The sequence below is a fragment of the Strigops habroptila genome, chromosome 2, assembly GCF_004027225.2.
Source record: "Strigops habroptila isolate Jane chromosome 2, bStrHab1.2.pri, whole genome shotgun sequence".
Taxonomy (NCBI): domain Eukaryota; kingdom Metazoa; phylum Chordata; class Aves; order Psittaciformes; family Psittacidae; genus Strigops; species Strigops habroptila.
In genome coordinates, this window is record NC_044278.2 from 66,057,996 (window position 1) to 66,346,353 (window position 288,358).

At 38.9% G+C, this 288,358-nt stretch overlaps 2 protein-coding genes and 2 long non-coding RNA genes across 6 annotated transcripts; 2 read left to right on the forward strand and 2 right to left on the reverse strand.

Moving 5' to 3' along the window:
* Nucleotides 1-28,192: 28,192 nt before the first annotated feature.
* LOC115604586 lies at nt 28,193-139,479 on the reverse strand. 2 transcript variants are annotated; one of them, XR_003990333.1, is made up of 5 exons: nt 132,218-139,479; nt 40,893-41,131; nt 36,455-36,610; nt 32,848-32,945; nt 28,193-31,349 (listed from the first exon to the last, which is right to left on the reverse strand). It is a non-coding gene; the product is annotated as an uncharacterized LOC115604586 (long non-coding RNA). The 2 variants fall into 2 exon arrangements; XR_003990332.1 differs by having other exon boundaries at nt 36,452-36,610.
* LOC115604587 lies at nt 106,608-109,315 on the reverse strand. Its single transcript, XR_003990334.1, has 2 exons — nt 107,437-109,315; nt 106,608-106,802 (listed from the first exon to the last, which is right to left on the reverse strand). It is a non-coding gene; the product is annotated as an uncharacterized LOC115604587 (long non-coding RNA).
* A 1,834-nt stretch (nt 139,480-141,313) lies between the features above and the next one.
* Nucleotides 141,314-152,244, forward strand: ARGLU1 (arginine and glutamate rich 1). Of its 2 annotated transcripts, none has more exons than XR_003990331.1 (4): nt 141,314-141,927; nt 146,253-146,478; nt 148,327-148,895; nt 150,166-152,242. XR_003990331.1 is itself a non-coding variant. In XM_030477882.1 (4 exons), exons 1-4 carry the CDS (start codon nt 141,572-141,574, stop codon nt 150,328-150,330), a joined length of 831 nt encoding a protein of 276 aa, XP_030333742.1. In that variant the 5' UTR covers nt 141,321-141,571; the 3' UTR covers nt 150,331-152,244. The 2 variants fall into 2 exon arrangements, 1 of the variants encoding a protein (XP_030333742.1); XM_030477882.1 differs by having other exon boundaries at nt 141,321-141,927; nt 148,812-148,895; nt 150,166-152,244.
* Nucleotides 152,245-158,169: 5,925 nt separating this feature from the next.
* On the forward strand, nt 158,170-203,350 carry EFNB2 (ephrin B2). Its single transcript, XM_030477883.1, has 5 exons — nt 158,170-159,399; nt 180,945-181,228; nt 197,976-198,068; nt 198,825-198,938; nt 200,538-203,350. The coding sequence occupies exons 1-5, from the start codon at nt 159,272-159,274 to the stop codon at nt 200,918-200,920; spliced, it is 1,002 nt and encodes a 333-aa protein (XP_030333743.1). The 5' UTR covers nt 158,170-159,271; the 3' UTR covers nt 200,921-203,350.
* The last annotated feature ends 85,008 nt before the right edge of the window (nt 203,351-288,358 follow it).

Genomic DNA, 288,358 nt, shown 5'->3' on the forward strand with positions numbered 1-288,358 from the left:
GCCACCCTCTTTCCTCTTACATCACCACTCTGCTGTGATCCAACCTCTCTTGTAGGACATGTAGTAAACCTGCAGAACCTTGTTAAGTAACAAATGAACAGTACTGGCAATTCAAAGTTTACTGAGAAGAGTACACACCAGTTTCTGTAAAGTGTTGAAGACTGGCAGAACTCCATTGATCCGAATTATTTGGGAGCCACTGGTTTCAGGATAAAAAGGCCATGCTGAAGAATTTTAGAGTTCAGGTAGAGAGATGGCAGGAGGAGCAAAAATAGTCACCACGAGTATGAAGATGTTCCTCAAACACAGATGGTAAACCTGCTGTGATACAGCCTCCACCTCCTCCCTCAGATCTCAAGGAACTGCCTCAAGCACAACATAGCTGCCAATTTCAGCCACTGCCTGTGAATAAAGCTAAATGTATCTTACCTACCAGTCACCACCTGAAGAAAAGAAGCCTCCTGTTATCTCAAAGATGTTTGAGCAGATGACATGGAAACCTTCCTAATACCTTCCAAGTTTTCTGGCTGAGCTAGGATTTAGCTAAAGGAAGGATTCTGAGGAAGCATTACACATACTTTCTTCCCCTTCTCCCCAGAAATATGCTTTGGTCAAAGTTTTGTGGGTACTGATGTTTTTCTGAGGGTGAGTTACTCTTAAAGGCCAAAAGCCTGAGGACACTATGTAGAAGTGGTAGATCATGGGATCCTGGACTCTTCCACTATGGAAAGAGTCTGCAGAAGTAAATGACCCCAAGTAAGCGAATTCCATTTTCTGTTACTGCATGAGAAGAACATCCTGCATTTAAAACAGGTGTCCATTTCTCCTAGATTACATTGGCTGTTCAAAATAGCCTAGAATCTCAGCCAAAGTTGAGACATTGCAAAGTCTGGAAAGAGGAATAGCTAAAAGCCAAGATAGATAAAAGACCCCTAAGAGGCTCCACTTTCAGCTGACATTATTCCACTTACATACTATCCTTTCAACATTACACTTAAGAAAATTAGCACCATCCAAACCTTGATAATGGAAAGACAATCAAGCAGCACTGTAGGTGCTATTACAAGGTCTTCAAGGAGTGATAAATACAGCCAAGGTCTATTTGTCTGACAGTTTGGCCTGTGAACACAAGAAATTCCAACCAAAATACATATAACAAAGAAACAATATAGAATCCAGAATATGCCCCTGAGGGATACCAGATGACACTGAAGACACCAGAGATCAAAGCAATAAATTTTACAAAATAAGAAAAAGAGTACAATTATATCTGATGTTTGAAAGAGTCAAATGCCACATTGAAGTTCAAAAGTAGTAATAACCCTGCTGTCTACAAGTCCACATACACATTATCTGGATAGCTTTCAGAGAAAGTGAAAAATGAAACTCAAAATTACATATATATTTTATCTGCAGAGCTGTTTGCACTAAACTTTGACTGCAATGACAACACAAAGGAAAAGTTCTTGATTTTCAACAGACATTACTTTTGCTTCCAAAATTCCCTCCTACAGACACCTTTCTTAAGAGATAAAAAGCATTTCCCACATTCATTGGAGTAAGAAAGTAGATCTGATGATCAGATAGACAATTAGGAGGAAAAAATGTGAAAGAATAAGAAATCATGGAACAGACAAAACAAGACAAGATATGACACTTGATGTAATCAAACCACACTGTTATTTTGATAGTTACTCCTCCACTTTACCTATCCTTCATCTGTGCACTGTCTTCCTAGCTTATAAAATCTTTACCGAATGAAATTGTTTTCATACTAGTCAAAAATGTCAGAACATATTCTGGACTGAGTGTAATAGACAAACATCAATTTTATGAACGTCTTGAGACGCACCAAAACATTTGAAATTTTCAAAAAAGCTAACTGGCAAATACAAATACAAAAGAAATTTCCAATAAATTGGAGTTTGTAAAATTCAAGTTTAAATGCATTTTAATGTTCATATTTTATTAAGAGAACCAAATATGGTAAGTCATACTGAAAATGGTAATTCTGAAGTATAACTGCAGAAACCTTCAGCATTCAGTTAAACCCTGCTTACAATGGCCGGGTTTGGTCAGGGGCTGCAAATGCATTGTAATGATGTTATTAAACTCTGGGGGGTTTCGAATGTTGCCCAGAATTGGAACAAAGACCTTTCTAAGCATTCTAGGCAAACACACATCAGACAGAGACATAAATCTGCAGGAAATCTGATCACCCAACAAACAGACTTGTCACATGCGTTTGGCTAAAGAGAGCCTGAGATTGCATCCTGGCACCTCCTGGGTGTGGGAGGCCCGGATTTAAGACTCTGTTCCAAATCATACGGAATGGAGATCTGACTCTGAATCTCTCACATCTTGGTGGTGGCAGTGTCTCTCCACCAGACAATCTGCCCAGAACATGAGAAATCCTTGTCGTGGAAAATTTTGGGGTGGGGAAATGTGTTTTTACAGGAAGATTTTATTTTTAGCAATTTAGCATTTTTATGAGAAAATGACCAGTTAAAAATTAAACTCCAAATGGCAGAATAAAATTCTTCCATGGACACCATCTAATTATTATGTGGAAAAAATTGATTAAATGCTAATAACAATGCTAACACTAAACAGAGTATTTAAATTTAGGGTAAAAAGAAATAACAGATGGAACAGAGATATATGCAGAGCTCTTATATCCATATATTCATCTACTTATGAATATATTAGCATCTGACTCACAAATAAAACATATTGAAATAGTCACAGCAGCATTATCTACCAAAAAAGTCCATCGTGAAATTTTTAACATGTTACCATTTATAAATGTAAGCTCACTTAAAGACTGGGTTTTCAGAAAATTATTGATTCTTTCTGCGCAATTAGGAAAAAGGAAAGATTTTCTGGTTAGCAGATTCAGTCCTGTACCACTGCCATCAATAAGACTCTTGCCATCAACTTCAACGGGAAAAGAATTATACCCTGTGTTAGCTTTCAGCAATTACATTGACATTATCAGTGATTTACTGAGTGGTATTTTAAACATGATACCATATGTCAGCTGATACCAAGCAAGTCTGAGTGAGAAAGTTCTGATCATAACCACTTAGTTAATAAATATCACAGCTATTGAGCCTCTAGAGCATTTAAACTCTGACAGCCAGGGCATCACCATAAAAAAGATCCTTGAAAACCCCTAGGAGACTCGGCTCGAAGTTCAAATGACTTCCTCTTAAGTCTTCCACTTCTCAAGTTGATTAAGATTCAGTACATAGCTCTGGTTTGCAATCGAGCAGTTCAGCTAACAGGGAGACTGGACATTTTCTCTTGTTGATAGGTAGAAGTGGGAAATAGTATTGCTTATGTTTTGTGATGATGTTCAACCCTTTCAGATGTGCTGACATCTTTATGAATTTAGGCTGCTGAAATATGTTTGCTTTTCTGATCTACATTTCAGAGATTTTTTAGAACTGCCCCACAGATCCAGGAGGTTTTGTAGGCCACCAGTTGCAAATTACTGCTGTCTAAACACTAAAAAATGTATGGAAAGATTTTTGTTCATCATAATTAAACTACATCTTATAAATAGCTATGTCATTTTTATCCTGTATTGGCCCTAAGAATCTCTAGGGAATTATTTTTTCCTCTCTCTTTTACAACAGTTAAATGACATTGATTCCAGTTATTTCTAATTTGAAGATATTTAAGAGCAGAGTTGGGCCATTTGTGCTTTAAAGAACATACACTTTCTCTTCTTCTCTTGCTTTATTTTAGTTGCAAATTATGAACATCTAACTTTACTTTTATGGACTTCATATACAAACAGATCTTACAAGTTGTTCAACATTATAAGAGGAGTTTTCTCCATCTCTACATTAATTTCCCATAGATTTGAATTCTCCATTAATTCCCATGAGCTGTCTTGCATTTCGACACTTTTTCCAGTATCTAAAAATGTAGTAACTCTTTAACATTTAGGAAAGCAAGCTAAAAATCTCCAACATTCCTGCCTCTTTTAAATTTAATTTTTTTTATTCAAATTCCCCAAATGCCAAAACCAAGCTGAAAACAGGGGGAAAAAAAGTCAAAAATATAAGAGGAAAACAATACCAAAGGAAAACTTAGCCAGTATCGTATTACTACTAGTGCACACAAAGTACTAGCTATTAACTTTCATTTTTAAGCAGCTTTTCTGAGAAAAGATCTTTCAAAAGATAGAATTTCAAACACACTTTGTTAGAAGGAGCTGTTTAGATAAGAACGACAACAAAAAATGAACAAGCTACTCAACCTACAGAAGCAGTTTAAATCATTATATTGTCTGTTTTGAATGATGTTCGTGTAGAAGGACATCATTAAGGAAAGGGCAAGGTAAATAATGAGTAGTCAACTATCAGCTGCAGAGAAATAAAAAAAGCAGGATTCTACAAGCCACGAATCATGGAGCTTCATCATTTAGTTAATGGACTAAGAGAGTCTGAATTAACATTAGACCTCTGTACAGAGAGATCAGAAATGCAGGAAAAAGAGAAACTAGAACATCCAGCTGCTGTGTATACAGGCCAGAGGATGTTATTTGGCTGCAGGGCAACTGGTGTGGATCATCAGTTTGTACATCAGCCCATCAGCCTCATGCTGCTTAACTGTATTTTTTCAGCTGGGATGTATTTAAGGCCACACGTTAAAGCTATTTTTTCCCTTCTCTACTAGATTTACAAGGAGGAACAGAAAGAAATTTAAGGTAAATTAAGAGTAATAGCAAGGTATTGACTTGTTAAACTAACTTATTGAAGTCTTTTAGATCATATGAGGCTTGCAATCAGAGGGGTAGAAAGAGGGAAATGACAAACAATATACTGAAAATGAAAGATTAACACAGAACATGAGAAGTTTGCATGGATTTTGAAGTCAGCAGTAAAACTTGTTAAGATGAACAGGTGTTGCTTTCTGATTTAGCTATGGGCAATACCTGGAGTCAAGTCATGAAATCCCTAAATACTGACTCACATGGTCAGGAGAGGGATTCAGTGCTTGGTAGGGAATCTGAGGGTGTGGATGAGCAATATAGCTGTGTTAGCCCTTGCCAGCTGTTGCTGAAGGGAGGGATGGCTCCCTCCCACTGCCCTCTCCTTGCTGTTGCACAGGCTCTGGTATTCATCTGGCAGTGAGCTGGATCAAAGAGCTAAACTTGCAGAATCTTAACGCCTCCTCCCCCTGCAGCGTGAATTGCAGTGAAGAGCTGGAGCACCCTTTTGGGGGAATTTTGAAAGCCGCCTGTAGGCAGTAATGACATTTTTGAAATATGACTCTCCCCACCACTCGGAGTGTACAAATGCCGGACTTCCATACAAGACATCTTTCCATCCTACATTTTTGGCCCAAACCCTCTGCGCTGCTGTAGTGTGAAACTGGAATGCGCGAAGAGCGTGCAGAGAGCTGCTGAGCAGCGCATGTGGATGGCTGCGTTGTTTAATTTTGCATGCCCTCCTGCTGGTTGCCCACCCTTCCAAACTTCACCCCCAGCCATTTAACAATGCTGTAATCTGGATAGCAGCTAGAAGTACACTTTCTTTTATGTTCCCCTTTTCTTTTCTCATTTATGGCTTCTATAAAGAAAATTCCTTGTCTCTGAAAAACATAACACTGAACTGGTGCAGCCATAGTCTGTTTGGAGGGAATCCAGCATCTTCTATAAACAGTTCAATTTCACCATATTTAACACAGTGCCTCTAAATAACAGTAATGTTTTGCTTTCAATATTATTTTGGCCTTTGCCCGATGCTCCATTTTATGTCCAGTCTCTGTTACAATGTTTTTGACCTGTTATGTACTGATCTTTCTTTCAGAAGAGATAAACTTCTAAAAATAGCTCTTTATCTTCCCAAGACTCATTTATAATTTTACAGCAGATTAAAATTTCACTGATGAATGGGGAACTGCAGATGGAGCTAGGCCAACACTAAAATACCCAATCTCACTTCGGTGTCTTCCAAGTATTTTCTTCAGCACAATGCTCTGATATTATTTCTGCCCAATGACCTCCATGTCATGATTCTGCAGTTAAAGACAATGAAATATCAAACAGTTGCATGTAACTGAGGACAAAAGGATTACTGATATCTCTTTTGGGAACAGAAAGTTGAATGTGGTATGAAAAAAGAAAAGAAAAAAGAGGGGGAAAAAAAAAAAGCCCCAAAAACACATCCCAAAAAATCTGGCTTCTGGGCAAATAGCCTGTCAGTTCTGGCAGAATTGAACTGGACAGTGAATGATCTTTACAACACATGACAGAGATCATACTTCCCCCTAGCAATTTATACTGACTTTATAGTAAAAACTCTAGTTTGCAATTATGTTTACGCTATTGTTTACTTGGAACATTCATTATTAGTTTGAGTACAGACACTTCCTTGCCCCGCAGACATCTTCACTGGTTCTTGTCTTTGTGTCTTGCTTACAGGCGCTTGTTTGCCATGAGATGTCTTGCTCAATGAGACATTCATTTATATGTGCTTTATAATGATCTAACAACACTGGTGTAGGAAATTATCAGTATCAAGTGAAAAATTTACCACAGGGCAAGTAAGGGTGCAAAAACAAATTGTATTTGTTATTTTGATTTGGTACCTATCTGTCTGGCTGTCTTTCTGCATGTTGGCCCCAGTGAACGGATATGATGAAGAAAAACTTAAATATGGAGAGTTGTGGCAGAACAAATGATGCAGTGTAAGCGCAGTGCTATTTCACCCTCTGGTGACATATCCACTTGTGTACAATACGACTCACTTCTCTTACTCATTTTGTAAAAGAAATCCAGGTTGTCTAATCATTTGAAATACAGAGAGGTTTTTTTCTCACTCAGTTCATCTTGATTGCACTGAGGCAGGAGCCAGTAACATGAACATCACAATCATCAGAGCTGACTGGGAAGCTGCACGTGGTGAGGAAATGACGAGGGGCGGTGGAGTGGAGTACAATGTCTTCAGACAGGCCATCTGAAGGCAAAAATGGATGAGGGACCTCAACCACAAACTCATGTAAAAGTTTCAGGAGAAATTTATTTTGATGCAGGATAAAATGGTACTCACTTTGCTGAGTACAGTCTGGTTTTGAAAGTTACACAGTCTTATTATTAATACACTGCACTCAGGGTAAGGCTCCTCCTTATTCTTTTCCATACCTGCTCGTGCTGAGACAGGCAAATCCTTGCCTATGGCCTTAAAACCATGGTCTGTGCCTTGACCCTGGAAGTACTTGCTAATCTGGCAGCACACCTTTGCCTGAATGCCTGAAAATGTCTCCCTAATTGAGTGTGCCATATTTCCAGCCTCTCTTCCAAGCCCCTATAAAACACTTGCTTGAGACAGAATTCAGAAATGAATGACTCTCTTGTAAACTGCAAACCTCCATTAGCAGGCAAACAGTTTATCAAACTCCTGCTGCCTGTAACCTGACCAGCTCTGGCTAAGCTCAGAAGTCCGGAGGTGAAATGTTACCATGTCTATGCATTGCATGATCTGTCTCCTAGAAATTGTACTTGTGTAAAACATCCATAGACTATGCGTACTGGGCTGAGAGAGAGTATTGTTAACCATATCCTCATTTGACACAGGCAGGCAAACATCTATTGACTCCAGTAGAACTAAATCAATTTACCTCAAGATATTTTTATTGTATTTTATACATTATGGGAGTTAAGGCCCTGTGTCTGTCACCAGCATCACTGTGGAACAATCATTTCCTTTTCACCCACTTAAATAACTTACCAATCATTTCTTCCCCCTACCTAAACATTTTTGTGCAGTTAGTGACTGAAAAAATTTCAAAGGTCATCTATCTTCTCCTTCCAAATCAGAACATTTGATTGGAATTTATTGCATTTTTTCCCCAGAAAACTATATACTCCTCCCTTACCACAGTAAAAAACATGTAAGTTTTACATATAGTTATTTAAAGGACAGATTTTCAAGAAAAGTTTTTTTTTAATTAAAAAAAAAAAATCACAAGTCATTCAAATGCTTATTTTGGAGAATCTTTTTGTTAAGTTATAAGATCTGTTGCCGAGACCATTGCTGTGTTTCCTTCTCTCTGCCTGAGCTGATAGAAATGCCTGAAGATAATTGGGTTCTAAAAGGTAAGAAGGTACTTGAAACTCGATCTACTACCAGCAAAGGTAGGTCCTTCAGGTAGCTAGAGAGGCTTTGCTAATGAGATCCTAGTTCAATCATTTACATTTCTTTGGTGGTTATTTTCTTACGCAAATTAACAGACTGTTCATCACATAGAAACAGGCAACAACTGTTAAATGCGTTGCCTCTCTCTTAATGAAAACATCCAGCTTCTTCTTTCTTATGAGTTTACAGAAGGTTATTTGTTTGGGTTATTATAACCCACACTACTTTGATGTTCACACCACACTGGGGTTTAGAAAACAACCCTATTATCTGTAATTGCAACTGCAAAGTTCCTCCCTTCAGAGAAATACTACCACATTTTAATCAAAGCATGCAAAGACAAATATGTTATATACAACATAATAAAGGCATACCCAATGGCTTTTTCTTCTTTTTTTCTCTTTTTTTTTTTTTTTTTAATGAGGAAGCAAGTCACCATGACTTTCTTTATAGATATTCAAAAGAAGGAGGTAGGAAGTGTCTAATAAAATTGAAAGAGGAACAGTTTGCACATTTTCTATCATTCAATTAACATGCTAACAAGGTATAACCCTCAAAGCAGTTAAGTGAAAGGGACAGGATAATGGTATTTTAAGCTCTGTATTTCTTTTTCTTTAACAGGAAGTAGGTCTTCAACCTGGGGAGGTGGTGATGGTGGGAATAAACCAAAGAAATTAGATCGGTAGGGAGCTTTCATCATCTCTCCTGGATTAAATACAGGAAAGAAAATAATATCCTTAATTCCCGTCTACATTTTAAAAGAATGACAGACAGTGAAGGACTATGAGGTAACTACGGTGTGGTAAAAGCAAATGGTTAACTGCATGTAAATTAGTGTTAAACCTTAATTTACTTCTTTCTGTTCTCACACTATCTGAAAGCTGCTGCTGCTGCTACCAGGCATCAGGAACATGATCCCATTTTGTTTGATGTCACAAAAGATCAAGCTGAACTTTCCTTAGCCTCTAGCTATGTTGAATTCTGTAATGAAGAGTTAATCTACGAGGAACTTGAAGGTTGAAATTATACTTTCTTCTGTTCTTGGTAAAGGTGTAAATCCTTGCAGATATTCTGCCCCCTCGGGAGATCCCTCCTCAGAACATATCATAGTCTGCTGGGGATTATTTTTAGATTCTTCTTTTTTAAACTGAAGCTCCTCAGAACTCTGCAAATATTTGCTGGTTAATGTTGGAACAAAGACATCGACTGCTAGAAGAGGGCAACTTTTTTTCCCCTCTGTCATAAGGTGCTCACATGCCCATAAAAATCTGACTTATTTTCTTCAAGTTTATTTATCATTCACCAATAACTATTTCTTGTGGTGCTTGTAATGACATCAAGCAAGACCAATTCCTGTTGTACTATGCATTGCATATTAGAAGTTAGCCTCCAGTCACAAAGCTATTTCAAACACTGTACTGTAGAATCTCATACATTTTCATCAGACGCTGTTTCTACTTTCATAGCTCAAGCATATTTTTAACTGTCTTTTCCACTTTGTCATCTCCTAACTTTTATTACAAACTGCTAAATATGCTTCTAACACTGCTAAGCGTGCATTCCCATCAGCTGAAGAAACAAGTGAGTAACTAGTCACTGTGCTCTACTGCCAGGATGGATATTGTGCAGTACGTCAAACTCGACTCCATCTTCAGCTGTTTGCTTTACTTATTATTTACATGCTTAATTAAAATAGAAAACTTCTATGTATTTTAAATATTCTGTCCGAGAAAGTAATTCATTTTTTTAACTCTGAAAGTACATATGAAGACATCTGAAAGTAAAACTCTATTTTCAGTAGCACAAAAAAAAAAAAAATCTGAAAAACAAGATCTAAGAAATATTCTTTGAGAATAGTAATAGGCTCTCTCCTACCAGATCCAGTTATGAACTTTCCGTGACAAGAAATAAAAACGTTTCATGAATATTTCTACCCAGTTTGTCTGTATTACTAAGGGGGGACTTTTCCACTGTCTGGGGGGAGTCATTTTGGTTCTCTCTGTTAACAATGGAGCATGAAAAAGGGGCAAACAGATCTTCTGCAGCTATGTCTGTGCTGGCAAAAACAATCCTTCGTCTGAGCTAGTCTTGTAAAGGATGTTAAGTCCTGTGTGAAAAGCATGACATTAACCTTAGCTAACAATGAGAGCAAACTCTTCTTGCTACTAAGATTTTAAACAAAGAAATCCAAATTAGTTACCAGCATTTTAAAAATGAAGTACAGAGAAATCATTGTGAAATACTGCACTGCAATAATGGGTGAATATTGGAGAATTATTGGATAAGGTCGGATTTGTACATTCATTAGCACAATGGAGTTCAAAGTTGCTGGGTTCCATCCAAATACCAGCATTAAATAAGAGTAATAATGAAAAGATTGGCTCAGTAAGATACATATCCATCTTTATCTGAACCTCCTGAACTCATTAAACTCTAATCAAAATAACAGTAAGACCTGACTTCATTTATTTCTTACTTCTGTTTGAACCAAAGTACTTATGAAAACTACCTTTCCACAGGAATTTAGGCAAATCTCTTTTCAGCACTGCTCATAGATAGGAAGTGGGGAAAAAAAAAAAAATCTCTCTAAAGTATCAGTAAGAAGTTTAAGTAAAGATAAATTATAAATTAAAAGGTTAAATTTAGGTGCAGTTCAAATTTGGAACAACATTTTGGTGTAGATTCTTTACCTTGACTGAATTTGATCTGGACACAGACAACTACCAGCCAGATGACAAAAATTGTTTCAGAACCTTGAAAATACAAACATACATACTGCTTCTCAAGTTGCCTCCACTTAGAGCACTTTTAAACAAAGTGCGCTTACAGGATAAATTTCACACAAATCAAAGTACTATTTTATTGTTGATGTTAATGGAAACTTTTTGCCCAAGAAGAATTTCAACTTCAGTTAGTTTTCAGATCATATATTTATATTGCAACACTCCCTACAGATGTACATTGTAAATGTATTACATTCATGAACTGGTATTTATGAAGCAGCTGTTAAAATGCATGAGGCAAATTGCATCAAAAATTAGAGGTTTTCTGCTCTGCAATTGGGTCTGGTTAGCTGACTATACATAGCACAAATGTCATTGCATGTGGGCAACTATTGGAGTAAATGGGACTACTCAGCAAATAGCAAAATTACAATGTTTTTAGTTTTATATGCATTCACTTGTTCAGGATAACTACACAGATATCTCCCTCACTCTACTCATGAGTGTGTTACAATCTGGTTTAGAACTGCATGCCCTACTTTTCACTAAAATTCTTGAACCCTCAAATACTGGTGCCGTAACTCACTGCCGCCAACAGCCCTGTATACATCCAGGCACTTTCATGTCCTGCCAAAGCAGGAGGAGGCAGCCTAGTTTCAGGTGACTGGTCATATGAATGCTCAGTGTGCTTTGAGTCTTTTGAGGATTATCTTTCCCAGCCCAGGTGTGGGACATGGACCTCTAAATGTCAGGGCCTGATATGAGCTTAAGACAAGGGAATTCAAACACAGCTGGAGAATGTGGGTTTCTGTGTGTTGGTGCAAAGAATATGAATTTCCGAGAAATAATGATAGTGGGAGGAAAATACCAGGCATATTGACTGCTGACAGAAGCCACGTTTATGCCAAATCTAAGAAAGAAATAGTCAAAAGCAAACATTCTTCTGAAGCTGTTACCTCTGTAAGACTGTCAGCTGAAAGGGAACATGTGATATCTGGGACACTGTAAAGCAGTGTCTCTATGGCACACAGCTTTCAGCAAATTAACCATCTTCAGTAGGCTAGCTGTATGGTATGTATCAGCAATGCATGTTTTTCCTCAGTCCTCCACTCTTTCAGAATTTGCATATTGTATCCTCTTCCCTCTTCACAATTTTATAGCTTCATGTTGTGTGTTGATATATGTGGCAGACAGAAACAAAAATAAACAAAAAAATTCTCTGTTTTGTTCCCTCTGGAAAACAAAACAAAACAAACAAAAAACCCTATCCCAACTAATTCATTTATAAAAGTAGGACTTTCTGGCTACACAATGATTCATTGTGTTAACAAAATAACAGAGGCAGATTTTCAGACTGTGGCTGGATTCAGCCATGGAAGAATATAATGTGTTGACAAAAAAAAAAAACCAAAACAATAAAATTGCATGATATGATTTACATCTACGCAGACACATTTCTTGCCTTCTATCTTACCAGCTCTGGCATAGTTTGCTAAAATTTTACTATTTTAATCTGGTATTACTGCTAAATATATAAGGCATGATGCTCTTATCCATGAGCCAACTCTGCACAAAATCACAAGGATTCAAAAATGTAGATGAGTGCTAAGAAAATAAGAAAAAAACAAGCTGGGAGGGAGAAAGAGGAGAGAAGATGGGGAAGAAGAAGGAATGAACAGCTATCCAAACTAGCATATGCAAATGAAACATATGGTTGAGCCTGCTTATTCCACAAGCAATATACTCATTGAGGATGACTCATAAACACATGAAGTGTAATACTTAGTGCAATCTAAAAAACCAGAAAACAGCCCTTAAGACTGGTTTAAATATAAGATGTTCATACTGAAAAAAAAAATAAAAATTAAAAGCTTGAAGTTCTTTGTATTTGTCGTATGTACTATATACATATATGTGTAATATATGCTAGCTCTTTTTCCTTCTCTCTTCCCTCTTTTGTAAGTAAAAGAACCAGTAGCTGTAACCACACTGTGATACATTAACTCATCTCTAGTCTGCAGAAACTTTGAGTTACTTCTTTGATTAAATGTTAAATTTTAAAATGAGATGATGTATGTGTTCATACACAAGTTCACAAAGTGGAAAGAGGTTTATATTGATAAAATTAGCATAACTGAGTTTGAAGAATATCAAAGATTTAGGCAAGGTTCTTTAATGTGTCCAAAAATCAAACCATCGTGAAATTCTTTGGTGAAACAGTAAAGTTTGCAAAATCTTCCCCTCCTACAGAAAAACTCAAGCTCTCAGCTGAGTCTAAAATTTCTGATCCATAACTGCCTATGTAAAGTCAACAAGAAGCTAGGTATTAACTGCTGGATTTTAGTCACTAACTGTCATCCTAACATAATGTCAGGACACGGTCAGGCTCTAAAACCAAAACTTGACATTGGGATATTTTCCTAGACCTCATAGTGTAGACGTATGTTTACACTCAAGTCACCAGGAAGCTCCCCAAAACACACAGCAGAGAATAACACTTTCTACACTACAACAAAAGGCCCAGAGGGGGCAAGAGGTTGCCCCTGATTTCTGAATGATACCTGGACCATGGCCAAGTCCTTCTTTCTATGGAAAAGGTAAACAAGGTCCATCAGATGGGCTTTTCTGGGGATGGATAGACTCTGGAGAACATCTGCCTCTCAGTCTTTATCCACTCATCTCCCATGGCCTGGATGGAAGGGGCTGGGACAGCATCAGCTCTCCTACCACCTCTTGGCAGGCATGGAGGGCATTCACCTAGTTGCACTGTACTTGCTGATCAAGCAGCCATTCCCCCTTTTCCTCCAGGTGGAAATGTCCCCTGGGCCTATCAACTGTACTTGGACTATCTGCTGGTTTTCATAATCTAATTAGCCACCCTTTTCACCTTTTCTGCTAAGGAGAGCAAAGACCTTTCCTTAACCTTTCACTTTCACAATTTAACCCATTATTAAAATAAAGTTACACCGTGACTTCTCTACCCTTTACCAGTCTCTTTTCTCCCTCCCCAAATGTTAATTTTATTCCATAATTGTTGCTATCTACCCTTACCTTGAAAGCTAAAAAGAATGCAGTCTCATTGATCATTTGTCTTGCTACCAGGAACTGCACAGACATAAAGGAAAAGAATAGCAGAATAAACTCATAGGACACAAATATATATTACCACCAGAGAAGAGATTTAAAGCATCTAGGTGGGTAAAGTTCAACACATAGTGTCCTTAGAACTGAGATGTAATACAAGGAATTCTAAATTCTTGGAAAAATATATTTGAGTATGATTGTATTCAAACTAAACACAAATTAAGGCCATTCTGCAAACTGCTTATATTAAAAACCAGTTCCAGGGGCTTGAAATGTTTACCACAAGACAGTGATGGTCCTTTTGATGCTCTCTTCAAACAACAGAATTAGAGGTCTGGGGACAGAGAGTGGCCTTTCAAAGAGAAAAGAATTCAAAATTGCTGTTTTGTTCTAACTGCGAAGAAATCTTAGACCAAATTTTCACCAAAGGACTGTAATAAAGGGAATAGAAGTGGAGAGTTGGTGTGCTAAAACTATACTTTTATAGCAAAAACATGTAGTCTTGTCTTCACACTGAATACAGAGCATTAAAAGAATAGTGCTTGATAGAACATTGCAAATCATCCATGAAGCCAACTGTAGCGTAGATACCACAATGCAGTGGCTTAAGAGAGATTGAACCACCTTACATATTCTGATGCATGCTTATAGAGATGAATTAAAATGGGGTATTTTTTTTTAATGCTTTCTGAAACCAGGCAGTGTAAAGTATGAATATTGGTATTATTAAATAACACTGGTATTATTAAATTAACATAGCAAAGTACTCAACAACTCAACATTAGCAACTATTTTTGTGATTAGAAATGGGTTTCAAAACATATTCCATGGAAAGGTTGTTGAAATGTCTTAAGCTACTGTCAAAGAAGGAAAGGCTATAGGGCCAAATTCTCCATTTGTTTACAGCTGCCATTGAGTCATTATTTTCTGCAAGATGGAGAGTTGGCCCCTTTGAAGTTTGATAACTTTTTTTTAATCTCATGTCTGCCTGGTCCTTGGTGCACGCAGAAAATATAATTAGTATTTTTAATTCTCGGTTGCCTGGCAGACTTTGGAGAACACAAACAAATAAAAAATGTTTTTAATAAAATACATTCTCCTAGCCAATTCTGGATGCTAGAGGAAGGAAGATAAGTATGAGAAACAAATTTATCCAGCGTCCCTTAAGGTTTATCTGTTGTGTATTTTAATCTATTTGATCTTCCATAAGTTTCTGACTAATATCTTACTTTTTCCAAGGTATGGAAAGGTTACTTTAAATATAGTTACATGCATATCCATTTGTGTACAAAAATTCACTATCTTTCTCTTCCTTTTTTTTTTTTTTTTTGTTATACCTGTTGGCCATTTGTCTTATTATGAAGTAGAAAGAGGAATCAGTTTGTCTCAGCATATCTCAGAAAGAGTGCTTTGTTTTTGCATTCAGGAGTAAGTGAAGACTGTTAGTATTCCATAACAGAAGTGTTGATAAGTCTCTTGCAGCAATAGAGAGTTGTGAGACTTAATTCTTCTGTGTTGGTACTTAAAAAGACTCATGGCAGTTTGGCAGCTGCTTGATTAGGCCAATAACCAAACTACAGTAATGTGTAACATCAGAATAAAGCGATGTTTGCAATTCCTGTCAAGGTCACTGAAGCTCTACAGGATTTATAGAAAGAACTCTCCATATACCTACCTTAATCTTTACTAATTGTAGGGCTCCTCAGCTGCTCACAATATGTGCTAAGAAGAAGGGGCAGAGAGTCCATAATGAGATCTACAGAAAAAGAATGCTGTTCTTAACATGTCTGTTTGCCATAAGTAGCCCTTTAATTTGTTAAAAACAAGTTTGTTTCTGGCTCCTTCTTGGGTATGTGATCGTGTCTGAGGAACAAACAAGAAGATAGAAAAACTATTCCCCCATGCATGGGTCCATGCATTGTTTCTTCTCCACCAGCTGTAGAACTTAAAGTCTTAAATCCATCTTGAGCTAGACAAGGAGCACTGGGAAGGAGCATAGACCACAGCATTACTGTCTCCACTGGCCAGCTGCAGAGAAGAACAGGATGCATGCTGCCCTGGATACTGAAAAGCTAATGGATGGCTGGTACATTGAGCAGCTATCCAGCTCCTTACAGAGTTAGGAGGTAGCACTATGTGCCGTACAGAGTTTTTGTTGAAAGGCACAATCTTCCACTTTTTTTACATTCTTGAGATTTCCTCCAGAAACACTGAACAATAAACTCTGTAAATTACAGACACATCCAGAATCATGCCAAAAGGTAAGAGATTCCCAAGCCTGTTTCCTCTGACTCACAAATCTGCACACATGTAATGAACACCTCTGGTGATACAAGGCATTTATCTCTATCTACTCTACCCCCTGCCATCTGACTATTTATTTCCTAAATATTCCAACCTAGAAATAAGAGTCAATCTTTTACTCTCTTTACACTTTTTTATTTTTCTGCAGCAAGCAGTAAGAGAAACGGCTTAATTAACAAATATATTTCATATTGGATTGATGTATGCATTTGCCAATATATACACTCATAAAATGCGGTTTATAGATTCAGATATAAATACATACATACTTCACATAGATTCAAATTTATAGATTATATAGATATAGGTATAGACATATATAGGATTGATGTACACATGTGCCAATGTGTATGGAGAAAGTGAATTTAAAAAAAAATACTGTAAATTCATATGAATTGGTTACAGAAAATTGAATCAGTTCTGCATTTAGAGCAGGTATGCATGGGACAAAGCAGCACTATGTACATGTACCTCAGCAAGGTCAGTTCATGGCATAGAGCCAGTAGTGAAACTCTACAGGGATGCTAGCCAGTGTTTGAGAAACAGGGTAGTAACTTTGCTGCAGTGATTTTCCTAGGCTGAGCTATGAGTCACAGGAACTCCTGCCTCAGATGCAGCTCCCATGAGACAGCTACAGTTTTCTAATCCTGAACTGGTTTTGCATGGACATACACCATGGATGTACTCCAGTACTGGAATCCACAGATATTTTTATATGGATCAAAAGTAAATTCAGTAGCCCAGCTCTCATAAAAGTTCTTGGTTTAGTGGTTAAATCAACACTGGCGATGTCAAAGCACCTCACTGATGATTCCAGTAGAGGGATGTTGCAGTGTTGCAAGGAGTGCTTCCTGTATGGGGCAAATTTGCAGCAAGGTAGGACCCATGCCACATCTTTCTAGCTCAGTGCCTGATCTGAAGCAGTTTGAAAGACATGAATAAAAAGACAGTTTTTATCTTTATTCTTAAGACAGGATTTTTATAGCAGTGCTGGCTGATTATGTGGAAATTATAAGTGCAAACTGAATACAAATAAATCTTTAAATAAGAATAAGGCTTCAAATGAGAGTAAAGGAATACAAATCAGAAAACAAAAGTATGGACAAAATACCTGGAAAACTTCCTGCTTTGAAAAGCCAAATACATGATATAAGACATTTTTTAGAAATCTCCCTAGCTTAAAACTGTACAAAAACTTCTGCATTGCAAATGAGGGAGTAGGCTAGGTTGAATGGTGGTTTCTGACTTGAATAAATTTATATCACTCTTTCTATTTGCTGTATTAAATATAAATGTATGTTGTCTCATTTGTCTTGCCTCCAGTAAGGGCCAAGTCAATTTGTGTTCTCAGGCCAAACATGATTAGGATACTGGCGTTCACGTTACTGCCAAATGAACTCTAATTTCTCTGGCTCATCTGAATTGATATAAATTTGGGGAGTTTGAGAATTTAAAAAAAAATAAAATAAAATAAAATTAACTGCCCTTTTGTGACTTACTCACTGTTTGGTTTACATTTATGGGTGAATTTGTGCAATTATGGCAGGGGCTAAACAGTCATCTTCCATCATATTCTCTTAGTGGATCAGAATTGTATCTGATCCTGAAACACAGTTGTTCTGATTGCACATGGTGTGGTGTTCCTAACGCGTGACTGAATGCCTGCTTTGTTCATTTTTTCCCTGTTAGCAGCCTGTTTTGTTCTTCTTTCCCAATGAGATATGTGTCAAGCCCTATCTAGGAGGAAAGGATGAAGTCAACCAGATAGTTATTGCAGTTACAGTTCAGTCACATTTAGGTGTTCAGCACCTTGTTGACTCAGTTGCAGTAGTATAGATTTTCCCACACTGTTTACTTGACACTTGCAAGTCCAGCCTGTACCAACTTCTATTGTATTAAGCAAACACTCCTCCTGCACTAAAATTCCACTCATTGTTAGCACTAAAGCAACAGGATTTTCTCCAGTTCGCAGACAGCAGAACCTATTGTTATAAGAAAACTCTCTCAAGATGGAATCTGAAAAGAATCATATGACCCAGAAAAGGATTAGCCTTCAGGAAGTCTTTGGGCTTTACCATTTTGTGAAGGCATCCCCAGAGAGAGGAGAAAATAATAAAGTAAAACACATTTCTGGACTGAAGCCCGTTCCAAAATAGATTATAGGCACTTTCAATCAGGTGAAAAAAGAACATGTAGTGGTTTCTAAATGAGACTATGACTTAGGCAAGGGAGATTGTGGTAATTTAACACAAGTGAGGTCAATAAACTTTAATAAAAGAACGTTTTTACTAAAGGGAGGAAAAAAATCTTCTTTATAAAAGTAACTGCAGTTTTTAAAATACAAAGCAATTACATCACATCACATACTGTTACACACACAACCCCTGCTGCTTAAATGGTCATTGACAATTCCTTCTTAGAAGAGATTTCAGTTGTTTTAAGTTAATTTCCATTTTCTCCAGAACATAAAGTGGATGTGTTGTCGTTCAATTTTTTGTAACCATACTTATGAATTTAAAGTCTGATCAAAGTATCTAAATACTTTGGCAGACTGTTCTGATCAAAGTATCTAAATACTTTGGCAGACTGTTCTGATAAGGCAAAGATGAGATTTCTTTATACTGTAAGGAGATTTTTCTCAATGATAGATATCAATACTGGAAGATAAACAGCTCTATATTGACTAATATATTTTAAATATGAATTAAGTGTTATTATAAGTATAAATAAACAAAGCTCTATCAGCGATTGCAGAGAAAGAAAGAAACATCTACCTTTATGTAAAGAAAATACATACTTTTTCTTGGGTAGAGACAAAAAATCATGTATATCTACAACACAGAGCATCTGTTGTACCTCCAATACGATTAGCTTCCCATCAACATAGAATCATAGAATCATAGAATCGTAGAATCATAGAATCGTAAGGGTTGGGAAGGACCTTAAGATCATCTAGTTCCAATCCCCCTGCCATGGGCAGGGACACCTTGCCCTAAACCACGTGGTTCAAGGCTCTGTCCAACCTGGCCTTGAACACCGCCAGGGATGGAGCATCCACAACCTCCCTGGGCAACCCATTCCAGTGCTTCACCACCCTCACTGTAAAGAACTTCTTCCTTATATCTAATCTAAACTTCCCCTGTTTAAGTTTGAACCCATTACCCCTTGTCCTACCACTACAGTCCCTAAGGAAGAGTCCCTCCCCAGCATCCTTGTAGACCCCCTTCAGATACTGGAAGGCTGCTATGAGGTCACCACGCAGCCTTCTCTTCTCCAGGCTGAACAGCCCCAACTCTCTCAGCCTGTCTTCATATGGGAGGTGCTCCAGCCCTCTTATCATCCTCGTGACCCTCCTCTGGACTCGCTCCAACAGCTCCATGTCCTTTTTATGTTGAGGACACCAGAACTGTACGCAGTACTCCAAGTGGGGTCTCACAAGAGCAGAGTAGAGGGGCAGGATCACCTTCTTCGACCTGCTGGTCACGCTTCTTTTGATGCAGCCCAGGATGCGGTTGGCTTTCTGGGCTGCAAGTGCACACTGCCGGCTCATGTTAAGCTTCTCGTCAACCAACACCCCCAAGTCCTTTTCTGCAGGGCTGCTCTGAATCTCTTCTCTGCCCAGCCTGTAGCAGTGCCTGGGGTTGCCCCGACCCAGGTGTAGGACCTTGCACTTGGCTTAGTTAAACTTCATAAGATTGGCATCGGCCCACCTCACAAGCGTGTCAAGGTCCCTCTGGATGGCATCCCTTCCCTCCAGCGTATCAACCGAACCACACAGCTTGGTGTCGTCGGCAAACTTGCTGAGGGCGCACTCAATCCCACTGTCCATGTCACCGACAAAGATGTTGAACAGGACCGGTCCCAACACCGATCCCTGAGGGACACCACTCGTTACAGGTTTCCAACTGGACATCGAGCCATTTACCACAACTCTTTGCGTGCGGCCATCGAGCCAGTTTTTGATCCACCGAGTGGTCCATCTATCAAATTGATGTCTCTCCAATTTAGAGACAAGGATGTCATGCGGGACAGTGTCGAACGCTTTGCACAAGTCCAGGTAGATGACGTCAACTGCTCTGCCCCTGTCCATCAGTTCCGTGGCTCCATCATAGAAGGCCACCAAATTGGTCAGGCAGGATTTCCCCTTAGTGAAGCCATGTTGGCTGTCACCAACCACCTCGTTGTTTTTCATGTGCCTTAGCATGTTTTCCAGCAGAAACTCTTCCAAGATTTTGCCATGCACAGAGGTGAGACTGACTGGTCTGTAGTTCCCCGGGTCTTCCACCTTCCCCTTCTTGAAAATGGGGGTTATATTACCCTTCTTCCAGTCATCGGGAACTTCACCTGACTGCCAGGATTTTTCGAATATGATGGTCAGTGGTTTAGCAACTTCATTCGCCAGCTCCTTCAGGACCCGTGGATGGATTTTGTCAGGTCCCATGGACTTGTGCACGTTCAGGTTCTTAAGATGGTCTCGAACCTGATCCTCTCCTACCGTGGGCCTAAGGTCTTCATTCTCACAGTCCCTGCATTTGCATTCCAAGACTTCCGTGGTGTGGTCAGAGCATTTGCTGGTGAAGATGGAGGCAAAGAAGTCATTAAGAACCTCAGCCTTCTCCAAATCCATGGTAGCCAGTTCTCCTGATAGCTTCTGGAGAGGGCCCACATTGTCTCTAGTCTATCTTTTATTTGCTACGTATCTATAGAATCCTTTCCTGTTATCTTTTACATCCCTTGCCAAACTTAATTCTAGCTGGGCCTTAGACATCAGCACTTTCTGGAAGCAGCTAGTGGTACAAAAGAGTAGATTGCGATAAGAAGCATGAAAGTGAAAAATGTGGCACCCAGGAATTTCCCTGAGCTAGAGGTATGGGATGGAGCATGCTGCCCCAAAGAGAAGTCTGGAGATCAGCCACCAGCCCCCTTCACTCTTACCCCATCAGGCAGCGCTATCCACCACAGAGATGTGCACTGGAAAGAGGAGAGGCAGCACCAGTTGTATGTAGTAAAAAGTCTCATCATCTAGAGCTCCAGCATGGCTTTTCCTCCTCATTCAGCATCCACAGATAGCTCTTTGCCTGGCTTTGTGCCAGGCTCCCGTGCCAGCCAGCCCTCCCTGAGCAGGTGGCATGGTAACAGGGCCTTGGCCACTCTTCTGCTGAGCCCTGGTAGAAGAGACCACGTAGAGCTCCTCAGAACCAGCAGATTGGATGTTATTGTCCCAGTGAGGCTGCCAAAAAAGCTCAAAGAAACCAAGCCAAGATAAATAGAAGCATGGGGAGCTGAGTGCAGCCCTCTCCACACTCCTGGTGCAGTCTTCCACCTGCATGGCTTTTCCTAAGGCAGGTACCATGCCAAAAGCCGCTCCTCAAGGAGCTCTGCAAGCTGAGCGGCAGCAATAAGCAGAAGTATTGTTGTGGCTCTCCATCTACTAAGTTAACACAAGCAAAGATAAAATTATTTAAGGGAAGAGGCAAAGGTCAGACTGTACTCTCTCCCTCTCACTTCCCTAGGTTTAATAACAACTTCCACCACTGTGCACATGCAGTAAGATCTTTCATGGGAAAATGTTCTTTTTTTTTTTTTTCCCCTCTGAGAATCTACTTAGAGAATCAGTTAACACATGCCAGCCAGAAAGTTGCTGCACTTGTATGTGTGCCCCTACTTACCTTGTGGCTGATGGCCCAGCATGCCCCAGCTTTTGGTCACCCTTTCAGGCAGAAGAGGTGTGTGGTGTGGAGTCCACAGGCTCCATCTGGCCCAGATGCGCAGCCTCCTATTTTTATCTCATGGCCAAGGAGGAGGACACACTTTGCACCTACCAGTTAGAACAGCTTTGGTTGGTCCTTAAGCTTCTAGATATAAACTATACTGCTGCTTTTATTCTTTGTAATCCTACCTGAAGCCTGAAGCCTCTCTTAGGGCAACTGTGTTCATTTTTAACCTTATAAATAATTTTATATTACTCACCAAAAGGTAGGAATCCAATTTTCTTATACCACTATTTTGAAGGTATTCAAAATGATTCACATAATAAATCTTGTTGAAGGATACATGCCTGGGGTATGGTGAGGATGCACAGGAGCCATCAGAGTGAAAGGAAATGTAGCTAAAATAAGCAGATGGGTGGACAGAAGGGCATGAAAGGAAGAAATAATATTAATCTGCAAAATAGATAATAAAATTTCCAGGAAGAAAAAAAAGAAAAAGTGGTGGTCAAAATACAAAGAATGAGGTGGTTCACTCAGTATGCTAGCAAGGATTCAAAGTTTCTGCTGCATTGAAAAAGGAAAGGAAAAAAAGGGTCTTGATCTCCAATTTTACTGTTACTCAAATTTGTTAATATAAAAAGAACATATTTCTAGGCTACAACACTCAGTTGTGAATGGATATGGTTTTTTGCTAATTAAGGGTAAGACGAATCTTTCTGAAATTAATGGAAAGCTTTGACTTCTCCAGGCTTTGGTTGGGCTCTTGAAGGAACTGAGACATTGAACTCAGTGTGGGGTTCATATATTCAACAGCTGTAAAAGTCACATGATTTATTATAGTGCCCTAATGTGAAAAGTAGGTCCGCTGTCCGTATAGTGGAGGGGTTATATCCTACCTGGATTTGCAGCTCTCTGTAGGCAGAGACTTGCCTCTTTCTGTGGATGCTTGCATGACAGATTTGATACCCCTAAAAGATCTGCTAAGTTTAGCTAAGGAATTTGAGAGTAGCTATGATTCTTTAATAAGAATACGTTAAATATAGTCTAAGAATATACAATCTAAGTAATTCTTTTATGGACAAAGAGGTCCATTTTTTATCCTTTTAAATACGATATTGGATAAAGAAAGAAACTTCCACAGAAACACCGGGATTTATGAAAAAATGGTGGATCTCTTATGTATTATATAGAGTTACTTTAAATGAAAAATATGTTCATAACTCTTCTTAATCTAATTTTCACTTTTGCTGGCCAAAGGAACTCAAGGACTTTTCAAAATCAGTGCATAAAATATATTTCAAAATAAAATAGACTTGCTTATGACAAATGCGAATAAATTTGGGAAGCTCTTGGGATCTCTGAAAGAATGTAATAACTACATCCATTTCGACCTGATTCCATTGTTTGGGTTTTATGGTATGGTTATGCAACAACTCATAACCTAAACTCACCAGCAGTAATGAATGGTATGGTTAAATGAATCCACCCAAAACCCTTACCCCACCCAAAAACATCTAAGAAATTTAAACATTATAGAATATTGCTAGACTCATGCCTGTACACTCTTCTGTTTAAGTCACAGAGGAAATGGATGTACAGCCAAGGTAGTATTTAGCAAGCTTGCATATGTTATTAGGGCTTTGCCGAACCACGGCTTAATAAGTACTCACCTTAGGAATGCTGGCACTTTACCCTCATATTATTTCCTCTAACAATAGACGTAAAGAGGAGCAGCTTTTTTGCTTGGCGCTACTGACCATGTTGCTGCATTTCCTTTCATTTGGCTAATATTTTGGTGAATAAAACTGACCAAAATTTACCTTATTTTCCTCCCTTCAGGCAGGACAAAGTGTATGAGTGGAGTTAAATACGGGTATTGTAAATACAATAAATGCACTAAACATATATGGGGAATATGATAATAAAAGTCTGTACTTAGCTATGGTTTGGGGTTTTTTTTAAGTTGTTTGGACCTGAAAGAAGGCTTTTGCCTGAAAGCTTGCCAAATTTTTCCAATTACACCATATGACTTACTAGAATATATTACCTCTCTCCATAGGCTTTACCCAGGCAGTGTTCATGGCTGTAACAACCTATTCCTTCCTGGTGCAAATGCATTTTAACAATCCAGCCTTAATTGGAACATCCATGTCCATTGAAAAATTTATCATAACAAGAACTATGAAACTGCCTGCAGGAGACAGGAGATGTCATGTGTCTGGCAGGTAGCTTCTCATGTCATTCACAATGACATACAGGGTAGTAGTGAGTCCAGCTAAAACCTTTCCAAGCCCCTTCTTATAAAGTAGATCTAACATCTTCATCCAAATGCACTCCTGAAATTTACTTCTTGATTTTGGATTACAAAGTTCCTAGTGCTTCTAAATATGATCAGAAACAAAGTGACCTGATGAAAGAGATGCCTAAGCTTTGCTGGAAATCAGAGGTCTACAGAAAGGCACCTACAAAGTGTTCTTATAGAATCATAGAATCATAGAATCGTAAGGGTTGGAAAGGACCTTAAGATCATCTAGTTCCAACCCCCCTGCCATGGGCAGGGACACCTTGCCCTAAACCACGTGGTTCAAGGCTCTGTCCAACCTGGCCTTGAACACCGCCAGGGATGGAGCATTCACAACCTCCCTGGGCAACCCATTCCAGTGCTTCACCACCCTCACTGTAAAGAACTTCTTCCTTATATCTAATCTAAACTTCCCCTGTTTAAGTTTGAACCCATTACCCCTTGTCCTACCACTACAGTCCCTAAGGAAGAGTCCCTCCCCAGCATCCTTGTAGACCCCCTTCAGATACTGGAAGGCTGCTATGAGGTCACCACGCAGCCTTCTCTTCTCCAGGCTGAACAGCCCCAACTCTCTCAGCCTGTCTTCATATGGGAGGTGCTCCAGCCCTCTTATCATCCTCGTGGCCCTCCTCTGGACTCGCTCCAACAGCTCCATGTCCTTTGTATGTTGAGGTCACCAGAACTGTACGCAGTACTCCAAGTGAGGTCTCACAAGAGCAGAGTAGAGGGGCAGGATCACCTTCTTCGACCTGCTGGTCACGCTTCTTTTGATGCAGCCCAGGATGCGGTTGGCTTTCTGGGCTGCAAGTGCACACTGCCGGCTCATGTTAAGCTTCTCGTCAACCAACACCCCCAAGTCCTTTTCTGCAGGGCTGCTCTGAATCTCTTCTCTGCCCAGCCTGTAGCAGTGCCTGGGGTTGCCCCGACCCAGGTGTAGGACCTTGCACTTGGCTTAGTTAAACTTCATAAGATTGGCATCAGCCCACCTCACAAGCGTGTCAAGGTCCCTCTGGATGGCATCCCTTCCCTCCAGCGTATCAACCGAACCACACAGCTTGGTGTCGTCGGCAAACTTGCTGAGGGCGCACTCAATCCCACTGTCCATGTCACCGACAAAGATGTTGAACAGGACCGGTCCCAACACCGATCCCTGAGGGACACCACTCGTTACAGGTTTCCAACTGGACATCGAGCCATTTACCACAACTCTTTGCGTGCGGCCATCGAGCCAGTTTTTGATCCACCGAGTGGTCCATCTATCAAATTGATGTCTCTCCAATTTAGAGGCAAGGATGTCATGTGGGACAGTGTCGAATGCTTTGTCAATGCAGGTATGAGCTTATAGTCATTTATGTAACATTACATTCATATGGTTGTGGTGCCTTTTGTGTGTTATCTTTGTGATTACGGCATTTATCCAGAGAAGAAGAAAACAACTTAAAAAGGGTTTGAGCATACACCCCAGCACACTAACCAAACTATCAGCAGTGAAGTACACTGCTTGAGAACTAATTCATCTTCACAGCCGTTGTGGAAGCAACCTGCAAATTACTGTCAGGTATGAGAAAACGTTTCAGTTCTTTTGAAATACACAGATTCTGTGCACATGATTTCTAGATGAGTATCCTACTGAATAAAAATAATTAGTGTTAGAATTAATAAAAACAAAGAAGCAGTGAAATTGAATTTTCTGTAACATGTCACATATTTGGGATGTTTACCAAAATGAGAATAGAATCCAACCCAGTTATGGTTTTGCAAGACTGATCTCTGCTCTGTCTACAATGCAAAACCATGACCCCGCAAAGAAGAGGTCTGCATGCTTACTATTAGGTCCATAAATGTCAAACAGTTTATTCATGGTGTGCATAGATATGCAAATGCACAGTCCTTTTCAGGCTTAGAGACTAAACTAGTAGCATTCATGGTTATCTTTGTGTTTATTTTTGTACTTCACTTACATTATTTACAAGTTTTTTCCTTTATTCTCTTTTTTTTTCTTTTTTAAATAGTTCTGCATCAGATAATTTCCATCTGTCTTGGCAGATATACAGATCGGTCAGGTTTTATCCAGAGGCTTGAAGGAGATTTGCATAGAGGTGGAAGGAGATGAGGCAGAGATAGACTGGCTTTTTTTGTTCTCCCATTTTACATTCCCCACATTTTCTTCTTTTGTTTTTTTTTTAATTATTTCCTTTCTCTTTCCATTCTTTCAGTCCCTGCTTGTGGAACTTGATTTCTTTATTTTCCCAATCACCCCTGTCCTTCTATGCAATCAACACTTTTTACTGTCTCTGTAGCATATGGTCAGAGACAGATACATATGGTGATAAGTAACTCTCAAAGAAACAGTCATATAATATAAGGGGTAATGAACAATTCATTCCTAAACTTCCATCTAGGCTAAATCACTTCAAAAGCAAGAGGAATGGACCAGTAGAAAATGACATAATAATGTAATCTGCCGCGGCGTGTTATGAAAATAAGGTTGGGTTGGGGGAGATAAATAGGCTGCATGTAAGGTGCATAATAGCGCTCCCTTTGAACAGGCACGTGCATAGGTTTTGTTCCTTGGACAAAGTAAAAGGAAGAAAGGCCAAACTCAGTATGAGAGAAATCCTAAATGTGGAGGATTGGTACCCCAGGCAAAAGATTGACCATACAAAACACTTCTTGTGAAATCTTTCCCTTTACAAGTGTTTTCCTCCTTTCACTTCTAGCAATCTATGCTGCTATAGAAATCTTTTGCCTGATAACAACAGCCTGTGCTACACTGTCCCACAAGTTTGACTTCCTCAAGGCTAAATTCCCCTTACATCCTGGCTCAGCTCTGAACCATTCACAGGGAACCAAGAGACTCAACAGGTCTGTACTCCAAAAAAAAGTCCTTACTAAAATGGTGAAGGGACAACATAATAGATGAGTAAGATCATCTAGTTCCAACCCCCTTAAGAAAATAGCAATCTACCTGGGGACAAATTTTCACTTTATAGACAAATCCTGAACTGTTTAGAGGACTATCAGCTCGAAACTGTATAGTTTTAAATGACATTATAAGAAACATCTTGTCATAAAAGAAAATTCACTGTGAACTACTCCATCAATATGAGCAATATGTTCCATATTTTAATGAGATTAACAAGAAAAATGATCAGTACTTTTATACTATAGAAGTATATATATGTACTGATATATATACTTCTACACTTTTTACTACAACAACTATTACAGTTGATTTTCACACTTTTCCAAAGGATCTTCAAAGGCATCCACAAAGTATGTGTTTAAAATAGAATTTCATTCAATATTTTGTGAAAGTTGTTCCTCCTTCAGCAGTTATTTCAGTGAGAACAGAGTACTCTCAGTGTCTCAAAGAACTCTTCCAGAAGCATTTATTCACTTGAGAGGATGAACATACATTTCCTATACTTTTCCATAGATTTTCTCCAAGTCACTGTATGTGACTTTAATTTTTAGGTAACTGACCTAGTGATAGGAACCTTCATTCCGAAAATGGTCCTTTTAGCGCTGTGGGACATTTCTGAATGCTGTTCCACATGTATGTTTCAGAAGATCGAAATTCAGAAGGATCTGGATATTTCGTGATGTGAATTACAAGCTTAGGAATAATTATATCTTTAATATATCTGGTTTTGAAAGCTCGTTTACCGCACATACCATTCTAACTGGAAGACTTTTCCTGTAAAATGGGTGTATTCTAGTCCCTAATCCAACAAAATGCCTAATCTTTACAACTTAATTTGACTTGTAAACAAAGATGACCTGGGCTGCTGGTTCAACAAAACAAGGTCTTGCAGAACCTTGAGATCTTAAGAAGCTCTATTGTGGAAAAGCAGTGTAACTTGTACATACTCCAGGTTAAGCACAAACCAAAGTGGATCAAGTCAAAAGTGCTGGACACATTAGAAAATTAATTTAATATTCGACCAGTAAAATAATCAGTGCCACTAATTTTACAGTTGCACATGACAATTTTACAAATACAGCAATCAATAACAGAAGCAAGAGACTGTAGAACACAGGCATATCACAAAATTAATTCAATCAATACATATACTTCTTTAGGTGACCAAACCAGCTGTTGAATGATTTATAACATGCATTTAATTCCACTTTTTTGAGTAAGAAAGTAAGAGCAAAAAAACTGGATCATATCAATGGCTTAGTTATTTTGTTCCCAGTAGTGACCACCAGTAGCAAATATCGTGTTTAGGATAATAAAATCCTTACCCTTTCATCACAGTTTCTAGCAATCCAAAGGTTAGAAATTTTTTGACACAGTGTTTCTATAGCGGTGTCTGGCAGCCTTTGATATTTGGGTGTTTCTTCTCATTGATTTATTTTTATTTATTTTTAACATTAACTTTTGACAGCTGCATTGATATTGTTATCAACACAGTTCAGGAAAACCTTATGATTGAGATGATTAGCACAACCCTTCTAAAAAACGAAGTACAGCAGTACTCTAATTTCTGTATGGAGGTGCAAGCTGCAGCACATTCATTCCTTTCAGGCAGCTTCATAAATTTGCATGGTTATTTAATTCCTTTGTAGCTAACATGAAAGAAACAGGAGAGCTGGTTGCCAAACAAAAAATTTCTTTCAAGGAAAGAGAGGATTTTCACACATTTTTGTTATGAGAATGTCACACCTGAAAGGATTACATGTGGCAGCCAAATACAGCTACCTATCCTTTTTCTCATCATCTCTATAATGCTTTCTTCCACCCTGCCATTTGCAGTTGAAGCAATCACCATGTCGCACCTTGATGTCTGCAGCACCATGTTCTTCCTAAGGTAGGTATTTCTCAACTCAGTCCATGCAAACTGAGTTCAGCTTATCAGCTGAGCAGCACACCCATCTCCTTGGAAGGGTATCATGGTTTCTTCTTCCCACTATGCCAGACTAACACTATTACAATGCACAATCAAAAGCTTGTACAATTTTATCTCTCGCTACTGATATACCTTCATCTTACTCTCCACTGCCCTGTCAATGATAGCAACCTCACCTTGTCACTATTCTGTTTTCTGGGTATGTCCAGTCCATCCTCCTTGCTATTCAGAATGATCTTTCCAGAGCTCAGGCAGAAATATGCTTCATAGTTAGACTTCTCCATATTTAAACTCTTTTTGAAGACCAGAAGGTCTTCTGATGTCCCTGAATAGAACTGGTTAAAAGAGTGCACTATGTAAGTGGTTTAGAAATAATAAAAAGGACCTAATGACAATATATAGAATTCGAGATGACAAGAACAGGAGACATTACAGTCTAGCATTTTGGACTTCAAAAGAACCATCCTGTGATAGATCTCTAGAGAAATTCTTTCTGAAGTCTTTTAATATACTCAAACTAAGAACTGCTGATAGTTTAAAAATTTCTGACAAAATATTTTGGTCAAAACCAGAGTTTTAAAAAAAAAAAAAAAAAAAAAAAGGGAAATTCCAGCCTCTCTGTGCTCCCAAACAGTTTATTTTCATTTGTAAAAAACAAAATCTGAAAATGACAGTAAGATAGTTTCAATATTTACTTTTCTTCAAAAAAAAAAAAAAGAAAATGTGAAAAATTTTAATGTAAAAGTATGCTAAACAAAAACCATTTTGAAAATATCAGAAAAAATAAAGCTCTGTAACAAGTGATGGTACAAAGTTATGAAGATCGTCAAAAAATCTGGAAATACAGCCCGCATGTGCCAGGTGTATAACAGTGCCATCCAAAGATTGCAGAAAATTTGCAAGAGTAGGGCTAATACCAGCCAGTTTAGAAACTTCTAATATATGCCTTTCAAAGCTATGTCTCATCTCTCAATACCATGTCTGCTTGCCTTGGAGGTGAAATGCCAGGGGATAATCTGCTGTAGTGTGCCCTGGTTTGAGTTTCTGAAAACATCTTCAAGTCTTGACAGGATTATCTCTGTTTAGCCCTAACCCTACCCCATGGAGAGCACAGCTTTGCAGAGACCTCAGCAAAACTCATGTGATGAGGCCAGTGAAGCTTCCTTGGATCTTAGCTAGTTTTTGAAAAAGTGATGGATTTGCTAATATCTCATATTATGTCACCATATAATAATAGCAATATGGGAGCAAGTTGTTATACAAATCATCACTGACCGAACAGAGCTGTACTATCCCAATCAAAAATGTGATCTGTGTTATATTATTTCTACATCTGTTTTTCCTAATAAGCAGGTAGTTAGGTAGGTATGTAAGTGATGCCATTCCCTTCTTTACTCTAGCATCCACTTTCATCAGGGTTTCTGTCTAGTTCCTCCTGTCAGTTGCACCAGAGAAACAGCAGTTTTTAAAAGCAGCTTTGAAAAAGCTTTTAAAAAGTAATAATATACTTTTACATTGAGAAAACTTCACAACAGACAGTTTTTCACTGAAAAAATACAGCCTGGTAGTAGGTCCATCACAAGAACTATGTGTCTTATGTATGTATCATACATATATGTATGTGTTTTCAATTTGCACTCAACAGTGACAACAATAAGGGACAATGGATTTAGCACTGGCATCTTTGTCCTTGCAAAAAGGACACTTCTGCTAACTATCTCCTCTGTATTTCAGGTTAGCAAAGTCTATTGACAAAGTTTTCTACTTGGATGGGCTGTTTGCATTAAAAGGGGAAACAACTGTCAAAGAAGAAGTCTTTACAGATACACAAAACTGAAAGAAAAAAAAAAGCTTATCATGGATTAAACTTTGTATCACTTTGTCTGATGTAAAAAGGAGATAATAGGAGACATGGGGATATATGCAATGAAGAGAAACAATACACAGCTTCTTAGGGGTTAATCCAGGTCTGCAGCTGAATACAACAGAGTTAATCTGACCAGAAGCAGCTTTAGGCTAAATTCTAGGGGAAAACTTGTCACTTTATGATCCAGTTGTACTAAGTGAAAGGCTCTGTTTACAGAGAAGATTTTGGATATGGGATCCATTGGGGCAGAAGTTACCTCCATGATTTCTTCCTTGTTCTACGCACCAGGGGACTTGTAGTCTGCTAAATGATTTTTCAAAGGTCTTCATTGTTACCTTATTTCTTCTTTCTGAAAAAGAACAAGGGTTACGAAAAACATGCTTAAGAAAGCACACAATTTTGACCTAAGGGCAAGAAGTCTTTGATGATAAAGACTTTGCAGTTTGTTTGCCAATTTTTGCACTAAACAACAGTAATTGTCTTGTTTATTTCCACAACAGAAAACAAAGTAAAATGATAAATAGCGGATTCAGGTTTTAGTGATTCTCCAAAATGAAAACGTGGTAAGTAGATACATTAGACTACAGCATATATTAGCCACTAAGGAGACAAATTCTAAAACACAAGTTAAAGGATTAAAAAAAAAAAAGAAAAATTTCCCTGCAATCTTTTCATTAGAGAATCTTCTATAGTACTTTAAACTCAGTTGTATATGAAGGATCATCAGAATTAACATATGTCCTCACTGATTAGGAATGAACTAAGAAATACAGTCACATGGTATTTTTTTATCATGTTTATAATTAACATTTTAATATCTTGTTACTTTTTAATATAATGTTACACAGATGGTAATGCAAAAATACGGCTGTGTAAGTCTTAGAGATATTAGTCTAAAATGAATAGGCTTTTGTGTGTAACATATTTTTGTGCTTATGCAATCCAACATTAATTGGGATATTATTTTCCAAAAATATTTCTTATCCTGTACATAGCTAACAAGAATAAAGAACTGAGATTTCACTTACTCATGAAATATGAGTTCTGGAGACTGAATCTCTGATTTTGTAAGAAGCATGAAAAGTGTAAAGGACTTCAAAAGAGCAAATGGTTGATTATTCTTGAACTAAATATACATATGTGAGTAACTCACTCTTCCCAATTTGGGCAGTAGTTGTCACATATATAAACACTTCTATCTTTTGGCAACTCTCTTGAATACATGAGCGTAAAAGTATATTTGGTAATTACTAGGCATTATCTTGTCTTCTACAACACAAAATCCATTTTTTTTAAGGAACTGAAAATCTGTAGAAAATGTTGTATAATATTTAAGACAAGATCAGCATTCAGGTATGTAGTGAAAAGTAAAGAAAGAAACATCAGGCTTAGTCTTGCTCCTGTGAGAGTAGTTGGGGTATTTTCTCTTCTTAGAAATCGGAAAACATTTTTTCTTAACAAAAAGACAGTTTATCGAAATCTTGATGGAATTAAGCATGTCACACTCACTGACAGGAACTTCCCTAATACAGCAAGAGGTAGGGAAAGAGCCCTCGTTGTGATACCCCTATACGAATGCTACAGGCAGTCTTCATCTCCTCAGCTCCTGATTCCTCTTCTTTGGGATAAAGACAGACAATAGAGGGTGAGGACTATAGCCTGACTATGACTGTGCTGTTTCTTATAGTTAATGAAATTCCCATTCTCTACAGCAGCTGAATAAATTGTCTGAACTGTTCTTTCAACCCATGGGTATACAAGACACCAGGCATGGACATTAACATTGATATAATCTCTAAACACAAAGGTAGTAAACTGAACTATATCAAGGACTTTAAATAACTCACCAGAGCAAAAAGATATGGTCTAAAGCAGGTAGCAAAGTAAAAAATGGCTGGTACGTCTTGGGTAGCCAGCTCCAGCAGTAAGTTCGTAGTTCAAGAGCCTAGTGGAATGGGAGCAGGGGAGACAGGGTGGGGGGAAGGGGTTAGAAACTTATTTCTAGCCTGTTGGGAAGATCAGTTGCTAAAGCCACAAAAAAAAAAAAAAAAATTCTTTCCTTGCTTTTTAACTTGTTTTTCTACCCAACCATCCACCAAAATGCAAGGTTTCATTGCCTCTGCAATTGCAGCAGATTTTCAGTCTTGCAAGTGACTGAAGCAAAAGCATGTACAGAATTACTCTGTGAAACAGTAAGCAGTCAGAACAATTGCTTCAGTGTCCTAACTATGTCCTCTGTTTATCTCAGTGCTTGGATAGCTAATTCTGACCCTTTTTCAGATACTTGCTATCCCTGTTTACTTAAGAGACACCTGTGTGACCAACTCAGACAGATTAAGTGAGGTCAGATAATTCTGCTAAGAAGTTAAATGAGTTAAACTTTGTTCTGCAATTAGACCAAACATCTAAATAATTTTGGAAATTCTTACCTCTTCTTCAGCTGTAAGACAAAGAGAACGTTAAGGAAAATCATTGGGGGTAAGGATGTAAAAAACAGAGTCCACAGTAATGAAGACTGCAACATTATTATAGATTCATTGCTACTGCATAGCCATAATATTTTACCACTTCTGATTGCTTCTGACTTCTGTATAATTGGCCTAGATACAGTAGAAAAATTAACTGAAAGACAATTAAACAACAAAAAAAAAAACAACCCACATGAAATAATGCTGTTTATTTACATGCAAGAGACATAAAAGAGTTTTCTATTACAACCATGGGTAAAATAGTTTGTTGTAAAATCTGTTGTCTCATTTTCTTTCTTTTTTACCCTTTTCCTCTCCAAACCTCCTTCATGACATTTCCATCTATCCAGAATCCGTTGCAGCCTCTATTCCTTAGGGAACCTGGACTCTCGTTGGGAAAAATGGCCATGATGTGGCCAGAGGTGTGGCGGGTTGTCTTCCAGGATAGAGTTAGTGGTGTCTAGTGGAATGGAGATGGAGAATGTGAAAGAGAATTGGGGAGGTGGCAGAATGGACAGGAGAGCTGTATGCACCAGCATCAGGTCTATGTTACATGCTAACACTTCTGTTAAGGCAACTAAGATCCTGCAGCATGTCCAACTTCCAGTCAGAGAACACACATTGTCAGTTTGAGGTAGCTGGCACAGCAGGTCACTAGCACAACCAAGGAAAAGGAAAAGAAGACTGAGCTGGCTACTGACAATTGCAAAAGTTCAAAAGACCTCAACATGTTATGATTTGCCAGTAAAAGACATTTTGTGCCTCTGGAAATCCTCTAGCCCAAGATTGTCTACCCAAACACCAACCCTGAATCTTCTACTCCTCTTGGAATACTTGCTTGGTGCCCAGGGAAGGACAGTGTGCTGGGACAGCAGTGGAGGGTTGTGCTAGGCAATGATGGAGGCCATGAACTGCCTGCTAGTCAGCCGGACAAAGAAAAGCATCTAGGATTGAAAACACGCTTGCTGATCTTAAGGAACATGTCTTGCAACAGCCTTTGATCCTCGCAGCCAGGTGATATTTAGAAAGACCACCCAGTTATTTGGTGACTAGGGAAGCTTTGTTCCAGCCATCTGAAATCACACCTAGGGAAATCACCCAGACACAAAAAAAACCAGTTTCTAAAGTGAGCATATGTTTCTGTGGTGACACAACCAATGCCAGGGCAGATAAAGCAGCTTCATTGCACAGATGAACTCACAAAGCTTACTAGACTACCTTTGAAGCCTTTGATCAAGCCACCTAGAGCCATCCTGGTCCCTGTCATTTCCACACAAGGTAGGAGCAGAACTTAAATACCAGTTTTATTTCAACTAATGACCTTTGTGCGAACTTAAGTCTGAACATAAACAAACTCATATCTTATATCTTTATAAATATTAATTGTCTACAATATCAGTAGACTAAATAGGTGCCATACTGTTTGTTCAACTCCTTCATCACCCAACAGTATCTGCTACAGGAAGGTGGTCAGTAATACATGTCCCACCAGCAAGGACACTGATTGAGCATGCCACATTATTTAAAGAGCTAAATAACATCTGATACATGTCTCAGTATTTCATGAAAAGCCTTTGGCTTGATTCCTCCATGCTTTCTATTTTGGTAAAGGCATTTACACATAGATAGGTGTAAAAGGAGAAGTGGATAGCAAACTGAGTGAAAATAGTAAAGTATTGCATTCACTTCACTGATATGTAAACAATCTTCTGGAATTTGAGACAGAACAGAATCATGTCCCTAGAGGTCTGAAAAATCCCAAGGTAGGCTCTGAAAGGACTAAGAAGTATATTCTACTCAGGGCTTCTGGAAAGTCATCAATAGGAACTTAGCAAAAAAGAATAATGCTTTTCCACCTTCTGCCATTCAGGGAGCTGTTTATCTGTCACATTCTAACAGCCTCCAGTATCTCTACAAAGACTTGGTTAGAAAAGATTTTCCTGGTTGAGATGTAAGACTGTTACACAAAAGATACAAAAGGCTTGATTCTCTTTTGCCTGCTAACTTTACTGAATGGCAAAGAAATTACCCCAATTTGCATCAGCATTCATGAACATGGAATCAGTCAAAGAATTCTGATCCAACCAGGAATCAATCAGCAGAAAAAAACCCCAACAAAACACACAGAGAGAAAACACACAAACAAGCGTGCAGAGTGTTGCATATCTCAAAATACATAGAATTTCCATTTGGAGGTTTATTGTGTTTTGTGGCGCTTTTTTTAGCAATGCATGAGTGAACAAACTGGAAGCCTTGATGGGCAGATAAGAGTTGAAATGGAAAAGGACAGTAATGTTAAGATGAGTTAAAAGCTCTTTTTGACCCTATCCTTAACACCATCTCCCAAATGCTTGCCCTGTGAACTTTTTGTGTTGTATTCAGTTTGCTGAAACAGGGGATAGAAAGGCCAAGCCAAGGATCTATCCCGCTTCATTGAGTAAAGCTAGCCTACCAGGGAAGGTGATGGGTTAGAAGTTAATACAAATGACAGTTCTAAGGCAAAGTTAGCCATTGCCTTCCTGTGGAGCCCAGTGCCAAGAAGGGGACCTCCTGCTGATCCCACTTCTTTACATTTCCTTTTGCTCTCCTTCCCCTTATCTTCGGGCCCTGCCGTGCCAGGCCAGGGGATCCTTATTAAAATACAATGCATTGTCACTAATAGAAGTGAGCAAAGCCTCATTAGCACAAGAGTTAGAAGAGGACTAGCTCTAATTACAGCTCACTTAGAAGAGACAATCAAATGAATAGATAAACCCTTCAAGAGAGGTCATTTTTTTCTTGCATTTGGCCTGAGTGGATTTCTTTTATATGCTCCTTTAAAAGGAAAATCAAATTCATCTCTTGACGATTTTTTCCCACAGAAATTCTTTCATCATATAGTTTCCACCAGAGGACATTTGAGTTGTCTGGGTGGGTGGTTAAGGGGCTGCTTGTGTTATTTATGCCTGTATTGGACAGCAAAGGCACACTCTACAACACTTACTACCTCCCATCAAGGGTACAGCTGGGCACGGGTAGGCTGTTCATTCAGATCCATCACACAGGAACTCTTCTTTCCCTGAGCACACAGTTGGTAATCAAATGGTCCATTGCAATGTTTGAAGCGCAGTTGTCACAAAGCAGGCAGATTACTGCTTCTCCTCTGGGCAGACATACCCGGAAAAAAAAAAGAGCAGAAATGTAATGAGCACTGTGAGTCAAAAATGTCCCTTAAACACAGATATTGTAATTTTTACATCTTTGGTTTCACCTGCTAGCCTCCCTGAAAGGTTGGAGTAAAGATTACAGGCATAAAGTGGTTAGAAATTAAAAAATTGATGAGGTAAGATTTTTTTCCTAATTCATTTTGAGAGGAATTCCTCAGATTTTGCAAAGCTCTACAGAAATTTCTTATTTCACTATGCATGATTTTAGTCCAATCCATTAAAATTATTTTTTTAGCAGTAAAATCTGCCTGCTGCAGGTCCCAGATGACCTAGTTCTGTCTGAGTTCCTGACCAAAGACATCTAAATTCTCCCACATTCTGCCTTTCAGGACTTTTCCCTGTGTTTGCAGGTTCTCTCATCCTCACAGAAATACTCATTAGACATCTGTATAACAATTTCCCTAAGATATATATTTGGAAAATATTTTTTAGACACACAGTTTGTTACTTTGTCATGACTCATACTGATTATCAATCTTATTTAGTCTTAAAAGTCTTTATAACAGAGGCAATTTCAAGGACGTGCAGGTTCTATGCCATGCCATCAGTAGGTGAATTTGCCAGAGCAGATGTTACAATTTACTATGTCGGAGTTGTAGTGCAAGCTATTTGGAAGTTTCTGGATCAAACTAGTGGTCCATCTATCCCAGCTCTTTGACAGTGCACTTTACTGGTTTTAAATGTGAAATGCAAGAGGACTTTTTCAAAGTCTTATCCATTACTCAGGTGTTGGTTTATACTGTTCTATCACATCCTCTGTGCATGGGGTCAGACTACCTTTTTTCATCTAATTTCAGAAGCCTACAAACTGGTTTTCCTAAGTGCAGCTGAAAAAAAGCATTGCAGCAAAAAAGGTGAAAATACAGTGGCCAAAGCCCCTCTTCACTGATTTATGAACTGCTTGCTACATGAAAGGAAGAGGACTTGTTTTTCTTTTGCAGCCCTGCTTTGACACATAGAGGAATCTCCTCTGTGTTCCCACCACTGCACCAGTACTAACCACTAACTTTGCTGCTAAAATACAGAGTAGTCTTTAACAAGAGTTATGAGAGACAAAATGTTTTGGTTTTTTATTTCCCAGTGTAAAAAGTTATGAGACTTTCTTCCCAAGAGGACTAAACCTCTGCAGGAGACCCAAATATTCTGAGTGCCCATCGAAAACAAACGATATTCTACCAAAAACTGTTCCTTATTACAGTTTTTTATAGAAAATAGCTTTTTCTTTAATGAAAATGCTACAAATAGTAATTAGTTATAGAATTTTTTTTGTGGATAATAGTTCTTTCATTACAAAAGTTGTCTTTTGGACTATTCTTTAAAGTATTCAGTGGTTCTCAAAGTCAGTGGGCACAGCACATCTAAATCTTTGAGTGGATCTGAGGCAAAAAACATGAGACTGATTACACATGCTTATCAAGCAACACCTTACTAACAAATAAAATTCTCTATATGAATAACTGATTGCACTAGGACTTTAATCAACAGGCGTAACATTATTTCTAAAGAAACTAGAAATAATGTCCCCTTTTTTCAATGAGCAAATTTAGATATTTATATAACATGGTCACAATTTATAGGGCTTTTCCCCTATTTATTTTGTGTGTTTGTAATGAATTCTTTCTTTGTGCTAAGGCTTAATGAAGAAAAAAAAAAATCAAAATCAAATCTACGACAGTTAAGCTTAATGCAACAAATGATCAATACTGGTTATACAAAAAACATGGATAACTTCATCAGTTGGAACCTTTAGATGGCAAATTGGTCATAATGAAAGAGTATGAGATTAAATTGTTTTTCTTTAATCATAGTTATATTAAATTCTGCTGTATGGTATACCAACTAAATCAAATTAATTATGTCTGAAAAATAAAGTCTGAACACAACTGGTCTTGAAAAAAGAGAGAGATAGATCAAAAAAGGATTCATTCGTATTCAAGTAATGAGAACCTTCTTTTAAGTGCTTATCAATATGGAAGTTAATTCGCACAGCATACTATCCGTCAGAAGTCAGCATATGATTCAAACAAAGGGTTTTGTCTTTAAACAATAAGCTATTTTTCCACATTGTTCTGTGGAAAACTTAATTTTGCAGTGGGTTTTTCTTTTGTATTTCATAGGAGAGTCTCACCTAGTGTATGTTAGCCTCATACTGTTGATATGAGAGGATCTGAGATGGTTTTCACAGCTTTGAAGAGTAGATTGATCCACACATCTAGCTGAGACAGTTGATATTTTTCATTATAATGTTCAGATAAAAGACATTCCCTACTTCATGTATTATTTTATAATCCTTATATTCTCTTTAATTTTCCTCAGGTCTCCCTGATACTTTTGCTGCCATCAAGAATAAAGAACTGAAGCAGAATGTTAGCACTTCTGAACCAGTATCACTCTACAATGGTCTTTAGAGATGTAAAGGACAGAGCTTTCTTAAATACCCTGAAATCCATTAGATACCAATAAAAACTTAGAAACTTTCAACATATTACTAATGAAACCCAGCACTGCAGAACTTGAATTGAAATGCAGAAACTTTGTCTCTGTTACGTATTTTGTATTATTCTTATTATCTTTTAAAGACACCAAAAAACTTCCACTCTCCAAACCGGGGATGGCATCACACCTTTGGATTTATAGTTGCACCAAGTATAAAGCAGAACAAATTACACCTTTTTATGTTTATAAGAATCTTCTAAAATCTCAGCTAGGTTATAATCCTTCCATATCTTACTATTTTTTTATTCACTGCTATCAAAAGAGGTAACTGCAAGAATATGCTGACCTTACCTTGCAAAAACTTTAAAATTGGGAGTGAAAAAAAGTCAAAACTCTTTGTAACACAGTCTAAAACATCAGGTCTGAGCAGTAGGAATCATGACACAGGAAGAAAGCCAGCAGTTCAGAGCCTAAATATATCTTTCCTCTTCCACTTTGCTGTGGTCCTATTATAGCCTAAGGAACAGTCACTCTATTTTTTTCTCTATAACCTTTAGCTTAATAGCTGTGTGTAAAGACTTCCTTTAAATTCAAATATACTCTTTACAGTAAAAGTCATGACCCTATACTATATTACCATCTCTAAATCCAGAAGAAAGCTATCATAATCTATGAAACTATGCCTGTAAAAATAGTTTTTATTATTTACTATTTTACAGTAAATAAATGAAAAACCAGGCTGAGTAATATTTCAATGGCTTACATTTTGTACTATTAATAAAGTGGAATACACAAAAAACAAGGGTGTTTTTATTTTTCAGTGAAGTCTTCAAAGTTGTGTCAAATTACTGCAATCTCCTTGGGAAAGAAAACGTATTCTTTTCTGGTTTGATTTGTCACTAGAGATATGTGGTAGAGACTGCAAAATTCACACACCACCTCATTTTTTCAGGGGATCTGATAAAGCTGATAAAATTAACATCTCCTTTATTTATCAAGATATAAGGATCTGCTTTACTGTGCAAATCTCTAACATGCTTGCATATTGTTTTGCATTCAGAGGTAAATTACACTGTAAACAAAGTTAAACATGAAAATATCCACAGCGGTATCCACAGCTAGATGTAGCTATTGGGTGCATTTGAAAGGGACATACGACGGGGATTCAGGAGCATCCTGGCCTTCCCTAGCTTTCATCAGTGTGTAGCTTTGGCTGGCATGCAGCAAAAATGTAAATCCCCCTTTATGCCAGTCACAGAGGTGGAACAGTGCAACGGTTATAATTTCTTGTGCAACTCATGCCATACTCCAGTTACGTTAAATCCTGCTCAGCTGTCATTAACTGTTTGCCAAGGGCTGACTCACACTGAGAAAGAAGGCAGGATAAGTGAAAGCACAAGAGTAATTACAATTTAAACAATGTATAAGAAAGATGAGTTGAACTACTGTACTTCAGCAGTCCTAGCGTGAATAACATTGTCCTCATTACAATGGAGCCCTAATTTGTATTTTTCAAGTCTTAAGTGCAAAGAACGGGATTAGACCATAAATATTCTGTTCGGTTATTTAAAAATGGGATGAAAAATTATGATACAGACATACAGATACACAGCAAAGACAATTTTTCAGGTGTAGCAACTCAACCAAGCTTCCTGAAAGCACCGTGGGCTCAATCTGGAGAATTACTATGGTCTCTGAGATCCCATAAAACTCCTGTGAGCCTTTCCTCACTCCTTTCCCAAACATGTCACATGGTATTAGACTGCTGAGAAGGTTGGGTACCTGAGCAGCTTCCGCAGAGCTGCGTGACCTGGGCACAGTTGCTGCCCATACTTGCTGCCCCCCAGAAGCTGCATATTTGCTTGCAGAGAAGAGACGATGTGATGGCTAGCTTGTGGGTTTTCTGCCCTGTGCACAGGATGCCTCATAAAAACACGTGGTCTTCCCACCAAGTGCTGCATTTGCTTTCCACGGTAAGTATTGTTGTGCAAGGACTTATGACAGCTGCAGGGAAAGACAATCTAAAAGAGAGAGGTTTTCTTTTATATTTTTTGCATTTGTTTTTCTTTCTTATCACCCTAAGTAAATTTTTGTCTTAACTGGATGGAAGGGAGGAAAGACTATATAAAAATAAGCTAGACTTATATTTTTATCTGGACACTAAAGCAACTCAGTCATTATCTTTAACCTTATCAATATCCTGAATGTCAGCTGAACAAGGCAGCTAGAAAATTTCAGTAAACAGAACAGCGAACAACAGGGAGGATGTGGTAATCTAAATCAGAAATCAATCATCCAAGAAGCTTTTTCAAACGGAAAAGAAAAAAAAAAAAGGAGGCAATCAACTGCCAGCCATTCTCCCCCAACAAAAAAAAAACGTTTTTTTTCTCTGTGTCTCTTTCATGTGCACCACAGTGTTTCTGCAAACAAAAATAATAAGGGCTCTCAGGTCCTTCAAACAAAGTGAAACATAATCCCTTCATGGAAAGTGCATCAATAAATGAATGGAGTTCCTCAGTCTGTTTCGAAGAGCAGTATCAGCTATGCTTCGGGATCTTAATAATACTCTTATTAAGAACCAGAGTGGTTGAGTTGATTTGTTTTTCCTGTAACACCTGAAGCAACAAAAGTCTAGTGAGAGCACAAGAAATGTTTTTTCTTAGGTCAGACTTTGAAAATCATTTTCCCTCCTTGGCTGCACCCTGTCAGTCAAACCCCACAGGAGAGGAAAGCGTTGTCTTGCCAATGCATTTTCTGAGAGGAAATAAATAGAGTTGCATGTTACAGAGAAATTAATATGCCACTGAAAGCAACCTCCAAGAAAAAAAAATCTAATTTATTAGTTTCCAAAATTACCTTTTCATGCTGGGAATTTAATTTTCTTAGCAAAGCCACGACCTGTACTCTAATGGGTGTAAAATCCAGATGCTTGGGTTTTGTACTTTTTAAATCTTTCTTGCTTATCTAGATGTACAGATTTTTAAGGCAGGGACATTTTATAACCAATTGTTTTGAGCTGTTCTCACACAACTGGCACTTGCTTGAGCTGACAGACATTATTACAATACAAAAAAAACCTCACAGACCAGACCTCTAGCTGGTTAAACAAACACAGCTTCATTATAAACAATCAGTTCTCACCAACATCTACTAGCTAAGCAACAGGATCCTGATTTTCAAAACACTGAAAATAATGGCATTATCACTAATCTCTTCTTCTTTATTTTATTATAGGTAAATTATAATGCAAGTTTGTACCTACTTTCAATCTCCTCTCCTTCACAAGTAGTTATTTAGACTCAGAGCCCAAGTCCGGTCTTTCCCTACTGGGAACTTCTCTAAAGTTACACATCAAACCAAATAAACTGGGGAAAGCTTACTGCCTGGCACCAGATCTTAAAAAATACAAAATCTTAGAAACTGGCCGTAACTTACAGATGAAAAGTGTTTGGAAATTTAACTCTTAGAAACTCAAAGGCAATACTTTAGCACCATGCTATTGAAACCTTAGACATTCCCTCACTCTTCACATACTTTTTCTGTACCTCTACTCTATAAAATATTAGCACTGTAAACTTAATTCTGATTTAATGCTGAATAAAGGTATGTCTCTTAGTAATCAATTTGGTGCAATAAAATGTATTAGTAGATTGAGCCCATTGTTGCTGAGGCACCTACATCTACTCAGGGGATTTATTTCAGATCAGCATAGTCCTCTGGACTCAAAATCCTTGTGACACATATAAATCTAAGATGTCCAAAAAAGCAGTCATTGGTTTAAAATCCTATGTCTTATTTGAGATTTGAACAGCACTGGAGGAAAACACAGACTGCTGTTTCTGGTTCAGTTTCTTTAAATACAAAGAATCATAGAATCACAGAATGGTTAGGGTTGGAAAGGACCTTAAGATCATCTAGTTCCAACATTCCTGCCATGGGCAGGGTCGCCTCACCCTAGACCATGTCACCCAAGGCTCTGTCCAACCCAGCCTTGAACACCGCCAGGGATGGAACATTCACAACTTCCTTGGGCAACCTGTTCCAGTGCCTCACCACCCTCACTGATAAAGAACTTCTTCCTTATCTCTAATCTGAACTTCCCTTGTTTAAGTTTGAACCCATTACCCCTTATCCTATCACTACAGTCCTTAAAGAAGAGTCCCTCCCCAGCATCCTTGTAGACCCCCTTCAGATTCTGGAAGGCTACTATGAGGTCTCTACACAGCCTTCTCTTCTCCAGGCTGAACAGCCCCAACTTTTTCAGCCTGTCTTCATACAGGAGGTGCTCCAGCCCCCTGGTCGTCCTCGTGGCCCTCCTCTGGGCTTGCTCCAACAGCTCCACATTCTTCTTATGTTGAGGACCCAGAACTGCACACAGTACTCCAAGTGGGGTCTCACAAGAGCAGAGTAAAGGGGCAGGATCACCTCTTTTGACCTGCTGGTCACGCGGTCACGCTTCTTTTGGTGCAGCACAGGATATGGTTGGCTTTCTGGGCGCAAGCGCACACTGAAGCTGGCTCATGTTAAGTTTCTCATCAACCAACACTCCCAAGTCCTTCTCCGTAGGGCTGCTCTGAATCTGTAGCTGTGCCTGGGGTTGCCCCAACCCAGGTGTAGAACCTTGCACTTGGCTTGGTTGAACTTCATGAGGTTGGCATTGGCCCACCTCACAAGTGTGTCAAGGTCCCTCTGGACGGCATCGCTTCCCTCCAACGTATCAACCAAACCACACAGCTTGGTGTCGTCGGCAAACTTGCTGAGGTCACACTCAATCCCACTGTCCATGTCGCTGACAAAGATGTTGAACAAGACAGGTCCCAACACTGACCTCTGAGGAACACCACTTGTTACTGGTTTCCATCTGGACATTGAGCTGTTGACTACAACTCTCTGTGTGCAGCCATCCAGCCAATTCTTTATCCACCGAGTGGTCCATCCATCAAATTTACGTCTCTCCAGTTTAGAGAAAAGGCACATGCAATATGTGGACCACTATCAAATTATTTGTCTTGCCCCACACTGCAAAATCAGTGACTGTATTTTAACATCTAGAAACTGTGGGTTATTTGCAGAGATAACTTGATTTAGTTGCAAATTCATGTTACACTCCTGCATGGAAAAGTACACCCCACAAGTTTCTCTTCATCCAACAGCTTTACAACCTCTGAATCTTCACGCCTTGCTCCCAGTAATTTCTTACGCCACTGTTTCACCAGACTGTGGTGATTGAAGGTTTCAATTCAAGGAATGGCACTTCTGAAGGAGTAAAGTTATCTACAATTTAGGTAGCATATATATAAAGCTATGGTATAGAACTGTGGAGATCTCATCTGTTCCTCAGTAAATTATTTTCTGAGAAGCTAATTCCCAAAACTACTATTTGCTGAAAGCAAAATACGTTTTTCTGCATATGGATAGACATCTTTCACTGTCACAGGTAACTCAAGATAATGCTATGCCTATGGTCAGTTTGAATATATGCAATGTAATGCATTTTCACAAATAATAATTTGTCGTTGTTTCTACACTGATAAATAGGACATCATTAATACCTAGTTGCTGTTTACTGATCACTACATCATACATCACTGGTTTTAGATTTGCAGCTGAGAGTAAATAAGGAAAAAAATAAAATTGGTATGATGTTCAGTTCTTTGGTGTAGGTATTTTATGACTTGCAGTTTGTGAGATCAGTCAGAATAAAAGTCAGAGTTTAGTTTGTTTTGATTTTTTAAAAATTTTGTATCTGGAATTTCAGAGGAATAAAAAAGAGGTTGTGGCTTTGACTAAAAATGCACAACTCAAATTATTTTATCATAATACCTCAAAACACAACAACTGTCTTCTACATAAAAACTCTATAAACCCCCCCTAAACTTTTTTATTAAAATAAATAAGATATATCATTGTCCTCATCAATAACCATTGACAGAGGTAATTATAGTACCGCACACCCAGCCTTTGGTATATCTGAGAAATCTCACTTAAATTAATGAAATTACACGGATCTCAATTACCACAGAATTCTGTATTTACTATCAGTAGTCCTGAATTTTTCAGCCCTTGTTTCCTCATTGCCATTTGCAAAACTAACAGTCAAAATGTTTGAATCTGAAAAGCTATGGGTCATGAGCATGGCAATTTTTTATCTACGAAGTCTTTGAAAAGAAATCACCACTTAAGATGAGTATGCTGTATGTTCAGCAAATACCTCACAACCCAGAAGACTGTAATTGTTATATCGTAAAAAGAAAGAAAAAGGTTGTACACTTATTAATACCCGTCCTATTTTTCTACCCCTATCATTTTGACCTCTACCAATTGAATATTACAAATTTAACAAGTGGAGAAATCTGCACCACCCTTAGTGTAACTCTTTGGGAACATTTTTACTTTAGAAAGTATACATTATTTCCCAAGCCATCTGTGTCAGCAATCGTACATACCTTCTATAATTACCATGTTAATAATTTTGAGTTCAGAGATGCAGCATTTGATTGAAACATTCCTCTGGTTTGGCTATCATTTATCATAGAATCACATTGCTTCCTCCTTTTGTGGTATGCATACAAGGCACTATAACGTAAAATTAAAAGGCAAGACAAGAACTACTAATCCAGTAGTAAAATTTGTTCTTTTGTGGAGGGTTAACCTTGTCTGGACACCAGGTGCCCCTCAAGCTGCCCTATTACCCAGCTACTCAGCAGGCCAGGAGGGGGAGAAATTAAGATGGAAAAAAGCCTCGTGGGTCAAGATAAAGGCAGTGTAATAAAGCAAAACAAATGCCACACACAGAAGCAAAGGAAACCAAAAGATTTCTTCTCTACTTCCCATCAGCAGGCAATGTCCAGCCACTTCCCAAGGAAGTAGAGCTTCCATACACATAGCAGTTGCTCCAGAAGACACTATGAATGCCCCACACACAATTGGGTGCGAAAAAGGACCGTGATGAGTTGACCCTGGATGGATGCCAGGTGCCCACCAAAGCAACTCTATCACTCCCCTCCTCAGCTGGACAGAGGAGAGAAAATATAATGAAAAGCTGGTGGGTCAAGACAAGGACAGAGACAGATCACTCACCAATTACCAGCAAAACAGACTCAAATCAGGGAAATCAGTTTAATTTATTGCAAATCAAATCAGAGTAGGGTAACGAGAAGTAAACCCAAATTTTAAAAACACCTTCTCCCCACCTCTTCTTCCCAGGCTCAACTTCACTCCTAATTTTCTTTACCTCCCCCCAACCAGTGGCATAGAAGGACAGGAAATGGTGATTGTGGTCAGTTCATTACACGTTGTCTCTGCCTCTCCTTCCTCCTCAAGGCAGGGGGAGAACTCCTCACATTCTTCCCCTGTGCCAGCGTGGGGTCCCTCCCATGGAAGACAGTCCTCCATGAACTTCTCCAACATGAGTCCTTCCCATAGGCTACAGTACAGGCTGGCATTGCCTCTGTCAGACATAGGGGAAGCTTCTAGCAGCTTCTCACAGAAGCCATCCCTGTAGCCCTTCCCCCTACCAAAACCTTGCCACGCAAAGCAAATACATCTTTACATTCGCCACACATGGCCATATGGACACACAAAAGCCTGAAGCAAAAATGATCAACTGCTATTGAAGATCTAACACTGATTGCTAGCAATAAAAGAGTGCTCCCTGGACAGACAGCAGTAATAAAAACAGGCCACCATTCAGGGCCCATCTAGCTATTGCTTTTAAAGGTAATTGCTGCATCTGCTTCTTGAAGTAATTTTAAACCAGTGTAAAGATCTTTCTTCTGTCCCACTGAATGGCAAGCAACACCAAGTAAAGAGTGAAAGGGTGCTGAACACAGCTATACTGGAGTGCACTACCAGAAGTGAAGGCAGAAACAGCTGCTTTTTCAATAGACTCATCAGAGCTTCTCCATGCTCGCTGTACTTGCCCACAAGACTCCAGCACAGACTATTGTGTTGTATTTTTTTTGCTGTGGGAACTTCACTCTTAAGAAACAAATGGACTGGCTTAACTATTAGGTGTCAATCAAATTGACTATAAGGGCGGGGGGAAACAATTTAAAAAATTTAATTAGCTTTCATCCTATGATCATTCTATGCATGGTTCAGGTTGCCTCATTTAATGAAATTCTGATCAGGAGAGATGTATTTTTCCACCTTAGCAGCTTGTTCATGTATTATTGTAGCACTAACAACAATCTCTGCTTTTGCATGAAGATTTATAGTCTTCTGACAACCTCTCCTATACAGAATGTGATAGCTGTTATAATCTGCTGTGCTATATATGTATCCAGTGATTTTACGTCAAACTGCTGTTCAGAGTCTGGATGAAAGAAAACAATTGGGGTTTTTTGTTCATCAATACCGATGTTCAGTAACACTTCCTGGATGTAAATAAGATTATAAAGCATTGGGTAGTCCTTCATTTTTCCTCTATTATTCAGACAGTAACATTGGTCTTAATAAATACCTCTTGCTCTGTGTTTATCTCCTTACGCTAATGCCCTGGGAATAAGATTGCCTTACCCAGCGATAGAGGAAACATCCAGGATTCTCAGCTAACCATGGAACCTATTTCACATTTCATTGGTTGTGTGAATGAGCTGTGAAAATTGCTTCCTGTTTCTTTAAAATATCAGGACAGTGGTTTGCATGGCAGAGACTACCTCTGGTTACATGAAATAAAACTTATCAACTGAGTTCACCTCAAAGTTTTAAAACTACTGCGTATCTTGTTAAGTTTGAACAAATCTTTTCTGCTCTGTGAATACCTGTTCCCAAATCAGAGGTATTACAGTTCCCTCTTGTTTACAGCAAGCTATCTAGAGAAAGGAAGAAAGAAAGAAAATGAAGAAAAACCCCTCCAAAAACACCCAAACAAAAAAACCTACCACAAGAAAACATACAGCTTTACTCTTTTCTGATAAGTGTAGGTTTGGCTTTCCCAAATTAAGAGGAAGCTGCTTTCAGTGTATCAGGGAACACTTGAACAACGACAGTCTATTTTAGTAAGAAGCTGGTTTTGTCTAACATTAAACGCACATAAAAATAATACCTTAAATAACAGTGGTGGGAACCTAATTTTGAAAGCTATTAGGCACTTCTTCTCCTTCTCTCTACTAATATCCTTCCACCTCACTGAGATATTAATCAGATTTGAAAGCAAGTAGTAAGTCTGACAATATTTAAAACCCATGAAAAGTAAATCACAGATTCTACTTAAGTCTATGAAACTATATCGGTTTCCACTAAGACTAGAGTACATATGGACTGTGTATTTACCTGAGAGTATTCAGGCTTAGGACTTTCAAATCACCTTAAAAAAAAAAAAAAAAATCAAATAATATGGATCTCAATTCTGTACAATGGTGTGGCTGAGAACAGTGAGATTTGGGAAAATATTTGTATGGAGATTAGGTTCAGTTTAACCCCATAAAAGACAAAGGAACTTAAAGCAACTGCAAGTCCAGTCCTATCTTCAAAGGTATGTGTACAGCCCTGAATGACCAAAACCATACGCACAGTACACCTGCAAATTGGTGCTAAGGCTGTAGCAGCCTTAATGACTTCTACCTACGTTTAGTTCTGAGGGGTTTTCTTCTTACTTTCTCAGATGGGTTTGTTGTGTTGGAGTTGGGTTTTTTTCCTGTTGAAAACTAGCTGATTTTATTATTTAACAAATCCATTAGGAGCAGGAAAGTAAGTGCCAAAATAGTTCATCCTAGTTAGTTATTTTATAGTCTGAGACATGGCAAGATAGCTATAGGAATAATGCTGGCATAACCCTTGCACAGAGGAATATCAGAAATTCTGTAGTCCAAGCTTTGAACTGGCAATTTACATGACAGTAGTTTGCAATAAAAAGGGGGTGGGGTGGGGTGGGTGAGTGGGAAGGAGAGGAAGGAAGGAAAAGGGGAGGAAGAGAGGAATGGGGTGGAGGGTGTGGATTTGAACAACCTGTATCAAAAAATATAGTTACACTATCTTTCTCTGATATGTCACATTGTCAGCAGAGATTCCAGCTAAAAATGGAAGAGAAATTCTATTCTATTTCAAATATGAAATCCTGAATCACTGACAATATGAATAATAAAACAGTATTTGAATGTTTCAACCTAATACCAAGTAAATTAATGTTTTAACGAATGGGTTAACCAGCAATTGACTGAAAAAAAAAAAATCTCAGCTCTACAAAATTAAATTATGAGGTAAAATTCTTTTTTGACCTTTCTACCTATCCTTAACTGTCAGTAAGGCATGAATTTTGTGTTGTGATAAAGATTTGCCCACTTTCTATTTCCTTCTTTCCAATCCTAGATACAAAAAACCTGCTTAAAATACAATAGTCATAGAGATGTAATTTATACTTTTAATAGTAGAAATTAAGGCAGCCCGTACATTATTCAGGAAGAAAGTAGAGATTTCTCCTCATGCTACTCAAACCAGCTTTCCGCTGGCATGAAGCCTGGTGCTCGCTACGTCAACAGAGCATCAGGAATCAGCACTAACTTGACTTCAGCCAATTTCCAGACAAAACACCTAGCATTATGTGTGGTAAACTTCAGTGATCTGAAAACACATGTCTTTAAGCCTAAAGATCCAATTCTTCAAACGTGACCTGTAGAGGAGAAGCTTTCAAAGAAGGGTCTTCCATTGGTGGCTACTGCAGTATTCTGTGAGTAAATCTAATAATACAGCCGGAAAGTAACATGCTGCTAGATGCGTGCCTGTAACTGTGACAGCAAGAAAGATCATGAGGTGCAAGTGTTAGGGAGTGGAAAGGTACTATTCTGTTTCTTTAACTGAGGAAAGCATACCCAGCAGTCTAGTTCCCCAGTGAACAGGGCTTATTTGATTCTGATGGAAACAACTGAAATTTCAGTATCAGCAGAGCTACTATTTTTCTTTCAGAATTGCTGAGAATATCTAGCAGTGAATAACTCTTAATCAGATTGTTTATTCACATTAAAAGTCAGTGCAGGTCACATTGTTTGCTTGGTGCCATTTGGTCTGCAGTTAGCCCTTCCTGAACAGGAAGTCCTTAAGATTAAAGATTGTATTTTTATGGTCCCATGCCTGCCTACCCCTAGCTATTACCTGAAGAACAATGTAACTAGGACTCAGTTTCTAGAAAGGATATTAACAACCATTAGTGTGTGTGTATGTCAGGATGAAAAATAGGAGGAAATCAAAGTAGAGCAATATGGTGAAAGCAAAATTGTAAGAAACAGCAAAGTGATTGTTCACAATATTGGGAATAAGGTGTATTCAGACAGAGGTATTTTCTCTCCAGAGGTCAGCAGAGCGCTAGGTCACTAGAATGTATTTAAATTCAAGCAGCAAAGGTGATTTAAATACCCTAAAGCTATTTGCCACTGGACATACATTTATGTCCATTTTATAAGCTAACCTCTAACTAAGCTGCTTGTAGTTCAGACAAGCTAGGCTTTTTCCTCAGCATTGCAGGAACCATGTAGTTGCACAAGAATGAAAAAGAAAACTAATCAGAGTGAGTGGTATGTCTAGAAATGTCAGGAAGACTGCTTGCTTTCATCAACTAATCATTCTGTCAGCTCTATTATCATATGGATATTCATTTTTGGATTTTATATTTCTCTATTTTCTATAACTTACTCAAAGACTTAAATAGTTAAGATCTTCAATGAATTGGCATTTGAAATTAAACCAGCTACATACTGTTTCAGTTTTGCCATTATGTTTTAGGAACAAAATCAAAAAGATCTTTCTGAAGAATGATACTGTGACCAGTATTTGCACAAGAAAACTGAACTTCAATACCTATGTTCTATATTGAATATGTGTATCAGATGTCATTAACACATTAGCTGAATCAATGAGGCTCTAGAGCAACAGCATGAGGTGCCTAGACAGAACTGCAGGCTGGATGCTTAGCTCATCCAATGTCCAGTGCATGCAGTGTGTGAGACAGAGGTCACTGCCAGATGGACAGTTGTAGCTCTTGATCTCTCAGCACGCTGGCTGCAAAAAAAGTCTGGGGCTGCAAAACCACCTGTACCAGCCCTGTGCATTGCCAGGTCACATACTGTTTAATTTTGCCTAGATCAGGAGTGGATATATGAACACACTTCTGCTAAATTAGCTAGCATATGTTTATACAGGGCTTTATTACGCCAGATTTGCAGCAACTGTGGGAGGACAGCCAATATTCAACCCAGAATAAAGCTACATTGTAATTCAACTATCATTTTCAGCCAGCATTTCCACCAAATTAAGTAGTCCCGACTTCCCACCGCTGCAGTCACCACTTCTCACTCCCACAGTTTTATTCCTTGTGGCAACACCGTGTATATTCAGACACCCAGTAAGTCCTAGGTTAAATTAACTTTTTCTTTCCGTCTTTCTTTTGATTATACTGGTTTTCACATAGGCATATTCCTAATTCTGTTCCTTAAGGAAGGGAGGGTGTAGAGGAGGGGAGGAGCAGCTGCAGAGTGCAGGGCTAACTGCATGAACGAAGAGCAATCCTATTTGAGTGGTGCAGGCAGACAACTCACCTAACATGAAACCTGCTGGTATGGAGATAAACTATTGATGAGAGACATATTTTGTTTGTTGGAAAACTGCATGGCAGAGAAATTCTCTGCTAAGATGATCAGGTGGTTTTCTGTCTCCCAGTGCTTTTGGAATAATGCAAATTAAAAGAAATAGAATGATTTAGTACTGTGGTATTCAATTTTACAGGCATTTTTCAAAATCATTTCTGTCACAGTCCACAATTCATCTGCTAGAAGACAGAACTTAATGCCTTGATGAATATTGGAGTCTCATATTTATATATTAAGGCAGTTAGGAGTATGAATACAAAGTCTGGAGGCAGGGCTAAAAATCTCAGTCTTACCCAGAGAAGACATCTTGCTAGGAGTATGTATCATTCATTATACAAGAATAACCTCCAGCTCCAGTAGTTCCACAGAAACATTATAGACCAAGATAGAAGAATCCTGTCTTCCTTTAAACTTCTTGTAAATGTTCAGCTCAAAATAATAGTTTGTTCTTAAGTAGATGTAAAGGTTTTAATTCTATAGATATTTATTTGCACTTAAGCATCTCAGATTCCCTCTTCTATCAAATGTTTGCAAGGTAATGGCTTGACTAAGCAAATGGATGAGATGAGACTTTAATAAATTAAACAAGTCTAAAATAAAAGGGTTATTTAACTGCAGAAGTTGTTTATGGGAATAAAAGATTTTAATCAAACTTGCCATCAACATTTTCAAAAGGAAAACCCAGTCGTGGTTTGGTCAAATTCTTTGAAGTATTAATGTAACCCTGAGAAACTGGCTATTAGTCTTAACCAATTGCTGGACATTAGACACAACAAAAACAGGAAAAGTTCAAGAGTCTCTGTGACTTTCCGCTTGATTGTAAAAAAACTACTCACTTTCTGGGTTTTCTTTTTTGAAGTGGAATTTTATACAGTAAGGCCAAGCTTTGTTTTGTTGGGTTGGTTTTTTTTTTCTTGATACACAAAATTCCCACCAACCTGTGCTCTTTCTTTCAGTTCTAACATGAAAGACTGCTGTTTGTATTTAATGCACACACTGCCAATTCTGGTTAATTCAAAGACACAGCTCTACTGTACCTGAAAGAAAAACCTGGAACAACAGTGCATGGGTCAGAAGCAAATCTTATTGGTAACTAGAAGATGCTGTGAAACACCATGGTAATTAAATAGTGTCTACCTATCAAGAAACAGAAAACTACCAGAAGTTCCTGCCACAAACTTTTTTTAATGTGCAGTACATTGCTGAACTGCCAGCACCTAGATGATGCCTTAAATAAGGAGCGCTCAGACAGCCTTTTCCACTATTGCCAGGGAAAAAAAAAACCTGACTATAATATTGTCCCATAGGTCTAAAAATGCTAGGGGATAAGCCACTAATGTTAGTAAACTTGCACAGCAAAACAGAGAAAAAGAGAGGGGTGCATTAGCACTGGGATATTCCACACTGAGGCAGTCTGACTAAGAAACAACATCCCATAAAGCAGACACACACTTCACACAATATTAATATACTTGAGGAGTGTTCTTTTATGAGTGCTTTAATAGCTTGGGATTATGTGTGTTGTTTTAGAGCTGCATTAGTCACACCCCGGGGAAATCTGAGCTTCCACCCCTGCCCATTTCAGTGCTGTGCTAGCTTGACCCACAGAATTTACCACATTAAGAGAGGATTTAAATCTTGATTATTTTCACCTGTTCACTTTTGATCTTTTTTTTTTTTTTTCCTTTCACCTAACAGGCCTGCCCTTTTAGCATGATACAGTTCATAAAACTGGCAACCTTCGCCTGGCTTCTTGGTTTAAGAAGAACGGGGAGAGCAAAGGGGCTCTCATGCACTAGTAAGAGCCTAAAAAATATAAAGCAAAACTGCTGCCCATTCCTATTGAAGTGAAGGGACTGAGAAAAGCTCTTTCTTTTCTATTCTTCTTGTAAGGGTGGCACAACTGCTTCCTATGGTTTCCTGCACCATCCAGCTCCCCCACTCCAGCTCTGAGAGCTGGGAGCAAGCAGGACCCTGCTTGGTCATGCCAGCCTGTTGCACATATATCCAACATCCTGCTGGTTTAGGGGTTCATAGTGATTTTGTGCTGACCTGTGTATAGAGAAATTTCAGTTGCTCTCCATTTTCTGTCCAGAGACAGAAAAAAGGAACCAGAAAAAACTCCAAACATCTGTTCTATATTTTTATTCCTAAACAAAATCATCCTTAAATTTTCAGGAATAGTTAAAGCTTCAGACAGTTATTTGGAAGAGAAAATTGATCACCACATCCCACAGAGATAACCCAAAAACCCTTTTCTGCACAGTAGAAACAACTCTGCTGTTCAATTCTGGGAGTAGCTCAATGCATTTACCTGATAAGATCTGGATTCCCAGCCTTGCAGCCTACAAAAAAGTGATACATCACTTCATTCATATTTTGTAGGGGGGGGGAGGGGGAAGTGTGGAAAAACTGAAAGGACATGGAAAAAGAAAAGACAGAAAAAGAAAAGAAAATAAAATAATAAGAATGTGCTCAATTAAATGAAAGTCCTCCTGCTTTCACTTCTTTACCTTAGAAAATTTGATCACATTTTCCCATCTCAACATTTGTTGTTCCAAATTCTATATAAAGCCATACATAAAAATTAAAAAATAAAACAAACAACCGTTCTCACTTTCTCACATCATCACTACAAAATACACTTTCAAAGGACTAAAGAACTTTTGAAGATTCATTAACATGAATTTTTCAGGTTCGCTATTCATCACCTGACACCCAGCAGAGAGTTAGTAAAATCTGGTCAAAATCAGATCAGGTAGAAATAAACAGGGAAGGAGGTTTTGACAGTAGAAAAGACAGAGGACTTGTGGAGAAGGTGAAGGTCAGTGGTCAGAGGAGAGGAGGGATGGTAATATGAGAGCACAGTAAAGGACAGGATAAATGGTCCTGCTGCAGTGAGGCTGATAATGATGTAGTTAGTGGAAATGGGGAGAGGATATTTAACAATCAACGTAAATGAATAGATTTTGGAGGGTAATCAAGAATGCAGTTGAATTGGGAGGAGTACAGGAGGAAGAGAGAAGCCCTTAGAGGTTTTGGAGATTTATTTGAACTGAAACTTCACTTGATTTACATCTTAAGAGAGAAGTATAGCTTAATAATTCAAAATATGTCTGTTCTTTAACATTGCAGAATACATTGACAAATGTTATTACACAAACTTCTCCTTAAATGACTGTCTCAAGATATCTTTAATGTAGTTCACAATATTAAATTATCTATATTAAGCCATCACATCCCCAGCTCAGGCCTGTGGTAATACAGAGTGGTACTCTTCTATTTGAGATCCACTGGACATCTGTAAATCAGAAACTATAAAGCAAACAAGTAATACAAGAGATTTTCTGCATCCTTCTTTTAGTTTTTTTATTTTAACTGAAATAAAATGTCAGCTGTTAAATACAGATATCGAACCAATTTTCTTTTTAACCTCTGAAGAGGTGACTTGACTAGATGTGTAATACAAGTTTAATTGAACATGATACCGGATTCTTTCCATGCCCAGCTTTTCCTTTTTCTTCTAATGATCTGCTTTTCTCATAACTGTTCCCATTTCCTCTTGATGTCATTGCCACTGATGTTATTCTCTTGAGCAAACTTTTACTATTTCAGATCTCCCAGCTGCCCTTGCTATTGTTTTCCTCCCCCTTGTATTGCTGTCCTTATGAATCTTATGACCTTATTACTGTGCAACTCTTAACCTTTTCTTTTGGCAGCCATTTCCAGGAAGAACATGAAGGTACTGAACTGACCATCAATGAAGTAAATGTCTTAGCTCTGATTACTGACGGCCAGTGCCTGAACTATAGGATTTTTATGGTAGCAATGAGGGGCAAGCAAATACAGTAAAAAAAGCCTAATGATAAATGACAATGTGTTAGCCTGTAGAGTCCTGGCCAGTGGCTTACTGCAGGGATCACTGTTACACTGAGTTTTATTTAAGGTTTTAAATTATGACCTGGAAGGTGGCATGCTTAATTCAGCTCACAGATGTATCATAAAGGTAGTCTAAGAATTATTAGACTAGAATGGGATCAAGGTATACCAAAGTCTGAAAAATCAGTGGAGCAGAATGAGAATATTGAGAGTGGAGACAGAGAGAAAAGACAAATAGGTAAGAAAAAATCTTTTAAAAGGCAGAGAAGAGATTTTCTTTGAAATGTCTTCTTAAGGAATTTCCTACAAGTGACAAAGGGCAAACAAAGTGCAAAAAACCCCTTCTCTTTTCTGTCCCATCCATAGGTCCTTCCTGGCTGTGTGGTTTTGAACAAGCCATTTCATTTCTGTGGGCCAGAATCCCTTCAATAATACGATGATTCTTCCCCTGGTTAGGAACCATATCACTGAACTCAATCTATTCTATTATGGCAGAGGGACAAAACAGGATCTGCAAAATTTAGGTCTTCAGAAAGACCATGCCATGTAGTCCTCTCTAAAAGCCTAAAACAGCAGCTGCTCTACAAAAGATTTGACTAAATGTAAAGGTGCACACATAAAATATCATCTACCCATAACTGCCCTCTACCTTGCAAAAGCAAATGAAAAGTTAGTTTGGTTCCTTCTGTATGTAAGGACTTTTGACATGCAGACAGTCCCCTAAGTCATGGACTATTTAAAAATATTTAGAGTCTACATTCAGTCCTGGGTACCACTTACATATCAATGGGAAGTGGTTAGTGAACAGGTAGAATCTGTAGCAAAGTACCTACCTATACTGGAGCACAGAGATTATGTCAAAATTCATGCAGGCATACCTGAAACATTTCTAACCAAGCTAGGCTGATGATTAATAAAGGTGGACCGACATCAGCATGGTTCCCAGGTTAGCACAGCATCCTGTGTGAGTTCTGGAGATGCTGTCAAAACCCAGGCTTAGCAGCTACAGAACTTAAATTTTCACACATGGGTTTCCATGACTTGCAATCACACCTTTGAGTTTCAAGATGGGTACAACTGTTTGGGTAAGCGTTCATTAGAGAGATGAAAAGTGAACGAGAGTTATAAAAAGCCCACAGTCAGGATAAATAACAGGAACTCAGTCTAGGAAAAACAACATCTCTTCAATGGAAACCTATGAGAACAGTAATTTCAACAATTTTGTGGGTAATGAGGCTTTTTCTTCCTGCACTGCTCTCATGGTCGCATGCTTGCACATTCATTAGCTTGTCCTTTGCTAAAAATCACTGTTAAAAGACAGAAAACACTCCTCCATCTCCATAGGGCCTTCAGTCTTTCTCAGCTCACTTCCTCCCCTCACAAAAAAAAACACCCCTAGGCTAACCTTGAAGTCCCTGAAGTCTAATAAGAGGTAAAGGAAAATAAAATCAGTATTTATTGTGATATTACCCACTTTAATATTCTGATGTTGTTCTATAACAAGTGAACAATTTTCTTTCAGTAGTTGGTTCATTTAACTTAAGAAAAGTTAGGAAAATCTTTTTGGTAATTATTGCTCAGGCATTCTGCCCAGTCCATCTGCAGAGGCAAAGACGGCCTCGTATCAGGCACTACACGAAGCTACATTATTTATTGTGCCTCATTTTAAAGTTGTTTTGTTTTGTGTTTTTTTAATGCCTGCCCTACCATATGACCCTTAGTTTTTTCAAAGCAATGAAGATCACCCTCTGAAAGCAGCTCAGCACTTCTCAGCCCAGCGCAGCAGAGTATCTGTAATGTTCCCAAGTGAGGCATTGATAGTTACACAGAATCTAAAGCAAAAGGTCAAAACCCCTGCTATAATCAGGAGTGTTTAGAAAGTACCTAAGAAGGCAGACCTTGAGAAGGAGAACGGTAGTTTTCACTGGGAAAAGAAGTTGTAGAATAGAGTAAAAAGTAGAGGGAAGGAAGTGTGAAGGCTTTGAAGTTGAGCACCAACTCAGCTAACACCCTGATTTATACACACAATCTTTCTTATTCATTCCCACAATAAATCACTATTGCACGAAAGGTTCTTGTATCTAATGGCTTCACAGGAGGAATTCTTATGACGTTTTGCTTTTGTACAAGGGAAGCCTCCCTTCTACCTCTTCCCTTCTAACTTCCCAGAACTTTGATTCTATATGCAAAGTTTGCAGGCACAAAATAGACTTCACAAATTCACTCAGAAATACCTCTGCAGAGTGATCTCATTCTGAGTATCAGCTCCAGATTGTTTTCTATTTTGTTTGCTGAATCAGGTCCTTAATTAGTACAAAATTGGCATATTTCAATTGTATTTTCAGGTCTAATTTATCAAGTCGATATAGAAAAAATAGGCCAGTATCCATCTTGATAGTAGGAATGTTGGGGGGAGAGGGAAATCAGTAACTGCAGTTTTACAATTATGAAGTCTAACACAAATGTTCCATGTTTAGAGATGATAAGAATCTCCTGCATTTACTGACATCACTGTAAATTTCTCCACACTGCCAAAAATCAGGCAGCCAGAGCAGAGTTAATTCAGTAAATAAATTACCACTGTCATATATGTAACCTGAAAAAATGCTGTAATTCAGAACTGAGGTATGAGGGTACACAGAACTATTGCAGTGTCTTGCTGTTATAGTATTTGATTTTGCTAAACCTTATGTAGCATCCATTACAAGTATTCACTGTCTATAGTGGGTAAGTTCATTTACATGGGAATTAATGTGCTATGGGAAATGATGATGCAATCACAAACTATGTGAAGCCAGTGGTGCTTTTGAAGGATCTGAGTGACACTGTGGAGAAAAGTACAATGGTATCAAAAGTTAAAGCTCATTAAGGCAAAACTCATAACATCTCTGCTTTGCATGTTGAGTATCTGGATTGCAAACAAGGACACTGTGCTGGTTTTGGCTGGGGTAGAATTAATTGTCTTCAGAGTAGCCGGTATGGGGCTATGTTTTGGATTTGTGCTGGAAACATGGGGATGTTTTAGCTGTTGCTGAGCAGTGCTTGCACAGAGTCAAGGCCTTTACCTCTCACGCCACCCCACCAGTGAGCAGGCTGGGGGTACACAAGAGGCTGGGAGGGGACACAGCCAGAACAATTGACCCCAGCTGACCCAAGGGGTGTTCCCAACCCTATGATATTGTGCTCGGTAATAAAACTGGGGGGAAGCTTGGGAAGGGAGAGGATGCTGCTCCTGGACTGTCTGGCCACTGGTCAGTTGGTGGTGAGCAATTTTTTTCTTTTGCATCACTTGTCTTTCATTGGTCTTGTTTTTCTCTCTGTTATCTTTCCTCTTTTCCCGACTATTATTATTATTGCTGTTGATATTAATAATTATTATGATTTCTTTTTAATTATTAAACTGTTTTTATCTTAACCCACAGGTGTTCTCACTTTTACCCTTTCAATTCTCTCCCCCATCCCACTGAGGAGGGGAATGACTGAGGAGCTGTGTGGTGCTTAGTTGTCAGCTGGGGTTAAACCACGATAGCCATGTTCAGAACCATGTTAGGAAACTCTGCTTGTGTCATCTAAACTGCCCCAGAAAGGTAATGGAAATGTACAGCAGCCATTAGACATGGGACATAAGACACTAGACACTGAAATCCTAAAATCAAGAAATTAATCAAGAAATTTACCAGGCAGTCAGGCAAGGATAGAAACAAAACAATGTGACTACTCAGTCCAGTGCCTAATGTTAGACAAATAGCATAGGAAAGCAATTTTTCATTAATCAAAAATTTACAATGCTCATTGTCAGCCTAGGAGTTAATAATTGCCAGAAGTCAGTTAACAAAAAAGAGGAACTTCTACTAGCACAAAAAACCAATTTGCTTGTGACAGCAAAAACAATGAGAGAAGATGTTTTATGATACTTTACTTACATTTGAAATAACTTTCATCTAACTACCTGAATAAGTGAGACTCCAAAGACAGTGTAGGACAATATGATGTTCTATCAATTGAGATTTGTTTTTCTAAGTGTGGAAGAACAGTGCAAGAAAAAAAAAATACAAGTACAGTTGAATATATATATGTATATTTATATATATCCTTATGAGTATATATGCACAAACATTTCTGATGAGGAGGATTTCAAATCGTTCCCCAAACTGGAACAGAAATGTAATACTTCATTTTGCTTCTAAGCCTTTCCTCCGATGTCATTACACTTTCATCAGCGTGCACACTTAGGTGTATTCTACTGTACAGACCCTTAGTATAAGCAGAGTGACAAGGAAAGGCATCATCAGTAGCCACAGCCACTCCATACCAAGACACTCATAACCCCCCTAGCTGCAGCCCAGGATAGAACATAGATTGTACCTTCTCCCTCCCATGTCATTGTCCTGCGTTCAGCTATAGCAGTCATTTTTCTCTTTCTTATTAGCTGGTGCAGTGCTGTGTTTTTTAACTTTCAGCCTGGGAACAACGCTGATAACACCGATGTTTTTAGTTGTTGCTAAGTAATGTTTATTCCAACCAAGGACTTTCTCAGTCTCATGCTTTGCCAGGGAGGAGGGGAAGCCGGGCGGAAGCAGAGACAGGACACCTGACCCAAACTAGCCAAAGGGGTATTCCATACCACAGCACGTCATGCCCAGTATGTAAACCAGGGGGGTTACCTGGAAGGCCCAGATCACTGCTCGGGTAGGGCTGGGAATCAGCCGGAGGGTGGTGAGCAATTGTATCCTCTGCCCTTGTTATTTCACTAATCATTATTATCATTGGTGGTAGCAGTAGTGGTTTTGTATTATACCTTAGTCGCGGGACTGCTCTTATCTCAACCCGTGGGAGTTACATTCTTTTGATTCTCCTCCCCATCCCTCCGGGAGCGGGGGGGGGAAGAAGGGGGGGAGTGAGCGAGCGGCTGTGTGGTTCCGAGTTACTGGCTGGGCTCAAACCACGGCAGTCATTCACACAGATCACTGAGCAGGGATGGGCTTCTGCACCAGATGTTGCTCTGCTGTAGCCTAGCTCAGTTCAAATCCTGTCATTGCCTTTCTTATTGTTCCTGGTAGCTGCAGCAGTAACGGGAAAGAAAGAACTTGCTTCAGATACCTTCTCTTAACTGAATTAATGGATTGTCATAGATATCCAAACCCTGTGTAAACTGAACAAAAATCTGCACCATTGTAGAATCAATCCTAACTCTCACCAGCTCTTGCTAGTATACAGGAAAAGTTAGACCAGAATCCCATGATTGCAGTTGTTTGGGGATAGAGAGGGTCATCACTCAGGATCCTGCTCCTGTTCACTGGAGAAGACACTTTCATTCTGATCCCAGCATGGCTAAATTACAACAGTGCAAATCCAGTGATAAATTCATCATATTATTGCAATTTAGGGTAGGCGAATCGGCTGAATCATAGTAAATCATTACATACTCCTATCTCAAAAAAATCTGACAAAACATGTTCATTTAATTCTTTTTTTTTATCTGAACTTTAAATGAATATGTTCTTTTATTTTGCGTTGGAAGCCACAAAAATTTATTCATAAGGCTAAATCCTTAATATGCAGTCTCGTCATTAAAGACAGCACAGCACTCAACATCTTACAAAAATATGCCCATATGTGGTGTGAGTAGTATCTTAAAATGCTGTACCTCTACCTAATAAACACTGCTCCTGATTCAGGTCTGCACATGATTTGGAAATAATTCTCAACTGAAAGTATTTACTAAGTGTTAACACAGCTGACAAAAGTAAAAGAAAAGCTGGTTTTGTGGAGACAGTACTGGTCTGGGACACCAGACCTAGTTTTAGCACCCCGGATCAACCACAGAGCTTCTCAGAGTTTCCATTTGAATTCAGGCGAGATTCTTCACCTACCCTGTGATTCTGTTCCCCAGGCATAACATAAAGACATTTTCTTATCTCTCTGGGATGCTATAATGACAAAACAGAGTAACTGTGATGTGCTCACATGCTAGAGCAGACAGCCACGGAAGTATTTAGACCGACAGTAAGGCATACAATCCAAAAGTTTAACTCAAATTATCTGATACATTCTAAGGCCTCTTATCTTTAAAGGGAAGCCTTTCCATAAGCAAACCGAACGATCTAGTCTGAGGCTAACTAGGCTAAGTGGGATCTTTCTTCTTTTCTTTGAACAGGTTTCAAAGTAAAACAAGATAAGCAGAAGCTCCTTAGAGGACCTCTTCACAGAGAGCTGGGATGTGACAAGAAGCGCAAAGTATCTCTAATTTCAGGAGCAAAAGCTTATGTTTGGAAGGGTGAGATGTCGTGTTTACACACACAATAGATAAAACAAAGAAATTCCCCAGTCCTCAGGGGATGTGCCATAGGGAATCCTTTTCCCTTTGTTTTTCCCTTTGTTTTAAGCGTAGACAGATGCCAATCAATGAAATATGTATCCTGCAGGGATTTACTGAAGGATTTCCATAAAGGACTAAAACATACACCTTTGCTTTCTCTTCGTAGATGGATCAATTAATGTGTAATTTACAGCTGCTACTAAATAAATTAATTGCCTTAAAAATATTTTTTATTATTCAATTATCACTAAAAATACACTGCTAGCAAGTTTTTACAACAGTTGTTTTGGCTGAAAATTGATGCTTCTAATTTACATGCCTGTCATGTTTTATCTGACAAAATAATTACAATATTGAAGTGCTGAAACACATTTCTACAAAAAGTATTTTAAAAAGCCAGGATTTCTATTATGTTTTTAAATATGACTTATATTTTGTTCAATAATAACCTCATCCTACTCTTCAATAAGTAATGTATGTCTTAACATTTGTGAATGCACATTTTCTTTAGAGACAGACAAACAGTTCTCTCAGTAAATTTGTCTAGTTTTTCTGTTCTGAGAATGACTGCAAACTGATTATTCTTTTCTAAAGAAAGAGCTTTTCCTGCAGTGTAGACTGAGTCATAATGATTTGTTTTAAGTATTTGATATTCAACACCGAGGTAGTTCCCCATCCCAACTAATATTACATTTACTATCTTCTCTGCAATGGCACACAGTAACTGTGTGTGTGCTCAAGCGCCTGTCTCAGTCAATCATTTTTGTACCAAGGCTCTCTGGAGAGACTTATAGCACCTGCCAGTAGTCCTCTCTATAAAAATAGACTAATAGCCATCGTTGTTCTTCAGCACACACTGAAGAAAAACAGTTATAGCTTAACAGGTCAGACATGTTTCTATGTTATCTCTCAAGTTCATGTCCCATCAATACCAACTGTGAATTAGCCTCATTGCCCAGCATATTTATTGTTCTGCAGGTAATAATAGATTGGTATATCATCACACCTCTGCTTTGCCACTTGGGTGGATCTGGAGTGCATCTTTTTAAGGTCACGGATCTGTAGTCCCAGAACAACAGCACAAAGCAGATTACCCTGATGTAGATGTGCTATTAAGCTATGAAGACATTTCAGCAAGGCATGATACAGTCCAAGTTACATTGAATGATGCTGCTTTTGGCCATTCCTCCTTCTTTTGGAGGGGTAGGGGGCAGAGAAGTGGTATCAGAGAACCCATCTGCATGAACGTATTTTGATAAGCTACTTGACATGTTTCAGTCTCAAAAAAAGGCTTGACTCTATCTCTGACCAAAATTTACCCGAATTAATATAGCAGCTCTGTAATAGAACATTATGACAATAAAACCAACATCATTTATAGAATTTAAGTATCTACTCTTGACATACTAAAATGGGACTATTAGCCTAGATCTGGAGCAAAATTTTGCCCAGAAATTACTAAGATCTGTAAGTTGTGATAGCTCCTCCATTCACAGTTTGCAGTGAGGAACATGGCATGCAGCACTTGGCTGGTCCAAAAATGAGAAAGTTAAACAAACATTAGTCTAGTCCAACAGATCTCAATAAAATAAGTAACTGACTCAGCATGTGTCATTCACAAACACTGTTACACACTGAATAACATAAATACAACGGAAGAATATGCTATATCTTTTTTTATCCATCATTAAACACCTCAGATATCCACGTATGGGGGGGGAAGGGAACAAACCCAAATAATACTTGTTACAACTGTAAATCTCCTAAATTAATCTCCTATCATGATTATGCTATCTAGAATGAAGTAGAAAAAGGCTCCTTCCACTCTTTCTTCTCTCATACTGCCTGATTATCCCAAAGCAAAAAACTATCTACTAAAAGACATAGCTTACCAGATAAATCCCTAGAAATACAGACATTTCTTAAAAAATATTTAAATTTAGAGTTCAATAGAGAGCCTTATCCTAGCTACCTAATGCTTTTAAAACTCTGGGGGAAAGTTGCCCTCTCTATTAAAATCCATTAAATAAATTTAAATTTAAAACTCCTGTAAATTAATTGTGTGTGCTTTGAGACATCTTCCCCTCTGTCATGCCAACGGACCAGGATATATGAGTACAACCAGCTCAGCCTGAATCTACTGCAAAACCTCCTGTAAAAGTGGCAGCTGGTAGTGATAGGCCTGACACCCAGGAGGAAATTAGCATTGCCTAGGCTGACTTAGTCTAATGAAACATGATGTAACAATCGCAGAAACGTTTTTCTGAGGCTGACAAAGTAAGACCCTGAGCTCCTCCACCTTCGTTCGACCCCTAATTGAGGGCTGGTAATGAATATACATGTTAACCATCTCCATTCTTCCTCCTGGGTTTCCTGGCGGCACTGCCTGCAGCCTGTGCACCATTGTTTAACGGAATGGTGCAGGACACAGACTGAAGGATTGCTACCCAGATGTTTCAAGCCACCCACAGAAAGTCCTCAATGGGCTATGAATTTGTGAGAGGAGAGGGAGATTTGCAAAAGAATTGGAGGCAACCATGGGGAGAAGCTTGAATAAAAGGAGCTCTGCTGGTGGTATGGTACCAGTAGGTGGACAGGCTGAGGGCTTTCCTGTGGCAATCTGTTCCCTGCTAGCCGTGAATTTTAACTAGCTGTACTCAGAGTGATTGCTTTACTTGTTTGGACTTCTTGTTTTATGGACACTCAGCCTTGTAGTTAAACAAAGATCAGAATTACCGAAATACCATAAACTGCCTACACACACAACCATTGAGAAAAGGGAGTGGCTAGCTTACTTACCCCAACATGTATTTTTTTAAATCCTCGTGCACCAAGGATTTTCTTTTCTTTTTTCTTTAAACTCCACAGGGTGTTAACATTCATTAGTGATTACATTTCTCTTTTTATGTAAATAACACATGCTGCATTTTTTACATTTAAGTATAATACAAAGAAGGAGACAATTCTAATCTAGACAACTTTGGAAAAAATTAAGGTCCTGATTCCACCACTTTTCTTCATACTGAGTCATAATGTCTTCCCTAATAAAGTTCAGTATGTAGGCTCCGAAACACACGAAAGGGCAAGCATTTTTTTTCGTCATAATGGTTAGATTGCACCAGCAGTGTGTACATGTGTACATGGATTCCAGCACATCTTGTACCAGCAGGACTCAGCTGTCTTCCTCTCTCAGCTCCTCACATTACTTGAACTGCCTCTCACTGCAGCCCAGATTCTCAGCTCGATTATTTTATACATACCCATTAATTATCCACAGATTTCCTATCAGTTTTATAGGCAGGAGATCACTGCTGCCCTATCCATTCAGAGCTGCCTTGAAAAGGGTGAGGTGTGTTCGTGAGGTTATAGTCAAAGCAGGAATAACCATGCCCAACTCCAATTTTCCTTAGATTTTCCTTAGCGGATTTATTACATAAGAACAGAGGCTCTCTGGCTTTTACTGTGGTGCATCACATTTCTCTGTATCACACTGCAAGAAACTGTTGCAAAGCCACCAGGACTATCATCCTGGGGCTTTTCAGGCAGGAGACGGCTCTTAGGTTTATTTTTTAACTCAAGAATTTTAAAAATTATCTGAAACCAAAATCAAGGAAAATCAGCGTGACATTAAAGCTTAAGAAAGTTTCAATATATGAAGAAAAATCTTAAATATAATGAAATGTATATTAAAGGAAATTACACTGAGAGACAAACCCTTCATGGTGTAATGTTCTCCAGATGATTGATACAAGCAGGGTGTTATATCACAGAAGTCTGATCAGTGCAGTTGCAGAAGAGGCCTGCACAGTTCATAATAAAAGCCCTTTGGGGATAGACATCCTTGTTTCTAAACAGTATTATTCATGATCAGAAGGGCAAAAACCTATTATGAAACTCAGTATTTGACATTAGGTCACCTGCATAGGCACAAGATTGAAATACCTTAAAACACCTGCTATAAAACTAAGAAAGTGCATGTTAGATGTATTTGTTTAATTTACAACAAAGAACACAGATTGTTCACTTCTTATGAGGTCTCACCCTGAAGCTGCCATACAAGTCGACATGATTGCATGACAGAGCACAAATGTCAAGCGAACAACCAGTGCCCTTTGGCCATAATACTCATGATCAGAAGGTTCATGGCCAAGATGAACACCACCAAAGTTCCCAGTTCTGTCACATAAACCCATGCCCTTTGAATTTTAGAAAGCATCAAGCTAGCTGATATTTTAGGTTAGAAAAGCACAGTCAGCACTGCCCATGTAAAGTTTACTTTCCTTCTTCAGGGCTAAAAATCCTTTCAGATGTCACTGAATATGAACAAACAGACAAATGAACAAACCATTAGACTGGATCTTGAGGACAAGTAATTTATAGTATTTGTAGTCTTCAAGCCCAAGATGCTGCAATTGTGCTTGATGTTCCCTATCTTATTATGTGCCTTCCATAAGCAAACTCACTGGCTAAGGTTGAGTTATTTTTACAACCTGCATTATGCATTTAGGGTAAGATTTTTAAAGACAAGACATTTTGAAGCACATTACATCTGACTCAAGTTAACAATGAATTTCTCTGTGGTCTTACTGGATAAAAAGGAAGTCTTGGGTGAACCTGTTCTCTTTAATCACACTGAAATAATACTCTTTGATTTTCAGTGCATGTCATCCACAGTTATTTATAGGACAATGCTGGAAGTCAAAACAGTCATCAAGGGTTAGTAGATATTAGACTTAACATCATACGTTTTCATTAATGGGCTTAAATGAACAAGTAAAGAAATACTCCAGTGACTAAGGCTATTAGGAAACTAGTCACTCATATCAGCCACCAAACATGAGTCTCAAATCTCCATTAAAAAAGTATTTTCTGTCTTAATGAATGATTATTTGGTCACAATATGATTTTTGAAAACAGCTAAATTATGATGCATCACTAAGTACTGATGGCTCAAAAATTTAATTGCCTGTGTCAGACTCTTTTCCCAAAAAATCAGGCTCTAGAATCTAAGCAGCTAAAACTATTATTTCGACAAATATAGCTGGATTTAAGCAACATTACAGTCTTTTAAAAGCCCATTGCCATCTGCTCTGTCAAAGTAATAAATGAAGAAGTTGGATTTACATGTGGCATTCTGTTAAATGAGGTAAAGTTCAGGACAGAGTTTCACTTCCCAGCAGATGGGGATCTCCCAGCAGGGATGGAAGTCAACAAAGAGAGTAGCAGGGGGTTTCCATAAATTCATGTGATCCCTGGGCAGAACTAAATGGATTAAATAACAAGGACTCCAGGAGTTAAGCTGTATCTTGTTATACTAAGATGTCTCTGCATATTAGATACACAACAGTTATTCATCCTTTCTTGATACAGTAGAGAAAACATGCTACCCTTTTTCTTTGAATTTTGAGCTTGTTTTGCCTTGTGTTTTCTTTTGGAATGGAAACTCATAAAACAAACTATAAATCTCTTCTACACGATAAGAAGATATTGAGAAGTCATTATTATCACAGAGAAAGGCAAAAAGTATCTGTGGGTACTATTCAATGGTTTCATTCAAGTGTCCTAAAAATGCTACTATTCATTGTTCATTAATATTTACATTACGGGGACTTAACATTAGAGGCTGTTAAAAGTCTTTTTCTTACTATTTATGTTTTTCACTGGAAAAGTGGACAATTTTGCTACAGAAGTTTTCCTTCTTTTGCAAACTTTCATTTATCACCCAGATTCATCACACTCAAGGAATTTAGCAATTAAATGGTAGTGTTTAAAGAATGAAAATATACAGGAGAAAATGTTTGGATAAGGGAAAAAGAAAAAAATATATATATAAAGTTATTTGTATGCATGTGGGTCAAGAAATCTGTATTGAGAGTTTGGGGGTTTATTTTAGGACCATTGAGCTTGAACAAAAAATTGAATAGCTAGTATTATAATGCATTACAGTGAGCAGATAATGTTTGGCTTTGAATAGACTTTCATGCTTGCTTTTGACAGCATTCCAAAATAAATCTCTTGAATTTTTTATGCTTTGGCTGACATGGCTTCTGACATTCCTTGTAACAAACACCTGATTTGAAGTGAGAGTTTGAGCTTAGCTTGTTTGTTTGGGTTTTTTTGTTTGTTTAAATATGCTTTGGCTGAAAATCATTCAGTTATTTGCATTGTGGGCTGTATTATCAAGATCACTGCTTCCTTTACTGTAGCATGGCAAGACTGTTCTTTTTTTCAGTGCTTCATGGCATTGGAATTTCAGCAGATTAAACCCAAAATTTGCCTGCTTGTGGTTTCTATAGTTCATATACACCATATATTTGCAGAGCAGGTGTTTTGGGATGTTGTATTTCACTTAATTCCAACTCAGACAAATACAAAGAAAGAAAAAGTGATTGCTCCTGTAGCAGAAGTAACAGACATTTGCTTAGTCTGAATGGTGTTTTAATTAAGCAAACTCATTTGAAATTATACTTGGTGTTTATATAGAGAGGTGTATGGTTTTTGGCATAATACAAGTGTATACTTGTACATGAGTTTCAGACAGTTTTAATCAGAGACATTGCTATAGGGCCTACATCACCTGATTGTCTGACTGCTGAAAAAAAGCTTCTTCACTTAGGAATGATGATTTATTAAATAATATAGTATAATTAATATTAATTTTAATATTAATATTACAGATCTTAAAACATTATTGGTTATGTACTTTTTTGTTATAAGAGTCTTTTGTAAGTTTTCTGAGACAAAACCTCATTCAGGAGAATCCCTTTCCCAAGAAGAGAATGCATTTCCAAAAATCCTTTGTTAAGATGACAGGCTAGTAATTCTACCCCTATCAGCAGTGTTTTTCCTATATTATCAACTGTTAGCGTGTAAAAGAAGTTTAGGGGGAGTATCTCTTTGTCAAAATGAGTTAACTTCATTGTAGTCTATACCAAAATCCTGGCACACATTCATCTTCGCATCTCCTCTAAAAGTGTATGGCAATTTGAACAGCTATTAACTTTGAACTGATTGGCTTTGAGTCTCCTGAGAAATAATAAAACCTAGTCCAATAGAAGAGTGTAAACTGATAAAAATAGATTGTCCAGTCTCTGCAGCAGTAGGACCAATTTCCTAACCAGCCATTCAGTTCCCAAACACACAGTGGGATATTGCCAGTTGATTTGCTGCTGAGCTTCTACAGACAAGATAATGGTGAGGTGGGGGTAGAGTTGAATAGCTACAAGCTTTCAATCTCTTGCACATTTTTGTTCTCACACTCAGCTGGGCTGTCTTTTATATCTCTCTTCCTGCTGCCTAGCATTACCTTGGTTACAAACACTGGATGGGATAGCCAGTACAGTTTTGTCACTGAAATATGTCCTTCTGCTCTGATTTCATTTGCAGTATGCACATTCATTTCAAATAATAATTTTGAAAGTCTCAACTCTTTTTTTAAGAAAGCTGCAACAATAGGGAGATGGGTCTTTCGTTTGCTTCCCCTGAAGTCAGCATCCAGCTCCTATTGTTTTCGGAAATGAAGGATCAAGTTCATGACATGTTTACAAGACAATACAAAGGGAAGGCGGAAAACATAACAAAAGTATAAATATCTCTATATGCCTGTCTATATATAAAAGTAAAAACTTTTAAAGCAGTCTGTTCCGATTTCAAGAAATACACAAATGGTCCTATTAACATCTGAATACACTGTATTGCATTGTTTGACTGAAAGAGAAGGAAAAGAAAAGCAACAGAAAGTTTGAGAGCACTTGAAAAGTGCGATACAGGATTGTGCAGTGCTAGAGAAGGTAATACTGGAGACTGGCTTGGACCCTGAAGTCATTTTGTGAAAGGCTTTTTGTGTGAACTTCTTCAGGGAGTGTAGAGCTGTCTCAGAGCATCTGCCTGACTTCAGAGCATATCTGGGCTACAGATCTTCACAGGAACCATACATGCAAGCTCCCTTAGCAGCTTAATCCCTGCATGCATTTAAGGGAATACGTGTCCTGAGGTGTCTCCAGTTACTTTTTGGAATCTCTTCCTAATCTGATTGTATTTTTTAAGTGTCCTGCTTTTATTAGTCTCAAAAGCCCATGCTCCACAATTATGTGGTATTATTCACTGAAATGGGCTATTTTAAAGTGACTACCAATTTGTCAAATCCTCATGAGTGCCTATGGCTGTCAAAAGTGCCAGGAAGCTTAGTTCATGTCTGTGTCATAGCATTTACCTCTTCAGTTGTCCTTCTGCCTTTTGTAGTTTCTTAGCCCTGACCATATATCTTCCAAATGTGTATTACAGCTGGGTAAAAGGGCAGCCATGAGTTACAGTTGATAGTCCTGGTATTTTTACGCTGTGATGTAAAAAAAATTTTACCCTGTCATTTTCCCCTTGGAATAGCCATTGATACCAAAAGTAAGGGTACTTTCAGAATTTCCGCAGTTATTGACTCTCATTTCATCATAACAAAACCTGGTATCTTTTCTTTAAGTTACTGAATATTGCGCAATCTAATTCATTTTGTTCAGAAAATAATGCATTTCAATTCTATCTCCCTTCTGGAAATGGAAGGGTTCCAGCTCCAGGAAAAGATAGGTTTTGTTTTTGTTTATGTTTTATCTTAAGGCTGTTTTACAGTGCCTTAAGTTAAACTCACACAAGGACTCAGGCAATGGTGAGAAATGCAAGTTGCATCTTCCAGACACTTTGTCTCTCACTAAGACCCACCACCCTGAGTCAATTTAAATTAGATGTCTTGTATAGAATACATAACAACAACTGGAGGCTCCTGAAAATAGTCATGAGGCTATAGATTACTCTGAGGTGACAGAGTTTGGGCATTAAGCTGTCGTTTAGATGTTAGACATCGTCAAGATGCAGGTAAATACATACACAGACAGAGGCAGGGTTTTAAGAAGCACCACAGACAGATGCCTACCTATTTTGGCCCCTCAAGCACTAAGAGACAGAGAACATATTGTTAAAGTTCTTAAAAGCTTGTATTAGACATCCAAATTAGTCAGCAAGGTCTAAAATCTGCCTTAGTCTTTTAACAGACCTAACCTTAAATTGCTTCAAATTGTTTCTTGAACAGAGGTGAGCTGCCTGAAATGATCCAAATATTGCTATTTTAAGGTGGAAGCCTCCTGTTTCAATATCATTTCCAACAGAAAGGTTGAAACAAGAAAAAACCACGCTTTTTAAAGATAGCAGCTACCCCAACATTTTTTTGGTAGTTTAATTATCCTTTATGATTTTCCCTAGGGCCAAATTTCCCTTTACATAGTACACAGAATTGTAGTGAATTTGCTGACAAATGCTATATGCAATGTGGCAAAGCTGCAAAACAAAGGAGTTAATGTGATCTTAAATGAGATGTGCATGGAAGACCTTATACTTTTTAGTGGGCAGATTCCATTGCTCTGACTCAGTGCAAATTAGTAAAACTAATTTCAGATGTAACCTACATCATGATGTCAGGTTAGAAGAAAAATATCTTGTCCAAAAGTGTGCAAAGAACTAAAACATTATTTTCCCTCAGCTGGCTATTTATGAGGAAGATGTTGAAAAGTAGAATTATCACTTCTTGGGAGAAGCTATTTTAAAATTAGTTTTTAATTCCATGGTGAAATAAAAGCAAGTTTTACTGTTCCAAAAGATAAATCTTATTTAGGAGAAATGAAAATCTTCTTTTTTTTTTTTTCAATTTTGAAGTGTTCCCAAAGTTACTTTCTGAAACCAGAAAGTATGTATTTTAAATTTTGACTTTGACACAGGAATTATCAGTAAAATTGACTTTATACACTGCAGATCAAGGACAGAATTGATTCAATTGTCCTATACAGTGTGCATAAATTTTCATCCAAAGATGGCTATTTATAGTTAATGTGAATTTTCACATGCACAATAAAATGGAAGAAAAACATATAAATATTTTCTGTAACTGAGTTAAGCTTTTCATCATGAACTTTCCACTCAGCACGGGTGACCAGAACCTAGGAAATGTGATTGTTTCATCAATACTGACCATAAATATCCATTTACACAGATGTAAGTTCAGAACAAATCTGGTAAAGCCCATGAACACATTCTGGATTTCCAGCAGCCTAGATGACAGCAGAAGTGTATCCCTGGCTGCCCCTGACAGTGTTTCACTTAAGTGTTATTTAAAACAAATTTCCAGTGCAATAAAGCCTCTCCCCTCTGCAAACGTAAATTATATTTAATATGCCTGGGAACAAGTGAGGCTGCCAAAGTCTGAGGCAAGCCAGCCTTTATGACTTCAGTCCGTTCTCAGCCCTTGATTACAATTTGATTTCCTTTGGCATCAAAAGACAAACTATTTTAGTGAACAATGTTCTTCCTTTACCAAGAGTGAGCTCTAGTTACTTGGCAGAGGGCCTATTTACTTGCAGACAACATGTCCAACCTCCCAGCAATAGTAGACCCATGGACTTTGATTTAAAGCAGCACAAAGTAAGAAAAACAGAACAGAATGTATATTGCTCACTTGAGAGGGTTATTGTTTAAACTGCCTACTTATCATTAGACTGTGGTCCAATCCTCAACACTTTCCTTTGTGTACTTTATGTCAGACATATGGCCACATTGGGATGCTGACAGCAGTTTTAACACTGCTGCACTATACATACTACTTGTAATTTGTTCTATCTATCTTATAGTTGGGGCTTTCTTCAAAGAAGAAAGTGAATTTTAAATGCTGCTGTTAATAACTGTAGCTGTCTGACAAGAAGATATAAAAGTGATGTGCTTGGAATGACAGCAGAGTTCATTCATCTACACTGAGGGCCTTGTAGATCTTAAAGCATTCAAAATGAAGCATCTATTACAGTAAGCAATGAAACCCACATAGGCTCCTGAATTCAGTAACACAAAATAAAATGTTCCCGTACTTTTAACTCCTTGGACCCTCCATGTCACAAGAGTTAAAAAAAAAGGAGAAACACATTTCAAACAGACAAAAATTTCATTCAGCCATTTTGCTTACCTTCACCTTTGGGTAACCATATATCTCCATAGGGCTTGCAAGAGTATGCTTTTCCGCTTCACATCACTATCTGAGCACCAAGAATGGCATTTTATCTCTTTTTTTCTGTTTGCTTGTTTTACCTAAGTACCTTAAACCCGATATAGTGGTCAGGAGGGAAGAGCCTAGCAGAGCAGGTGAGACAGCACTCAGGTCCCAGGCAGTCCTGCCCACCCCACCCAGGCAGGAGTCTTCCTGACTGCAGGACAGCACCAGCATTTCCTTGCTCTTGCTCCCAAATCTTCCCCAGGGCCAATGTTCCTCCTGAAGGGATTAGGCTCCTCTTTGATTTCAGCTGAATTATACACCTTAAAGACCTTACCAGCTCCACTGTAGAGTAAGAAGCTTCCAACAATTATGTTCTTACATTAGAAAATACTGTTTGAGGAAGTATCCTGGTTCAGGGCTGTTTTGTTTAAAAAATTCTGATGGAAAATATTGATCATGAATATTGATAAACATTGATAATGTCAGAACTATATCTGAATCAGACCACAATATTTCAGTGGTCTCTAAGCAGAACATATATGTTGGTCTCCCATTATTTGGTCAAAAATTCAGTGAATTTTAAAATAAATAATAAAAAAAATAAATTAAAGCTCAGCATTTTCCAAAGAATAGATACTCCAAAGTTTAACCAGCTTTGCTCAAGATAAAAATCCAGCTGCACAGAAGGATGAGATTACATAACCTAACCTAACCTAACCTCCTTCATTAATCTAGTAGAGGCACTGGACTGAAACAGAAATGAACATTGCATAATTATAATACCAGGTAAAACAACAAAAATAATTAAGAAAATGACATGTTTACATATCTTGTTGAAAAATTCAAAAGCACATTAGTGAAGAAAGGGAGGAAGGGGTAGAGAGGGGATTATATATGTGTCTGAACTATTACTGATAGCGAAAATGAAATTGCATAAGATCATTAAGGTCTTGAGCATTGTGTCATTGTCATGACGAATAAAGAATAAGATCTGGGAGAAAAAAAATGTCTCCTGTACACTCTGAAGATTGTCATAAGTAATAAAAGGAAAGTGCAGCTGGGTGTGCGTTCTGAGAACATGTTCATTCTGAGCCTGCTGGAGTAGAACAAGAAGGTAGGCTGGAAGGAAATAGTGTTATGATAGCTCAGCTGGAAAATTCCTGTAACATTTAAGGGAAAATATAAGAAAAAAAAATCTACAGGGATTTAACTATTCCCAGATTCATTGAGAACTAAGAGCAATATAGGGTAAATAAAAAATGCTGAAGGATTATTACTGCGGAGTTTTTAGGACAAATTTAATAGAAGTGTAATTTATTTTATATGGAAACTTACTGAACTAGCCCCAGTGAAATATGGCAGATTTGATTTGCCGGCATAACTCTCAGAAATCTCTGGATTGCTTGTTGTTTCTGGCAAAGAGGGGTAATTAAAGAATTGCTATACTGCAGCCATATTCTCTTTTTCCTTAAACATAAGGATATTCAGATACCTAGCTAAACAGGATTGTGCACAATTTAACAAAGAGTAATAGTCAGAGTCAATGCTTATGCCCCTGTGACACTGACATGATCCATGTGAAGCACTGGGCTGATGTTTCTCCGCAGTGAGACAAATTGTCAGGCATGAATTTACTCTAGTGGCATTTATGTCTACTTTTCTCTATCAGCGAAAAAACACAGAAAGTCAGAGAAACCATCAAGTAGATGTTTTCTTGGACCATTCACCAGAGCTTCAAAGACTTGGATCTAAGTAATCTCTCTTGCAACTTCCTGGAGGCAGTAATCTGAACTCACTTCATAAGAGATTACCCTTAGCAGTTTGTTACTGAATGTTATGTTGCTGGCCTATGTCAATCTCCCAGTTAGAGGACTTCCATTTTGCTTACTGGACCACAGATAGAAAGAATTGCTGGTGCCCAGTGTATAAGACACATACCCAAGATGCTGGTGCAGGTCTCAGCTCCAATGACAAACTTATCACTTACTTACATGAAATAGAACTCCAACAGCTTGAAGGCTGGAGCTCTCACAAAGTTCAGTTTGAAGTCCTGTCACCAAAGGAAAGAACTTGGATACAGCTTGTTACTGCCAAACTGAGTATGCTACTGTCGAGGACAAAACCCAGAAATCAGCAGAAGAGCAGTATGTTGTGTGTGGTTTATGCATCAAGCTCACAGGAGACAGAGTAGATGAATGGTGCCTTTGAGTAGCCATATTTTGGAGGCTGGGAAGCTTTTGTTTCAGTTAGGAAACTTACTGTGAGATGGTCAGCAGGCACAGTGGCTATCTAAGACACCAAGCTGTGTACATTTAGACACTCAAACATTGACAAGGTATTAAAGTGGATCAGTGCAACTGAGGATGACTTTGAGGGTGTCAGTCATGACTAAAGGTGACCCTCAGCAAGTTTTAGGGAGAGTTAGGTGCCTTATATCATTAAGACTCTGGATTTCAGATGGCAACAGTTCTTCCACACAGAGACGTGCAAAGCTAATAAACTTTAAATGATGATTTGGACAAGGACAATGAGAGCTGAAAATGAACTGGTTCAATATTCTACTCTGCATCCTCCCTATCTCACTGGTCTCCATCATCCTTAAAATATTCTTTTCTCAGGCTTCCAAAGCTCATTCGCATGCTAAGCAAAGAAGAAAATTATGATAACACCACCATTTTAAAACTTCAAATATAAAAGCCAAATTCATCCCTGATGTGATCTCATTAGCTTAATGAGATTACACCAGGGATGTAATTGTCCCAAGGACTACATTAAATGAATAGTAATATATGCTTTTTTGTAAAATCATGTAATACACTTTCATTAACTTTGTTCCCTTAACCACATATTTAACCTCTCTTGCTCTCTCTCCCCTCATTGTCAGTGTAAATGCTGCTCATCACCTGGGTAAGATTAAGGACATTAACTACATGAAGAAGTCAGCATGCTGAATTTACCTATTAATCTTTTCTCCCACCCTCTTAATGGACTGATTTCAACTCCATGAAGCAAAAAGCAAATATTGCTTTGCCCCATAAGGAAAAGTTTTTAAAAAAGCATTAGGTACCAGGTGCATTTTTTAATTACTTTTTTTTTCTTCATTCTCTCTTCATCTCTATATCCTTCAAACTGGCAAGAATCCAATGACTGTTTTGCTGCATCACGTATGAAATGTTTCACTTCATTGTAATACCAAGGCTGTAATCCTTTTTCAAACTGTGACTATTAATATGCATTTCATCCTCTGGCTAGCCTGAGCCAAAGCAAATGAACTGTGGCCTCATTGAAATGATACGGTCTCTTGACCCTTTTTGCAGTTTAAAATGATGTAACCTGAACCATTTTAATCTGAAGGCTGGAACAAGTCAAATGCTGTAATGAGTTCAGGACACTTCAAGACATCAGACGAGCTATCTTCCCATAAAAGATGCATCTTTTGCATATACAAGCTATAATATCATATACTTCGTGAATGACACAGACATAAAAAAACTGTCCAGCAGTAGATTTTTCTACCTCTTCCCAGTCATGACTTCAGAGACCAGATCTTGCACAAGGGATGAAATAACTGATGGTAAAAGTGACACTAGACTTAGATGCCTCTGTTGAGTTTTCCAACAGAATAAACACAGGGAGGGTTCAAACCTATGCAACTTCTAAACTGGCAATCTTAAAAACTTAGGGAAAATGCTGACTTTCACTGATCTGGGTTTGTTACAGATTTTGAGAATAACGTGTTTGGCTCTTCAACCCACTCTGAGATGCCACTTCTGAAAATAACCTTCAGATGTGTTTGGAGTGCTTTCCCACTTCCACTGTGATCACATCCAGAGATCTCATGGGCTCCACAGACCTCAGAGGCAAACTTTGACTCTGCTGAAGTCAGTGAAAAATTAACATAATAAAACTTTACATATTGGTTTGGGGTTTTTTAAGACCTTTAAACACTTTATAAAATGAGAGTCCAGTCTTACAAGTGGGAAAAACTTAGTGATAATGATCCCAGCCTGGAAAGCAATTAAACTAGGCACAAAACCTCTGTCCCAGATGTCAAATCCAAAAGATCATCCAATCTTTTTTAACAGTGTAAGAAACAGCTTCTGCTCATACTATGCAGTGGTGAGTTAGTGCTCTGTACTCATCTTGAGAGCTAACAATCTAATGGCAGAGGAAAAAAGCAAATTAAACAAGGCAGAATGAATTCAGACTTCAGAGCATCCAGCAGAGCTGAACGTAACAAGCTTGAATTAAATAATTAGAATACCAAGCAAAAAAAAAAAAAACCTTCAGAGAGCAAAGGGTGTTCTTGGTCACTGATTGCTATTTAAATTGGTTTGGCCTCTAACGATTTAGAGATGCTCAAACTGCATAAATTTCCCCAAGATTTATGTGCTTGGCTGTGATGCCTGAAGAAGGGAAAAAGTCCAATTTGCATAGTACATTTTTATAGATGGTTAAGCCTTTAAGTGGATTAATAAAATTTGGTACTTTTAGAGGCATAGGCTTGTATTAAATGACAGACATTCAAGTTAAAAATAAAATGAAAACAACACACGCACACACTGATTAGAAACACGTACAATACCTATTTACCAAGGTTAAGGTCAAAGAATTGTTATAGTCAGATAACCCAAACATCTGCACAGGAAAAGCTTTCAAATTTCACCAAATTATGTATCAAATTATTTTATGAGTCTCGTGATACTGTTGAAATCCTTGAAGAGTGGTGTGTGCTGAAATAGCTTGCCAGCTTGGAACTCCAGCTAAAACCCTTCTGATTGATAGCTATTCATTATCTTTCGAAGTGGGCATGCTACTGAAGCTCTTCATTTTAATTCTCTACCCCAATATTTTTCCTTTAAGTGATGGAATGTCTTTTTTTTTTTTTTTTTTTTTGTGACATGGTTTGATATCAGAATGAGAGAAATAGAAAAATATTACCTGACTTCAAACCCCCAAAAATAAATTCTCTCATGCAAATTTCACCCCAAATTGGTTTTTGCTCAAAGAGAATCTGTGTATTAAAAAAACAAATTTTGATGGGCTGGTGAAAGTACTATATTTTTTTTAGTTTCCAGTTAAACCAGAAAGAAAACTTCTGACCTACTTATAATTCATTTTTTATATATTAGTGAAAAAATGAGAAAGAAAATAATTTGCAACTGGATGATACTTCTTTACATGCAACAAAGTGGTATAATTTTAAAAATCTTAAAAATAATCTGTATACCAAAATATAATTTTGAAGTGGAGAAAGCAAATATTTCTATTGAATGATGTTAAAATGGAAGCTATGTTATTGTGTCAAAAAATGCTATTATTTTAGGACAAAGCAACTTAACTAATGAGAACTTGTGACCCAAACCAACATTTTACAACTTTAGAAAGTGAAAACAAATAGAAGCCTTGCACTGCATTGGCAGACATTACTTTGGGCTACCTCTGTCAGCAGACCAAAATTGTCATGGCATCTTCTCAGACACGAAATGCCATGTAAATGCTAATTACACTTCTATTTTGTAAAACAACAAAATATTGTTGCTTTATACAACAATTTTTACATTTTATAATTTTACATTTTACAATTAAAAATTTTTTACAACAATATTTTGTAAAACAATTAACAAAAAAACCCTCCAAACAACAAAGTACCTGTAGTCTGCCAGTACTTGAATTAATTGCATTCATAGTTATGGCAGCAGACATGGTCTCAAATTAGTCTAATATTGCCTACTATTCTTTAATGCAGGGATTTGAGTGTCTGAATGACAAAACGAAATTTTCCCTTCCTTTATTTTTTACCAGTAAGTCAAAGCACTTAATACTATTCTTATGCATAGCTTTACTTACAAAAAATTACATTACTCAGGATTTGACTTCTATAAGCACAAAAAGGAACATGCATTTCTGTTACTTAAGGTACCCATATTATGTGCCTAAATACAGAATGAGCATACACTACTCAAAAACATGTTACACGGACTGTTTCATCATCAACTGAAAGTGAATCTTTAGAACGTAGGGAAAGAACTCTCAGAAGAGGAGCCATTCAAGAAAAATAGAAAGCACAAGGTGTGGAGGGGGCCAAGGCCTCCCTCAGCTCCCAGAATTAGATGGAAGAAGCTTGCTTAGTGCAAGCACCATGTCCTCCTCCTTTTAAACAATTACACATCATGTCTGTATAGAAATGCTAGTATTACAGAATTGGATGTAGTGATCAGTTTAGCTAATACCACCTCCATGAGACCTTTGAAAGCCAGTTATGTGACTAAACTATTAATCAAAATAATAAATAGGTATTTACTAGTCACTGTGACCAAAGTCACAGATTAACAGTATTTTAAAAAAGCTACTAGCAGGAATTTCAGTCTTAGGGGAGGTTCTTGTACTACCAAAACTAAATTCAGGCCCACTGAGCACTTGGAGTTGCTTGGAGAGCACTACCAGTAATGTCTTGTAGGGAAGCCAGTGCAGCCAGGGGTCCAATTTGCCTTGGTACCTCTGATACCAACAACAATACTCCAGCTGTTCCCGGTTGTGTTCAGTGTGCACACAGTGAGGCGGTAAGTTACGACACCAAGCTTTGTTTCATAGCTCGCATTTGGAACAAGATTGCAAAGGGTTAGCCAAACATTAGTCAGGTGGTGTCTGCTTTGGTTGCATAAGTCACTGTGAAAATCTGGGAATCCCTGAGAAAGTCAAAGGAAACTGCTTTGTGGGTGTCGCTTCAAAGGGCTGGGATGGACAGTGTGCTGGATTCTTTTTCCCAACAGCATCTAAATTTATCTCCATTGTTCTTTTTTTCTTTTTTTTTCTGCTTAGTACTAAACCTGGATCACAGCCAGAGAGGGACAACAATATCTTGACAGAGAACCTCATGCATCCCACACGGGTCATCTACATTGTCCGGGATCCATGTGCATCAGAGATTACAACAGTGGAAAACAAAAGAATTACGCAACAGAAAGGTTTTGATGAGAGTAAACAAGAGAAACGTGACTTACTGCTGAAGCACTTTCCTGCCTGTAGTTGGGGCAAAGGGACAAGAAGAGGTCCACCCTTTAAATCTTGTCAGACAATAACATAAAAATTCAGCAAATAAGCAACTGAAGTCTCATGTACTGTTGTCCGGTGTTTCTGTTTAGTCAGTACAGTTCCTTAGAGCAGAGATAACGGACTAAATCATATGCAATTTCATATGAAAACATGCATCCGTTTTAAGATCCAGCTGATAACATTGATAAAGTCTTAGGTAAATTGTGTTATTAAAGTCAATGCTGGTTTATTCAAAAGGAAAATCAACCATACCCCTGAGAGAGCTTGACTGAGAGGAAGACTGGGACCATTAAAATCCTGGTCTGTTCTGAAACAGGTCACTTGACCTCATGTTGCCTGATAGAGAAGCGTGGCCAGCCTAAGTCAGCAGAGAGCCCATGGCACAACCACCTCTCTAAGCACTTGCTCTGCTAATGGCCAAGGCTTACAGGCTCCCCAGCCCCAGCAACCATTGCCCTCACTTTTAACCCTGCCTTTGACTCTGCACACGCCAGCAGTGGAGCATCCCAGCTCTCCAGGAGGGGGATTGCAAAATGGGGAGTATTAAGCTGGAGACTATCTCCTGCCCACACTCTTCTCTTGCAACTTGTTGACATTGCGTCAGTGGGCACAGGTACATCTGCTCCATGTGGAAAGGGAAGACCTAGACAGAAAAAGGCTGAGGGTGGGGCTGAATCTGTAAAAAAAGTAGATAGGGAGCTTACTATCCAGAAACACTTGGAAAGATGCTGCCTAGTGACCTAAGATGCTGGGAAGCCTCAAGGCACACCAAACACTATATTTTTCTTACCTGTCCCTATGCATGCACTGAGTATTTGGTATAGACAGTCTTTAGTCTTATGCCCTTTTGGGGGAAAAGCTTGTGTTGCTTGTGTATGAGCTGTGTTTTGAAACATCCCTAAGGGCAGTGCAAGTCCAAAGCAACCAGAGGTACTAAAGCTTTGGATTTAAGTAGAATTTAGGCATATATGACAAAGATGTAGTATTCTGGAAAGTCTTTTTCGGCTGCTGCCTAATCCTGGAGCTACCTAAACTGTTTTGTAGTAGTCCAGAATGCACAGACGTATCTCTGCTTTTATGAGACTAAGTTAACAAATATGTTGCTCTTATCTAAAACAGATTGGAATAAAAATATTAGGTACTTTTCTACCTATTTTGACATTCTGATCCAATAAGCATTCTCAGAGCATGCCTAGCATCCACACACAGCATTAGGACCTACATGAAGTGTGTTGCTTCCCTTTAAGATAAAATCTAATGATTGCTACATTCAGCCAGGATGTTGAAAATAGATTCAACTGCCTCCCTTATTGAACCAATGCAAATCCACAACTATCATCTCCTCTAGCGAATGCTATAACATCAGGGTACAGATATAGATTACTGAAAATAAGGGTAGTCTCGAACCAATGCTGTTGAAGAAGTGCTCATGTGCGCAACAGTTAATTGTAGGCAGCAGGTCAGAAGAAATGTTTATTCCCCTTTATCTGGTACTTGTGAGGCTGCAACTGCACTCTCCAGTTTTTGTCCCTCCTCTGCAAGAAGCATTTTGAGAGTTTGGAGCAAGTTCAGAGCAGAGGCAGCAGGATGGCTACATGGCATATGAGGAGAGGCCAAGAGAACTGGGTTTGCTTAGCCTTGAGAGGAGAAGGTGAAGGGGAAATCTTACTGCTCTCTGCAGCTGCCAAATGGAAGGATGCAGAGATGACAGAGCCAGGCTCTTCCTGGAGGAAGAGCACTAAAGATCTCAGATAGTGATGGCATGAGAAATGACAGGCACAAGTTGAAACCAGGAAATTCTTTTTAGATGTAAGGGGGAAAAAATGTGCCATGGAGATGGTCAGACACCTGAGCAGGTTGCCCAGAAAGTCTGGGAATCACTACCTTTAGAGGTATATATAATTTACTGGGCAAGTCTCCCAGCAACCTGATCTGGTAGAGCCTGCTTTGTGCAAGGGAGTGGAGAGGATGACCTCAGTAAGTTCCTTTTAACCTCAGCTTTTCTATGATTCTGTGACTCTATGAAAGGAAAGAACAACAGATGAAAGCCTGCTGGAACCTCATAGTTGGAGCACTTGGTTTGCAAAAAGAGGTCTGAATTCTGGTCCCTAGAACCAAATGACTACTTATATATATGTATATACACACACAGGCACAGAGGGAGGTGGTAGAGCTCTATTAAAAACAATAGTAAAAAATGAGCCACTCCTTTTTAAAATGCAATATGTTCCTGCCTCCTGGACAGAGCTTGCATTCTGGGCTGCAGATTACACATGAACAGGAGCACCTCTAGAAAATGCAAGTGAGAAAAACAGTGAGTGAGATTTGAGACTTATCCCCAGCCTTCCAACCGGTTAGGCTTAGGCAGAATTACATCTATTTAGTGCCCCCAGATAGCTCCCTCCCTCTGTTCCAAGATGCCAAATTTTCTCCATGCTTTTGTACAAGAAGCCTGTGTACCTCCAGGTACACAGGTTCCACTGAAGTGCTTGGATGACTTAGTTGAACCATTCCCTAGCACTTATTAATATTTCCTACAAACATACCAATAGTCTTGTGAAGTTCCTGCCTTCTATGAACTAAATTCACAAGCTTTCACCTGTTATATGATCGATTTCTAATACACTTTATAAAAAGGAGTTTTAACCCTGTGATCTTCAGGTTAGTCGACGCTGTAGTATTTAAACTATCAAAGTGGACACTGCCTCGTTCAGAGATAGTTTGATCTTTATATACACATGCCTGATTTGATATTATTGTTCTCTTGCAGTCTCCACATAAGTGTGTATTATCTGTTATCTCTTCTCTTTCAATGTATTCTCTTGAGAAACTGTGAAAGGGAAAACTAATTTTCAGTTCTGTGCTTTTTTTGAAAGACGTCACTACATGAGGTCTTTGTTAAGGCTAAAGGCCCCAGGTGCTATGGTTACATGATATTATTTTATTATAGACATTGATATTATCATAGACTTTGTAAGAAAGAGGGAGGTGTAATTACCAAATTAAGCAGGAAGATGGTATGATCAGTGAAGACTGAAGTGAAAGGAAATAGTTTCAAGAAAGAGGAAAACTGTTTTTTTATCTTATTAAAAATAAGTATCAGCATTTCAACTTCTTATATACCCATATAAATAGAACAGACTTCACCTATGCAAAAGTCTAAAAATGAGCTCAGTGTGAAAATGTTTTGTGCATACAAATCTACTGTAAATCATGTTTAAAAGATTTTCAACTTTGCCTCATGCGATTAACTATTGAAATAATGTTTTTCTTACTATTTGTACGATTCTGAGTGTGGAAGTTCTGAACTATATATTACTCATGAATCAGTACTGAATTTGACACTAGTAATATAAGAAAGTAGAGGTAGATGTTTAAGAGCTTTCATGCAGGCAGGAGATGCTGATATGTTGCAGAACAAAATAAATTTCCCACCATGATAGGCAGGTTGGAGTCTATTTCCAAACTATAGCAGAAGTCTCCATCTTCATGTTGCTAATCATATTAGCTAAATATCACAGCAGGTAAAATGAGTTTTCAATAACACTGCTGAGTAATTTTCCAGCTAGTTTCATGCTTGGGATAATCTTATTTTTTTCTTTGTAAGTTTTGCATGGCTGTACTGGGGCAATTATCTTCATCATTTAGAAACTAAGCTGGCACAGCAGCTTGCCAGTCTGCCTTAGTGTGACCCACTGTGGTGTTTATGTTCTGCATGCCAGTTGTTATTAGCTCACATGTGCGTGGAATACCATTTTCTTCTTTATTGGTTTAACATAATGGTATACTGTGGGGAATGCTTCACAGAAGGGACAGGATCTAAATATAAAGGCCTTCCTTCAAAGCAGGTATTTATTATGCATACGCAGTAAATTTCACTCATTCCTCCCATTTTATTTTATTCATGAACAACAAAATAAATATCATGGAGGAGCCTAAAGTTTAACAGATAACGGAGAAAATAATTGCAATCATCTTCTGAGCACTCACAATTTGCTCAGTGTTGTATAAACATTTTCCCAGTCTGAGGCATTTGTACAATAAAGGCCAGATTAAGACTGTCCACCACAGGAGAGGATAAATTTCACAGTAAATTTCTCCGTAAATTCAACAAGTTCAGGCACACAGTGCTCCGTGTCCTCCCCTTAATACTGTGGTTACATCCCTCAGAAGTAGAGCTGACTTAAATGTCTCTTTACTTCCCCACCATAAAGCTGTCTCCAGTCTGTTGCTTCAGATGGGAACAGTGAATCAGGTCAGAGAACCATCCAAGTTTAAAAGACAAAGAAAAAGGAAACCAAAACCCTCACATAAGAAAAGTTATTTTCCCCTTTTCCTAGTCTAGTGCTTGCTCTGCCTCATAAACAATTGTAGCAGAGCAACAGGGAGCAATGCATGGAAGGAACAAAAAAGTAGGGACAGCAAGGAAAGGGCTGTTTGTGTCCACAAAACTGCAGAGAATGTGTAGGGAAACAGGACCCCAAAAAAAAGTGTCTTGTCCCCAGATTTGCCCAGAATGTGAAGTTTTCATTAAAAAGGAGATAATTTCCTAACATGAATGAGGAAATGGAAGCCAAATCACATGCTACGTCAGATTATACAGCAAGATTGCATACCTCAGGCTTGATCAGGGAATAGAGAAGCCCGTGGTAAGGGACTGCAGATGCATAGAGTATAGATGCACTCAGTACAGAAAAATGAACTCCCTGCACTGCACTGGGAACATGCAGGCTTCAGACCTGCAGCAGAGGAGTGGACAAGTTGCCCAAAGCCACCTGCTCCTCTCAAGACATAGACTACAGGTATGTGTAAAGGGAGTCTGCTTCTTTGGGCATTGACATTGGCAACTTTTACATTAATGCCTCAGCTGTGTCTAAGCATGCCAAAAAAGTGCTGGACCAAAGGAGTAAAGAAGTAAAAACTTCAGGGCTAGAAAATATGAACAGCCTTGCTCAAGTGAGCTGTATTAATTTAGTAAAAAAAAAAAAATCCACAACTTGGGAAGGGACTAATAATGCAGCAAGAAACAAATTTTTGTTCCAGTCTAATGTTACTCCACCTTTCTCCCCAGAGTTCATGAAGTTTCAGTCTAATCATGCAGTTCATGTCAAAAGTCCTCTGCAGTATCTGGGAAAAATGAGAGGAAAATGGGTTTTGGCCTGATGTCTCTCATCATATGCGAGGATAAACCTACACAGAATGCCGCAACAGCTCAGTCAGTGCTGATACGCTTTGAAATAGATTACAAATATGCATATGTAATTCATTTTATGTTGTGTGTTAACTGGTGAAAGACAACTCAGAGAAAATGCTTTAGGAATCAGTTTGAAGAAGGACAAGCAGTTAAATTGCTAAACTTTAAGAAATTAAAAGATCCTGAAACAGGCATGATTGCAAACACCCAGATGGACAGAACCCCTCTAATTTTGACCCACACCTACCTCTTGATCTAATGTGAGACTCCAAACCCCCAAAAGTCTAGTTTACAACAGATTTGTACTGTGTGGTTCTTTTCTGTTTTAACTGGATTAGAATAAAGCAGCAATTTAATTTTTATATATACTTTTTATATGCTAGGTAGTCCTGAAGCAGAAGGATAATTAGATGTCCTAACTGCGGGGAAAACTTGAGTCAGTGATTGTTCCTTATTAGACATCAGAGGACCAGCCTCTCAGCTGTGAGTAACATCATGTGTAGGTTTCCTGATCTCTTAAAAAAAATTATAATGACTACGAAGATTTTGTTTTGCTTTGCCTTTTTCCCCCTCCCTCTTCAGTTAAGCCATTCATAACATACTTGTCCCACGTTCTCTGATCTTTGCCTCAGTCAATGCCCCATCCTTTATCCTCACTGAGGGCATTAAGCAGGTTCTCTACTTGCCTGCTATTTTTGAGAACCACATGAGAAGTCTGCATCTTTCATACACCTACCTCTCTATCTAATTTGGAAGTTGGCCAGTGGATTCCCGAGTTATTAAGAAGAGAAAAATGAGTGAGCAGAGTGACAGGCAACATGGTGACAGCAGCTTCACTCCTTTTGGAAATGAGACAAAAATAGATTCTTGCATATCCTAAATGCCGAAATTAAGTGGAAGGCAACTTTTCTGGGTTTCCGGTCTGAACGGAAACCAGATGTTCCAGGGTTATTTTCTCTGGTCCTTCAGAGAAGAGTTGTTTTGTCAGTAAGTTGCTTCCTCCGTCACGGCCTGAAACTTTTTCTGCTGGTATTCAAGTGCACTTAAGGCTGGGAGAGGGAAGGGGGGAAGACAGCCCACAAACCTTTCTCAGAATTTTGGAAACTCATTATAAAAAAACATGTTCAGCACAAATAAGTGTGTGCTCATATTTTTGAGTTTTAAATCTGTTTTCTTCTTTCAGATAAGAACAGCCAAATCCTCAGCTTGTCTAAATCAGCACAGAGTCATTCAGCAGCACCATGCCAGTTTAAACCAATTGAGAGTCCCTGTGTGTAAAAACAAACGATTTCCCACACATGTTGGGTTTGATAGTTGTCCTGGCAAAAGTGTGGAAGCCACTTCTTGTTTGGATATTGCTATTGAAATAACAAAACTGGTCTTAATTCTCCAGCCTACTGATTGGCTTCTACAATCACGTGCAAATCCCAAGGACAGGAGTGTTAGGAAGGTACTGGGGAAGGAAAGTATATGAAAGGCCAAGCTGAAAAATAAAAAAGCTAAGTAGGCAATGTTTGAAAAGAAGTAGTATCTAGTTTGAATAAATAAATAAGTAAATAAATCAATCTAGGATAATAGGCATCCCAACAGACTTCCTTCTGATAGGAATGTAGGAAATAAAATTTTATTGAGGAGAATAAACATCTGCTAATTCAAAAGATTATAAATACATGTTGGAGATAGATAGCTCTAATTTGGGTTTAACACACTCCAGTTTGGAGAAGATTGATTTGAGAATTTAATTTTACATGCTGAAAATTTTCAAAAAACATTCTCACCATCAAGAAATCAATCCTCTGAGGTTTACACATGCATTTAATCTTACATGCTACAATCATGAGGCAAACCAGGATGTGTAAAAGTTGAGCTAACACCTCTTTTGCAGGAAAAGAACTGTAACTGGTAAGACTGAGGACATGTATTCTTTGAATCCAAGTCTTAATGTCAGTTCCAATGTTAATGCAAGCAATAATAATTCCTTACTCTAAGGTCATAGGCCATATAAATGTTTTTTCTGCCACTGTTCTTTTATTTTTCTAGATTAAACATTACTATGAATTACATATGAAGATTTGGAGGGGTAGTGTATTCTCTTTGTTTCAGGGTGGGTTTTTTCCTTCATTTACTATATATATTTCCTTTATTAAGAAGGAACATACAAACCGAAAGGGGATAACAATATAAATTATACAAAATATACAAAGTGCTAAACTACTGCAAAATGTCTACCAAGCTAGTGGGGGTACTTTGGTGAGAAAACAAAATATGTTTAGGTAGATTTGACAGTATTTAACAAGCAAGAGAGGAATTTATTTACACACGCAGAGGTAATAACACATGCAAAGAAACAACTTATTTTTACCTTTTCATTTTTATTTATAAGGAAGTATATTTCAAGTATTCCAGCAGATCCTTTACAAAGATCATCACAGATAAATATAAATATGGCAAAAAACCAAACACAGGATGAATGAATCCTACTTTAAGAAACATGAGGTCCTTCAGGAATGTATTATTTGATTTATTCTACAATGATAGCGGTCTTTTGAGATACTTGTTACATGTCTGAAGAACGTCACACTCGGATTTGCTGCTTCAATACACAAGATGCATTGATATCCTAATAATGGGCATTCTAAAATGCCTTATTACTATGCTAGCCCCACTGGTTTCTCAACTCTCAACCCAGAAATGGAGACACTAATTTTCTTTTCACAAAGAGAGAATTTTCATAATGGCCTCTATGTAAAAATCAACCTATTTCTTTTTTAAGGATCCCTGCTATGACTCTATTATTTCATATAAAGCTGGCACTTAGCTTGCTGACATTCTTATTTCTTGATTTTGGACCTAGAAATAGAAACAATCTCATGTTCTGTATTTTTTGTATCCTTCAGGAGAGTCATGAGAAACATACTGTACTTGTAGGGTCGTTTTTATGACCATGGGCATTTGGTCTGAGTCAGCTGGGTTTGCTTTTTCAAAAATGGAGGCAATGCTATGCCATATCGTACAGTGACATTGTGCAGCTGTGCACAGGCTGAGCCCATATTACTGTTAAAATGAAGTTTGACAAATGCCATGAGCACAGTATTAAATTAGGCAATGGCAAGACTTAAACTAAAGAAACTACAATTCCTCTGCTTATGTTTTAGTGACCAAATTAAGAAGTCTGTAAAGGGTATTTCTATCCATGTACCCTCCTTATCGGTTGTCCAAGTTAATTTTTTAGGTGAAATTAGCATTTCAGTAGGAAAAATGTTAATGTAATGGGAAACTATACTTATAGGAGTCATAAAAGGCTTCAGTCTTCTAAAACTCCTACAAAATTTTGGAATACCACAAAGTTTGAGAAAGACCAGAATAATTTATCTGAAAAATATTTCCTAACAAAGAGAAATAGACCTCTCTCTACCAACGTCCAAGGTCAGACCGAGAAGTGATAGGTCTATTTAAAATTGAAGGTAGAAAGCATAAGCAAACTAAGACAGGGAAGGCATACAAGGCAAAGTATCACTCCAAACTTGACTAAAATACATACCCATTACCTCATGCCTCCACCTCAAGCTGTCATTGGAGACACGACTCTGGGCTAGACAGCTTGTTATACCTACATGGCTAAATGCATCTGTCCCAGGGAACAGCCGTTCACCCCTGAGCAGGTGCTGCAGCATGCCTTCACATACATTACTTGGCTGTCCCCATCCACAGTAGACTGGCCTCATCCACACTGCACGGCATTTCCTATGGATCTCCCTTCTGATACATTTTGGTGGCCCTAGAACACAGTATTTTTTGTGTGCATGTTTTTTTCCAGTTCAAAGAGTTTAAAATATTGTGAGATCAACAATTCTGTCCACCAGCAAAGCAGTTGTATGTCACATACAAAGGAAGTTGTTGCAGGTCCTGGGGCATGATGTGAAGGCATTTCAGGTGTTTGAGAGTGAAAATCTTGCCAGGAGCATCAAATGACCAAGTTTATTGAAATCTTGTCTATTTTCCCTATAATGAGGGGCCTTCAAAGTGAACTATCCCCCAAGCCATAGCTGGGTTTTGTCTGATGGAGAGCTATTAGCATACTTTAAAGGGAAGACAGGGAGTAAATGAATACTTCCAATCTCCAAGACTTCAGCCAATTTCACTCTGTGCAGTTCCTTATATGGATGGACAAAACAATTACTTTGCAGCTGTGGGAAGGAACAGGAGTATTTGAGTCAGTATCCCTGTCACACATCTGCAATCAGGACCCTTCTGGTCCACCCACGTCCTAGTTCGGTTCATATCTGAGTAAAGAACAAAACAGCATCTAGATGAAAATGACTTCTAAAGGGTACAAAAAGGTGCCCTATTCAAACATTCAGAGCTAAGGATATCAGATAGGGGTAATGAGAGAAATAGGCTTATAGCACTCCTTCAGAAGCTTGTCAGATCAAGTTGTAGGGAAAGCATGGATATTTATATATATAAACAGAATATCACTAAACAGAGATTAGACACCACTGTGTAATGTAAATGGATTGAACATGAACAGCAGTATGCCATGTGAGATTGTACAATGAAACCAGAAATGTAAATATTAGACTTTGCCCAGACAAGCACATCACTGGTGCAGGCAAGTTATTACTTCCCTAAATGCTATTTACCAATGTCTAACTACAGTAACCAAATGTTTGGTTTGAACATGTATTTTAAAGGTTGCCTTAGCTCAGCTATTCCAATAGCCCTATCTTGAACAAAACCCCAGCCTAGACAAAACCTGCAGCTGTGAATTTTTAGGGAGGGACTTCATGTATTTGTAGAAAGCACTAAGGCTGAAGACCTGACTAGGAGTACTGGTGGGTGACTGCAATTTAAGTGATTCTTATAGTTCTGTTTAATTGCACTGTTCAGATAAGATTTCATTCTTTACTGGAAGCCTCTCTTTATATCAATTTGTTAAGCATAAAATAACATGAGTTATTTTTCAAGAATATTTTTCCAAGGTGTGGCCTGACTACATTAGTGAGTAAGATCAGAATAGAAAGGAAAAAAAACCCAACACAACACAAACAAAATGGGGGGAGAGTGTGTGTGACTGAAGTTAAAAAGTACATAAATCACTTCAGAAATATAATTTGCAAATTCATTGTGTGAAGTAATTAATCAAAGCATGGCTGAGTTATAGTACTTGAGAGACTTTGATCTGACAACTGGAATATAAAGAAACTACTGGGTATCAAGCTACAGTGTTAGGATGTAAAATGTTTCTCCATGCTAGTCACAAGTTTAATTACTTCTTTTTTTCTACTGACAGACACAAATTAAAATAAATGGGCCACATAGAGACGAATTTCAGATGCATGGAGTGCTTAGGAATGTATATTGTTCCCATAATACAGGAATACCATGGAATATATTAATAAAGCTCTTCAATTTCTTTTTCTTTTGCTGTGAATTGTATTGGGAAAGTAAAATGGAATAAATAACAAGTGCCTGACATTTTCTATTTTAGATGCTTAATTTAGATATTTTAAAGTGTTGGTTTTATTTTTGCAAGAGTATATATGTCTACCCAGATTTACAGCAGCATGTGACAATAAAAATAGTTACAGTTAAAAAACACAGACAGTAGTCAAATATTAACTGAACTGCCTTAATACTGCCATTCCTTACTCTCAATATGAAGAATTTCTGTTTGAGTAACACACAGAGATTGTCCTGCTAATCTGTATAGGTTTGGGATTGCCGAAACTGACTTGATACTTTTAAAGTAACTAAACACACTTTTAGACTAACTAATTGCAAGAATAAAAATGAAAATATAAAATATTTCTTGTAAAATGTATGCAAATCTATGTTACAAATTTAAAGATTTTAGAAAGCAAATGACACTATTGCTTAAGGAAATTATTAAGTCAGTATGTACTGCTACTATACCCTGTGAAACACGGCTGGGGCTGGTCCATCGCACTGGAACTCATATCAGTAAGCATGCAGTCAGAAACCAGGAGTCAGGGTCAGCATGACCAGGGTCAGTGTTTCTAGTCATTTGACTTAAACGAAAAAACTCAGAGTTGAAAAGAAGTGTCATTGTCACATCACCTGCATTATGGCTTTTAACACCATAAGGGAAGTTTATTGCCTAGACTGTATCCAATAGTATGGACAAATATTATGTATCCAAAAAAAGTAGACAAATTAACAGCAACATTTAAGAACATCCCTCCTACCATCCTAATCCTGGTTGATAGGAAGAGGTCTTGAATTGCTCTTTAACCTCCAGGGTAATGATCTCACTTTTTCCCTTTCCTCTTTCTCATCCTCCCAAGCTACCTTCCAGTATAATTCTCCCTCTGTTTCACAGTTTCTTACCTTTTCCTCACAGTTTTCTGCCCTATTTGTAATCTGTACATAGCAATCACCAGAGACAACACATAATTGCTTACGTTAATGAAGTAGGAAAAAAATCCTCCTTTTCATCCATTTGAATGGCCAGCCGAATACAGATGCTTCATTGGCTGTTGCTACTGATATTTAGCCATAACTCCTCTGCATATGTTACACACAATGGCAATGAAGGAGCCTCATTCTCCTGTCCTCGCTGCCTAGATTACATAAGCAATTATGCAATCCTGCAACAGTGGGCTCCAGAAACACTGCTTTTTGTGTGTGAGCCAGCGGTGCCTGTGGGTAGGCTGGAGTTGCAGGAAAAAGATGAACTACGTAAGAGGAGAGTAGTAGTTCATGTATTAGCATTTCCTCTAGGAAACATACCTAAAAGCCAGGCAATTCAGAGGATGTGATCACCTTTTTCTGTGAGATTCACTAGTGAAATTATCTTTAAATAGGGTTGTTTTAAAGCAGACCTTTCATTCATAAGAGTCTGAGACTTTAGGTTCCCCAGCATCTGGGAGGCACTGGCATCTTACTTACTTCACAGCAATGAAGGAGTCAGAAACACACATGGACTATTAAGCCTGAAGTATCAGTCCTAAAGCAAGTATAATCTTTCTTTCTACAGACCAAACCAAAACACAATCTTAAAGCAATGAAATGTTTCAACTGCAGTCCTAGACACAATGTGCTTTGCAAGCCTCAGCATCACCACATCCTTCCTGAGGCCCTGCTTCCTTCCAGACATTGGTGCTGGTTCGCAGGCGCCCGATCTCAGCTCTCAGATGATGATTTGCTGAGTTCTTGTGTCACCAGAACCTGTTTTACAACCCATCCGTTCCCACAACTTTCCAAACATTGCCTCGATCTCTTGCAAGGCTATGAAAGGCAGTACAGCATGGGTGAACAGGAAAAGCAGAGCCTGTTTGGAAATTAAATTGAAAAAAAAAAAACAAACCAGAAAGAAATGAAACAAAACCCTTGACTCCTTCCTTGCTTTACATGAATTCTTATAAGCAAACAAGATTAGGGAAAATTACATCCCCTCAAATGGGATGAACTCTTGTTCATACAAGTTTCATTAAAACGTATACATATGTCTAAAATACTAACACATAAATAAAAATTTTTTTTTCAAGATTTCCTTGTCTTCCACAAAAGTTCACTGAGAAAAGCTTGTCTTCTCGCTCACAGTGAGGAATTAATTGAGTAGTTTTCCAGAAGAATTTCATCAGGGAAAAAGGGTTTGCAAGAATGCTTGAAAAATAAAACATCAGACAATCCGGAACATCACTAACCCTAGTAATATTCCTTGGAAATTCATTCTTATGCACTTTCTTCAGTACCTTTCACAGAGAGGGAAGATTATATGGCTGTAGCATCCTTCCTCCTGCCTCATGTCCATTTTCTTTTGATAAATGTGTTTACTGTGAGAAAACAGAATAGAAGTATTTCATTCAGAAGACAAACCTGGAGGGAGGATGTAGAGGAGCAGGAAAGCAGCGAAAAGCAGGCAAAGGGGTCTTTGTGAATAAAAGGAAAAGGTAAAGGAACACCAGAAAGTAAAATACAAAAGGAAAGAAAGGAGAAATGGTGAAATGTCCTATCAAATGATAGCGAATATTTTTTTATAGCAACCTAACTTTTAGCTTTAAAGGACAATATCTAAATATTGTATTAGCTAATGGTTGGAGCTTTATTCTGCCTGTACAAATAAAACCATCATAAGCACTGGTACCTCTGCAGACACTGGTTTTTTTTCATTTTCTGATGCTTCCTTTTTTTCTGTCACAAAGAGATGCAAAATTCTTTTCTGTTGGATGAAGCACTTTCAATTTTTGTAAATTCTTATGTTGTCTTACCACAAGTAATGTGAGTGTTACAAATGCCTGGAGATATTTAATCTTGATTTCCCATCTATTGACATTCAAACTGCATAACCCTCATTTCTCACACAAAAGTGAACAATGTTCCACAAAAGCAAGTGTCTGTTTCTTTCATCCCTTCTTTTTACTAGCAGGTTATTACCAGAATCTTCTTTTGCTTGAAGGAAATGAAAAATTACTGGTATGATAGGAATTCTTCTCCTTTAGCAACCTTTCAGGCTCCTTGAAGTTGTCCATTTGTGTGAGGTACCCAGTGAAATCAAGTCATTACAAAGGATGTACATCACCAACTGTGGTTCTCCACATTGTGAATAAAGAGCCTATATGATATCAGTATTAAGCCTCATGAAAAATATTATTGCTCATTCTTGAAATAAAGTCTTCAGCAAAGACCATCTCTCTGTCTTAGATGGCTGTGGATACATTTAATATTTTTGTTTTCAAAATTGAGCAGTTTTCCACAAAATATATGTCATTCTACATCATTACCTGTGGCTCAGACAATTCAGTTTCTTTATTGTGGACATGGCAAAAACTGAAAATTTCCAACAGCATGGATCAAATCCCTTTTAAAGTCCTTTCCCTCATAGTCACAGCTTGCTCCTCCTCAATATTGATTGCTTTTCTATGGGGTTCCATGGTGCTCCTTCTTGAATCTGAGCTGGGGAAATTTCTTAAATCTGGTTGTCCAAGAAATCTTTTTTTTTAAACTGAAAATTCATGGGAAATTTTAAAAATAAAATTGCCAAGTTTTTTTTCTTTTTTTTTTCTGAAATTCCCCACAGGATGAAATTTTATGGTCCTCATCTTACAGTTAGAAAACAGAAAAAGAAAAGTTAATGCCATAAACCCAAAGTCAAACGTAGGAAAACTATGGTTGCATGTGGAATAATACCTGAAAGTTTTGAGCAGCATTCCCTCCTCCCTACCCTTTTAGGTTGTGCTCACAACTTAAGCTTGTGGAAATGCACTGGCACTGAAAAGTGTTCTCTGCGCTGGTATATCATACTGCAGAATGAATGAAAGACATCAGAAATTTGTGATTTAGAGGTGTGAGATCTGCAAGCACTTAGATGTAGAATGAAACAGGAGGGGGAGCTCTCAGTTCACCGGCCAACGACGAAGGCACTCTGCGGCACAGCAATGTTTCCCAAGCCATGACAGGAGGATCAGCTCTCCCCCCGCTTTCAGCAGGGAAAAGCTACAATTTTCTCACCTGCAGAGTCTGACCTTCTGCATTTACTGGCACAACAGTTTTCTTAAAATCGCATCTTCCCTTCATCAAAACCTTTTTTGATCACTGGTACTATGTGGTACCTTGTTTGCTGGATTACACAGGAAAAACTGAGCTAATTATCTTCTCTCCTTTGCCATTTTGATAAAATATATAAAATATAATTTGGTTCATCAAGCAACTATAGCAAACAGATAGAGAAAGCGCAAGGACAACACCAGTAACAAGTCAGACACCCAAGAAGTGTTGCACAGAAGAGAACCACACACAACTGTTTTCTGCCTCATTTTCTCTCTTAGCTAGGCCTTTACTTCATATGTTTTCAGATCAGCACCACATCCTTCTCCTGCCTTCTGGCCCTTTACACCAAATGCAAACCATGCCTTGGTCTGTGATCTACTGATGACAAGATCACCACTAGAAACCACATTTACTCTTGGCAGCTCTTCATTTATTGCAAGGTGCTGCACTCACTCAACTTGAAATCAAGTAGCAATACTCGGGAAAAGGAAACAGCTAATTATAGAGTAGCTACACATGCAAGTAACAGGGCAAAGAAGTTAATTTTATAAGCAAAAACAAAATACTATTGAAATCAGTCAGCAAAAATACATCCAGCCACTGCTGCCTAGGTATTTTATAGCAGGTAAAAAGAAGAACATGCAGAAGGATTGCAACAAAGGTTTAATAGAAATAGGACAGGCTAGACACAAAGGGTAGACTGTATATATTTTGAATCATCACCCATCATAAATTTGTAATGAACCAGGATGATTTCTAGAGGAACAACCTTAGGCAAGATATGTATGACCCAGAAAAAAAAATCTTTAAATGGTTCTAAAGTTGCCTTATTTTACTTGCCTGGTAATTCAGCAAGTATTATACCTCCAAAAGAGAAAACAATGGGTCATTTTCTATCCTTTTATTATGAGTTGGATTTAGCCCATTGAATTCTGTAAAATCAATAGATTTTAGGTAAGCTACAGCAAAAAGAAAGGCTTAGAGAAAGATTATGAATAGAAACAATACTTGAGACAAATCAACAGTGAATGTTGATTATTAAACACCAACTGCTCATGATTGGTCTCTGAAGTTAGAAAAAACTGCTGAATTAAGTCAAATCACAATAAAAGTAAGAAATCTGAATAGATGGGAGAAAGAGTTCCTAGGATGGTCTGGGGAATAGAAAGAAGATTTAGATGAGGCTTGCTTAATTTAGCAAACCAGATGCTGAGAAACAAGTATACACTAGAGAAGACAAAGAGCTAGTAAAGCTGAAAAACAAAAATTCATCCAAGAATGATTAAAAAAAAAAAAAAAAAAAGGTAGTCTTGGGTAAGATTAGACTGGAAAATTAAAAGGTTTCTAATTTCCAGAGAAGTAAGAGAGAGCAGCTAGACTACTTTTAAGATCAAACTGGGTAAGTTCCTAAAAGGAATTATATGAGGTGGCTGCCAGCAACAGCAGAGAGCTGTTACCCAGGAGGTCATAGCTGCTCCCCATTACCCAGGACATCTTTTCTTATCTCATGTCCTTACCAGAGACCTATAAGCACTAGTTGGTATTCCACAAACTGAAAAAAAAGTGAGATTTGTCAAATACACTTTAGAAGTAAATTATCCACTGCAAATTATTCCTAGTTTTATTATTCTATAACTCATGTAGTGAATGAAGTTCATCTAATATTAATGAGTTCTCTTAGTAGGACTAAATTAAAGATTTGTGGTTAAGCACTCAAACGACAGACATCAGACTCTCAGAGAATGCTGGCTACTATTTAGTTCCCTGACAGATTTCTTTTTCTTTTTTTTTTTTTTTTTTTTCTGGGACACAAATTTTCCATCAAGGATTTATGTAAAAACTTCCTGAAGTTAAAGTGTACTTTGAAAGTAAGAACTACTGGATCCAAAACCTGTGTGTTTTGATACATCCTCAAGACACTCCACTGACCTAGCACGCAGCTTTCTGGTGAAAGCTACATGAAAGCTATATGTTGAAAGCTATATATATATGTATTTATAAAGTTATAGGGAAACCTCTAAATTGTGATCCAAAGTAGTACATAAACAGCACAATAGTCTTATTTATCAGTGGAAATGAAGGAGAGAGCATCCGTAACAGAAAACATGAAATGTTGTGGTAAAAGTAGAGACCACACTAAATCAACTTTGAAATGCCTGAAGACTGGTATAAAAAATGAGAAACAGAAGCTCTGTATTCGGAGTTAAATGAAGGATCTAGAAAGTTGCTTTGAAAAATGCTCAACCACTAGAGAAAGAATAGCCAAATGTGTAGACAAGAACTTGCAGTTGGCTAAAAATTAGAGAAAAGGCAAAGGGAATACAGAGCAAGTTTATTGTAAAAGTATCAGTTTTGAGCTGAAAAAAACAGTACGTTGTTAGTAATACAAGAAAGCAAAACCTCTTCCACAGTGGATTTACTTCCATTTTCATCCCAGATTTCAAACATTTTGACCAAAACATGCATACTTAAGATGACTTTGATTTCAACCAAGTTTGAAGTCAACCACAAATGATGAAAAAAAAGTATTTCTTTTCAGGCTATGAATCTTCAGCATCACTTTGAATGGAATTGATAGTAGAATGGAGAAGGATAAACTACGATCAGAGAAAGATGCTGAAGCTTAATGAAGGATCTGTTTGTCATCACACCTGGGGATTTGTCATAGCTTCCTATGAATTTACTAAATAGGGGACTGAGCTACAGGTTTGGGGGTGGGGGTGTTCAAGTACAATGTTTAGCTAAACTTAATTGATAGAAGAGCATTCAAAGGAAAGTTTTAATTTATTTACTTGTAATTGTGCCTCATTTTCTTTCTGATTTGGATCTGGTTTACTCATTGTGGTATAGAGATAAGAAATTACCGGTTTAGTCATGCTGCTGATAGGAAAGCCACGGCCTCTTGTTTCATTTGCTCCTATCGCTAGCAACATGCCTGCTGCCAATGCTGTTCACATATTTTGTTCAAGGATGGTTCAAGATATTAAGAAGATAATAGCAGCTCTAGAAGCAGGAACAGAGGACATGTATCAGCGAAATGTCCCGAAGTTTTACTCAGTCAGCTGCTCTCTCTTTCCAGGCCAACGGTTGTTTCTGTTTCTGCAAAGCAACAGAAATTTGGTAGGCCCCTTACTGAAACACAGAATGGTTTGGGTTGGAAAGGACCTTAAAAGACCACCTAGTTCCAACTCCCTGCCACAGGCAGGGGCATCTTCCACTAGACCAGGTTGCTCAAAGCCCCGTCCAACCTGGCCTTGAACACTGCCAGGGATAGGGCAGCCACAGCTTCTCTGGAAATCTGTTCCAGTTTTCTGGATTTCCAGTTTTCTGAAATCTGTTCACCACCCTCACGGGGAAGAATTTCTTCCTAATATCTAATCTAAATCTACTCTCTTTCAGCTTAAAGCCATTACCCTTTGTCCTATCACCATCTGCCCTTGTAAAAAGTCCCTCATGTTACAGAAACATGTTACAGAACAGCCTTGGGGCAATAGCTGGAGAGCTTTGAGCTCCTGGAAGCTACATCTCACATTTCCTGAGGTACCACACACACGTTTTTCCACAGCTACTCTTTTTTTTCACAGAGCTCCTTCCTGGCATTATGTGATGTTCATGATTCAGACCAGTCTTCAGGCATGCTGGTATGAATCACTGAAATGCACCTGGTCATGTTATAGTTTGCCAGATTTCCCCCTTGTCCAAATCTTCTGAATCTGCATGGTCCAAAACCAGCCAGGTGAAGAAAGAGGAAGAACTTACCTTAGTCAGAAATACTCAATTTACAGTCATGTACCTTTAAAATTAATTATCTATTTGCAGATATGGGTCTTTGTGCTCTACTGTTTAGACTTAAAAATTAAAAGAATTCTTTACCTAGCAAGTTTAAGTGATGCTACGGCTCTGCAAGTGAGCGACACAATCAAAAACAGAAGGAAATAAAACCAAAGTAGTGAAGTGAGTCCCCTTGTTTCCTGTGAGAGAAGAGAGGGGGAGGTTAAGGTGTGGGTCATTTGCAGATTTAGTTTTGGAGCTCGTTGGGAGGTATTCAGCTACAGCTAAAATGGCTGCCATTATAAAATCTTGGTTAGATGAGATGCATAGTAGATAAAGTGGTAACCAGTGTCTCCCTTGGAGCACTTTAACAACTGGGTTTGAATTCCTAAGCGGTCTGATTGTACATGTGCAAATGCTTCCACATAAAGGTTAGGCACCCATTGTTATTGCAGTGTCTGTTAAAAAAGATAGCCATATCGGTTGCTAGGAGATGGCAGGCTTCTCCTAGAGAAAAATCACTCCTGATAAAAAAAATGATTTTACATAAAGACCCTCTTAAATATAAATATCTTTGACAGCAGCTATTATTATTCACTGAGTTCCTTCACAACTGAATAAATGGCAGAAAAATATATTATTTGAATACCATTATAACCTAAAGTGTTAAACAGGTTTTTCTCCCTTTTCTCCCCTCCCTTTTTTTGTTACTCCAAAGTACTATTTGCTTCCAGCTAAAATTGCTACCTTCCTTTTTCTATAATCCATTCCACGAAAGAAACATTTGGAAACTGAGCTCAAAAATTGAACTTGCTTGTCTTCCCTTCCACCATAAAACCAGCTTTGCCTAAAATGAATTGTACAGTAGGATAAACACTTTATCAGGAAGGAACTTGGATGCAAAAAGAGGTAAAAAAAATCTGCAGCAAGTCTTCACAAATGGATGGCTGGGAGAAGGCAGGTGGGAGGCTGTGCCACATGAAAGCAACCAACCATCCAATTTCATTTCAATAATGTTTGGAATTTTCTTTCTACTGGGGTGGCTGGAAGTACAGCTGCCCTGTATTTGTGTACATGTGCCCAGCTTTTGGTGAAAATGACCTTAACAAATAAAACATGAAACAAACGATATAGTTGTAGTTTTAAACCTGTGTAGTCAATAAATGAAACAATAATCTTTCCTAATTTAGTGTGCTCAGACTTGCTATTGTGGACATGAGAACTCCTCAGCTGCAGACACAAAGGCACACTGCCTGCACAATATGGGGTTTCAGCAGCTGTGCCTTCCATTGACCAGAGCTGGGAGAAATGTAGATCAAATACTGACAATAAGAGATCGATGCTGTCAATATTAGCATGAGAAAGAGTGCACTAAACTCTGAGTTTGTCCTTTTTTTGTGCAGTTGTGATAAAGTTTCTCAAGAATTTTGCACACAGGGAGGGGGGGCATGTGTGCATGTGCATGTGTGTGAAGTGCCTCCGAATCAGGCAGCAGCATGTTTCCTTACACAAATATTGACAGGAATCCTTCGGTTTATTTGGAATTTTCCTGAGAAATCTGCAACAATACAGTAATACCTCTTCGCTACTTTTCACACAGTTGTTTCAACTGTTGGCACCAGGAAATCCTTATTGTTTTAATCAATTCCACTTGGAGTGATGACATGTTCCTTTTTTCCTTTTAGTGACAGACACGGTGCATTTCCTCACACAAAGTTCTCATGAGAGATTTTTGTGCTGCGCTCAGTATACCCAACAGCAAATATGTATTTGCCAAAGGGCTGAAAGAAGGGGTCGCTATTTTCTCCTCTCCCATTTTTCATCCTGATACTTTCTGCTATACTGCTGTACTTTTATATTCACAAATGACACCAAGAAAAGCAATGGAACTACTGTCAATGGTTATAATGAAACATCTGAGGAAAATCTGGAAGATTAGGAGTTGTTCATTTAGTGAAGCTTTGAATTTAACCTTGATGCTGCCTTCCTCCTCCATCTCCTTCCCACTCCTTACACTTGAACAAAAAAACATACGGTAATGCTTTAAAAGCATTCTTTAATGCTTTACATTAATTACAAGCTTGATTAAAGTCATTAAGGTAATTTGAATGTAATATGTGTATACCCAACTAATATACTATGATGAATGTTATCACAGCACCATACATTGCTCTGCAATAGGGTGTAGTATACAGCACAGACAGAAAGGAGAGGTAAGAAATGTCTTCTCTGAAGGCATGTATAGAAGAACTCCTTGTCACTGTGCTAGTGACAGCAAGAAATACCCCATTTCCACTGCTCAGAACACAGGCAGGACCCTCAGTCTCTGTTCCCACAGACCCAAGGCAATGAAGGAATTCACCAACCACAGCACTTCTGTCAGTGTCTGGGGCAAAGAGAGAAATTGCACTTGTTTGCATAGCACTATATGTGCTCATTGCCCAGCACAATGAATAACTGTGCAAAATAAACATTTCTGACTTCAAACTTTTACAACTTAACACATGCCCCTTGAAAAGCTTAATTGCAGCAGCTGCACATCCAATGATCTGATGAAACTTATGTGTTTTGACATCCTCTCCGTTCTTTCCTTTTCTGCCTTGATCAAGTAAATTTGTAGCTTCCAAGCTTCATTCAGTTAAGTATTGCAAAGCAAACAGCATTTTGTTCTTTCTTGAGTTTTTTTCCATTTCTCCTCTCTTTCCATGATTGAGACTTCCTGTTTACCTCTCAAAGACCTTGGCATCAACCTTCAGTCCCAAAATTCCTCTTTCTGAGCCATCCTATGCCACTTGAGACAGCAAAAACTTTGACATCAGCTTTAATGAAGGTGGGATTAAACCCCAAATTTTATTTGTTTCACAAGGCTCAAGCCTACAAGTTGTTGAATGCATTTTCCTCTCATTGATACTTAAGTGACTGCATCATGGTCCACATGGTTCTGTACTTAAGGCACGAAAAGACCTAAAACTATCTCTTCCTATTTTGCTGATGTAAAACCAATGCAGGTAATCAAAGGAAGCAGAAGTAAAGCATATTTTAGTTTGTGAAAAGATGGAGGTATGACATGGAGCATACAAATGGCTGGATTGCCATTTTTTTCAAACTCTGAACTCATTTCTCTGTTTGCAACATAATCAGTCTCAAGAGAAGATATGAACTACCCAGTTCGAGGAGGAAAAAATAATTATCGACAATTAGACATTGCAATACTATAACAAAACAGTAGAATTTTTCCATTCTTCTAAGTTATAAATCATCACTAGGCAAATGCCTGAAAAAGAATTATTTTCATAATTAACCATTTTATTTGGGGCAAATGCAAGGCCTTATTCCCTAAAACAATGTTTGAGAGCAAATACCCATATTCGGAAAGAGTAGAGATCACGGGCTTTTTCCTGGAAATTCTTCAAAAAGAGAGAACTATGTGAGTGGTAGAACATTATTGCTATGTTGCAAGATTAATCAGTCCCTTCTTAAAAAAGTTTATAAACAGAAAAAAGAATTAAAGCATGCATAGCACTTTGTAAGACTTAAATTCAACAGTAGAAAGCAAATAATAAAGGGGGAAAAACCAATATATTAGGAAAAATACCTACAGTCCTAAAGATTACCTTCACTTTTTTTTTCAATGTACATAAATTAATTGCTGCTTCATATACAGAAGCAACTTTGGACAATGAGACTGTGACTGTAAAATGCTCTTGAAAGAAAACTTGGTGAGACTTGTCCATGTTAAGCTTGAACAAATTTTTTCTGAAATTCCTTTAAAAAATAAAGAAAAGAAGAAACAGCTCTAGACATGCAGGAAATACCTGGTTTTGTGTTATAGTCAATCATGAAAATTAGGAAATACATTTTGAACTGTCTTGAACTACAGCCCATTTGACTATGATAGATATTTGGCTCTAATGTCACTGGTGTTTAACGCAGATTCTCTGACTAATAAATGCATGTAGCTGGGTAGGGCACAGCTGGGTGCATAGCTGAGTACAGCACAAAAGTTTCAAAGGGTTAGGGATGGTAAAATTACCTTCAACTTCAGTGGAATAGGACATATTTCACTTTAATAACTGACTCACAACACTTTTGACATTTACCCCATCTATCTGTTTGAAACCACAACTAATTATTTGAACTTGATCCAGACTTTTTAAAATTACAATAAAAATACATAAATCCCTTGATATCCCCATTTTACTAGCAATAAATAGAGAAAAGTCTGAATTTAAATGCTAGCTTTGACCCCTGCTCCTGGCACAAAGTTAATGTGGGGAAAAAAAAAAAACGGAATCCAGTATGTCTTTTATCAAAAGTCAATTCAACGCTCAATATAAAGTTCAACACTTTTGCAGCATACATTATCATTAAGATGAAATATTTAGTGGCTCTGTATTCCAGTCATCTTTTGACAATAACCTATAATGTCTCCAAGGCAGCGGATGCTGGAGAATTCAGTCAATTTTTAAAGATATCTCATTTTACAGGAGGATGGGTTGAAAACTGCTAATTTGTATTAGCATGCCACTGATTAAACTGCACTCTCCATTTTAAAGTCCTAAACAAATCCTACAAACATTAAAAATGTTAGTTGCTTTGAATCTTCTACAGTAGGTTTACAAAACCTTGAAACATTGCCATTTAATAGCCATCTCCACGTCTAGCCCCAGTGAACGGGTATAACTCTTCGTCCTGTTTCTCACAATAGGAAGTCACATTTTTGGACTTCTTGTAATGCTCTCCAGAGATAAGCTTGTCAGAAATTATAGCTATTAATAATGTTTCAGGGTTCCCTATGTGATAGTTGCAAGGTGAATACAAGGTTGGAGTAAAACTAAAGTAGAACTGCTGCTACACTTTTTTTCAGATTAAACCTCACTAATATTTAATATTTGAATTTAAGCAAATGTTTAAAAAGTAAAGCTCTTGTGATTATTAAACGAGTATTAAATCAAAATGGAAATTGGATTGCTAAACATCCCATTGCATTCGATTGCAATATGCACACAGTAGATGTCACATTTTGGGAAGCATTTGCCAAGAAAGAAGTTTCTAAATGCTTATTTTTGTTTGAAACCCTACTTACGGAGTTAATTCACTCCACGCATAGGGCAGGAAAAAAACCAAAACTTCTCCATGTGGTTTCAGAACAGCACTCCAAGCAAAAAGCTTTCTGAGACTTTCAGTATCATCATCATACATTGTGTTACATTTCCATGAGACTTTACCAACCAAAGAGGATTAGGTTGAATCTGGCACCAAGGCGTAAGATCTTTGAGGAACACTGCCACATTTCATGCCCACTGTTACCAGCCTTGCTTACAAAGAGTGTCTTCCCCATGAGCATTCCCACTCCCATCAGCAGGCTCACTTGTGGCAGCCAGCCCTAACTGGAGCAGGTGACGGTACAGTCGTGCCATTGCAGGAGAGAGCAGTGGGGAAGCCTCTGCCTCAAAACAGCACAGCCCGGGTCTCTCTGGCTGTGAAGAACAACATAACCTTGGTTATGTTTTCCAGATCTTCTGATGAGCATTAAGGGCTTGGGCTGAGCGTAGCTCAGCTATCTCATTCATTCCCTTCCTCTTTCTTTTCTGTGATGCCACAGAGAACAAAAGAGCATCTAGTTGGCACTTGCCTGAATGGAACATCCTGGATAACACTTACACATGCTGCACTTGAGAAGATAATCATAAATTCTAAGAAAGGATCACTTCTATAAACATTTCCACCTGAATATATGCAGAGCAAAACATTAAATAAAAAGGATCAAAATGCAGCTGAAGTAAACTTACAAAACCAGCTGCATTAGCAATGGAAGGCTTCTTTTTTCCTTTTTCTTTTTTCTTTTAATTTCCTCTCCGCTGGCAGTAAGGTTCCAGAGAAACCAGCTTCACAGAAAATGAGCAAGTGAACAAGTGCCTAGTGACTAGACCTACACTGTAAATAATAAAGACTGCCCAGATGGGATCTAATGCCATTTTGAGGCTGACTCCACAGAGGAAACAAACCCTTTGAAGAATATTTGACTTAGTCTGTTTCCTTGTCTTCAGTGATATTTTTTAGTCTGAGAGAGTAAAATCCAGATTGTTGTGACAATTGTGAGAACAAATTAGTCAGTATTTATAAATCACTTGGAAGAAAAAGTGCTGCGGCTGATAATTATGAAATTGGATGAAATCAGCAAAACATGTTGCATGGGAAAAAACCAGTTGTTTCTTCTTCCTTTACATCTCAACAGTTGGAAACACAGAACTGCAGTAATCAGTTGGTGATGCAGGCTCCAGTATTCCAGTCTAATCTGTGGGAGTCCATACTCCTACCTGAGTACTGACATAATTTTACCTTCACAGTTTCGTAGGAATGTGAAGACGACTGACTCGTTTGCACAAAATGTCAGCACTTTTGCTCACAGACACCTAAACTGTTCAAGAAATAACTCTGTATGCTTTGGTCTTCAAAAAATACATAGGATGACTCCTGGCTTCTTAAATTTATAACTCACACCTCAAGCTAACCCCTTTTTCCTTGAAAATACCAGCACTTGATTGTGTAGAATTGAGGGTAAAAAACTACTGGGGAAGAGAAGCCTCAGGGATCAGCTTCCCCTGGAGCCAGGCAGCCACATCTGCACACATACACATACACACACACAACTCATGCTTCTCACAGCAGAGTTGTGTTCTGTTTGCATTTTATTTGATTTTGTTTTGTTTTTACAGTTAAACTGAGGTTTGCAGGCACAAAATTACAATAGCTCTTTCTTAGCTGCGTGATGAATAAGGGCCACTGTTTGTATGTTTGGTTTTGAATGACAAAACATTGGTAATAAAATATTTCAGAATACATACTGGAAAGCAGGGATACATTTTGGGTTTTAAACATCTGTTTTAAAGTGATATGAGGGAGTGAAATTAAATTTAATAATCTCTCTTCCTTCCTCTGCTTTTGAAATTGTAAGACAATGTGGTAGGACATGTGTTTCAGATCTAGTGTGGTATTTTCAGATGTAGACAATTCATTATCCGTGGTTCTCCTTTTCTGCATAAACCATGATTTTTCTAAGTACAAAATTGTCTGCTAAATTGTCCCCAGGTTACACAACACAAAACAGCATTTGTGTATAATAAAGCATTATGTCCACCTGCTATAGACAGTGTTTATTTTGCGCATTTTGTTTTCTCTGCTGGATTGTGGCCAGTGAACCCAATAGCTTTTTTGAAAGCAAAGGATCTTACACATCAAATGGTCCAATTTATTTTACATAAGTTTGATCAACTGTCAGCTCTTTTTCAAGGGAGTAGAAGGAGGGTTCTTCCATGCTTTTTAATAGGCATTTTTCCAGTGAAAATTTCATTTTTAAATCTTTGTCATATCCTAACTCACATAGGTGTGTGCTTAAATCAGGCCACAGGGTGTGAGGCGATTTAGACACTCAGCTACAAGACTTCTGCACCCACATTACACACACTTGAAAATGCTTATCAGTTGCGCCAACCACCTGCTTGTTCTGACTTACACATTTTCTGACAACTCTGATTATACATGTGGCCATCTTTATGCCTACATCTGTATGCCTTAGGGCATCACCCCTTTTAGGACCAGTAGATCAACCTAATCATAAGGAGAACTTTACCACATGGAAGCTGAACCTTTTGACTGACTGTCCATTTAAATCAGTCAGTTGAATACAAAGCAGCAAGTGACATTAACTTTTTTTCTCTTCAGTGTAGGACAGAACTGTGCTTAATTAGGCATTTAAGAGAGACTTAACTTCCGCAGTTCTCACCACACATGTTATTTTCAAGCAGCTCAATGATCTGAAACACCAATTAGTTTCAATTCACACCTACTATCCTCCTTTAGTTCACTGTTAATTCAAAGTCCAAATTTCCCTCCTTGTCAAAAAATGGTAATTTTCTCTTTTTGTAAGTGTTTCATCTGAAGTTCTGAAAACTACAGTGCCAAATGCCATTACTTAAAACTTCATACAAAGGCCTTATACCATTTGCCAAGTTTTCTATTTTCATGTTTTTATGCCCAGCATATTCTCTTGATTTGCCTCAATTAATGAACATATTGATTCAACTCCCTTAAAACATCTCTCCAACATTCTTCTTCCTAAACCAGTTACAGATTTTTACAGGACACCATCATGACACCATCAAAGGGGACTAAGATGACTGTAGTTTAATAAAATATTGTAAATAAACACACAGTACAAGTTAAAGTTAAAACAGAAAGAAACATCAGGTCTTCCCTTTTCTCACACATCAGAATCCATTCTGCAGTAAGATCAGAAAAACACTCCATGCTTAATATGAGAAAAACAGAAGCCTTCAAAACCTATATTAGTCAAGGATACCTATTAAAAAAAAAAAAAGGCAAAGTCCATTATTTATCAGTTACTTTTCAGATCACTCACATTCACCAGTCAATAGCCTAAAGGTGAGGAATACTCTTAGCCAGGTTTCTACCATATATGCTTACCAGCCCATAAAATCCGTGATATCTACAGCTCTGGGGGCATATCTTATGGTAGTCCCTTATTTGTTCCAAATATTACTATTACTTAACAACTGGAAGAAATGGAGAGGAATAACTTATTCCTTAAATATGGCTTTTGCCTGAATGTCTGTTCTGCAACTTAAATCAGGTCACATTTAGAAGAATCAGAAAAAACAACCAAGTATCAACATAAGCACTTTAAAAATGCATTTGTTAGTACTATATGCCATTATTTTTTCCTTTTGAAAACTAATGCTTGTAAATTCTGATGACTATCTTAATTTCCCTTATTAACTTTTTTAATAGCTTATTCGACATAATTGTAAAATTATCCAGCTGTTCCTTAGTTCGCAAATGCTTATTTTGAATTTTTTAAGAAAAGCAAGAGGTGGGATGACAATTCAAATCTCCCGCTGATGAGCTGACAGTAGGTAGAATTACCCATCACTACCAAATAACTTTCTTTCCATATATAGTACAAAGTTACTTACCTGCTGATGTTCTTTCATACACACTGCCTATACAAATTAACATGTTGCATGTCCTGCTACTGCAAAACAAAAAAATCGTTTAAATATTAATGTTTTCAGTTAAGCTGCCAATGTTGCTCAAAATCTGTTGGAGTGCTTTCTCAGGCAAGCCCACCATGAAATCTCTACACGTTTTCATGTCCATCTGACAAGTTTTACATGTGATTCTTTATTATGGTGACAGACTGTGTAAAAAAATAATGTGTTTGTATTTATAAAAAATCCACAGGTTTTTGTCCAAAAAGTAGAGAGACAGCTCTACACTTGATGATGGGATTTTCGGAAAAATATTATGTGAATTTGTTGGTTTGGCTGGAAATCTGGTATTACCTCTGATATTAACTCTAGGCATGTCTTATTCTGGCACAAATGTAAACCTCAGTTTATACATATGCACGCTATATGCAACTGCCAAACAAAATATCTCCAAGCTCAGTCTTATAAGTTCCCTGCACACTTGCAGTTAAACGTACATATGAAAATCACTCTGAGGAAAAATCAAATTTTCCCTCCTATCAGGAGCTGAGAGATCTAGCATACGTACAAGGGTCAAAATTTGCAGTAACTGTGTTAGACACACAAATAACCTCAACACCAAATGAAATCTAAAGCCAGACTAGAATACATACAAGATGGACTATCCACTTGAGACATTATTTATATTTATAGAACTACCCTCTCACACTCACTTTCCAAAATGGAAAGGCTAGACAGTGCAGAGTAACAACAAAGCATTCAAGTCCCAAAGAGCTATTAAACAAAACGGCCCTTCTCTGTGTGTAAATTTGCACAGACTCTCCACAGCATCTGAAGACATCAAAACAAAGCATAGGTAAGTCTTACCCACAAATGTAATGAATAAACTTCATATTTGTAAAAGGGCAGTGAAAAAGGATTAACAAAACCCAAGCAAAGCACACCTGTAATTCATAACCATGTCCCCAAACCAAGGAGGAATATAACTGCACTTGCTTTGCCAAGGGTTAATCCTGGGTATCTCAACAGCACATTTTCTAGAGATTTTTTTTTCCAGATTGCAGTTAAATCTGGCCTATCACCAGGGATTCAGTCTCTCAAAGTTGAGGATGTTCAACCTCTAAACAGTCACAAATGCTTGGCTTTTCATCTACAGTTCCTATCAAATATAGAAACATCTTTCATATGTTTAGTTTTTACACAGATTTCAGTACTCCTCAAACTTATTTTAAACCATTTCATAGCTATCCTTCCTGCCTGTTAAACACATCAAGTGCTTCAGTGCCAGCTGGTGTCAGAAAAGAAAATCTAAAAACAAAAAACATACTGCTGGCTGCCTTCTATCCTTGCTGGCACCCACTGCTTGAAGAGAGATTAAAACACTACTTGTAGCTCTTCCAGCTTTCCTCAGACACCAGAATTTTATTGTGGGAGAGGCAAGTAACAATACTGCTCTTCAGCAAGGGGCATTTTCTGAGTCACTTTCCTCAGTTCTTTTATGACCTTCTAACCTGATCCCCTTTTGTTTGCAAAACAGCTTTCTATGGAGCAATTTTTTTTTTTTTTTTTTTTTTTTTAAGGCAACTGACAGGGAAATGCAAGGTGGCTCCAGTGGACTTTTTTTTTTTTTCCCCAGTCTATTCTGGTATAACCAGACAACAGAAGGAAAAAAAAAAAAAAAAGAAAATTTCTGTTATATTGTGCGCATTCAAAATTTGTAGCAGATTTATGCATTCAGTCCAGTAATGTTTTCACCTTCCCTTCCAGCTCCCCCACACTCTGTTCCTTCACAAAGACCAGGATCCAACCAATCTATTTTCCTATGTGGTCACCACAAGCATTAGAAGAGATGCTAAACTGCACCACCACATCGGATGAGACAGAGGCATACAACTCACGTGTACAAGAGTATTACAATATTCAGAGAAAAAGATTACATAAATATTTTCAAACATGACTGAATTAAGCCCACCATAGGCATTTAGCAAAAACGATAACTAGGAGATGTCTCATTTACATCATACGCTGACCTTGCTTCTGTTGTTGAAACTATGATTTCTTATAGTGTGACAATTTCCCTATGGGCGGGAGGTTTTATACATTTCGAAAACACTCAGATTTGTAGTTCCATTAGCTTTAATCAGATCCATTTTGTGGAGCACTTTTAAACGAAAACTATGTATTTTTAAATAAATTCCTACAGGACTGGACTGTTAAGCAGTAGCTGTATGAGGATTTTAGTAAAGTAGTTATTTTTCAGTCATTATTTTCATAATAGAATTATATTCTTTTTTAAAATTATATATAAGCAGATACCACTCTCCCGCCATTAGAAATTTTAAAAATGCCTGCAATGCTAACCTAATTAGAAGAACCAGGTCTGATTCAGTCAGTGTTCATAAAATCTGTGGAAAAATATAAACAGATTAGAAATTACAATATGTGAGTCTCCTAATTTTACCTTCTAGTAGTAAAATTGAAAGATCTGCATCTAACGTAGTAATTATTTTTAATACAAGTAATGTGTACTCTTCTTCCAGTAAAATCAGTACTATCAGAATTAAAATATTTACACCTCTATTGCTGCTACTTTTAAGCAATACCTTATATTTTTCAACAAATACACTGCAAATAAGTGTAAGTATATAAATAACATTGATAAAAACAGCTGGAGTTGAATAAAAACATCAGTTCATGTAGCTCTGCTATTCATGACTCCTACTTTTATGAGACACAGAAGTATTTTTTACCTATAAATAAAAGTTTTAAATGAAAATTCAACCCAAAGCATTATTAAAACTGTAAATCCAATGTGTTTGGTTATTGTTCATTGTTGGAACAAAAAGAAACAATAGTAAAAACTTCCACTGGCTATGCCCATTCTGGCAGACAGTTTACGAACCAAACGAATAACTGCTTTGCAAGCAATAAATTTTGAACTTACATAATAGCCATTTTGGCACTGGTAGGACTGCAGTTGCTTCCGATCTCAGAATTTCTGGATAGAGCAGAATACTTCTACACTTTGTGGCTCAGTTCCATCTAAAGGCAGCTAACTCTAAATAAACTATCCACATTAGCAGAGTTAATACAATTGCATTATGGAGATAGCCAGCCAGACTAACTTATCTTCCCTAAAAACCAGTCCCAGTATTTCTACAGGCCAATTTACTGCACTTTGTAGACAAAACCAAGAGTGAGGTCCAAGTGAGATGCCTGCATCTAAAGCAAAATATAGTCCAAAGCCAAGGCAAAGGCATTGGTACAAAACAGCAATTTCATATTGAGCTGCCACCTAACTATCAGGATAGCTAAACTTATCTGCACAAGAAAGAGCACTCTCAAGTCCTTCAGAACATTTTGCAGCAAAAATCATGAATTTCAGCATATCAGAAATAAAGCCAAGAAGGATGGATCTATATCCTGGAAGTGAAAGCAGGTGGGCAGGGCAGGGGAGTTCTGCTGCTCAGTCACTGCTGCAGGGAGTCTTCAAAGAATCCTATAGTACTGGCTACAATATAATAAGTCATTAGTAACCTGCAAACTTAATATGGTGCAAATTCTTTTCTGCTGCTTCCAGTAGTCATACACAGACAACTCCTCTTAGCATTGGCTTCTCTGGATCCCAAGCCAATATAGGGGCCTACCTGCAGCCAAGAACCCGGCAGTAGAGGAGAAAGATTTTTTTAAATATACTACTGTACTCACTATTTTCTAAATAGTAGCTCTGGAAGCCCTCTGCAAAGCCATACAGACTCTCAGAGGCGAGGTGTAAACAACTAAACTGAGAAGAACTCCAAGCTCCAAAGTCCACTTACATTCTCCAAGGTGGCCTTTTGTGTAGATGATGATTCTCCTTCTTCCCTCCTGCTCCCATTTTCTAGTTGCCGGAGATGGAAACCTTACTGCATAAGCACAGTTATCTCCCTAAGGCACTTGGACCTCCCTGCACATTGTATAAGAATACTAGGTGTCCAATTCTGGCCACCACATATCTGGGCACCCGAAAAGGAAGAGTTTCAGTGCCTAATTTAAATATGCCTCAGTACTGAATCTAAACCTGCCAGTGGCTATACCGCATACACAGTTATATATAGTTGCAGCCAACTTCACAATCTTGCTGCATCTAAAAGAAAAACTATAAATGTGCCACACACTGTGAAAATCAGCCTGAATGCCAATCTCAATCTGGTCATGTAAGCAAAGATTAGAGTGCCTGTTTCCGAGCCAGTTAAAATAAAGCAAAAAGGTGCTCCATAGTTACAGAATAAGATAAGACCGGTCATACAAATACGATACAGGAGTTTAAATACACATTGTTCTCATCTAAGTTCCAAACCCCATTATTATCAAGTCTAAAAATTAAAAAATAAGTATTTCAAATTGTAACTCAGATCAAGAATGCTCAAGTAAGTATACCTCAACGCAAGTGGCACTGTGAAACTTTTATTGGCCTAGGATTTCATAAAACCTATCTCAAAGTACATAAAGCAAAGAAATTCCAAATTAGAAATGATGCACTGCTTTCCCCCCCCCCTTTCCAAGTAACCCTTTCAAAACTTAGAAAATGAAAACACATCTCATTGCAATAGCTGCTCATAGTTACTCATATTTGCTGCTGCTAAAAATACCCAGCTTTGACAGAATAACTTGGACAGAACGTCAGATGCTGCTGTATTTTGAAATAATTTCATCCCAAAATATTCAAGCAATTTACGAATATGAGGTATAGGTGATTAATTATGGCCCTGATATCACTGGCTACACCAATAAAAACAGTAATTCAAGACATCAAACCCTTGTGAGACTAGCTCAAAAACCCTTATGAATTTTTTTTTTTGAGAGATGTTCAAAACCCGAAGTGTTAATGTGCAATAGTATTTTATAGATTTGATACAAAATCCATACATATAGACAAATACAGGTTGATGCTTAGCAAAATCACTTTTTCAACAGTAAATATCTGTAATAGATGCAAAACGCCTGGTTATTTCTTACAGCACTCGTGTAGAATTATTAACTTGTTATTTTTGGGTTGGCAATTGCTATTATTTTGTGAGAATTACAAAAATGTCTCTCTTCAATATAGTTTAATATTTTTCCATCGGTTTTAAATGTTAATGTTCTCCTTTTGCACAAGATTTTAGGTAAGGTTGTAGAAAAATATATTCAATTTTACGATCAACTGTAAAGTTCCAGTTTCTTGGAGACTGTTCATGTATAGATTATATGTAAAAATAACATAACCCGGCCAGATTTCAAAACAAAACAAAGCCAGTCAGCTTCTGTGAACCAGACTAATGACATAGGTCTAGGATTTTTTTGTCCCTGTTTCTAGGCACTGCATGTTGTCAATGAGAATACAGTTTATGCCAATCTTAATCTGGCCATGGGAAAGAAACAGCAAAGATATATAGCCAGAACTGTTTACGAGATAAACAAAAAGTTTACTGCTTCCCACATACTAGGGAAACGGATTACACATCAGCATCTGGTTGCTCCAGACAATACTACCAGGAAGTTAATGAAATTGGAACAAGGAAATTACTATGACTCGCACTCCATAAAAAAAAAAAAGTGTAATTTATCATGAGTAAAAAACAATGGGAGCTTTGCTGATAAATTAACAAAAGAAAATATAAAGGCTGTATTGCTGTAAAACAAGAAATCTTTTTTTTTTCTGGATAAATTAGTTCTGTTCCAAAAGCTGATGTCACCTAAAATTAGAAAAACTGCAACATCGCTAATGGTGAGAAATGGTGACCTTTTTGGATTACAAGTATGATGTGAGGCAAGATGTTTATCTGCAGTTTCAAGGTACTCATGACATCATCTTCAAATGAAAACTCGATTAGTTTTATTTTAAAGGGATTTTATTCCACCACGACTAGGAAACCAGAATATTACTTGCCGCATTTAGGAGACTCTTTCTCTCGCAAAAGACAAAGTAAGTGCTTCTGTTAAAAGACTTCCCAGGAACCAAACTTGGCCTGTCAGTTTGGTGACCAGCCAAGTGAAATATTCTGAAACTCTCGAATTTGGTTGCCTGAAACTTCTCCACTGGGCAGCCTCCACTCAGTCCACATTGTCTCTGGAGTGCTACAAGATGTCTCCTACAAAAGTTTCTAAGAAACTCTTTCCTTCAAAGCCAGAAAATTTCTGTTTCAGGAATGCACTTTTTGTTCTCTTTGGCCATTTCCATGGTAGATTTATTCATGAAAAGTTATGGCACTAAAATGGAGTAAACTATTTCCATTTCAGGCTCTTGGAGTATCTTCCGACCACCATGGGCAGAGCATACCTAGGTCAGTAAACGCTGAGGGTCAGTACTTATCCACTAACCCAGGAAGATTTTCCTAGGCTGGTCCCATCCCCACACCACCATCCACGTGCCAGCAACCCAGCACACCCATGGCCTACACAAAATTTCCTGTTTGACTCATAACAGTAACTGCCAGCACTTCTCAACAAAAGGAGGAAACTTCAGACATGGTCTGGGCTCCTTATCCATGAGGCATATTTGTTCATGTACTAACCCAGGAACAGGCAGGCAGCAAGAAAACACCCTACAGGCTCAGTCTTCTCCCACTTGCAAATTCAGCTTGCCTAAAGACCACCTGAAGAGGATGGTCCTATGCAGTGTGCCTTCTCTATTAATTTCTTATGCACATGTCTAAGGACACAGATGCCCCATACCTAGCAGGACCCTCCACTGCATCAGTATGAACAGATCACACCTGCATGCAGAAACATAGCTTTTACTACGGAGGGGATAAGGGAGCAAAAATCCTACTGTGTTTGTTTTTTTTCTGGAGCAAATACATTGCTATCTTTATTCTTGTCACTGCTGAAGAGCAGGCCTTCACTACCAGCCCCCAACCTATGCCCTGCAATGTCCTTAGTCATCTTGAAATGATTCAGCAGCAGTAGACAGTCTCTTCCTCCAAGCAACGTCTACTCTAAAACTAGGCCCACCTAAAGTCAGGCCTAAGTTGCTTTACACCAGATTCCAGGAAAGACAGGCAACATTGCCTTCTGTAGAGAACCTCCAAAGATATTTCCTGAATTAATAGTGGCGTAGCACCTACAGACGCCGGCTCTAAGCAGCACAGAACTGCACTAAAGAAAGACACAAGAGGCGTTCTTCACAGCTGACCTTCAAATCAAGATGAATGAGACTTCTTTTTCTGATTATCCAGCTACCCAAAGCAAGTGATTTCATGCCACAAGGGAAATTCCAGAGGGGAAAATAGCACACTCAAATCAAGGATCTTGCATACCAGTGTTTGACCGCTACTTACATCCAGCATGTGTTCCCCAAAATCGAACTCATGGGCTCTTGGGAAGAAGTTGGGCTGTGGAGAAGACTGCTGCAGAGACAGTATACGGTTTGTCAGAGCTCTTTTCTCAGACAGTTGTCAGTATGGAAAGTAAGCTGTCATCAGATCCTTTGGCAAGCCAACGCATTTTACTAATCTGGCAGAAAAACACAGCAGAAGAAAACCTGACTAGCTTCCTGCCAGACTAGTAAGATGAATTGTCTTACTGCAAAAGCTGGCACAAGGGAACGGGTGGAACCATATGGCTAGAAACCGGCACAGGGCTACAAAAGAGTAAGGAAGAAGGACTGGGACTTCCAGTTTTCCTGGCAACAATTACATTGGCCACTTACCCACACCCTGGGTACTCACCCAGCTCACAGCACAAGACAGTAAGTACTTTGGAGAATTTGCAGTTGATAAATGGCAAAGAGGAGGGGTATGCAGCAGCATTTCATTGAGCCACTAAAGCTCAGGGGCTAAATGCTGGACCTCTTGAAGTCAGTGGCACAACTACAGTCTTCTCCATCTGGTTAGGCTTATTACCTGTCTATCTCCTCAGAAACCCATTGCAGTGCTTCAAAAACAACAGCAACTCAAAGGAGTACTCATATATTGGGTTAAAAATATACAACTGCAAATGAAGAAAAAAACCAAAACACAGTAGGATAGAGTGCCTCTAGTATTAGAAACTACAGCTCCTAGAAATATATTGTCTCATTCTCAAAAATGCTGTTTACTGGTAAACTTTTATCAACATTTTGTCACTCTATAAAATTTGTACCCTGTGACTGTTCCCACTGAAATTGCAAGGATTTCCACTGTATAAAAGGCATGTATAAGTCATTACATGATTTAAGCCACAGATACAAAACTCTCCAGCCTGGAAAATGCAAACGGTAGCATTGTAACAATCCAGGAACTGTACTAAAAGTTAAACAATGCCTTTGGACATTAAAGATAAGAGACAGAATAGGCTAACAAACTACACAGCTGATGAAAACAGTAGTGAATTGAAGACTTGAACAAAAAGCATGAAAAGGAAGAACATCTGCAATACTGAACTGCTGGAGGAAACAGAGGACAAATATCCCTGTTTCTTTAGCTGCAGTCTATACCCCCAACAATAGTTAAAACTGAATGCATCTAGAAGGCAGTACAGCCCAGCAGGAAAGTGTACAGGAGCCAAGGATAATCATATATGCAATTTTATAACCCCATAGACAAAACATGAATGCTACGGGTATACGGAGGAGAGCAGAACAGTTGGGGTCTTTTATTCCAAATAGTCAAAAATATCTGTGAAATATAGGAATCATAATCTTTCAGAGAGAAATATAAAGTACCTTTATTATTGAGAATGCTTTGCTGACAACTCAGTCATTACACATATGCTTAACACATTAAAGCTAGGAAGGACAAGAGCATTTATTTAGACTGATTTCATGCATAAATTATTATAAAGCTTCTAAACAGCAATCTTTTCAGCAAACTCATAACTTCAACTGTAAGAGATATTCTAAAAAGACATCCATCATACTGTAAACACTTCAAGGGATGGAGGTATAGTGCTAAATAAAGGAGAGCTAGGGAGGGAGCCCCAGCATCAGACCTGATCATCTATGCTGCTTAACTGTTATTTCAGTCCCTGGCTCTGTTTTGGCTGCTCCAACTAATCACCGCCAGTACCATACACCAAAAGCATATCTAGTATTACTCAGAGGACAGTTTACTCCAGTAACCACTCACAAAAGCAAAACAGAGGTGAAAAAGATGAGAACTATAGGTCAGAATTTAAGTAAATTCTTTTTGCCATCAAAAAGAAAGAAAAATTAATATGGCAAACTATTTCAAAATGGCAATTTTAATACAGTAGTTTTTTGTCTTAGCTGAATTTGAAGAACCTGACTCAAAATTACACGAGGAGGAAAAACTTGTGATTTGAAGGCAATTTGCCAATGGGCAGTCAGGTGCTGAAGATAGGTAGAAAGCTAGTAAGTACTGAAGAGTCACAAAAGAACGTGCTGCCAAATGTTGTGTACTACATAAAGCCATCTTAAATCCTGATTAAAGCCACAGGATATGTTCTCCTTATTAAAGCACAAGAAAATAGACAAATGAAAGGAACAAGCAAGCCACATAATGATATTATTAAGATCTATTTGTGAGACACTTAAAAAGGACATTATATAGAGAAATGTAGGCTTGTAACCAAAATGTTAATGGATGAGGAGAACCCAAAATACAAGAGTAAAACAAATGTTAGGCCAATTAAAATAAAGCAGACCTTCTCCTGTACTGCTAGGTATGGAAGGCTCCACAGTCTGTATTTATTCAGATGATATTGAAGTAAGATGAAACCTAGTGAAGGATGCTGCAAGTCCAACATCTCAATCTTGCATATTGTACACTCTGAAGCCTAAGACATGGGCTGGAAAGTTTAAGACTCTGACTCCGAAGTTAATTCATTTGGCTAATGCAAGATTTGCTCGTTGTAGGAGAGGATCAGGTGTGAGATCATCTTAGGAATCTGAACGTGCACAAGTCCATGGGACCTGATGAAATCCAAACACGGGTCCTGAAGGAGCTGGCGACGCTGCTAAGACACTGTGCATCATAGTTGAAAAATCATGGAAGTCAGGTGAAGCTCCCAACGTCTGGAAAATGGGAAACATAATCCCATCTTCAAAAAGGGGAAAATAGAAGACCCAGGGAATTCTAGAACAGTCAGTCTCACCTCTGTGCCTGGCAAAATCTTGGAGCAGATTCTGCTGGAAAGCATGCGAAGGCACATGAAAAACAAGTTAGTGACAGCCAACATGGCTTCACTAGGGCAAAACCTGCCTGACCAATTTGGTGGCCTTCTGTGATGGGGTTACAGAACTGATGGACAGGGCAGAGCAGTTGACATCATCTACCTGGACTTGTGCAAAGCGTTCGACACTGTCCTGCACAACATCCTTGTCTCTAAATTGGAGAGACATCAATTTGATGGATGGACCACACAGTGGATAAAGAATCATAGAATCATAGAATCATAGAATCGTAAGGGTTGGAAAGGACCTTAAGATCATCTAGTTCCAACCCCCCTGCCATGGGCAGGGACACCTTGCCCTAAACCATGTGGCTCAAGGCTCTGTCCAACCTGGCCTTGAACACCGCCAGGGATGGAGCAAAAAAAATCCACAACCTCCCTGGGCAACCCATTCCAGTGCTTCACCACCCTCACTGTAAAGAACTTCTTCCTTATATCTAATCTAAACTTCCTCTGTTTAAGTTTGAACCCATTACCCCTTGTCCTACCACTACAGTCCCTAAGGAAGAGTCCCTCCCCAGCATCCTTGTAGGCCCCCTTCAGATACTGGAAGGCTGCTATGAGGTCACCACGCAGCCTTCTCTTCTCCAGGCTGAACAGCCCCAACTCTCTCAGCCTGTCTTCATATGGGAGGTGCTCCAGCCCTCTTATCATCCTCGTGACCCTCCTCTGGACTCGCTCCAACAGCTCCATGTCCTTTTTATGTTGAGGACACCAGAACTGTACGCAGTACTCCAAGTGGGGTCTCACAAGAGCAGAGTAGAGGGGCAGGATCACCTCCTTCGACCTGCTGGTCACGCTTCTTTTGATGCAGCCCAGGATACGGTTGGCTTTCTGGGCTGCAAGTGCACACTGCCGGCTCATGTTAAGCTTTTCGTCAACCAACACCCCCAAGTCCTTTTCTGCAGGGCTGCTCTGAATCTCTTCTCTGCCCAGCCTGTAGCAGTGCCTGGGGTTGCCCCGACCCAGGTGTAGGACCTTGCACTTGGCTTGGTTAAACTTCATAAGGTTGGCATCGGCCCACCTCACAAGCGTGTCAAGGTCCCTCTGGATGGCATCCCTTCCCTCCAGCATATCAACCGAACCACACAGCTTGGTGTCATTGGCAAACTTGCTGAGGGCGCACTCAATCCCACTGTCCATGTCGCCGACAAAGATGTTGAACAGGACCGGTCCCAACACCGATCCCTGAGGGACACCACTCGTTACAGGTTTCCAACTGGACATCGAGCCATTTACCACAACTCTTTGCGTGCGGCCATCGAGCCAGTTTTTTATCCACTGAGTGGTCCATCTATCAGATTGATGTCTCTCCAATTTAGAGACAAGGATGTCATGTGGGACAGTGTCGAATGCTTTGCACAAGTCCAGGTAGATGACATCAACTGCTCTGCCGCTGTCCATCAGTTCCGTGGCTCCATCATAGAAGGCCACCAAATTGGTCAGGCAGGATTTCCCCTTAGTGAAGCCATGTTGGCTGTCACCAACCACCTCATTGTTTTTCATGTGCCTTAGCATGTTTTCCATTGACAGTTGTGGTCAGTGGCTCCATGTCCAGTTGGAAAACAATAACAAGTGGTTTTCCTCAGGGGTCAGTGTTAGGACCTGTCTTGTTCAATATCTTTGTTGGCAACATGGACAGTGGGATCAAGTGCACCCTCAGCAAGTTTGTCGACGACAGTTGATTCACTGGAGGGAAGCAATGCCATCCAGAGGGACCTTGACATGCTTGAGAGGTGGGCCAATGCCAACCTCATGAAGTTCAACCACGCCAAGTGCCAGGTCCTACTACTGAGCCGGGGCAATCCCAGGCACAGCTACAGGTTGGGAAGAGAAAAGATTCAGAGCAGCCCTGCAGAGAAGGACTTGGGTGTGTTGGTTGATGAGAAACTTAACATGAGCTGGCAGTGTGTGCTCGCAGCCCAGAAAGCCAACTGTATCCTGGGCTGCATCAAAAGAAGCGTGACCACCAGGTTGAAGGAGATGATCCTGCCCCTCTACTCTGCTCTTGTGAGATCTCACTTGGAGTATTGTGTACAGTTCTGGTGTCCTCAACATAAAAAGGACATGGAGCTGTTGGAGCAAGTCCAGAGGAGGGCCACGAGGATGATCAGGGGGCTGGAGCACCTCTCATATGAAGACAGGCTGAGAAAGTTGGGGCTGTTCAGCCTGGAGAAGAGAACCTGCATGGAGAACTCATAGCAGCCTTCCAGTATCTGAAGGGGGCCTACAAGGATGCCAGAGAGGGACTCTTCATTAGAGACTGTAGCAATAGGACAAGGGGTAACGGGTTTAAACTTAAACAGAGGAAGTTCAGGTTAGATATAAGGAAGAAGTTCTTTTCTGTGAAGGTGGTGAAGCACTGGAATGGGTTGCCCAAGGAAGTGGTAAATGCTCCATCCCTGGCAGTGTTCAAGGCCAGGTTGGACGGAGCCTTGGGTGACATGGTCTAGTGTGAGGTGTCCCAGCCCATGGCAGGGGGGTTATAACTAGATGATCTTAAGGTCCTTTCCAACCCAAACCATTCTATGATTCTATGTTTAATACAGGGCACATGTTTAATGCTGATCACCATAATGAAATTACTCCATGCAGGATGCTCAGATAGATTACTTCAGCAACTCTGGACCATGGACCATGAATGCCAGTGAGACATTTGACTCATGAGTTTTTTGGGTTTTGTTTTGGTTTTTTTTTTCCTTGCAAAGGTTTTAGAGGAATGCAGATTGAAATGAATCTACATACAGTTTAGAAGACAAGTGCACCCATGCAGATAATTAATCTGTAATTAGATCAATAAGAGTAAGCAGATGGATAAACCAGGAATGTTGTTATGTGTCCTGTATTACTTAACCAAGCATTTTTATCTTTATTAATGGATTAGTGCTGTAGAAGGCATATAGATATCAGAACAGGAAAAAAAGATCACTTTCCCTGATGATGATGATGTAAGTGTCTTTGTTAAGGATTTATAAAAGGTCTGGCTATGTTTATGAAGGTTTAAGGAACAGTTTGGGATTATGGTAGGACAAGGTGAAGTATGCCAAATGTGAAGTAACAGAAAAGGACCTCAAGCAGCAGCCTAATTTGCCCAGTGCCACTCAGAGTAGAATGAAATAAAGGAGGGTAGGGGTGGGAGAGGAATCAAACAAAAAAACTATTTAGGGATTTGTCATTCTCATTCTATCACTCTATTAATGCTAGACCTCTGACCAACAAAATATATTGTGATCTGAGAGACACTCAGTCTCATAATAATTCAATCTGGTTTAGGTGAACACATGTGTATGGGAGTGTGGGAAAAATCTTTGTACATGTATTTACCAAATTCTGTTCAGACTCTTAGTGTGCATATCTGTATATGCATAAGCTTTACAAGTGTTTCAAAGATACAAAGCTATAAAGCATTTTATGTTAGGAAAAGGAAAAGGGTGCAACAAATTGCAGCATCACCTAATCTAATTCAAATGGAGAAGAGCAAAAAACCCAAACCATAATGGGTTTGGAGTCCTAATCAGTATGTTACAGCTCATTATCTCTCCCACTCTCTGTACAACACGCAGAACTTCCTGTGAAACCTCTAGTAACATTCTCATGAATCTATCTTGGAGACTAAATCTCTTCCACAATCAACTACCATTGCCTAAATTCTTCAATTATCTGGGAAGCATTTTCCCTTAATGGGAAAAGGCAATAAATTGAGAAGAATTTTCCCTCCAAATTTAGGATTTCAGAGGCACAGTAGTTTCCACTATTTATTTGTAGAGAATGGAAAATGACCTGGCAACACTACTCCCCAAGAAAACAAGACTGTAACTAAATTTTGCGATAATAAAATGTCTCAACCATATAATTCTTCTGTGTTGTCACTGCACTAAAAGATTTTATTCCTAATGCTGCCTACAAGAACAGTGTGAAGAGTGGTATCTCTGAATTCCAGCATATATTCCACTGATGAAAACTGCATCTCCTGGGTGTATGTAACAACCACCTGCTTTTGTATAAAAGTCACAGAAGACTATAAGGACTCACAAATCATATGTGATTGCATATCTAAATGTAAATTAATTAGATAATTACCTTTATTTCTTTAGGAAGACAGATTTCATCTTCAGAACTTAACGTGTTTGTTAACGTAACAAACCTCAAAGTCCTCTGCAATAAATGCTTTTATGTACAGCAAGAAAGAAATATGAGATACTTCAAATGACAGCCTGAATGCTGCTTTAGTACCACAGATAATTTAGTGGTTTCTCTCAGCTTCAGTTACTGTTTAGGTCAGCTAAAGTTGTGAATCCTTAAAAAGAGAACTATGTTCAAATGAAATATAATTCTCTAATAAAACATAAGTTACTGCAAAGCTGTATTTTATATAGTAATTCAGCCCAGCAGTTAAAACTCAACTCCCTGAACAATAAAACCAGTTTTGCTGAGCACAATCCTTCCAGCTTCTAAGCTGATCCTTCCCCCACTGTCTCCTATGTAACTAGGCTAATATAAAAGAGACCAATCAAACAAGACTCTTGTTTACCTTTCACTGAGAGACACAAAGTGGTGAGTCTGCATATGCTCCTTTGTCCAAAGAGAACATACACTAGATTTTGTTTGATACACATTTTGAAAGTTCCTTTTAAGTTTTCACTTCTTAGAGAATGGTTGTGTTGCTACAGCTTTTGGCCGCTTGCTAACAGCAGCCTTTTCCCCCTCACCAGAATTTGAAGCTTTTGATCTCTTTTATCTTCTGCTTGCTCATAGCCTAAGAATTGCATCTGTGGCAAAGCTTGTCCTCTTAAGAGTCCATTGACTTATTGCTAGAAAACAAGGAAATAGCTTTCTTTTCACTCCAAGTTCCTGTTGAGATAATACATTCTGAAGGGACACAGCCTGCATGGAGTAATCAGACCTATTGGTCATCACTGTTTGAAATGCACAGTGAAAATATGCCATTGGGGGCAAAAGTAAAACCAAAGAGAGCTTCTACCTAAGAGAAATACACAGATAGCAACCCAAAGTAGGCTTAAGTATCATCCATCAGGTACCACCAAGCTACGCTACAACTTAGACAACAGCACATATTGAACATAAACAAACAGAGCATAAAAGCAAATAGATACATTTTATTTAATTTCTTCGCTGCGGGAAAGGCAAAGCATTAGTAGCACTCTTCTTTCCGATTCAGAATCACACAGCACAACCCACCAGACTGCCCTACAGGAAGATTAAACCATGTTTTCAGACTAATGTCCTGAGCACCGCTGACTCTCCCATAGTGTACTTACAAGCATATTAAGTCATGAATTTCATGTTCCAAACATAGTGCCATAAGGGAATAAAGATTTAAACGTTAGCACAGCAAGAAAGACAACTATAGCAGTATTAAAGAAATGAGCAATCTTGCCTCCATCTCCAGAAATAAACAAAAATTAATGTAGCACAACCACTACCAAATGATTCCTTCACACCTTCCATAAAGAACTTCTAAAAAGGATAATAAAAGACCCTTCCGGTCTTTTATCCCCTCCAATCACTAAATATTTCTTGGCAAAAACCACTTTTCCTTCTGCATAAGGACAGAACAATGACGTTGGTTGACTTCTTTTTGCTTGCCCAATCTCTTTTTGTAGTTCAAGTCAATCAATCGATCAATCAATCACATGGGTATTTGTGAAGGAAAGAAAAAAAATAAAAAACAAAGGCAGAGAGATTCCACATTTGGACTTGCATTGTCCTTTCCCCTCATAAAATCTGCAGGACAAGATTTATTATAGGTCCTGTGTGAAAATTTTCTTACACAGCCTTGTCTCTAGAGATACGTAATTTTGAGCAAAATCCCTCAGAGCAGTCCCACATCCGGTCTAACTTGGGTGGCTTCCCCAAGGTACAACTCAAGTGAAATTGTGCAGCTTGCCATTGCTGCTTTGGACAGCTGTGGCTCCATCCACCATGGGAAGAAACCAATGACAAATTCAATTATCACCTGAACCTGCAAAGATCCAGGACACCAGACATTTCCTCTAGTAGTTCTGATCATAAATGAGAGTCAAAACTGATCTAGCCAGGTAGCTAGTGTCATAGATTTCTACAAGAATAGAGGAAACAGTAAAAAAGTGTATTGGTAAGAACATTGAAACAAAGCTCTATTTCCTGCAGATTGTTTCCCATGAGTAGAATTTAACCCAAACAAGACCTTCGGCTCTGGTGACAACACTGCATGTGAACTGGAATGGCATTTCTTTGGTTTTGTTTTTAAAGTTAGCTTTTCCAAGATGTGCACTTAAAAATATGTCATAAAGTATAAATTAATTGTGTAATGTATAGTTCAGCAAAAGCAAGATAATTTCTCAGCAGTAGTACTGAATACCTCCTTACAATACTTTTGAAGTCCAAAAATACCTTCAGAGTTTAGTAATCTTTTCAGCCAGGCTTTCAAGCTGCGTATCAAGTTGGTTTAACTGTTTTGCACACTATACTGCAAATGTATTTAATGTACTTATTTATTGCCTAATTCCCTTTAGATTCTGTTAGGTAATGGACAAAAGGCAACATTTTCTATACAGCAAGCCTTACAAAAAAACTTAAGTATGCTTAACTTGTAATATTACAACTCTACGGGGCTTTTAAATGTTGCAAAACAGATACTGTCTGGGCTTGATACAAGGCTTAACCAAGAAAAAAAATCCCCAATCAAGTAAGAAACAAACAAAAACTTTATCACATAAAGGTTGGGTTGTTTTTTGGTTTTTTTTACACAAGGGATTTTTTTTTATCTTGCAGAATAAGTCACAAAAAAGAGACTGCCCTTGAACTTAATAAGGTCTGCAATTGTGCGTTACTACTAGCAATGAGACCACCACTAATATCAGTAAGAATGACAGCAGTGAGGACAAAACTAACGTCACAGTTACATGGTCAGTCAAAAAGCTGTCCCTGCCTACCAGTTCAGACAGTCTTCACAATTTCATCATGATTCAAGGGATATTTAATATGTTTCTCTTAGAAACTTAGCCCTCAGTGTTTGTGAAACTTCTGAAAAGTTTCTATCTCATGAAACTTTCTAAGAAACATTTGAAAAATAAACTCTTCTGTGTTCAGGAAAAAACAAACACAAACAAACAAATTTAAATCTGCACTTTTTAAAGTGTTCCCCTGATTTCTGTACATTCGAAGAGGGATTCAAGCCTCAACTTTAGATGTTGTTTAAGGCAGCCGTGTAGACACCAAGCCCCCCTTCTCCTTCCCAGGCAAAAGACAGACAGCTGCCAGGGATAATGGTTCCCACTTACATTGTCATACATTTCCTAGGATAGGACCTAGGCAGGTCTCCATCTTTTCTCATCAGCTATTTAGGGGACTTCACTGACCACTACAGTTAGATGAAAATTCCTCCACCCAAGATTTAAACTAAAGTCACAGTTAAATCTCCTAAGCTATGCATCAATTAACTAATATTAAAGACAACAACAAAATGTTCAGAAATACCTGAATTTTAAGGGACATTTTTAGTTCTATTATAATGCATTACTCATATAGGACATATGCACTAGGATATATCCCAATTAAAAAAATATAATAATTAAAGAAAAAAAATAAATCTTTGCTTCTGAAGCAGGGCTATGAAGTCACCATAATTTTGTATTATTACAAAACCAAACTTATTCCAGGAAAAATGCTTCATCATCTTTTTTGTCACCAGCAATCCAATAGTAGCTATAACATCCAAGACACAGAAAGACTGCCAAGAACTAAGTTCTATGTAATGAACTTGCCAACTCGACCATGTTTTATATGCTCCTGTTCTTATACAACTTCATAAGAAATCAGTCTGACTCTAATACAGGTTTTTTTAAAGTTACATGCTTTACAATTGTTATTAAAGGAAATCATTACATAAAATATCGAGTCTCTCCAGTCACATTGTATTCTTCTAATGTTGTTTTTTGGGGGGCAAAGGGGGCAGAGAAGGAAGGAGAAGAGGAAGGGGAAGGACAATGGGACAGGGGTTGACAGGAGAGGTTTACAAATGAGGGGATTGTTGCACTGGAATAATTCCACCAGGGTTTTCCAGTTCAGAGATATTACTGCAAAGTTACCCAAGAAAATCTGAACCTCCCCATGGCCTGACATAAGTAACAGACTGCCAGTCTCTCCCTTCACAGAGCTCTCATTAGACATTTGCAGTTCAGCAGGGAAAGATAACAGTGAGTCACCCACAGTCACTGCCCGAGGGAAATGATCCCTTCTCGATGTCAATCACCGTGAAGATTCTCTCAGTCTTTCATTTGCAGTAAAGCTGCAATGGCCAAGGGAGGGTTCAGGAATGCAGTTATCAGAGACAGAAGAGTTCCTGCCTAAATGATGCTCATTTAGGGCTTAAATATTGTAACAGTGATGCTACTGAAACAATGTACTACAAACCTCAACTTTTCACATAAAAAATTCAGGAGAAAGTTCTAGGGTTCTAGGATGAGTGGTATACCCCTCTGCTGCTATGCAAAATATATTCTCTGGGTCTGAATTTATGAAAACAGCCTCTGTCTTTCCTAAACCCATGGCTTCAATTTCTCCTACGGCAGCCTAATCTAATATACAAGGAAATAACCTAATATACAAAGAAAAAGAGGGCAGCTGGAGGAGCAGAAGAGGAAACACTGACGCCCACTGCCACGGAATGATAAGACAAATTCACCTGCAACATCTTCTCTGGAACTGTAGAGGATTACTCGATCCGGGGCCTGATTTTGAACTCTTTGTAACAATGATGAGGATAATAGCAATAATGCATTCGGAACAGTCAAATTCAGCATCTTAAGTAGTAACACTGGTGCCACCATTAAACTTACAAGTGATTCCCTCATATGAGACCAGAACAGAATCACCCTGGCTTAATGGTAAACTTTGGTCTCTGTAAGAATCTGTTCAGTAGGGGCATTCAAAATGCTTTTCTCATAGGTCTTTGTACCTACTGAGCCTATTAACATCAGCTATAAAGATAGGCACCCAGCCAATCGTGATGCCTGTCTTTCTGAGAAAAATCCTGTGTTGAAGTTCTGCAATTTCACATGGATTCAGGTGGATCTAAAATACACGTACTCTAAAACAGAGTATCAGACTTGCATTTGTTTGCTGAATACACGTGCTTTCAAACGTTTCTGTGAGGCGAGATAATGTATTTATATTAAGAACCATTATTATTTTCATTGTAATTTCTGCTATTATCACTCATTATTAAAATCAAGCACAGAAATCAGATGGGCAAAGATCAGGAAAAGGTCTACAAATTTTAAATATGTCATTACAAACACACTTTGTTTCTATAAATAATAATTACTTAACCCAATGCTGAAGTTATTTCTTCATTAAGAAAGTTAACATGCTTTTCAGAGAATTGTGGATTCAAATGCAGAGACAATAAAGGGAAAAGTGCTCATTTCTGTGAATTGTTAACTTCCTGGCGGTTCTGCTCCAACATTAATTCTGCAGAGGTGTTGCTTAAGAGTGATTTTATCATACAAAGAACTGTGGCAAGCAAGTAGGATACTCCATATTGCCTGTCAATTTTTTAGGTTTTATATGGAATATAAGTTTTTAGATCTTCTACCTCGATATAATGTCTTAAAATAATTTGTATCCAATTACCAGCAAGTATAAGGCTGGCATATTCAAATACATAGAACTATGGTAATTTTTATTTATGAGGATCTAATCTTGCACCAGTGTTCAGTGACAGAAAGCACCCTTTAAAAATACTCCATTTCTCTTGAAACAGAATTTTAAAGAAATTTAGAGAAATTAAAGCAATTTCTATTACTCTCTACTACAAGAAAGCATCTGTGTAGATTAAAAAAATGATTCAAGCCTAGTTGTAAATTGGTCCACACATGAGCTAACCTCATTTTTTTCCCCCCTAATGAAAGTGTGGGCAAATGGGGAGAGATATCCTGGATTTTAGCTTGAAAAAAGATCTAAGTTAGATAACACTGCAATGCGTTATCTGAGTTTAGGCTGCCTTCAAAGGCTTTTCCTAGCATAGGCCTAATTGAAGACTTATTCTCACACACTTAATGCTTAATATAGTCCTTTATTTACAGATCACTGACGGAAGAGTGCCAGGTAGTCCATAATAAGCTAATCTGTTCCTGTGAAATAATAATATATGCTAAGTAAGACAAGGTGCACAGACAAGCTACTTTCAAATTTAAAATAAAAAATAAATAAAAAACACGGGTTAATAGTATGTACTGAAAACATTCCTTTTAATGAAAAACTCTTTTTAATGAATTCCTGCACTGCTACAGGAATGTAATAAAGCATTTGAAGCCATATAAAAATTTATTACCTCCCATGAAACTTGAAAACAAACTGATTTGTCTCAAAATCTGTAAAAAAAAACCCCAAAACTGGAATGAGAATCTACATGCCAAGTTTCTACATGGAAGGAAATTTTTGGGACCATTACTTTACAAAATACTGAAAATGACACTTCATAATGGAAATACTGACTCTTTTACTTCACCAGCGCTAGCTAGGCACACTAATGCTCACAAACACTGTGTAAGAATCTGAAACTTTCTTGGATAAACTTTGCTTCCATAATCAAAAATGAATGACCACCTTTCTCAGCTTTTCAGCTCAGTACAGATATCAGCACAGAAATCCCTATCTCACAAGTTTCCTGACTTCTCAGAATAGCTTTAAAGCAGGAATTATTCTAAGTCACAAGATGTATTATAAGAAGTGCTAATGAGGCATGAATTACACTTTTTACTTTTTTTTATTAAGACCTTTCTTTGAAGAGGTCGCCATGGCCAAAATATCATTGCAAAGTTAATCTTCTCTTTTCAGGGCAAATTGAAGGCATTTGTTTCAGATTATCTATCTGACAAAAGCTGGAGAAATAGCAACCTAATCAAATAACCCATGGTTGTCATTACAGTTTAGCAAAAAGTATTACCTGACACTCCCAGAAACCAATCAGATTATTTGGGTAATTTCTGTACAGCAGTAGGCCAAGGCCAAATATGAAATAAAACTCATGGTTAATGTAAAATACCTTTACCCTCTGCCATTCTTCAGACTTTTTCACTAGATCCTTTCCACAAGGAATGAAACAGCTTATTTGCGATTCGTGTTTTTCCCTTTTCTGGGAGTGATTCCCAGTATAGTAGTCTTTGCCAACAGGACCAAATCGTGGTCTTTTCAGGAGCACATTCCAGATCTAGTCCCATGATTCAAGCCACCATCTGGTTTTAAAGGAAAACCCTTCTCTGCGGAAATATTAACCTGACGTGTCTCCAGTCTAGACTAATAATTATGGCAAGGACAGAGCAAGTCCATTATCCACATGGAATAGGTGAAGGCTTTGACAAATCAGTAATAACTAACATGAGACTAGTCACTAATGATTGTTCTTTCTTACTTGCTTTCTTATAAAACGAAACTTTAGGCTCATTCAAGAATTCTGCTTCCACTGGGACTGACAAACAGTGCATTTATTTCCATCAAAGGCAAGGGACTGCACTTAGTGTAGTGCCCATAAAACAGGAAATGGAATGTTGTTCAACAAAGGTGGACCTGCTCCTGTAGATTTTTGTCGACACTGCTTTTGTTCAGAATGGGAAGCAGGGTTCCTCTAATTGTACCATTCCAATTCTTCTCATTGCAGCCTTTTATATATTCGAATGGATGTATTGATTTAAAATCACTTATGCTTTGAAAAAATTGCACAAGCAAAACAAGTGTTGAGAACTGGAATGAAGATGGTGACCTTCAGGAGAAAAACTGAAATACGCAGTTCGCATTCACAGGGTAGCAGTTTTCAAATGCAAGTTCTATTGACCCTGTTTTAGCAGTGGGCTTTAAATGCGCTAACTTTCATTAAGAACACCATGGAAAGAAGTTCAGACAGAAACCAGCCGCAACGACCACACTCTGGACCTGTAGAACTGGGGGATGTGCTCTCCAGTGCCATCTACTGGCACCTAAACCATTAACCGACTTCAAGCATCTCCTCGCACACCAAGTAGTCACATCACAGCTCTGAGCACAAATGCAAATACACGCTTATTTAGGCTATTCCTATTTTAGTTGTACTGGCTTATGAATTTTGGAGTAGGGCAATCCAAGGGTTTCTTGCAGACTGTTTTAAGAAGAGCATGCTAATGTAATATTTATACAATCATGTTGGCATTCACCTTCAATGAACACAGTTAGACCACCATCCAACATCCACAAGCGTGAGTGCAAATCCTTCTACCAACCTCCGTGAGTCTATCTGGAGCTCTTAAAATAGTATTTTCAATTAAAAAGTATTGACCAAAGTAGCTAGTTAAAGGGAAAACTTTTTATCCCATCTCGAAACAGGCAAGAAGAAAAACAGATTTTGAAGCATGTTTCATGGAAAAATTAAAATAAACTGCATATAGCACCATCATAAAATATTTTAATTATTTGCTTGCATTTTTCCTTCCACATATCTTAAAGAATTTTAAAGAGACTGAGAAGCCATTTTCCACAAAGAGAAACCAAAAGAGGAAATTAAAATGTGGCTTTTTTTTTTTTTTTTTTTCCCTCCTTACAACCAAGGCAGTCACTGAAAAGGGAAAGAAAAGGGAAAGAGTTATTTCAGGAACTCTCACTTCTACATGCTGTTTTTCAGATCACTTTAAAACAGCATATTCAAACTGATTACTTTCATACTAATTTAGGAGGTTAACATTTTTAAATAGCTACAAACATCTAAACAAACATAAATTTACAATCTCTCTGGAAAATACTGCTGATACCTAACTTTGCAGAGCTGTCAGAAATAAGAAGTTACTTTCATTTGTAGTATAAATTCCTGTCATAAATTAACACTACAAAAAGAAGCACAGTCAATTTCACATACAGTCATATGAAAGGGTCCCTGCACAATGACCACTATCAGTCTTCAGCTGTCAACCTTGTTTTGGGTTTGGCTTTCTTACAATAAGGAAAATATCTTTAATATTAGAATACCTAAAAAGCTACAGGCATAATCAAAACCTAGTATTATTAGAAACACCAATTTACACGGTCTGCATTTTTCACTCCTATATTGCAACTAAGTTCTAAATGATGATTCTGCTTGTTACCACCACTCAGTTTTATAATGTTTTTTTAACAAAATCAAGAATTCAAATTGATATTTTTCCTTTCTCTTCTGTTCTCCAAGGTAACTAATTTAACAGGAAGTAACAATCCTAAAAGATTGATCTCATTTACAGGGCAGCAATGCCTAATGTAGATTCAAAGGAGATAGAACAAAAACTCAAAGATGTAGTAAGAAAGGCAAAGATGACACCAAAGCTCTTGAAGATCTGCCCTAATGTTAATAGGTAACATAAGAAACGGACATTGCTTTAACAAAGAAAAAAAATAATCAGTAAAGAAGATCTAGCTAAATAGCTTTGACTTCCTGCAGACAAAAAGCAGTGTGCTACAGCCCTTATAGAAGGGCACTAATTGGTGTGTTGGGAACATCCAACACCCACCCATTCTCTAGCCAAAAAGGACTGAGCTTATGTTACACAACCTAAACTTTCCCAATAGCATTAGCTTGGACTCTTACTGGAATAGTGCCTCTCAATCACTTTCAGCATGCACTCAGGCTTGAGAAAGTGATACCTGCCATAGCTCAGTGTTCCTATATGACCCCCAGTGAACTAGGAACAAACCATCCCACAACTCAGCTATACACTGCTAGCAAAGATAAGATCACTGGGAATGCAGAACAACTGTCTGCACTGTGACAAAGCTAAACTAGATGGTGTCATTCAGCGAGGTTTACCACTACGGAAGTGCAGTTAGGGCTGCAACTGCATCAACAGGCAGACTGGTAACATGACTGCACAGCTTCCTTCTCCCTAACCCTCTCCATTAAGAAATAGTAATGCCCATTACAATTCGGCCTTAACAGGCTTTGCCAATTTGAACTTAAAATGAACGGTACTGGTTTTCAATAGGGTCTTGCTGCCGCACAAACAGTATTTCATTCTTCATGTATTTTTCAAAACTATATGGATCACTTCTTGAAATTGCTTAAGTCATGATCTGGAATATCCTTTCTGCAATAGCAAGCTTTGCTCATTTATTTCCTAGTAGGTAAACTTCAAGAAAAAAACCTTATACATGCCCTCCCACTACTAGTACTCCGTTACTCTTTCTGGCATCACAGAAAGTGAGCAAAGAAAGTTACTGTGCTGTGATTTGCAAACTCCCTTACTTACCATAAGCTCTGTGGCTTTAAGCACAGCTCTCCTGCAGGCACTGTTCCTCATTTCTAAAGCAGAGGTAATAGCAACTCCTTGCTTGCTTCCTATTAGTTTTGTGAAGTGAAACACAATAAACCCTCAGAAACACTGTGGTCATATGAAGAGTAAAGCAGCAAAGGCAAAAAGTCAAGGCATATTTATTTTGCTGGCAAAGCACTGCTCTCAGGGCAGTAAGGGAAACACATCCTTGGTGTAATGACAGGTAGGGTTGCAAGTGAGATGCATTTGGCCTGCTGCTTTTAACTGGTATTGTTTCTGTTGCTAGCTTTTCAGTGCACTGCAATCAAATAATTATTGTTTCCTTGGTTGCCAACTATTTTTCTTTTATTAGTAATACCAACCTTTGTTTATTCTTCTTCCTCCCATGGGAAATTTCAACACGCCTCCAGAAGGGATGTTGTATGACTCATTTACAATGGGATCACTCCCTTTCTTCCCAGGGGAGGCTTTCTCTTTGCATTTTTTCTCCTCCCCTCTGTATTTGTAGACAGGGACACCAAATCAAATCTCTGCTGTGTTCACATTCATGTGATCTGAACAAGATGAACAGATCAGCAGTTCTCACATATTTGCCTAGGAGACATACAGCTGAAGAGAATTCATCTCAGACACCATTCCATTTAAACTGTTTAACATTAATTCTGACAACATTAGCAACAGACCATATAGAAAAGTAGTATTGAAAATACATTTTTATGGGGTTTTTTTTCTTTCCTCAATGCAGTGAGTATTTTCTGGGGTTTTGTATCCTTCACTTCCTTGCTTTTTCGCTCTTCAGTTCCTACTTGTTTTCTCGCCACGCTCATTCCTTTCTCAGCAATGCATGCATTTTACTATCTGTCCCCAGTCTTACTCACTCACAGCTTATTTCTTGGTGTGGTTTTGTCCTCTTTAGTTCCCCTTCGCAACCCCACACTCGATCATCCTCTTTCGGGTACATAGTTTATTTTGCCTTCTTGTCACGAACTACTACCCTTTGTCCTAGAAAATCCTTTTCTTTCACTAGGTCATCATGTACTACTGTCACTCTCATTTGTAGCCCCCAGCTCCACCACTGGCAACTCCTGCTGATGACAGATGTCTCACAATCAGCTGCAAGTCTGCACTTGGCTCTAAGCCTGAGGGAAGCTCCAGACTTTTTCTGCATTTACTCTTTGCAGCAGCGCTTTTATATAGATGGAGCAAAGTCACCCTTTCCTGAAGCACAGCTTCTTAGAGAATTCCAGGTCCCTCTGCACCACCAAGACCAAATACCTGTAGAAAAAGCTTGAGAAAAATTGCAGACAATGCTATCCAGAGGGGTGAGTAAGCATGGATGGCATTTTGCCCTGGGAGTCCTGTTATGAACAGTCAGAGCATGTCAGTGCATTATTTCATTGCCTAATATACACAGCAGGAGCTCTGGACTTGAGTGTGCAGACAAACCATCATACCAACCCTAAGCTACACATATCCTCTCCCACCATCTAGTGCAATACTTTCATCTCTTCCCCTGCCTCCTGTGCCACTCAACCTCAGTGTTACCTTCCCCTACTCATTTCTTCTACTTACCTTTGCAAGCCAGAAAGAATATATAATTGACCAATGAGGAGCTAAATGGAAAGAGTCTAGGGTGTGCTAACTCATCAACCAACTAGCAGGAAAGTCTACAAATTTAGATTGGCTAGATATTCCAATGCTATATGCATTCAGATTGGCCTGGTGCCTATCTTTCGGATGCCAATAGTCAAATCCCACAGTCTTCCAGCCTGCAAAAAAAAAGGCTCAAAGGACTATGTCTGTATAGATCCAACATACAAAGTAATTGTGTCAACTTTTGGCTTGCGCTTTCTGCAATACCGATCTGCTCCTGAGCAAAGCAGTCAACACCAAAGGACTTGCTACCTCAGCTCTACGTGATGTTAGTGGCTATGTCTGCATTAGCAAGTAGCACTTTGCAACAGAAAGTCTGTGAACTAAGACAATGGCTGTTGAGAACTGGATGCCCATGCTACATGCTTTGGGAAATGTTTTACTTTCCACTAGCTCTAGACCAGTCTTGCAGACTGAAACTCCAATAGCAGATGGAGTCCCAAAATACATCACCTGATTTCACAGGAGTGCAGAATAGTTCAGGCTAGAACAGACCTCTGGAAGTCATCTCGTTCAACTGCCCTGTTCAAGCAGGGCCACCCAGAGCTTGTCGCCGAGGACCATGTCCAGAATAACTCCAAGGATGGAGAGTCCACAGCCTCTCCAGACAACCTGTACCAGTGTTTGGTCACCCTCACAGTAAAAAAAAGTTTTTCAAACAGAACATACCATATTTCAGTTTTTATTTTAGACTTAGTCTTACCCAAAAATAATCCAGTTTACCCAGTCTGAGACTATTTCAATGCAATCAAATTAATGTTCAAGAGATTCACTTCAACACCAAAACCACAACACTTTCTCCTAGATGAAATGCTACTGTAGATTCAATCATTGGTTCTTCTACTACAACCATGTTCTGCCACCCTTATTTACAATCAGCAGTGCCTGACTTTAAAAAGTGGTGTTCAATATTACATTCCTTTAAATGTTTTAACATGGTATGGACAGTTTTTTTCTTCTTCCCTAGCTGCTTCCCTGTCTCCAAACACAAGACAGAAAGTAAAATACAGAGAATTGTCTAAACACAAATACACCACTACAATACGTGTTGCACAATGTTTAAACCATAGGAGGATATGCTGCATGCATTCAAAACTTGATAATAATGCAAATAAGAGATAAGGGAGAAAGACTAGTGCATTCCCTTCTCGATTTACTTAGTTTCCCACATTATCAAGATTGTAACCCTAAGAATTCATAAAGTTGCAATTAGCATCTGTGATAGAAACCTGAAACAACTTCATCAAACTTGTATGGCAACACACAAGACTATCAATGATCAGGAACCACATACACATTGATGTCAGCTGCAACTCTAGAGAAGTACATATAGGCATTAGATATTCCACGCATTTAGAAGCCTGTCCTGCTCTAATTGCCATCTTAGACATGGATCCAAATGAACCAGGCCCCAACCCCATTTTGAATACCATGCTCAGCAGGGCTGATGGCAGCTTAAATACAACTGTGCACAGACTCTGCAGAGCATACACCTGTGTGCAGCATGACACTACACTATGTAAGCAGTGAGTTAGATGTTCTGCATGCTGAGTACGCCCAGTGTTCAGAGCTTTGTGACTGATGAAGACAGCCCTATTCTAGTATTGCTGAAGTCACAGTTATAGTGATAGTTCTGTGGCACACCAGCTGGGACAACAAAATCAGCCAGGTCACTCATGAAAATACAATTCAGTTTGACCTGCACAATTGCTATCATTGCAGTTCAAAAATTATCAAACCATCTGCAGACAAATACTACCAATCTCATTCAGGAATAAAAGACATCAGGAACAATAACAGAGTCAAACAACGCATGCCACAACATTTCTGATGTCTTCTAAAAAGAATGAAGAGACACTTAATAAAAACTCTCACAAGAATAAGCTTCAAAATGTCTATCTTCTCTGGAGTATTTTGTTTCTCTTCACATTATTAGGAAAGACCTCTACAAGTACAATCTCTCAGTTATTGCCATTTTAATGAGATTTTCACAAAAACTTAGAAAAGTTTAAAAGCTTCTGTTAAAATTAAACTGTATCATAAAATTGCATCATGACCAAATGCTTTATTCCTTCAACCTTTAACCTAGCTAGTCAGGGAAATGAATGAATAAATCAACTTGCAAAATGAAGCCCTACTTTTGTGAGCATAGGAGGCAGAAATCTGGCACTCAGGAGACTTCCTGCTAAACTGGCTTGCTCAAATAGACAACATATTTGTCTTCTACTTTTTAACAAAAAAAAATTTAGGAAAGTAATAACCATTTTCTGCCTATTAAAACGTGCAAATTTTAAAGCTCATCAGTTTGCATGGTTGTAAGTAAAAAAGGTTTCATTTGACTTTTTCTTTTTTTTGATAAATTTTAACAGAATAGCTGTTAACATCCAAAAACGCTTCAGGGTCAATTCCCATTAATCGTGGTAGCACTGATTTAATTTTTAAGTGTAGGTAGGATGCTTTTCCCATACCTGCAACCCTACTTCTATCATAAACAAGTTGCCTCTTGACTACCTTTAAAAAAAAAAAAAAAAAAAAAAGAAGTAATCACTCCCAGTCATTTTCATATTCATTCAGAAAAAGTGGTGCTGCTAGACATATTACTGTGTGTAAAGAAATAAGGGGGAAAAAAAAACAACAAATAACCCAGGAAAATCTCTAGTTACAAATAACATATGCAAAATATTCTGGATATAAAATTTACACAGCCAGTACTTCATCCAAATAGTTTTCAAAATTAAGCACGAATTAGGAACTCTTAAAATACACATGCTAACTAGGAGTCACCAAGCCAAGCGGAAATGCTGTACGGGAAGGCATGGCCGTCACCCCGTTAAAGCCAAGGTGTCTGAGTCAGCACCACAAGAGTGGCATCTTCATCTGTTTAGAAGCCAAAAATTGGAGTACTCTCCTGAGGGCAGTGCCTACAGTAGCCTTTGAAGAACTGAGCATGGCTCACCCCTTTTGAAACACAGCTGTTGTGGGAGAGGGCATGTTGTGCAACACCCAGGCAGTTACAGCACCTGCCAGGTTTTGTGCTCTAGCTCTCAAGATTAGCCCTGTTTCTTTTCTCATGATTATTTAACATAATCCAAAACCAGACTTTTGAATTGACTTAAATTCAAAGCAACTTACTCCCTCGTCCCCCCTTTCCAGGGTATCACAGTCATTAAATTACAACCATGTTGTACCCTGCATCTGAACACATCTATTTTGCATTTTGTTAAATCCAATTGGTTTCAACTGAGGAAGCAGAAGGGGACTTTGCCCCTACCTCCCTTCTCACTTTCCTCCAGCCTTGACACTGGCCTTGTGATTAGCATACTGTCATGGGAAGGAAGAGACATTGATATGAATGAGGACACACCTGAATCCAATTTCCTTGCTTGTCCAACTAGTCTAACAACTATGCTAACATGAGCAACCTGGTTTTGAATAACAGTGTCCGCTGCTACTCTGGTTTGTTTTGTTGGGTTTTTTAAAAGGAATTATTCAAGTATTCACATTGGATCAGTCCCTCATGAGTCTCAGATGACACCTCAACTCATTTCTGACTAGCGTAAGTCCCCAGTTACACATACTAAACACTACAATTGCTATGAAGTCTTTCAGACAAATCAGAATATGCCTATAGAGTTCAAAGAGCTCCACGATTATGCTGCTGTTGAGGAAGGTTGGTTTGATTTTTATTACTGTCAGCCTCCAATGAACCAAGTCTTAGGACCACATTTAAATACTTATATGTGATATTAAATCTGCATACTCCATACAGTATCAATGATTTTTTTAAAAAATATTCACCATGAAAAGGCATATCACTATGGATACACAGCTTGCAGATCAGTGTCTCAAGTTGTGATCAAAACTTATATTCACCACTTCTACTAATATTCAAGAGCTTTTCTTTAGGACCTGCATGGACTGGGCAAAGTGAACAAAGCAAGTGAATGTTCATTTTACTTTCTTCTATAGAAAAAGCAGAAAGAAGAAAGTAGTCCAAACATTAAATAAGTGGTAAGTACATTTACACAAAATAAAAATCGTAAAATGTCCTGTGACACTGATAATTCATGTAATTTCAAGATTTCCACACTGATCATGATTCATCAATTTTATTTTCTAAAACTAAATCCACATGGGAACGAAAATAGTTTTAAATTAATTTGATTATCACACACTAGTCCCTATTACTCAAGCTGTGCCTTTTTTCATACCCAAATTACAGAACACTTTCAACAGCATTCTGTATAGTACTCTTCATTTTCCAAGGATATGATTATCATCTGAACATGTGCAAAAGCATTTTAGCTAATAACTATACTTATGTGTACAATCTACCCAGCCTTTCTGTAAAGGTATAATGTGAAAACTCTTTCCAATAATTTCTTATTGTACAGGGTTTCCTCTCCATTCTTTCAATTAAACATTTCTTTTATAATGGAATCCTTTGCAGCAGTCTCCGAAGTTTTAGAAAAGGTACTTCCCTTTCTGACAACTGTTCCGTGCTCCTGCCATGCCTTCCTCACAGTGGTTTTGCCAGTCTCCCAGATGCGTCATCTTCCTACCCCTGCAGCTTAGCAGCTCAGATCTCCGTAACAGTGCTAAAAGATAAATGAAATAGCTGACAGAAAATGAGTAAGCAAAACAAGGAGCTTTGCCATTAGGTGTAAAAAAAGTGATTAACTAATCCAACTTCTGCACCTGCACAGCTTCTGTGATTTATGTAACATGAATCACAGCACTGACTCCTAATTTCAGGGCAAAAAAAAACCAAACCATACCAAAACCAACCAACCAACAAACCCTGCATACATAGTTTCTGACCGTGTAATAAACTCAGGCTGAAATAGCTACTTTGAAAGAACCAACACACATTTAAACCACTTTTTTTATCCTTCCAAGAACTTAGCTCTTCTGTGCTATTCATGCCCTTACTATCGTGAGACAGACTACATCAGATGACAGTAAATTATATACTGAACATCTTATCCTGTTATGCTGTTGCTTGCTTTCTCGGCTTACCCCCCCAGAGTTCTTCCATTTTACACCTATTAGAAAGATCTTACATCCAGCTGTGCCACACTAACATAACCCAAAGTAATCCACCTTTAATCTCCCAAGATTCCTCTTGACCCAGCTAATGACAAAAGCGATGGTGTATGTGAGAGCAGGTATGACCTGGTGATTATCAGTACACAGTATCTCCACAGGGCTATCCCCAAATGCCTATGGGTTGAGAGATTTCATGTGATGATAGTAGCCAAGGTAAAGAAGGGTGAGGTGCTTTAATTATACCACCATTTGGCTGTCAAATAAGGTGTTTTCCAACTTTAAGGCAACTGTTTTAAGCAGCAAATTATGCATTTAAATGTACTGAGATATATTAAAATGGAGAAAAATAATGCAAAACCCCCAAGACTGCATAGAAATGAAGTATGGCTACCAAACCATGAATAATACATTTATTTATATGTGATTTAAAACTCAGAAATTCTAAAACTATTTAATCTGGACAAAATTACATGCGCTTAACCAGCTATTTAAAATTTTGAGAGGGAACAGACATGGGAAATTACCATCTTTTTCTACTAACTGAGAACAAAAAATTAAATTATTTAATGAAACAGGGTTCTTAAATTTCGTACTAAAACTTCATTTTGGGACTGCAATTCCATATCAACTGTAATTACACCTGGAGGGGGGAAACCTAAATACTAATATTTCATTCCTATTAACCTAGGAAAAATAAGGTGATAGGATAAAAAAAACCCCAAACTACCAAACTTCAAAGCAAAGAAGAAATCACAGATAGGAATGTTGTTCTAACTTGTCAACTCTCAGGAATGTATTTTTGAAAGGGAGCTTTTTTTCCAGAAGTACCACAATTTAGTCCTCATAAATAACAAAGTGGACTAACAACCTTAACCTAGTAGAGGTATTAAAAATCTTATGCTCTTAATAATTCGGGAGTTTAAAAAAAGCTTGAGATGGAGGAATACAGTAACGGATTGGGGAAAATTATTTCATTATGCTGTATTTTATAATTTCTTCAGTTCCACACAATCCATCAGCATGAATTGTTTTCAGAAAATATTGTATTTTATAGCTCAGATGAATCAGTACTACTAAATAAGACTAAATTTCTGCAGTTCAAAATTGTATTTCTTCAGACAACCAAGGTGCCAAATATGGGTTCTGTTAATAGTGATTTACCAAGGATAAAACTCAGCTAATTGTATTTTAAAAACTCAGTTATACTTATAACTGACTGTATAACAATTTGTAATGTCCCCTCCCCACCCCCTCCGCATTTCAGGGCAGGTTTTGTACATCCAATATGGAATGCAGAACTAATAAAATTATGATGTAACTTTTCACCAAACCTGTTGCATCATATGAATTTAAAAGCTTCAGTGCTCAATTATAGCCAAATTGCTGTAGAAATTATGGCAGCTGGAAACTCACCCACCCAGTCCTGAGCTAAAAGGTCTGACTGTTAACTTCCTTAGTTACCTGTGGCATGAAGTTCCCCAGGGCTAGAGACAAACAAGCGCACCCGGGGTCTGTGTCACTGGAATTCCTGCCATGCAGGTTTCACAATGTCCATTACTACCACCTGAAAAGTGGTCTGCAAGAAAAATGCTTCAATTTTATTTTTGGTACTAATTAAAGCCTGAATGATAGAATAAGGAAGTCTTCCTTCAAGAAAAGTAAGACAAGTCAGTCAGTCAAAAGAATTAGATGAAAAGACCTTTAGGTGAGATTGGATTTTGTTCAGTGACTAAAGGAATGTTTTGCCAAATGTAACTTACTTACAATGTAAACGTATATATTTAAAGAAAAAAAAAAAGCACAAACTGTGAAAGGTATCAAGGAGCTAATTTCTACCAAAAGAGCAAGCTTAACTATCTATAGCTTGCACCAGTTCACCTGAAATCAAGAGTAGTATCAGTTGCAAATTTTGCTATGGTAGAAAACAGTAACAATTGCATGGCAGAGCTGGGATAAAAACCTCATACAGAGATACCTACTGAATCACTAGTTCATACACTACATCTGGCCTGAAGCTGCTTCCTTTGCCTACATATCTGTTGTCAACAAAGGACAACAACGTGTACAGGTAAGCTCACCCAAAATGCAGCCAAAACAGGCACTGTGCCACGTCAGAGATAGCTACAACGAAGCAGAACCTAGTTCATATTTCTGTTGAACTATGTGGTTCAACAGAAGACTCAGAAAAACTAAATAGCTACTATTTGTTGGGAGCGTTAATTGGTTTTTGTAACTTCCTTAATCTACAGCGATAGATTCCCTCTGTCCCCCATGTCAAACCAAACCAAACCAAACAACAAAAGTCAAGTACTGAAAAAGCTTCAATAAAAGAAAAATACGGCAACTCCTCCTCCGCGGAGCACCGCGGCACGCAGGGTGTTCGCTCCCCGGTTCTTGGCCGCTTCCCGAGGCGGCCTCAGGGGCTAGACATGCCTCCAAACGCCTGAAACCCCCATTACCTTTCCCTCCGAAGCCAGCCAAACAGCCAGCCACCCCCCGGAGAGGCTCTTTGAGAGACTGTCCCCCAAAAGCCCAGCCCCAGCGCCCCTCATCGCCCCGGCGCCCGACAACCGCCCAGAACGCCTGCAACCGCGCGCCGGGATACGCTACGCGCAAACGCGGAGTGGAAGCGCGGCCTGACAGTGCTTCCTCCAAGAGCGACACTTGCCATTGGCTGCCGAACATTATCGAGTGCTTTCGTGCTTCTCCGGCGCGACGCGGAAGGCGGGGGGGATCGAGAGCAAACGGCTGGAACGCGGCGCAGTGCATTGTGGGGCGGAACAGGAGAGTCACCGCTCTGTTGGGGCCGCCATCTTGCCTGCGTCCGGACTTGCTCCCGCTTTCGGGGCCTGCTCGTTCTCTTCACAGCGCAAAGCGGTGGAACGGGGGAGGACGAGGGGCCCGCCTGGGCAGTGCTGATGCGTGCGGAGCCTCCTCGCACTTCTCTCGGGCGCCGTTAGCGAAGGGGGCGGGGGTGGTCGAGCGGTCACCGGCGCGGCCTCTCCTCTGCCGGGATGGGTCGGTCCCGCAGCCGGAGCTCGTCGCGCTCCAAGCACACCAAGAGCTCCAAGCACAACAAGAAGAACCGGAGCCGATCTCGGTCCCGCTCCCGGGAGAAGGAGCGGGCGCGGAAACGATCTAAGTCCCGGGAGAGCAAGCGGAACCGGCGCCGGGAATCCCGCTCCCGGTCCCGCTCCAACACGGCCCCCTCCTCCCGCCGCGACCGGGAGCGGGAGCGCGACCGCGCCTCCTCCCCGCCCGACCGTATCGACATCTTCGGGCGTACGGTGAGCAAGCGCAGCAGCCTGGACGAGAAGCAGAAGCGGGAGGAGGAGGAGAAAAAAGCGGAGTTCGAGCGGCAGCGGAAAATGTGAGTCCCGGGTCTGGGCTGGGCGCTTCGGGGGGCGGCGGTAGGGGTGCGAGGGGAAGAGCGAGGACGGGAGGTGCTTTGTGCCCTGGTATTTTTCCCTCCGTGCCTTCCTCCTCCGGGCTAGGGCCGCCTGCCATTGGGGTGAAGACGTTTAGGCCCTTGCTGAGGCCTAACCTCTGCCCGTTTTCCCGCCACCCTTCCCTTCCCTAAAGCCTTGGCTCCTTCAGGGGCGTTGGAAGGCGCCCGCCCGCTGCCTCCCCGCGCCGGCTCCGCTCGCTTCCCATCTGCTCTGCTCGGAAACTTCCCTCTGCGGCGGGGGCCTCCGCACCACGGAGGCTTTGTGCTGCGCTGCCACACTGCCCGCCCCTCCCCTCGCTGCGTGGCGAGCTGCTTGTGCGTAGAGCGGAGGCGTCTGGGGTTGCTCTGCTTAGGGCTTTAAGAAACACCATGCAACGATTACAGTAACACTGAGGATTGGGGCCTAGAGTGCAGGAGAGGGATTCTTCATCAGGGACAGTAGTGGTAGGACAAGGGGCAATGGGTTCAAGCTTAAACAGAGGAGATTTAGGTTAGATATAAGGAAGAAGTTCCTTATGGTGTGAGTGGTGAGGCACTGCTCAAGGAAGTTGTGAATGCTCCATCCTTGGCAGTGTTCAAGGCCAGGTTGGATGGGGCTTTGAGCAACCTGGTCTAGTAGAAGGTGGCATGGCAGGGGGCTTGGAACTAGATGATCTTAAGGTCCTTTCCAACCTTAACTATTCTATGATTCTTGCCAAATGGGACAGTGAGATCTGGTGACTTGTTTCATTTGAAACCTTTTCCTTTTTCAGTTTTTGTTGTGGGCGATGTGGTTATTTATAAAGTCTAAATAGAGATAAGTTCTATTTTAATGAACGTTGGATGTGCATTAAGATGTTTAACGATATTAAGTTGTGAAAGAGACCTTTATGCAGCAGAGATAACGGTTTTAGCAGTTGCGGTAAAGTGGTGCTTGTTCTTTGAGTGTTACACTTGCTCATTGGAGCACTGAATGTAGAAGCAGCACGTGTTTGTATGTGTGAAGCCAAGTAGTGCTGTTAATTGTCAAGTGGAGCTTTGAGTTTTATTGAGTGACATTGTTTCTACTGAAATATTAATTGTGGTTCAGAAGGCTTGATTACCCCGAGTTGTCACTTTCTTTTTGTTTATCGATAATCTCCTTTCCTAACTTCAGAATTTGCCAGTGATGTCGTCAAAAACTTGCATAGTAACACAAACACGTGAAAATGTTAAAGGCTTGTTGAGTCATTGATCCTAATTCTGTTGTTTATAATTTTATTCTGTACCTAAATTAATAAAAATATTCCATGCATATCTGCGGTGAAGAATTAGAGTGTGCTTAACAATTTGAGAATGCAGTGCATGGTTTATCTTAGTATTCTGGAGCTGGTTTAGTTCATATATGTTTTCTATATAAATTAGCTTTGAAATTAAAAAAAAAACCTGCCCCGTGAAGTCTGTATAGGAGGAATATGACATTTGAGTTATATTGGCAACAGGATAGTAAACTTTTGAAGGAGAAATAATATTGGAAGAGATTGAGTATAGAATTTTGATGCTTCTAGAATACAATTTATATTCCAAAAAGAAAAAGGGGTAAAATTTAGTAGAATAGAGAATTTTGGTATTTGAGTAAGTCATCTGTAAATTGTGTTACATATGTTAGTATATACTCATGTAGGAAGTACTTCCTTGCTGACTAAATTAACTAGTGGACAGTTCATATATTGAAAGTCATTTTTTTTCGTCTCGTGTCTGTTCAAACCTTAGTACGCAGCCTTCTTCTTTTTCTTGTAGTACTAGTTTTTCCATAAAGGCCTTGCAAAGGTGATATTTTTTCCCTCAGAAATCTGATGAAATGTAAGCAGTTTCTTTTCTGCAGATTTCATAAAATTAGTCTTTAAGAAGTAAATGGAGCATACTGAAAATACTTTAATGACTTATCTGTTGCTGTGGCGTCATGGCTCAGTAGGTCAGGATGATAAACTTACACCTGAATACAAAATACTGTAAGTTCATGCAGTTAAAATAAAATCATTAATAGTTGGTATAAACAACAGAATAAATCAGTTTGATTTGATTTGATTTTTTTTACAAAGTTAAAGCCAATATATATTATTATGTATTTATAATGTTGTTGCAGCCTATGAATGTGAAAAGAGACATTTGGTTTAATTAAATTTGAATGGAATTAGTTGGGCTGAGAAGAAAGAAACGTGTGCAGGCACAGCACTTAATAGTACATCCATCATCAATTGCTGAGGATATTTGAAAACTTAATTCAGACATGAGTGTCCAGGGTATTTTTGTAACTATGTGGTATCTTTATTCAGTTAGCTAACTTATTCTAGACTTCCCCCGTGTTAAAGCTAAAATAGTTGAATAAAATACGTGAACATGAGCTTTCAGGGCGGGGGGGGAAGTTTCTGTGGAACAGCCTCTTGTATATGCTAAGCTGTGCCAGTACAGGATGGTGAGAGTACTTGCTGCTGAATAAATACTGATGGAGGGTTAAAAAAAACCCTTTAAAATAAAAGGATGCTTAGTATATAAAAGATGTTTAAAAATTTGACCAAAAAGGATTGTAGGTAGTGGCTGGGCAGAGACATGCTAATGGAATGGGATTGATGGTATTTTTCTGGATAGTGGTGGTAAAGACCACGAAATACTGTGTTGCTTAAAGAAAAGTAAATGCTAGGCTAATGTGCCACCAGATAATTTTGCTATCTCTTGAGGAACATAAGAATAAAATTTGTCTTCTGGGGCTGAATGTCTAAGTTGAGAGTTCCAAAACTTTTTAATGAAAGATAGATAACTATCCGTTTGTTTCAGTACACTTTTGGGAAAAGAAAAAAAAAAAATATGAAAAAAAACCCCACCAACAAACCAACAACCCAAACAAAAAAAAACTCAAACCAACAAACAAACCGTGAACAGGGAAACTTAGGAGTCTTTCACCTCTGTATTTCACGTATTTATCTAGATCAGTATTCCATACTTCATTATCTCCTGTTGCATATTTGCAAATTGTACACTAGAAAATCTAAAAGTTAATAAATCCTGTAACTTTTTTTTTTTTCCTAAATGAGTTGATTTTGTGTGTCTCGATATAACTAAGAAAATGCAAACAGGGTAATGACAAGGATATTGACAGGAAAATGACAGGATATGAGGATATTACAACAGCAGTTGTTATTCTAAATCATGGATTTCTGGTGCTGACAGGCCAGAAGATAAGTTTATAAGATTGTTCCATGCTTAACGTAATACTTAAAATGGAAGTTCATTTTCAAGGTTATAGAGAACAACCTTTTCCCCAAAGCCCATAATAATTCCAAATAAGTAGTACGATATGACACATAGCTATACAGTACTCACTTTTGTTCATCTATAGATATCTAATTGCCATATGGTACTGGCGATTACTACCTGGAAGTTTTTTGGGGTTTTTTTCTGCCTTTGGTAATAAACCTGGCAAATTGACCTAATCTTTTTGTATTCTTTTTCATGAAAACTCGTAACAATGATCAGGCTAAGCGATAATTCTACTGCAAATAAAAGATAAAGACAAGAAGACATTTGAAAATACTATCAAAATTCAGGACATGGAAAACTATAAAGATTGCAAGGATTTATTTAGCACTTGCTATATTTTATTTTGGATAGTTATGGTAGAAACCATTATTGTGATTTATTGTGGTGCTGCAATGAAGAAGTTAAGGAGAGCAGAGGTATTTGAAATTTGATAAGGTAAATGGTAACTAGTTTACAGATACAACACCTGAAATTCTTGTTAAAATATTCAGGTTACAAATTCTATTGCTTCTGTCTTCTATTTTAGATACTAGGGATTAGTTTGGTGCTTCTGACAAGTTGTTGCTTTAAGACAAGTTTTACAAGATGTTGTCTTAAAATTGAGACCATTTAAATTCCTGAAGAGTAAAGGATGGCCAAAGTTGGGTGGGGTCTTTTATATTTATTTTCCCCTAAAAATTATCAAGAAGTCAAGCTGTCTTCTTAAGCTTAGTCTCCTAAAGAAATTAAGAGATATTAAATATTTTATGGTCTGAATGGGTTCCCTGTGATAGAAACACTGATTGCCTGAATATTCACTATCCTTAAATGTATGGCAAAACATTCTTTCTGCATAATCTGTGTGTATAAGGTATAAAACTGTTTTAAAGTGGTTCAGGATCGTGGCTGATACTGTGTATTTGAAAGAGTTTGTTTCAGTGCAGCCATTCTTTATTCATTAAAAAGGTAATCCTCATGTTTGCATTTTGTAGTCGTCAACAAGAAATTGAAGAGAAACTCATAGAAGAAGAAACTGCTCGAAGAGTGGAAGAGCTTGTGGCTAAACGCGTAGAAGAAGAGTTGGAGAAAAGGAAGGATGAGATTGAGCGAGAGGTTCTCCGCAGGGTGGAGGAGGCTAAGCGCATCATGGAAAAACAGTTGCTCGAAGAACTCGAGCGACAGCGACAAGCTGAACTTGCAGCACAAAAAGCCAGAGAGGTAACGCTCGGTCGTTTGGAAAGTAGAGACAGTCCATGGCAAAACTTTCAGTGTTGGTTTGTGCCTCCTGTTCGGTTCAGAAAGAGATGGAATACAGCAAATCTAATTCCCTTCTCGTATAAACTTGCATTGCTGCGAAACTTAATTTCTAGCCTATTCAGGGGAGCTCACTGATATTAAACAGTTATTCTCCTAAAACCTGAACAAGGATACTGATTTTTAATGGAACTGACCTACATATTTCAGAATTGTTTGAAACTTTTGCCATGGCTGCAGGATTTATCAGCGGTCCTTTCATTTTTGGGGAAGGGTATTGCAAATCTGTAATTATGTATCCTTAATTTGTTTCATTTTGTTTACCTAGACTGTAAGAGGCTTTTGCCTTCAGTCAGGCAAAAATCAGGGTCCAACAGTGAGCTGCAGTACCTGTCTTTAACAAATAGGTTTCTTATTCTTCATTTAAAATGAACGTTTTCCTTGAGCAAACACTGGACTAATTCTGGGACTTCGAGCATAAGCCCATCCATGTCTTCACGAAGGATCTATGTCCAAATCATTATATCCAGTTTTAATAACTACTAACAACTCCTTTTTTTTTCCCTAGAAGTTTTAAAAGAGCAGGTTGCCCTTGTCTGAAGTCAAGCTGAACATATGACTTGGGTTTTTTGGTTTTTAATCAGCAGCTGGAGCAGAAGCTGAAAATGTCTTTCTGTGAGACAGTAATTTGCTACTAAAGGCTTTGATGCCTGCCTGCACCAATCATTCCAGGATCCAGAAATTTCAAGGCAAATTTTAAAATTTTAAAGGAAATTTGTGCTAAATAGTTATAAGTCTCAAATGCCTTTTTCATTCTACCTCCTACACAGTTTATCTTAAATTAATAGTTTGATTGGCTTACAAAAGGAAAGACAGTAGCGATGAAGCTTTCACCTTTGTATGACATGTGACTTGTCTGTCACATAATATCTTTCATTTGGGGGTAAAAAAAACAAAACAAAACAAAAAACCACTGAGATATAGCAAATATCAGGAATATTAAATTACACTTGTTCTGCAAATTAAAACCTTACTATCAAAGATTTTAAGTTAAATTTAGATGTCTATAGTCAGCAATTGCTTCGTGTATAGAGGTTTTCATTTGATCAGATGGATGACTTTTTTTTTTTTTTAAGTATTTTTGCTATTGTCGATGTGATGTGAAGAAGTCCCATCGGTTCTTTGTAATGCAGAATAACCCTCCATGCCTGGAGTGAAGTGTGCTAGCTAGTAGCTGGTTACTAGTCATAGTAAGAAGTTTTCATATGCTTGCTTTGTTCGTATTAACTTTTTTTTCTTACACAGACACAAACCTCTGGCTAACTTTAAATCTTCCAAATATTAAAATAATTCGGATATATATTACGTGAACTGAAACACCTCAAAAACTTTCATGCAGTCTTCATATTTGAGTTGTATAACAGAGTTCCATAAAACTCACCAAGAAAACAACAATTACAAGGCTTTATTTCCTGATCTTGCCTTCCCTGGACTCCTGAATTCCAAGTTCAGACTGCAAATGACAGTTTCAGCTGTCTTCAAATTGTCAAAATATTGAATGTTAAGTCCATTCTCCCCATGAAAGAAGCCCATAGCTCCATGAAGTATGGATTACCATTTGTATTTTTCACTAACAGTAAATGTATTTTTCTTATTAATTGTTTGCCTTAGGAATGATTTACATATTTTTGTTCCTTCTTATCATAAACATCTGCATTCCTCAGCTCAGCCTTCCCTGTATGTTGTTTCTTTATAAATGGTTGAGCTGCTGATGCAGGTATTGCCAAGCTAACAGTACAAATCATTTTAAAGAGGAAGCTGGCGCGTATGGCAGCCGAGGAGCACACTCTGCAGGACACTGGACAAGACAGTAAATATTCAACTTTTAATGCTGATTAAAGGAGTATAGGTAAAGAATACGTAGGTATACTTAATTGGTGAGACAAACTATTCACTTTATTTATATTTTCTATATTACTTTTTAATTTGGTAAATACTATCCAGTTTTTGTAGTTGTCCTTGTTGATTTGTGTGATATTAAAATTCTAGTAATAAATTGTCAGGATTCTATGATTAGGGAGGGTTTAGTTGGTTGCTGTTTGGACTGGGCGGGATTATATAAATTGAGTGCTAGAAACCAGTATTAGTGGCTGCACAGTTTACCGTTGTGAAACAAAATAGGTGGCTGTAAAGCTGCCACTTTAAGTCAGTTCACAAAAGAATTCTAAGAAAGATTAGTGAATGTGCAGAAATGAGTATTTTACTTTACTAACATCTTGCCCTGTCCTCCCCTTTAGGAAGAAGAGCGTGCAAAGCGTGAGGAACTAGAGCGAATACTAGAAGAGAATAATCGAAAAATTGCAGAAGCACAAGCTAAACTGGTATGTGGAGATGTAGTTAACTGTTCTGTAGGGGAATACAGGTCCCTCTGCCTGATTTGCAACACAATTAAAACAAACAAATCGACCCTTTCTAGAGTTTCACTTGTCTGTTACTGGTTATGTCAGTAGTATTGCTCTTCTCTTGAGCATATGAGACCAGATCCTTAGCAGTAACACTGGTCTGAAAAAGTAGTTCAGGTGCAGTTAGGAATTCAGAGGAAGATAGCTGCCTTCAGAATTTAAAAAATACTTTTTTTTTTTTTTTTTAACTATATCTCACAGGAAAGGTTGAAGTAAGTTTGCAAATTACATTCAGCTTCTAGAACAGAAGTGACTACTTATGTTTTGTTGAGCAGGACAAGTACAAACTGGATTTTTGACTAGTATAACATTGATGTAGAAGTGCTGAAAGGGACTTTCAGCATAAGCTTAAGATGTCTTAAGTTGTTAAAGTCTAGCTTATATTGGTCTCCAAGACTATTTAAGCAGGTGCCTGCCTCGTGAGAACATTTAGTATGATTTAGCTGATTCTAATCAATTAATGATAACCCCAAATTAAGCTGCTTATAAATCCTGATTGAACTCGTACTGGTTTCAATTACCCAAGTAATTACACCATTTTCAGATAAAGACGATGCTTCTTAAAATTGCTTGAACTATGTCTGCTTTACACCTCTTTCTGTTTTACCCTTTTCCCAACCTCATATGGTGGAAATGGGACAATTAGAAAATTGAAAGTATAAACTGACAAAATGAACAAAATAAGCACCTTTAGAAGACCACTGGAAGAGCTGTAAGAACCGTAAGTCAGTGTAAGGATTGACTTGTTAGAAATCAGGTAAAGATGGTTTTGAATTTGGAGGGGGGGGGTTACATGTATTTTTGAGTGGGGAGACCTGTGAAGGTCTGTTACATCATTATATTGTGCCTTCATCTGACACATGACAGGTGTCAGGGGAATTTCTCTATACCTACATGGACTTCCTTAATTAAAATGTAATGTGTTGTTATCAAAGCAATGCTGGAAAACATTGCCTGTAAGCACTCAAGATTTCAATACATTAGCTATAGAAAATTTTCAGTGTTTGTTCTACATTCAAATAACAGTTTACAAATAGTTTCACTGAAACCAACTAGGGCCGTCTAGCTCAGGTAGAACTGCTTACATACCTATGCAGGATTGGACCTGTTTGGAAGTTAATACAGACTTGTAAATTGCTTTTATGACTACAAAATATGCTGGCCTAAATTCTACCTTTTTCATATATAGGCTGAAGAACAATTGAAAATTGTTGAAGAACAAAGAAAGATTCATGAGGAGAGGATGAAACTAGAACAAGAGAGACAACGTCAGCAAAAGGAAGAGCAAAAAATTATCCTGGGCAAAGGAAAGTCTAGGCCAAAACTGTCCTTCTCGCTAAAAAGCCAGGATTAAATTGCAACTCTGAACTCTTTAAAGAAAGAAACAAACAAAAAACCAACAAACCACCACCAACAAAAAAGGAAAATGGAAAAAAAAAAAACAACCAACCCAACAACTTTGTATGGTAGCTTCATGTTGAAGTGTTTTGGGTTTTTTTCCCCCCTTTTTCCCCTCCCCTGTCCTTTTTTTTTTTTTTTTTTTGGGTTTTTTTTTTTTTTTTGGAAGTCTGGAAAGTTAGCTTGTTCTAATAGGGGCTGTGCTCTGCAATTCTTAATTTTTTTAAAACTTCCATTAAGTTAAACCCTTACCAGATCATTGTTGGCTTTTAGAGGGCAATCTGTTCTCACTGGTTTTGTAACTGTATTAGTGGCCTGAAGCAAATCAGGTCACTTTGAATTGTGGATGATCTGGTAAGGTTTTACTGACCTACTCATCAGAGTTTGACTCTGATAATTGACAGGACTTTATACCGGATATTGCTGACTTTTAATTTTATTTTTTTTAGTCAGTAAATACATGAATAAATTGCCATAGTATTACTGGACCTCTGTGGTTTATTGTTAAATCAGTGTCCTATGATACTGTCCCATTGTTGCGCTTGATGTTCCTGATACAGGTAAGGAAATAGTTTGTCATTTCTGCTATGAATACATAGAGGGAGTTCAGTATTGTCTCTGTTAGATTTGTTTTTATTACATTGACAGCATTCAACCAGCTTTCCCCATTGTGTAAATAAACCAATTTGCTGAATAAAGTGAAAGTCTTAAATTCATATGTTTAAGTAAATTTTTTTAGTACCCATCTATAAACGGTTATGAGTGACAATTCACATTATTAAATTCAAGATTATAGTAGTATTTTTTTAAATTTTGCTTTAAACTACTGTGGCTTCTCCTACTTACAATGCAAAATTACACACAGTAACAAATCCCTGCAGTTGTGAATGTTTTTGATGGCTGCTGCTATTTTCATGAATGTTGGTTTTTATTCTGACAGAGACTTATTTCAGCCATAGTATCATGTTTAAACAGCTGTTTGGCTTACTGCACCCAGACCAGTACTTTGGTATCTAATCCCCTTCGGTTCACCTCATAATATAGTATATTGTATAAGTGAAGGTCATGACCGTATAATGAATCTGATGGATCCTAAAGGATTTAAAAATTGAAGTTTTTTTCCCAAAGGACTGGACCGGCAAGCATACTTGGAGTGAAAAACAGAAAGTGAGATTCTGTCTAAATATATTGTTTTAGCCAGAAAGCAACTGGTATTTGTATACAGATCTTGAATGTTATCCATTTATATATGCAGGTTTTATTTTGAAAAATTAAACTACAGATTTAAAACTATATATAAAATTCCCCTTTTTGTATATAATTCTTCTACCAAAACCTGGATTACTATAGCTTGTCCAGTTCTAACACTTTCTTCCTGTTGGTGTGCGACATCGGTAGTAACCATAAAATGAAAGTTACCAGTAGTTGCCTGAGCATTTGAATGTCACTGGACAAAGATGGAAATAATTCCTGATATTCCCAAAGGATTGTTTCTGTAGGTTTGGCAAATTAAATGTGTGGGAGCAAGTTGAGTGTGCCACTGAAAGCAGTATTCAACTTGCTTTTTATGAAACCTGAGTTTGGGGCAGACTGACATGCATCGCTTTGTCCAGTATGTTAAGAAAAATGTGAAGACAGTAAAATACCTACACTATTACTGTACTTAAATTTGTCTATATATTGTTACAGAAGAAGGTTGAAGGTTGCTTAATGCGTAAAAACAAAAGCTGAAGCCAAATAAATCATGTACATGACCTGTTGGCAGGAGCAGGCTGTATTTAAAGCTTAACTGATACCTGTATTTCTAAACCGGAAAACATCCCCTGTTCCCTTACGAGAAACAAGCTATTAAAAGTCAATACTCAAAACAGACCTATGCATTTTTGTTTCCTCTCCTCCTAAAAGCAGGAAGTTCTCATACATGCAGTTGTGGTATCAAGCATTTTCTTCTACATCATGAATTTGCAGCTAAATAGTAACATTTGTTTTTTACACTTAATATTGTGTAGGCTTAGACTTTGTTGTTTCCAGTCACACTTCTTTAGGGCTACTGTGTGAACAAAATGTTTGATCGCAATCTGATTGCCCCTTCGGCCGTTCCACGCACCTCCGTACCTGCCTTTCCTTCTCTCTGCCCTCAAAAGAGGAAAAGCAGCTAAAGCAGCTACATATTTCTTTTCTCCTCCCGTTTCCCCCCCTCTTCCCCACCAAAAAATAGGTTCAGTTGGTAGAAACAGCTGTCTCCTGACTTGTCCTAAAGTATACAGTATTTCTTGGATAGTTTTTTGTAGACCCAGTATGGGTGGATGTCACATTTGCGTTATTCTGGGGCTTGCTTGCTTGTTAAAATTATCATAGGGCTTTAGGGATGCTGTTGATTTCTAGGAAAATAGAGGTGTGCACAGTTTAGGAGGGGGGTAAAGTGACATTTGATGATAAGAATTTGATGTTCTTAGATTCCTTTAAAATGTGATACCCAACTAATGCAAAGTAGGTTAGAACAGACTGACATATGTAGCAGGTATGAGCTCTGTGTGGGGGTCTACATAAGGATATTGGCCTATCTGGAGAAATTGCTCCTAGAAGTTGTGTTGGGTGTTTAATTTTGTTTTCATTATAGTTTGAAGTTTCAACTTCAAATTTTGATTAGACAATTTTTGGTTTCTTCTGGGGTTTTGTGTGTTGGGGTTTTTTTCCTCCGTTCTCCTGGGGAGGCAGGTAGACGTTTTCTGTTACCACCTACCTTCAGCAGTATTCATTTCCTTTCTATGATAAGAGATCTTAGTTTTCTCAATGCCTGTTCATAAATGCCCTGGAGAATTATTTTAATACTGAACAATGCATCTCTCCAGCAGAGGTGGGAGAGAGCAGGAGGCTTTTACAGCAGTGTCCTAGCAGTGTGCTGTTAGTTCGGAGATTTGTTAAACTGCCCTTTGAACTTCCCATGTTCATTATCATCATTTTTCCAAGCACAAGTGGAAAGCTGACTACAGTGAGATGTGTTAGAGAGCCGGTGTCCTTGAAGCTTAGTAAAGCAGACAATTAGGCTGGCAAGATGTCTAAGCTGCCAAGCAACTGCGTACCTGCGTATAGACAGATATGTCAGTATTATCTTACTGAAGTATCAATACTTCATCTGCTCCATATCTTGTCTTGAAAAAGAAGGATCTGTCTTCATTGTCTCTGCTTTTCTTTGAAGCTTTCTGTCACCTCATACACCTCATACTTGCGGACTTCAAGATTGTAAACCCTTCTTTCTGATGCTATAAACGTTCCCTCTTACAGTCATTTGGACTTTTTTGTGCCATTTTTTGCGCCTTTTTTGCATGTACACCTAATAGGAAGGTGCTGGCTGTGATTCACTTTGAACTGCATGAAGCATCTCATTAAACATTTTCAGAGTATTTGGGGGATGTGTGGTCTCTTTGGCAAGCAGGAGGAAAATGATAGGCTCAGATATTGCAGGGTCTCAACTCAGTGCAAGTTAAGGTGGAATTCATGCTGATAAAACACTTTTCAGTTTGCACTACAGAGGTCATTTATTTCAGAAGAGAACGGTAGAGCTGCCTGTGTGCCTAAGGCTCATTCCAGGGTAGGAGGATATGGTCGAAGTGCCTGGGCTGGTACAGTTTCGAACCAACAGGCTGGTCCAGTTGGAGCTGAACCATGACTTTCACACGCTTCTGTTCCATTTCTGTGCTAGTACCACCGAATGCGTGCACTTCGGAGTTATCCCCCTCTTCCCATCCTACTGTTTTGTTTGCCAGCTGGGGAGTGCTAAACCTCTGTTGACATTTCCATGCTGAGCAACCTAATGCTTCCCATTGTCTTTCCTGGACAGACGTGTAGAACTAAGGGTTAGGCTGGCTCAGTGGTCAGCTCTGCTCAAGTGCATGTAAACCCCTACAGAAAGCTGGCCGTGCAGCAGAAGTTCGATCCCTCATCTTGTTTCTCACCCACATTATCACAGACCACAAAATAATGCAGGGATTTTTGTTTTCACAGTTATACTGAGAATCATATAAAAATAAGTCAAACGGAGAATTAAAATGCATAGTTAGGATGTACCAACTTCTTGCCTGATTTTATTACAGGCTGCTTGAATTCCTTAGCTGTGTTGAGGAGCAGCCATGCTCATATTCTAAGAAGCTATGGTTAACCAAAATTGTGGTTATAAAACAGACATGGAGGAGACAAATTAACATCTAGATATACACTCTACCATAACTGAAGAAAATGCATTGTTATGGTGTGAATGATGTTTCAGGAGCTGTTTCAAGTATCCAGCATGCTTGGCCTTTTGTACAAACAATTAACAACCCATTTAAATCAGTAAGCATCAATCACGTGATCACTTGTCTTTATTAAATGTAGCAGCAATTGCATCTATTGAGTTACCTTTTTTTGACTTTCAAAATTGGTAAATTTTCAAGTAATAATGAAGCTTTTCTACTTTATAAAAAAATTCATGTCCCACGTATTCTAATTGCCGATGTTCAGACTGATAAAAGAGAGTCAGGGGTTGCGGGCCCAATCCTGATCCCATTCACATTTGCTGCCTTTTTGCTACAGATTTTGTAGGATCAGAGCCAATATCTATGCAATTACTGCCCATGCCACTGTCGAAAAGAAGCCGAAAGGGGTTGATTATTCAGCTATAAACCCGGTTTTTGCTGTCAGGCTGGCTCAGGTACGGGAAATCAATGTTTGAGCAGTGCAAATGGCAGAGTGCCGGTTTTCCCCTGAAGGTAGAGGGAAAAGCAGGTCTCACCTGCTCGCTGGCCGGCTCATCCATTCATCTGTCCATCCGTCCGCCTGTCGGAGCCCGGTCGCAGGGGGCTGCGGCGCCGGTCCCACGGCGGCGGCAGGATTTCCTCCCCCCGAAGCAGGTCCCCTGCTCGTTTGTCTGTCAGGAAACCGCGTCCCCCGCGAAACCCGAAATATCTGCCGGGAGCTCCTCCTGAGATAGCCACCGAGAAGCCGCGGCGGAAGCCCACTGCTAACTTCCTAACATTTGTGAGCTTGTTCTGCTTTTAACCCTCCGGCCCCAACCCGTACTCTCACGTTTCTCCGTGTCCGGGGCGATTCCTGCTGCTCCTCGGAAGCGAGACGGGAAAGTCGGAGGCCAATGCAGCGGGCGGCGAGAGAACAGGGATGGGGACGGGGAGGATGCACGGCCGCACCGCGGCTGCCACCGCGGCCCCTCCGCCGCTCCCGGCCCCGGCCCCGTTCGGACCCGCAAGTCACTCTGCGGCGCCGAAAGCGCTCCCCGCCCTGACCCCCAGCCGCGGGGATCAGGCCCCTCCGGCAAAAAAGAGTGACCTGAGGGGAGCAGCCACCGAGCCTGTATTTCTTTGGATGTCTTTAACCTTTGTTGCTCGGGTTATCTCGGAGATAAGTTCAAGTTTTTCTCTAGGTTCTTAGTTAAAAGGATTTTATTAACGCTGACTCTTATGCGCCTACAGCGCGCATAAAAAGGATGCTGAGTAAAACATCTGTATTTACGTAAAATAATTAGCCGCTGGACAATAGAGGTCGAGCGATATATTTAGCTACATGAGGATATTTTCAGACAATACCAAGGCTCTTCATTTCCTCTGGTTTACTTAAAACAAGGATACGGAGAGTTAGAGGTCACAGTTTACTCACAGCTTTTGCAAAACACCTCTCGTAACCTTTTGCTTCAAAATAAACAGAAGCAGCGGCATCGCAAAACTGAGGTAAAGCTATTTTACACGTCTCTGTTGCTAGAAGCGTTTGTCAGGCTCGGTGTTTACACTGGCTCACGACTGGATACACATCACACATTTGCTTAAAAGTTTAATAATTAAGTACTTTCCTCCCCTCGCCCGCGAAGCTCTCCTTTGATGTCCCTCGATGTGCATAGATACCCAATCTCTGTCTCCCACTTGAGTGCTAAGTTTCCGTCCTGGGAATCGGATCCTTTTCCACCAAATTGCGTCGCCGGATCTGCAATTCCTTCCTCACTGCAAATTAAATTTAATTAAGCAGTTTGCTTAAAACGCATTCGATATTTTGTGTGAAAAGCAAACTGATTTCCTTGTTTCCTTGAGTAGTAGATTTCATTAAGACAACTACCCAACACAATTAACACAAAATCTATGGGGCATCGAGCGCACCTCTGCTCTCCTTCCCGGTCTCTTGCGAGGGAAAGGAGTGGTCTCTGCCAGGCAGGGCGGCCAAGGCTGGAGCACCAGTTGAGCTTAAAAAGGGGGGAAGCGAACATTTCCTTCCAAATTGATCAGGGAAATAAATGACAGTGCCAGTCGTTTACCTTCTAAGGGCTTCTTCGCCTTCGTCTATAAGCCGGAGGAGCTCCACCGCTAACCCGGTTTAAAAATAAATGCCCGTATTTCTCCGCGAATAAAATTGTGCGAAATTGGCTCCTTATTACGGTCCTTTGTAGCGTGTTCTTAACTAAAAGGTAGGGAAATGACAGAAAAAGAGCTCTGTGATTTCCTGCTCTTTAACTTTCAATCCTTTCTGCAGATACTATTTCGGCACGAAATCCCTACTGGAAGAAATTCGGCAACCCCCTCCATTTCACAGGACCGACTCTGGCACGGTACAACCGCTGTTCAGCCACCGCGCAGCTCCTGGCGCGAACCACCACGGGGGCAGCGGCACCGGCGCCTCGTTTCGCTTTTGCCGCCGTCTCTTCTCTTTTTTCTCTGGCCGGGGAGGAGACGCAACCGCGAAGGCTGCGGGCAGAGCAGGAGGCGAAGGAGCGGCGGAGGGGCAGACACGGCCGAGGGGGGTCCGGTCCTCCGGTGGACGGCGGAGCTGGCCGCTAGTGGGCGCTGTGTCCCCGTGGAAGCGCGGCGGAGCGCCGAGAGCGGTGGCGAGCGCGCACCCGCGGCAGGGGCCACAGCCACCTCGGAGCCCTCCGCACCCCGAAGTGGGGAGGGAGCGTCCGGCGGCCCTGCCCGCGGGTAGATCCGTCTTGGCCAGAATTAGTAGCAAAGTGGCCGAGATGCCGGCGAGATAACGCGGGGTCTGAAAACAACCGGATCCGAAAACAGCCCCTCAACCCCCACATTACTGACGTGAAGGAAGAGGCGCTGAGCGATCGCCGGGGAAAGGCGAGGGAGCCTGCACCCGCCCTCAGCGCCCCTCATTACCCCGCATCCCTTTGACGGGCTCCGCGTGTCCCGCTCCATTCCATTTCCTGACTAATTGTCCCGCAACCAGATAAAACTTTGGGAACTCAGAGGCCCCGTGGGAAGGGCCGGTCGGCACCGAGCGTGGGAAAGACCCCCGCTCCCCCGGCAGGGCACCCGCAGAAAGTTGTGCGGGACGTTCCGCGCCAGCGGAGACCCGGCCCTTCCCCGCGGAGGTGTCCGAGCCCGCGGAGCGCCGTCAGCCGTGTTCTCCCGGGGGCGGGGGAGCCCCGCGCCCCCCGCTGTTTAAACAGCAGTGTACTTGGAAAACGTCAATTTTTGACGTTTGAAGAATCCTAAAAAAGACTTTTTTTAGGTTTATTTCTTTTCATTTTTATTTTTTCTCCCGCGTGGGCCAGCCGCGCCTCCCGCACAGTCCCGGCGTGACTAAGAGCGAGTAGGCTCTCCCCTCGCTTCTGCGGCCGCCCGCAACACGACAGAGCCGAGAAGCCGAGAGCCGAGAGCCAGGGGGTGTTACCTGCCGGCCCCGCTCGGCTCGGCTCGGCTCGGCCCTGCTCGGCTCGGCGGGGCTGGGCTCGGCCCTCCGCGGCCCCGCCCGCCGCGGCGGCGGCGGCGGTAAGTGACACGCGCGGCGCCCAACCAGCGCGGCGGCCCGGCGGCGGCCCTATGAGCGGCGGCGGCGGGGCGGCGGGGCCGCGCTTATATGGGTACGGCGGCGCGCTGCCGCCGGCCGCGCTCCTGCGCCGAGGGCTCGCCGAGGCAGCAGCAGTGGTTGCGGAGCGGCGGTATCGCGGGTTGGCGGCGCCGCGGCGGGAACGGCCGTGGCTGGCTCCGTTCCTCCTCCCTTCTCCTCCGCGCTGGGCTGCGCAAGTCCCACGCCCGGCTTTCCTCCTCCTTGTCCTGCCGCCGGCGCGCGCACTGCGGATCGCGCAACGGGAGAGAGGGACGTTCTGACGCTGCGATCCCCGCTTTTTGTTTTTACTTTTAAAAATACTATTATTTTCGCCACGCTCTTTCTGCGCCCGTTCCGCTCAAGGGTCTTTGCCGGCGACAAGGACAGCAGTGCCCCCCCAGGGAAGCCGGAGCCCTGCGGATGCGCCTCCCCGGGACCGGTGGAGCTGACTCGAAGTGGATTTATTGACTCGCGGTTGCTTCTGAGCTCCCTGAAACAGCCTGGGCTGGTGCCTGCGCGGATTGCAAACTGCAGGGAGCACTGAGAGGCACACGGGGGGTGGCCTCCTGCCGAGGCCGGGTCCCTCTCCCTCTACTCCTTTATTTCTCCAACCACCATTTGTTTTACCTTTTTTTTTTCCCTACTCCGTTTCACGCCAGCATTAGACACTGTGAACGTGTATGGCGCACTGGATCCAAATGGGAGTTGGCAGTTTGAGTGGCATCTTCCAAGGCAGCCGGGAGACCCCTAGTAAGAGGAAGGACTGAGGCGTTTGCATTATTTTTGTTGTTTGTTGTTACTGATGTTGTTACTTCGGAGGTAGCTTGGATCTTACCTCGCAGGAGAATTCCCTACATGCGAGTGGCATACATGACTCAGTGTATCTGCCTGCAGCTCTCACCAAGTGCATCGTCGACCCTTCGCGTGTGATTTTTATTTTTTCTCACCAATAGTAGTATTTCTTCGCTCTCCACCGCCCCGGCCGCTGGGATACCGGTGTGTGTCCCCCGCGCTGTTGCCGCTCAGGTGCGGCGGAGTTGGCGAGGCTGCGGGAGGGACTCGTCGCCGCCGCCGCCGCGACCATGGCAGCGCGGAGACGAGACGCCTCCGCCTGGAAGTGCTGTTGGGGAGTCGCGATGGTTTTATGCAGAACTGCACTCGCGAGGTCCATCGTTTTAGACCCCATTTACTGGAATTCCTCCAACCCCAAGTAAGTTTCCAGCCCGCTCCCGCCTCCTCTCCGGGGGCCGGCGCTGCTCTCCGCGGCCTTGCCAGGGGAAAGGAGGGGGGACGGGGACGGAGCAGCTGGGACGGGGCAGGGGAAGCTGCGAGCGGCGGCTGCCGGGGACTCCAGGCTGGGCTGGCAGCAGCATCTCGCCCTCCCCGGGGCGCGGGGCCCCTGTCACGGCGGAGCTGCCCTGCCGCCGCTCGCCCCGACGGGAGGGAGGGCCTCGGGAGGGGCGGGAGGGGGAGCCGGGATGGGGCGGCGGAGCGGGATCGGGAGCCGGGCGGCAGCGGGAGCCTGAAACCTGCGGGCGGGGTGCGGGTTCCGCGGTCCGCGCGTGCGGAGCCGCCGCCCCGGGGTCGGAGTAGCGGCGGAGGCTGGCGGAGCCGCGCCGCGCTGGGCTGCCAGGGAAGGGTGATACTCTTCAACTTCTCCGTCTGCAGATGCAAACTCATCCCATTGACTCCAGCGAAGTTACATCTGCTTATAACAGGGCTAAATTTGGTTGTGGAGTTGATGGTATCAAGGCACATGTCAGTGAGTAATGAACTAAGCATTAACCATCACACAACCATTTAGTGTCATTCTTCATTAACAAACCCAGGCAAAAAAGTACATGTGTTCCCAGGGCTTCACTATCAAAGCACACCCTTAAAATAGAAGCATATCCTTTTTAAAAAAGTTCTTTAAACATACAAAAATACTGCTATTGGGAAGAGGACCTTTTTGGGAAGTGGGCTGTCTTTCTAACTGAAGTAGTGATGAAAAACTAATTCCACTTCTCTTTCTCCCCTTTCATTTTTGATGTGCATGATAAAAGTTGGCTTTGTTAGTTGTGAAATCCTTTGAACTTTTGTGACTAAACTCACTAGTTTAGAAAACAAAAATCACTATAGGAAGAAATGGTTTGTAGTGAGTTTGGGGAATTTTACACCAGAAATACATTAAGGTAATTTCTTCTAACTCAAGCTGTATCTTCAATTGCATATATTTAAAAGCAAACCGTAGGCATTGTGTTAATTGAATTTAGAATTTTCCATTAAATCCAGTAAGTACACGTCTTATTTTCCCGGGAGACTTTTTAGAGGAAACGTCAGGTGGTGATGAGACAAGAACGAATGGAGTATTTCCTGAATCGGGCATTAATTCTGTGTAGGTGGCAGGATCTGCAGGAGTTTAGTGAAGATTTCAAAGTTTGAATTAGGAGTAGCATCTCAAGTTTATCAAGTAGTCTTGTGTTACTGCCATCATTATCTACCGTTGTTCACACGGAAGGGAAAACTTGCTGCAGATTTCTACTGGTATTTTTCGATAATGGACGTATTTGCTGCGTCTCTATATGGTTTCTTCAAAGTTTTCTGATCCTTCTAAAAGAAAAAAATAGAAAAAGGAATGTTGTGGACTGCTCAGTTAACTTTTCCTAAGACTGTGTGATATGATCGTTTTAGGTATGCACCAGGTGGGAAGCCAGTTAAAATAAAACAAAGTTTAGCTCTGGCTCTGCACTTTTATGATGCTACACAGCTAAGCCTTTCTTTGGTTTAAGAAAGGTACGACATAACATCTGAGAATAAGGGGATCTGGCCGGTGATGAAGCGGGCTATATAGTGCTGCTTGAATTCTCCAAAGTCAAAGGCTGCAAGTCGAGGTTGCATTGCATTAGAGGTCCTGCTGTGCTAGTGGAAAACAGGCTGAGTTCAGCCTGGGAGGAAGGGGAAGGCTTTTGCATCCCGGCCCTTGATGGATTTATGCCTACAGAGGTCACTCTTCCAATGCAGAAGAGCCCGAGCCCGCTGCTGTGGCCTCGCCTCTGCCAGCTCCAACCTGCTTTCCCTTTTTTAACTTACCTTGGTAGCTTTTTATTAGTCATCAGAGAAATGAAAGTATCCCAGCAGCTAAATTCAACCCATCTTACAGAGCCCGGGGATATGCTGCCTTTATCAAATACAAATTGTGTTTCCATTTGGCTAATTCTAAACTATTTGATTACAAAAAAAAAAAAAAAGGTTTGGATGTTGCTAATGGTAGATCTAATGATAATATATAATTACTTTTTCAACTTAAATGCACGCTTAAAAATAGGTTGCGTTGTTGATGTAATTGGGTTTTCTTGAGTGATTCATTGAGGCTTAATCACCACAGTGAAGAAGTACACTATTAAAATTAGTCTTTTCAATTGCTAGGGCTAGTGATTTATAGGCCACTTGGAGGCCCGTCGTTTGGGGAAGCTTAGAAATACATTGCTGATACTGCTGCCGGTGAGACAGCTCCACTTCTCAGAGCAGGATTTCTTACTAATTCTTGTCACAATTGTTTGCCTGAAGGATAGGGAATAATTTCTCCTTAGATGAGGTTGTCCTCACTCTGGATTCAAGCTGGATGTTAGCCTGAGAGGCAAGCTGCTGAAGGGATTTTGGTGTAGCATAATAATAAAGCTCCTTTATAGGTTTGAAATAATAACTATCTTTGGTGCTGGTTAATTTATTCAGGGAAGCTGTGCATTTAACTCTATTGAAAGCCTCAGCACATAAATCTGCTGAACAGGTAGGCAATTAAATGCTGGGAGAAGTTGTTAGGTTAATATAAAGTATGAAATAATAAATTTCAGGTTAAGGTGAATGTATAAACTGAATTGGTTTTGCACTGAAGTCTAGAGGTTATAATTTCTAGCAGGTGGCTGGGATGGAGAACACACAGTTGCTATTTGAACACAGAGCTCCCTCCCCTGTTACCCCCTCCCTCCTTTTTAGGGATCTGCTTTTATTGCTTCGATGATACTGCAAGATGTGACACATGAAATAATTACACCTGTGACTTTATTGCTTGGGAGATTAAGCAGCATTGTTGCAGATGGTTCTGGTAGACTTTACAGACTTCTCATCTGAAGAACTTGTAGATCTCCTGATCTTGAAAACACAGAGAAAAATTACTCTGTGCACCTAATTCCTGTTGACACTTTTTAATGGGGGACTTTCTGCCTGTGCTGTTCCTGCCAAGACAAACAATGTATATAGATAGCATGGATTACCTCAGTTTCACCTCACAAGGGCTCAGGCACCGCCTCTAACATACAGGACAGCACGTAGCATTACGTGGGCGCCTTTTAGGCAAAAGGTAGAGAAATCTCATTCAAAATAACATTCATTAAGTGCGGCAGTTCCCTGGGTGCTATAGGCCAGTGAGCAAAGCAGTTCATTCTCCTCAGTGGCATGTGGAAGGTTATCCTCACAAGTGGTGCCTTTGACACTGATGAAGTTAGATTATATAGCTGTTTTTCTCTCCCTCTGATAACCAGTTATAGATGGGATATTTCACAGCCTGCCTCTGAATGAATGCTAACATGTCAGAAACTGATAAACTACAATTGATGACCCTGTTAAATGTTCTATTCAGCAGCATATAGACTAGTCTGCTTCTCATTCTATCTGAAATTCTTATTTTTGTAGGTAAACAAATGCACATTCACTACCGATTGAATAGCCCCTTGAACTATGCTCTGCAGTTTGCATCTGGGTTAATCTTGTCGGTTTTAATACAGAGAGGGGAAAAAAGGAGAAAGCACCAGGGGTGGAATTGTTAGTGCTTTCACATCCACATTCCTCACATTTTGTCAGGATGATAAACTGTAGGTAATGGACAGCCGTTGTTTCACAGGACAGGCGAGCCAGCCGGAGCACAAAGAGCTTGCTAAAACGATATCTCACAACATGTTTGGGAGCCTCTCAGCGAGACAAGAATTTATTTGGGAGTCCTGTGTCATGGGACTGCACTTTCTAACCTCAGCAATTACAGCTTCAAGCTGAAGAAACAGAAGTGGAAGGTTAAAATGATTTAAACACATGCTCCTAAATTGTACCCAAAACATAGCTGTTGACACTTGGCATGCTAACACAAGGAGCAAGTGGTGGCTTCCAGTCCATTTGATATCTCTGGCATTCGTAGCCAGGTCTCCGAAGCACAAGTGAATTAGCAACGTGAATTCAGAACAAACTGAAGGCCAAATTCTTCAGCTGGTTATTTTCCCCAGCCTTTTATATGTGGATTATAATTGCTATATTATTTATAGTAATTATCTTAAAGCGTGTTATCTGTAAGCTGTGCTACGTTATTTCACTTTGTTTAATGAAGTAATTGCCTTTAGAAAGGCAGTGACTAGAAGTCAAGCTAAAATCGCTGAAGTTCTCCTTCTTCCCACACACAGGAATGCCTCCCTCCTTTTTTTTCCTTTTTTCTTTTTAATCTTCTCTTCCCTGTTTTATTGTAAGGAGATCATATTGCTTTAGGTGTGACACTCAGCATCGTCTCAAATTCAGCCAAGGACCTGAGGTGGCTGCTGTGACATGCCGGCACAAACAGGCCTGTCTGCCCTGCGTAGCAGCCAGGGCCTGGGTTGCTCTGGGGGCTTTTTCTTCTTCTTTTGGAGGACCTGGTCTTCATGTGTCATGCAGACCTGCAGTACTTGAAACTGCTTGTTGCAAATGAGAAGAAAGTGTTCTTCTGAGGAAAAAATAGTGATTAAAATGTTATTCATGTGTGCCTAATGTCTGCGTGCCTTGGCTGCCGACATAAAGAAACCTGTTTTTCTGGTCATTTATCATACATCTACATGGATTTGCTTATGAGCTCATTCTCTGTGAGGCGTTGTGGAAACTTAAATAGGAATGTTAAACTGCTTCAAATATTTTGATTAAAATATGCAGTGCCACAGAATATAGACTTTTAACCAGACCACTGCTGTCTTGAGTGAGGAGAGGTTTCTCGGGGGGCAGGGATGGAGCAGCAAGGGAGAAGAGGTTGGGGGGGGGAGTTGCATGAAAAGCAGAGGCAGGGAGGATGGCAAATGGACAGTGTTAGAAGAGCTTGGAAAAACTCCTGTGGCTTCATTGTCTCCTTAAAGCCAGAGAACACAAAGACAAATGCAGTTCAGTCTTTCTCCCATGATGGAAAATGTAAACCGTTGACACAGCTCCCATGTTTAACTTGTTTAATTCTCATTTTAAATTCAGTACTATACCAGCCGTGTGAACTCTGAAGATTTCTTTAGTAATCCATTTTGTAGTTCCGAATCAAAAACAAAGTGAAAAGGTCTGACACAATTTGCTTTTATTTTTAGGCAAATCAACCCTGGTCATAGTTAATAAGGGGATTACAACCCAGACTAGGTCTTTACAGATGTAATGTAAATCAAGGGCAGAGTATAAAGAAACTGATCCCTTTTGATTGAAGTATGGTAAAAAGGCATAGAGAAACTAGCAGCAGTAATCTGATTGTATGGCAATAAAACCACCATTTTCTGTCTTTCAGATAAAAATAATGTGGTAAATCCATGCAGTTCATAAGATGTAAAGGCAGATAAAGGGTGATGCCATGGCAACATATAGATTAGCTTGATGTTAGAAATGACACGTCTCTGAAAGGGGTGTTATAAACTAAGGACCTTGCTCCGGGCTGTAAGGTATTATGTGAGAACCGCACAAAACTTGGGGGCCGGGATTAGGAAGTATGAAAGGCCTACTTGTGGCTTGGGATGGTTAAAGCAGCAAAGAAAAGCTGCTCAGTTCTTGCTCATTGGTGGTGTATAATATGGTAAAGATAGATTTCATTTACTGCTTTCTGCCGAGATGGGGGCCGATTAAAACTCGAGATGGCTGCAATTGTTGGGTGGGGAAGATTTTCCTTTTTAACTCCTGCCCTAGCAGCAGCCCTTCTGAAGAATTAGCTGTGCTTGGGGTTTGCTGCCTTAATCTATTTGTGCTTCGGGCAGGAGCATGCTGGCAAGGAACAGAAAGCAGAGGGGATAGGTAGGACTGGGGTTATCTGGAAAGAAAACACAGAGCTTTTCATTTCAGCTGTATTTCAGGCTGTGGTCTCCATCTCACACTCCATGGGAGCAGCCAAAGATAAACACACAGCATTGACTGTGCCTCGGCCAGGTGATACTTCAGCATCTCTTGTGTTTCCCATCCTGCAGAAATATAAAGGGAGAGGAACCCCCACATACAAACCAGCATCCATTCCTGCTTACCTATAAAGCTGTAGATAACAAAATTGATCTGGCTTAGTCTCGAGGTGGTTATTTATTTCTGAAAGGTTATTTATTTCTGAAAGGCAGGCTGAAATCTAGAAATGAATGAGATAAGCATCTGCCTACTCCCCCATCCCCAGCTGAAAATCATTGGGATGAGTTTGCTGTTAGCCCCTCGAGTTCAGCCAGCAGACAATTTAGCCGTTGTTTTATTTTAAGTGATCTGCAGCTGTAAAGGTCTTAAAGCACCTCTCTTAGTGCAACTACTTGGATTTTTGTTTTCCTTACCTTTTCTCTTACAGAGCTTTCTAACAGTTAAGACTTGCTTTTCTACCTAACTGACAACCGTAACCACCCACAACTTAAAGTCAGCATTACATTGCAAATCAGGGCGAGATTCAAATGAGGAATATTTACGTTATTGCCTGCTCATTTGTCTGCTGGGCGGGGGGTGGGGGGAAGGAAAGCAGTCTGCATTTGTTAGGCAGAGTCTAGACATAAGGGGAAAAAACGCTGAAGCCTACAATAACAGTTGTGTCTTTAGTGGGAATGAGATTGGGATGAGCTCGGCAAAATCGAATTCATGCTGTTCGTTTGGCAGTGGCTCGGACACTATTAAAGTTTTTGTTTGGTTGTTTTTTAGTTTTTTTTTTTGGTGTGGGTCTTTCTGTTTGGGGTTCTTATATATAATATATATATATAAAAAGATGTTAATTACATGCTTGAATTTATCATTCTTATCCTACCCCATAGTAAGCGGAAAGCTTCACAATTCTGACTGAGAAGGGAACTCCAAACCCAAAACTGTCAAGCTGCTGATGGTGATGGGATTTAACAGATGAAAAATAAACAAGTGCATATAGGGAGCTGAACAGATTGGCAGAGTATATGCGGGCTGAAGTGCTCAGATAGGTTTCCTCTCCTGCAGCTTAACCTTCACAAATCTATATCAAAAGATCCAATTCATTTGCTGAAATTCTCCAAAGCGCGGGGGCACCCTCATCTAATTTACAGGCCGGTCACATCCAAGCACCTTGCATTCTGCATTTGACAATGATTGCTAATGGGCCATTCAACTAAAGTATTTGCTTGTTAACAGGGAACAGAGCATGATAAATGTCCAGCAAGCTTGCGGCCTCCTTCAGCTTTTCAAATGCAGACTGGTGCATATTTATGGCAGGCAAATGACAAAGGGAGAAGCTGAATTGCTCTGGCCTTGTGCTTTCTGCTCGAACAAGGGTTAAAGTAATTAAAGAAATAATGCAAAAACCGATGTCCTTTGTTTGCCCACCATTATCCAACATTTAGCTTTCGAACCTGCCTGTCATGTCACATTTCAGGAACGTTCGGGAGGAGGCTTGCTAGGTTTGATGGAGCAAGGGAAGGAGCGGGTGGTTCTTTTTTGACCACCACCCCTCCCCAGGAGGTGCCCGTCTGTCTCCCCGAAGTACTGCTCCCCGACATGCATCAGCTCCAACATGTGCTTAAAACACGGAGGGTTTGCACTTCTGTTCCCTAATTGGAGGGGACCCCCCCCCCCCCCCCCAAAAAAAAAAACAAACAACCACCCAACCCCAAATACCAAACAGTGGAGAGGCTTTGGGAAAACAAGCACTTTGCCCTCCAGTCTGCTTCTGGAAGCCAAGTGTGGAAACAACATGGCAGAACAAAAAGCAGTTTTGCAGTTGCTCCTCCTCCCCCCCCCCCAAGGACAGAGAGATCTTACGAACTGAAACTATGAAGCATGCACACAGGAATTCCCTAAACTCGAAGTGTCTTCAGTGCAATTTTGAAAAAAAATTTTTTTTTGTGCTTGTAAATTCACTTGTTTAATCTTACCAGATTTTCAAAAGTCTTCTAACAGCCTTCAGTGCAGAATTACAACAGGTAATTTTAAATGCCATGTTTGAAAATGGCATTTACTATTTTGTGTTTCTGGTTGCAAGTAGATAAACATGTTCAGGGCTTCTGTCTAGCTCCTGTTCAAGTCCCATGAAAATACCTCCAGTGAGTTCAGTATTACATTAGCCTGCAAGGGGTTTACATTATAAATGTTTTTTTTCATTATAGGCAAAATTTACATTTTATTATAATGAGCAAAATCTATCATTTTTCGAGGAAAGAGACCATCCAGATTTTTTTTTAAATTTTTCCCCCCCTTGTTAACTGCAATGCGGAGAACTTTCCTTTGATGTGATTATATACATTGTCAAAGACAGCAAATAAGGGCAGGACCTCTATCTTTTTTGGCAATCCTGGCCAGCCAACACCCAGTGTTTATCGCGGTATCAGCATGATAATTATAATGCAGCTGATTTAAACTTTGATGTAATAGTCTATGCTTTTCTCTGGTTTTAAATTTCGGTTCCAAGCCAAAAAAGATAAAGGCTGGTAGAGGATTATGTTGCTAGGTGAATCATTCCTGATGTATGGCATATATATAAGATGGTGTTCTTTTTAAATGTCTCATGGTTGATGACTGAAATAGGATTAACAAAACTTTACTTAGTAGGATTCAGATCTGTGTACGCTTTAAAACATAATCAAGTTTTACACATGTCAACAGAAAATGAGAAATCCTATGGTTTGTCTTACACAGATAGGTTTGATGGTGGAATGATACCTTAGGCTGAAAATCTGTGATGCCACAAATTACTTCTCAACTGTTTTGTTAGTTTTTGTTTGAAAAGTGCGTTTACTTAGGTACCCAACGCAAAGAACAGCAGTGGGAAAGGAGAACAATGCACTGTAAAGTGAAGTGCATGTTAAAGCCAGTAAGAGGAGTTGAAAATCTATTATTGTTATTATTGTTGTTGTTATTATTAGTTAAAGCCCAGTCACAGTTGAGTGCTATTTTATTTTGGATTGGGAGTTCTGCCAGACTCCAGCCTGTCAAAGCTAAGAAGGCTCAAATCAAATCCAGGCCTATTTCTGCAGCAAATGGAATCCTGGCTCCTTGCCTGTGGATTCATTCAGGAAGACCCATCTGCCTTTTGATGTTCTGCAAGTTTGAAGCAGTTTGTTTAAGGAACCTATGCAGCGAGTACTGGTGAAAGCACACATAACTGCACTTCTGACTCTTCGACTGGTGCATAGTTTCACATTTTCATTTTTTGCTGGTGCTTGCCATCTGCTTACCTACTGCTTGAGCAGCAGTTGGTTTCTATACCTGACTGGATAAAAGTGTAAATTTGGAGTTGGGAACATCTTGGCTCCTTTTGAGGATTTGCAGTCCCATAGCATTCACTGTCCACACTTCAGTTGCTTTCTTCATGTTTAATTAATTTCAGTTTAGTTCAGAAGCAGTCTAGCTTAATCACTGCACAACATTTGACCTTTAGGTTTTTTGGGGGTTTCTTTTTCCAAGGTATTTCAAAGCAATATAGATTAATTGAACAGGAAAGGTTACGTCAGCAGACAAGATTACTAGTCTGTGTGATAGATATTTTCAAAGAGATGATTTTTAGTGGTAATTGTTTTTCCTTCTATCAGACAGTTTTCAGGCACTTTCTGAAGAAAAACCAAAGCTGAATAATCTTAATACATTTATTGCTTATTGTGGTCTTTTCCATTCTGTGGATCCATGTGTGACAGCAAGACAAGCAAGACTGCACTGTGCTCCTAGGGCCTAACTCAGGAAACTGTCCTTATTCAGAAAAGTTCATGTTGAGCATGTGCTGAATGCTGAATATTTTTGCTGAAGTGGAACGAATTTAAGCATGAGCTGTCTTGAACCAAGGCCAGAGTGAAAAGGCTTTTTGGGGTTGGACAAATACAGATCTCTCTGAAGTTTCATTATATATTTTCTATGTATATCAGAAAATGATGTCAGAAGCTCCAGCCCTGTCTGCATTTGGAAAGAGTCTTAATTTTCGTGTAGCTTGCCAGTAGTCAGTGTAGCCATTCCAATGGTGATCCTTTGTACCGCCTGGGATGGCTCGAGCAGGTCCTGGAGGTCTGGCTACACTAGTAGCTCTTCTGGAACTGAGTTTTCTGTGCTTTTGCTTGCAGTTCAGTGTAATGCCAGCAGCACATTTCCACTGAAGACTGATAGCTGAGAGCGACCCGGCTGTTCCCAAGAGCCCAGCTTACTCCCTTGAGAGAGAACCCAGTTTGCAGCAGGTGCACAGGCTGAACCTCCTTATGGTAGTCTGAAAAAAATGCCAGCATCTCGCAGGCGCTGGGCAGCAGGTTAAAATCGAGTGTCTGGAGCTCTAGCGGGGTAAAATTGGGTGGCTGGAGCTCCAGCTGTTCCCAGTCATCTGCTGAGCCCGTCTGATGGACTCTTCCACCCGGGGCAGGGATGCCTGACCTAGTGTTGAATGCACTTTTGGACCTCTACACAGGAGGATTTTAAACTATTCGTGTGTCAGTTTAGCTTAATTTGAGAGGTTCAGACCTGCAGTGAGCCAAAAGCTGGTTCTTGATAGGACAGATACTGCTACTGCTTTGGAGGTGGCAGCGGCCACCAAGTTTTATTCTGCTTCTGGGGGTCGGTCAAACTTTGGAGAAGTTGGTATTTAATGTAAGAACACAGGATCTCCACTCTTGCAGGTGGCTGAATCTTGGGTTTAATGTGATATGCAGGTGCAGGCTGATTGTTAATCTCCCGTTTGGATTTTTGCTCAAGGTTATTTTCTCTCACTTGAAACCCGTCATTTAAATATAAAGAGGAAAAGGATACAGTATAGAAGTGATAGGGGTTCTAACTGGATCCTGAAACCTTTGCATAACAATGATTTGCCAAAATAGGTTTGGTTTGCCTTACAGTGCTGTTAGTGACTTGGCATAACTTTTCCTGAAAGTTGTGAGTTAACAACTTGTTCTATTTCCAGTGTTTACTTCTGCAGGCAAATGGTATGCAATATTATATTTTCTAGCAACTGCAAAGCAGCTGACTTTTTTTCTTTGAATTTGAGATACAATCACTGATTATTAATGTCTCATCAAGTAACAAGACAGTCCCCGCCCTCTTTTATAGACTTTGCTTGGAGCATGTCTTGGAATAAGACTACAGGTGCAAACAAATTGAACTGAAGATGAGGAAGACTGCAGACCTTGGTTGGTATCCTTGTATTGTGGCTGACATAAGATACTTGCTTTTGCAGTAGGAATGGCGGAGAAGAGCACAGAATAGCACAGCGATAATACAGTCTGGTTTTATTGTTTCTTTCTTGTGATTTACAGTGCCCTTTTTAAGTAGTAGTTCTTTGGCAAATGCCAGCTGCTCTCTGTTAGCTTTCTAAAAGCAAAGACTTTAGTGACTTGTGTAAGAAGCACACATGGTTTGGTTTGACTTTCTGTTCCGTGCTAACTACTGCTCTGCATCTTTTCAATAAAGCCCCATCTTTCTTGGGTTTGGCACACCCCGCCTCTGTGAGCACAAGTCAAGTAGAGTACTGGTTTTGTGTTACGCTGAATTCATGGCAGATCTTTTTTTGTTTTTCATTTCTCCTTTTTTTTTTTCCAAAAATCCAAACCATATAAATACCTGATTATCTTTGCTGCGAGAGCAAAGAACTACTTTAATATTCCCAGTAGCATATTTTGAACAACAATTCTTTAATTAAAACAGCATTGGTCTCTTCCTGTATTTCATGGCTGGCAAATGAGAGAAAACACCAGTGTTAATATCAAAGGGAGTCAGTTTTCATTACAGTAATGGTTCAATTGTGCAATGCTGTAGGCAGTGAAATTTAATATTATTGTGACTTGTACTGTAATTGTAGGATGACAGAGGAAAATGGATTAAGTTTAAATATAAGTGTACACAGCAGCACATGGACTTTGTCAAATGGAAGCTGAGGATTGGGGCAAGACGGGTCCCCCTCTGGCTCTGTCATAATGAATTAGTATTTTGTAAATAACTGGCCACTAGACTGTAGATTTATTACCTTTTGTAGATATATGTGGACACACACAGACATACATGGATACTGTACTGACTGTAATTGCAGCACGGAGTTGCAGAACGGTTTATGCCTGTAGGCTTGCAGGGTATTTTAATATCTAGGCTTCTTGTCTTCACCTTTCATGAAAATATTTTTACCTGCCGGTTTGTGAGGTGTTCTTCTGAAGGATACACCCATCTTTTCAGTTGAGGGATTGCTAACACATGGGTGACCTCAGACTGGAAAGCCCTTTGTCATTCTTTTCTTCCTGATGAATAAAACCAAATTCAAATTGCAGATGATCTTTGCTTTAGAAAATTGTGCTAGAGAGACAACTAGTGTTAATGAGCAATATCCCCCTCTTTCCCAGATGCCCATATACATGCAGATTAAAATGGAAGATGGTAATTTAAACCATCCATTACTGATCTCTTCCATGGAAGATTAGAGACAATGAAAGCTAGATGTTTTGTTTGTTTACTGTGTAGGCAAGTGGAAGATGTCCCCAAAGCAGTGCCCAATAGTCTCCTAGTGTGTAAACATGATGCCCTGTCGTTTTACCCCAGATCTTCAGTGTTTCTCAGAGGTATGTTCATATTGAAAGCTGTTCTAATGTTAAAGTGCAAAAGGGGGCAGTAAAGTGCTATCCAAAAAATGTTTATTTTTGGAAGGTATCTTTTGTGGCAAAAGTCGCATTTCTCAATAGGTTTATAATCTCCTGTACTTAAAATAATGATCACACGAATATCTTATGTTTGAAAGGCTTACAAATGTGGCCAAAGTGTATTGTCAGGCATTGTGGGAACAGTGTTCGCTGTGTGCATTTCCATGTCCTGTCCTTTTAACTCAGTCCTGAAACATGCTACGTATTTGGGAGGAATCAGAGGCTTTCCTCAGATATATTTAGGACATAGCTATACGAAGCACTTCTGAAAGAATTCCAACTTTGCTAATCATGTCTGGTTCTCATGTTGTGCATTACCGGCACCATGTTTCTGGAAGAAAAAAGAAAGCAACAAAACCAATATGAAAAGAATGCTGAGGCTAGGGGTTTCAGCTTGAGGTACTAAAGTGTGTAGTGGTGGCATGGGTCAAGAGTTGGGCTCTCATCCAGACTCGCATGCATCATTTGTCAAGAGGTAACTAGAAAGAGCAGCTAATTACAGTGCACCTACTGAGTATTTTTCAGAAATTCCTCAGAATAAGCCATTTATACAGATTGGCTGCTAGTCTTCACTGCAGCCACTTGCAGTTTTTAAACTCTATGTAGAAAGCATGTTTCTGCTGAAATGCAATAAAAAGGAGAATGTGCCTCTGTGTGTTTCCATGGTTGTGCATGAGAGAGTGCGCAGTGATTTGAGGAGTGATTCCCTGTTTGCTGAAGCTCAGTAAGTCCAGCACTGTTGTGAGGGTTCATATTTCTGTAAATGCTGATGAAATGTTAATATAATACGCTTTAAAGTAGAACACTGGTCATATCCATGCCCCCTTCCCCCCCCCCCCCTTAGTTAGAAGACTGTCCTGAAGCACATTAGCAGTTCTTTTGTGGTAACCAGAATTGATTTAGTAAATGGATCAGAATTCTCTAGTGCTTTAAGTACTTTTAGCTGAGCGGTAATTGCTTTCTGCACAATAATACAAAAAGTTAATTGTTATTAATAGTGCTTTATGTGGAGGTCATGTATGAAAACTGAATATAAAATCTATATTTTTTTAATAGAATATTCCTTTGTCAACTTTAGTGAAAAATCGAATTGTGCCTCTTTTCAGCATTGCAAGTCTTGCCCGTGTGGTAAATGTTCTAAGCCAGGCTGGATGTGCTTGTGCAAAAAGCCCAGATCTTGTTTCCCATTGTAGAGAAAAAAAACCAAACAGATAGGTGTTTGCTCTCAGAGGGTTTTTTTTAAAGCAGAGGAAAACATGCTTCCCTTTTACACAAGGAAAACCGTGCATTCATTTTAGCACCCTGGATTTACGTTGGGGAGAGGGTTAAAGCCCAAGTTGGTCTGAAGGTTTTAGTTGTGTAAGTGGGGTTTTTGCTTTGTACTGCGAGTGAGAGCCAAGCAGCGAGGGAAAGGGCAGCTTTCCAGCAAAAACTAAATCATCTCTTGCAGGCGGAGATGGTGTCCAGTTGAAACAGATCCGGTGTCTTACAGCAAAACCCTTCTGGCAGCTGCACACAGGGGGCTGAAGCCAAGATGCTGCCTCTGCTTCATGGGGGGACATCGGGAGAGGGGGTCTGTGGTCACCCCGAGATGTCACGATCCCTTGGACTGGAGTTGCAGTCAGCTGCCTCTGTCAAAGCCCAGATTGGGGTAGCACTGAAGGAGAGGCTGTGGCACCTCCTGTGGCTTGTCTACTTTTTCCATGGAATGAGATCACATCCACAACCTTGTACATCACAGTTCTAAAAGTACCGGATTTTCTCTTAGAGAGAGTGTCTCCATTAAGATATGTTTGGTGCCGGGTTGCAGGTGACCTTCCGTATATGTGAAGGGTAAAAGGGGTACGATTCTTGCCAGATACCATGTGTTAGCTGCAGATTTTGTGCTTTCTCAAGTGCAAGGCATCTTTAGACTTGTGACAGGTCCTAAGCTGAATGGAGCAAAAAAGTGACTGCCTATATCTCTGCAACAGCAATAGTCACACGAGTTATTTGGTGAAGGAAACTCATGACACATCTTTCTAGGAGACCAGTCAGAGCATATTCTGACATGTTTGAAGAGGGATGGTGTCTGGGGTTGTCCCTCTATACAGTGGAATTTCCTTGCCTTTAGGACTGTGATGTGATGGTACAGTTTGATTGTAAAATCCTACAGGGCCATGAAAAAAACAACACGTTTGGGGAGAAGTGTATGCACTGTCAGCCCATCCTTATTTTACGCCTATTAGAAATCCTTTGTTGTATTTTAAATGCTTTCCTCTAGTATTTTGCAAAAGGTAGTGCAATGAATTAATATATGAAACAGATAAAATTTCATACATGCTGCTTGTTCCCTGTCCACTTAAAATTTTGAGAAGACGTAATAATGCTACAGAATCATTCTTGTGTAGGTTAAGATTTCCATTGTAAACGTAGTGCATTGTCTTGCCCTACTGAAATCAATGGAAGTTTTGCAGCTGATTGCAATAAGAATAGGTCCAGGAAAAGGTACCAAGAACGATTGTCCATTTGCATGGCTACTTGAGACTCAGGAAATGGTGGCACCACTACCATCTTGTATCCAGGGTGGTGATTAAAACGAAATAAACACTTGACCATTCCCCTTTTCAGTACCTTGCAAGCTTTCCCCCCCAGGTAGTCTGGAAGAAGATGGGCTCCTTTGGAGGTGAGAAAGGGGGAGGACAAGGAGGTACCACAAACTCCCACGGTGGAGTTCAGCTACAGTTTCAGGGGACTGTTTCAAAGCATTTATGGGCTTGCAGAAGGTTTTATCACAGGAGAGCCTGATCCCTGAAAAGAGGTTCTTCCATTCCAGTGGAAGTGAGAAATGCAAGAGTTGCAGCTTTAGCAACTTGTGTTATGGTATTCCATAATCTGGCTTTGTATAATGTGGTATTTACCGTTAAAGATCTGAAGGGATGAGCGTGAATATATTTGTTTATTTATTTGTTTTAATTCCATTTAGTTTCTAGCCTACAAGTCCTGTTAATGCCAGTAACCACTATTTATATGAATAGTTTCATTAACTGCATGGAAAAATGTTATATAGAAATAAAGGTCAGCAGATTAAACTTCTTAAATTTTATTTAAATTCAAAAATATCCCTATTTAGCATGTTCTATAAAACTTGGTTATAGTATTAAAATGATTTAATAATACTGCACTGGCGAAGAAAAGTAGCTTCCAAAACTCACTCAAAACGATTTTAGTAATGTGAAATGCTGTACTTTTGTTTTCAAAGTTTCATTTGCTAGTCTGTGTATAAAGTCAGCCTGTCATCTTGCTGTGTCACACGATGGTAATTTTTTGCAGAGACTTCTCTTAAGAGCAGACTTTAACCAAACTCCAAACCCATTTTGAGACAGAGACTCCACATTAATTTTTATTTTTTTTTTTTTGATGAAGCCTGTTTTTCTGTTTGTTCCCCAGCAGTTACTGGCCCTCTTCTCACTTAATCCATTCAGTCCTGTAAAATCACTGCTTCTGCAAAAATGCATTTCAGATTTACAGCTGGGTGCATACCTTGTATCCACATGACATGTCTTTGCATATGAAGTTGAATGTGACAGAAACTAATGTGAAAGCTCTTTATGGAGCAGTGCACTGTTACAGAGAGCTCTGGTCCATGTTTTTGGATTTTATTCAGTTCACAGTCTTTGGAAAGCAGTAAACCAGTTTTCATCTTGTTCATCAGGCTGTGATTAGCCCACTAGTAGTGCAATGAACTCACTAGGAGCTTTTCCTGGAACTTTTACATGCTTTGCATCAAGCTGGTAGGACTTCTGCCTTTCTTAAATATATATCCTGTGGACAAAATGATACTCAAAATATGAATGTTGTTACTTTCTCAACAGCCAGATATGATGAATGCATATGCTATTTTATAACCATTCCTTTTAAACAGTAAGAACGTGTATGTGGAATGCTATTATGTATTCTGTTTCAGTTTGCCCTTGTACAAGTAACGGACTAACATACTGTGTTATTAGCATTCATGACATTTCCTTAATAAAACTTTTCAATGAATAACTTTATAGTCAGGCTGGTAGTTAAACTTCATAAAGTTAAGTGAGTAGAATTCCCCAACAGAAGGTTTCAGGCTGCATTGTAAGAAGCATCTTGATTTTTTGCATTTTTAGGGTTATTTTTGTTACATTAATTTCAAGCTAACTGCCTACACCAATTAGTTCAGGTATGGTATTAAAGCACAGAAATTTGGCACTGTTTTCCCAGACTTAAAACAAGTACTAACATGCTTTCTAAAATTGCATTTGTTTTAAAATTGCTAGGATATAGTTAAAGCTAAGTGTGCATATATATGTTTATAGTATGTGTGTATATATATCTAGTTTTGCAAGTTGGAAGAAGTATGACAACACATTTGTTACATCAGTCAATACTAATTAACAAAATCTCTAAGAATTTATTTCTTTAAGAATTTTATCTGTTGGTAATTTTACGAAGTTTCAGAAATGTCTATGTAGTAAGGAAGAGTATTTTCAGAGAAAAAGGGTGCTGACAGGCAAAGTTTTTGGTTTGGGGTTTTTTTTTAGAATTTACTATTATGAAATTAGACAGGTTTGAGTGGTTATCATTAAGGAAAACTCCTTTATTGTTTAATAATGTTGAATGTGCTAATTTCCTCTAAACAAAAAGTAGAATCTTAGGAATTTAGTTGGGAACTGTGCATAATATAAATTCTGTTTTTTGTAAAATTTCAAAGTGAAATTTAACTTCTCTAGGACTTTGACAAGTAAGGCTACATTAGTGCCAGGAAATTCTGGGCCTTAAATTAAGTGTGGTACAGAAAATTATTGTAACACTGGTGGTAGTGGGGGATGGACTACTCTGTTCCTATTTTCCGTTCATGTGTCATGTGACTTTTTGTCTAATATAATACTTTTAAGAAAGTTTTGGAACTCTGCATGTTGCTGTTATTTGATGAGCTGCGTGAGGAGTGGGACACGTGGGAGGGATTCACTTCCATGGGCTTTGCACAGATGTCAAATGTCGCCCACAATACACCAATTTTGGGCTGACAGTAAAAATGCCATCTGTATCCGAAAGTGCCAGACAGAAAGTGCATGTATTTCATCGTACAACTTTTACTGTACTTAATATACTTTTCTGTGCTTTCTCACAGTAAGCACTAGGATTATTAATTTTGAGCAAGATTCTTCGAATGCTCTAATCTCACTATGTGTGACTGCTGAGAGGAATGAGTTGGAAACTCACTAAGCTTTTCTCCTAAGTTTCTGTTAGGGCACAGGGGCCTATATTGGTATGTAGGTTTCCCAGTAAAGAACATCTAGAGCTATAAAGCTGAAAGTTTGCTTTTTATAGAAAGCAATGGTTCTAGCGCTGTTGCTACCCTGACTGCTTAAAGAGCGTGTCACTGTCCCAAGCAACACAGCCTCCTTGGGATCAGTCGCAGGATTCTGAAAACCTCTTGCTCCATCTGTATTATATTTATGTTTGTGTAAAAAAAAAAAAAAAAAAAAAGTTTTTTACTTAGTTGAAAGGGCATTCTGATTTCTGATCAGACTTCTAAAGCCAGTTCATTAACTTTATTTTTACAGATGCCATCCTGCAAACATTTTGTAAGCGTTGTTGCTACCCCAGAATGCTTAGGTACATATATTTCAGTACTTGCAGAAATAAAGATTCAGGATTAATCCTGAAATTTTTGTTAACCTCTACCAAGGCTGGATGTTTGTTTGCTTTCCCCCTCCCCCACAAGATTTTCAAAAATAGGATTGTGAAACAGTAGTCTTAATCCTCCTGGCCTTTAATAAATAACTTCAGAAAATGCTTAGTACCCAGTGAATGGTTTATTTAAGGTCTTCATGAAAATACAGTAGCAAAAGTATTGCACAAATGCAGGAATAATAATCATGCCTACTACTAATCGGCCACTGTAAATTTTGTGGTTGAACATGAGGTGAATGCATGAGGTGAAACTTTTATGTTCTCTGCACCCTATTTGTGCTTTATTGTTGTAAGGAAATAAGGAAAGTAAATTGGAAAAATATCTTTCTTGCAGAGGTCACGATCAAAAGTGCAAACTGTGGAAAAAATTTGAATACAATCAAGTTCTAAGATTAATCCTTTCATTTTCGGCCTTTTTTCTTTCCTAATCCCATCAGCGTTAGATCCTGCAAGTTCAGAAACTCAAGTGGAAGGAGATTTACCCAATTTAGTTCTAAAACTGCACAGACTCGGAGCCATAGCAAGAATATTCCGCTGCCATAAAGTCTAACGAGTGTGTCAGTTTAAAGCTCTTATAAAATGTAGTTTTAGCTGTCTGTTGGGGGTGGTTCTGTCCTGTACCTTTTATGGGGCAATTCCTGGCTACTTAACCGAGGCACACAAGTGTATTTCCTCTGTGGTAGCTGTTTCTGAGGGTTGCCTGGCACGCTGTCTCTCTGAACCCATCCTGTTTGTGCTCAGAGTTTGCGTGGGGAATGTGTACAGCTGGTGCTTCATTACACACGTACATATATGCACAAAACCTAAAATTAGAGTCAGTGTTTCTTGTTTTTCAGGGCAGCTTTTAGGTCATATTATTGATAATGACCGAGGTGCATGTTTCTAACCTTATGAATTTTGTATTTATTATGCATGGGAATCTAAATTGATTAATTTAAAAACAAAGATCCAGTCTCTGAAATCTCGTATGATTCATATTACATATTCCCATTACATGAAGAATTACTGGCAAGAAGAAATATTTACAGCAGTGGGCTCATACAGCGGCCAGCCTTTGTCCTGTCATGCAGATGGGGGAATACAAGTAATTTTCATCTTTCTCATACAACACTGCTGCACAGAAGCAAAGTAAAATAGGGCTGTGGTCAAGATAAGGTGGTAAAGTCAGTCACAGAGGTTAGCTCAGAAACTCTGTCCCTTTTCCTTGTCAGTTGATCCCTGAGGAGAGCTCGAGTCAGGACCTGTGCTGCTCTCTTGGGAACATTTGCTGGCTGGGGTCTTCCTCCCACCATTTCCTTGGTGCCCTTGCACAGCTGGGCTCTCCCTCAGTCATCCCTCACCAGGCCGGTGACTTGGAGGAGGATGCCTTTCCATGTTTCCACCTTTCCCTTTGTTTCACCATTTCAGCTTTGGGGAGGTGGTAGTCACTGCATTCCTTTGGCGCGTCCAAAAACTGGAGGAGGAGGTGCGGCTTCGCTCTGGCTCCAGTGCTTGTCAGTTTGAACAGCCATGGCCAAGCCTAGTTTCTGTAGTCTGGAAATCACGCTGCATGACACAAAAGAGTGCAGTGATTTATACATCAACAGCCGCTTTTCTTGCCATAACAATTCATTGTTCTTTTTCCCTAAATCTGTAATTACATGTCTTTGTCCTGCTATGTGCTGCTTCACAACAAATATAATTCTTACACAGGCTTTGTGAGTGAAAATAATCTCAGTCAATTAGCACAGATCATAAACTTGCATTGTGTGGGAGCAAGCAGTTATAAATGATGAACTTGAAATTTGGGGTGTCGCATCATCATTTTCTCTAATTTAGTAAGTTTTCCCCTAGCACTACTACGTGCTGGTGGGCTCCTTTAGCCAAGCCAGAGGCTGGAGGTCACCAACGCCTACAGCTTTGTTCTGGTCGGGCCTTAATACTCTAGTTTAAAGTTTCCAGGAAGGCTGCCTGTGAATAAGTTAGATTTACTACATGTGCTGTTTAAACCCTAGCACTTGGAGAAGGGTGTTCATTAGGCGGCAGTTGTTTCAGTTGTTTTTTTCAGGCTGATTCTCCATTAAGGAAGATCTTTGAAAAGGCTGGCAGGCTGGAGAAAGAGGAAAGAAAATCAGTCTTTTAGGTCTGTGCATTCGAGGACGTTGGCTGTAGTTCTAAAACACGCACTTCTTGGCCTTAATTGGAACAAATATATCTTACGGAGAAAGAAACAAACCAACCTGCTGTGGCTTTTGTCCTTGTGAGAACAAGGCTCCTTGTTTTGTGGATGAATTAATATTATAAGTAATTATTTATATTTTTCTTTTATGAAGAAGTGGTGAGGTTTGCCTACTAATTAATACAAGTAGGAAAGATACAATATCGAGTCTAACCCCAAACATTAAAGCTCACTGCCAGTTTGTATAAGAAGTCTTCATCTGCAGCGAGGCAAAAGCACACGCATGTTCCACTTACAGCACAATAAATAATGATGGTAATGGTAGAGCTGGAGAGAAGAAATCATTGTAGTGTAGCGGTCACGCTGTCTTGGAAAAGTGTTTTATCAGAAGCATGTGTGGTCCTTGGGTTGGGTAGATCTCTGTCTACCTCAGGTCTGTAAGCATGATCCTGGTGAGTGACTGACATTCCTTTGTTTTCCACGAGCAATATCAATCAGTATCTTAATATGTTGTGAAATCTTAATGTCTAAGTTGTTTCCCTTCCCACATGGCTGTTCAGGGGGTTTGGAAAGATTATTCTCATCATCCTCCGATGTCCAAAATTAGCAAAGTATGTGCTAGAATAGTAAAAATGTTACCAAAGCTGAAAAACAGGATCATAGCCCACCAGATGTTGTCCTAGCTGCTGTAAATGGCCAAATGTGGAAGAAACAGCAATGCCTGCCAGAGACATAAAACCTAATAGTGTTCCCAAAACTGGGATAAGGATTAGAAGACTTAATCCATCTGTAATTTCCAAGATCTAGATAAACATCTTGTTGATACTAAATTGAGTCAGGCCCAGATTATTAAGATCTGGTTTGCTCAGTCATTTTGGTTTTAGAAACTCTGTTCTTTTCTGTCCACTGCAACTGCTACTTTTCTGGATGAGATTTTATCAAGTGTCTCACATTTTCCCTTTTTCTCTTTCTCTCTCCCGATTTTTTTTTTTTTCTTTTTTTGCCCATGTTCCCCTTCCCCCTTTCCCCCCATATCCTCCCCCCCCCCCCCCCCCCCCCCCCCATTTTTTTTTCCTGTTTTAGATTCCTTCCTGGACAAGGATTGGTACTATATCCACAGATAGGAGACAAACTGGATATTATATGCCCAAAGGTGGACTCTAAAACAGTTGGCCAGTATGAATATTATAAGGTCTACATGGTTGATAAAGACCAAGCAGATAGCTGTGCTATTAAAAAGGACAATACACCTCTACTCAACTGTGCCAAGCCAGATCAAGACGTTAAGTTTACCATCAAGTTTCAAGAGTTCAGTCCTAATCTCTGGGGCCTGGAATTTCAGAAGAACAAAGATTATTACGTCATATGTAAGTTCAGAATTTCAGTTGTTGATTCCTTTAAATATAATTGTTCTTTTATATGTTGTCTTGTACATTACAAGCATACTAAGAAGAATGTGAATAGGTTTGTATTTTTTCTCTGAAAATATTTTCTTGTCAGCATATTTTTGACATTATTCCTGACTTCCATGGGTCCTCTGTCTATTTTTTCCTTGGTTTGTGTAAACCAAATTATATTGTACTTCTGTGCCTGTAAAGGGCTTCTCCTGTGCTCATATTGTGTCCTGTATTGACATTGAAAGTTGTGTGCAGCTGAACCGTGATGTGTTTCCTGCTCACAGCTCTGGTGATGGGCTATGCTACTGGCCTTGCCCTTGGGTGCTCTGACACCAGGAGTAGGAGTAGGGTGGCCTGGACATTCCGAGCTGAGGCATCTTATGTGAGATGGCTGGCCATTACTCCAAGTGATCCAGGGATTCTCACAGGAAACACCTTTGGCCACTTTGGTGCCAACTTTGACCATGTAACTTCCCCACAAGTGTTACTGGTGGGTTCTAGTTGAGCATGCCTAGCTACAATCCATACCTACCATGTCCATATAATAGCTAGGAGGGTTCTTGGGCAAAACCTAGACTAGCATGATCTTGAATTTCCTCCTTTTTCATGGTCCTGGACTTGTAAAAAGAATGTGTGTGACACAGGCCTGTGTCCAACGAGATAAACTTTGTGTGAGTTTTAATCTGATCAGGGATTTATAGCTGAAAACAAGTCTGGAGGTAACCACTGTGTTTAGTGATTCAAATTACTTATAATGTGTAAAGTTAATGATGTGAATCAGGAGCTTGCATAAGCTGAGACCTCAGCAGTGCAACAACAATTTACATTAGTTTAGGTTTTGTCATTATAATACTGTGGCCTGCGGGTCTTATTTAGCCCCATGGGGACTTCTGAAGTCTTGACCAAGAATCACTGGCTAGTAGGAGATGGACAAATTCTGTGCATTGGCTTTTCTGCAGTTACAAGGAAGTTTGATCCTGGTATCTCTTACTTCATGGAATCACAGAATAGTTTGAGTTGGAAGGGACCTTTAAAGGTCATCTAATTCCAGCACCCCTGCAATAAGCAGAGACATCTTCAACTAGATCAGGTTGCTCAGAGCAAGGTCCAACCTGACCTTGAACACTGCCAGGGTTGGCGCATCTACCACCTCTCTGGGCAACCTGTTATAATGTTTTACCACCCTCATTGTAAATAACTTCTTCCTTATATCTAGTCTAAATCTACCCTCTTTTAGTTTAAAACCATTACCCCTTGTCCTATCACAACAGGCCCTGCTAAAAAGTTTGTCCCCAAACACATTTCTACCACCTCTTTAAAAATTGGAGGGCTGATAACTATTTTGTGTAATGTCTGCCACTCTAAATATTTCTTAATTTCTTAGTTAAAAATAATGGTAATTTTACAAGTGCTCTGAGCAAGTACTTTTAAAATGGAAATGGAAATGCATGTACTATAAATTGATGCTCACTTCCCAGTTATATCCAGAATGGTACCCACACACACTGTATAAAGCAAGTAGTATGTCACAGAAACTAAGAATTCACTGCATTAAATATTAAATACAGAAATCACTAAGTAACAGTTGTGGGAGAAAAAAACCACCATTTTTTTGTTTTTAAGGTTTGACGAATAGATTGCTTAATAGAGGCACTTCCTCTGTTTAGTCAAGGGGTATATAAAAACCTGATCCCACTTACACAGCATTTAACTTTGACAAAATTCCCACTGAAATCCAGTGAGATTTACCAGGGTAAAAGCTGCAAGATTAGTTGTTGAGAGATAGTTGTCTGTAACTCCAGTGAGAATCCGTAGCATAAAAATGACCAGGCTCAATAATTGCCTTTAATAATTAAATGTGTTCAGTATTCAGTGCTGCTTTTAAAAACATTCACAGCAGACCAGCTGTAGAGGAACAAATGGCACTGTTACAATTATTACCTGAAAATTATAGGCACAAATTGAGCTTTCTGATACCCTGTCAGTTCTGTCATATCTATGTCATGGATTTACCCAGAGAATTATTAAATATGTCTCATTTTCATTAGTTTTGTATAATTATTTCATTATAGCAATAAGACATAATAGACGTTGCATTTCCTGGAAGATTACAGTATTGTTTGGTTGAAAGAACTTTCTCAGCCTTCAGCCTAATGCCTCAAAAATCACGGTAGTGATTCCAGTTCAACCACAGTAGTAATACTGGAGCGCCTTAGGATATTACTTTCCCTGCTCATTCTGGCATAATCAAATGGCTAATCTATCACTATATTGCTAGCATACTGACCAAGATGCAGCAAGGCTACCCAGGCATTTTAATAGGCTGGACAAAAAAAACCCCAGCCCTTAAAACCCAGCCATCCTAAAGCTAAAATGCTTTTCTGTCATTCAGGGAGAAAACAATGAACACAGTGATGTTGGTCTCAGAAACACTAAGAGGGAAAACTAGGCCGGGGCTCAGCTAGGACACCATTTTACAGACACTGGAGCTGTTAGGATTTTAACAGCTTGTGTTCAAAAGTTCGTGACCCTGACACAGTCTTGTCAGATGGAAGTTCTGGTAATGAGGACATTTACTGTCATTTTTATAAGTAATATAATACATCTTAATCATGTATGCAAATCAGGCCATAAATTGTTTGCATACATCTCCATTCCCAGACCTGTAATTTAACAGGTGCACTGGGTCTCCCACCAACTCTGATTCTGCCCCTTCTCTTTCCCCTTCCCATTCCCTTTTCCTTTTTCCTCTTCCCCTTGTCCCCTTCCCCTTTCTCTTTTTCCTTTCCCTTTCCTCTTCCCCTTTCCTTTCCCTTCCCTTCCCTTTGGTAGTTTTGAGTTTTGTCTTGATTTGCTGTTTTTTGGAGAGTCTGAGGGTGCTATAAAGTGAAGGCAAAGATGCATTTTATGTGACAGCTTTTGATTTTGAACTGTTTTAGGATCTCCTATTCCCCTGATTAAGGGGCATCAAACATACCTGACATAAGAGTTCACTGAGCCCGGCATCTTTGTAGTGCTTACTATGGCTGTGTCTGCAGCCTAATCTCATGCTGTTTATGCTGGCAGGCTGTTGTCAGATCTTAAATGGTTTGTGCATCATCGTGTACCTTTATCATCTTGCCATTATTTGAAAACGTGGTTTGTTTTTCTAAGGTAATAGTATGTGGTTTGTGGAGCTGCGTTAAACAGTAAAATCTCTATTCAGATTAGGGGGTTAGTAATTTTGGGATGAGGAGTTATAACACAGGATGAAGCAGCTTCCTGAACCCTGTGTACCTTTAGGGAAGTGTGATTGTCCAGGAATTCTTCAAGCCATAATTTTTATATCATCCAGATGTATTCATGATAGGTATAGCAGAAGGAGATCTTTTCTACTCAGTACTTCCCTAGGTTTAAGTATATAAAAGATGAAACTTTTCTCATTCCACAATTCACCTTTTTTTTAGAAAAATAAAAATGTAGATGAGTTTCTGATACCTGTTTTCAGATTTAGTGGTGCTTTAATCCAGAAATAATCTAATCCATTTCTTGGCAAAATATTCCTTAATATGAGTATCAGGAGCAAAAGAGTTAATCCTGTGAACAGTAGTACTTGGAAAGATGATACTGAATGGTATTGTGGAAGTGAATAAATGATGTAACAGAGTGTCCTTGCTTTTCTATTCTTTGCCATCCTCAATTTTTCGTTCCTGGGAAATTAATAGATTCATTTTCCTACAGTTACCTGATTTCTTTTCAGCAGAACTGGAGAAGGTCAAATGTACTTGAGATCTCAGAAGTGTTACTGTTAGATTATCCTAAAATATGCGACCATTTAGCTAACATATCATAAGTCTCTAAGGAAATCTTTAATCAGATGTGTGAAGGAAGATACATCATGCCCAACAATATAAATATCTGTGAGAAGGGCAAAGTTAAGCAGAATAGGAGTGTGCAGATTTGCAACTCTGATGTTTGCATTAAAAAGTCTTTTTATTTCTTTTCATGGTCAAGGAATGAAGTATAATTTTCTGCTGTTGAGGATTACTTGGAATGAGCAATGAGTATCTTCTCAGTAGTAGGGGATTGATCTGCAAATACTTGGGTCATGGCATGAGTGCTTCAGTGCCTTTCAGGTGCAGTGTTTCTTGTGAGGGAGGGAGGGAGGCGTGTTAGCATAGTACAAGCATATATAATATGTCAAAGATATTTACTTTGGGTGAACAGGCGTTGGCCTGAATCCTTCCCAGCAAACTTGGCCTTTAGTCAGAGGGCACAGAGAGCGAGTGCTGTGGTACCCTGGGTTTGCACTGGGGGGGCGCCCTGGGGAAGGGAAGCTTGCAGGAAGCTACACCAGAGGGAAGGGAGCAGTGCTGCTTGCCTTGGAGCACCGTCACGCTTCTGACGTAGCTTGGCCAAGCAAGCACATACTCTGCTCACTTAGTCTCTTCTTTTGCATAAGTAAAATAAAGATTATGGGCTGGCATCATTAGCATTAAAAAAATAAGCCACCTGCAATGAAGTCTGCACCTGTTCAAAATTTGTGAAAGAATGGCCTGAGACTTGGGAAAGGTCTACAGATGCTCCTAGGAAAGGTTCCTCTCAAATGCTTGCTCTGTCTGGATCCCATTAGCCAAGCTTGCTGAGCTAATGATGCCTTTTGGCTTTGACATTGGCAAAATTGAATACACAGCTTTCCTTAAATGTTTTTTGTCAACTTTTTTTAAGTGACCCACTTACATAATTGGCCTCTGGCTTAAATTAAAAAACCATACATACATATATTTGATCCCTGACTGATTTAAAGGTTTATACTGGCTAGTAGCACTACATTGTGGATAACTGCTTTAAGAGTACTGTCGCTTTTGCAATTGAAACAGTCATTCTGAAACTTTTGCATTAGCCGGGTTTGAAAAAATCACAAGGCTTTTTATGTTTTCACTTTGTCATTTTGTTACAATTAAAGGGCAATAACTGTCTGAGGAAGAACACATTAAAGGACAGTATAGATTGTGCCCTGAAATATGGCTCAGCTGGGAGGAAGAAATCTCTTTGTGTGGCCAAATAGGTTTACATTAAAATGTTATTTTAGTATTCTGACCAAACAGTTTAAATGCTGGCTAATCTGGCTGGATGGGCATTCTGACACCTCTCTGAGGCAGATTTCAGTCCACAGGCCCCTGCAACGTCCCAAACACCTAGCAAGAGCTACGCAAAAGGAAACAGTAGAGTTTCCTTTGTTTGGAGGTTAATTCCAAACTAGCCAAAACGGGGGACAAAAACTGTATCAGAATTTCAATTCTATTTCTTTTGCAACAAACACGTTTTTCATGCTTTTTGTGAAAGATGCTGTGGTCCCACAATTGTTATTTTTTTGGGGATGGTGATGTTAATGAATTCCTATGTGATAATAGGCATCCCAATTCCAGTTGTACAAAGATCACATTTTTTCTTTCCTCTCTCCTCCTCCTTCCTTGGAAGATTAGATAAATGATTTCTTTTTAGTGTAAAATGATATCCAGAGGTCAGTCTTTGACTTTGCTGAGAGTCTTTTAAGGCATGTATCAGCAATACCACTTAGCTCTTGTTGAATGAAATATAAATACAGCTCATACAAATAATATTATTGGAGAAAAAAAATCACTGTCTGTGCAGCTTCAGATTTCTAACAGAGTCTAAGACCTACAGGATTAATGGAGTCATGATCCTTTGGGGTTTTGTCCCAGACCACACAGGTCTTGTAAGAGAATAAGGCTATTTTAGATTGATGGACTTTGTTCATATTTGGTGCCATTACCTAGGCAATACCAACCGTTTATCTCCTTTAAAGTAGACAGAGATAGTTCAGCAGGAAATCTGTTATTATTTCTTTATTCCTAAGGGAAGGAAATGAAAGACAGGAATGCTCAGTTTGTTAATTGATGGCATCTTGTAAAAAAATACATTTATTCTCCCCCACACCCCCAAGTATTCCATATAGATATGGAATCAGACGAAAATGAAGAGTAATTATTCAGACTGGAAGAAAGAATTATTCAGGAAATACTCAAGAATTAAACAGGTTTTAAAATTTCATAGGAAGCTGTTTGATATTTTTAGTCACAGTTTATTTTTCTTTTTTTTTTAGTTCCTCATAAACAATTTATAAATATTGGAAATACAGTGCAGTCACCAAGAAAGATACAATATTCTGACTTAGAATTCTTTATATAGTGTATATACACACAGATACATACAAATATATACACATACATATATATATGTCAGCAATAAGTGACACTTGAACTACTTTGCAGAAAAAACAGCTTAAACCCTGATTTTCTATACATTGTATGTGTTCTTTACATGTTTACATATACATCCTTAATAGGACTACATGCAGAGGAAGGTTGGGTTGAGTGTGTATTTTACGCTTTATTATGCAGGGTATGAGTAACTGCTGAAATTCAGGGGGGTTGTACTGGGGAGACATGCCATGCTATGAGGAAAGTACTTGTCTAAAATGAAAGTTAGAAGCACACTAGCATACTGAAACACATTTAACTTTCACTTTGTCCCTAAGTTTGGTGATGAACATTTATCTCATCAAGTGGGATCATCAGTCTTTATTTTATGTAGTTGATTATATTATATCTGTTACGTATTACAGTATTTTAAGTCCTAAAATAAAAGGCCAGGAACTGCGTAAGCATTTATAAAGGATTTAATGAAATTGATTTTAAATACTTGAAAATGTTTGCCTCATTAAAGTCTTTACATAGCTAGATTGGAGGGAAATGTACTTTGGCCTGAGAACTGCGTTAGCTAAAACACAGGCTTGAAATGGTTGAAAAACAGGGTTAAATGTCAGTTTGGACCTTCTTTCCTGACTTTAGGCAATCTTGGAAGCTTTGGAGGAAGAATATTCCAGTATTTATTTCTGATAAATCAGACTATAAAACTAAGCCCGAATGGGCAGTCTTCCAGTTGCTCTTTTTCAGTTCCAAGGAAATCATGCAAATACTTCTGCGAGTAAAAGCAGGATTAGGCTTAAGGAGGTCTTAGAAGTTCTTGGAGATGACTCCGTACTAAGCTGATAAGGCTGTTTTTAAAAAGCATGTTCGAATCTTTGTTAGCATGATTTATCTGTTTTCTGTTCAGTAGATGAAGACAGCAAAAATAACCGCAGCAGCAGACTAGTCCTTATGTGCTCACTGAGCTGCTGTGAGAGAAATAGAAGTCTGAATCCAAATCCTGCCAGGGAAACCGAGAAGGATTTGTTTTTCAAGTATTTCATGTCAGCACATAAATGCATTAGATCACAGCGGTGCGGTTGATCGCAGAATTGCAGAATGGCTGAGTTTGGATGGCACCTCTGGAGACGATCTAGTCCCTTGCTCAAGCCCTTGCTCAAGAAGGCTTAGCTGCAGCCACTTGTCCAGAACCACCGTGTCCAGCTGAGTTTTGATGGTCTCCAAGAATAGAGACTCCACATTCTGCCTGGACAACCTGGCCCAGTGCTCTGTCACCTTCACATTTAAAAGGGTTTTCTTAGGTTTAAACAGCATTAGCTATATTTCAGCTTGTGCCCATTGTCTTTTGTCCTGTCAGTGGGCACCACTGAGAAGGGTCTGGCTCTTCCTTCTTTACTCCCCCACCAGGTATTTGTACACATCAGTAAAATCCCCCTGAGCCGCCCTTTCTCTGGACTGAACAGTCCCAAGTCCTATACAGATGCTCCAGTTTCTTCATCATCTTCATAAGCAGTTACTGGACTTGCTTCTGCAGGTCCATGTCTGTGTTGTACTGGGGAGCCCATGACGGCTCCCAGCACTCCACCTGTGGCCTCCCTAGTGCTGTGTAGAGGGGAAGGATCACCTCCATTTGCCTGCTGGCAGTGCTCTGCCAAATGCAGCCCAGGAGGCTGTTGGCTGCCTTTGCTGCCAGGGCACATTGCTGGCTCACGATCAACTTGGTGTCCACCAGGACCCCCAGTGCCTTTTCTGCAAAGCTGCTTTCCAGGTGTTTGGCCCCAGCCTGTATTGAAACCCAATTCCACCTGCCATCCAGAGGCTGCCACAGCAGATTTGGTAGCAGAATAAAGACATTCTTGAAACAATTTGTGTAGCAGAAGGAAAATAAAAAAATAAAAAAGAAAACTTAAGAACGTTATACTATTAAAACACTAGTGAAATATTAAAATATGTATGAACATAATTATTAAAAGTATTGGTTCTCCTGTTCAATTACAGTTTTTCAAAATTTCACACACTGCTGGATTAACATCCTTGTCCCATCGGAGTTTCTTAAAATGAACCGAGATGTGCCTGTGTGATAATTTCTAAAGAAGCTAAACTCCTTAATTTCTTACAGTGAGTATTTGAACTAGAAGTCCAGTAGCACCTTGGAAATTCACCTTGCTTTATTTCAGCAATGTTCCCTCATTAAGTTTTGCTCCATGGGTATTCTAAAGCTCTAAACAAAAACATAAGCATACTGCAATCAAAACAGTGCTTAACTTCTGATCATCTTTGCCAAGCACGCAGTCATCCCATAGTATCATAATTGATCTCAGTACTAAGGTGCCAAACTCTGTGTTGCTGAAGGATAGGTAGATGATGTAAATAGCTTTTTGTGTTTTGCAATAAAGCACACTTTTGTTGTGCTTGATGTAAAAGCAGGAGATGAAGGTATTCTTTTATTGAAGCAAACGTGGAAAATTGCTCTAGATTGTTGTAGTACAGAGCATCTCCCCTGAAAGGAATGAGGTTCATCTATAGGGCAAACTCTGACTGTGGCACTTTATTGGGGTTACTCCTGGACTCTGTGTGGTCAAAGCAAATAACATCATGTCCATCTAAATTGTTATAACCATGAGACTGGCACATTTTTTCATCTATAGGGTTATATTCTAAACTGTCACTAGGCATTAACTCAGGCACTGGTGAAATCCTACCACCTAGAGATGAACTCTGCCTCAAAATGATGTTTTCCACTTCAGTGCTACTCGTATAGCAATTACTGGGTCATTAATATCATTGCATGCAATTAGTGACAGTAGAATGAGCAAGAGGTTTGTTATTTATTTAATATGAACTTTCACTATAACCCTTTCTTATCAAAGAGCTACAGACAGAAACCAGAGAGATTTTCAAGGCAGATGAACATTCTTGAAGAGTGGGGTAGGGTTTGTACAATAGAGAAAATAGGTCCTCATTTAATGTTAAAGCTTCTGCTTTTGTTTCCAGCAAGCTGGCTTGTCATTAGGAACAATCAGTGTAACTTGAATGCTAACTAATTCTATTAGTTCTGTTCAGCTGAACTGTTAAGTAAAGCTTGCTGTGGTGGTGGGGAGATACTTCTCCCCATCCACGGCAGGCTTTTGCCAGTAGTGTGCCAGGAGAAAGGATAGACTTACGCAAAATACCTGTTTGTGGTTGGCGAAGTTAACTAGCTAGTAATCTACTTTAGATGCATACTTTCTGATAGACACTGAATACATCATAATTAGTGGGCTTGCATCTGCCACAGTTACTTCAGTGCTCACAAATATATAATTTGTTTATGTAAACTAGAAGCAACCATGTGTGCAGTAGATCATTATCTGACATTTCTCAGAGTATGTGAAATACAGAGCTGAAATACTTTTAGAAATGCTTAACTGTGATGAAAGACTTAAATTGTCAGTCAGAGATACAGTATTGAGATGCTTTTTAATTTTTTTGTAATCTCTGAATTACTCCAAGACAACTTGCACTGAAGCAAGTAGGATTTTGTTGTGGGTGGATGCTGTGACCTTCTGTAATAGATAATAATTCAGCAAATAGTTTGCTGTTTAGTACATTTCAGCCGCGGTATTCCTTAACCCAGAGATAAAGTGGTGCTGTTTTTAAAATGATAAGCAGCAGAAACCAGTCAGAGCTCAACAGCTTTTTTTAGTGCTTTCCAACTCTGTCTTGCTCTCTGTCTCTTTTTTCCTTTATGACTTTGTTGACATAAAGGACTTATTTATTTATTTACCACCTGTACTCTTATATGATGCTATGTCTCCCTGGAATTAACAGAATCATTCTGAATATAGGAAACTTTTGCAAGAACTCTATCCGTATTTTGTGCTTAATACTTGGGCGGTCCTTTTCAGTTGGGTGGTATGAGAAGCTGGAAGGAGAGTCTATGGATTTCCAGAAGTGGGCCTGGAATTAACCATCTGGTATATAGTAAGGTATATTGCAGCACAGAATTGATTTGCTCTGTCTTACTTGTCCTCCACAGATGGAGGCTTTTATGGGGAATTATATAAAGACCCTTGTATCAAGAGCCTCATCTAAGTACCACAAGTCTCACAATTCGCCTTTGGACAAGATACATTTTAGAGCAGTAGTTAGAAATGTGAATCACAAGGTTTCACTGCAAAACCTTTGTCTTCTTCCAGGCAAGAAGAGGCCTGGTTTTTATTTACTTCATATTGTTCTGGTTTTAGCTTGACTGGGGAGGGCATTGCTTACTTGCTGTGCAGAATATAATTTGTGGATCCTGTTTAGATACAAATTCTGAGACATACAACATAAGACTTAATTTTAAAAAACAACAAGAATGAGAAGTGGAAAAGAAGGGAAAATTCTTGTCCTTTTCTTCACATAGAACTTTTGCCTCATGTGTGGATAGAGGGGAAAAAAGGCTGGCTTCAAGATTATTTATAAACACTCTATAAGCTTTAGTTTGAGAAAAAAAAAATCTTAATTTGAGGAAATGAGTGGAATAAGACTGAGAGAATGAGAGTTTCTGAATGGCTTTTAGGTTGAGAAACTCCTCAAAATTTTGCTGCCACCTTGACTTTGCAAGTAGGACAAATAAAAACCAGACATGTTAGAAAACTGTAAAATTGCATTTATTGAGCAAATTCAGCAGGTTTTTTATCTTTTTTATTAAAGACCCTTTGTCTCTGTAAGATCAGTGGAAAAGTTAGGATGTGATTGTATTGTCTGTAGATAGCAACACAGACAACACAGTGACAGTACTCCATGCAACTATTCGTAGTACATTTAAGTTTTAGCACTTGCAGTCTGGGTTTGGCACTGCTGATTGATAGTTAAATTCTGGAAGACAATTTCTTCTTTTTTTGTGTAAGTGAAGGGTTCAGTGTCAGCCTCACTACAAGCAAGGGTAAACCGTTAGTAGCTAGTATTAGAAATTGATATGTATATCTTCTCTCTAAACTTTCTGCAGTTCACCCAAGCTTTTGCCAAGTGTTTGCAAAGCTACCTGTTCTTTGGTGAGTGGCCTGAACAATGTTTTCTGGTTGTTTCAGATCTCCATGCAGATCTGGCATTGCTGGTAAGTGGAGTAAGAAAGAAAAAAAAGAATTTCATTTAATTAAAACACTCTTTCTATTACCTCAGCTGCCTTGTTCTTCATCCCTGGCTGGTCTAGAAACACCTCTGTGTTGTGATCTGTGATTTGTGGTTTCGCAATATGTGATTTCTGGTGTTCTTAAACCTGTCCCATAAATGTAGATAATTTATGGGAAAGAAGAATTATTTATTTGGTGATTTACTAAGAGAGTCATTAAAAGGACCAAAAGCAGATGAAAGCAGTCAGAGGACAAATGCATGATGCCTGGCCAAAATAGTGTTCTATTACTTAGTAAAATAAAAAACCCTCAAAAACTTTACATGCGCTTAGTAATCCTGTGAATGCATATGAGATCAAGTGCAGCTTTGCTATAAGAATAACTTCTTACTGCTGTTGGATCTAAAGCCTTCATGGATTTTTGCTGCTGTTCAGGCTCTTCCATTTCATTTCTAAGCACAGCTGGGAAAAATTGGAGACGGGTAGGGTTATTTGATTTTATTTAGCTCTGATTTTGAAAAACATGTTTTCTGATGCTGAATTCAAGCAGTATTTAAGGAAAAAAAGGACGAAAATCACTGCCATTGGACAGTATTGATCTATCCCAAAGAAACCTGTAATTCTCATTTTTCTATTAACAGGCCTACACCAGCAGCAATTAATTCTTGATGACCTCGTCAATGATGTGCCTTTGATACATTGCCAAATGGCTTGTATTGTCAGCATACTAAGGGGGGCGCTAAACCAATTTTGCCCTCACCCATCAGTTGACATCACTCATTCCTTCTATGGTCTGTGGAAACAGGAGAGGTCACAGGATAACTAAGTATGACGTTCGTAATTTCTTTCTTTAGCTGTGCAGTGTTGGTTCAAAGGATGTGACATTTAATTTGCAAGTAGGTAATGTTTCTCATAATCCTAAAGCATAAAAGTATGGGTAATAATAGTGGCAGAATTATGAGGCTGAGATTTTTGTCCGCTGTTTTTTTCTTTTAAGTAATTGTGATGGCATTTTTTCATTTTGTAGTGTGGGTTTTTAGGAGTGAGGGAAGTTGAACTTTTGTGACTGTACCTTCATTTCTAATCTCTTTGTGAATGAAAAGCTATATACAGGCACAAATCCAGCAGCTTAATTCTCCATCTAATTAGAGCAATGTTACCAACCTGATAGGTTGGAAACAGCCAAGATCCATGCAGTGGCTTAGCCTCCTGGGAGGCAGAGTAATAACAATCAAATGAAGACATATTAAAATGTAATATTACTTCCTCTCCATGGGGAATGTATAAGAGTCGTAGCCAGGAACTGTTCTTGTCAGCTGACTCTGTTTCGCTCACTGATTCCCTGCCTCTGCATTTATGACTAATGCATTTTGAACAGTAAACAACACTTGTGAAGTTTTAAAAGCAAATAAATGTAAAACATTATACATGACTTACATACATAAACATTTACATGACTTTCAGGTTTTTGGGGTGGGTTTTTTTTGTTTTTTTTGTTTTGTCTTGTTTTCTTTTTTATTAATTTATATATTTTGAAGAAGAGAAGGCAGAGCTGGAATGGAATTCTTTGGTCTGAATAATTTCATTTCCTCTTGTGTAAGGGAGAGGGTATGTTAAGGCACTGTTTTACGAAACTGAAAATATATACTAGCTTCTCCAGAGTAAGTATATATCATCAGACTCTTAACCATAATTTCATAATTTCATAATTTCATAAAACCATAAAACCATAATTTCAATTTTTTCTGAAAGTTGAAAACCCAACTTAAATTCCTTATAAAATGGCAGCTGCTGATATATTCAAGGAATGCGGACACAACAGTGTCTGTGTATACAGAGCTCGAACATAATTTTTGGTTGACTGCTGTGAACATTGCCTATAAATTATTATGATTTGTCAGAAAGTCTTAAAATTATTAGATATTTTAGGGCAATTATATGTGTTTATTTCTAGGTGTAGATAAACTGTCAACTGAATAATTTAGTGTGCTTTTGACTGTAATTATTAGTTTTGTAATTGACACCAGTGGAACAGGACAGGTCTCAGAAAATCAGAGGTATCTATCCATCAAAAGATTTAAAAATATTTTGCTACCTATTTAGCAACATTGTACTTGGATTTAGTTTACTATGTGTTGCTGTATTAATACAAAGTGGTGTGGGGTCCTGAGAAAATTTAATACTCATGGGAAACTATATCAATCATGAATGATGTTTATTAATGTTAATATTTAAGTAGTATCTCATCTTCTTAGCAAAGGGCTGTCTATGAGTAATTGCCACTGTAAAATATATCAGTTTTTAGACCTAATTTAAAAAAAATGTGCAAACTGTTTGTTTTTATATAAGTATGTATACATATATAAAAGGTCTAGGTTTTGATCATATAATCACACCGGGGAGTAGCTTTTCCATTTTAGACACAAGAAGACTGTGTTACGTTTCTCTGTGTATACCCAAAACTCCTATCACAGACACTGGTGGGTTTTTTTGAAATATTCTGTCATTGTGAGCAGAGCTCCAGGTACGTGGTCACTTTCATGCAGAAGTGAGAGTGCGGTGGTGGAGCCTACATGATAGTGGGTATAATTTTCCTTTGGAGATCAATATAGAAAGGCAGTGGCAAGTGTTTGAGGATTATTTCATGCTCGCTCCCTTGTTTGACTTCTGTACACTGAACTGTCAAGGGGCATTGGCAGTATGAAGCTGTATTTTCTCTGATGTCCCAAATTGCTGCTTTTTTTCAGTGCAGCTTTTCAAAGCTTGAAATGATGTGTTTAAAACTACCCACTTTGTTCCTGGTACACTAGGGATATGTGAGGTTGTATTTCGATAGTCTTAATAAATTCTAAAACATAATTTCTTCCAGTGGCCTTGGGTAATTGTCAGTTTAATTACAGGGAGCAGCTGAGATGGAAACTTTACTTTGTCACTGAAATGCTCCTCTTTGAAAATCCCCCGTTCCTCAGTCTGTACTCTGAGCTATAACGTAGACTTTCCGAAAACGCCTTGAAGAACAGTGGAAAAAGTGAATACTTCTGCAAATTCATTCATCTGACATCAAAGCTATGAAAGCATTCTTTTAGCAAGCGAGGCAGATTGAGCTCGCGTAGGCACACAACCAGACTCATTGTACATCTGGGCCTTCCCGTTTGGAGACTGTATTTGAAGTAATTTTGCATTCTTTCTGCCATCTTACTTTCTTATTCTGTACTGAGGTCACACTGCATCCTCTGCATCTTATCGAGGTCTCCTGCTCTGTGGGTTAAATGGATAGGCCTTTAAAGAATAAAAAGGCATTGATGTTCAGAAGCAGCAGTACTCTATTCAATTAAAATCAAGTAGAAGTGTTTAAGGAGATGTGAGCCCCCAGCGCCTTGATTAAAAAACAAACGAAGGGTAGCAGAAAATGTGAGGCAAAGTCAGTATTTATTAGTTGTACTTTCAGTTGATGCTCAGCTTTGGTATTTCTATTTACTGCTTTTTTTCTCCTTGTCCTTGTGCTGGAACATTGGCAAATAGGTCATAAAAAACACTTTCAACAAAGACACATTTGATTTATGTCCAGAACAGGTTCTTAGTATTGATTTTTTTCCCCTCTGGAAAAAAACAAAAGAAAACAAATCTATATGTCTCCATTATTTTCTGAGCATGGCAATGCAGTGGCACATTTCAGATGACCTTTTTTCTTAAATTACTCAATGTGTTCTTCTGTATTTTAAAAAGCATTTTTGCAAGTTAGAAAAAAAAGGATGTAATTGCATGTATGGCCATTGTCATGTTTTCACAGGGTGGAGGGAACAGGAGGAACTGGGAGAGGCCACATATGAGGAGAAGGGAATTTTAGGAAAAGAAAGCACAATTTGGGAAGTTTGTATGGCGGCTGTAATTTGAGTTTGTCACAAAAGAGGCAGAAGTGGAACAAAAACAAGTAGATCAAAGGCTAGGAAGCAGGGTTCAGCAGTATGGGGTTTATATCTTTACAGCTAGAGAGAAGATTAGAGCAAGAAAAATACTGCCATGGGGCTAGGAAGACATTGTGAAAGAAAAAGGAAATATACATAGGCTGCATTTGAAAGAAAATCCCCAAGGAAGGCAAAAAAAGAAGGAGAGAGAATTAAAAACAAAGATACGAACAGTGTGAAGCCCTGGTTGAATTAGATCCCAAGCTGAAAGGAGAGGGGCAAAGGCAGGAAAGTGCTGCTTAAGCACTTCGCCACAGCTGTCACAAGTAGCGAGCTCTGTTATATTCCATTTTCTATTTGTTTTCTCCAGTTGGTGGCCCGGTGCCGGTGCATGTGCATGCACCCGTTTGTATGTGTTTTGGGCCTTGGATAAACAGCTCCAAGAAACAACGGTGAAATTTCCACCTCTAGGGCAACCGGGGTGGGAAAAGTCCTGGTTCGTTCCCTGACTAGAGAAGCCAGAGTCCACCGCTGGCGGATGCATCTGCATTACCACCATGACCGGGGCACCAGCACACGTGCCGGCAGTGGTTGGTGCCTGGTGTAGTGCGGGGTGGCCGCAATGCCTACACCCGAAGAGCTGCCAGATAGTTTCCCAGCAGCTGTTGGGGTTTTGCAACCAAGAATTGGCTCAGGCAGCAGTGGCGGCGCACCCCTAGGTTGTGACTCAACATTTTGGATTCTCCAGGGGAGTAGTGCTTGGTGCTGTAATCGCATTGCAGTGTCAGCTTGTGGTGGGGTTGCGTGGTTCCAGCCAGCACCTAGATAAGAGTGAACAATATAAACACAGGGGAAAGCACCCATTTGTTTGTACGAGCTCAAAGGTTTCCGTGAGAATAGAGCGTGTTCCCCCCCGCCACCTGCCCCCACAGAGGCTCCTCAATGCTGAGAAAAGTGAGATTGTACTTTTAAAATATTAAATGGTTTTCCAATCAGTGCAGAATCTCAGCTTTCGCCTGAGTCTTTTGTATGCATTCACTTCTTCCAGCAGGAGATTTGTAATAGAGGAAGCAGGTGTAACGTGGTGATTATAAAGATATTGTTGAAGGAAAAAAAAAAGGAGGTGAGTTTTCAGTGCTTTGCTCCTCTGAGCCTGCCAGGGCTTCCTTTTTAGCTGACTCCTGTCACTTTCGTAGCAAGGTGCTGTGTTTTTGGCCAAGCCAGTCAGTTAGTCAACTGTGCATAGAAAAAAAGGTTGCTGGGTAAATCTGAAAGTTTGATAACACATTCCTCCATTTGTGTATATTGTATGGCTTACCAGTGTATTCATTCCTTTGGCTTTCAACATTTCACAACTTTCCATAGGTCAGCCCGAGCAACAAGAACAGGTCCTGGTAGATTGAAAGATTTCTGCTTTCAGACATTCATGTTCACATCACTTTGCCTGTTGATTTCCTGATTTTTATTTATTTTTATTTTTTTATTTTTCTTTTATTTTTGATCAGCAACATCAAATGGGTCTTTGGAGGGCCTGGATAACCAGGAGGGAGGGGTGTGCCAGACAAAAACCATGAAGATCCTCATGAAAGTTGGACAAGGTAAAGACCATCTGCTGTTTCATGCAATCACTTTGATCAGTCTCAATGTCCTTTTAGTTTTCAGGCTTCTTTTAGCAGTGTAGAACAGGGAGCCAACCTTGTCTAGTGTGGTCATTCCTGCCTTTAGTCTGAAAGCAAAGCCTGTTTTCTCTTCCTAGGCTATTGACAGATTTCTACAGAAGGAAGGTTAGCATAATAAGATCTCTTCATTGGAGAGATCCCTAGAAGGAAAGGTCACCTGGGAGTAGTGTGTTTCAGTCATTTTTCTTTTTATTTTAAAAACAAAAGCCACAACTCCACTGCTCAAAATTATTTAAAATACATGAAAGGAGGGAAGCTAATATTTCTGTAGTTTGCTTGTTATGAATTCTGATTACAGAGAGGTTTTTGTTCATTGTCTCTTTCCACATATAGATAACCTATTGTGCTGGAAGAAAGAATTATTCTTCTAAGTAGAAGTTGGTTTAGTAGTCAGTCAGCTTCCTCAGTTAAACTGAAATGTCATCTGCAAAGCTTTTCTTGCCAATTACAGGAGTCCCTATAGTTTCTGCAGATGGCATCACAATTTAAACCTCTGAAATAACTAATCTGACCATTTTGCTTTAAAAGGAAACTACGTTCTTGCATCTCCCAGTCCTTTGCATAAAGATTCTTTTGTTCAAAACCATTCGTGTCTCACAAGGTACTGAGAGCCAGCTTATCAGGCTCCGTACCATCAAGCACTGAAGCTGCATGAGCCATCTTTCTCTCCCCCAGATCCCAACTCGGCAGGGCTGCCCCGGTACACGGATCCCACCAAGCGCCCTGAGCAGGAAGCTGGCACCAATGGGAAGAGCTCCACCACCAGCCCCTTTGTGAAGGATCACTCAGGTGGGTATGGTGGCACTTGTGCTGGGGGTGGGGCTCCAGCAGAGTCTCCTCCTTTGTCCCCACATGCATTTTATTTTACCATTAAAGTGCCAAAAAGACAAATTTTTTCATACTCAGATGAAACAAAAGCCAGTTCTAATGCTCTGGTGGATAATGTCTGGGAGCTGCAAGTTCTGGCAACAGCTGCTCTCTCCCTTCTAGTCTGCAGTAGAAGTTAATTACATCTTGTTAGAATATCACTCATTTACAGGAAAGTTTTTGGACAGGATGTTCACTAAGCAGCTTTACAATGGTAAATGCTGCTTTACATTTAGTATTCTGGCAGATGAACAAGTCTTGCTGTCTTTCTCTTCCTGTATAATACATTACCAAGTGGTTCTTGACAGCCATTTATAAAGTTTATTTCAAGGCATCTATAGTTAATGTCCTGATCTTTTAACTGACTATATAAAGTCTACACTTGAATGGCTGGGCTTTCACTGAATTTAAAGATTTTCTTTTTAAAATAATTATCTAAGCAAGATAAACAGGTGGTTCCAAACAAATATCTTCAGGATGCATTGATGACATTAGATAACAAGAAAAAACCTAACTCTTAAGACCCATGGTCTCTGGAAGAAAGTTTGTTGAATTGGGAATCCTAGAAAGCAAAACTTGCTGGCAGTTGATTCTGGGGTTTCCCCACATGGCTGCAAGTTTTCCTCGCTAGTTCTGTCATTAGTTACTGAGCTAATGAATCTTTGATACAGTGGTCACTGGCCAGGGTTCAGCCAATTACTACAGAGGTTCCAGTAGGAAAAGTTCACAGTTACGTGGACGTAGTAGCCACAGCATTCTTTCACCTGTGAGTTAGGATCAAGAGAGGGAAGTCCAACTTTTCAAGTGAGAAAGTATCAAGCGAGCTTTCATTTAATTTTTCTGACAAATAATATGATAGGGCAGCAGCACCAAATATTCAACAGGAACAATATTTCAGCACATGAGCTTTTCCTAACTACCAGATGCATGCTGTTGTTTTCTTGTAAGTCAAATGTAAGTTAATACAAGCAGATACATGCCATAGCCATTTTGACTGTCACCTGCACTGCCTCAAGCTCCTTTGTTTTGTGTGCAAGCAAGAGGAGTCCGTGTAAAGAGGCACTAAGGACGGTATATCTTAAATCAATATGCGAAGGATAAAATAGCGGAAGAATGGTGTGACACTGAACAGAACCAGTTGTCTTGAGAATTGCAATTTCTGTGTTATTTTCCCCTGCAGTCCTATCCCACCCCTTTCTGCTGCCTGAAGCTGGCCGGCATCTGTTAAAAGATGCGGTGTGCATCAAAGGCTGCCTTGTCAGTGCCAGTCCTTGCTGCTGATGGATGATGATGTATAAAACAGGGTGGTTTAGGAGCAGCACAAAAGTGAGACCAACAGACACAAAGTCTTCTTTAATATTGGTTGCTGACTTCAGCTGTTTGCATTTAGCTATCTAATGGGGTAATTGGTTTGTCAAAGTTTAGCTGTCCCAGTCTTGCTTACTCTACACATTTTTAAGCAGCGTAAATGCGTCGCAGGATGGCGATAACTTTTGTCTGTTGTATTTCTGTTCTTTTCAGGATCTAGCACAGATGGCAGTAAGGCTGGGCATTCCAGTATACTGGGTTCAGAGGTGGCCTTATTTGCAGGGATTGCATCAGGGTGCATCATTTTCATCGTCATCATCATCACTTTGGTGGTTCTTTTGTTGAAGTACCGGAGAAGACACAGGAAGCATTCACCGCAACATACAACAACTCTCTCACTTAGTACGTTAGCCACCCCAAAACGCAGTGGCAACAACAATGGTTCTGAGCCCAGTGACATTATCATTCCTCTAAGGACTGCAGACAGTGTCTTTTGCCCCCACTATGAAAAGGTCAGCGGCGACTATGGACATCCGGTGTACATAGTTCAAGAGATGCCTCCTCAGAGTCCAGCAAACATTTATTACAAGGTCTGAGAAACACACAGCCAACTCTGTGGTGCAGTTGAGTTGTAGAGGAAACTCGCTGGTCAAATGCTTTCTGTTGGAGTTTGTGATGACACCTTGTGCACTAGCATTGACTCAAGCACAGGGCGGAGAAGGCGACAGCTCTCTCCAGCAGCTGACACGAGCTGGACAGCTTACCTAGTCTGTAGAATTCCTATCAGTGAAAAAGTATTCACTAAAAGCTGGAAGACTTTTATGTAGAAGATGCCCATTCTGATTGCTGTACTCTTGTTACATTCATCATCCTCAAAGCCATGTGCTGCAGGCGTTCAGGCATGTACAAAAGCCAAGGGAAGATGGAGTGATCTGTGGATGTTAGTAGCTCTAGGCATCCTGGGAAGGTGCTCTAGGATATATCAAGCTTGAAATGCAATCTTCTGACTTTTGTGTGTCTCGGTGTGTACTGGATTTGTCACACAGACCTTGGTGTCTAAGTAAGACTTGTTAAAGTTCTCTTGCTTTTAGTCTGTCACTGTTCCATTTGTTTCTGTTATCCAGGGCTCTGCCATCCTTCACATGAGATTTCCTTTCACGCCACCTCCTGAATCACTAATGGAACATTAATGTTTGGAGATCCATGCTCCATCCATCTGCTACAGCAGCCTCACTCGAATGGGTAATGCATTTGTAGAAATCGTGTTTGATAGTAAGGAGCCTTCCAGCCAAAAAGTTAGACTGTCAGCAAAGTCAAGAGCAGGACTGGGTGGTGGAGGGAAGGGCTGACTGCAGCTGCAGCTGAATACTGCTGCCTCAAAAATAGAAGCTGGGAAGAAAAAAAAATTAAAAAAAAAAAGAAAAACAAAACAAAACCACATTTAGGTAGCACAGCACTTTGGTATGCTAAGTTTTAAGAGGCAAGTAGGAGACACAACACACGCAGTGGATTAGGGCTGCATTTGAAGGAATTCATGGTTATCAAATACCAGTGTGCAGAAAAAAAATAATACCTTCAATACAGTAGAACAAAGGGGTATTGTTAGTAAGTGAACAAGCTTGGAGAGGACAAGACAATAGCAGGCCGCTGAGGATAGATTAGGGCAGGGCTGTTGTGGTACTGGCAATAAAGTATACAGCTTTGAAGCTGTAGCAAAAATGTAGTCTGCTTTGGATGACTTTTAAGCAGACTCAGCTGCTATACTATCACATTCTATTAAACACAGGGAAAGCGTTTAAGAAAATAGCAGAGAGCAAAATCTGAGCAAAATGATTGTAAGCCAACAGGTCAAATGAGCTGTAATTCTATCACTGGTAAAGTTGTGGAAAGAAAAAAACCCAAACCAACCAAAAACCAAACTCAAACTAAAAACCTGACCTGTCTCATCTCTAAAGTAAGACAGAATTTCTTTCTGACTGAGCCTTTTGATGCTTTGGTTTACTGTAGTGCTGTCCCTGCACAGTGAGTTTAGGTACTGTGACACAGCCGTTCATTGGTGCTCTGTTGCAAGGTTAAAGCACATATGGCAAATCTCTTGCAGTCCGTAAGAATAAAATAAATTATGACACTGAGATGGAGAAGGAAGATAAGTCTTTATTTATAATAGGTGTATAGAACACAAGGGATATAAAGTGAGAGTTTTTCTTTCATTTGTTCTTTCTTACTTTTTTGTTTTGGTTTGCTTTTTTTACTAATATATATTTTGAGATTGCACAGAATCTACACCAGAAGATGTGAAATTCCTTTGCGGCAATTAAATACTCTTAACTTGTCATCATTTTGCATATATGTGTGTGTGTGTGTATATACATAGATACACACATATATATGTTTATATATGCATATATATGCATATATACATATACACACATTTTTTCTTTAAAAAGAAACTGCTTCTGGGAAAAACATCAGCCATCCAAAAATATTTAAAAAAAAAAGAAAAAAAGATATATAATCCAAAGCATCCCATAAAAGAAAACGAGGAAATATAAGGCTCAAAATATCAGGAAGTCAGTGTTACTGCATCATGTATTTAACAGTGACAAGGCGTGCCGGCATTTATTTTGTGTATTGTGTTTGCCTTGCCTTACAGGCTGATGTGTTCTGTAGATTTCGTTGAAGTTCGTAGATGGGGGTTTCAGGTTAAAGTTTTCTCTTTAGCATGGCTATTCCCTACAGCTCCCACCCTGGGGAGGAAATAAACTCTTACTTTTATATGTGCTATGCAAATAGACATTTCTAACATAGTCATGTTACTATGGTAACACTTTGCTTTCTGATTTGGAAAGAAAATGTAGCAACAGCATTTGGGGATCTCAGACCTCCAGTGAGCACCTGCAAGGGGAAAAAAAAAAAAAAAAGGAAAAAAAAATCTGTCATAGAAATGATCACTCTCTTTGTTTCCTGAACCTGAAAATTATGTTGGGATGTTGGTCCAAAAGAGAGAAACAAAACAAAAAAAAAAATCCCAACCCATGGTTCTGTGGAAGGTTACCATGGTGACTAACTACAGTACATATGTAATTCTTTTCAACAACCCTTCCTTTCTGTGAATCCATCCATACAAGGTTCTCTTGTAAGTCATTAAGATTTTATTGGGGGGGGGGGGGGGGGGGCAGGAACAGGGGAAGGGAAAAGATGGGTTTACTGATACTGATTTTTATTAAATGGATGCTTCATCAGTTGGCTACATTCTAGTTACATACTAAACTGTGAAAAAAAAATCAGACAAATTGCTCAACCTGCAACCAATTGAAAAGAAAAGAAAATGTACTGTGCGTCTGTTTTGTGTCTGGTGCAGAATTATGACAATCTACCAACTGTTCCTTTCTTTGACGTTGGTCCAGCTTTGAAAAGTTACTGTAAATGCCTTGCTTGTATGATCATCCCTAGTCAACCGACTTGGAATTTGCACCATCATGTCTAAGTGAAGATGCTGTAAATAGGTTCAGATTTACTGTATATGGATTTGGGGTGTTACAGTAGCCTTATCCACCTTTTTAAATAATAATAAAAAAAAAAAAAACACGTGAAACAAGACAAAAATGGCTTTTCTTAACCAGATTGTGTATATAGAGCAATGTTGGTTTTTTATAAAGTCCAAGCAAGATGTTTTGTATAAAATTTGAATTTTGCAATGTATTTAGCTACAGCTTGTTTAAAGGCAGTGTCATTCCCCTTTGCACTGTATTGAGGATAAAAATGGTATAAAAGGTTGCCAAATTGCCGCATATTTGTGCTGAAATTGTGTACCATGAATATTTATTTAAGAATTTCTTTGTCCAGTTTGTAAGTAACACAGTATTATGCTTGAGTTATAAATAATTCTTTTGTTTTGTTTTTGTTTATTTTTTGTTTGTTTCATTCTGTTTTAAAACTAGCCAGTCATAAGTTTGAAATCTGCTTTAGTTCCACATTGCAGTTAGTTCCCAGAAAATGAAAACTATGAAAATCATATTCCACGTCTGTTTCAAACTGAATTTGTTCTTAAAAAAATAAAATATTTTTTTCCTATGGAAACCTTGCCTTCCAAGTATTTTCTTCTCCTGTTTTGTGATTTTTTTTCTTCTTTAAGAGATGAAAATTAGACAGCCACCAAGCCTGCCTCCCTTTGCCTGTCCTTTCCTGCCTCCCTTCCTCCCTCCCCCCTCCTCTCTCCTCCATCTCTCCACCCTGATTGCTAGTGATTTATAGGAAAGAAATCTTATAATATACTGACTTCTGTTAACCTGCTTCTTTCCCAGGCTTTCTCTTACATATATCAGCAGATTTTATAAAACACATGGGGTCTTACGCCCTTGGAAGTTAGTGAGCTTTAGCACACAAGTAATTGCCAGACATTATGAAGTGGGTTTATGCTGTGGGTAGAATCAGAGACAAAAATACACGTGAAGCCTTCTGGGCGCTCTTGCTGTCACTGCTGCTCCTGAGGAGGGGGAACAACAAGCATGGGGATGGCGGGGCTGAGTGAGAATGGACAGGAGATGGAAATGTTTGGAGAATGGCTAAGGATTGGAAATGCTACTAATTCAAAACATCTCTACATGGTTCTTTCAATAGGGCCATGCATCATCCTGTCCCTGCTTTACCGCACCTTAAGGGAGATGGGGGCCAACGTGCAGGTGACACAAGCCTTAATAAAACATCCGTGGTTATGTTGCTGTGATTTTCACTAGGACAACCAATTCTCTTATTTAATAAATAATACCTTCATTTTTTTACAAAGCCCAGTCACCCTGAAAGTAAAGCATCTTTCAGTTTGCTAGCAGCGCTTAAATGGTGTAATCATCCATGGAGTAACAGGTGGGAAGATCCAGAGGACAAATATGCATTTGTCACCTTAACAATAGATGCCAATTTGTCATAGAATTTTCATTGAAGAAAGGGAGCTAGTTATGGTCACACCATGGTCACTTAATTCCCATTTGTCAAATTCTTTTTTCTGTTCTGAATAATTGGGGGAAAATGACTGTATGGCAGAGGCACTGTATGTGTTGCAAGTGGCGCTTGCCACTTCACTTGTGGCACAAGTATTCTGAAATGGGACGTACAGAAAGCCCTAGAGATTGGAATGGTTGGGCTAGCATGACTTCTGGCTGACGGAGCTCATTTTACAGGTCTGGTTTACAGAGTCTGTGCTGGAAGTTGACTTTAGGGGTAAGGTCACACAGTGACACTTAGGTTCACCTCCTGACCCTGTTACAGATGTCCTTGGGAGAGTTATGTGGCCCAGCAGAAGGCATTAAGTCCCCATGGTAGAGCATGTGAGCGTCCTCTGACTTCTCAGTAAATCACCCGTGCCAAATCCTGCATTTACGGCTGTAAGTCACTTCAGAGGAAGTAGTCACTTCAGAGGAAGTAGTCTTGCATACTCAGAGACACACGCATACTTGGCTGGATTGAGACTTCACTCCCTGCTTTTTGGTTGCACATGGGCAATTTCACTTGCTCATCTCAGTGTGTTGTTGTGAGGGTCCCCACATTGTTAATAGCTGTGTGGTGTTCGGGTCTGGTCTATGCTAAAAGCTTGTCTGATACAGCCATCTGTTAGAGCTGGCTCTGGCTTAGTAAAGGCTAAAGCTATTGTTTTTATTTTAGGCCTTGGTAAATACTGGAAGGTGGTGATAAGAAAAATAACTCAATACTGTCAAGTTTACATGGCATTTTCATTAGTGTCCCTTTTTTTTTCCATCTATGATAAACATATTGTATAATTATATATATAATATTTATAGCTAGCTTGTATACTAACACCCACATCCCCTTATTTTTGTCACTGTTATAGCAATAAGGGAAAAACAGTGTTGCTGTAAACAGTGTCTCCACTGGGGGGGTAAATAATGGTTGCGAGTGTAGCTGTATCTGTACAGTTATACTTGGGGACAAGGATGCTGGGTTGATGGGAGGGCCTTGTATACATATCTCAGCAAACATAACGGAACCTCCATTGAGTCTGCTATACTCATTGTAGTAAATGATATATGCATTAGACACTCAGCATAAAGTTATTTATTTATAACCAATCTTCTGTAACTTGTAGAGGAAAAAAAATCATACTTGCATTTTGCACTGCTGCTGATGCTGCACTATTAATTATCAAATAAGCACAAAATCAGAATTTACTGCCTTTATTATGAAACTGGTTCCTTGACAAGAACTAGTCCGAGTCAATAGGCTCTGCTAAGTGGAAAATAAAATTATAATTTACAGTTGTTATCTATCTAGAGTGGAACAAGGATCTGTTATATAAAATAGTGCCTCACAAAGTAAGCCTAACAATGTTGCTGCCTAGGTTTAAAACGTTATACCTCTTTCTTTAGCCTTTCTTTTTAGCTTTGCTGTGATGCATTGATCAAATGCTCCCTAAGTCAGCAGCATGCTCGTTTTGATTCTATGGGCACTGTAAATTTTCTTTTTGCAGAAAAGCTTAAAATTTTGTAATGGTTAGCAAAATAAAGGAAAATGAAAACTCAGTCTTTCTAAGAGGCACTCTCCATCTTCATAGCCACAATAGACATTTTGGTGGGGAAAAATCCCAGGGTTTAAAAACACCAAACATCCTCATTCTCCAGTTCACATGTCATTACATGAAACATCAGATCAGAAATCAGGTAATAACTTGTTTTGGAAAAAGATGAGTATTGAAGGATACACCACAGTGTATTCATGATTGTGCCATTCATAATCTGAATGGTGCTGGATTCAGCTGGCTGAGCTATCATCTATGAAGTAAAATAGTATCTTTCTCTCACATGACTCATGGAAATACTTTGATGCTTAATTAAGGCATAATGCAACCCATAGGAATCACCCTACTGATAAAATCATGGGGCTGATGGTGGAACCGGAGTTCCTGTTGGAAGTAGCATGCAGATGATATCCTTGCCCATGCCTGGATCTCCTGATGATGAGTGAGGTGCTGGCAAATGGGGGCTGTTGTCTCTCGTGAAACAGGGGCAAGAGTCTGTTCACATACAGTGAGGATGAGGAGGGGATGCTGCAGGAGGCTGTTCCCAGAGGAAGGCCTGCGGAGCAGAGGGAGGAGGTGAGAGGGAAGATGTGCAAGAGGGCAGTGACTTCCTGAGGAGGAGGCTCCAAGACATCTGTAATGACAAAATCCTGGGGAGAAATCAGACCAAGATGACAGGCCCAGTTGTGGAGGTAGTTAGAGAGGCAGGGTCTTTACAGCTCTGGTAAAGGCTTCAGTGGAAAACAGATAGCAGTAAGCAGAAGAAAAATGTTGACAGATGAAAGGCAAGTAAGCATAGTGTTTGATAAGTGCTGGATATTGTTTTGAGCAGGTGGGGAGGCCAGGTTGTTTTGTGAGACTCTGAGAGGAGAAAGAGCCTGCATGGGATGAAGAACTGAGACCAGAACCCAGTGTTTTCGGCAAGCTGGGATTCTGTGAAAAAGAGATCAAGGATTTGCAAGAACAGAATAACTGTATGACTATTAAAAGACTAAGCTGCAGAGAACCTTGTGCATAGCTGTCATAACCTCTGGAGTAGGACTTGTGTTTTCATAAGTGCGTTGACAGAGCCTCTTGTGCTTAGGCTGCTAAAAAAGTGCAATTAATTTAATAATATGGGGAATCCATTGAGGGTGGGAGAATGGTTGCTTCCACATCAGACCTTCAGTGGATATAAATTAGCATAGTTCAGTTTGATATCTGATCCTACTTATCACGGTTCAGAATTGCACATACATAAGCAATACTCATACAGATTTTATTATACCTCTTAGCTGTGAGAAAGTGCTTTATAACAGTGTTGTCCTGAATATTATGAAGACTGTACTCAGAAACATACCAACAATGACTGCTTTTATAAGAGACTGCTATTAAATGCCATAACAATTCTAATTTGTATTTTATTGATCATCGGCAATTAGCTGTATCTGTTCATTAAAAGTAGGTTGGATTACTAATGTCTAATAAAGATTGTTCACATTTTAATGTGTCTTTTTGTCCTCTCTTCTAATATTTAAACTCATTCCTTCTTACTCCTGTATTCAGTTCTATTCTATATGCATACTGCTGGGTCTGGAGGTCTTCTCTCAAATTTCTGCTATTGAGAAAACAGTGAGAGGGAAAACAGCTGCTTTCCTTCAGCCTGTTTATCACATACCCTCATGCCATGCCCTGATCACCTGCCGGGTACACCAGCCCTGTCAGTCCCAACGCCCTTTCTGGGGCTTCATATCTTTCCAGGTAAGGTTTCACTTCTGGACAAAGCTTAAGTTGCTCTCTGTGAAAGTTTCTTTTCAAATGTTGCCCTAGGCTTTCCTCCTTTTATATGGCTGGCTCTGGATCTTAGCTTGTGACAACTTTTTCATGAAAATAAAATAAATAAATTCTGATGAAACACAGGAACAGTCCTTGTACCAAGAGTGTGTTTTCTTCTAAGCCCCTTATTTTCCAATCAGCTTTAGTCTGAATTTTTATGTGGCTTTATCTCTTCCGTTTGTATTTATTCAATTGCATCTGAAGGAAGATAGCATGCAGTAAAATTCCTAAATACAATTTAAATATAGCTCATTTCAATCTGGTTGGTTTTACATCTCCAGCCATCTATGCATTAAGCTAAAAATATCTCAGAATATTTTGTCTTGTTTCGTAAGTTAAAAAAAATAAAAATCTATTAAAATATCTTTTCAGAAAAGTGTAAGCGGTTCACTTTGGAAGGCACCGCTTGAGCACAATTAAGAAACAGCGAGTGGTGTGCAGCCCAAAATTGAGTGAGCATATTTGAAAGACAGAATGACTTTTGGCAAAAAACAATATTTGGTTTTGTTTTGTTTCCTTAAGTCAGCTCAATACTGAGAAGCAGGAAGTGCTGCTAGTTTTACTGTGGGTGCACCAGCCTGGTGGCAGCCAGCTTGGGGCTTACTTAACGTAGCTTTGTCCTTTCAGTGTCTTATGACGAGCAGTGGTAAAACTAAAGTCTGGATGCTTTGGCCACCAGTAGGTGTAACCTGTGTGATTGCACATAATATAAGGGATTTATCCGAAGACATTTTTCCTGCAGGAGAAACATAAATCCCTTTTGCCAGCTCCCCTCCACCCCCTTCTAGTGCTGCATTTTAAAACAGCAGACGTTTTTCCTTTGGATTTTTCACCCAGTGTAAATATTTCAAAGATAGCATCAGAACTATATTTATCAAGTTATACAACACTTTTGTTTTTCTGTGTAGCTGGTTGCTTACAACATTTCCACAGCATCCCCTCACTCAAGACACCATTAATAGACCAGCGCTTACGAACATCCGCATGAAACTTATTTTTGCATTAGTTTCTTGAGAGATATCTTGCCACTGCATTTTAATTGTGTCGCATTACGGACAGATCAAAACACCAATACACCTTGGTCCAGAAAAAGGCGTCATCCCTGCTCACAAAAGTTATAACGACTGATTTTATTTTCTCTCTTTCAGTCACCAGCAGTGAGGGATTACCCTGGGCTGTTCGGGCTTTTGCAGGGAGGCGGAGGGGAGGTGGTGAGGCCTCAATCCCCAGGGCTTTGATTGTTCCTTCTCAAAGGGAAGAGCTGCTCTGTGTTGCACAAGATGGGAGTTTCACATGGCCCTTGCTGCAGCACTGAGCATGTGATAAACGCAGGGCCAAAGCTCTGAGCAGTGGTGCTCAGTCACTCAGCTTTCTGCTCATGTCTGTGACAGCAACCATTTGGGAATCAAAAGATTTCTTGGAAGTGGGCTCATCGTGTAAGGAAGACACGTGGGGCTGATCCAGGCCTTTTGGTGTGCCTTAGTTCATCTGCTGTATCGCTGCCGAGTGCTCCGCCAGCCGTGCTTTGCAAGAAACAATGAGGAGGATTCGGCTTAATTGAACCCTTGGAAACTGCATGGGTGGTGAGAATCACAGAGGCAGTGAGAAACAGCTGCAACCATCACAGCAGCATTTTCTGCAGACCTGGAGGTGGGCACCGGCTTCTCAGGAGAGGCTGTTTCTGGATTGCAGAAGGAGGTCTGAGAAGGCTTACATTCCCTGTTTATTATTTGACTGCTCCACTTAACATTACTGACAGCTCCTAGAACAGCATTTGGCCCAAATGTAATTTCTTAAGCCTGAAGTGGAGTTTTTCACTAATGCAGTTGACTGATTTCAGTGTCCTGAAGAATTTGGCCCCTGATCACTCACCAATTGACAGCCATGAATCAGGTGGCAATTAAATCACTGTAAAATATAAGACCCATTTAGTAACATTTCCAAGTCTCTTAGAAATAATAGCTCTTGCAAAAATGCTACCCATTGCCAGCTACTTTAGGATACACATAATCTTTGAGTGTACCAAGTTCTTTTTCTTTAAAAACAGTGAAAATCAGAACTCCAAGCACTCTTAATAAATGTTCAAATTCTGATTTTTTTAAGCTCCTGAAATTCTAGGCCTGAGTGGCTTTCTGTGGAGGTGAGTTTTATAGTTCAGTCACACATCATAAAAAAGAGTGTTTTCTTTGACCAATTTTTAGCTTTCCACCTTTGAAACTCTCTATTCATTTCTTCCGGGACAGAGAAATCAACTCTTAAATTCTTCGCATATTTCCATCTTAAGAAAAAAAATAAAAATCTCATTCTCACTCTTATAGTACCCATGCTTCTCAGACTATTTCCATTTAGTGAATTTTCCATGCCCCAAACAATTTTTTTAAAAATTCTTTTTTTGTACTTTTTACTCTCCCTTAGCTCCTCTTTATCCTTTAAAAACAAAGAGAAAGGGAATATATGTAGTATGCTATATATATAGACTGCATGGCTTTTTCCTGTAGTGTAATCTTAGAATAGCTGAGGAGGAACTGCATATGAAACAGTTTGGATGCTATCATGGCCAATTTTTGTGTCCACAACATTGTGGGAAACTGCTCCTGTAAAACATCTTGCATGGTGATAAGCACTTTAAGCTTTCATTAATAGTAGTAGGATTTAAAACTGCTCAGTATTTCTTAGGCATCCTATTGAGAAAGAGAGGATTATATTTTTGGCTGTAGTCACAAAGCTTAAGAGGTTTCTACCTATGTTTCTCTACAGCAAAATCAGGATGTTTCCTTTGTAATACATTAATGGGGAATATTTCTTTGAATACTCCGTTGTTGTATCTTCCAACTTGGTGCATAAAAATCCTTTTTCAAATATGTCTTTTAATTCGTCTTTTTTTTTTTTTTCTCTCACAAGCCATGTGAATCACCCCTGTACTAAAAATTTGCCCTCTTTCTCAATCCATGTTTTGTAGACAAGACCATACTTGGAGCAAAGGCTAGGTCCTTTCCCGGGTACCAAGGGTCCCTACTAGCAGCTAGACTGTCACCATGTCCATCGCCTCTAAAAACATGCACTTGCCTTCCAGCTTAGGTCATTCACCAGGGATGTAGGAGTCCTGAGTTTAAATACATACCCAACATGACTCAAAACAGAGATATGGATATATGATTTCAGGTTAATGCCCTGCCACGTGTTTTGTGTCTGTTGTTCTTTTCTGTTGGAGTTTTATCATTTTTGGTGGCTGAACTGCTACTGCTTAGAAGAGCCTCTAACATACTAAAATTCATGGACCAGCAGTCTAGGGGGTGAGGCTCTAATCCTTCTTGCCCAGCCTCACTAGTTATGTGCAGTGGCATTATCCTGTCACTGTTCAGTAAGAGAGGCGGATCAAGGATATCCCAAAACCCGACATTTAGGGAATTGCCCTTTAATATGGAGGGCATGACTCATATTTCAGAATAGACTGTAAGCCCATCTACACAACCTGTCAGAGGGCTCTGTCCCCCTTTCAGCAGGTGTCCTAAGTGGGAGATCAGGTCTTACAGGCAACATGCCTGTTTTTAAGCTCTCCTTTGAGCCTTGGCTTGGGCTGAGATCCCATACACTTCCTTGATGGTGGACGGTGAACTCCATCAGGAGGTGGGTTCTGTTTGTTTGTTTGTTTTCCAGAAATCAAGGTACCCACTGAGTCCAATGTCAGGGGGAGGTGTCAGCAGCGCCCATCTGAAGGATTTGGATGAGGAAAGGCACAGCAAAAAGCCTGGCTGCTTCTGAAGATCCGAAAAAGATGAATCTGTCCTTTTTTTTGCTCTAAATAGGAAGCTGAACTTTCAGTGATGGCTTAACCAAAGGGCAGCATATGGCAGCACTACAGCTGTTTGAAATCCACTTGCACTTCACACTGGCACTTTGACAAACGCTATTGTGTTACAAATGCTGGATGACACAGTAAATCTAGGGCCATATTCAGCTCTGGCATACACAGGCATAATTCCCACTGACTGTACACGTCTATACCAAGAAATTTACGGAAGTGCGCAGGACTGAAACAAATACATGGTGCCTCTAAGCAATCCTTCTGTCAGAAACATTTGATGCGGTTAGACCCCTGTAGCAGGAAGTGTGAATGCTATAATGCGGAAATGGAGGAAAAATTAGGGAATCACCAGGAGATGCCTGGTGATTTTAAAGACAAAACTTGAATTTCTGCTTTGGAGCAACAGCCATGCTGGCTGGTCATTATAAGGGGAGAGGGGCTACCCCCGCCGAGATCCATTTGCGATCTTTCATACTTTGTTTCTCATCTCTCTGCCATTTTCTACAAGGAAAGAAAGAACTCAAAGGGATGGTTTGCTGGAGAGAGAGCCTGCAGGAGGCCTAGAAAGAGCATTAGACAAATATATCAGAGAAGAGATCATATTGCAGGGGAGCTGTGGCTGCCAGTGATGAGATCTTCAGTTTCTCAGTCACTTTAGGCCAGAAACCAGGTGTTATGTTGTTGATCCCATGGCTGCTTGCCATCCCCTGCCTCTTCCTGTAATGAACAGTCTCAGCCGTACAGCTTTTGCAGCTCCAGATGTTTTAAAATACACTTTTAGAGTACTTCAACAATAAAGTGCTCTTTTGAAAGCGCTGCTTTCTATGTTCAGTGGCTGAGCCGGTGCTGACTCCTATAACTGATTTTTAGATGACATTTTAAAAGCTTCAACAAGTCTGGACACATTTTCTTTGCTTAAAAACCTGTTTAACCCTTTCAGCACTGTGATTTTAGTTCCCCTGAGGTTTGTATAACCACAAAGGGCTTAAAATTAGAACGGTGGAAAATAAATAATAGGAAATCAATAACCTTCTTTTTCTCAACAAGTGTAAAGGAAGAAAGGAAGACTGCTGTAAACATATCTTATGAATACAACTTGTGCATTTTCTACACTAAGAGCCAGAATGAGCTGGCTTATATCTAATGGTCAGGTAGCTGGGACAATTTTGCAGAGTGTACAATAACTAAAGAAAATACCATCCACTGGAGCTTTTGGGGGACTTTATTTTATGACAATCACAACCCTGAATTTATGAAAACTAATGGTATTACAAACAGGTGGAAAAACAGAGCAAAAGAAGAACACTGTTTAAGGTTGAATAAATAAAATCTATCCTCATGTAAAAGACACACACTTTATCCTAAAAGAGGCAGAGCTGGTGCTGGCATCAAAGACAAGGATGTCAGCAGGAAGTGCCAAGGAAACAGCTGAGGCCTTGCACTTCAAAAAGCTTAGCTCTGGGTGAGAGATGTTCCCACCAACAGTCAAGATTCACAGATGACATTTTCAGATGTCTTCAGTATTTTGCATCCAGGCAATCACAGGATGTATCCTATGCCATATGTCTTTTCCATGGGCTTCATTTGCTTAGGTGTCTACAACTACTTTCAGTTCTCTACTACAAGGTGGAAAAGTGTATGAAAGCCTCCCTGGTTTGTCTTGCTATTTTAGAATTAGTTCCATGAGACTTGAACAGATTCCGATCTCTCTCCCATTAGAAGAGATAACAATATTTAGCTGCTTAATGCAGTGTTAACCATTTTCTCTGACAAGGACATGGCCAAACCATCAGATCCTTGACAAATGATTGATTTAACCTAGAAATGTCTATTTACAAGCTAATGAAAAAAAAAAAAAATTAAGGATGAGTAAGCTAATTAATGAGCAGTGTATTCCCCATGGCAACACGAATAAAATTACTGCTAGGTCAACAGAGAATTCAGCATTGCTCCATATGCTTCTTTTAATGGTGTTCAATAGTACAGGTGTAAACTCTAGGTCACCTTATTGTTTCATGTTTTAGTGGGTCATTAAAGGAAGCTGTCACCTATCAAATTAATTGGGGGTTTTAATTCCTTCCTGCTGCTGTGAAGAGGAATAGTAAACTTTTTGCTACTACGAGAGTCCTTACCAAACTCCTGCTTTTAGAAAAACTCCATATCCCCAGAAATAAGGCTGATTTTCCCCTAAAATCAGAGGCACCATATTATATGTTTATAATCTGAAAGAGGCCAAGACTCTGTGTCTTTAATGACCTTTATCCATTTATTTGCTGAGGTGGGGCAGGAAACCTCAATCTGAAGGGGTGTGGGAGAAAAGCAGCCTTAGGCATAGCTGATGTATGTCTCAGTGCTCCAGATGCAGAAAGAGTTGTAGGCACGGCAATACTCAAACCTAAATTTTAGGTGTCTGACTTCTGTAGTGGAATCCAGAGACCCAAATTTGGTGCATGAATTCCCCATCTGGTGCCTAGGGAGAAGAACTAGGTGAATCATAACCTACTCAACTAAATTCAGCTATTATGTACAGGCTCTGAAGTCAGTGGGGTTAAATTGAAAATTAAATGGAGAACACTTGGCCTGTGGTTTACTTGAAAGAAAGAAATAAAAAGAGTAAAAGTGTGTATTTCTTTAAATTTTCTGCTGACAGACCAGAAATAATTAGCCCACAGCTGCAGACTGGGGAGAACTGCTCTTTTTTTCTGCCATGAAGCAGCAGGTGAAAGCTTACAGAGAAGCTGGGTGTCACTGACTTAATTTAGTTGCTTGAATTGGAGGCAGAGTATAACACCACAGAGAAACAGGGAAGTGGCAAATCTTCAAGACCACAATTTCTAAAGAGTGGTGGTTCATAAAGAGAGATAAGAATACACCTAGAGAGAAGAAAGAATTAAAAATATGTACTTATGACACCCCTGTAGTATCTTAGATGCTTTAGAGAAGGATCAGCTAGACACAAATCCTATCTCAGATATATTGCAGTCTGAAGAGAAACATAATATAGCAATGGAGAACTGTAAACAGCAGAAGATTGCTATTAGGAGGAGAGTTACCAAAACCAGCATGACATTATATACTGGTACACACATACCTTATGCAAAAAACCCTTTCCCCAGTTGTCCAGTGTGCTCCCACACATCACTCTGCACCCTACCAAGACCTGCTGTTTTGCAGGCACTCCTTGTGACATTCAGATACTCACTTTTGTTGTGAGCCAAAACACACAGTAGTGTATTGTTTGCAATGCTTCTTTTATTGTGAGAACCTCTATTTTAGAAAGCTAGTAACATGAAGATTATTTGACATTGGTTAAGGGGAAATTTTTTGTCTGTCTTAATAGGTGACAGTTTAGGAATATGAAAAGGCAATAATAATAATAAAAAATTAATATTATTATCTGCCACATAATTTCTTATGATACCTGTTTTATTGGGCATTTATTTGAAGAGGCTTTTTATCTGTATGAGATGATAAAATTTATAGAGATAAAATTCCTCTGTCTTTTTTCAGGAAGAATCTTCAAAGTAGTCTGATCGCTGTACGCTGACATTTTAACATCAATGGGAGGACTTGTGGAGTAAGTTTAAATAAGTGTGACAAAATAAAGCACAAGATTAAAATGTATTAAAACGAATGGGTAGAAGTGGTCTTTCCAACACTTTCGTTTGAAGATGAGAGAGAGCAGTGTCAAAAGACTACTATGCTGCTTTGCGAATCAGGAGATAAAGTTTCTATTAACAATACTGGCTGCCGGCAATCACCAGTCTCTCCTTCTCCCCATGTGCCCTGCACACACAACATCAGGTCTGGTGAGGTGAAAGAATCCCTAGTTTGAGACCTCAGCAGGTGCAGTCAAATGTGAGTACAGCTACAATGTAAAGCCAGGTATGACTCCAGAGAAGAAACATAGATCTGGCCATATCTATCAGATCAGGTATTGTGTGGGATGAATAGCTGGAGTCATTTTCCAGAAAGAATAAAGCCAGACTTGAACAGCCTTTACTCATGGTTAATATTCCAGTATCCTAATATTTTTACTTGTAAGAGGGCTCACTAGGTAAGACAGAGTCAGGTGACAAAAAAAACCACAGTATCCTGTGGCCTGAGCTCGCTACCTGTGCTCACACATTACTGCACCTGAGCAAATTACCCCTCCCAGAGCAGCAGGTGCCCAGAGTAGATGGAGAAACAGTAACCAGGTCAGACCAGGAAACAAGCAGTTATTACTCACATTTGTTTGGTTTGTTGGGTTGGGTTTGGTTTTGGTTGTCGTCTGTGTCGTGTGTCCCCCCCCGCCCTTTTATTCGCTCATTATGTCGGGACATGGAGAATTTGTTTCTGGGATGCAACAATGCAGCATGCACACCCTCCAGTGCAGCATATGCTTGAGGTATTACAGAATGTTGTGGGTTTTCTTTAAAGCCTGCTATAGCAGCCATTGTGTTGGGTATACCGTCACATCAGCAAATTTATGTGCTCTTGATTAAACTTTTTGTTTTAGAATGGCACCTTTTATTAACACATAAGGGCAGAGCCAAGTAGAATAGCAAACAGAAGGAGGAAGAATGCTGGAGGAAAAAACCTGCAGATCTTGGATAACTGCTTAGAGATTTTGTGTGAAGAAAACCTGTGAAGAATTCTTCCATCACTGAGCAAAAAAAGATTCTTTTGGAGGTTTGTAAGAAGTGTTAACAAGTGTTTACTAGGCATTATTTTCTCCTTGTTAAGGAGGATAAATCATTACTCTACCAAGGCTTTTCAAAGACTGTACTAAGTGGCAGGTGCCATTTTTTTTGTTTATGTACTTACTTTTATAAATTAGTGATATATTGGATGCAAAATCATTTGAAGGATTGCATATTTATCCAGTAAGCATACGTCTCAAGGCCTGTGTTAGATTTCTGGCAGCACAGTGAAACTCAGCCGTGCCCACACACCTGCATGAAGTGGGTGTTTTTCTTCCTTGGATCATGTGGATTATCTCCACTGTAAACTATGCATTAATAAAAAGCAGAGCAGGCATTTACCATATTCCCTTTTGGAATTCAGAAATAAAAGGGAACTTGCACACTTGGCTGCCTTTGAGGAAACTTCTCGAAAACAAAGTTTAGCAGGAGAATGCCAGGAGTATAATGACTGATAAAGCAGGGAAATATACTGCCATTTTCAGTGCAAATGTGTCTTGGAAATACCAATGCAAAATGCCACTGAGTAGCTAAGGAAGATGTCCATGTCCTAAGTGCCCTTTTGCTGGCCATTTGAAAAAAAAAAACAAACAACAAACAAAACAACAGAATCACCAAACCTAAAAATCCTCTTTTGTGATGGAATCCCATATAACTTTTGATTAATCATAGACATGAAAATTTGTACTTATAGGTAATAAGAAGTGTCATGACAATCACTTTGATTTTTCCACCAGTTCTGGCCTCAGGAAATGAAACAGAATCCAGAAAAACAGTTATGCCTGATAACTATTTCAGTATCAGTTATCATAGCGCGATACTGCAGCAAGGAACAGTTTCATCAGGAGATTAGGAATTTGAAGAGCTGGGAGTGCAGAGGGGAGGTATTCCTGAAAGAAGGATGGGCAGGAAGACTAGGATGTGGGAGGGGGTAGATTCAGTAAGTGAGAGCAACACTGGACAGATGCAACAGGACAAATGCAAAGGGGAACACTGGTAGGCAGGGAGAAATGCAGAGCAGAAATCCACATAGTGACCTCCTACTTTCTTACTCACTGTATAGGCAGCTTGAAATCGACATGGTTCCTCACAGGGCATAGTATGAAGATACTAAAATATGGTCTCAGCTAATCAGAAATATCCTGAAGCTTTTGACCACTAGGATCCAGGAGACTGGGAAGGTGGAAAGTTGTCGTATGCTATTGGCTATATTTCATTCCTTCCTTATTTTGTAGTAGCATATCTACCTGGTATAGAACAGATCAATACTTTTCTTTTTTTTTCTATTTTATTTTTGTTATTATATTTTCTAAAAATATTTTCTTTCTTTTGGTACCAAAAAATATCACATTAGTATATATTAGCACCACCTTGTTTCAAATAAACACATACACATTACCACAACTCATCATGTGATTCAAAAGCTCTTCAGTGCTTTGTGGCTGTAGGCTTACATTACCTTGCTCTTACAGGAAGATTGTGGCTGCAGTTTTTTGTTAATTTGTTTTGTGCAATATCTTTTATTTTTCTTAAGGCAATATGCAACTATTGTGGACAGGCACGGAACCGCTATCTTCCTCTTATCTCTTCATTTTTCAGGTGTGCTCACACTGTAAAATAGTGTGTAATTTCTGAAGGATAGAAATGAAACAACACATTTAAAAATAAGTAACTTCATTTATGTCTCATGCTTTAAACTTGCATCTTTCATGCACAGCCAAAACTTAGATGATGGTATATAATTTTTCACTCTTTAGGTTTGTATTTGAAGATTTATTTAAAAAAAATCAAGTCCAAACTAATGAAGTCTGCAGCTTTGTGCGTATACACATTCCCTGAGGTAGAATTATTAGGCAGATTGTTATACTACTGTTAGAAAAAGAAAAAAGAAGGAATAAAAAAAAGTGCATTTTTTTCCAGCTTATTTTTGCAGGTTGGTCGGGATAAATACCATCTTTTCTCAGGTGTTTGGCTCTTCAGCCTCATCTGATTTAACTCAATGACTGTTCATGCCAATTTATGCATGGGCCAACTTTGCAAGGCAAAGTGCTAATTGAAAGAAGCCACCATTGCCCTAGGCTATTCGATTTTGCGGCTAGGACAGCTGATTTTACTGACAACATTATCTGCTGATGTTTCCAACCCAGATGATGAAAATGGGAAAGTTTGAACTGGGTCATCATTTTGATACAATTAAAATGAAAATGTTTGCTGAGTTGCCAGGGTTTAATAATCTGCCGGTAGCCACTGCAACTTTTAGCATGAAGCGTATCTGTGTCAGACTCAATTTAGGTAATCACAGGTCAGCTTAAACATTACAATTATAATGTTTATCTGTTTTTGTAATGGAGATCATTTAGGCACATAGGTTCATTGACACTAGCTCCTGTGCAAGAATTTAGAAAGGCAGACAAGTTTCCTGGATTACTTCATAATTGTGAAGGCCTCGTTCAGCTTTTAAAAGAATGGTTTACAAAAGCTCCTCAAAGTGAAAGCCTGGAGGTATCCTAACCCCACACAGTGAAGATGCCAGTCAGTCACTGGGGTGGGTCACAGAGGTTACCGGGGATAAAGGAATTTTGCAAACCCAGCATAGATGCTGTATGACTCAACACACCAAGAGCGGAATGCACTCACTCTGCTGCACAATTTAATGTCCTGGAGTAATGAAATGATAAGTCTGTTTCACACAGTGAGCCTGTCAAAAAAACCCAATAATGATAATGGGATTCCCTTAGGAGAAATCTGGAAAGTTTTACTTGGAAGATTTAAAATCTTTATTTGTTCTGATGCAAAGTCATAATTAAACCCATAAGCTCCTGTGGCGTATGATGAAATCAAATTAACATTAACATTCAGAAATATTGATTCAGGCATTTTATCCATTGTACATGGCTGAAATAGTTAACTACTGTTATCCTTGTGGAGCATTATGGTTTGCAGGATGGGAAAAGACAGCTTGGTCTAGGAAGTGTGCACTTATTTTTACCTCAATTTATGTTTCATTTATTTATTAGTTTAGCCTCAAATTAGATGGAAATCAGAACCCTCAAATTAGACCTTATCGTTTACTTGCAGGTGTACTGGGTCTTTCCTAAAAATGATGTGGACACACGTATGTGCCACAGTATATACTTTCATGTCCATGCTCCTGTAATCTTCATATGCTTGTATTTAATTAAAACTTATGAAATTAATACTTGGGGGGGAAAGGAGGACAATGTGTAACGACTGCTCCTTTTCAGAACAATAGCCATTTATAAAAACATGCAGAATATTTAAAACCAAGTAAAACCAGGTAGCCTATTATATTTTTTCATGTTATGTATTCACACTCTGCAGAAGGTCTGTACACTTAGGCTATGATAGGTTGCAACACTTTTTTTCTAGTTAGAGCTCATTTTTAAAAGCCTTGCTAGGTACTGCAGAATGAAGGATGACTCTGGTTCTGTCTGCTGAACACTGTTACAATTATGCCTTCAAAATATTGCTTTAAATTTAAGCTATAAGATGGAGCCTCTGTAAGTGTGAATAAAAGAATTTATTATCACTGCTGATAGCATATAAGCTTTAGATAATTAATTAGCCCAGGTTTTTCTTGCATCACACACTGAGTTTTGCTTTGGTTAACCACAGATTTATTGTAAGCTTGTCACTAACGCAGCAAATACATGAATAACAGCCATTTCATATTCAGCGGTAACTGGGTTTTATTATATTCAGTAATAGCCAACACACAATGACTTGGAATGGAGCCACTTCTAGAGTACGGCTTTGAAACTAGTTTCAGAAATCATGCATAATAAGGGAATGAAATACAGTTGCCATACAGGAGTAATGTTTGGACAGTTATATTGTAGTTGTATGCTGTATTTCCTGAAGTGAAATCCATGTTTGAGGACTTGTGAATGTGAACTTAAGTTCCAAAATCTGCTGCTTTTCCACCAAGAGTTCCTGTCTGTTTTCTATTCTACTTAGTTGTAGTCTTATGTCAGAATATCTGATGCCACTGTAAAACAAAAGGAAGGTCAATCAAAAGCATATATATTACCTTGTTGAGTTAAATTACATTTCCCACTGAAAGACGAAGTTTTAAAGGAAACCCTCAACTTTCCCTAGTTTCATATAGGGTTTTACAAACCACATTACCTCTATTCTGACTTTGAAGAATAGTGTCTTTATTACTTGACTTAGCAAATGAACTGGTTGATTACTTGATTATTTTTTTTTCCCCCTGCATAAAACCCTTAACCTTTTACTTTGAAATACACATTTCTAAGCAAAGTGCTAGCCTGTGGAAAGCCTGGTAAAAGCTCAGAGTCCCAGATAAATATGATAATTCATTTAACCTTTACTTCAAATCCATTTATTTGTTACAGGCACCAATCACATGTAAAAGCTTGAATGTACAACCTGCATTTGGATGCGTGGTTGCATAAAGACATGAAGTACTCATGTTGTGTAAGCAGAGAAATCTCTGCAGAAGTTGCCAGCACAGACAAAGTGTGAACCAGCAGTCTTGCAGCTCGAATACTAGATCAGTGAAGCCTTTTAAAGTTGGTTTTAGATATCTGCTACTAAAATTTTACTACCTGCGTTAAATATTTGTTGATTTGATAGTTAGTAATCTATTTGGTTGGCTCATACAACTCAACATATTTAGTTTTCTTCAGCTATAGCCCTTGTTTTTTTGTGTTCTATATCACAGAGATACCATGTCAAACTATTTTTCTAATCCTGTTAGAGCTGTATCTGTTATGATATTAATTGGTGTAAAATAGTATTTAATAGTTATCCTATTATACAGTCTTTTCCTTTATCGCTGGTTTGTTTTGTGTCCCTACAGCTCAGATTTTCCTCAGGCTTTCATTCAGTATGTTTGAAAATTCAGAGCCTCAACAAAGGCATGAATGGAAGAACGATATCCTCACTCCTTCTTCTTGGCTAACACAAAGAAGTGTAGTATATCTCTCTTTTGTTTCTAGGTAAGGATTTAGAATGGCTTTTAAAATATCTCAGATTACTTTTCTCACATTGTTTATCCAATATGACCAATCATAGCAGGCTCTCTCTGCCAATCCTCTTGTTTAACTTCAGCTTGCTTAGCTCTGAGGAATCTTTCTCATACATTTTTTTCCTTTCACACAACACTCACTACAGGTAAAATTCATTCCTGGGTCTAGAGCCAGATCAAGGCTCCCGTGATAAGTTACTGCTTAAATTTATAGCAATATTATGAGGGCTTAAATTCATTTTAAGGATCTGGCATGGTCCTCTGAACAGGTGTGAGTTTTAACTATTAAGATAAAGTTCTCTTCAGCTAAAAAACTTGCAGCTTTGGCTGTACTTTCAAACAATTTAGACTTTCAGACTCCTTTGCTATAAATGCAACTGGCAGTGAGTGAAGCCCATGGTAATGTGATGCTTAAGCTTCATTTGTGTGGAAGAAAAACCATGGCTGTTACAGAGTTTCAGAATGGTGTGGGGGGCCAAATTATTCAGTAGTTTCAGTATGAGCAGTTCAGTGAAAACCTTTAGAAATTTCTGAAAAAATCAACTGGCACTGTAGATACAGCTGTATTAGCTGTGAGAAGCAGCTACCAAGAAACTGACTATAACAATATGAAAAAGAATGAGCTAATTTCACTGCTTGCCTTCTTATTTTTGTAGATTAATATCTCCATACTAGATCCAGTTTAAATTAGATCAAGAAAACACTTTTTTTTTTGTTGAGTTTTTTTTCACTTTCGAAAGAAAGGGAAAAGAGTAAGATGAAAACATGTAAGTCTAGCTTTTTTTTTTTTTTAAACTTTCAACCAACAATCAACTCCCCTGTTGGAAAACCAAACATTCCCATAGCACATGTTAACATTTTCTGGTTTATAGGTGAGTCAAAAATTCACTAAGATTGAGTCATATATGCTATGATATTTTTCATTCTATATGGAGGGCCACCGTTTCTGATGTGTTTGGTTGCAGCTCTTTGCATAATGATAAAGTCACAATCTGTGCTGGAGACAAGGTCTTCTATTAGACCTTAACTGGAAGTAGAATCTTTCTTGTGGGCCACCCTCCTTCCCCTGCAATGCAAGGCTCATCATATCCATAAAGATCACACTGTTTTTTATTCTTGGAATTTCAGTAAGAGGGATAATATGAAAAAAGTCTTGGGTCACCTTCCACATCTCATGTTTCGAGGAGGCTTTGCAATTTGTAGCTGGTGCAGTGATACCACAGCAGTTGTACTGTTATCTTTAAGGCGCTGAGGGTTAGTGATGTTGGGCGCAAATACAGATGGAGTGTGTCTTCTCATCAGGCTCCATGTGGAAAGGACTCTCACTAGAAGACTAGAAGACCATAGCATTCTCTGGCTATGGTCTAGCGGAGCAGGCCAGAAGATGTTTCCTATTTATTTCTCTTAAGCACCCCTCCTTTCACTTTTAGTGACGCAAATCTGACAGGAGAGTGTGTCCTATGTCCTGGTGTCTTGATGGAAATTATATATCACGCAATGGAGTGCTTACCTGGTTGGACTTGTCCTCACTGAAGTTGTGCAGCCCTACCCAGCTATGGAAGGCCAGCACCTGAGGGGTAAATTTGGTACTGAGGGTACCTGCTGACAAAGATAGTCTTTATGAAATGCTTCCTAGCATCAATGAGCCTGCAAAACAAAAGCAGCTATTAACTGAACAAAGCTTTATAATAATAATAGTAATAATAAAAAACCCCCACTACAGTAAAGAAAATAAAAATGTGTAATAAGCAGCAACTGTCACTGACTGAGACAAAAGAATAAAGATGAACTTTAGTTAAAGGAAAATGTTTTTGTATTTTTTCTTCTTTGAAATGTGTTTCTCTTTCCAATTGTTCCCTTCTATACTTTCATTTTGCCACTATTCTAGCCTTGACTATATTGTTTTGTCATTTCTTTCCTTATTTATTTTCGTGTTATATTAAAAATTCTGATTCACTGTCTATGATATCCAATACTTGATATATGAGAATGTTACTGCATCACTGTTTTTGCCATGCTTCGTTCCTCTCTTAATATCTGTCTTCACAATTACTCAATCATTAACTTTTATATTATCCTGTTTCTCTTGTGCCTTATCTCTGTTTCACTCATCTTTTCCATCCCTGCAGCTGGCCTCCCTCTCCTGTCACCTCTTCAGAGTCTAAAACTAGGCATGTGTCATCAAAGAAATATCTCATATGCATTGATTTTTTTCTAAGTGCATCTGCTTGTCTCTTTAGTTCTGCTACTTGATCCTTCAGTACCATGAATGATAACATTTGTAAATGTACAGTTTTGCTCCACCATTTAATCCCTTCATGGGCAAAATAAAAGTTTTATTATGTACCTTAAAATCTATCACCACTTGAAAAATCCCTAGTATATTACACAAATGTTAATGATGATTTACTCTGCACACATTAAAAGCTAACTTTGAGAAGAGGTTGTACACCACATCTACAGGAACTGGCAATTTCTTATTCTAAGGCTATCTCTGCTGAAGTTAGAGCAATTTGCTCTGTTGAGGAGGAGAAATTAGCTCAGGCTGCTGATGTTGGAGTGGTAATGATGTCTGAGCTAACTAGGTTATGTTAGTCCAGATAGCTCTGTGCTTAGGGGAACTCACTTCTGAGCAGCCATATCCTAGGAACAGTGAGATAATTAGGAAGCATCTCAGATAACTGGTGGCAGCACTTCACTTCTTTAAGGTATTGCTGAATATGCTAGAAAATTGAGATTTTTGAGTAAGTGGTTTCAAATGCCTCGGTTTCATCCTCTAAACATCAAGCCTTTTAAAAGTCAGAAAGGTTACATGGAGTCAGGGCAACCAAAATCATGCATCACTGTTAAACACAGTGGTAGGATAAGTATTCTAAAGAGCGTGTTTGGAATTACATTACCTCCTGATTAATAGTGGCTTTTCTGACTTCTTTCGTTTTGAGGATGACAAAAACATTTCTATCTTCTTGGATGTTTTGCAAACGCCTTTGGTAGCCAAGCCTCAATAGTAACTTGATTTTTAACTTCTGGTCATAAGATTTTTTTCTAGTTATTTGGAAAAAGTTGTTTTTCCTTCCTTTGCATCTCAGAAAGCCTAATGTGGTGTCCAAGGAATCCCTAGTGACATAAATCTGGATTCTCAGCACCTCTTCATTTTGTCTCCCCCAGACTCTATTGAATATCTGAAATAATGATCAGTGAATGCTTAAAACAAATGGAGATTGTTGTATCAGTGTACCATATTAATCAATGATGTTTTTTAAGCTCTGTTTCAGAGCTATTGAACAATGAGTTTCTGGTGAGTAAGACAGGATTTTCATAAACAGCATGTGGAGCTGACTGTGAACCAGATTCACTTTTTAGTTTTTAAGAAAAAAATTACCCTATCTCTGACAATGCTTGGTGAAGTTGGTCATCTCCATGAGACCCTTCTGGAACAAACAATAGGATACTCTTCTGTTGTTTTTTTTTCCTCCTTTTCCCTCACAGCAGGATTTTTCCTCTTTAAACATCCTATGGCCATATTTTTACCTTCATTAAAAATAAACAAAAAATTAAACAAAAGATTTGGGGAAGATCTACCCAGACTATTTTGAAAGCATGTATTTGAGGGTTTTCATGTGTATCCTGCCATTAAAGGAACAGTAGAGAGGAAAAGATGGGAAGCCGGAGGAAGGAATAGTAAGCCCTGGCCCTCTGCAGTGTGGTGGAGAGGTTTCTTTCAGGTGAAGGTAAGACTTCAGCAAGAAATATCAGAAGCCGTCTTTTCACAGTATTTATTGATAGTCACATCTCCGCTCTGAGGTGTGGCAAAGATGGAGAAGATAAGAAAGGTCACCAGCACCGACTCCTATTGAAGTACTTCCTCAGGCCACAGTTGGAGAGGGGTTGCCTAAATGGTGAAGTGCTTCAGCGACGTGAGACACAAACCAGCTCTTGCCCCAAGAGCCATATGTGATAGGAAGATGTGGAGAACTCTTGATTTTTTGAAGTGAGGTGTGTCAGAAACTGTTGCAGAAATCACGCAGGTCTGTATTAATTGAAGCTCATCTTTTTTCAGTGCAAACTCCAGAAGGAATACTAAAACCTAATGAGGTTTTTCTACCTGAAACCAGTGAATAAGGGCTGCAGTAAGCTAAGAAGGGGCTTGTATGCATGCATGTACTTCCTTATTCCTGTGTCAGGATGCTATACCTAAAGCGAAACTGTATAAATTCAGAAGAAACCTGGAAGAACTAAAATCCAGTCGCCTCAAGTAGGAGCAGTGACTGTTCTCTTCTGCTACACACTGTCTACAAAAAATAGCAGCCTCTTGAAGAGGGGTAGAGGTTTTATGGATATAAAGGGGCAATCAAGAGCAAACAAAGGCATAACAGTTTATCGCTCCCTCCACATCTTTTTATTACTCTTTTCCCCTCCTTTTCCTTTTAGAGGGAGGTACTATACAGTCTATCAGGTTTTAACGTGAAACATTTGTGCACATATTAAATCTTGTGACTGCTACTTGCCCGGCACCATTGGGTAATGTTTTGGATGATGGCTATCTGCATATTCTGTATTCTAAAATTATAATAAAAACTCTGAATGTTACGTCTTGCTGTCATTCTCCCCTCTTTGAGTAAATATATATTGAAATGATGTAGAGTTCAAAAACATTACATTGAACTGTGATGGAACCAAAATGTAAGGACATCCGTCAGAAAAAACCTCATGGCTAATATTTTCACAGTAAAGTTTCTCTTTATTTATATATAGAGTGAGAAAATGATTCTCATATATGATTTCCCCTTGTCTCAACTACAGGCTTTTCCTGAGGAAGGGCAGTTGGCTTGGATATTAACCCTTTGTCCCCTTTCTTTGTTTTATTTGGCTACTTGTACAGCAAAAATTATTATTTTTTAAATTAGAGCCAATTATGTTGCTGGCTGCACGTCTGACAGACCATCAAAATCTAATTGCCACAAAAATTGCTTACAAAATATCAAAGTTACTTACATGGCTGGCAAGATGAAAACTCACTAGGATTCTGCAAGCCTGTTTGATAAAACAGGGAAAATGCAAAGAAACAGGAGATGACAATTATTTGTTATTGGTGCACCAGCACCAGCATTCTTGTAAATCCTTCCTCCTAGGTTAAAACAAGAATGTGAGCTCTAAAGATCTTACAGTTTAATAGGAATATGATTTATTTATGATTTGTTCTTCTCAGAACCAATGCTTACATACAAAACTAAGCTATGTATAAACCTACGAAAATATAGAATGTGTAAAAAAAGATTAGGATCTATCTGTGCAAGAGAACTATGCAGGTTGAAGTATATTTATTATGCCAGTTTATTGGCAAGTGGTTTATATATTTGACAATGTCTTTGAATGAGTAGAATTGTTAGATAACAATGTAAATGCTTCCAGCTCCTTCTATCAATATTATCAGAATTAGAATGGTATCATGGGGGCTAACTAAAAAAATAAAATGAATGATGAAGTTATTTAGTCATAAGAATAATTTCCAACTTTTCAGCTGATAAAATAATTAAACCTGGAAAGTAGATAAAAGAATCAAATAATATAAATATTCCTTCCCTAGCTCACATATATGAACAATTAAAAGTAATGAATAAAAATACATTCAAAAATAACCAAAGAAGTCTCTTGTTTTAACACAAAACTGACAAGAGTCAACTCATCATTTTACAGATAATTTGCTTTTGTTGTTATTTCACTCTTGCAAAACAAATATTAGTGGTCAATTGCAGTGGAATTCTGACACCTGTGAAGCCCATTTTGTTTATTAGCTAAAGTAGGTCATAGCTTCAGCCTTTAACTTTGCTGGTGGGGATTATGTTCTTTTTAGCTATTACCTGCCTCGATTCAATCAGTCTTTGATGTGTTAGATGGACATTAATAGAAAGAATGAGGTATGCCATTGAAAACAAGATGAAACACTGTTACTGCAGTACATGCGCCTGTTTAGGGCTGCATCCAATATCCTCTGAGTTTAATGGCAAAGTTCCTCCTGATGCCAGTGGAGCAGGAAACAAAAGGAAAATAGACAAAACAATTAGTTTTGCTTGCTTTTCACACAGAATATACTCATAACAGGGAAGAGGACCTCTGTGAAAATAGAGAAACTTGTATAGACAAAAAATAATCCTTAAAATAAACTATATCCACTGAAAATATATCCATTGAAAATACATCCACTGAAAATAGTTTAACCCTCATGGGACGTTTTGTGACTAATCTTATTTCAGGTAAAGAAAATAAAGCTTATGAGTTACTGATTGCAGATTATGTGAATCAGTAGCAAGAAGTAATAGATCTTTAGGCTCTGACCTGCATTTGGAAGGAGCAGAGTTGGGACGTATTTCTTAATTTAGGCGTTCCTGCTGCCTCTGAATCCCCAGTATGAGAGTCTGTGCTTGACCTCCTGCAGGAGTGTATGTGTACATGTATGTCTGCGTGTATCCAGGGATATGAGAAAGCAAAATGAATGAGTAATTCCCATCAGACTAGGAGGAAAATCTAAAGTACAGGAATATAATTGAAATAAATGGCAGATAGCTGAGCTTGGAAGACTTAAATCCTGATTTTATATGCTATGTAGGGAAATGAAGGCTGTTGGGACTGTCTCAGATCATCTCAGTTGAGGGAACAAGAAAGCTAAATGCTTTCTTGAACTGGAAGTCCATACAAGAAATGATCTAGGCAAGTGTTTAAATTACCCTTGTTGTATCTATATTTCAGTTGGAGATGTCCTTCCCTTTGAAGAAAAACCAGGCACGTGAGCAGGGAAGGTGCTGGCACACACACCAATAGATCCCCCCAGTTTGGGTGGTCAAGGGACCCTCTCTATAGAGTGCACCACCGTGAGTGACAGTCCTGTAGTCACAGCTCGGTAGCCACCTGAAATTAAGGGTCATGCTTCAGAAGGCACCTGCTCCAGAGGCCAGAAGAGCCATTATTGATTGCCAGGCACATCAACGCTTTCTTCAGTGATGTTCTTCACAAATGAGATGCAGGACTCATGCTTTCTACAGCAGAAGGGGATGCTAAAAAATGAAGCACTACTAAACACCTTCCCCCTATCTAAACCTAAAAGAAGCTTCCTGCTTCTCCAACAATGCCATAACTTCAGTTTAATACTTTTTTTTACCTGGCTAAAATGGATCTAGACCCTATAGAAATGTAGTCAAAGTGAAGGAAAGAGAGAGTTTCTATTTTAATTCTGAAACTGACTGCACTAAAAGAAGTATTGTTGTAATTAAAGCTAATGGACATGGAAAGTTTTTTCCTGTAAACAAATCTCCCAGAAGATTTTCCTATATTACTGGTTAGTGGACATAATTGTATAATTCAGTAGGGAGGCCAGAGCTATGAATATCTTACCTGATTTCCCCCCTTCCCCCAAAAAGAAGATATATATATGTATATATTCAATTCTATGCCCCTGAGTTTGCAGCCAGATTTCAAAAGCACTTTAAATCTGGTGTCAGCATTAAAATTTCAGCCATAACATCAAGTTGTTTTGCTGACTTGTTTCAATTAGTTTACGAAGATAATCAGTGTTTTCAATGAAAGTTCTGTGGCAGATAACAATAAGAATGTTAGAGCCAGTTGGGTAGTAACGACTTTTTTTTTTTTTCTTTTTTAAATATATAGTTCTGGGGCTTTTTTAGTTTTTTGTTGGAAAATAAAATGCTATATTGCTTTGTTTTCAGGAGTCATAAGTATGAACATTAGTTGATTAAAACCGAAAGTACTTCTAAAAATGCATGATCAATGCTTGTATGTTTAATGAAAGTCAGTAATTTTAGAGAAAACAAATATTTTGTCACATAGCAGCCTTAAAATATCTGAAAAAGAAATTGAAAAATAACATTCTTGATTTGCATCTATATGGGCATTTAAAGAGCTCATACCTTTTAATCTAAGAACAGGATCAGTGTTGCTTGAATTTGTGATTTGTATGAGTGTCCCTTTGAACTTTCTGTATCAAAAAGTCATCTTTAAGTATGCAGACATTAGTAAGGTTAATATTTTGGACCAACATGCTTTTAAAATCTCCTATGGAGGCAGAATGTCTACAGCATAATACGTGCAGCAGAGCATAGCATCACACGCTATTAATATACAGGCAAAACTTTCAGAGAAAGGCACTCCTCATTGACTAGCTGTACTAACAAAAGAGAATCAAATTACAGGAGCCATCAAACCTTGTGCTCGGGGAAATAGGTAGATCACCATCTGTGCTTTTGCAGAAATTTAGCTTTATGGTATAGAAATCTACAGTTGCATACAATGTAAGGGTTTTACAGCTTCTTCTGAAATACCCGGCTTTGACTATTGTTAAACATAGGAAAAAAACTGTATGAAATTGATTAGTGTAAGTCCTTCTGATCCTTCAAAAAGAAAAAAAAATAAATTCCTTCTTTGTGCTATATAGCTACTGAGCCTATTATAATATGCATAGCACAATCCATCCATTCAGTGAGACATACTTAAGCTTACTGCAAAGTTATATTAATTAACAAATGGTGTGAGGATTGACCAGCAAGAACTTTTTTGCAATGAATAGGACTTCTGTTCTTGGACTGTTTGTTGTGCTCTTGATAAAACATAACCTTTTAAAAATTACTGATAGTTCAGACTCTGTGGTGGTGTATTTTATGGCTTAGTTTTTTTTATTTATGGTTAAAAGATATAACATGCCATTTATGCTTTTGTTGTGCAGGATATTGTGGTGAAAAAGAATTTTTCTTTTTCAGAAAGTAGAATTTAATATTATCAGCTTATCTGTTGTGTTTGTGAACATCCATGTAAATTATATGCTGGTTGGATGGATGCACACTAACCCAAGGGAAAATCAGCTTGTAGACATGGAAAAATGAAACTCTGGATACAATATCCTGAATAATTCCCTGTCATTCACACAGCACTGACTACAGTTGTATCTTCTTCTCCATTTAATTTAGGAATAACTGCATAGGATTAGATCAAGTGTACCTTGATCAAGTGAGAGGAAAAAGCTCGAGAGAACAAAGACATTATGGAAAGATGCACGTGATTTGAGAAAAATTGTCGTAAGCACTGAACATTTGACCATAACACCAACATGCCCAGTAAGATTGGCTTGCCTTCCAGTTATTTTGATGGTGCTACAGTATGATGAACTCTCTTCATTTCAGATTGATCCCACATAATTTTTATACAATATACCAATCATTTAATAAATCTGCTTAGGAAGCCATTTGCAGTTTTGCATCTCATGGAAGTATGACATCAGATTTCATGGTCTTACCCTATTTTACGACGTGTTCCCTGGTTGCTGTAGCAACGCTGTTGCTATGGATTGCACAACGGGAGTCAGAAGGGTCAGCAAAGATCAGAGCCCCGCCATTCTTCATTCAAAGGCAATTGTCCCTGAAAAATGTGACTTATTTCAATATTTAAGGCCTGGGTACTGATATTAAACCAGAGTGATACTTCTGTTAAAAACCCATAATTAACCTTGTCTTCAACTCTAGGTCACACATTAATAGCAATTTCATAAAGTGGACATTCCTCTGTCTTTCATTGTCGAAAGCCTAGACAGGTTTTAAATAGTGTCTCTTGGAGAAATACATGGGTAATAGTTGCAATTTATTTTATGTCGTTATCTAAGCCCTTGAGACCTCACATTCCCAGCTCCTCTCCCTGAGGTAATTGCCTACATCTTGGGAATGTGTGAAATGGTGTTAATATTCAGTGCACCATGCCTTTTCAGAGGATCTGCAGCCTACAATGGCGCACTGTCTAGATGTTTCTCTGCAGAAACTATTTTCGGGCAAGTGTAACGTGAAGCAGTTCTTACAGAACCAGGATCCCAGCCTGCTTAATGATTCCCTGGATCCCAACAAAGTTTTAAGTGGTTTCAGTTGTAAAGATATACTCTGCAGTTTGATGATACAACTAACATCAACTGATACATTCCATCAGTCTTTTTTTTGTTTTCCTCAAACAATAATCAGCAGTACCATTTCTATCTGTAAGTCATTCTTCTGTTTAATGCCCATTTAATAGTATTTATGCCCTCCCTAAATTTTCTGGGAAAGAAATTTGATATAGAGAGACTGTTTCTGAATCAAAGCTTTAGGATGAAACGGCTAAACTGTTTACACTCTCGTATCTTTCACTGTTGTTATCTTGTCTAAACTGCATTCAAAAAAAGTATCATCACTGAAGGGCAAGGCAACGAGCAACCAAGGTCCAGGTGCTTAAATGCATTAGAATTGAATTCATTTCCTGTAGAATTTCACTTGAAAAATAGGACGAGTGACCTAATTTCCTGCTTACTTCACAGTATCAATTGTAACTACAAAAGATACAACTTCAAAAATGTAGAACAAACGTTGTATTCACAGTATTTTTCTTTGTTGCTCCTTGATTAGAGCCCTGATAAAGAATACATTCCTATCTCTTAAAGAACCAGCAGTTAATAACATTCTAAAGAAGTTAATTACTTTACAAACTTACTTTGCAAGTTAGCCTCGAACAACCCCGTGAAACTTCCAGGTACATCTGTTTAGCAGAGGAGACAGCTGACGCATGCAGCAGATAGATACAATTTTTTAAAATTGTACTCTACTTTTCTAGTAATCAAACACATATTCTGCACAAGAAAAGTAGTGTTTTCACATGTTTTTTTGATCAAGTTGAAGCTCTGACCATTTTCCAGCACCCCCACCTAATACAGTCTTTAAAAGCAAACCTATTCTCCTATCCTCCATAGATCCTGAGCAGTTACCTGAACTTTAGTGACTTCCTGCAACCCCCCCAAAAAAGCACAGAGCACTCAGGATTCATCTCACCCATCAGCAATATGGAAATGAGGAGTCCAGTTTAAGTTTACTATCTAAAATCTCTCTGCTGCAATGGCGAGAGATATGCCATTCATTCTGTCCCCACAAGGTGTTTTGGATGGATAGGTTATGGAGGGGAACTCCCAGTCCTACTGCCCACCTGTACTCCAAAGCACTATGTAATTTGCAGAGGAAGAAAATGTTATTCAGCATCTGTTCATGGTATAATCCAATCCCATAGGCTGAAGTATTGCTGCATGTTTCAGTGGAGATGTCCTTCTTTGGAGCAGTCCTGTATATCTTCCTTTCTCCCTTGCATTTACCTTACCTGATTATTTTAGGTATCTTAAATGTTAAGCTGTGAATGTTCTTATTACAGCAATTCTTCTTGTTATGCCTGAAAAAGACATGGCTTTGCTTTCCTGTGGAAAGGTAACAATAGTACAGGATGGTTAATTCTGTAGATCTTAAAGAGAGCTGTGGCTTCTATGAGGTCTGTAGGGCCATTCAAAAAATAGTTGCCCATGACAAGTTAAAGAAAGCATACTATTTGTTACTCTCATGACATTAGCTATGCAGATGAAACATGCAAAATAATTACTTTCTCCAGCTACCATTTTTACCCTTATTAATTTTAAAACAGGTATCAGTAAGGTAACATGCTCAGTTCAGAAATCATATGAAGAATATGACTGACACTGAAAAATGTAAGGATTTAGCACTTGTTTGGTTATTAGAAAGGTTAATTTCTAAACAGCCAATTGCTACTCTGAGTAATTCATACTCAGAAACTCAAACGTAATTTCAAAAAATATAAATTGTTTCAACATCACATAGTGAAATGAAAGTTAATATAACTGAGGGACTTGTTAATGTCATAACATCACACAAACTAATGCACATGGGAAAACAAATTGATACACATTTTCTTTGAACTTGGATCCAAACTTCAGTCATACATCAACTCATCTTTTCCAATTAATTACTTTTAATGATTACATAAAATCATTATGTAATGATGGTTAAATACACCTCCTTATCTTTAATGAAGAACTGAGACAGTCAAGTTGATTACTTAAAACCGTTAAAACTGCTTTACATTCATTTAGCTTTGATGGGGTAAAAAAAAAGTAAAGTGAAGAAAAATAGAAATATTTACTTTCTTAAATTCTTAAAGACCTTTAAAAGTTACATTCAAGACAGATTATCTTTTTTACTATAGGTAGGTAATAATTTTTATCTTCAGTTTCTAACTTGTAAAAGGTAATTTTTAAAGGTGATGCACTTAAATATAATAAATGCGGTTGGGGTATTTTTTCAGTCTATTTTCTTGTGATATTCAAACAGAAAACTATTTAGAAATGCATACAGAAAGCCAGAAGCCAAAGTCAAAGTATATCACCATTTGATATAATAATTTTATCATGTTTAATTCTTCTACTATATTTCTTTTTCAGCTAATACTTCTTCTTGTTTGATTTGGCTTTCTTGGCTTTGTGCCGGCAACTAGGGTAGTTACTGATCTTTCTATTTGGTGAATGTTACCTGTAACTCCAAATTAAAATATACAATCATAATTAGATTTTAAATACGTTTCTTCCGAAAGGGCAAAATGACCAGTTCTTACTAGGTAAATCATCACAGTGTTGTTATAATCAGTTCAACCTCTTCTGCACCTTTGTGTTTTTTTAGAGGAATATTTTGGAAGTAGACCAATCCACTGAAATCAATGGGGCTACCCTAGGTGGAAGACTAATTCAGAATAAGTAGGCGTAGCAGAATTTAGGCCTGTGAAATGTGTGTTATAAATAGGATCTAATTTCTTCTCTTTTTTTTTTCCCCTCCCCATTTTCCCTATCTCTTTTGCAATTATCTCTGTTTAATTAGAACTAATATAAAATTGAGTCACAGCTTTCCTTTCACCACATAGGTCGCTTAATACCATCCTTCCTCTTTCTGTGTCACGGGAAGCTGAATGGTATTTTCTGAATGACATTTCAATAGAAACCTACTAATACATTTTAACAAAGAGATCAAGGGATACTGTAAGGATGAGGCAGATTTCTTTTTCTTTTTTGAAGGTGTGAATAGCCCCACTAATTACACACCTACATACTCATGCACACATTTTTTGACTTGCTACTTCTGCCTAGCTCGTCCATCCTTCCAGCATCTCTGTGCCATGGGTGTTTGGAGCCCATGCAGGCATGAAGCAGGTATACTGTTTATTCCCCCTGTAAACAAAGCATGGGTCCCCATCCTCTGCCAGCTCACTGCTGGGTGAGATAAGCAGACCTTCTATTGTTAAATTATGATCTTTTTTCAGGCTTATGCCCTGAGGATCTATAGCAATCCTTCTAACAGCTTCAAAAATGGAAGCATTTTCAAAGGCAAGCTTGCCGGTACTGTGACTGACAGACTACGAAACCTTGTTGTTATTCACACTCTGAGAAAAGACCATTCGTTCGATTTCAGGTCTTCTTTTCACTGAATTGTTTCCCAAGCAGTTATTTAAGTGATGATAATAATTTTTTAATTGCAGGTTTTATTACAGGGAAAAGTCAATTATCTCATAGGTACAGCATTTTAAATAATGAAGGAGCCACTTTAAAAACAACAACAACAGTGACTAAATTATGGCTCTCTCAAATATTGAAGTTCTTGAAATTTCATAGTGTGACATTTTTCAAGTAATCTTTGTCTGGTGTGGCTATTAGAAATGGTTTGTTTTATTTAAGATATTCTGAAGGTGATAATAAAAGTAGCAGTGACTTCTCAGAAAAGTATTTTGGATGCATTTAAATGATTTCTTAATAAATTTACTGATCTCTACTGCTGGACCAAACCTTCTACTGGTGTAAATCAAGCCAGCTGTGGTGAGGGCTGTGGAGGCCCATTTGTATCAGAGGGGTGTTTGGCCATTTTTGTCAGGCATGTGTCTTGGGTTGGGTAAAATTTGTGAATGATAGGTGGGAGTCCTGAAATGTTTGTTCAAATAAAAGTCACACTGACTCCTTGCATTAAAAATACAGTGCTTCACTAGAAGTTTTGAGTAAATACAGGTTGAGCCTAAATTTTGTGCAATATTGGACCATATGTGTATTCAGTTGCAGCTTTTGAAGTTGGTCTCACAGGGAAAATCCTAGTCGTTTTTCAAATTTTTTTCCAGATCACTACTACAATAGCTGTCTGTTTTTCAATACAGTAAATATTTATAAGGAAAACTGCCTGTCCGAAGTAATATAACAGCTGTCTGCTCCAACACCCCCCTAGTGATTCCCTCTATTACTGTACTGCTGTTCCAGTCAATCACTCCAGTTTCTTGAATCAGCAGTCTCCGAAGACTCTTGTTCACGCAGCTGGATGTGGAGAAACCTGTTGAGTTCACAGCAGATCCAATCCTAAGAGAAAAGGAAGAAAATGGTCTCCAAAGATGTTTAATGCTAATAGAACAGAAATATGCCTTTAAAAGCAGTAACAGCAGAAGAGCTGTGTTAGGCAATATGGCACTGTTGGTAGGAACACAGGGACAGATTGAGCAAATGTGTGTAATCTGTATCTACCCAAACACAAGTATGAGGGAGTAGTCTTCTCTCATGTAAACCACAAATCCAAGTACAGTCTTGCTATGGCTTTGATGGCAGTAATTGCTGATATTATATCATATGAGGGGTCTGACGTTCAGCTGTGGTTTTACTGTTGTATGGCCAGTCATACAACAGGGAGGCTGCTACCACTCCCCAAAGCTGATGTAGTGGGCATTCTTCTCTTTTCTACCATGGGCTGTCATAAGCCATGTGAAATGTTCTACACTGATGACATAAATAAATATCTGTACAGGGACCTCACTATTAGATGCAGTTACTGTGCCTTTTGCAAGTTCAGCCTCTGGAGTAGCTAAAGGCACTGCAGAACAGATGGGAAGATGCTCAGCCATTGCTGGGCACGTTCATGCAGCCCTTTCTGTGCACATTCACACAGCCCTTTCTAAGTGTAAAGGAGACCTCCACTGGGATATAGAGTATTTTGTGAGAACACTGGTGCAAGTTAGCAGTGTGCCATTGCATCCCCTCACAGGGAAGATCTCAGTGCCCTTTCTTCATGCAGGCCCATCAGGGAGGGGTGTACACTGGTGCTGTCTAAGAGTTAGCAATGTGGAACATTAGGTTTTTGCTAAATTACGGTTCAGAGGCTCACATTTAACATCAGTCTTGGAGTGTAATATGTTTTCCTTTCAGAAAGAGATATATATGCTCAGTTTAACCCGAGATGCTAGAGAAAGGAGCCCAGATGTGGAGTATCTATCTCCAGCGCTCCTGATTTCTGAACACAGCTATTTAGAAGAGGACTGGGTGCATTTCAAAGCTTGTCATCTGTAATGAAGTACTTCACCACCTATTTATGCACCTGTTTAACATCAGGATTCCTTAATACCTGTTAGGCTTCATGTTAGGCTTCCTAGGCAACCCCAAAAGTGGAAGCAAGATGGACTCTGAAAAGTGTATGTTCCTTAATGAAGACTGAAAGCAAATATTCTTCAGTTTTCACACTTTTCTTTTTACAGCGCAAACATGCACCTTCCAGCCGTGCATTAAGCAACATGCATGACAACTGGTGCTTGAGGTTTCTCTCTGTCTCTCTCTCTGAAATTTGTGTGGGCAATGCCATGGGCCAAGAATGGTACATACACTGGGGCTTTTTTTTTTTTTTTCAGTGAAAGCTATAAAGTTGGTCACTCTTGACTTTTGGTAAAAGAAATGTTCAGAGGTGTAAACAAGGTATAAGTATGCCCACTGATGTATTGTGTAAATCTCGGGTTGATTTTGAGATTTGAACAGAGATTGCAGTAGTCACAGACATTACAGCAGCCACAGAAATGAGATTTTGGAAGGTTACCTCTCCGATTGTTGTTTGATTAGCTTTTTTTGATGGGGTTGGCATAGTTTGAAAGTCCAGGCAAGAAGGATGACATTTTGCCCACTAGAGATTTCAGAACATAATGGATGTCCTCTTTTTTTTTTTTTTTTTTTTTTAATAATTACTTTAGAGCTTCTAATAGTCTAAGTTCTTTCAGTGAAGAAATAAACCTCAAGAAGGGCTAAAGGACTAATGGTCCTATTTATACAATTGGACAAAATAGCAAAAATGTCTTAAAGTGTAACAATCTTCCCTTCAGAGCATGTCTGAAATTCTCTGTGGCAACTTTTGACTGCCTTGATAGTTCTGCCATAGCTGATGGTAAAACATGGGAAATATAGACTGTAACAGCTAAATTTATCTAATTGTAGTCTCTGAAAACAATTATTATATAGATAATTCTATGTGTGCGTGGTGTTCTGCTATGAGTATTTTTGCCTGTGGAATTAATGAAGAATGTGTCTCAAATTAATATTCTAATAAATTATTGACTAAGAAGTATGTGTTGTACACAGTATTGTTTTTCCTTGGATTTAAGAAGTCAAGTATAAAGAATTTTACAAATCTTTCAAAAGTTTCCCCTGATCCATTGAACTTAAAATAGATTAATCTCAAGGGAAAGTCAACTTTCCAGACACTGCTATTACAGTGAATGATAGCAAGCCAGAGACATCCATTTAATGGAAACCTACAGACCAATACAGCTAACTACATAATTCTCTTTTTCTTCCTCCCTGCACCAAGGATTCTGTCACGTGCTGCTGATACCAGCAGATACCAGCTCTACTCAATACCAACATCTCTGCCCAGTTCAAAAGTCCAAAAAATGAGATATTTGGCACACAGGGAGCAAATGTAAAATTATGAGTGATTGAAATTAGGTCTTTGCTCACCAATGAGACAGACCACAGAACACTAGGAAGAGACATTTTACTTTGTTTCTGGTGATACTCATCCAGATATTAATAAAACTACTACGCAGAGCATTGAGGACTCAACATCATAACTTCCACAGGGCTAATTGCTGGAGAGAATAATTATATGCAAAGCATGTATTCCTCTATACAGCCTTTCAGGCATTGGGATTAGCACTTCTGAGCACACAAAAGCTCCAAATATAAGCAATTTCAGGGGATAAACATAATGTTAAGAACTCTACATTACACCTGTGTAATGGCTGCAGCCACGCTGGTCTGTGTTATACTCCTTTCAGTTATCAGAAAGGAAGCACGCTTTGGGTCCTAGGTCTAAAGGAGCATGACTGTTACTTGGAAAAGATGTTAAAATATGCCAGAAACCACTCACAGTGTAGGAAGCAACAGTACTGGTTCAGCGATCCATAGCCTGTCTTTTCAAGTCAGTGTTGGTGTATGGGAACTCATTAGCATTATGAGCTGCAACATAGTGCTAATGCAAAATGACAAAAGAGGGAGTGAAGGTGGTGTTTTCTGGGAGAATTCCCCAAACAGGAGGGAGATTCTGAGAGGAAAAACCTACTGTCTCACCACAAAAACCTGCTGTTGGAGAAGATTTTTAGGCTGTTGAAGATTTTTAGGCTGTTGAAGATTTTTAGGCTGTTGTGCATGTATGTAGTGTGGAGAGGTCCTGAGAGTGCTAAAATTATTCAGGTGTCAAAACTAGACTTTCATTCTTTAGATGACCACAGAATGGACACAGAGGAATCTTTGTCACCTGTTTCCCATTTCTCATGTCTGGTATAGCTTGGCTGAGGTTAGAACATCTAATTCAGATTGTCAAACTGTGTTGAGAAAGATGTTACAGCTGTATTTGACTTAACACAGAGTTTTAAAATGGGCATAGAAAATGGCTTCCCTGAACAGTTTCGAACTGTTCAGAAGGCTCATTTTTGGTGCCTCTGTGTAGTATTATTCTTATTTTATGTAGTGATAGTTTTCACTTTCTTCATCTTCCCATAGGGAGGGTGCAGAATTCAGCACCATATGGAGATTCTTCAGCAGCAGCTAACGGGTAACTCTCAAAAAACCACTGCTTAGGTTCACTTCATTTGTTAGAGGAGTGTATCCTGAAAAGACGTGAAGCAACTGGAAATTTGTAAAATAAATAATAGAAGAAAGATGTTTCCTGTTAATTTTCTGCACCTATATATCACAAGAAAAATTGTATAACCAGGCAACTGTCCATTTAAAAACTCTTGAACAAGCTTATGATGTGAAGCTACTGTTTCTGAAATATAAATGCTCACCTGTAGCAGCTGCTAGTACATAAATTTTATTATGTCAACGTCTTCTCATAAAACCTTATCATGGTTTAACCTACTGTCTCCCTTATGAAGAAGCCCTTTATCGCTGAATCCTTAAAACACCTTTTTAAAAATACAAAGATATGTGAAGTCTCTATATTAACATACAGTCCAGTGAACTTACATAGAAAAAAAAAAATCAATGAAAAGCCTATTTGCTAGCATACTAGTCTCATGTTGGCTACCTAGAGGCCCATGCTGTTTGATGGCCATTTAATGCATACCAGAAACTATGATCATCAGCCACATCTTCGCTACTTGATGTGTCCACCTTTCCCCACTCTATTTCTGGACTACCACCTTTCCCCACTCTATTTCTGGACTACATCTTCTAAAACAAGGCACTAATGTGAACAACAAGCAGCAAAGAAAGGCAATCAGAAATAGTGTTCCTGTGCTTGGCTGTTTTGTTTCAGGACTTATGAAGCTACTAAGTTACTGAGTTTTATATGACTGGATGGCTTAATGTATTGCCTTGCTTTTTATGATTTTGAGTGAGACATTTGTAGTCAAAAAGGAATCTAACTACTGTGAACCCTCTGCAGCCCTCAGAATCAAGTTGGGGTGATTTGGCTACCCAGAGTGAACACTGGGTTTGTGGTGCTAATAAGGGCATGTGTTACAGACCCTGTGATACCTCCTTAAATCCACCAATGATTTTAAGTATTTTGAAGCTGAGCTATTTCACCAGTATTTAAATTTAGATATTTAAGTTGGAGGTATAATAGGCTGATGTTTGAACTGCAATTGAACAGTCTATTTTCTCTTCCTTAAAATAACTTTTAAATAAAATCTTTAAATTATCCAATATCACTTTGTGCTCCTTGAAGTATGCATTTAATGACAAATTTGTAATGCTACATAACAATCTAGGGATAGCTTATATCTAACACATTTTCTTTTTCCTCAGAGCCACTAAGTATCTTTTCTAAATCTTCCTAACCTATTTTCGTCCCCAACCTATATCTTATCAATCTTTGATCTGTAACAGTTTCTCACACCTCTCTTGCTTAATCAGAATCTGTTTGGATGAGGCAGTAGCATTACTTCAAAGCTCTTTAATCATTGTATTGAATTAATGCAATTACATGCCTGATGCATTAGAAATCTCACCTCTGGTCTCCATATTTGCAGTTCCTTTTGAGTCCTTTGTAGCCTTTTTTTCACCATGCTGGAGGCTGGATTTCCAGCCTCCAGAGACTTATCTGTTAATGTTACTAAACAAAGCAGTACATAGAGACATGTTTGCAGTAGAAAGAAGGAAGAAGGAGAATAAATAGCACACTAGCAAATAAAATAAGTGTTGCTTTATTTTCTTAAGTAAATGGAGTCTCTACGGGTATAATGGAAATGGGTTATGTATTCGAGAAGGAATCTTTGCTGTTCCAATACAGTACTCTCAAGGTTTGAAATCCAAGTGCTTAGTTATACATATAAATTGCATAAAGTTATTGTTCCTTGCAATACTGAAACACTGAGCCCCTTGCATTTCAAAGGGAAAAGGCTTTAGAGAGAGTTGAAGTTAACTCAGGGACAAATAATCACAAGAATAAAATTTAATATAAAGCTACAAAGAAATAACTTTCCTTTGTAAACAAAGTGGATTTTGATAAGGGGCTGGTATAGTTTTTTCAGTATTGCTTCTGCCTGCAGGATGTGGTACTACTTTTCAGCATATTCTCAGTAGGGTTGGATCAATACAACCTTAATGACATCAGTGGAATAGCAATAGCAATTTATGTTATCTGAGGATCTGTCCCTTCATATTTAATACTTAACTTATTCAATTTTGTCCTCAATTTGTAATGGTAACTATTCCCAAGGAGATTTTCACCATTCTGCTGTGATCCATGCTTGCTTTAACCTGTTTTAAACCAAAATACATGAAACACTGACAGACATCTCAATAGCAAAAAAATATTTCAACCCTGTCACTTGTAGACCAGTACTGAAAAATGGATTAGCAAGGTCTAATTAGAAATGCAACACTGATGCAAACCAGATGCAGCATGATATGGGCACTCTATCCATGGGGGTTTAGCTGGCATCCTGTTGTAAAGCTGATTGCCTGCTGATTCCCAAACTTTGTCAGAACTACATTTTTTTGTTTTTTCCAGATCTTCTTTATTCTAAACTGAATTCTGAATAGCTAGGTAAAACACAGATTAAAATTATAATTGCTATGATATTTGTTTATGGTTTAGTTTTAATGAAAAATGCCTTTTCAGTTCATGACCTCAGGAATAAACATAATAACTTTGCTTTGGCTTTGTTCTGTGGACTTTGGTAAGGAAGACCATTCAGTATTTTCAAGGGGATTTAATTAGAGATATTTCTGAGAGATTCAATGATTAGTTGTTAAATATATGATATTTGCAATTGAAGGTTTTAAATTAGAAACAGTTTCTTTTCTGGTTCCAGCTGTTTGGCCTATGATGTGAGAAGGAGGATTTAGAAAACCACGGGACTGTGTGAGGAGGCTGAGAAAACGTATGTCTCAGGGACAGTGAAGAGCAGTGGGATCAGGACACTGAGAGGATGTAAACTGAGCATGAGGAAACTGGGATCAGTGGGGGATGTAGGAGTAGAAGAGGTCGCAGGCAAAAGGAAGACATCAGAAAGGTCAGAGAGAGAGAAGGTTGTGGGTGCATGCAGTGGTTAGGGAGATGAGGAACTGGGGTAACAGGAAGAAAAAAGAAATGGAAAAATGTTAATTTCCCCCATGTATTCTAACCATATCCTGTATAGACTTAACTCCCACACTCTAAAAAGTCTTTTTGCATGGCTACCATATGCAGCACATAAGCACTGGTTAGGTCAGGCTTGTATAAATTATGCTGGGGTTTAACCTTTCTCTAGCAGACATTATGATTAGCCCAGTTTAAACTGGTGTTCATTAAAACAAATCATAAGCAGAAACTGCTGCCAACAGGGAGTTAATGTTGAAAGTATGCTTTGGTGGAGTTCAGCCAACAAAATACCCTTTTCCACACAAAAATTCATCACCTTTTGAAAACCCAAATGTTAGGGAATCTGGTAATGAATGGTTCAAGAGATGCAGCCAGTTCACAACTGAAATTTAATCTTTCCCTACTCTTTGCTACTCTACACAGCATATGCCCACTCATCCCAGCTTAAACAGTCCCAGAGTAAAGCTTGCAAAAAATGTATGCAAAGGTCAGAATTGCAAATTGCTATAAAAGGTCCACTGTGGGAATCAAGTACGACAGGTGATCAGTGTTAAGGAAACAAAGAATGTACTGTAAAGGCATTGCTCTCTCTCCCTGCCCCAAATGGCCTTGAAATGCTCTAGCTCAATAAGAAAATCTAATAATGTTCTGCTTTATTAATAAACACACCATTTTTATATTGCAATAGATTTCATTAGAACACTAGATTTGGCTTTCTCAGCTATAGTACAGGCTGCATATCAAATTGCTCTGTATTTTTTGCCCATCTTGCAATGAAAAAACAATTTTCAGCCTATTATAATAAGGGCAGGAGGAAGGCAGAAGATGACAAAATTATCTTCTTTTATGTTACACATGTAGGTAAAGGCACCATTTCCGCATATGTTCTCTTCCTAGGGAGGATCTTCAAGGTTCCCTAAGACTGAACAAATTGTATGCTGTTCTTCTCTGGACAGAAATCAGACAAATACGAACAGACTATCTTTTTTTAATTTTATTTTTTTAAAAGTGAAAAGCAAATGCCTCTGGCCAGTGGTAATTGCATTTGCAGCTCCAAAGTTGCCTCTGGCTCTGTCATGCATCTAACTAAATATGCTTTTTCACAGTGAATCACAAGGTTCCTTTGTTTTCAGCTAGTTACAAATGTCTTGTGCAATGCCTGTCCTGAAAGCTAGGAAAAATACTTCATACATTGTGAATAAGGATGGCAATTTTAAAGCTCATACAGCCAGGTGCAGACTGCCCACTTCATGCACCTCATTTAGGAAATGCAATCCATTTTTCTATTAATTGTTGCCAGGTGACTCTCTGTTTAGTCTGTACACTCAATGGAGAGAAGGAGACACCTCATTTACACATCTTGACTTGCTCTTAATAGTGAACTCTACCCAAACCAGCTGGTTTTGGTGGTCATACATAGATTCTGGATTAATTTCTTGGAGTCGTGAATCACAAAATAACAGAAAGCCCTTCCTATTGGGTCCCATTTCTAACTTTTAGTGATCAAGGAAACAGGATCCTGTGGTGACTCTGGCTGAAGCCTCCTGAGAGTTTTGTCCTGTCCTGCTGTGGAAGAGGATGTTGCTCTTTCCTGAATGGGGAGGGGACCACACAACAGCCGTTTGGCCTCAAGGAAAATCAAGTGATCTCCTTGTGCTTGAACTGTCATTGGGGAACTACAAAAATGAGTGATAGCTGTCCTCCATTTTTGTTTCGTGGGCCTCTAAGTCCCAAAAAGGAGAGGCAGAAATGATTCCACACCTGTGGAGGATGAGTGTTTCCTGGAAAGCATTGCTTGTCCCCGTGGCTGCGGCTGTCCCTTGCCTTCTGAACAAAGCAAAGGAACAAAACAATTTCTTAACACTGAACACCAGCAGAAAAAGGCTTATTTATTTATTTATTTATTAAATAAATTAATTGTCTACCTATGAATATCTGGAAAACTCCAAGGGTCTGGCATGCCTCAAAACTTTCAGTCTTTTAAGTAGACAAAACCATTCCCTAAAGAGTATCTATGCAGTGTCACCCAGTAGCACGTCATTGTCTTTTATGTGAAGAGTGAAGAGTGATTTACAATACTTACATACAGTTGCCAGTAGAAAGAAAATTTAAGACTGTTGATACAAATTTAACCCGTTTTCTCATTTGATAAAGAAGTCTCACCTCTGTTGAATGAAACTCCATTTTCAACACAAACAAATAGTTTTCATTTTGTATAAAAAAGATATTTAACTCTCTATCTAGCATGCCAGTTCTTAGAATTCATGATAGAGCATTTGTCAACTACTTGATATAAATGACAGATGTTTATGTGTAATAGAGCAGTGGAACAAATTCTGTTAAGAAGGGTATGAACCAGATGTTCACAATATCGGCTTTTTGAGAGGAAAACGTCTTTTTACATTGTCTATGACTCATGAGCCAAAAGAAAATGTGTTTATCACAGGAACTCACACTTGAGACTTTATCCTTTCAGCAACAACATAAAAATGATAAAGTATCGGGCATAAGAAAGTATCTAAACAGCACTTACATTTTACGAATACTTGTGGGACCATGGTATGAAATCTTTCACACTTCCTTTACCTGCGTTATTTCAGATTTAAATCTAAGCACAAAGTGTTTAAAAGCATTACTGCCTGTAACATCTACTCTATTATTTTTAATCAATCATAATGAAATCTGAAGGATTTTGAGGAGTAAAAAATAACACAGTACTTTGTTTTTAGTTCAGCTTCATTATTGTGTGCAGAGCAACCAAAACATTTTAAATTGCCTATGTTCCTCTAAGTGATACCTGCCTACTATGCTGAGAAAGGGTTAAAAGACTTCATTTTACTGAGGCCTTGTGGTACTTCTGGCAAAGTTTTCCTCCTCTGTTAATGGAAATGTGAATGGTAACCCAGAAGCTGCAGATTTTACCCCAATTAACACTCAGAGTAGCTTGAAAAACAACAACCAAAACCACTTTAATTTCGACTTGTAGAATGTTGGATATAATCCCCTGTTTTAGAGATTGAATTGGGGCCATAGAATAGGGAGAGGGTCCCTTGTTAAAATAGATTAATTCTTTGAAAGTATGCAAGAGGTAGATGGAATGGAAGAGAGTCCCCTTTGATAAAAATTCAGCATTCAGTTCCTCATTAGTTTGCTAGAGTTATGCATTTTGAGAGTCAAATGAATGTTGTTGGGCTAGGGAGACTTATTAACAGGTGTCCATGACAATCTCGAGACTGAGTATATTAGTCCAAGGCCAGCAGGGTACCTAAAAATGTTCAGAAAATTGCCTGTATTTTGGAATCTTTTCACAATACTCTTTATGTCTTCTCTACCCCCATTATATACTGTGTTGCTTATGGTCACATTCCACACCAGAAAGAGGATTCTAAAACCTCTGAGAACACTTTTTTTTTTGGCAAAAACAGTGATATGAAGGCTGACTTTGTCTTCCAACACACTTGACATAAATGTAAAACATTAGTTTGTGCACTTACGACAGCTTTCCCAGGTGCTTAGAGGTATCTTAATCCCCAAATAGTGGCAAGACAAATTCATACTTTTTGATTCTTGTCTCCAAGGTTTAATAAGATAGATTAATACTAAAAAAAAAAGAGATAATAATGTCTTGTTAATTGCAACATTATCTTTTTTTATAACTAAATACATCCTTCCTAGGATATATGTTTAGTAATTTGATGCTACCCTGTAATGCTTAGAGAAAATCAGGGATGTAAGATGCCAAGGCAGAGTGCAGGCCCCTTACAATGTCCCTTCCAATCTGCAAGAAACAAAAATGAATTATCAGTGATGGTGATAGTCCATGTGATGAAAAACAATAAAAGAACAAGTTATAGCTCAACACTGTTCACTCAAATATTTAAGGTCTTTATGAAAGTATAAGAAATGGGAAGAACTTATGATTTTCTTAGATCACTTTCACTGCATGAAGCATTGGCACTGCACTTCACTGGAGCGCAAAAATGCCAGCAAAGCTATAAGTCAGGTATTTGTAGTTTATTTTATTAGTACTAGGCTGAACCACAAAATAGATAAAACAGTTTTATAGCTTACATCTGGTTGAATAATAAAACATATGGCTCTGGAGTAAAGCATGTGCAGCTGTAACTTACTGTAAATATCCAACTCAAGATAGCTATGGAGATAAAAAACTTACGGCATGCACTCAGGGTTTATCCCACTATCCATCACTACTTGAATATTTATGATGTTCCGACATTTGTCATTTATATGTTAATTAGCCACTTTTTAGGAGTTTTCTTTAGGGCATTCTCTTCTGTGTACAATAGATATGAGTTCACAAGGAGCGGACGCTACTGGACTAATTTTTTTCTCCTAATATGTCTGTTTAACAAGTCCTTCACTACAGAGTGATAAAAATAATGGAGCCACTATTGATATTGTATTTGTATTGATTTTTTTCTTTGTTTGTTTTTTTAATGCTTTCCTTAATCAGATTTTCTATGAACATGGGTGAAGGGTTTCTTCTCTTGTTTTTATTCTTTTGGGTAGTTCTGATAGTAACAGGAGATTAAATATATCAGTTTCTTTTGGGGCAATACAACTGAAAGTGATAGTCTGATTTTTTTTGTATTTATTTTTTATATTCATAAATCAAGAACACTGAAAGAAAGCTTTTTGGACCCTTTTATATCAAATTCTGGAGTTGGACTGATAGGTAGTATTTTTTGTCAAACCTGAGTGTCAAAGTCTGGTTTGGGGTTTCTCTAATCGTTTGATTAATTAGGTGGGGTGTGCCTGAATTATTCCATTAGCCTGAGTTCTAGCCAGACTGAGAGATCAAAACTTAGTTCTGAATTCGACATTTTGAATTCAGAATTTGTTTTGGTGACTTTGGACAGGGACCTATGTCACAACCAAAATTAGAGAGGGCTTTATTCCTGGTTCAAATCTGGATGTGGCTAAAGGGGATGAAACACCAGCGATACTACAGCCACTGTATAAAAATTGCAGTCAAATGTGGCACCAGATTTTGAAATTTGTGTCGACATTGATCCTCTTTGATGCTATAACCCAGCCTGAACACCAGTTAGTGCTGAACCTAAAAGATGACTTTATTACTTCACATATTGTTAGATATGATTTGTGTTCCTTACTACCTTACTGTCCAGACCCTGAGATAGTGGCCCACTATTGTTGTTGCATTGACTTCTAATAGGTATTTCTTGTTTGACTATGAGAAACTGAAAACAACCTTTCAAGCTCTCCACTCCCTGCTGAACATGTTCTTTTTCTAACCATGTTTGTTTTGGAAAATGTATGTGTCAGAAAAAGTACTATGGCTTTAAAACTCCCCACAGGCCTTCAAAACAAAAGCCAGGTGCTTCCTGGTAGATGGTATTCTCTGAAAGACAGTGCAAAGACCAAATCACTTACCTTCTTTCTAGAAAGATAGCAAAAGACGGGATCAAAGAATTCCCTGCTGCACTTTTCTCAGTTTACTATCCCTTCCCAAGGACCTCTGTCAGACTTTTTCTGTGCACTTTAGTCTTCTTTCAAATTGTTGAAGGATCCCCTTGAAGGATTTGTCCTAGCAGAAAGCGTCTCTTGCAGGCATGTGTCATACCTGAGAATAAAGGAATACAATACAGATGTAGATGGACCTCTTCTCTGTTCTTTCCTCTAAAGGAAAATGTTTTTCTCATTTCCCATAGCCTTGGGTGAGAGATGCCATAGCATTGAGTGGGGACTTGAGTTCGGCAGTTTCCACCTTTCTGGACACAGTAGTGAGCGATGAGATCTTCAGAAGGTTTCATCAGTGTAAAAGATTCTTGTTTGAGAATACAGTTCTGCCTGTGGAAACTGAGCTTGCTGATCCATTAGTGAAATGTGGGTGTCAGAAGGAATGTCAGTGAATGAAGCAGTGAAACTAATTGCAAAAGAAGGCTGGAACAATTGAGAGATGAAACTCTGTGTTTATCCAAAGAAGATTCTTGTAGTCACAATGAATCAGGGATGCAAATGTCACCTTTTAGGCTGTCTGAAAAAAGGGTCAGGGGTATGTGATTGCTCCTGCAGAGAGGAAAAAAAAGAGAAATCAGAAGTGTCTGTGAGACCTGGAGACACTGGGTCTGCCATTGCAACTTATTTTTCCTTTTCCTGCTCTGCTAAATGTTTGTTCCAAGACCTTACTCCAATCAAAACCAGTATGGCTTTGATCCATACTTGGGGATAATAGCGATAATTCATTATATAGTGCTGTCTTTTGGATCTGTCCTTGAAAAGCAGTTGCAGTTTTTAGGCAGTGCAAAATGTAGTACTGATCCTGTAAGTCAAAGGATAATAAGAAACATATACTTCTAGTGGAATCCCTTATAAATAACCAAGGACTAGTTGTCTGCCTGTTTTGAAGGATATTTAATATATTGTCTATGAAGTCTAATCAGTTTGTGTCCTAGTTTTTTCATACATCAGTTCTTCTCCTCTGTTACTCTAAGGGGTTTGCAACATCCTACATTTTAGATGGACTGTGATCTAGTCAAGAATATACTTATGCTTGGCTCCAGTGAGTTGCAAGATGTGTAAGAAATGCTTTGTTTAGCTTTAGATTCTCCTGTGATGTATTATTTTGGGGTTAGCAAGGGGGCTGAAGTTATTGCTATGCAGGAATTTTTTTGTTCCTGAGTGTCTAAGTCCCCATGCAAATATTTTTCTCTTTCAAAAGTGTTTAGTTTTAGTTTGCTGAGATATCTAGCCAGAGAAGTGATGGGCACAATACAGGGTTTTTTGCTATTGCTATTTTTCTTCAGCAGCTGGGGGGAGCAAGAGAGCCGGATTCTCCACCTGGCTCCATATTAGAATTCTCATCCCAATCATTTGCTATAAAGGAAAATAAGGAAATCAGGAGGATGAAAATTAATCAAACAAAGAAGAAAGACTTAAAACAAAATCGCTGAGAGAGGCTTATCTTAAAGCAATTTTGCAAGAAAATAAGATCAAAACCAAAGCAAATTGCATGCAACTTACGAACCCAGAAAAGCAACAATTACACAACAAGAGACTACACAAAAGACTATGCCCTATCATTAACTCTTCTTGCTCAGCTACATACTCAGTCACTAATTATGACAGAGTTGCGGACAGAAAACAGATTGATCAATGCAGAATCTCTTGGAAGACAAAGGAAAAGAAAAACACAAACCCAAACCAAAACAATAAAAAAGGCCCTTATCAATAAAATTTCTGCCAAGCTACAGAAACAAATGAAATGCAAATTTAACAAATTAACCATGTGATTAACATACAGTGGGATCACTTCAGGCATTTTGCTTTTCTTCTTGCCAGGATGTAATCCTACTGAGAGTTATTGCTGCCTCAACATTTCCACAGTGTATCATAAAAAGATTTCAATGACATTATAGAATCTTCCACCCCCTTTTTTTCAAAGCTGTAGTTTGAAATAAATCTGTATTTTAAACATTAAGGCACTTTTAATACTACTTGTTATATACCTTAAAGGGGACAGGAAAAAAAATAGGTAATCTTCTGGAGCTGATTGTGGGCTCGAATTTGACATCACTTTCATTATGTTCCTTTTGAAAGCTGTCTTTGAGTCAGTGTTTGGCTCAACCTCCTTAGAATGATAAAAGCCTCCCATCAGTATTGATGGGTCTGTAGGTTGGTATGCTAAAACTCAAATGAGGTAAAATGAAGGGCATGTAACCAAAGTGTACACAGAATCCAGAATTAAAACAAAAATTCCCTTCTTAATGCATGAAGTTGTGCCCAGCATTTAATAATTTAATTCTCTATTCCATTTATTTGTGGGAGGTAGGGAAGTCTTTGGTGTGCATCTCGGATTTTAGAAAACAGAAGTTCATCTCTCCCCTCTGTGACCCCAGACATTTTAAAAAGCTTGAACAGCAATCTATATTTAAACCAATGTCACTGATACCATTTAATTACACCCAGGCTTTATAATTAAAAATGGTATTTGAAGATAATTTTCAAACAAACAAATGAACAATGTGTTTTATTACTAATAGACTCTTTTGCTACCTTTTTTTTTAATTATTTCAGTCAGATGTAGGTTTGTGTCTTAGAAGTTTTTTCATGCAGATGTAAAGAAAACGTAGTGTTTACTCATGCCAGTGGGGGATGATGGCTTAGGCATTTTTGTGGCTGGTGTTAGGATAGCAAAACATCTTTAGTGCCACTTCACAGGAGATTTCATTTCTTTTTTCAGACTTTCCTTACATAGCATCCAATTATTAGGTTTTATTTGAGTGAAGCAATTTTCACTCTGAATGCATATTAAAGAGAACACATGTTTTCATTTTATGGATCTGTAACACTGAATCTTTACTAAAAGAGAATAAAACACTTATGAAATGTTGTTACAGAGAGTGCACAGAAAAAGCAGTCTGTGTCTTATTGCCAATTCCTTTGAGCAGTTATATTCCTACTTCCATGAAAGTATTAATATGCATGAATTTTCACTCGATCAGAGTTGCACTAAAAATTGCTGCTACACTGATAATCAGTATATAACCTTAATATAGATGGAAAGAGAAGAAAAGACCACACTCTCAGCCACGGTGAAGTATTGCAGAATATGACAGCTAGAGAGGGGATTCTTATATCTGAAGATGAGAATGGCTTTTGCTAGCGTAGGCATAATTCAGCACAAAGACGTGGCTTCCATGCACTGTGCTAGCTGGTGCTGACTATTTTGGCTGCTTCTGTAATCATAAATTAAACATGTCTGGGACTGCTCTCTGGCCAGCTGACAGGGAACAGTTAATGCCAATGCTATTAAACTCTTTCTCTCCTGCTAGGAATGGTGCTGGCCAGTGCTAACTCTGAGCCATGCCCAAGAGTTGCTTGGGAGGGTACTAATTGGCATTGGCCAAAAACATGTCACAGGCTGCTGTAACACTGGTACTCAACAGCATTTACAGTTAATTTTCAGTGCCTAGGTATGTGTCTTGGTACATCTCTTGAAGCAGTTGATTTTATTAGTGGGAACATAGCCTAAACACAGAACACAAGGAAAGAACTGGCTGGTGTCTTGATGTTCAACCTTGAGTTTATTAGATGAAAATCTCTTCTGTTTATTTCTTACCTATGAAATGAACAAAAGCATTTCTGTAATTCACAGTATGTCAGGAGAGTAAACATAGTAAAGACTAGGCATGATATGATAGTGAGGCCTGTGACTTCTGTAATTGGGGAGGATAACTACATCCCTTCCTGTCCCATGCCATTGTTCCATTCCAGAAGTTGCAGGGAATGAAGCAGAGTAAAGTAGGATAATGGGCTGCCAGCTCAGAGTATTCTTTTGACATCTAGGGAAACGTGGCAATTTTTCAGCTCTTCTTTCTCCACCAGATTGTGGTTACTGTTTTGGATCAATATGTGTAATATACAAAAACATGCCCTGCCTTTCCCCCATACTGAAAAGCCAACATTTTACTAGTCCTACAATTCTTTTAATATGATTTTTAAAAGAAAATTCTCCTCTTTTTAATAATCAGCCAGCCTAAATTCCAGCCTGGAATGTGCTCTCATAGCCAAGGCACAAGTATAAAACCACTGAAAAGGAGGGAAGAGATTTACAATGGAAATTCTGACAATCACTTTGCTTGGAGACACCTGCTTTAATCAAGATGGTGTGCATATTTAAAGTGGTCTATTTCTTGATTTTCAGTTCATCTGATGAAATCCTAATTTCCAGTGAAATTTTTTCTTTTTTTTCTTATGGATGCAGGAGAAAGAGAGAAAGTGAAAGATCCTAATTTTCTATTCACTTGGTAGAAATAAATTATAGCTTCTTTAACTCTCTAGATTCCAGGGCTGGCAGATGAAGCTAAAGGAATTACTGTTGTGTACAAGCAGTCCTTTTAAGTGACAGTGCAGTGCAGAAATATCGCTGGTTTGGGATGTCTGTAACTCAGGTAGTATGATCATGCCATGCCTTCTTTCTGATGTTGGAATGACTTGCTAAACTTTCTTTGGATTTGGTAGCCACTGATGTGCTGTAAGTAACAGAATAATTTGGGCTTCCAAAAAAAACCCCAACCAGTTGTTGACTGGAGAGGCTGATTCACACCACTTTGGACTATATTTCCATCAGTAGTGGAGTGGTCCTACTGATTTTCTGGTGCTGCATGATGATTCTTGCAATGCTAAATGGTGATCTGTTACTAAGGGTAACATATCTGCAAGAATTCATTAGGACAGGTATACTTTTTAAAACTCTTGAGTTATATCTGCATTTAGAATAGATTAGGAAGCTCCACTAGTATCAGCAACACTGTGTCATTTAGTTCAGCCAAGGACTGGCTTCAGCACTGCAAAACAGTAGACTTTTTTAGTGAGCTATTATAGAGAAATATATGGCTGACAAAAATGTGAAGACTGTGTGCATTATGAAGAACATCTCATGTCCTGTGAAGAAAATAAGGAAAAATGTATGGCTGGGATAAAGGGTGATGAAGTAAAAATAAGACTCCATAGAGATTTAAAGTTATCTAATGTACCAACTCCATCAATAGAATGATACACGCCATAATCATAATTATAATATGAAAAGATTATAATGCAAAGACTATAGAGCAAAGGGAATGCTAATTAGGCTGTGTGAATAAAAAATATTTTTTGCAGTACTACTTTGTTTTGGTTCTGTGCCGCATTCTTTATTTCTCTAGACTCTTGATGAGTTAACATAAATATGGTAAGACCCACCAGTACCCAACTTTCAAGTTAATCTGAGCTTTAATGTAAATTATAATGTTATAATATTTAGCCAAGTGGCTTTTTAGCTATTTTTTCCCCAATTCATTCCCAGTCGCATCGCTGGCTCATATCTATTATTTAGATAATAATGTACAGTTCCAAGAAATAACATGCAATCTCTACTGGATGGAAAAGCAATTACTTTTTGACTACGGCCTAATTGTACTGTTCAGTTCTGCCCTGCGTTATTTGATCTGATTTGACCTTCTTATTCTGTGACCATAGAAACAACTTGAAACATGTGAGGCACAGCAGTTAAAGATGTCTTTCTCTAATTCCCTCTGCTGCTTTCTTGCTACCATTTCATTAGATTTTCCTCCTGTTCAGGCCTTCAATTTTCTTGCCAGGGTTTGAGTTTATCTTTCTTGCAGTGGCTTTTGTCTTTCCTCATGCTTTTCCTTACTTGGTGGCTGTTGACTCTTTAATTGATGCAAGCATAGTTCTTTCAAACAACCATGGTTAATGACCATTAGCTCTTCTCCAGTGCCCCAAACTGTCATACTAAACATTCTTTACTGCTTTGATATCTGCAAATAATACTTGTTATCCAGGTAAACAATAATGACTTGTCTGTCCTGAACTTGGCTCAGCCTCATGGTTTAGTTAAGAACTTGGGTTTAAAAGGAAATTTGATAGTGACATAAGCTGACAAATGTGCAAGCTCTTTGGATGACAGAAGTGGAGCTCAAGATGGTCATGGTAAACTGTGAAAAGAAATTTGAGAAGTAAAGCCAATGTAGATTAGCATAAAGTGCTATGTCTAGGAAGAGAAAAAAAAAAAACCCAAACAAAAGCCCAGGGAAAAAAAAACAACCCACCCAAATATGAAAACAAAAAGATTAAAGAGCTGGTGATTAATATACAAAAAAGAAGGCAGGAGGTTACCTTGGATCATATCTATTGTACCTTAATAAGACTTAATAACATTTATGGCTATACTACTGCGGTCAGGAGAAATTCAGTGGGTTCTGATATATATGCCAGACACCTGCATATCCACATTAGAATGGGGGCCACATGCACACAAGCATCTACATCCCAACAGCCCTGGCTCCATCCATAGAAAGTGTGTGCCATACTGCTCTTCGAAGAATTATGACAGCAGTACACTGTGGTATCCTACAGCAAGCAATCATCAAATGCAGAGTCTTGAAGCAACAGTTATGTGGCTACTGCAAGAGAAGAAAGGAAATCCTGTTCAGGAATATATTGATTGGAGTATTGTACACATAAAAGGGCAGGTAATTTTTTACTTCCCATTACTATTTAACTTTCATCAGCCCAAGATTCATCTTCACATGCAGCTATCATGCTTCAAGAAAAACTGGTGAGAGTCCATAAAATAGTACCAAGAAACAAAAGAAGTTAGATGTTCTGTGACAATGGGGATTGTTTTTACTTTGTCTAATATAGGAAAGACTAAGGAGGGACATGATTACATTATCTTCTAATATGTAAAAGATGCTATAAAAAGGGTTGTGATCAGTTGCTCACAATCACCCACTGTGATGATGTGAAAGAAAGATGTGAAACATATTCCTTCACCATTTCTGAAAGAAAAGAATGACTACAAGAATTGAAAGAGGTTAGAATAGTCTTCTTGAAACATTGTGGACTTCAGTGTACAGGGTTTAGGACAATACACACCATCATATTGATCTTGCCCCACTACAGTAGGATGTACTAAAAAAGTCTCTTCTAGCTCAATAAATGAAGAAAGTGACAGTGTGAGACAGTACCAAGATAATGTATTATTTGGCACTAGGATTACATTATTTGTCTTCTAGGCAAGAAGACAATACAGTGTCATCTGGAGCAGTGGTTTTATGGATGTTTCTGACCACAGCATTACAGAAAAGCAGTGATGGAAAGGACCTCTAAGCACCCTTTGCTCCAGCCCTTTAAACTGGAGAAGATTCAAATGCCTCTGCTGCTTCAGGAATGGTGCGGAGCACTGTGGTACATGTTATTTTAGATTGATTCGTTCTTAGTGTTGAATTTGAATGTTATTGTAGCTTTCTTTTTGCTGGTATTTTTTTCCTCAGTAAAAAAATTCTTTATTTACCTTTGAGAATAACTTACACCTCTGGGGAAGCTACATTACTATAGTAAAAATTACCTTGGGCCTGCACTTCTGATTTTTTCCATAACGTCATTAACAATATTTCAAAGGATGCAATTTTGACACAATTTTTTGACATCCCCTCAGTAAGAGACATATTATTTTACTGGTTTTTTTTTTTCTTTAACTTTATGAAATTTTTTGGCCAGATATTTTGTTAGTAGAAAAAAATCTGAAATGAGAAATTTCTACTAAAAAGACAGTAAAATCTCACAAGTTTTTAACTAAAATTGTTCTCTTTTTCACCCTTTATACTTTTTTCTGTTTCTGCAACGATTTATGTTGTTGTAAATATGTTGTTAACATGTCCACTAAATTTAATGCTTAGACTGTACCACTGCCTGAGTGGTAATGACTGAAGATCATGAAAGTAAAATCTTTTAAACTTACCAGAAAACAAAGAAAATATTCCCTCCAGGATCTGCTAGTAGTTGAGCACTATGTTAAAGGATTTTATTTTATGAGTATTTCTGGGAGATAAGTGTGGATGTGGATTTACATGCAGTTACTCTGAAGAAGCTGCCTGTGCATGCATCCTTCCCTTAAGCAAAAGAAAAAGTGGTTTACTGCAATCATCATAGGCAGCAACTTTCCTTTTATTTCTCATGGCCTGTGAATATTTAGAAAGGCTGTTTTCAGACCATTCCTGCCTCAAAACTGATATTATAGATGCACACTCTGGCTTGTTTTGCAATAAACTCTTCATGTAGCTATGCTTTAAAATAGCAGTTTATCTATGGGGAGCATCTCTGAATTAAACTGCTGGAGCAATAGCACTGTTTTTGATACTGCTGAGAGTCCTTGGTGCTTTTTGCCATTTAAAGCATATAGTGGTGTTCTCTGGAGAAGTGGCGTGTGTTTGTGTGTGTGTTTGTGCATGGGGGGAAGAGAGAGAGCACACAAGAAAGAGAGGGAGAAAGAAATGAAAAGGAAAAGACAAAGGAAAAGAGAAAAAACAGAGAAAAAGATGGAAGTGAAGAAGGGAGAAAGAGAAAGAAAAGGGAGAAAGAAGAAAAAAGGAAGACAGAAAAAAAAAGTGAAGAAGAGAAAGTAAGTTAAAAAAGGAAAAAAGAAAAATAGACCCTTGTGTTTACGACTGTTTTGCAGGTCTCATTGTTCCAGCAGTTCTGTTAGAACCCACACCAAGAGCTGTTTTGGGTCCTGGGGCAAATAGACTCTTCTCCCCCTCACTCCTTACTTGGAAAAGTACCTGGGTGGTCCTGTCATGACACTCCCCTCTCCCCAGTGTCCTCCTCCCTCCCTTCTTGCACTGTAGCACAGAAACATTAAATATGAAGCAGCAGTGGCTGCCAAGAAGTGGGGGAGGCTAAGCCAAGTGGAAGAGGAGTCTGCAGCCAGGGGAAGAGTGGTGTCCCCTGGACCTGGTACCCCCACCAAGGGCAGCTGCCCCACTCCTCCTGTGTCATTTAACCCCCACCAGCCTCATTATGCTTTACTTTGGCTGGCACTATGCAGCTATTAGTTCTCTATGTGGAGTAGGCATATCTTCATCAGCATATTTGGAGACCGTATTATGTTCCCATCACACTCGCAGTGGGCCTGAAGATACTGGTTTGGTATTGACTGCATCGCAGGTTGTGGTATCCATCTGGACCAGAGTGCAGTGCACCTGCGCTCAGCCAGCATTGCTACCTGGGAGCCCCAGGGGAGCCCAGAGGACTGCCTGGTGTTATCACATAATATTTATGTTTCTTCCCCACTTTCTTTCTTTGTTAGAAAACAAAATAGCATGCCTCCTGGCTTATATAAGTCTTCCAGAATGGAATCCTCTCTCTCCTGGAGACTGTGTTCTTGAACTCAAAATTAAATTTTTAAATCCCCAGAGATCTGTTAGATTGGAAAAAGTTTCATACTGTCACATTTTAGTAGGTTGCAAATAATGATTTATGTGACTGAAAAAAAGCCATTTTGTTCAACGAGGTTTCATTACACTGTAAAAACAATGATCATGATAGTGCCATTATTCCAGTCACACTGGAAAAGCTTGAGAATTGTGCCTGTGAGGGAGAACACTGAAAACATCCTCCTATTTTTCCTAAAGTATGAAGGTTATATTGATTTTTTTTTTTTAGTGAAACACTGCCGTATTCTGTGAAACATAAGCTTCTCCAAGACAAAATGTTAATCTGTATCTATCTAATACATGTATAAGGTTAAATATGGCATGAGAGGCAATAGAGATTACTGCACTTCTCTGGTTCACTGCTTTAAGGGAGAGAAACCTACCACAAATCTAATTTTACAAGGAAATTGCTGAAAGAATGGATGTAATAGAATGGATATAATAGAACAGGGTATTCAAAAATTCCATGCTTAGATGGATAAGCGCTTCAAAGTTATATCTGGCCACTGAGAAATATGCACTTACTCCAAAGTAACTACTGCTCTTTAATCCTCACTATCCAGAGCATTTAATATCTGACACTTTGATTTTTAGTATTAAGGTGACTTTGGTTTGAATATATCTAATACTGAATAAGCTAACAGAATTTTAAAAATAAAACTCTGTGTATTTCCGACTTGAAAGAAGGCAAATACTAGACTTTTCCTGAGCTGTATTAGAAGAATCAGCTTTTGAAGATGGTGAAGGAAATACCTTAATACCCAAACAGTATGGCTGAAAAGCAAATATCGATACTTTCTGGGAAGCAGGATATAAAATGAACGGCAAAACAGATTTCTATTGCACTGAGTCTCAAGGATTTTTACAAGCCTGTCAGAGGGCTGATTTATTGTTAAAAGCACAAGCCGGCAGTTATTACAAAAAGGGGAAAAGACAGCTCATTTACTTTGCTGAGAAGATCAGCATTCAGCATAACATGAGAAGAAAAATTGCTAGATGGTTAAAAGTAATCCTTGGTGCACTGGGTACAGGTTAACAAGTAAGCTTGTGTCTATTGACCTGAGCTGGCAGCTGGTGCTTGAGAGGTGGCTAGATCAAACATGGTAGTATAAACCAAGATTTCAAAGAGACACAAAGAGCAGTGGTTGCCAGTGCTACTGCTGTTAGATACAGTGGCAAAATTCCTATTGATAGGAGGCCTTGCATGTTCAAGACAGGTAGTGATAAAAGGACCCACCCTTTACAATTTTAGGACAGACGTTTACTATGTAGAAATTTTACTTACTAGTTGAATTGTCACAGGGGGATTTGAATTCACTAGCTGAAAAAAAATGATAAATGTATTAAGTTGTTTTGCTGTCTGTGACAGATTAAGGGTAATCTTTTGAAAAGCTCCTACATCTTATTTTCAAGGGAGTCACTGAGGTGTTTAAAAGGGCTTTGGATCAGTGCCTCACTTAACTGGTGTCTGATTTTCCCTGTCAGTTGCTCCAACAGAGTCGCATGGCAGTCTGCAAGCTGTCTTGCTGTTCCTTGAGGAATTGCTTTCTGACTCGCATCTCAGCAGCTATGCATAATAGGGGAGGATTGTACTGTGCACTCAAGGGGCTAAACTGTGGCATTTATGACACTAGTCTGTGCAAGTGGTGTTAAATCAGTATGGTCTACAACAGGTCTTCTTGGGCCACATGAAACACCTGGGGTCTATAAGTAGTGAGGTTGGAGCAGGTGCTCCTTGCATGTGTCAGCACCGTTGCCCTGTTGCATGAGACACTGCAGACCCTGGGCTAACAGTGAAGTCATGGCACTGCTTCTTCTCTGCTCCATGTCTTCCTTAATGCCTCTCTTTTGTCAGCTTGTTCAGGCATCTTCAGAGAAACGTAAAGATGTTCTGCAAGAATAACATATGCAATGAAACAGTGTAAAGCAGTTGTTCGCAGGCTAGCACACACAGAAGATAGCTATGAATCAGCAAGTGTTAGGCTAAGCACTTGTGTGCTCATTACCCTGGTGAATGAGGCAACCAAAAATCTGCTGCCACCTGGACCAGTGTTTGCCAGGAAGGGGCAGAACTGGCCCCCACAGCTCTCCCACAGGCCCTACAGAACCGGGGAGGTGCCACTGCCTCCACTGATGACACTGATGACAGCTCCTTTCTGGGACCTCACCACCCATACCCCCCTACATCTGGCTTTGCACTTTCCTGGCTATGCCTGTGTTTTCCACCCTTTAGTCCTTGAGTTATAGATGATCCCACCTAAGCAATCTCAACTTTGCAATTGTGGCCTTTCTCACAGCTCTTTCTCAGCAAACAAGCCCAGATTGGTGCAGGCGGAAGCTTGCTGTAGGAGCTACAGAGAGACTAGGGCATAAACTCTAGAGCATAGAAAACAGAAACTGCTACAATGGGATAATTGCACTAAAAAGGTGGAGATCTCAGTATTTTTTTTTTTTCTACACTGTTCATGCACTGTACCTCATTTTTGGGATCTCTTTTTTTTTAGTGCTAGCCTTTGTTTTGACTACTATCCTCAGATGACAAAGACAAATTCTTATTTCTGTTCATTTGTAAAAACCAAACCTATGTTTTCCAAACAGGGTCAAAATCGCACAGGTAGCAGCTTCCTTGCTCCATATTCTAAACATTCTTTCCAATTATATTCCTCCTCCTCAAACAATCTCCCAAGGTCATACCTCAGCCTTTTGCCCATAGCTTTCTGAGTGTTTATATTTCTGGCTTTGTCTAAGCATAAGTCAAACAGCACCACCAATCCTATCTACAAAACCCCTTCTTGGTCTCAAGTTCACCCCGATTTACTACAGGCTAGCTGATTTGTGGTAACTCACACGGCTAATGTGATGTAATTCATATTAACACAGCTGCCAGTGAAAGAGGAGAAATCAACCTACGTCAGTGAAAAGTGGCTGACCTAAGTCAAATTTGCATTAGGGGTTAAAAATACATACTTGGGCTGTTACTGGAGATTCACCAATGCATGTAATTTTTTTGTCCAAACTCAGGGGTTTTTTATGTGTTTATACTTTTAGCTACTTATCAGCCTCTGCGCTGAATGGCACTATCCAAATTTCAGCTTTTCTCTAGAGCTGTAATTCCTTCTACAGTTTTCATGCATGAAGAGTAGCCATATTCATCCACGTTCTGCTCTATCTAAGCCTAACTGATCATCCTTAGTTATCAGTACTAATAGTACTTACACAAATATAGAAAGATTGAATCACAGAGGTAGTGGCTTATGCAATGTATATACAATTTTCTGTGGACAATATCAGTAAAATCAGATCCGTATAAAGCACATATTGAAGCATTTGTTGTTATGTGTGCAGTCAAAAATTTCTTTGAAGACAGACAGATTTTCTGAAGTGGTCTTTGCATTGCGAATGAAAATGTGATATGCAAGGCCTGCTGAAAAGAAGAGTACAAGAGTGCAAAAGAATTCATTATATTTATAGAGAGGAAGGGAATAAACTGAAATAAAAAGCATGCCACTGATGCTTCTCATGACAGGCAATCAGATAGGGAGACTGAGTCCATCTGAAACTTGTAGGTGCCTCAGGAATTGAGCCAGTGCAATTCTTTGCGGGTCAGGAGGGGATAATGAGAAAATCTGTCAAAGATGAGGGAAGAGTCAACTTTCTAGACCACAGATCTGATCTGAGCAGAGTCAAGAGACAAAGAGTTCAAAAGGTTAATGCTGCTATGGTTATTTAAGTGAACATTAACACTGTTGTGAGAAAACAGATGGAGAAGAACTGAGGGAATTATTTGACTGGTTAGGTTTATAAAACAGTGAACAGAACGACAGACATCTCATGCACAGAAGCTTATCACAGTGAAAATATAAGCTGAGGTCTTCTTTTTCTTTTGCTTACAAGTAGTTTGAATTAATAGCCTCCCAATCATCACAGTTATGTGCTCCTATTTAAGAAATCAGTGGGGAAACATCTGGGTTGTACATAACATTCACTATCATGTCTGTCATCGGATAAATTGACAGCCTTGTTTTGCAGTGGCTGCAGAAAGAGACAAAAACATCAGTGCACAATGGTGGTTACCATTTTTCTGTCAAGATGGAGCCACTATTAGGGATGTCACTATCAGCGATGATCAATGTGAAGCAGACATATTTACTGGGAGTCTGTTCGAACACCATACAAAGGAACAAATGGCAAGGTGGGGCCATTTTGTGGATAGATTACAACCTATTGCTCATGATCTGCCTTTACTACATCCCTTTCTTTCCATCTGAAGAGAAGAGAAACCCAAATAACAGCGGTTTCTGTTGCTCTGATGACAGCTTGAGAAAAAGTAATAAGGAATTCCTACAGCTATAAAAACAGAGTGAGGAAAGGGAGCCAAGTTACCCTTGGAGCTGTCACTCTTTGCAAGGCTCTTTTCTTTTCACTTACTTTTGTATAATACTTTATAGTTAAACAGCTATTTTTATAGCTAGATGAGGACATAACTCACTCTTTGAGGAGTCTTGGAGAATTGATGAAGAAAATTTCTAGTAAACCTTCAAACAGCAAGTCTTATTTGTCATCTGCCTAGATATTGTGTATCTTGAATATTTAGACATCTGAAATTATGGGTTACCTCATGCTTATTGGATCTCTTGTTTGGGCTTGAGCTATGTCCAATTTGAACAAACAATGAATTCCCAAAAGTGTTTCTACATGATTTATATTTTGTAATCATTTTGTCTTTCAAAAACAAGGCAATAACTGAAAAGTACTATACTGGAATACATGAGTTGGTTTGGAAAGCACAACTCTTTCATATCCTTCATTCCTTTACATCCTATTTTAACTTTTTGTTTTCTTTTCCATAACACAGGAAAAGCCAGAACTGGATGAATATTGAACAACAGTATTCATGAACATTTGCAGGAATTTGAAATGGCTGTTTGATCTATCCATATCAAGGCCCCTTGTTATCTGCTGCTCCTGCGGTTTCAGACAGAAAGGTTTTTGTTCCTACGGAGGTTTGGGGAATGGCTGATTTGTGTGAATACCCGTATTTGCATGCGAACGAAGCTATTCCTTTCCAAACAAGGGCGTTCATTATTCCTCGGTTTAAAAGGATACACTAACCCAATTAGTGATCGGGAAGAATATCCCGTGACTTAGCTGACCAATAACATGCTCCAAATAGGAGGCAGTGAATACTTTAACAGTATCTGAACCCCCAAGTTAGCATTTCCCAAACCTTTGAAAGTTGAACCGCCTCTTTAGGAAAATAAGAACAACTGCACTCCTCACCCCTCCCATGTGTTATTAAAAGCATACCAAAATGAACAGACACTCAGAGCAGTCTGTGTAGATCTGCATGTTCATATTTTTCCCTTCCTTCCCAAACATGCTTTGAACAACGTAGAAAGAAACTTATCATTGATTTTTAAAACAACTTATTTAACTCCTCTTGAAATGAAGAGTGCCATAACACTGCTAAAGCCACTACTTCAGGCTTTCTGCGGGCTCAGGCAGGTATCAGCTACACCTGAGCAACATGTACTGTATAGCCTATGAAATAAAAGCTGAGATTAGAGGACAGCTGGAAGACTGAGACTGTACCGCTACATATTTCCTCGTGTTCTGCTTATTACCAAGCGCAGTCCGTATTTGATGATGCTGAGCAAAGTTAGTCTACTCACCTAACTTGTGCAAAGTGTTAATTTCAGACAGTAGCTACATAAAAGAAAAAAAAATAAAAGGCTCAGAGAAATCAACAGGATCAAGAGGCATTTCACATTTTGAAGATCAGTCTCAAAGCCTATTCACAAATGATTCACAAACAGAAAAAAGGTTGTATTTGCTATGAGTATTACAGAGTATGAATAATCCATCCAGCTGTGCTAAGTAGCATGAGAAAAAATGAGTTCTTAAGTTATTGCTGGCTAAGTTATACTATATATAAGGAGGTTTATATGATTTAGGTAAGATCTGGAAAAGTGTCCAAACTTCTGAGTTTATACTCAAGCTTCCACACCTCTGGGTTCAGGGTAACAGGGAAGATTTATAGTCCCTGGCACAAAATGAAAAAGCATGCATCACCTGCCTAATCATCAGTACTCCCAACCCTTCCCACAGCTGCTATTTACCTCCTCCTTTTCTCTTTCTTTCTTTTTTTTTTTTTTACTCTAGGGGTTTCTTCCCCTCCTCCTCGAGTCTACCCCCTAGGATATTTAATTAATTTTGAAAATTATCCTCTTTTTATCTCAGCTTCTTTAATACTATTATTTCTCTACCCCACACTGTTCACTTTATCTTATCATGTGGCTTCTTACATCTACTCTGCAGATACGTTTTCAGGGCTCTTTGCAGCTCTGCTCCATCACCTCATCTTTCATCACCCTACCTCTTTGTTCCATTTATAGTGCCTTCTTTTCATACCTTGTTGCTGCAGCTGAACCTATGACATTTCCACACTGTTCTCTGGGCCTAGGAGAACAGCAAATATAAAACAGTTGAATTCCAGGAGATGATGTTGGCATGAGAACATATACACGCACTGTATTTAAGCACTGGTAAAACAAGACCTCCGTGTTAGCTATAGAAATGCAACACATAGGCCTCATTCAAGATACGATTATACCCTGTCTCTGGAATTTGAACTTTTGATTTTTTGGCATTGACATCTATCTGTGACCAGTATTTGTTCTGGGTTTAAATTGGAGAAAACCTAGAAGTACTTATAGAAGTACTTTGATGACAGACCTATCTTAGCACGGTAAAAAAAATCAATGACTGTGATGGAAATTTTTTCTGATTTTACAAGCCACCTACCAAAATCTTCAGATAACTGAGAACTAGATACAAGACAGACCCTACATAGCTCTGAAAAACTGGGGAAAGTACCTCTGGAGTCGTTTAATGGAGGAGAATAAATTAATGGATGTTCCATACATCTTTTGAGGGTGTTGTATTGCTGAGATCTGCGATGGTGTTCCCAGAAGCCCCTCCTGACTTGCTTTCTTCCACAGTTCACGGTCACTCACTGATTGCTCGAAATGCCATAGCTTGGAATTTACGCTTGAGCTTCAAGATCCTTGTTAGGGCAAACAGAAAAGTATGGCTATTAGGAAGCAATTTATTTCCTCTCCCTTGTGTTCTCTTATCTCTTCCTTTTAGTCTTTTAAAAAAAACCCATAACTTAGAAGCACAATATATTGGCTTCAAATGACTTATGCTGCTTGCATGTATTCCAGAATTCCTTCTTTGTTTGATTAGTTTCAGGTTCTCCACGGAAATAACATACCTTCATACTTTTCAGGTCTGTCTTGTCTTTAGGTCCAGTGGACGGTTGCTTAAAGCCCTATCCAACCTGGTCTTGAACACTGCCAGGGATGGGGCAGCCACAGCTTCTCTGGGCAACCTGTGCCAGTGCCTCACCACCCTCACAGTAAAAAACTTCTTCTTAATGTTTAATTTAAATCTCTCCTTTTTCAGTTTAAAGCTATTCCCCCTTGTCTTATCACTAGATGCGCTTGTCAAAAACCCCTCTACAGATTTCTTGTAGGCGCCCTTTAGGTACTGAAAGACTACTATAAGGTTTCCCCTGAGCCTTCCCTTCTCCAGGCTGAACAAGACCAACTCTCTCAACCCGTCTTCATAAGAGAGGTTCTCCAGCCCTCTGACCATCTTCATGACCTCCCCTGGACTTGCTTTAACAGCTTCATGTCCTTCCTATGTTGGAGGCCCCAGAGCTGGACGCAGTACTCCAAGTGGGTTCTCACGAGAGCAGAGTAGAGGGGGAGAATCACCTGTGTTGACCTGCTGGTCATGTTTCTTTTGATGCAGTCCAGATTATGGATCAAGATGGCAGTGTTGGCCGTTTTCTCTCCAGCTCCCAAAGACTCTAGACAAGAAGGAAAAGCTTGTCCTTCATCACTTCTTGAGTCTTGAAGAAAGGCTTAAAATCTCCCCATCCTCACCATTGGTGTGAATAAGATTGCTTGAGGACTTCAGCCATCCCAAACATAGTATTAAAGAGCAAACTGTTTATACTTTGTCTCCTTCCTCTCCTAAGTCTTTCTGGAAGTTTTGGAAAAAATTACATGTCTTCTCTCTGTCCCAGCAGAGTGGAAGGCATTTGTCATACATGTCATTTATACCTGCTTCATATGTACCCCAGAACTGCAGAGAAAAAAGCAGGATGGGATTGCCTCACTGAAGACTGTTCCTGTCTTTTCCGTAAATGTTCATGTAAATTACTGTGTAAGCTATTTCAGCTACTGAATGGACAAGCCTGTGTGTAGTCACCGTAAAACTCTTTTACCAGCTAAGGATTCTGATCTGCCTTTCCTCACCTCCCAGCTTCTCTGTATCTCATCTATGCTTCTGCCAGCTATAGCATGGATCTGTATATGTTCCTTTTGCACACCCAAAGTCCCAGTATTTCAGGCTGAGAGGAATATCTTCTCCCTTGGCATCAGCACTTCCACAATAAAATGGGTCTTGTAAAGCAAACAGAGTCATAACTGTAACTAATCAGCAAGTTGCACTATTTTGCTCTTTTAAAAAATGGTCAAGATAGCAGCAGCAGAAATCCCCCAAGTACTAGCTCAATAGAAATCTCTAAGTCAGCTTTAAATCAAGGAACCATCAAGTTACAGAGAACACTGCTAAAGGAATTCAGAAATCCCCAACAATTAGTTCTGTGGGTACAAACCTAGACATTCCAGTTCCTTCACCAGAAATATACCCAAAATGAGCAACTTCTCCCAAAACGCAGTCTTGGTCCTGCACTCTGATTTATGATCTTATGGATACTGGGGTTGTCCTGGTTTTGGCTGTGAAAGAGTTATTTTTCTTCTTAGTAGCTGGTACAGTGCTGTGTTTTGGATTTAGGATATGAATAATGTTGATAACATGCTGATGTTTTAGTTGTTGCTGAGCAGTGCTTACACTAAATCAAGGACTTTTCAGCTTCTCATACTGCCCTGCCACTGAGCAGGCTGCAGGTGCACAAGAAGTTGTAAGGGGACACAGCCAGGACCCTGACTGACCAAAGGGATATTCCATACCATATGGCATCACGCTGAACTATAAAACTGGAGTGAATTGGGCAGGGGGTGGTATCTCACTGCTTGGGGACTGGCTGTGCATTGGTCAGTTAGTGGTAAGAAATTGCATTGTGCAACACTGGTTTAGTATATTCTTTTGCCATTCTTACTTTCCCTTCCTTTTCTGTCCTGTTAAACTGTCTTTATCTCCACCCATGAGTTTTTCCTTTTTTCTGATTCTCTCCCTCATCCCACTGGGGGGACTAAGTGAATAGTCAGGTGGTGGTTAGCGGCCAGCCAGGTTAAACCATGACAGGTGTGTAGGAGCAAGTCTTAGTATTTCTTTTGAAACAGCCCTTTACACTTCATTTCATTTCACCTACAGCAGAATGGGGCACTTCTCCTGACTGAAACCTTAGGGCATTTCTGAAGCACTAATAAGTAACTTAATTAACAACAGTGGACATTCTCTGAACATTCAGAACTGAAGCATAATGCTAATTTCAATAAAAGAAATGAAATAGTTTACTTTTGCTGCACTCAATGGAATACTAGCTTTGCTGTTACTATGTAGTAGCAAAAATACTGTTGATGCCAGCATAGGCAGGACTTCACCTGTTTTTCTTAGTACAGCATGTTTTCAAATGTTAATTTAGCTTGGGCAAAAATAATCTAAAGGTTAGAACTGTCATTAGTACTTGGAAGATGGCCCTAATATGTGTGGAAGCCTTATCGAAGTCCATGGAAAGTAGGTATTGATGATTTGGTCCAGGGTGATTACATTTTTATCCACATTCTTGACCCTAAATAAATAACTTGTGCACAACTGTAGCAAAAAGAGCTTAAAGCAGTATAAGTAAAGACAGCAAAAGACTCCACTGGGGAACAGCAAGACATCTATCCACTTTCTGACTTCATTCCCACAGGACCAACTTGAAATGTCTTGGGGGAAGGACAGGCTATTCTGGCTATGCCAGCTGTTCTCTGTAGCATCACTATTTGCTGGCACAGTGAAGAGTGGTTCTAAAAATGCTCTAACTTGAAGAAGGAATTGATTTGTACGTAGGAGCTTCCATGACCAAAGAAGTGGGGGGTAGTGGGGGACTGGTGGAAAAGTTGTCATTCTAAGGTTCACTAAATGCTTTTCTGGCACTCCAGGGGCTTAGTCTTTAATATATCACTGAAAATTAGATGAAGAATTTTATTTCCACTCCCTTGTATCAATCATTCTGGTTTCTTGTGCAAACACAGACATTTTTGTCATTAGGATAAAAATAAAACCTTTTGAGAACTCAAGCAACTGGCCCGTCTAGTTCTTTTCATGCAATGTTTTTGCTGGTAGCAGCAATAACAGGATGTGTTGGCCATTTCTCAGTGCAATAATCTGGTCTAGTCACAGATATAAACAACTTCCCCTTTGACCTTACAATTTTTTTTGCAACAGGCCTAACCCAAGACAGCTTAAGTAACAAAAGTATTAATAAATCATTTGCAATTATAGACATTCGCTTGTGTGTGTTAGAAAAAGTGTAATTATATCAGAAACAGAGGCCTGTAGTGATAGGTGGTTTTCATGTCTTTCATAGAGCTGACTAATATGGTACTGTTATTTCTGTTGCTTTTCTGACTATATTTCACTTAAAAACCTGAGCATGGTTATGGATCTTTCTCCAGTGCCAGGGAGTCTAAAGTGTTGTGCAAAAGGCATGTCCATATTTTGGGCAAGGAAATCTTTCTTTGCAAATTAGTCATGCTAATAACTACAACGTATGCATATGAGGGTGAATTGAAAAAGAGTTTGTGTGGGGTTGAGGGTCCACTGTCATTTCCCTCATCCCTCCCTTATTTCCTCTTTATTCACCAAACTCTCATCAAGCCTTTCATTGCCCTCCTCCCTGCTGACTTGAGGAAGTCTCTTTGAATGGTGTTCTCTGAGTTAATTTTAGGGTTTAGGTCTGAAGGATCCATGTTTCTGTTTCCATCCTGATCAGGAAATAAATACAAAGCCACAGTTCGTATTCATGCTCAGTTTTGCAAAGAACCATTTCCCCAGCACTTATTTTAATTCTTGTTCTTCCGGGAGGAAAAAAGCCTTCCAGTTTGAACTCAAGCCAAATTAGTTTCCCCTTTCTGAATTATTTCTTGTGTTTCCAGAAAAAAAAAGCCAAACAAACCCCAAAACCACCAACCACCAACCAACCAACCAAGAAAGCCGAAAGTCAGGAAAATGTATTAATCCTACACGCAGACTTCTACAGATTCTCATGCTTTGTTGAGAAAAATAAGTGGCTTATAGGTAAAATTTCTGAACCTTATCTCATACACATTAGATCCACAAAGGGAATTTTAGTTCTACTGGAAAACTTTTCCCTGAATTATAAGAATGTATCTTTAAAGTGATTCATTACTATAATGAGTTATAACAGTGTGACTGTAAAAAACTGCCATTTTACTCAGCTACTCTAGCCATCCTGTAGGCTGAGTATTTGCTGCATTTATAAGGGCTGTGCCTTTTATATTATACTCAAAGAGATGTAGTTAGGCTATTTAAAACAGAAACTGATGTCTATGGGGACACTGGTTATGAGACAATGTTTTATGCTGCACAAGCCAAAGGCTTGTAGGGATTTCTTGTTCACATGCATTACTTCTATGCTAATGCACTAACAGACTGTGGTAAAATATTAATAATTTATAAATAAATGTTACAAATAGTCCCATAGAATATATAAGGGAAGCTTGAAATTACAGCCAGAAGTAGGGTTTTGCATCCTACTAGCCCAGTGCAGATACAGTCTATGAGGGATATTTACAGAGATGCAGCCCTGGGAGCCGATGCTAGGGTGCATCAGGCACCACCCACAAGCCATTGCCAGAGCGTGCTTGCCTCATCCTTGTAGTTTGAACATGTCTATCCAGAAAAACCTGGATAGAACTTCAGTCTCGGGTGAAAGATGGTAGCTTTGATTCTTTGTGCTCACACCAACACCATGACTTTTTTCTGGGAAACCATGACTGTTATTTTCTGGGAGATGCTGACTTCAGTGGAGTTACCTAAGCAAAAAGCTTGTTCAACCAGGTAAAGAATCAGGTCTGGTGCCCCCATGAGAGCTAGAATAGATGACAAACCTTTAGCTTGTATCTCTTGAGGGAACAATTTAAGGAATGTGGGATATTGGACTTTTTTTGACAACCATATGGAAAAGTTTATGTGTTGTTTTGGTGGGTTTGGGATTAATGTAAGAAAACATAATCCTGCTTATTTGTTGGCAGGATGATGTTGGAGTAGAGGGTTCACCTTTCTACGGGTTCATTCAAAAGTGATTTGGTTTTCTTTCCCAGTACTGGAGTGTATTGGGGACCAAACATTTACAAGATAAGTGGTTTGATATATAGCTCAGATGAAAAGGCTGGTTTTCATACAAAGAGTAAACAACAACAGAGTAAAGATTTTGGCCTGTAATACAGCATATGAAATGGCTTAATCATTTCAGTTAGTGTTGTCATGCCTTACTGAAGTAATTTTTCCAGGAATCACTTGTAACTGGTAATTCTGGTAAACAGTTGCCTTGTGTCCATGTAGCCTCTTTCCTTTACTGTATCAGAAGCATCAGACTGATGTGACTTGACGTCAGATTAGATCTGACTTTCTGATCTCACTCTGTCTGCTCAGTTTGAGGGGAAATATAAGCAGGGACTTCGTTGGTGGAAGAACCCAAGGAAGAATCCAGTCCGTGGTCTTACCCAGAACTCTGTAATTGCGCAGCAAAAAGCCCGCCCCCCCCCTTTCCCACCCAAGTTTGCATCACACATCTCTCTCTACTGCTAAAGCTATTTGGGTTTCCATCTACCACAGCACACACGTTCCTGTGTGAAGGCTCACAGTAGCTTTGCCTGTAGGTAAAAGCAGTGTCAGTTTTCCTTGTAGAGATTGCAGCTGAGTTTGCTGCAGAGATTTAATAAAGAATGATGATCTGTGAGGCTTCTCCTCTTTGAGCACCTGTAAAAGATGATTAATTGTTCCCCCAACAAATATTTTTAAAAAATGTTTTCCCACCTTCCTTTTTCCACCCATTTCCTCTCAGACTACGTCTAAGCTTCAAATTTGTCACAAAATGTAGGTGGTAGAAATGCCCTACCTGCTGCCACACAATTGCATATTATTTGAAAGGGGAAAGTGGAAAACAACTTAAATAGAAAAGTAGAATGTGTACAGACCCATACCATAAATTATATCAGACAGTCTCTCTCTAGATTCTTTCTTTATTTTTAATATTACAGAAATCAATATAATCAGATAACATTCTCAGATACCTTTAATGAGCACAGGAGATAGACAGAAGGGCTAGTTTGGACAGTGTTGCCAAAATTTCAGCTACACGGAGCAATGAACAGTGACTCACAAGAGGAGAAGGTGCCAATGCTCAGGCAGGCAGTAAGTCGGGCATGTCATCTGGTGAAGGAATTTGTTGACATTGCACCCCAGCTGGTGCAGATACTTGGCCTTTTAAAATCTGATGACGATGCTCTAATACCTAATGTACGTTGCGTCTCTAAAATTGCTGGGATCTGCACTTTTCCTGCAAGTAACAGCACTTGGCCTAAAAGTGGGGAAAAGTTTCTGTTTTATGAAAGTGTTTCTGACACATAGCCACCTGGGGACAACTCAAAGGATGGCATACTTAGGAAACTCCTGAGCAGGCTACTATAGCTAATATCATTGCCTGAGGAAGTATCCAAAACATATGTCCTAAAATAAACACTGCCTGCTTACACATAATCTTTTCTACTGGTACAGTTCTTTCACAGGAACACTGACTTCAAGGCTTAATCCCCCAAGAGTTCATTTTTTTTAATTTTTTTTTCCTGTTTTCCACATATTTTCAAGAGCATCTTCTTTGATTTTATCTTGCCTTTTATAGCAGAAGCCAGGTGGTTTCTATTATTTGTTAACTGGTCACAAATGAACTGGAGCGGTTAATTGTCTGGGCCTCACTAGTCCTAGGCTTCCTGCTACTAGAAGGAGCAAGCTGGCTTGTTACAAGGTTGTTTCTATATCTTTTTCATGATTTTGGCTGATTTTCAGTATATGTTGTAAATAAAATGGTAGTCATATGTGCATATTTCCCTTATGAATCATGGAATAACACGTGTGCACTGAATATGCTGCTATTGGCAATTTTTATACAATGTGCTCTATTTTCTTTACTAGAGCAAGATATATGTTATGCTAGACCACAGTACGCAGTCATTGATCTATTTAGAGGTAAATATGTCTAGGTATTCAAATCTTTTTACAAGCTTTTTGGTAGAACACTTTTTTGTATGATGAGGCACACTTTAATTCTGAGCCAAAGAATAAAATCCTTCAAATGTTACTGAACAGAGTCAATAATTCTTGTTTCTCCAATGATGCTGACTTTACAATCCTTCATTAAATAGATCAATGCATTCCCATCACATTGTTATTCTTTTTTCACTGAGAAACTAATTGTGTGTCTATCTCTTCAGAAAATTGCATGAACTGGTAAAGAAAAATCAAACTTAATCTTTATGTTTCTTTCATATCTGAAGGAAAGTACCTTATAGAATTTCCATTGACATCTGCAAAAAATATTAAAAATTCAAATACTTCCACTGTAAGAGGAGCTCTAGGAAGTCTCTTTCTTTCAGAGAGACTAAGTTTCTCTGAGCCACAGAAGGCTCCAAGATTATTACTGAGTGACTACAAAATCCAGTTATTTTAACTGAATTGCAGTTCTTGGGGTTTTACTTCAACTGTGAATGAATGTTACAAATCATATGGTATGCACAATGGAAGCAGAAAAAAACCCGTCAGTTATAGTGAGGTGGAAAAGACCTTAGAGAAGTAAATTTCTATGCACAAACTGGTGTACATAGTGCTATCCAAATTAGCTTTCTGAGTGCTGCCCTTTATTGCTATGAAAAAACCACATCTTCCCACAAAAAGTTCTGATAAACTCCCCTTATTAAACTAGCTGCCACTAACATTTCCTCCCTGGGTCTTTTTGGCGCTAACTCACTAGAGAGTGGCTTCCACTGTAATCATCAGCAGTGGGGAATTAAGCCACAATGAATCGGGTGAACTTCAATGGGGTTCTAGCACTTATGAACATATAAAAGGTCACCAAAATAATTGAAAATGCTTAATCTGGCCATATGAGCAAGTAAAGAAGTATGTTTTGAAGGGAAGCACTAAAAAAAAAATTCTAAAAAACCTTACAAGGATCATAATGTTCAAAACAGGAAAATGTATGTTAACTCATTATCTTACTCTATGACTGAAAATCTTTCATAGAAGATTTCCTTTTTCACTAGGTGTAGAATCATAGAATGGTTATGGTTGAAAAGGACCTTAAGGACATCTAGTTCCAACCCCCTTGCCATGGGAAGAGACACCTTCCACTAGACCAGGTTTCTCAAGGCCCTGTCCAACCTGGCCTTGAACACTGCCAGGCATGGGGCAGTCACAACCGCAGTCTGTGTTTCATTCTGTTATCATCTGAATTAGTCTTAGCAAGCCCATTCTTTTTCATTGCTTGTAAAATTGATAAAGAAGCTCTATTTGTGAAAAACAGCTGTTGGGATTAATTTTTCCATCCAACTAGTAAGATCTTTAAGGTTTAGTACAGTCTAATCTGCAAAGAAACTTTATTATCTGGGAAGTTTCCTGATCTCTCTTGCACTTTTATTAGCAGTTCTTGGATAAAGAACTGGAGTTACTTACCCATGACACTAAATACTAATTCTGTCCTACTTTTTCACATACAACTTCATTTATATTTACTTAGTACAGTTTGTATACATTTATAATAATAAGTAGAAATAAGTAAAACAAATGAGAATCTTGTTATTCTATCATTTATACACTAAATTATGTAGAAATTGATCAAGTGAAATAAATAAAAATATTTACTTTTGAACGTATTTGTCATTCTTTTGCTTAACCTTTAAAAAACTTAAGCTTAGGGAGAATTAGGAAGAGGAGAGATAATTGGGAAGATAATTGGAAGAGAAAGTGACTTTTTAATTTTTTTGTTATATATGTATGGAATGTAAACTGAGAATTGTAAGGGTTTATGAAGGCTTGGATTTCAGGAGTCTCTCCTTCTGTCTACCGAGTCCTCTGTGTTTAAGGCACTTGGTGGTCTTTTATAGTGTCTAGGAGTTGCTAAATGAGTTAAAAAACTGTAAAACCATCCACCAAGCTACTTTGGTTATTTGCAAAGTTCAAGAAGGATTTTTTCCTTTTTTTTTTTTGGGGAGATGGATTGAAAGATTTTAAAAGGTGACAAGCCAGTCAGGAGGGTTTGAGTACTGAGGAGATCCTTGATAGCTGATAATTCAAGAAAATACTTCATCAAAGAGGGCTGGCAGGCACTTTTTCACTCCTTTGAACCTTCGGTGTTGATAAGGAGGTTTTATGTCGTTTGTAAGAAAATTTGTTTTTCAGATCTCTTATTTATAGGTAGGGGATTTTCAGTATGAGGGACATAACAAAAAGTGAATGTGTCTTCATTTGAACAAAGGGTTAATATCAGCGTCACACAGATCTGCCTTCCAGCAATTTTATTCACAAATCCAGTAGCAAAAAAAAATTTCTGGATCCACTTAGCAAAACCTGACAATAGTAGATTGCATGTATATGTCTGAAACCAACAGACTATTCAAAGGAACTTTGTAATTAATGACGGAATATCTTGAAAGATCTTGCCAGTAGCAATCCAAGGAGAAATGGGGAAAAACTTACTTTACAGAGCATCAAGACATTTCAATTTCTTTCTAAAATTTTTCTCATATGAAGCAAATGACTGAATCCTGGAACTCTTCACTGAAGGCTGCTTTTGTCAAACAGAGAAGAAACAAGAGAAGGCTGACCTCCCTCTTTGCTTACAGAAAGTTTTATGTTTCCTAGGATTATATATTTAAAACACTTTCTATAACAGGCCAGACCCTAATGTTATGAAGTCACTGAGTGTGCATATATTGAAGAGATTATACAGTGCTTCTAGCCAGCAGCAAGAGATGGGCTGAAGTTTTCCTAGAGACCTAAACAGTCATTGTTTTGGTCTGACAACTTAAAACTGATCTTCCCCTCCTTCACTCCTTTTTCCTCTTGAAAAGGGCAAAGGGTCTGATGGTTGGAAGCAGGAACCACCAAACAACTGACAGAAACAACTGGAAAAAATACAGTTCTATCTGGTAACACACAAACCCAACATACTTGAGTCATTTAGTCATCCACTTCTTCCATCACACTCTTATCTCTGTTGTATTATGTTTTATCTTTTTCACAAGCCACTCTGGGTTTAAATCTGTAACATATTTACATTGGGTTAGTTTAACAAGATTTTTTTTTTCCCTGCAAGTACCTGCACAGTACATCTTGTTCTTCTGGTGTGACAATATTTATAAACAAAAAATAATAAAAAGATTTTTTGCTAGGAGAACATAATAAATAGATCCACAAAATTTAAGCGGTATGTAACTTTCTCATCCACTTGCTAAACATATGTAGTTCATCTACAAGACAAGCAGAACCTGATATGTGAGTAGCAAAGCAGAACTTGACCTTCACTGGGTTTGTAAGTAAGCATGACCTAAGGAGAGTTTTTTATCTACGTACTAAAAGCACATAAAAAAGTAAACTGGAATTGATGCTACAGATTTGGTTCTAACCAGATACATGGGTTTTGATTAAGAAGTTGGGTGTGGGAGAACTGCAGTAAGTTGGATTCCTTTTCATTCTGCTTAGAGACCTTTTCTGCTGCCACTGAGGTTAAACTGAGAGGTCCAAGTTAAAGCACCCATCTATTAAGCTTCGCATGACATAAAATTTGTTACTCTAAACCTATGAGAAAAATAGAAATAAATCCTGTGGCCCTAGGAGTGAAAGAAATCAAAATTATTCAAACAACAAGCAAAGCCAAAACAACTGGAATAACCAGTGCCAGGATAGGGAAAAAAGCAGGGATGTAGCTGGTGGCAGGACAATGTGGGTTATGTCAGGGTAGGTAAGAAAGGGTCTTGGACAGATCTGGGTGAGTGTGGTTTTGGGGAAAAAGCAGCACCTTTCACCATTTACAGTATGGAACCAAAACTCCGAGGAGGGACTGCTTCTGAGGCAACAAGTGAAGGGAAGGCCTTCCTCAAAAGCTGAGAAAATTCTTTTGTTTTCCAAGCAATGTGTATGAGCTATTTATTTTATGAATCTTGCAAGCCATTTTTCTGATGAGTTGAGAAGGAGTGACTGGTGAGATTGACTTTGCTGGCCCTTTGTGAACTCCCACTCTGGGTTCAGTGGTGAATTTCCCTTCCTTCATATCTCAAGAGCATGCCTAATTTACACAATCTATCTCCTTCTGTACAACTTCCACTGGAGTCAATGGAAGCTGTGTGCCTGAAGCCAAGGGCAGAATTTGCCTCAGAAAGAGTATAACAGCTCCAGTGCTTTGCCAAATGAAATGCATTTAGACTCTGACATGCACAGTTGGATGCAGTAAGTAAAAAATCAGTTTTGCTGGATACAAGGCTTCACTGACTAGTGCTACTTCCCTCTCATCGTTGTTAAAAGATGTGCTTTATAAAAAAAACTGTGCTAGATCACACCAGAGACTTATCTTTCCTACTGTTCATGGAGTGATACTTCATGTAGTTCCTTGGTTTCCACTGCTTTGTGGCTTAGGACTTTCTGTGTCAGAGGCCGCATTTTTTATTTAGCTCTGCATCGATTATAATGAAAGTTGTGCCAAGTTTAATCACTTTCTTTGTCACAGCTCCTTGAAACACGGTTCTTTTAACTCATTCCAGATCATTTCTCAAAATTCAGCAGCAGTACCAGCACAGTTGACTTATATGATCTGTACCTCATTTAAAACAACCATTCAGCTTGTCTAGTCACTGCTGAACAACAAGTATTTTACTAAGTCACAGTATCTCACAGTTCATCAGCATCAGGAACATGGGTTCTTATGTGGCTTTTTCTTGTGAGGTTCTTCTCACGAAAAGCTCTTCTGAACTGCATGCAAATTACTACCTTGTGGAAGCAGCTTTTTAGTTGTTGTCTTTCTTTTTTGCATTACGTATAGGTAATTCCTTTGAGGTCATCTCTTCTTGTACTTATAGAGATTAATTGAACAAAATTGCACATGTGGACAAGAACTCAGCTATTCACAGACTTTTACAGCCTACAGGAGTCTTCCATGGGAACCATTAGTTGCGGCTGTTTGTTCTTCCCTAAAAACACAGTGGCTTGTTGCTATTTCCCTAAACAAATAACTCTAGAAAAAAACCCCAGTGCTTTTAAGTGTTAACTGCATACCCCTAAAGTGATCTGGGTTTGTTTCTGGGTTGTGGTTTTTTGTCAGGTTTTGGGGTTTTTTTTGCTTTTCCTCTGTGAGATTTTTGCTTTTTTTCCCTATATTTTTCAACCTTTGCCCTTAAATTTACAGATCCCACCTCTGGTGAGAAAATCTAAATGAGGAAATCCCTTCACTAGAAATTATCTTCATAGAAATTACCAATTTGTTCAGTGTCCTTAAAACAGCCAGTCTACGCTCTAGTAAGGAGTCTGATCTCTCTGACCTGTTAAAGTTCAAGACTTTTATCAGTTGTTTCCTGTAAAGAAAGAAGGCAGAAAACCTTGATTTTTGGATTATGTCACAGTTTACAACACTTCTGTGCAGTGCAGCACACAAAGCCAGATTATTTTTCTTTAAAATTATGTCAGCACTTTGTGCAAGGTTCCCAGAAAGCACTTCTTTTCTAACTAGATTTTTCAAGAATGGAACTGTCAAACATTTCATAGATGCAAAAGAGATTGATTTAAAAAATCAAGGTGAAAATATTTTACTTAAAGCAGTGGAAGATATTTGGGATTCTTTTCGCCTTCAACATGTGGAATTTAATAATTGCTGTTTGTTGTTAATTACAGAACATACTGCACCTTCTAATAAACACATCAGAGGACAATCCAGCTAATTTGTTATATTCCCCTTTGGATATGGTTCCCATATACACAATATTTAGACTAAATCCTGTGATTACTTTTTTTCCATTGACAGTTTAGGAAGGCAAGTTCTCAGCAATCTGAACTGCAGGGGATCTGAAGCACTGATTGTGCTCATATACTAAAATGCTGCAATGTACATGACTGTGAAGTTAGGTGCCTAGAATAGACCAAAGATGCCTAACTCATATGCATTTCTTTGAGCAATTAAACCTTAACACTTGATGCTGAAAGCCTCCATGTATGTGTGAAGTTAGCTTTCAGCATGTGAGAAAGTTTGCAGAGCCTGAAAGGAGACAGAGAAGCACCGGTAAGATTAGAACATTATGTAACATAGTGGCTATCACCTGGGAGGATCTTAAAATATTGTGTGCAGCATCTGAAATATTTCCATATCAGATTAAACTATATGATGTACAGCTTATTAGGTAGATGTGCCACAGTGGGTATATTTTTTTTTATTCGCATTTGTACAACATGTAGAATCATAGGATGGTTAGGGCTGGAAAGGACCTTAAGATCATCTAGCTCCAACCTCCTTGCCATGGGCAGAGACACCTCACACTAGACCATGTCACCTAAAGCTCTGTCCAACCTGGCCTTGAACACTGCCAGGGATGGGGCATTTACCACTTCTTTGGGCAACCTGTTCCAGTACCTGACCACCCACACAGTAGAGAACTTCTTCCTTATATCTAACCTGAACTTCCCCTGTTTAAGTTTAAACCCATTACCCCTTGTCCTATTGCTACAGTCCCTAATGAAGAGTCCCCCTCTAGCATCCTTGTAGGCCCCTTTCAGGTACTGGAAGGCTGCTCTGAGGTCTCCACGCAGTCTTCTCTTCTCCAGGCTGAACAGCCCCAACTTTCTCAGCCTGTCTTCATACGGGAGGTGCTCCAGACCCCTGGTCATCCTCGTGGCCCTCCTCTGGACTTGATCCGACAGCTCCATGTCGTTCTTATGCTGGGGACACCAGAATTGAACGCAGTGCTCCAAGTGGGGTTTCACGAGAGCACACTGCTGGTTCATGTTAAGTTTCTCATCAACCAACACCCCAGAAGGATTTCTTCTCCGCAGGGCTGCTCTGAATCACTTCTCTGCCCAACCTGTGGCTGCGCCTGGGATTGCCCAACCCAGGTATAGGATCTTGCGCTTTGCTTTGTTGAACTTCATGTACGTGTGATAAAGAGGAGGCAAACTATACGGAGCAGGAAAAGAAATGGAAGAATCAAAAGCCTGTATTTGAAAATGAAACAGCACAAAGTTATTGCAATCCAAGCATATTTTTAATTAATCAGAACCAATCACAAAACCCTAAGTAAAATATAATTAATTTCAGAGAAGTTTCAGAGCTTCCTAATAGAATAAATCTCTCTTGTGAAGTATTTAGGTAATGACTTTCATAAAGGAGACTGCTTTAGTGTGCAATAACGTATTCGGAAAGAGTCCTCTTTTCTTTGTCAGTTAGGAAGAAGATGTCATTATACTTGGCAGTGTATTCATTGTCTCTAATACTCAATGAACTGTAGCTGAGTAAACCTGGAATGTGTGCCAATACTCCCAGGGTAGCTGCCATCCTGCCCATAAACCCTCACCATAACTGTGATTGTGCCCAAAATATTTTGTATAACAGAATATACCAGAGACAGGCTGAACTGATGAAAAAAAATCTGAGATCGGCATCTAAGAGTCAGCCTACTACTTGTTACTTTTGTAAATCCTATCGGTGGCCACCCACCAACAAAACAGGGCTTTTTTGTTTTTTATTCTTTCTGTCTTCTGACATATTTACAAATTCTTGACTGTTTGAATACCAGAATTCCTGGAAGTCAGTAAAGTTAGGAAATATTTGCTAAAACTTTGATACGTTCATTTTCCAGAGGTGTTACTGTACATGAGTGATGTGAGAACATTGTGATCCTCTGGTGTTCATTATGAGTTTAAACCATTAGAAGGTTTGCTAAAAATACCATAAAGTTCATTATGTACTTCTATGGCTAACTATTCTCATTAATTTAGAAAAAGCATGTAATTTATATTGGTACTGAATACAAACTAATGCATGGAAAAGTCTGATTGCACAGTGAAGCAGCAGATGGTCTTTGCCTGGAGGAGTTGTTTACCACCTAAAAATGCAAAAGAAAAGTAGGGTGAGGGTGTATACATGCAAATGAAGGGCTTACCACAGAGAAGTAGAGTGGGGAAGAGAAGGGTTGATTCACTGGAGAAGAACAAGCAACAGCCTATCAGGAAACACCCTGCGAGTTCCAAACATTTTATTGTTGTTTGATAGGGGCTTGGGTAGGTGGAGATCAGTTAAACAGGACAAAGAAAAAGCAGGGAAGGAGAGGCGAGGGCATTTCAGGATGTGGAGAAGAGAGGGGGGCAGGCATGAAGATGAGGGTAGAGAAAGGAAGAGGTGTGGGGGCAAGATGGGTTGCAACAGTCAGCATGTGGGAAAGGATAATTAAAAATCATGGGTGTCTGTCAGCCGTTAAGCCTCTTTTACCTTTGCTATGTCAGCTTCGTTGTCAGACTGGATCCTCCCTGTAGTCTCTTCTTCATTCCAGGCTGCTCCTGTCATTGTTTAACACAGTTGTGTATGAACCAGGAGCGCAGACTGAAGCCATAAAATTATACAGTGCACTTAATTGAAAGATTGAAAAATTACTTTACAGTGACAGTCTACACAATGGTTAACACTTAGGAACTGATCTTCAGCTACTGTACTCAGTAAGTGCAATTTAATGTTATAACTTTTAAATATGAAACCAATGATTTTTCCTTTGGCAGATGGAAATTGTTCTTACACATTAACTTTTAGGGCTGGAAGGGGAACTTCTCCCTTTACCTCTCCTTCTTAAGGATTCAGATAACTAGTAATATTTCTCACTTATGCTTGAGACAGAAAGCCCGAATCTCAAAAATAGTCTCTGTGTATGTGTGTGTACTTCATTAGGTCAAATGATATATTAAATTTCCTTAATATTGAGATACTTTGCATATGTGCTGAGAATTATTATTTTTGTTTTCAAAACTGATAGTAGATTTATGATAAATAAATTTTCTGCTGAGAAATCCCAGGTCAGCTCTAAGTCTTTTGTCACTGCAGCCCTTCCTTTCTCAGGGCAACAAAACCCAGCTAAGGTCCAATTTTATCAGTCTGTCTTCTTGCTCTCCACAACTTGTTTGAATACAGAAGTTTATTTTTTCTGTAAAGCCACATTAAACCAGAAGAGTTTGAAATGGAGAAGCATTGTGCTCCCTAATTTCTTCCATAAAACATGATGAAAACAGCAAAGTAGATCCAAACAGCATCTAAATTTTTTTAATAGTGACAGTATCATGGCTAAGTCATATAGGCCGCATGCCTGGTTATTTAAGTTCAGTTACTGGCTGCCAGAATTACACCCATGGGACCCAAAGATCTCCAATCCATAATTTTATTTTCCAGTCAGAATTCAGAAAAAACTCACCCAAAACAAGAAAGGAAACCCAAATGAACCATTCTCTGTATGAAGCCAGTTTTTTGGTTTTTTTTTCGCAATTTGGTAAATTCAACCCTTCTGTCTATAAGCTCTGCATTTGCATTGTCAGCACTTACTCTTTTAAGTGGAATTAGAAAAACAAAACATCAATGGAAAATCAAGCTGATTTCAATATTGTTCAACAAAGCAGGAATCATCTGACACTGTAGGAACTTCTTATCCTATTTTCTCCAAACAGCAGGGTGGGAGCACTTAAGTATTACGATTTTTAATTTTCTCTAAAAATTATGCCAAAGTCTGCAGTTTGGTGTATGTAATTTATAAATATTTGAATTTCATAATTGTTTCCATACAATATGGAGACAGAACCCACTAGAATTCCTGACGTATTGCATATTCTTACTACTGAAGTCTCACTTTCAGTATGTAGTGTCAAACTTGAATCTTTTGATCACATATGCTGAATCTCTCACATTAAAATAAACTTTTTTATTTACTTTTCAAACAGCTTTTCTCAAGAAAGTGCAGCTAATAGCACACTATTTTCAGCCTCTGTGTAGTAACACTTCGTTCAAACTAACACCTCTACCCAGAGCTCATTAAATCAGCACTTACATGCTTTCAATACAAAGGGAATAGTTTCAGGATGAGCACTGGATGTCTGATCTCCTTTTACACAGATTATCTTCTTTTTTCGCCCCTGATCTAGGCATTGCATGAGTGAACTTATTCCTGAAATACTGTAGCAAGAAATGGCTTCTTCAGTTCTCTTATTAAACTGTCACAAGACATATCTGAGAACCAGATATTCCACTGAAGTGTACTAGGAAATTTAGGAGATCATGTAGACATCCTCACAATAGAAAAATGTGAATGTTCATCTTTTACCTACCTACAAATTACAATTCCTTGTAAGCATTATTTTTTTCAGCTTTGTAGAATTAAAACCTCTTCATTAATTGAAAACATGAATGCTAAAAGTGTGTTGTACATTTAGTATAAGAATCTGAATCTGAATCTGATTGAATGAGATGTGATCATGTTTTCATAAAGCCTATCTTTTATAACACAAGAGTGCTACCTTCAAAAATGTAACTTCAAACATCTCTGGTTTGTTTTTACTTTCGTTTTCCATTCATAGCTTTCAAATTGCAACCCCTGAGTCCCGGCTGGTAAAGGAGAATCTCATTCCTGTGGAATGGTCACACACCTCATTTCAAGAGTCAGGCAACACTTATCAGGCACATTGGGTGAGCCTTTTGGAAAGTCTAGTTGGCATCAGGCTTGTGTGTCAGGTAGTTAAATGCATACTTTGCTTAAGGTCTTACTCTACTGCCGTTACATGAATAAATGGATCCAGATGTTGCTGATGAAATAAATACCTAAATAAATTCAAGTCTTCCCTTTATTTTATCCAGATCTCCATTTTACATACAGATCCCTGAACTAAGAGTCCTGGTGGGATGAGGGTGACACAAGGAGGTAGATAAAGAAGTGATACATCTCCTTTGCACATGCAAACAGCTAAGTGACTGCAGCAATGTCTGTATTCTCCTGACTAACCATTCTAACTTACCTCCTGAGCCATGCAACACTGCAGGCTTGGGGAAAAATGGCTGGAAAAGGACCTTGGGGTGCTGATTGACAGCTGCTGAACATGAGCCAGCGTGTGCCCAGTCAAGAAGGTCGATGGCATCCTGGCTTGTATCAGAAACAGTGTGGCCAGCAGGGCCAGGGCAGCGATCATCCCCCTGTACTTGGCACTGGTGAGGCTCCACCTTGAATACTGTGTTCATTTCTGGGCCCCTCAGTACAAGAGAGATACTGAGATGCTGAAGAGGGTCCAGAGAAGGACAACGAAGCTGATGAAGGGTCTGGAGCACAAGTCTTATGAGGAATGGCTGAGCGAACTGGGGTTGTTTAGTCTGGAGAAAAAAAGGCTCAGGGGTGACCTCATCGTGCTCTACTACTACCTGAAAGGAGGAGGTGGTCTGACCATTTCTCCCAAGTATCAAGAGATAGGACAAGAGGTAATGGCCCCAGGCTGCCTCCCCAAAGTGCCAGGGGAGGTTTAGACTAGATATTAGGGGAAAATTCTTCACAGAAAGGGTAATCAGGCATTGGAACAAGCTTCCCAGGGAAGTGATGGAATCACCATGCCTGGAAGTGTTCAAAAACCATGTAGATGAGGCAGTCAGTGACATGGTTTAGTGGTGGGCTTGGCACTCCTGGGGTAAAGGCTGGACTTGATGATCTTAAAGGTCTTTTCCAACCTAGTTGATTCTATGATTCTGTGAAATAATGCTCCAAGGAAAACAAACAGGGGACTTAAATATCCCATCCTCATGTACTCCTCAGGGAAGTGAACACTCAGTCATTAGATCAGGCTTGCTTGACTGCCACGACAAGATTCCCTTCTAACTGAACTAGCAAAAAAACATTGTCTAGTCTCTATCCAGGCCTATATCTGTGAGAGAAATCAAGCTTCATCTTGGTGACAGAAACCATCATGAAGGAGAGCAGTGAACACTGCTAAGTCATGCACAGTCCTATAATTCTGATACATGTTATTATTAACGTTTGTTGTTACGATAGTGCCTTGAAGTTCCATCCAGGAATTGCCAACAGCTCAGGAATCACTGCATGGGTTCTCACAGACAGCCATAACAAAACAGAGATCATGCCCTGAAAACCTTAAATTTAAAAGGGATGACAAATACTGAGCAGACGATTAGGACCTGAAGCCAAGAAAGTTATGAAAAACATTTGCTACACATCACAAATCTGTGGCAGTCATGAATAGACCACTGTTACAGTGTGTTGACTTGTGTTTAACCATAAAAATGACTTTTTTTCACTGTATGTGTTAGACATTTAGAGTTGCAATGCTTATTACTCAGAAGATCAGATGTCTCCTAGAATTTATAGTTGCAATTTGGATTAGATCCAAAATTGGTGTTAGATAGTGCACAGCTGAGTATTGTAGTGAATACCTTTTTGGTGCCTAGAAGGACATCAAGTGTAGTTTGGAACCATAAGGTGAATGCCCAAGCTTCTCTTTGAAAAGTGAGAAGCAAAGAATAGGGAATTAATGCCAGTTTTTTCACTGGGAAGACATACTAAGTGAAGACCCTTAGGGGTTCTCTCCTAGATCATGTATCTTTAAACAAAGCCATAATTATCTGGACAGAGAGAAAATAATAGAAAGATGGAGTTAGCTAAGAGTCATAAGGTATTAAACTCAGTAATAATAATAATCCTGTCTTTGTAGAAGGACCTCACTGAACTGAGTGAATGGACAATTGACTGGCAACTCAAAAACAATACAGTAAAGCTGAAAAGGGTATAGGGAAGGATGACGGCAACAATTAAGGGTGGAATGGCTTCAGTACAACAGGTAACTATTGACTAGGAGACTCCAGATTGAAAAAGAAATTATTTAAGTGGCATATGAATGATTTTTGTGAAAGATGGGTGGGCCAGAAAAATTCTGTTGGAAAACAATTATTAGCTGTTTCTCCTAATGCAAGCACTAGGGGAAATCAAATGAACCTGGCAGGGGCTAGGTTGAAAAAGAACAAAAAGAGAGAGTGCCTAACGGTACACAAGCTTTGGATCTCTGCACCTTAAGTTGTGGATAGTGAAAGTTTACCTGGGTTCAGAAAAGTAATTAGACATACGGGAAAAATTACCCGTAGCATTCAACACAAAGTTACTGACTGGCTCAGGAAGACTTTCTGCTGCAAGTTTATGGAGGATGAGACAGGGACAGGCTGAGAAAATTGAGGCTGTTCAGTCTGGAGAAGAGAAGCTACATGGACAACTCAGAGCAGCCTTCCAGTGTCTGAAGGAGGCCTACAAGGATGCTAGAGGGGGACTCTTCATTAGGGACTGTAGCAATAGGACAAGGGGTAATGGGTTTAAACTTAAACAGGGGAAGTTCAGGTTAGATATAAGGAAAAAGTTCTTTACTGTGTGGGTGGTCAGGTACTGGAACAGGTTGCCCAAAGTGGTAAATCCCCCATCCCTGGCAGTGTTCAAGGCCAGGTTGGACAGAGCTTTAGGTGACATGGTCTAGTGTGAGGTGTCCCTGCCCATGGCAAGGGGTTTGGAACTAGATGATCTTAAGGTCCTTTCCAACCCTAACCATCCTATGATTCTATGATTCTACAGTTCTATGAAATTTAACTATATTCTAGTCCTGTTCTTTAGGTACTTGCTGTTGGCTACAGTCAAATATATACTGCAATAGGTGGATTTTTTTTACCTGCCTCTTTACAGCTGTTCTTAGGATATTATAGGCAACAAATGGGCCTGTCAGTATAACTCGTAACAGCTCACATGCTGAGTAGGGAACGATCTAAACCAGCCATACATATACTGAGGAGAGGTCTGTCACAGTGGTGATACTCCCATTTGACCTTAGTGATAGCACAGGATTTGAGTATGCAGCAATGCTTTCACTGTGATATGATGGACCTTAGCAGGAAACACTCAGCACCAAACAGGGTCAGGCCTCAAAGCATAATTAGGTAGGAAGCTTTTATCAGATAATCTTTTGCTTTGAACAGATTGTGAGATCTCACTTGGGCAATTTGGCTACTTTTACCTCACTAAGTAGCAAAGCAAGGACAAAGGCAGGCTCAGCTCTGTGATAGGGTTCTGCAGAGTTCATTCTTGCATCGTGTGGCTCAGAAAATAAGCTTAGTCTCATTGAAGTCAAGGCTGATTTGCAATCATGCTGACTATCCTGGATCTTACTGCATTTACAAGGTAGGTAGTGACTAGAGTGGAAGTGTTTCATGAACAGGTTTTGGAATAAATAATGCAGACCCTTTAGGGGTCTTCTGTGGTCTGCAGTCCCCTTAAAAGCAATTGTGTTCCCTTCATCTGTCACATTACAATTCCAGATTTGAAATTAAAATAATAATAATAATAATAAAAAAAATCTCAGACTTGATTTAAAATTAGAAAGAAAAAAAGAAGCCAGCAAAAAAAGTGCAAAAAATACAAGCCGCATTCCATTTCATTAGATGACCTTACAATGTATTTGACAGCTTTGACAGGAAGTTTGTAGGGTTGAAAACAAAAAAAAGAAAGAAAAATCCAGTGTTTTATGAGTGTTTTTACAAACTGTTATTCTCCCTCCTCCAAATCTCCGGCATCATAGGTGAAGCATTGTGTGGCTGGTATCTCGATTTACCATTCTCTCTCAGGCTCTGCAGGGAGTGTCAGGCCATCAGCACTGATGTTCAGTGCAAAGCTGTGAAAACAAACTGCACTAGATTAGCTGGGCTGCTGACCAGCTTATTTAGTGCTAACCACTTCGTGTGCCCTTACATCTCAACCAAACAATTACCCTTTTTCATTCTTTTATTTGTGCATACACTTATCAAGGAAAGCAGTGTTTGCAAGGGGACATTTTGTTAAACAGGATGATGCTTTTAAGATGTGTTTCTTTGACTCTAGAATGCCAATATATTCTTCTTTTTAATTAAGAAGACAAATAACCCAGAAGACTAGTTATCTGAAATTACTTGATTCTCTGAAAGAGAAATTAAAGACAGTTCTAGAAATGTTGGAGCCTGATTCTGTCATTTTGAACAGTTGTTCTTATATTGATAGCTTGGTTGTTTACAGTATGGTCACTCATAAAGTGAGTGCTATTTTGTGAAAATTAGTCTTGGTGTATAGCCTTTAAAATTAAAATATAAAAAGATGAGGTAGATACTTCAAAGCTGCACATTTCTCTATCCATTTATTTTTTCTCACCTTCCAGAAATGTTTTTGTATGATTTGTCAACTTGATTTGTCCCTTTTTTATAACTTAATATGTTTGTGGTTAGAAGTAATGGCAGACGAATGAAGTAGAGCAGTCATTTCTAGGGAGAAATCACAGGGAATTAAAGAATTGTTATGCAGCTTTTTATTAAAGGCACCAGGGATCATGTTCCTTTAAAAAAAAACACTATGCAATGTGCTTTGAAAATCACTTTCATTTTTTTTTGACATTTTAGAACTACAGTACTTTCTAAAGGGTTGTCATCTGTTCTTAGGTATTGAGACTTAGCATCAACTTTTTATTTAGTGCAGCAGCAGAAAACATTGAGCTTGCCCTGGCTTTGTTGTGAATGAGTAGATGATGTCAAGTTACTAATGCTTCAAGAAATTTACTGAGGTATTTATTTTGCTTTCGTTGTTTTAAGGCTTATGCTCTTTTTTTTTTTTCCTTCCTACCCCCTGCTGCCCCCTCCGGGGTTTCTGTTGAATTGTACACAGATAGTACTTGTTCATAACTATTTGTGGAAAACCTTGGTTAATAATATCATTATCAATTGCTCTCAGGAACAGTATGATTTGCTTTTAGGACGCACACACATGCTACAATGTTAGCATTTGTGACAACTCTGACCCAAGATAAATAATTTTCATCTTGTCCAAGTGCTTGTTTTCAAGCTGTCTGGGAGAAAGGAGGAGAAAAATAAAATCCTGTCAAATACACCTCTCAAACTCTGTACAGGATGGTAGATTTGTATTCTCTGTGCAGTAAAATCAGCATGACAAATTGCTAAAAGATCCTCCAAAGATGTGCAGCAGTACAACAGATCACATTTTATCCTTTTCCCATTTTGAAGCATTAATTTTAAGCTTTTGAAAAGAGGATGCAAACAGGAAGGAGAGATTATAGCAGGAGTTAAAGAGGTATCTTTATATCTATTGCTAGGCTGCACAAATATCACTGTGGTTAATTCCCCCATTTTTAGACATTCCTCACTCAAGTTATTTTTACTCATCAAATTTACACTTCATACCTTAAAAGAAAGGGTGAATAAAAGACTTTTGCTCAAGGCTATCTTAATGAACCTGAGATGCAAAGTCTAATTTTAAAAAGTAGATACTTTGACAGCACTTCCAAAACCCATACCTTACACACAGTCCTAGCTCAAAGCAAATGCTCCAGGAATAACTTGTTTATTGTTTATATATAAGCTTACTTCAAACAATTACTCCTGGGGTGGAGAGCAGCTGGAGTAGGTAGGGCATGCATTTATTTTCTTTCTTTCCAATGAGATTATCTCAAAGACATTTCTCCCCTTCTCCTCCTTTGCCTTTTTCACTTAAAGCAGAATTAAGCACAGCTGTCAGGGAGCAGAA

Bases quoted from the DNA above. Each gene is read 5' to 3' on its own strand.
- EFNB2 (XM_030477883.1), top strand. From the start codon at position 159,272: ATGGCAGCGCGGAGACGAGACGCCTCCGCCTGGAAGTGCTGTTGGGGA. The intron at 159,400-180,944 runs GTAAGTTTCCAG...TTCCTGTTTTAG, and splicing joins TGGAATTCCTCCAACCCCAA to ATTCCTTCCTGGACAAGGAT. The intron at 198,069-198,824 runs GTAAAGACCATC...TCTCTCCCCCAG, and splicing joins CCTCATGAAAGTTGGACAAG to ATCCCAACTCGGCAGGGCTG.
- ARGLU1 (XM_030477882.1), top strand. From the start codon at position 141,572: ATGGGTCGGTCCCGCAGCCGGAGCTCGTCGCGCTCCAAGCACACCAAG. The intron at 141,928-146,252 runs GTGAGTCCCGGG...TGCATTTTGTAG, and splicing joins TTCGAGCGGCAGCGGAAAAT to TCGTCAACAAGAAATTGAAG. The intron at 146,479-148,811 runs GTAACGCTCGGT...CCTCCCCTTTAG, and splicing joins CAGCACAAAAAGCCAGAGAG to GAAGAAGAGCGTGCAAAGCG.